The 273,159-nt window shown below is 39.4% G+C and overlaps 3 protein-coding genes, 1 non-coding gene and 1 pseudogene across 10 annotated transcripts; 3 read left to right on the top strand and 2 right to left on the bottom strand.

The window, feature by feature from the left end:
• Positions 1 to 36,662: 36,662 nt before the first annotated feature.
• On the top strand, positions 36,663 to 202,175 carry MTUS1 (microtubule associated scaffold protein 1). 7 transcript variants are annotated; one of them, XM_038560267.1, is made up of 14 exons: positions 36,663 to 36,729; positions 86,050 to 88,284; positions 98,218 to 98,413; positions 126,899 to 127,033; positions 130,283 to 130,321; positions 163,752 to 163,966; positions 172,986 to 173,052; positions 190,953 to 191,167; positions 191,888 to 191,993; positions 193,061 to 193,134; positions 193,280 to 193,375; positions 195,768 to 195,884; positions 199,175 to 199,272; positions 199,838 to 200,214. In XM_038560267.1, the coding sequence occupies exons 2-14, from the start codon at positions 86,197 to 86,199 to the stop codon at positions 200,049 to 200,051; spliced, it is 3,660 nt and encodes a 1,219-aa protein (XP_038416195.1). In that variant the 5' UTR covers positions 36,663 to 36,729; positions 86,050 to 86,196; the 3' UTR covers positions 200,052 to 200,214. The 7 variants fall into 7 exon arrangements, with proteins under 7 accessions (XP_038416195.1, XP_038416197.1, XP_038416194.1 ...); XM_038560269.1 differs by lacking the exon at positions 36,663 to 36,729 and adding an exon at positions 37,280 to 37,419 and having other exon boundaries at positions 195,771 to 195,884; positions 199,838 to 202,175; XM_038560266.1 differs by lacking the exon at positions 36,663 to 36,729 and adding an exon at positions 37,281 to 37,419.
• On the top strand, positions 57,149 to 57,256 carry LOC119869664. Its single transcript, XR_005371756.1, has one exon. It is a non-coding gene; the product is annotated as a U6 spliceosomal RNA (small nuclear RNA).
• LOC102156557 (G patch domain-containing protein 11-like) lies at positions 146,259 to 147,186 on the bottom strand. Its single transcript, XM_038560274.1, is given in 1 exon segment — positions 146,259 to 147,186. A coding segment is annotated over 1 exon segment (798 nt). The 5' UTR covers positions 147,169 to 147,186; the 3' UTR covers positions 146,259 to 146,370.
• A 615-nt stretch (positions 202,176 to 202,790) lies between the features above and the next one.
• PDGFRL (platelet derived growth factor receptor like) lies at positions 202,791 to 268,134 on the bottom strand. The gene is made up of 6 exons (XM_038560273.1): positions 268,011 to 268,134; positions 251,826 to 252,123; positions 213,413 to 213,564; positions 208,726 to 209,019; positions 204,637 to 204,776; positions 202,791 to 203,268 (listed from the first exon to the last, which is right to left on the bottom strand). Exons 1-6 carry the CDS (start codon positions 268,063 to 268,065, stop codon positions 203,080 to 203,082), a joined length of 1,128 nt encoding a protein of 375 aa, XP_038416201.1. The 5' UTR covers positions 268,066 to 268,134; the 3' UTR covers positions 202,791 to 203,079.
• LOC106559861 lies at positions 258,029 to 267,981 on the top strand (annotated as a pseudogene).
• Positions 268,135 to 273,159: the final 5,025 nt, after the last annotated feature.

Here is a 273,159-nt window from a genome sequence, read left to right as displayed (position 1 = left end):
CCCTAAACTTTAGAGATTCTTGGTGTCATTCCTCAGAACTCTTCTCACTCAGAGAAGCTGAGCAGTTTGATGTATTAGTTTCAGTTCAAGGCTAATCTTCCAGGATAAACCTAAATGTGAGAAAAGTTTATGTGAAAAGTTCAGATCTATATTCTCACACCATTTTCTGAAACAGAGCAGGAAAATGCAGTGGTGATTGCAATATGCAGATGGCTCTCAGGTGTGCTGCACAATCCTTGAGCAACTCCTGAGGATCAGATGGCCTGGGGCAGGATGCTGAGACAGCTGGTGGCTCTTCACACTCATTCCTTCAGTCAGCAAGCCTGTATCAGCCTACCTGCCAAGGGCATGGATGCCAGCTGTCCCTCTCCTTGTTCCATAATTTAGTAAAATACTAATCCCTGGAGCTCACTGATCACTTTATTTTTTTCATAGGAAAACATTTATCAAAGCTGAAGCAGGGGTGACACACTACTTTTCTTTATACCATCTTTGCCATCATCCAAAACTTCCTGAAAGAGCCTTTTTAGAGACTCAAACTTTTCCATGCTGGATATAGGCCCAGAGGGATCTTTTTCTTTCTTCTAAAGTGTGGGGCGGTCTGTTTGGCCATTTTCAGTTACACTTTCTTTCCCCCTATATCCATAAATAAAACCTGTCAAAACAGCTTTCCATCCCAAGATGTGACAAGTCCTCAATAAATAATACTTTTGGGGCCAGCCAGCACTTTAAAAGATAAAGATTTAAATATTTTAAAATAAATATTTGTTCATTTTACCTAAAAAATAATTCGCTCAAATTTCCTAAATTAATCTTGCTGGAAAATCTTGCTCAGAAAAATATAAGGAAACTCCTTATGTATGAGGAGGGGATTTTGCACAGTGGTTGATGGAGAAAGTTTCCAGAGGTGGCAAGTTATGAGGACACTCTTGTTTGCCTTTTTTTTGTTTTTTTTTTTTAACCACTGGTGTTTATTGGCAGGAAGGTAATACCAGACCTAAGGCCCTTCATAGGGCTGGGCTCTGTCATCTTGGTAAGACACTGTGGCCACTGTTTCCAGAATCAAATACAGTTTAGTCCTCTTCTCCCTGCCAGTACAATGTGGGTTCTAGCAGGGTGATTGCCTCTACTGACTCACAGCCCAAGGGGTCTGCTCCTGCTACTTCTTGGGGGGATTGTACTGATTCGCTTACCCTGCAAAGTTATAGTGGCAGAGGACACCATCCATTGTCAACTTTCTTCACAGATCAAATCCTAGGAGAACCCAGGCTTTTTCCTCTCCTGTCTTTGTTCTTTCCTCTGGAAGAGGCCAGCCTGGTGAACTCCCTAGACATTGGCTGAGGTCTTCATGTTCCACTACTGCTTGACATTCTCTGCCACAGCTGCTCAGAGTCTCCAGAAAGGCTCCATGTGTGGGCAAGTTCAGTCACTAGGAGCTGGGGTTGGAGACTTAGTCCTTCAGATAGGTTCTCTCTTGTGCCTTTTCAGATGCTGATTCACCAACGCCTCGTAAGGTAATAAGAAGGAAGGGCTGGAATGTCTTCCCTTCCTTCTCAGGTAATGGAAATGCCCTTCAAGCAACAGCTTTAAATTAATTTTGGTTCTAACATTCCTGTTGGGAATTTCCAGATAGAGAGGAAGGGAGCTTTGATGGGATGCACCCTGTATATCACATCAAAGACATGGATGCCTCCTTTTTCAGTGTTCCAGATCACCTGAGTGCCCACAAGAGCTCATTGTTAGAACTTGTTTCAACATTTTCTATTATCACTTGGAAATATTGCTATCAAAGTTAAGCTGGAAATTGAATATCAAGTTTGCAAAACTGTGTAGAATTTAAGGTCTTGAGATAGCTGTTCCTCTGTGTTCAGTATAGCAGTTGTTACCAAAGACTACATATTGATCAGATAAAATAAGAAAAAGCATGAAGTACCTATAAAAACATAGGTGACATAAATACAATATAAAATCATCTAGGCCACCAGTGTTTAGTATAAGATCAGATTCATTGTAATCTCCTGAAAGTCATGCTTATTCTCTAAGTAAGTTTTCTTGGTCCAGACTGTTGGATGGCATGTAACTGCCAAGGCAGCAGAATTCTCTGAAAGTTTCCAGCATCAGGTTTCCTTGGAACAGGTCCGTGCATGGGTCAGTCTTCTAAAGCAGATGACCTTGCCATGGTTGGTGCTGACTGTCCACTGTAAGCCATCCATGCTCTTACATGTTTCCAAAGGTTGTACAGTTGGAAATATGCACAGGGCATATACTTGGCCAGCATTTGGGTTTAATAATCCCTTATCTTGTTGCTGATTAGATCCAAGTTATACAATCTTTCAGCTGGATGGTTTGGTATAAGCAGAACTCTAAGAAAGAGGATGGGTTATTCATTTCCATGGACCTCTTCTATCAAAATTTTCATGTGACATTGATCTTTGTTAACTACAGTTACCTTTAAAAAGCAGTATGAAGGGATTAGTTCAATATTTATTTGACAAATGTGTTTTGAGCAACAGATATGTTATTATTCACTACAAGAAAATAATGAAAAATGAACCTATGCAGAATTCATAGTCGAATGCAAAAACACAATGAAATAAATAGAATGACTTTTTACTTTGTCTTACAATAGTAGTCTGTACAAAATGCTATGAAACTTCCAAGGAATGAGCCACTAATTAGACCTGAATCAGTGAATTGGGTAGAATTAATACATGTTAGGGCAGCCCGGGTGGCTCAGGGGTTTAGCACCGCCTTTGCCCTAGGGTGTGATCCTGGGGAACCGGGATCAAGTCCCATGTTGGGCTCCCTGCGTGGAGCCTGCTTCTCCCTCTGCCTGTGTCTGTGCCTCTCTCTCTCTCTGTGTGTCTCTCATGAATAAATAAATAAAATTAAAAAAAATTAATACATGTTATTTACAAAGATGATGTAGCTACCAAATATAAGCAAATATGATCTTGGGTTCCATAATAGAATTATAATAATTAGCATCACAATAGTAGATATAGGTAGTGACTACTTGGGCTTATCCAACTATATATGGAATACTGGGTTCAATTTGGGGCCAAAATTAAGAGGATTTTAATGAACCATAAGCTGATTCAGAAGAAACTATCCACAGTGAATAAGATGAGTAATATTTAGCTCAACTGGTATATCCAGAGAGAACTTTAGGAGAAACATGCTAGCAGTCACAAATATGTAGGGGATTTTTATGAAAAGATGTGTTTTGTTTATCGCACAGGACCTCAAGAGTAAAATAAATAAATCGATTAAAATATATGATGGATGGAAACTGAAAATATACCAATTTTGGCTAAAGTTAAAAGAATATCCCAGAATCAGAGCTCTATAAAAGATAAAATAATCTGCCTCTTGAGTTCTTAAGCTATTATCATCAGGGAGCTTACTTAATTGAGGCTAGACCTTTTGTAGACAATATTACAAATGCACCTAAGCACTAGTTGGGTAGTTAAACCAAGTGACCTTTTTTGACTCTCCCAAATCTTAGATTTTATGATTTGGAGTTGTGGTTTTAATATTACACATTATTTCCAAGGAATAACAAAGTAGATGAGTGTTCTTTTAATCTCCGCCTTTTGATTGTCTTATGACCAATGTATGACAGCAGTGGGTGATAAATGAATCACTTAGCAAGTGACAGTCTTAACATTCTATACTAAAGTCTTGGTGGTTAGTAATAAAGTCATTCTCTACCACCCAGAGTATCTTATGATTCAAAACTGTTGGGGAAGATGAATACCAAGAAACAAACAAATGAAGTCAGTATGTTGATGCTGAGCAAAGGCTACATTAAGGCTGAGAGAGAAACAGCACCAAGAGGGGCAAATCATGGAACAAAAGGTACAAGGGTATCCTTCAGCAAGAACAGGAATACAGCTGACACTTAGCATGGTGTTTACTAAATGCCTGGTGTTTCATTTCTGCTTACACAGCAATGAACACCCAAACACCAAACACCCCTATGAACTAGATTCTATAATCATCATCCCCTTTTGATGAATGAAGAAACACGGCACAGAGAGGTTAAGGAATAATGCCTAATATCACATAGCTAGTAGTTGATGAACTGGGATTTGATCCTAAGCATCGATGCTCTAGAATTCACACTCTTAACACCTATATCAAGAACCTCTAAGCTGAGGAGAAAGAAACAAATCATAAAGGAAGCAAGAAGTAAGGGCAAGCATAAAAAAAAGGGAAAAAAATCTAGTTCTTTAAATTCCACCTTAAATAGGTAAATAACCATTATACATGAATGTTTTATTTAAAATCAGGGAAAAATGGGAAGACATTCATAATGAAACCCCAATTCTCCTCTGTTAGAATCATTTTAACAAATTCACTTTTGACTGTCTTTTAGGCACTTGCCAATTGCGACTCATGGATCGCAACACCCCAATGATACAAGCCTGAAAGGATTCCCTTTGCAATTATCTACAAGGACAAAGGAAAGAAAGCACTGCCTTTAATCATAACCTCTGTACCAAAGCCCAAACGCAGGATGAGTGAGAATTGAGGCACCTTCAGATGCAGAGCAATTAGAAAAGGTTATATCTTTCACGTGGCTGGTGGTGGGGAGCAGTGGAAGAAACACACAATATCAAAATGCTATTCCACCCTATAAGCATTAATCTGTACCTGCTGCTACAGGCCAAGGGAATATAAAGTTCAGTTCTTCCTCTGGGTCCTAGGATATTTCTCTCCCATGAATTTGGTACAGTCAGTGTTGAGTGAGGGAAGAGCTCACAAAAAGTCTTTACTATTTCTAATATTCTGGCCTTACAAAAAAGTTTAAGCCATGTGGCTATGCAGAAATTTTAACTTCTCCCTTCTGCCTACATGGTAGGATATATCCTTGAACCTGAGGGTAGGAGCCAACTGAATTCTACTTCTACCAGTTAGTTACATTTGATGTGTTTCACATTAGTTTTACAGAATGCAGAATGATACACCAACACGTTGACATTCATAGAGACATCACAAAATTTTTACTTTGGTAGATGTAATCTTTCAAGCAATTTCTAAAAGTTTGTTAATAAAATCTTGTGGGATTTACCTTAATCAAACACTGCCTAGAGCACTGCAACAATAAGCAAATGAAAGTCCAAAGTAAAAACCCAATTGTTACTTCTTAATTCAAGTCCAAATGTCCAACCCATGTTATATTATGAGTAAAGAGGGCAGAAGGATGGGAAGGGATAGAAGTGGCCCACAGGGACGTCTAGAAAACATCTAAGGCATCTGCAGGCCCGAAGCATGTGTCATTTATTTATACAACTTGTATTTTAGAATGTGGAAAACCATAAAATCTGACAGAAAACCCCTAATAAGAGTCAAAGCGAAGAATTTGTGGTCAGTAGGGGCGCCATGTGGGAGAAGAGGGTGGGGATGATTCCATTTCCTCCTCCTCCAGATTCTGACTCACAAATTTAAAGCAATTAGAAACAAGCATTACTCAACAGAAAGCATATTCACTGTATATTCGTTATTTAATATTCTCCCCCAAATGCTCCAGTGATGCATTACACATAATGGGTAAAGTATAATATTACTATGTCAATTCCAAAGTCAGCTGTGAATCCTTCTGACTAGATGAATATTCAATACTTTTTCAGTCTTTTAATCTTTCCAGAACTAGAAAATATTTAGTGTGGCAATATATATTTCATAATATTAATCAGAGAGATTGGTTTTGCTTTCCTCTTTATTGAGGTGTGACATATGTACTGTTAAGTGCATAAACCTTACTTGCACATCTTGATGAATTTTCACTTGTATTCACCTGTGTGACAACTACCTAAATCAAGATACAGCATATTCCAGTACCCCAAAACTCTATTATGCCCCTCCAATCAATTATCACTACCTATCTTCCAACATTCAACACAATCACTATCTTAATTTCTGCTTGTTCATGAACATATAAAGTTACATATGTGTGTATATGTAAATATGAATGTGTGAATATACATATATATATATACATGTATTGTGGGTATATATACAAATACCTAGACAGACATATAGAGAGACAAAACAGTAGAGTAGTAGAGTAGGTACATTTATGCCTGGCTTCCTTTACTCAACATTTTGTCAGTGAGATTTACTCAATTTGTGGTGTGCAAAGATAGCTCATTCCATTTTATTGCTTGTAGTATATTCCATTGTATGAGGATACCACAACTTTCATATCTATTTTATTCATGAACATTTGGTTTGTTTTCAGTTGAGTCTGTTATGAATACATCTGCTATAAACATTTTTGAGACATTGCTAGGCATGCTTTCCAGTGGGCAAAAACATGAATTTCTCTCATGTATGTACCTGATTCACAAGATAGGCATATATTTAGCTTTAGGAAATCCTGGTAGTTTTTCAAAGTGGTGTTTCAATTTAAATCTCCACTAGCAATGTATGGGAGTTTGACTTGCTCCATATTGTCAACAACAGTTGGTATCATCAGATATTTTGTTTTGTCTTTATTTCTTCTTAATATTAGCCTTTCTAATGGTTATGTAGAGGGGTCTCAACTGGTTTTAAGGCATTTTTCTGGTGACTAAGAGTCTGAAAACCTTTTCATATATATACACCATTATGATCTGTTGTATATCCTATTTCAGAATGTGCCTATTTAAGTCTCTTTCCCATTTTAAAGTTCAGGTGTTTATCATTTTCTTAAATACTTTATATATTTTAGCTATGTGATCTATATTGGATGTAAGGTCAGCAAATATTTTCTTCTCATTTATAACTTGCCTTTTCACTCTCTTAGTGATTTTTTTGATGAATAGCTCTTAAAGTTAACAAGTCCAATTTATCAATCTTGATTTTGTGGTGTTTCTTGTGACTCTTTAAGAAATCTTGGCCTGTAGCCAGAGGATGATGAATTTCTGATTAGGCACAAGATATACAAAGGATTATCCTATCATTCTGAAGTTATAGTGCTTGGTTGTTTAGTGGTTATATTCTATAAGATAGTAATTTCTATGGAAAAAACAAATGAGCTAATGAAATATTTCCTTTGATTTTAGTCAGCTAAATATTTATAAATGATATGACATTCTTGATAATCATTTCCATGTCTATATCAAAAAGACTAGAGATAACAAGTGTTGGCAAGGATTTGGAGAAGAGGGAACTTGTGCACTACTGGTGCACTACTGGTGGGAATATAAATTGTCACAGCCTCTGTGGAAAGCAGTATGGACATTCCTCAAGAATTAAAAAATAGAACTACCATAACAATCTAGCAATTCTACTTCTGGGTGTTTACCTAAAGAAAACAAAAACACTAACTTGAAAAGATATGTACATCCCTGTGTTGATTGCAGCATTATTTATAGTCAAGATATGGAAACAACCTGTGTCCAATGATGGTTAAATGGATAAAGAAAATGTGGTGTGTATATACAATGGAATATTATTCAGCCATAACAATGAAGGAAATTTTGCCATTTGCAACAACATGGAAATAACCTGAGCTCATAGGCACAAAGAACAGATTGGTAGTTGCCAGAGGCAGAGGGTGGTGGGTAGAGGGTAAAAGAAAGAAATGGGTTAAGGACGTCAGGAGGTACAAACTTTCAGTTATAAAATAGATAAGTCATGAGGATGTGATGCACAGCATGGTCACTCTAATTAATAACACTGTGTTGAATCTGAAAGCTGCTAAGTAAGTAAATCTTGACATTTCTTATCACAAGAAAACATTTGTAAGTCTTTCTGGTGACAGATGTTAACTAGACTTATTATGGCAATCATTTTGTAATTTATACAAATATTGAATCACTAAGGTTGTTGTACCTGAATCTAATATAATGTTATATTTCAATTATGCCTCAATTAAAAAATGTTCAGAAAAAAAATTTACCAGAAGCTAAAAAAGAATATGATGCCTAACATACAGATACTGCCTGGATTTTAAGGCTTTCTATTCAATGATCTTATACTACATTTTGTGCACACACAAAATCACAAATTGTACAATCACCTATGCAAATGTGTTTTCCTTACATTTATAATAACTTATATCAGGGAAAAATATTTAAAAAATAAAACGAACAGAAGGCCGTTTATATGTTGGCCTTGGAGAAGCTCCTTAACCTCTCTGGACTTCAGTTCACTGCCTGGAAATGGGGATGATAATAGCACACATTTCAGAAAGTTGTTTTGGAGAATAAATAAATGAATGCATGTAAGGCACTTAGTAAGAGTCCAATAGATATTAGGCATAGTGATTACCATCAAGGAACACCAAACTTGGGGTATGTGTAGTGATATCCAGTTTTACTTTTTTTTTTTTAATATTTATTTATTTATTTTAGGGAGAGAGGGAGAAAGAATCTCAAACAGACTCCATGCTGAGCTCGGAGCTCCACAAGGGGCTGGATCTCATGATCCTGAGTTTAGACCCTGAGCCAAAATCAAGAGTCAAATACTTAACCAACTGCATCACCCAGCTGCCCCTGGACCCAGTTTTAGATGAGGAAACACTATGAGAGAAGTTAAGCCTATGACCTTAGCAATAAAGCTTGTCTTTAAGCCTACATCTGTATTTCATGGGCTTTCAATTCACCATGTGACAATTGTAAATTGTTCACTGGATACTGAGCATGGACATACCTGAATTTGGGTAAAAATTAATGAGAAATAAGTACAAGGGGTACCAAAACTTATTAAAGATTCTTGAGCTATACTTTCTATGTAACTCACTGTTAGGAGAACCATTTAAACAGATCATAAAGGGGCTCTCATTTGTTTAAACTTGTTGCAAAGCCTCTTGATAGCAGAGCAATGTCTTCTATGTCATTGTATTATTCATAATAAATAGCTCAGTGCTGGGCATGGTGTTGATTTATGGATCACTGAGAAGACCTCAGAGAAGCTAGCTGCTGAGACATGTTATCTTTAGATCCTATTACATTTTAGACTTTAAAAGTCTTGCTTATGTTTTCTATAGTCTGATTTCTAACTCATCACACATTTTCATTTTGGCTTTGGAGTGTGAAGAGGTGTTCTACAATGCTGGTGACTCATCTCTGATGGAACTGATAGGACAGTGATTCTCAACATGTATTCCCCAGAGCAGCAGCAGCAGCACGTAGAAGTTTGTGTGAAATGCAAATTCTTAGGCCCCACCCCAGAACCTATGAATCAGAAACTCTCAGGTGTAAGGCCACATAATGGTTCAGAACAAGCCCCCCTGGTGATTCTGACACATGCTAAAGTTTGGGAAGAATGTGTTGGAGAAGGATTACTAGCTTACCCATCTAACCATGTGATGTAACTTGACTTATTTATTAATAAATTGATCACGAACTCTCCAGAAACCATGTAAAAAATAATCATTTTATTTGTAGTCATTTGATTTAATTTATCTGCTTTTTGGACCACTATAAAACTAACATGAATCAAATTTTAAACATACAAAAGAACATACAAAGAAATCCCTCTTCTTTACTCTTATGTCCTAGAGGTGAACCACCATGAAGTCTCTTTTTGTATCTTTCTAGCATTATTTTGTACATATACCAGCAAATAGTTGTGTTTCTTCCTTGATTTCTTTTCTATACAAGGTGTAGCATGCTCTATACACTGCCCAAATGTAACCATCTTTAATAGTGCTCAACATATATAGTTTCCACATTAAGTTTTGTGGTCTTTTCCATGTTTTGTAAAAGAGGGTATGCTTTATAGAACCTTCTTAAAATAGGGATTTGTTTTGCATTTATGTGTTTCCATTAAACAAATTCTAATGCTATACACTAATAATATCTTTTCTTTTAACTTGATTTCCAAACATCCCATTTAAATGATCACATATATAGAATTATCATATCACCAGGTGTAATTTCTCCTACATCACTCCCCAAAACCTCAGCCTTCTACAAATGTCAAGGGCTTCATCATATATAACTAATTTAGTTTTCAGATTTAGATTTGAACCATGTGTTATTCATTCAATAATGCTGGAATTTATTCCGAATTATGCTGGAGGCCCCTTGCTTTTAGCTTCCTATTAAGAATTATATTGAAACTCCTTTTTGAATTTACTTTTATTTTAGTCTTCTATACCTGGCATAATGCCAATTCATTTTTTTTCTAAAAAATGCAACCATATTCTCCTTCTTTATTCTTTTAGCAATATTGCAATCCTGACATTTGATCTCTGCAAGCAATTATCTTGCTTCTTCAATTCTCCCTTTAATATACTTTAAAGGGGTTGAAACATTTAAAATAGCCCTCTGGTCTACGCCAAAACGTTCCCAGCTGTCTTAAAATATGTACCAAATTATACCAAGGGACTTATCTCTTGAAAATAAAGCCCACAGGAATGGTTCTAAATTCCCTAACTTTGAATTCAAGGCCTCCAATATTCTCCCTTTTCAGACATATCTCCCCTAACTAAGCTCTCAGCTCAATAAAGATTGTTATTTTTAGTTTCTTGAGTTTTTGTGGTGTCTTTCTCTTTCCATGGCTTCATGAAGCCCATTCCCCATGATAGCCTGTCAACTTGTTTGCTATCCCTATGTCAAGATTCCTATGACTGAGATGCCCAAGTCCCTAACAATACTACTGCTTGCTTGTAAGCGGGCATATTTTATCTTACTGGGCTTTGTAACCACCTTCCAAGATAAAAATTGTGAGTATCCTTACCCCATGTTACCAATAAGGAAATGGAGACTTATTGGGCTTAATCCTTCTCCTTGATTCTTCTGTGTTGACACACTTGGCACTCACTCTACACTACCTCATAATGTTATCTTTCTATATGTGTATGACTTGTCAACACAGCTCAATTTTCTTAAAAGCACACACTTTATCAGACTGTCCTTCGGTTCATCCCCCTGTGACTTGAACAGGGAAGGAACATGGTAAATGCGAGTTGTTTGACTTGTTAGAATCAAAGAATCAAAACTTTGAGCAAAAAGGGAGCCTTATAGATCACTTAATGAATACTTGTATGTCTCAACAGATTTGAGGTTTGCATAGCCCTGGAGATAAAAGGTACGATGCCACTCATTTTTATTAAAAGATTGGTGATTAAAATTTCTTTAGTTTTAAATAAATGATGACATAGGATAGTATGAAATTTGAAATTTAAATAAGTTATAAGATGAAACAAGAAATGAATTTTTAAGATGAAACGTGAAACTTCAAAGAAACTCTAGAGAAATATCAGAACTGTAACTGGCTGCTTCAAGCTACCCAGACTTCTGGGCGGTAAATTTTTTTTCTCTTCTGCAGTTGGTGCTATTGCTGTTGAAAAAGTTGAGAAACATAAAGTGCAATGTTAATTGAGGCCTGGAGAAGGTAAGCAAATTGCTCCTACTCACATTAACTCAACCAGTATTGATTCAGCATGTGCAACTCACTGTGCAAACACCCAGGCTAAAATAATAAGTAGAACGGACAAGGACACCCACCTTATAAAGTTTGTATCTAAGTGGGGGTAAAGGGAAGAGAGATTCATTAAATTAATATTCAGTGTCTGAACCCATATAACCAGCCGCTCACTTGGTTAGTGCAGCAGAACACATTAAGTAAAACAACTCAAATCTTTGTTGCAGCCTTCCCAGAAAACACCCAAGGGAGAGTCCACTCTCATTGCAAACCAAAACATCTTTAGCATGTTTTCCTGTATCTTACATCCCAATATGGCTTTCAGCAGCTGGTCACTGACAAAAACTTAACTTTCCCAATGTTCTTCCTGAACTTCAGCCTGAAGAGCTCCCAGCACTTTGGCCTCTCCCCTCATCTCTCTTCCCATCCATTTTATTTAATTTATTTATATTTATTTATTTATTTATTTATTTATTTATTTATTTATTATTTAAAACATTTTATTTATTTATTCATAGTGACACACACACACACAGGAAGAGAGGCAGAGACACAGGCAGAGGGAGAAGCAGGCTCTGTGCAGGGAGCCCGACGTGGGACTCGATCCCGAATCTCCGGGATCACGCCTTGGGCTGCGGAGGCGGCGCTAAACCCGCTGAGCCACCAGGGCTGCCCTATTTTTAATTTAATTTAAAAAATTTATTTCAATTCAATGTTATTAACATATAGTGTATTATTATTTTCAGAGGTAGAATTTAGTGATTCATCAGTTGTGTATAACACCCAGTGCTCATCTATCATGTGCCCTCCTTAATGTCCATCACCCAGTTATCCCATGCCCCCCACCCACCTACCCTTCAGCAACTCTCGGTTTGTTTCCTATAGTTGAGTCTCTTATTGTTTGTCTCCTTCTTTCTTTTAATCTTATTTTTCGGGGCATCTGGATGGCTCACTTGGTCAAATGTCTGCCTTCTGCTCAGGTCATGATCTCAGGGTCCTGGGATCCAGCCACACACCTGGCTCCCTGCTCAGCAGGGAGCCTGCTTCTCCCTCTGCCCCTTCTTCTCCCCCTGCTTGTGCTCTCTCTGTCAAGTAAATAAATAAATAAATTTTTTAAAATCTTATTTTTCCTTCCTTCTATGTTCATCTGTTTTGTTTCTTAAATTCTACATATGAATGAAATCATGATATTTGTCTTTCTCTGACTGGCTTATTTCACTTAGCATAATACCCTCTAGCTCCATCCATGTTGTTGCAAATGGCAAGATCTCATTCTTTTCGATGGCTGAGTAATACTCCATTGTGTGTGTGTGTGTGTGTGTGTGTGTGTGTGTGTGTATGTATATATAAAACATATATATACATATACACACACACACATCTTCTTTATCCATTCATCTGTTGATAGACATCTTTTTTTTTTTCCCCACCATCGCCTGATAGACATCTTCTTCCCATCTATTCTTTCCTCAAAAATGAAGCTACCTTCTTATAAGAGATTTCAGTGGTTGTAGTGATGGGAAAAAATGTGAAATCTCATGAACTGATTTTCATATCTCTCACTTTTTAAATCCATACAGCATGGTAAATGTAAAAATGCAAAGTATTTGACCTAGCCTGGGGAATTAGGGCAGACTACTCTGAGAAAGGGACCCATTGAGCTGAGCTCAGACAGTTAAATAAGCATTAACCAAGAAAAGGAGGTAAGAACATTCCAGGCTTAGGGATCACAGTCATTGAAATTTCATGGTGGGAAAAGCATGGAAATAACAAAAGGCCATTGTGGCTAGAATACAAGGTAAGAGGGTAAGGGGAAGAAGCTGGAGCAGGAGGCAAGGTCCTGTAATGCAGGGCCTTGTGGACCATGTTTAGGATTTGGTCCTTTTCTCTGAGAGCAGTGATAAGTTACCAAAAGGAAGAAGGGCAGTAGGGGGATCAGATTTGCATTCTGATGCAAAGAATTGATGTAGGCTAGAGATTTGGGATATTTGTAGGAAGCTCTAAGTAGATTCCTGGTGAGTCAAGGTTGTGTCAGAGGAGATGAAAAGAAGAGTAAAAATTCAGAAGCTTGGGGCTCCTCAGTGGCTCAGTCAGTTAAGTGTCCAACTCTTGATTTCGGCTCAGGTCTTGATCTCAGGGTTGTGAAATCAAGCCCTGCATTGGGCTCCATGCTAGGTGTGGAGTCTGCTTTGGATTCACTCTCTCCTTCTCCCTCTGCTGCTCCTTCTCTTTCTCTCTCTCCTCTTAAAAAAAAAGAAAAAAGAAAAGAAAGAAAGAGAAAAAGAAAAATAAAAAAAATTAAAAAAATTAGGAGTTCTTTGGGAATAAATGGTCAGGATTTAGTGCTTGATTGGAAATGGGTACTGAAGAAGAGAGATATCATGGGTAATGTCCAAGCTTCTGGCTTGGGCAACTAGATGGATGAGAATAATAGACAGAAACAGGAAATTCTAGAAAACCTGATTTTGTGGAGAAATTTTAAAAACTAAAATGGCTTGATAAGACAAAAAATTGTGCTTTTACTCAAGCAGTCATGAAACTTCAGAATTTTTTACTTAGTCTTGCTTGCTTTGCTTTTATTGTTTTATCTCATCAATAACCACTTAAGAAATGCATACAAAGCACTTTGAGTTTACTGGGCTATTTTTTTTTTCACTGCTTTCACAGAATGAAATATACATAGTATCATTTAGTAAAATTGGTAAGAAGCAGATTTTGTTCTAAATTTCTTTGTTTTTTTTTTTATTTATTTATTCATGAAAGGCACACAGAGAGAGGCAGAGACCTAGGCAGAGGGAGAAGCAGACTCCTCGCAGGGAGCCCAATGCGGGACTAAATCTCCGTACGCTGGGATCATGCCCTGAGCCAAAGGCAGACACTGAACTGCTGAGCCACTCTGGCTTCCCTCTTTCTAAATGTCATATGTTGTACTGTGAAATGTAAGCATAAGTATTATCTGTGTTCACAGTAGGAGTAAATAAGAGATGTTGGGCTATTACTGTATAACAAATCACTCCAAGACTTCGTGGCTTAAAACAACTATATTATTTTATTACTATTTTTCATGATCCTTGAAGTTGACTGGATGAATGTAGCTATTCTTTCAAGCTTCCTTAGTCGTATGTCTGACTGGTAATGTGCAGCTTTTGACTGGAATATCCATCTAAGACAACATGTTAACTTCTCCATGTGGCTATATACATGGAGCTTCCACATAGCACAGTGGGGTTCCAAGAGTGATCACCCCAAGAGAACTATGCAGAATCCATATTGATCTTTATGACTCAACCTCAGAAGCCACGTAACAAAACTACTGTACTCACAGGCCCGCCTAGATTCAAGGTAAGGGAATACAGTTCCCACCTCTCAATGGCAGGAGTGATAACTTCACTGTAAGATGAGCAGGTAGGGTGGGATATGTTTTTGTAGCCATCTTGGGAAATAGAGTCTTACAAGTTGAAAGCAGAGGGATATTGGACCACAGTAGAGGAAAAGCCAATGCCACTGAGGTTGGATGAATGTAGCCAGGAGACAAGGAGAGCCTGAAGCCCAAAGAAGAGTCTTGCAAGAGAATCTCCCCACGAGCTCCAGATGGAGCTACCCACAGACACCTTGACTCCAGCCCCCTACAACTTATTTTGCACTTCTGACCTCCAGACTATTGAAGAATAAAGAAAGTTGTTTTGTTATAAGCCATGAGGTTTGTGGCAAATCATTATAGCAATAACAGAAAAGGAATACTGTAATAAACTAATGAAATGGAAGAAAAATAGTTTGCATTTCAAATAATTCAAGCCTATATAGGAAACAAACTGAGGGTTGCTAGAGGGGAGGTGGGTGGGGGACGGGGTAACTGGGTGATGGGCATTAAGGAGGGCATATGATGGGATGAGCACTGGGTGTTATATGCAACTGATAAATTATTGAACACTACATCTGAAACTGATGACGTACTATGTGTTGGCTAATTGAATTTAAATTAAAAAATAATAAAATAAATAAATTTACACCCCTAAAAAAAAAGAAAGAAAAAATAATTCAAACCTATATGTTCTTCTGCTGACATAAATAGAAGAATGATATGGTAAATTAAAATGCTGAATAAAGAGTATATATATTAAAATGAGTATATACGGTTATAAAATTTTTTCTTTTGATACAGGTAGAATAGTAATTAATCCTCCATCTTTTTCACATTACAAGTTGCTGCCTTTAAAATCTTATGGTTTTATTGATATCTTGCCTATGTTCCGGCTCTAAGACTAAGATAAATGGGCCAAGAGTTCCATAAATTTAGATGACTACATTTTGCATAATGTATTATTTTAAAGTGATTTCAAACTTACAGAACGGTTGCAAGAATAATACAAGAAACTTCTGTAACCCTGCACCATATTCACTATTTCCATTTTGCCCCATTTGCATGCACACTCTTTCTGCCTGAGCATGCGCACACACACACAATTTTTGAACCATTTGAGAGAGTTGGAGACATTTTCCTCTTTTACCCCCAAGTACTCCTGTATATTTCCTCAGAATATAGACACTCACTTTCATAACCACACTCAAAATTTCAAAATAATTAAGCTTTGACAAAATGCTATTATCTAACTCCAAACCCATTTTTAAATTTTGCCAATTGCCCCCAGAGTGTCCTTTTGTAGCTACTTGTTCTCCCAGTCAAGCATCCAATCCAGTCACTCTCACTGCATTCAGATGTCATCGCTTTGAGACTTCTCTCCTGTGTGACAGTTCCTCAACCTTTCTTTGTCTTCCCTGGCCATGGCACTCTTGAAAAGTGCAGGCCAATTACTGTGTCCAATTACTGTGTATCCCTCAGTTTGGGTTTGTCTGGGGTTTATTCCTAGTTCAGGTTTGCATGCATCCTAGTTCAGGATGCACAGTACAATGTGCCTCAAAGAGTGTATCTCAGAACATCAAATCAGGAGTCACTTGATGTCAGCTGGTCTCTCCATGTTGATGATCATTTTGATTACCTGGTTAGGGTGATGGCTAGGAGGTTTCTCCACAATCAAAGTCATTATTGTTTTCCTCTTACATTAATTAAAGAAGGTTGTGGGGTGAAACTCAGAGACTCTGTAAACACCCTTTCCTCTCTATACTTTCACTCATAGAATGAATTTCTAATTCCACCATCCCCTCAGTGTTTGGTAGCATAGTAGAAAGCATTTCCTCTTTCTCGTTTTCTCTTCTTTCTTCTTCTTCTTTTTAAAGATTCTGTTTTATTTATTCATGAAAGACAGAGAGAGAGAGGCAGAGACACAGGCAGAGGGAGAAGCATGCAGGGAGCCAGATGCGGGGCTACTGTGAGAAGTGAAATACGTCAGACAAGAAAACAAATATTGTGTGATTTTACTTATATATGGAATCTGAAAAACAAAACAAGTGAACAAATAAAGTTAAATAGAAGCAGACTCATAAATACAGAGAACAAACTGGTGGTTGCTACTGGGGAGAAGTAAGGGGGAAATGGAGGCACAAACTTTCAGGTATAAAATAAGTAAGTCACAGGGGTATAATGCACCACACAGGGAATATAGACAATAATATTGTGATAACTTTGTATAGTGACAGATAACTATTCTTATCATGGTGAGCATTTTGTAATGTATATAAATGTTGAATCGCTATGCTGTATACCTAAAACTAATATAATTTATGTCAACTATATTTCAATTAACAAAAAAATCATGTAAGTGGACTCATACAGTGTTAACTCTTTGTGTCTAGGTTCTATCTTTCGCTGATTATAATGTCCAAGGTTCATCTGTGATTTCAGGTATTCTTTCCTTCTGGATAATTTTCCAGTGTTTGAAGATACCACAATTTGCTTATCCCTTCACCTATTAATAAGTGCTGGATTGCTTTCAGTTTTTGATGGCTATGAATGTTCTTGTTCATGCCTTTTTGTGTATGTACGTTTTCATTCTTCTTCAATAAATATTTAGGAGTAGAGTTTCTGAGTCATAGGGTAGATATATGTGTAACTTTATAAAAAATTGTCAAATGCTTTCTAAGTGGTCGTACCACCTCACAATTTATGGGAGTTCCACCACAATCTGGCCAGTATTTGGTATTTTCAGTGTTTTTATTTTTAGCCATTCTAGTTGGGTATAGAATGGTATCTTATTGCTGTTTTTTAAAAAAATTATTTTAATTCCAGTACAGTTAATATACAGTGTTATACTGGTTTCAGGTGTACAATATAGTGTCTCAGCAATTCTATGCTTTACTCCATGCTCATCATGGTAAGTGTAGTCTGAATTCCCATCACCTATTTCACTCATCCCCCCACCCACTTCCCCTTAGGTAACCACCAGTTTGTTCTTATAGTTAAGGGGCTGTTTTCTTGGTTTCTCTCTCTCTCTCTCTCTCTCTCTCTCTCTCTCTTTTTCCTTTGCTTATTTATCATTGCAGTTTTAATTTACATTTCTCTGATGACTAATAATATTGAGCACTTTATTGGGTGTTTATTAGACATTCATAAAACTTCATCATGTGTCTCAAAGTTTTTATTGAATTTTTTCTTGGATTTATGTCTTTTTAAAGATTTTATTTATTTATTTATTTATTTGAGAAAGAGTGCATGTGCGCACATAAGCAGGGGGAGGGGCAGAGGAAGAGGGAGACGGACAAGCAGACTCTGTGCGCTGAACACAGAACCTTAACTGGGGCTCCATCTCACTACCGTGAGATCACAACCTAAGCCAAAACCGAGAGTCAGAAGCTCGACTGGCTGAGCCACCCAGGAGTCCCTTGGATTTATGTCTTTTTATTAGTGAGTTGTAGCACTCATTTTAAAATTCTGAGTACAAGTTCCTTGTCAGATATATGTTAACATGTATTTCCCAGGCTGTGGTATCCTATTCATTTGCTTAAGTGTCTCTTGATAAGGAGTCTTTAATTTTTAATTTTGAGGAAATTTAACTTATCAATTTTCCTCTGTGGTTGTTTCTTTCTCTGTCTTAAAAAATCTTTGCCTTCCCCCAGGTTTTGACAATATACTTATGTTTTCCCTTTAGAATCTTGAATTATTCCTTTACATTTAGGTTTGTGATTTATCTTGAACTAATGAGGTAGAGGTTATAGTTTTTTGTTTCCATGCAGATACTTAGTTTTCTAAATAATTTATTGAGAACTTTCCTGTCCTCACTGAATTGCTTTGGCACCATTATTAGTGTGGTTTCATCATGCAGTTTGAAATCCGGGAGGATGATACCTCCAGCTTTGCTCTATTTTCTCAGGATTGCTTTGGCTATTTGGGGTCTTTTGTGGTTCCACACAAATATTAGGATTGTTTCTTCTATTTCTATAAATGGGTACCTTTGTACAAAATGAAATAACCATTCAGGTGTTGGTCAATTTCTGCTTTTTATTCCATTCCATTGATCTATTCTATTGCCAATACTACACATCTTGATTACTACAACTTTATATTAAATTTTGAAGCTAAGTGATCTAAATCTTCTAGCTTCATCCTTTTATTTCATTGTATTTTGCCTAACCTAGGTCCTTTGCATTTCCGCATTACTTTTAGAATGAGATTGTCACTTTTACAAAAATATCTGCTGAGATTATGGGTAGGATTGCAGTACATTTCTATGTCAGTTTAGGAAGAATTGACATCCTAATAATATTGAGTCCTCCAAAACATGAACATAGTGTATCTCTATATTTTTTCAGGTGTTATTTAATTGCTCTTATCAGTGTTAATTTTTAGCATTGAGGTTTTGCATATCTTTTGTTAAATTTGTCCTTATTTTATGTTTTTAATGCTACTGTTAATGGAATTATTTCTTGCTTTGATTTTTTAAATTGTTTACTGTTAGTACATAGAAATACATTGATTCTTTATATTGACCTTATATCCTGAAATCTTACTAAGCTCACATTTAGTTTCAGTACCTTTTTTGTAAATTTCTTAAAATGTTCCATATAACAATTATATTGGACAGCCCAGGTGGCTCAGCAGTTCAGCGCCACCTTCAGCCCAGGGCCTGATCCTGGAGACCTGGAATCGAGTTCCACATCAGGTTCCCTGCATGGAGCCTGCTTATCCCTCTGCCTGTGTCTCTGCCTCTCTCTCTCTCTGTGTCTCTCATGAATAAATAAATACAAATCTTTTTTAAAAAATAGAGGAGGAGGAAAGACTTCCTTTAAAAAAAAACAATTATATCACCTGCAAATAGGAATCATTTTACTTCTCATTTTCAATTGTTATGTCTTTTGTTTCCATTTCTTGCTCTATCAAAATTTTTCAGAATACCAATAAAATAGAAGCAAAGGGGGAGTAGACATCTTTGCCTTGTCTCCATGTTTAAGAGAGGAGCAGTTGTTTACCATCGAAAGGGTCCAAAAGATGCTGCTTCCAAATATGTCACTTTGACATAAGGATTATTTTGAATTGAAGGAAGCTGAGAATCAACAGATGGAAGAAAACTCCTCTGCTTTCCCCTTAACTGCCTAAAAGCAAGACATAAATTTCCCTTTATGAAGGTATCATTGGCATAAACTTCCTCCCTCCCCCTGCCATCTTCTGAACCAGGATGAGAGAACAACTCTTATCACCAGAGATGGAGGGCTAGTGTGGAGATGAGGCTGCATGAACAAATTTTACTAAAATAATATTTACCTCAAATTAATTTCCCTATATATTTCCTACCTTCCCAAAATTTATCAGCCCTAGAAGCCCAAACTTCCTTTCTTTTGTCAAGTCACTTTTCTAAAAAGATATTATTTTTTATTTTATTTATTTATTTATTTATTTATTTATTTATTTATTTATTTATTTAGGATGTGAGAGAGAGAATGAGCAGAGGAGATGGGAAAGGGAGAAGCAGACTCCCCGTGGAGTAGGGAACCTGACTTGACTTGGGGGGGGCTTGATCCCAGACCTCAGGACCATGACCTGAACTGAAGGCAGATGCTTAACTCACTGAGCCACTCAGGTGTCCCTGCCTAATGATTTTGTCCTTTGTTGAAATGGTATATAAGCCCCTAAGTCTAACCACTTCTTTGGGTCTTCACCTTTCTGTGATGCTCCTATGTGCATAAAAATATTAAAATTGATGAACTGGGTCAGCCTTTTTTCCTGTTTTCTGTCTTTTGTCAGTTTAATTTTTAGGCCTCAGTCCCTAGCCATTGAACCCAAAAGGGTAGAGGAAAAGTTTATTTTGTTTTTTTCTCCCCCCTCCATATCATATCAAGTATGATATTAGCTGAGGGGTTTTCATAAATGCCCTTTATCAAACTGAGGAAGTTCCTTTCTATTCCTAGTTTGTTGAGAGCTCTATCATGATGGGCTCCGCTTTATCATGTACCCCAAACTTTGCCCTTTAACTTTCCAAGCCACTAAGACTATATTTTTCTTCAATTAAAAAGTCACATATAATGCCTTTCTTTCTTTCTTCTTTCTTTGTCTTCTTTCTTTCTTTCTTTCTCTCTCTCTCTTTCTTTCTTTCTTTCTTTTCTTTCTTCTTTCTTAAGATTTTCTTTACTTATTTGTGAGAGACACAGGGAAGGAGAGAGAGGCAGAGACACAGGCAGAGGGAGAAAGCAGGTTCCATGCAGGGAGCCTGACGTGGGACTCGATCCTGGGACTCTAGGATCAGGCCTTGGGCTGAAGGCGGCGCTAAACCACTGAGCCACCCGGGCTGCCCTAGTACCCTTCTTTCAAGAATTGACTCTCCTCTAGTTTCTATCCACTTCTGGTCACTTTCCAGTGCCTTCAAATAGAAGGCACTGTTTATATTTTTTTCTTAGAGTATAATTTTTTTTCAGCAGCAGGTCTAATCTGATACAAGCTACTCTGCCATTAACAGAACTGAAATTCCAAATGACCACTTAAAAAAATATACTTTTATGCACACATGAAGCAGAGAAGCAGAAGGAGAAGTCACTTAGAATGTCAGGGGATAACACTCAAAATAATTTTGATTTCAAGTGCTTTGTTGACTACTGATGTGTCCACAGTTCTTGAAGGATTGACTACTGATGTGTCCACAGTTCTTGAATCCTTCCTGTAATGTACATCACAAAGTTCATCGTTAAAATAATTTATTGACATTTCTAAGGGAATTATTGTACAGGGAAAGGAAGGATATACATGTTACTTGAAATTTCAGATCACAACCAGAGTAAGAAAATGAGTTTATGAAGTCCAAGTAATAAAATAACTGGTTAAAAGAATAATGAAATGGGAGAAAATATTTTATACGAATTTCAGGTAATTATTACATACTAGCTTTTTTAGGACAGGAACAACATTTTATACATTGTGTTATACTTTATACAGTGGATTTTTAAGAGCATTTGCGCATGGTAAAGCACACAAAAAACATAGTATCCATTTTATAAGTATTCTGGGATGAGTTACGATAAAAGAAAATGACACATTGCAAACTCATATATTTTATCTCAATTTCATCTCCATTAAACTGGAAAAAATAAAATGATTATTACATGTATCCAAGTATTCCTTTTCCATAATAATAATTGGGCTCTCTTAAATATTTACCACAACAAATACGTGATTAACATATTTTAAATTGTAGGGGGCATTATTTTATTTAAATCTACTTTAAGGAAGATAAGACATACTGTACACTCAAACCAAAGATGTGCTCTTCATTGGAAACTGGATAAATCTGCAATAACTGTCCCATAAAAAAGAACTGGGTCCACTTGGAAGGATTCTATAAATCACGAGCTTGGGTTGAAATCGGTTGAAAGTAAATCTTAATAAAAGCACTTCTCAGTTAAACAAAACTATTTAGTTATTCCTCAAAGAAGGCAAAACTATACCTGAAGCCCTTTAGGGGCTTTCGATCTTTCCAGTGACCCCATTCTTCCTTTTTAAACAATTAAAATCATGTCTGGTAAAAGAATGCAAAGTTATTCTGTTTCCTATTTTAATATTCTTGTAAATAGAGTTCAGTTACAGTTTAGTATCACTTGAGGTCTTCATTAATAATGAGAGGATAGACTAGATAAAAAGATCTAGGTTCTAATATTTCATTTTTGAAGCAAGAAGAAAGAAAAATACTTGCCAGTCATGGAATAAACCTAAGAATCTTTCAAAACCATTGAATCTACTGAAAGCTTTTCCTAAGGACAACCCACGATCAATATAAAAGGCACTGCAGAGAATGAATATTTAATGATCAACAAGCCAATATGCTGAATGTAAGGAATAATGGCTTGGGAAAGTAGATAGAAGGATTTTGTTACATTGAGAGATCAAATGAATTACAATTAGTCTAATGATGAAACCTTTTAAGTCTTTGCTTTATTGCTGTTGCCCTGAAATTCTAGTCATGGGTTTATTATAAATCCTATTTTCATGGTCCACTGAGCCTCTCCACATGCATGCAGATAATACAAACTCATTATTATCCACAATGGGTCTATGAACCAAAGATTAAATTTAACATTATTATTATTATTATTATTATTATTATTATGTGGCTTGTCATTTTTACCTTGAGTACAAAACAAAAGACATATCTATAGCCTATGATGTTTTTAAAAAGCTGTTTCAAAGATCTCCCAGCTTCCAGTTCACCTTGGTCTCTGAATGAAAGATAAGGAATAAATCCATCAAGCAGCAACAAAGAAGTGTAATAGGTCAGGTTGACCTGGGAACAGTCAACCTACAGAAGGCTTGAAATCAATCTAATCCGAAAAATTTCCTCCTTAAAAGCAATGGCTTTCTTAATCCATTCCCTTAGAGATGGAAATGGCCAGTCCTCTGATTCTACAAGGATTTTTTTCCTGGAGGTTTTAAACTTTTTTCTAGAGGGAGCCATTCGATTTCCTCAAAGCCTTAGGATTATTGGGGCTCAGTGAGTATGGTGTGTCTTTGCCAATTCATGAGTCAGGGAATTAGGTGGGAAATGATTCTGTGTGTGTGTGTGTGTGTGCGTGTTTATGGTAGGGGAGGTAGCTATGAAAAAGCCTCTTTTTTGAGGCTCTCTATGCAGGGAGCCTGATGTGGGACTCGATTCCGGGTCTCCAGGATCACACCCCAGTCTGAAGTCAACAATTCATTGTTTTCACTTCTTGGAATGCTCTTGAGATTTTCCAGTCTTTTCTTTTTTTCACACTAGAGAAATGAGGATACGGACAAGAGATGTAAGGCCCAAAATGTGGGGGCAAGTTAAAGCAACCAGCAAATAGAAATCGTCTAAACTATTTTAAGGCGCTGTCACTTTGGAACAGTTAAGCTAAGCTGTGTAACCTAGAGTAATTTATTTGACCACTCTGTGCCTCAACTTCTCTGTCTAGAAAATAGAGCTTAAAAATAGTACCCAGTGTATAGGGTATAACCAAGATCAAATAAAATTAATAGATATAAAAACACTTAGAACAATGCTTGGCAAATAGCAAGTGTTCTGTAAATGTTACACATTACTATTGCAATTATTTGCATTAAAAAATCTAATGAACAGTTTTATGCCACTTATATCAATCAAAATCTCTTTATGATATAGATAGTATTTCTATATAATTTTCTATATAAGTTTGTAATGTGGTCATGGGTTCAAGTTCTTTTACTTTATTTTCATACAAACATATCCATGTATTACATCTTCTAGTTACTTGTCATTTTAATTTGTATATGGTAATATAGGATGGTTTTACATATTTAAATATTTTTTGGCATTTAAACTAATGCTTATTCTCCCCATTACAGGTAATGCTACATTGAAAATTTTGATATATTAGTTTACTTCCACCAAGAGAGGGAGAAAGGGTAATGGGTCAAAGAATACGTTATAGGGGATCCCTGGGTGGCGCAGCGGTTTGGCGCCTGCCTTTGGCCCAGGGCGCGATCCTGGAGACCCGGGATCGAATCCCACATCGGGCTCCTGGTGCATGGAGCCTGCTTCTCCCTCTGCCTGTGTCTCTGCCTCTCTCTCTTTCTCTCTGTGTGACTATCATAAATAAATAAAAATTAAAAAAAAAAACAAACAAACAAAAAAAAAAAACAAAGAATACGTTATAGATTACTCTGAAGGAAGATGTAGCCATTTTATATTTCTACCATTAACATATAATGTATATCCTCTGCCTTTCCCCAAAGACTTGTCAAGATTGGGTTTTACAATTTTTAAATTTCTTTCTTTAGTATGTCTGTCAGGGGAGATTTCAAGTTAGCTGGGTTTGCCTTTTTTTTTTTTTTTTTTTCATTTTCAGTACAACTATGATTTTTTTTTAAAAAAAGCATGATGATTTAGTTTATATTTTCTTGAATGTCTACTGTTTGACTATTCACCAAGTGGAAAGTGGTTATTGATTTACATAATTGCTGATTTTCTCATATATTCTTGGAGAAATCCATTACCAGTTTATGTTGTAGTAATCTATTTTATTTTGGAAATTTTCCTTTATAATATTTTTATTCCATATTTTGTCACATGACAATTGAAAGTTTTCAAAATATGTTCAATGAATCCATCATTCCCCTGGTAACAACCTTCATTCATTTCTCCAATGATTAGAAATGCATGTTCTCTTCACATCTGGGATAAATAAGCTACTCTTCAGTTTTTTTAAAAAATCTTTTACTCTTTGATACAGCTGGAATTTATTTTAGTGTTTGAGTCTCATGTGTTTATGTAGCTGAGTTGATTCTTTCCAAACTGTCAGCCAACTATTTGGAAGACCATGTATTAAGCACTTACCCCTTGCCCTATGTTTGTTTTGTCTCTGTTCTAGGTCAAGTTCATGTTTCAAAGTGTGATAACTCAATTCCATATGATTTTGATCATTGTTGCAGTGTGTTTGGTTTTCCAACTAGGCTTGATCTAGGCTGGTCTGAATCTACCTTCATTACCTATGAACATATTTTGACATTTTCATCCATTTACTTTTCACTAGTAATTGTCATAGGAATTTTAGTTGTACTGCAATAACTCTATCTAGCTATTTCTGTTTTTTTTATTTAAATTTAATTAGCCAACATATAGTAGCACACCATTAGTTTCAGATGTAGTGTTTAATACCTCATAAGTTGTGTAAATTAAATATATATATATATATATATATATATATATATATATATATATTAAAATAAAAGATTGGGTAGCCCCGGTGGCTCAGCGGTTTAGTGCCACCTTCAGCCCAGGGTCTGATCCTGGAGACCTAGGATCGAGTCCCACGTTGGGCTCCCTGCATGGAGCCTGCTTCTCCCTCTGCCTGTGTCTCTGCCTCTCTCTCTCTCTCTCTCTCTCTCTGTGTCTCCCATGAATAAATAAATAAAATCTTTTAAAAAAATAAATAAATCAGATTTATTCCAAGGTATTTAATGATTTGTTGATATGGTGAATTCTGTTTTCTTATTGCGTATAATGACTAGTTTTTGTTTGATTTCATTTAAACTTTAAGTATGCAACCATGTAACATGCAAAGTCAGATCTGTTCATATTCTTTAAGCAGTGATAGTGGTGACAAGATTACCTTTTTACATTTCTGTTTTTTGAGTAATTTGACTCAAATGTGACCTGATTCTAGTGTTCCTTTGTTGAGAGATCTTTAACAACAGACTGAACAATTACTCCTGTTTCTTTTCATTTAAAAAATACCATTAAATTTGTATATTATTTTTGAGATATACATTTGGGATTGAAACACAAAAGCAAACCTAACACAGAACCAGGAAGAGTTGGGCTCCTGGGTGACTCCATCAGTTAAGTATCTGCTCCGGTTGTGATCCTGGGGTCCTACTTCCTCTGTCTCTGCCTTTCTCTCTCTCTCTCTCTCTCTCTCATAAATAAATAAACAAACAAACAAACAAATAAATAAATAAAAATAAAATATTTTTAAAAAAAGAACTGGGAAGAGTTATAAAGGTTCAGTTGTTTGGTGCTTAGAGGTCAGATTGACCTGGTTTCTATCCTAATCCTGTATTTATTAGCTGTGCAACATTGGACATATTTATAATTAGACTGGGTTTCAATTTATCATTTGTAAAGTGGGTAAAAATACTCATTTAAGGAGTGCCTGGGTGAGTCAGTCAGTTAAGTGTCTTCCTTCAACTCAGGTCATGATTCCAGGGTCCTGGGATTAAGCCTTGTGTCTCTCTCTCCCTCTGCCTGCCACTCTCCTGCTTGTGCTCTCTCTCTCTGTCAAATAAATAAATAAAACCTCAAAAAATATCTACTTAATAATCCAAAAAAATGAGAAGATATGAATAGACATTTTTCCAAAGAAATAAAGAGATGGCCAATAAACACATGAAAATACGCTAAACATCACTGATCTTCAGGGAAATGCAAATCAAAAGTGCAATGAAAAAAGAAAATCTGCAATGAGATGTCACCTCACACCTGTCCAAATGGCTAAAATCAACAACACAAAAAAACAAGAGGTGTTGATGAGGATGTGGAAAGAGGGGAACCCTCTTGCTCTGTTGCTGAGGATACAAACTGGTACAGCCACTCTGGAAAACAGCATGGACTTTCCTCAAAAAGTTAAAAATAGAAGTACCCTATAATCCAGCAATTGCACTACTGGGTATTTATCCAAAGAATACAAAAATGCTAATTCAAAGGAATACATGCACCCTAATGTTTATAGCAGCATTATCTACAATATCCAAATTACAGAAGTAGCCCAAGTGCCCATCAACTAATGAATGGATAAAGACAATTACTATATATATATGTATATATATAGTGGAATATTACTCAGCTATAAAAAAAGAATGAAATCTTGCCATTTGCTAGACATAGATAGAGTTGGAGTATAATGCTAAGCAAAATACGTCAGTCAGAGAAACACAAACACCATATTGATTTCACTCATATGTGGAATTTAAGAAACAAAACAAGTGTGCAAGAGGAAAAAAGAGAGAGAGAGGCAAGCCAGGAAACAGACTTTTAACTACGGAGAACAAACTGATGATTACCAGATGGCAGGTGGGTGGGGGGATGGGTGAAATAGGTGATGGAGATTAGGGAGACCACTTTTGATGAGCACCGGGTGATGTTTAGAAATGTTGAATCACTATATTGTTCACCTAAAATTAATATTACACTGTATATTAACTAACTGGAATTTAAATAAAAAAATTTAAAAACCTTCTACTTAATAGGGTTGTTATGAGTATTAAAAAATTAACATATGTCAAGTGTAAAATGCCTACATAATGCATTGTACATCATCAAGAGGTTGTGGTGCTCAATAGATTAAATCATATGAAATAAGTATGGAACTACTAGCAAAATATCTGGCACATAATAATCCTCAAATAGAAGAAGATGGTTGCCTTCTGATTTTTCACTTTTATTTCTCTATGGTTGCTTTTAACATCCACAGCAGGCTTCTACAAACCTGTTTAAACATTTTATGCTCTGTGTTGTCAAGGTGTGTACATCATACAGGGCTTCTGGCGATGAAAATCTTCCATTTGATAGTCACTCATGCCTGGAAGATGAGAGGTCATCATTTCTGAACTTGTCAATCCCCCTAGGAAGAAAGAGGAACGAGGAGAGCAAAATTAAAACCCATGGACAATATCTATAACAAATAGATGAAGGTATGTGCATGAAGCCCAAAACACTAGTAGTTGAGGAAAGCTACAGACAGCTACAAGAGCTGAGTGGCATCAGCAGCTGTATTAGAACCCAGAGGGAAGCAATGAAGCATTTTGTCCTACAGTGACAAAAATGCCAAAAAGGCACAACTACCAAAAAGCTTAAAACCACTACCTACTATTTCTACATGAGCTAAAAAAACATTAAAGAAATCATATAAGATAGGAGAGGGTAATAAAAATGGGAATTAGAAAACCTCAGAGAAGAGGTGCTAGAATCAAGGAAAAAGAAGTAGAAACAAAATCAATTCAGAAATGAAGAATACACTAAAAATAACACAAGAATAAATGAGAACAAGAGATATTATGTAAGAAAATAGAAGAGGGAAGAGAAAAAATTAAAAGGAAAAAGTAGAAGGGAAAATAGTAAAAGGATTTGAGAGGGAGAGACAAATTCAGAGACAGGCAAGGAAGATGTAACATATGTTTAATAGGAGTCCCTAAAGAAAAAAAGCAAAGCAGGGAACACACACACAGAAAACAAAACCCTACCCCCCCAAAAAAAAACCCCATAATCAAGGACACTTTCCTGAAATGCAAAACAATTGAAACTTTGAAACTGTTGGAAAGCTACACTAAATATTTATAAAACTTGACCCAGAACTAGTAATATAGATAAATATTATATATATTTAAGCTAGATTTTATTTAAAAAATTGTTTTTCATATTACTCTCTTCTACTTTGACTTTTTTTTAAAGATTCTATTTATTTATTCATGAGAGACACAGAAAGAGAGAGAGGTAGAGACACAGGCAGAGGGAGAAGCAGGCTCCATGCAGGGAGCCCGATGTGGGACTCAGTCCTGGGACTCTAGGATCACGCCCTGGCTGAAGGCAGGTGCTATACCACTGAGCCACCCAGGGATCCCCAGTTAAGCTAGATTTTAAAGGGAAAAAAATTATTGTGGACATTCAGGCAAAAAAGTCCACTCATAAAGGAAAAAAAAATTAGATTTGTTATCAAACTTTTTGACAGCAAATATTTAGACAGAACAAAATGGACTAACATTTAAGATAAAGCAAAAAATATGAGTTGAGGGTTTTCACAGATAAAGACTGCATACAAAATATTATTGCTGCACCCAAACTTAGCAATGGGGTTCCCATGAGCACTTGCTGAGAAATCCACTTGAGAACAAGACTTTTACAGCCAATATGTGTAATATTGAGACATATTGACACATTAATAAGGATTAAGCATTAAACACACACATACACATAGGTATAGATGTGTAGGTATATGTCTGAATACAGTAGTACAGATGGACTAAGTAAGGATATATGAGAGTACAATCTGGAATGGCAACACACTTGACAATGCAGATAAAATACAACTATTAAAAACATGGAAAGATAATAGGGGAAGCAAATACAAAAGAAAATTTTAGTTGTTTTCAGTAATCTTTTTGGAGTTGGTATTAATGGCGTTATATCCTGGAGCCTTGTGTGTGTACCGTGTGTGATTAAGTAAGTTAATAATTGCATAATATTCTAATTCTATCATCTCTTTTGTTCTTGGAAACCAAAATTCTCAGTATGGAAAAATTATATAGGGTCCAGGTACAGATATTAGACAAAATGTAATAGATACATTTATAGAATATTGCCAAATATTCTATATATATTCTATATTCAATTATTGCCAAACTCTGTCCTTGAAATAGTGACTAACCTGCTATCAATGAACTTCTTTAATATCCCGATTGTCCTCTGGGAATACCTTTTACCATTAAAAGAAACTAGCTTCTTAGAGAAATGGCTAATTCCAAGTCTAGGTCAGGAAGTGTTTAAGATAATCCTGGAAAATATTGTCATCTCAGATAGCAAGGAAGTTCTTAAAGGTGACTAATATTACATGATGAGGCCTTAGGAGCCAACTTAAAGAGGTTCTCAAAGGCCAAAGATGAGAAAATTTAATAACTATAATGGATTGAAATACATGAGTTCATAACTGAAACAAAAACAGTGACCCATTTAGTTACTTTTGTGGGATTCCATTCTGGACACTTCCAGACCTCTAGAGTGAGGTTCATCTCTTTATCTGATTGTTCTCCTGTGTCCTTTATATCTTTTATAATAAACCAATAACTGTTAAGTAAATGTTTCTCTGAGTTCTGTGAGCCTCTTTACAAATTGATCCAGCCCAAGGAAGAAGTCACCGGGATCTCCAATTTATAGCCCACTGGTCAGAAGTGCAAGTGACACCCTGGACTTGGATTTGGCATCTGCAGTGGAAGCAGTCTTGTGAGACTGAGGCCTTAACCTGTGCAATCTGACACTAAGAACTGAGTTAAATTTGTAGAGTACCCAGTCAGTGTTCATGAAGAACTGAATTGCTTGTGCTGGGAAAAACAACTGGAGAAGACTGAAAAAAATCCAGCCATGTCTTTCTGGACACAAGGTTTGAAATAGTTAAATTAATGTTTAAACTGTTGTTTCCAGGTATATGTATTTAAATGAAAACCTGTTGAAGTTTCCTTAAATTGCCAAACTGTTAAAATAGGTAACTCTAGGTGTTTACACTAAAAGTGGTATTTATTTTTGCCTTTTGATTTTTTATCAATGGAAAATTTTTCTACACTAAAGGCCATTGAGAGAAATGGGATAATTTCTTGGTACCAGAGTCTATCATACTAGCGTTCTCTAGTATGGGAAGAAAATACAAGAACTTTTATCTGGCTGTCAGCCTGTGCATCTATATTCTTAATCTTATTCTTTTTGTTTTTGTGTATAGTTTATTGAGTCCATATTAGCACTCTAGTGTTAAGTGTAAATAGTGTTAAGTGTAAATATAATTTACAATTAAGTGAATATTGGGCATGCATACTCATTTTTTTAATAGATAGGGAATTATAAACAGAATGATTTAGAGACCACTGGTCTACTCACTTGAACACTTCAGGCATGAACTGAGGGATGGCAGGCATTGGTATCCTGGAGGGAATGATGTCTTGGGAATGCAAGTCTGTCCGTAGCCTTAAGTTCATAAGCCAACGGGAAGAGAAATGAGTGTTTTCAGTAATTTCAAATGTGAGATCATATACAAATCATAAATACATGTAAAATAAATCCGTATTTTATCCTTACAACATCCCCATGAGATCCAAAGAACTAAATTTATAAAAGAGAAACAGAGATCCAGGTAAGTTGAATCAATTAAAACATATCTAGGTGTCAAAACTAAATCTTCTAACTCCAATTGATATCCTCAGTTTTGGGGTGATAACAGTATTTTTTTGTTTGTAGTAGATGTACATTCTTATATCAGATTTGTAGACAATACATTTTTTTCCTGAGTTAAACAACAAATAGTTAGCTGTAGGTTTCTATAGCAGATAATCAAATTGTACATTAGTGGGGATTAACCATAATTTTGTAGGTACTCAAAAAGAGATCAGAAGTATACTTAACCAAAATAGATAAATCTTTGGTGGTGTTAAATTACTGTCCTGGATCAGCAACCTGACTTCTCAGTGTTCTAGATACCCAAAGGTAAGATTGTCTTACTTACTGGTAACTAATCAGGCACTGACTGACAATGTTGGCACATTGCAATGTGTCTCAGGCAAACATAGTATTAGCCTTACTCATTGTTTGGAGAAAATAATGATGATAATATTCTCATCGGCTCTTTTCTGATTTGCCAGCCTATGTTTAGAAGAGTGATTGTATTCTGAGGAATGCTTGTGTAACAGCATGAAGGCTAATTGCTATTGTTCATTTAGTTTATGGCTCTTCCTAAGTCATGATTTGCAAACATTTGTAAGAATTTAGAGCACTAAGCCCATTTGACTGCATACCATCTGCAAGGGGTAAGATCTTCAGTGTCAAATATGGATGGGGAGCTATGAATTGAGACCAAAAGTTCCAAAATGAACACATGAAGAGTCCATCAGTAGATCAGGAGTGGATGCTGGTTTACCAGCCACAATGCAGCAACACCGAACCCATTAGGCTTCATGGATTTGCATTCTTTGCACTCTTTTCAAGGGATCACGGATCAGTTATCAGGGTCCACGGTGGACGGGGGCAAAAAGGAAGGCAGCCCCCAACTCCCTATGGGCCAGAGAATAAGGCCAGTGGTATAAATTAAAAGTAAATTAAAAAAATCTAAGTAGACTGTGATAGTCTCAAAGGTATACGACTTCAAAGCCACAGACTTACTATATTTGTCATGAAGCAATAAATACTTTGAAAATGAAAATACATCCCCTTTCTTAAGGGAAGACTCTGTCTGATTGGAGCAAAAATTAACCGATTCCAAGCATGACACAGTGATGATTCATTGTCAAGAGCAGATTACGCACACCAGTAGTTTCTTTAGTCATGACATTTTAAGCACTCAAAGTAAACATTTTCAAAGTGGTTGCATAACAAACTGGTAGTGCTATATTTTTCTTAATTTCTTCCTAATATGAAGAGGTCAAAAGTAGAATTGCAGAACAAGTTATTTGTGTGTGAGCTAAGATAATCTTGGCATCATGCTATAAGAATGGTTCCTTCTCCAGAGTCTATAAATGGAATAGGAGGACTGCTGCAGATGCCTTCCACGGTATGGGAGGATGAACAAGTTTCTCAGATGCTCTCAGGTCATTCTCATAAGAGGAAACTGTACTTCCTTATTATTGCTTCTGTTCTGAACTTGCAATAGGAAATTTCTTTCTTGAGATACTTGATTTATAAATCTGCAGACTTCTACACAAGAACAATCTTATTCTGCTAGTCGCCCTTCCGGAATATTGATGGGAGAGTCTACTTGAGTCTCCAAGTCCACTGGGAGGATGGATGGATAATTAGAAACCCAGGAGAAGTTATTTGTGAATAAATCAAGACCATTGACTGCTCTCATACTGTTTTCTTGCAATCATGGCTACAGCGAGTCAGTGCATTAATTGACCATGTATGTCTCACCATCTTGGGACACAAGAATTAAAGATCATGTGGTTATTTGCAATATATATTTTCTCTCAACAGAAAAGGGAAACAGGTCATCAACAGTGCCACATAATTCCAACATTCTGGATCTTTCTCACGCCTACAGTTCTTCAGCACTTACTGAAGCCAAGGGATTTTTGGACATGTTAGAATTTTACTATGAGCATATTTGACTTTCAAAAGCATATATGAAAGAACTGCCATATATATACATATATGTCTGTTTACAGTCAATCCTTGAACCACTGTACTGTTATAAAGCTTGATTGGCCTTTGCTTGGTCCCTGACTGGGCAAACATTTTCAAGTTGAATAATACTTTGGTTTTATTGAAAGCCATTATGAAAAATAACGACATAAAGTTTCTTATGGTATTATATACAATATATTGTTGTTTTCTTTCTTTTTTAAAAATATTTATTTATTTAATTAATTAATTTATTTATTTATGATAGTTGTTTTCCATTCCAGAAGTCTTGATTTGAAACACGAGTCCGAAAATTTTCCCTTTGGAAATTAGTGCTAAGAAGAGCTTTGCTTCCCTTGAAGAACTATCAGCCGCTTTTTGCAAATGGCAATTATGTAACTGGTTGGGGCACTTGACTAGCAGGAAGCTCAGTGGTTTAATTTGGTTACTCAATAGTATGTTTACTCTTACCTGTATGTTTTTCCTTGGATCCTATTATACGCTTCTAAATATTTATTTTTAAAAGTTTACTGTGCCTGTCTTTTGGAGCTATTCAAACCCCTCATTTAATGAAGTGGTGGGATAAGCAAATATTACAAATAAGTAACTTTTTAAAAAGGGATCAAGTTTGGGAGTAAAATAAAATGACCCCGTGGAATTCCCATGGAATTACTTCCTCACTACTTAAATCAATGTATTGGAGTTTCCTCTTTGGGAATTAAGCTTGGAACTCTTTTTTTTTTTTTTTTCCATTTCTTATTGAATGCAACATTGGAAAAATTAGCTAAAAAGCTCTACCCTAGGGAGATGTCAACGTTAATAAAATTCTAAGGAATTTGCTAATTTCTAATAAAATGATACCAACTCATCATTCTCACCATAATCACAGCCTGTTAGAATTTTATGTACTGAATACTTTCTTTTTAGATAGAGAATAGTTTGAAAGCATCAATTAAGCATTTTTCTTTTTATCCCCTCATTAATGCATGAGAAATGTGACTATTTTATCTGTAAGTGAAATTAGTAGGGAGGGAATTTTAGTCATTTTTGATGGCAAAACTTCACATTTTGAAGTTTTGAAACTTAAAATGTGTCAAGTAAACATTTTAAAATGTTGGAATGGGTATTATTTATGATTCAAAATTCAAAAAATACAAAATTATATCTAGTGAAAAGTTTCTCTTCAAATCCTGCCCTCCAGCTGTCCAACTCCCTTCCCAAGGTGCAATCAATCTCAGCAGTTTCTGATATATCTTTTCAGAGATATTTTATGCTTATACAAACAAACGTATATATATATATGTTTACATACAAGTGTATATGATTTTTCCCTTTTAATAGAAAACGTAGCATACTATTAGGTAGTTGTTTTACATTTTTAAAAATTGTGCACATAATGTGTCTTGGAGATCATTTCAAAAGACTACAAAGAGCTTTCCCTTTTTAAAAATTTTTTGGTTACTAGAACATAGAGCAGTGCTTATTAACGTTGGCATGTAACACATTTGTTTAAATGCAAATTTTCTTTTAGTTTCTCTTTTCTTTTTTTCTTCACTCTTTTCTTAAGCCCTCATAGGATGCCATTCACGGCTGTTTCATAGCTTACCAGTCCATTATTAATGAACATTTATACTTTTTTCAATCTCTTGTTATTGTAAACAATGCTGAAATGGATAAGCTTATACACATCTACCATTTCTCGTGTGTTGTAAGATGAATTATGTTTAGACTTACTGGCTCAAAAGACATGTGCTTTTATAATCTTGTTAGGTAGTATGAATTGCCCTCAGTGGAGTCATTTTAATGTACATGCACATCTGCATTGTGACTGCCTGTTTCTCCACCCTCTTGCTAAGACACAGTGGTAATCAAACTTTCTAATCTTTGTGGTTCTGATAAATGAAAAGGTGTTTTCTCAGTGTAGACTTAATTTGCATTTTTCTAGTGGAGATAAAAAAAAAAAAGTTAGCATAAATTTTAAGGACAAAGGACCTGTAAGTTATGTGGAGTATTATCTGACCCTTATTACTGTTCCTGGAGCCTGTAGCAGGTTAACATTGGAGTTCAGAGATCAAGAACATGGCAAAATGCCCAGAACCAAGATTGGAAAAAAAAAAAAAATCAACAGGCCCCATTTCAAGCATATTTGCCTTGACAAAGTCCCTGATGATGTCCCTAGAAGGTAACTTCTGTTTTTATGTGCATGCAATTAGAAGCTAAGTTTCAGATTCCCCGAGGACCACAAAAGTTGCTTCTAATTGCTGAGGAGAGGGACATTCCCCCCCCCTTTGCTTCAATCTATCTCTTGGAAAAATGAAGTAAAACAGGTTCTATATTTATAGATAAAACTAAGCCACACAATAGAACTGTGGGGGGTTGGACCAAATCATCTGGGTCACATGAGGGTTATAAAGATTAAATGATATGTTTAACACTAGGACTATTCTGCTTAGGAAGGAAGCATGTTGCTAATTAGCATAATTGCCTCATGACTTGTAATAACTATATCAGTGCATTGATGTGTTTTTTGGTTTTGGTGCTTTTGCATTCAGGAGAATCATTCAATGGTGTTTAATGCTCTTCTCTTTAAAAATAGTCACACACCAAGAAAAAAAAATCACACGCCTTTTAAAGTCACAAATATGTTAGTTACATGTCTGTTTTTGCAATAGGTACATTCAAAGCAAGTTGGCACGCGAAAGAATAGAAAGACAAGATCATGAGTTAGGCTAGATGGGTTTGCATCACCTCTCACTAGCTGTGTGACCCTGAGTAAGTCACTTGACTTCTGAGCTTTCATTTCTTCAGCTGAAAAATGGAGATAATAATCTGACCTATTTACCCTGGGTCTCATTGAGGAAATATTGGGACATTGTAATGTGAAAAGGCTTTGCAACTCTAAATGGCAATACATCTGTTAGTTGATTCCACGTTGCTGGTATAGAAAACTTAGTCAAATACAATATCCTCAGATTAATTCCCTGAGAAAGCTTCTCTTAAAAAGCTTTTAGCAAATTCAAGCCGGTTATAATTATCATTCTTTTTTTAAATTTGGGTCTGGGTTGTCTGACAATAGCGAAGCAACATTATTATACATATTATACATCATCTCTCGTAAGCGGAATAGCGTTGAATGAAGGATATATCTACAGAAGAAAACATTTTATGAGTCTAATAGACAGCTATGGATGAAATTCATTCAGCTTAGCAAAGAAGGACTGCCTCTGTGTTTAGAGAAAAGTGGGTCGGACCTCGTTGATCCCCCTAAGTGTTATAGAGTCTTTCCACTTCTTTTTCCAAGATCTTTCAGCTGAAGGCTCATTTCTTTAACCTTTCATAGGCGTTTGCTAGTCAACCTCTTAGTGGTACGAAGATAAAGCAGACCCGGAGTCGGACGCTCTCAAAAGACAGTCAGTGCCTGTTCCTAGCGGCCCTCGGTCGGGATAATTCTGCAACCTCCGGGCTCCCCGCCCCCCCCGGCCCGCCCCCGCTGCAGTGCCCCGGGGCTCGCTGGAGCCGGAGGCTCGCGGGGACAGCGCGGCGGGCCGGACCGGGAGCCGGAGCCGAGCTCAGCTGCGACCGCCCGCGGGGACGTGAGCGGCCCGGGGACGCGCGGCTCAGCCAGGTGCGCGGGCAGCAGCCGCCGGGCGCCGCGTTGTGCACGTGGCAACAGGTGCAGCGCGGCCCTGGGCTGGCGGCGGGGGGGTGGGGGGGGGCTCGGGGCGCGTCCGCCTGTAGCCCGGGAGCGTGCGGGGCTCGGGGACCCGGACGGGGACGCGGGAGCGCGGGAGGAGCGGCCGAGACGCGGGGCAGAGCGCGGCGGGAGCTCCCGAACCCGCCTCCCGAGGTGCCGCCGCGCCCTCCGCGGCTCCCTCCCGGGGCTCCCCTCCCGGGGCTCAGCGCCCCCTCCGCGGCTCCCTCCCGGGGCTCCCCTCCCGGGGCCCAGCGCCCCCTCCGCGCCGCCCGCCTCCGTCTCCAGCAGCGGAGGCGCAGGCTGGGGCCGCTGGGGGGGGGGGGGGGGGCGGCGGCGGAGCTTTTCTATTTACAAGTTTCCCCGACTCCCCGCCCTGGCTCCACCCCCCGCGGCTCGGGAGGCGGGGAGGCTGGGGCGCCCCGGACTCGGGGTTCCCGCCCGGCCGCTGCAGCCTCCCGGGGCGGGGTGCGGGCCGGGCCGTGCGCGCCCAGGTGCGGACGCCGCGCGCGGGGCGCCTCCGCGGGGGACCCAAGGGCGCCGGGGCGCTCGGGCCAGGGCTCCCCGGGGCTGCGCCTCTGCACGCCCCCCCCCGCCCCCGAGGAGGAGGAGGAGGAGCTGCGGGTGAGTGCGGGGTCGAGACCCGTCCGGCCGCCGGCGCGCGGCGGGGTGTGGGGCGGGGGCGGAGGGGACGGCGTGAGCGCGGCGCTGCGAGGCGGGCGGCCCCAGCTGGGGGGGGGGGGGGGCTCTCCGGGGCTCGCTGCCTAAGGCGGTCTCGCCGGGTCCGCGCAGCTGGCGCGGCGGGGGCGGATGCGGAGCGCCCCGGAGCTGTCACCTTGAAAGTGACCGGGGCGGGGGGGGGGCTTGCAGCGGAGTTGGCCGGGCTGTGCTGGCAGCTGGAGGCCGCCCGCCACGCACGCGCCCCCGGGCCCAGCCGCCCCAGCCTCCTGGCGCTGCGGGTCGCTCGGGCCGGTTCTCAGCATAGGCGCCCAGGGCTGCGGTGGGGCTCCAAGGAGGTTGCCGCAGCTCCCAGGGCCCCCTCGTGCCGTGCCTCCCCCCTTCCTGCAGCTGCCTGGTGCTTTTCTAGCTCTCTAGAAAAATCTACGCCTGAATCCAGTCACCCGATTGACTGCTACGCTGCACTAATTCTTGGACTTGTGGGTTGACTCCCCTTAAATTCTCCTTTTTCAAGACTCACTGCACGTGTGACTAAGTTATTTGTTGACTTTGACTTAGCATGATCTTGGAGTAGGAATGGAGAGATCCTGCCGTAGCCTGCAATCAAGTTTCACCTACTCTGGGAACTACTACTGAGAACTTCGTAGTTTGTGTGCTAAGAAAGGAAATCCAGTGTGTCGTGTTTGAATAAAATCAAAGTCTTATGCCAAACGGTGGTGGGGGTGGGGAAATGACAGGGTTCACGTTTTGCCAGGTGATGGGATTTCAATCATCAGCAAGCTAAATCCTTATCCCTGGGCGTGGAGGGTGGGGTGCAGGTGTTAGGAGGAGAGGGAAGGAGGGGGGACCTTCCAGGAGGGAGGGGAATAAAAAGGAAACAAGGCGCTGCTTCCTGGGAACCTATGACCTCCTTAAGGAGTCTAGATACACCAGAGAGCAGTGTGTGGTTAACCCGAAGGGAAACTGAAGAGTTTGGAAATGCAATAGAGTAGACCAGCTTCTTTTTCAGGGATAATTAGGGCAGGAATTGGACAACTTAAGTTGAAACAATGATGCCTTATTTACATGGTGCTTTGCAATGTGTAAAATGCTTTTATGGACTTTTTTTTTTCCCCTTAAATACAGTATTCCATGAGGAAAGCTATACAAAGAAATGCTTAGAACTACTTATCCTTAAAACAAACTTAGTGGAATGGAGTTTAAATTAATATGTACTATTTATTTAACTTGTGCCAACTTTTCCCTCTTTTAAAAATCAGAATTGTAGAGAAAATAGTGCTTGTAGAAGATCTGCACCTTTTAATTCTGTATCAGTAATACATGATTACAGTTTTGGATTATTTCATAAGGTTATAAAGTTCTAGCTAGATTTCTTTCTCAGTATTTCAGTTATTAGACTGAAGCATTTAGGAAGCATGTCATGTCATTGTCCTCTTCTGTTGGCCTTGTTCTCTGTATGCTTGTTGTATAAAAATGGGTAGATTCAGAAAAAGTAGGAGTTAAATAATTCCACTACCCAAATATCACATTATTTTCTTTGTGCTTGTTAATAGAACATAGTTTTTTTTTTTTTTTTACAGTTATATAGTTTATACAAATAACACTGCTGACTTTTTTCCTGCTTAGCATGAGGGAAAAGTTTCCAGGTCACTACAGTTCTCCAGGAATCTTATTTTAGTGGCTACATAATGTTACATTATAATGAGGTAACAAATTATTTATAAGCTGAATTTTATTTCCAATTATTATTAAATATACACTGTTGCAACAAATATCCCTTATAAAACTTTATCTACAGGGCGTATTTCCTTAGGATGTAGTCTTTGAAATACAGTTTTTGGCTCAAAGATATAGAGGGACCATTTGCTTTGCCAAAAAAAAAAAAAGTCTTACCCAAGTATGATCCCGCCAACACTCTGAGTACCTGTGTTACTATATGCTTGTTAATAAAGGCGGAATCATTCTTAAAAGGAAAAGTAATTTTTACAGCTTTATAAGTAAACAGTGCTTTCTTGATACCTAAATTTCCAGGTTGGTTGGTTTGTTTTGAGAACAGCAGGCACAGGTAGGAGGAATGGCAGAGGGAGATGGAGATGCAGGCAACCTGCTGAGCAGGGAGCCCAATGTAGGGCTCAATCCCAGGACCCCGGGATTAGGGCCTGAGCAGAAGGCAGGTGCTTAATGGACTGATCCACCCAGGTGCCCCTACTAAATTTCCAGTGATTTAATTACAAATCATGAATATCCAGAGAATTTAGTTATTTTTCACTTTTATTCACTTTTTTGAATGTAGTGCCAAATTTCTTCTGCTGGTTTGTTAGTATTTTTCTAGTTATAAGAACTTTTATGGATTAATAATAAAGTTTTGCGTTCTTATTGTAGATTTTTACCCCATAATATCTTGGCCTTTTAAAGACCAATACCATGTATTTATAGTGGTTTTGACTTCGAGATGTTCTATAATGTAGTCAAGTCTGTTGACTTTCTCAACAAAATCAACACTTCTGAATCATAGCTTCAGAATTGGGTGATGATGGCGGGCGATGACTTTTAGGAGAATCTCACCACCTCCCCCCGTCAAATTCTGAGTCAGACTTTTCAAATCCAATAGAACAACCTCCAGGTCCTGGAGTAGAGACTGTTGCAAACCAGATTAGGTTTGTTGATAAGAAATAGTTGTGCATGGTATAGACCATTAGGAATAACATTCTTCAAAATCAGAACAAAGTTTTAAATCCCAGGAAATGTTTCAGATCTGTTGTTCAGTGATTATGTAAATAGTGATTAGGCTCACAAACCATTTTTATTGATTTGTAGGATTCGTTTGTAGTGTTTTGTTAGATTGTACAATCATTACAGTTCATACTAAATTGTTGATGCATCTTTTCTTGATGTCTAGATAATGTATATATTTAAAATTTTTCCCAAGTTTCCAACACTACTCACAGATGAAACTATTTGAAGGTGGGGATAAGCAGCCTGATTTTTCCAAACTTGAGTTACCTTTCCATACTAAAGAAGCTTAAATATATCCTGAGAACTTCTAAAAGCCTTGCTGAACATATTCTCCATCTCTTATAGCCCCCAAAGAAGCCACCAGACCATGTAGGAACCTTGAAGATGAAGCTGGTGTGTGTTGTGTTTGAGGGCGTGTAAAAAAAAAAAAAAAAAATGAGCCCAAACTATCTCTGGAGGCAGGTGAGCCTCCTAGGAGATGACTGCTACTTGCCTGGCAGGGACCTGGGCAGCGGTGGTTTTGGCCTTTGGAGAAGTAAGGAGTGACTGAGGATGCGTGATCCTATGCTGCAGGAAAAGAATTAGGTCATATGGGGTAGGACTTCACCGGCTTGAAATTTTTTTTTTCCAGAAAACCCTGCTTTTACCAGGGTTTCCCCATACTTTGGGAAATCTGTTATAACCAGTAGCTGAGTTCAATTGGCAACTACTTCTAAAGATGTATTTTTCTCAATCGGTTTATACAAGATATCTCTGATTTTTTTTTTTTTTAAGAAATGATAGCAATATTATTTGAAATCAGTTCTTACTCTTCTGTGTGGGCAGTTATCCATGATATTAATGCATGACTTTTTTCTTACTCAGGATGAAAAGACTTTTACAGTTGAGGGTGACGTATTTGGGGGTTAATCTTTACTGTGTAGATAAATACAATAAAACTTCATTCCCATATACCATAAGGTATTTTGCGATTTACGTAAACAATATACATCAGGGTAATCACAATCAAGGAAGAGAGGGTTTGCTCAACAAATAGAGAATAATAAGATTGACTCTAGAGGTGTTAGGTAAATAGCTTTCAATCACTTCAGAATTCCATTTTTGGAATCTTTGATTCCAAAACAACTTTATGTATTAAAGCTGGTAGATTTTCTGTAGCCTGCAGTTGAAGCCCGATATTGAAGAGAAAATACTTAAACTGTACTCGCATCTTGTTAATAGGCTTATTCCTAAACTTAGTGTTCTGTGTACGTATTACTTGCATGAGTAAAAGTAAGAAAAATCATACAACCCTCCATTCTCACATAGAAGTTTTATTTCATTTTGAAGTTGTAAAACTAAGTAGATTTAAAGTCACTTAAAAGTTCTTTTGAGGAGACCTGTTTACTTTTTAGTAGGCTTGATTCCATTCATTTTGAGCAGTAAAAGAAGATCACATGCAGGTCATAAGCTTCTCAGACTAGCTGCAAAGGGCAAAATGGTTGCTGGGAAATTACTTCCAGGTAATGTGAATTTTGCCTGAAATTGTAATGATTTCATGTTTCAGTAAGAGTTCAGCTCCACTTAAGCTGAAGAGCAGATCTGGCCAGCTTCCCACCATGTGCACACAGCAAGAGAAAGAGCAGACTGGGAAGAAAACAGACTGAGGAGACCCCAGTCTTAGAGACCCCAGTCTTAGAGGCAAGATGCCATGGAAAGAGGGGTTTAAAACCATCAAATTCCTTATTTTCACTCTTCTACATTCTTATAAGTATTTGTACCTTGTCAATTTATACTTACACTGAATGCAAAGAAAATTGGTGCTTATGTTCGTGGGCTAATCAACCATGATTCAGCTGATCTTCTATGATTAAAACATTCCAGGACATGTGTGTCCTGAATTGGCATTGAGAAAGCAGTTCTTGAGAAGAGTAGGAAGGAGATGTGTAAAAATATATTCTGTTTAAATAAGCGTAGAGCTTATATAATGTCTGTGGCTGTGTTCCTTATGTCTTGACTGTTGAGTTGTTTAGCTTTATACTTTTTTTGCATTGGAAAAACTTGGTAATATTTAACTTGGGGATTATTTACATATATACCAGTATTGAAGAAAATGTCACTATTTCTTTATTTCAGGTGAGTGGTTCATACATGTTTAGAAGTATTCAGCGACAAATGAAAAATTCTCTTAAGTTTATCTCTGTTTTCATGATTATTAACAATAATATCAAGTTAAAACTGCATGTTCTTTTAAAACCTAGCTCACTTGGCTAGCTGCATGGAACAAAAATAGAAGCCTTTATAGATACAGGTCACATAAGAGCTGACATTGAAACATGGGCCCCCTCCTTCTCCCAGCCTTTGTGTCAAGTCAATTGAGCTATATTTACCAGAATACTACCAGTTAAATCACCTCATGCTATAAAAATCCTGTTCTTTAGTTATATAATAAATTACTATACTATAGGCCTCTTATCTAGGCAAGTTATGGAATTGAATCATATGTGCATATTTCTACTAACCTAATTGTCATGTGAGCCAGGGTTTCAGAATTCCTACTTGTTGGTGAAAAAGTCCAAAGAATTGGAGAAATGAGAAGTGGGTTAAAAAGGGTAAATTTTTACACTTGCAAGAAAAATACACTTGTTTTATTAGATCTTCAATCTAGACTCCATGGATATAATGCAGTCATTTATGGAGAGTGTATAGTTAGGATTATGTTTTCACATTAAATGGTAAATGGCATGAGTGAGAATCCTTACTGTTAGAATTTGAAGTTTGCTAAGTCTCAGGCCATGTATTGAGCACTACCTGTGGGCAAACACGGCAAGGTAGAAGGGCACAGATGTGGAAAAAACTTTGGCTCTAGTTTTCAAAGGAGTCAGCAGAAAAGTCCCCAGAGTGAGGTTTTGGAAATGTTACTGTTGAGGGTCCTAGAAATATCCCTCCCAGATCCTGAACATTGTGCCCTATGTTGGAAACTCTACCTGCTACTTTTACTAAACTTTGGTAAAGCTAAGGCAGTTTTGACACTTTTGGTTATCTAAAGACTCTTAATCTGGTGTGTGTGTGTGTGTGTGTTTTAAGATTTGTTTATTCGTGAGAGACACACAGAGAGAGCCAGAGACACAGGCAGAGGGAGAAGCAGGCTCCATGCAGGGAACCCAATGTGGGACTCCGGACTCGATCCTAGGACCCTGGGATCATTGCCTGAGCCCAAGGCAGATGCTTAACCAGAGAGCTACCCAAGTGCCCCTCAAGACTCTTAGTCCTTAATCAGGAATCAGGATTACTCCTAGAATTGTCGAGAAGCAGGATACTTAGCAGTGTAGTCTAGTTTCACCTGCTTGCTCTGGACAATCTTTTCAGTGACCTCTTCCAACATAATTTTGTTAAAACTTGTAAGCTTCTTGAGGATAGGGTCTGAACCTTATGATGTCGGGGTACATTTGCAGTTTTATAATTATTTGTACCAGATGTAGCCTGGGGTAAATCCTCTAGAGCACTAATGGCATAGGAATTTGAGATTCTTTCCTCCAACAGCCACAGCTCCTCGAAGGTCTTTTTTAAGCCAGACACAATAGTTTACTTTTCTAGACTCCTTCCTCTTTGTCCTGTCCCTCGCACTCTTCCCCTCACCCTCTAGGGGAGACAGCGAGAGCAGAGAGAGGTGGCTCACCCTGCCTCCTTCTGAAAGCCTGTGCCTTTAGGCGTTAGGGTAACATGAGCTGGAAGGTGTGAGGTTCGTATTCCTTCGGAGTTATAATTCTGTTTTATTACCAAGTGCCATTCTCAAAACATCTGGCAAGCCCGTGTGCAAATACTTGAGCTGAATTAATTCCACTTGTGCTAATTTATTATAGTCTCCATTTGTGCAGTCCCAAGTTGACAGCTTCTCAGACTTGGGCTGTTTCTTGTTTAGAGAAATATGTACTTACATTTTAAAGAGTAATTCAGATGAAGTTTCAGTCTAGAATTCTTCTTTCTCTCATTGCATTTAATAAGATTTGTTTCAAGAGTTTTTTTCGCCTTTCTGTAAAACTTCTTTATGGCCCACAAGACTTCCTGGTTATTGAATTTGATTCTGTACTTTTAAGAGTTGACTTTTTGTTTAATGCTTAAAAAGTCTTGATGGTGCTTTATGGAGATGCTAATTGCAACTCTGCAAAGGAATTTACTAATACATTTTAATTCCAATATAAGAGGGGAGTGGGTTTAGTCAATAAAATGGGAATGGGCATAGGAAGAGTCCTGCATTTCTCTTTTCATAAAAAAAGTTGAAATGGTTTTATATTGCAGGTATGACTGTTAGGTTACAAAATGGTTGAATCTTGTTACGCCGAACACTTAAAATTTGAAACCTTAAATATATGTAACCAAAGGAAAACGATTTTCTACTTAGTTTAATTATTAGCCTCCAGGGCAGGGTATTGCCTTTTCCTCCCCCTCCTTTCTCTTGCTTTTATTAAGATTGGAATAATAGAAGAGGTATTTCATCATTTTGGCTAGATCTTGTTCACCCTAATATCCAGTGTGAAACCTTGGAGACCTACTTTGTTAATAGAATTGGAAAAAGTGTTACTGGCATCCAGTACATTCGGTATTGGATTATAATGGAGAGTACACAGACTTCAAAATATGACCAATTTGGACTCATGTCTGAGCTCTTCTGTGTTAGCCATGTGGGTTTGGCAAGTTACTTTCCTCTTTTGCACCCTTTCCCCCTCATCATGACAGTGGGGGTAATACCCATTGCTTGGGGTTATCACACTACAGTGCCAAATATATGGCACCTTTTCTGATTTAATTTCTCAGTTGAATTTTGAGAGAATGGTTGCTTAGGCCTGCTTGTGCTCTCTGCTGGGAATTAAATTCCGGGCACAGGAGCCTGATAACTTTTCCTCTTGCTTAAAAAGAACTGGTTTATACCAGTAGTGATTGAGAATATTTATTTTTGGACTCCAGCTTTGTTACCTTTTGGTTTTCTTTGGAGTTCTAGTTTAGGGGATTGCTGATATTTGGTTATATTTGAGCTGTAGTTTTTAAAAATCGAAATAGAGATGAAAATCCCAAAGTGCCTGTGTGTGTGTGACACACACAAATATGATTAAAATTAAAGTGAAATAATAACTCTGGTTTGGGAGAGTACCTTATAAGTTTGACATTAAGGACCTTTAAATTTATTTAGCACAGCAACATTTGAAGTAGACGGTATAGGTTATGAGAGGTCTGTTTTATTACAGGAGAAGATTGACTGGAACTACTTGGATAAATGTTTTATATTACGATGAGTCAGTTATAGAACCAGGATCAGGACCTGCGTCTTCTCTCCTGGTCTATTCTGTACTTCCGGTAGAATACTGATATTTGACTACTTTTAATGCCATAAGAAGTAATCACTGTTGCTAGGATTTTCTTTATATAGGTGCTGAAGTGGGATCAAAAGCGTCACTGGTTTGAGTATGTGACATTTCAGTTGACATTGGTTGGAATTAGGGCTTGTTATTTTTCCACTAACTACAGAACATAAAACAGAATGTTAAATCCTGTAACCAACTAAGATTTGTAGCACAAATGGAAAATTGATAGTTCTATAATATTTTGCGGCTTTTACACCACTTCAAAGAGAACCAGATAAAATTCTAACAGTCATCTGAATCATTAGATTGTGTACAATAATACATTGTAAAATGTACCCATTTTACAGATAGCAGCCCAGGGTCATGTATGTTGAATAGGGATTAATACTTGTTTTTGTGAAACACTTTTTTCTATAGAAATACTGAATCCTATTTCCTTATTTTAAGCTACATGGGGGCAGGTAATTCTTGGGCAGATGGAGTTAATCCCAGGTAGAAATTTAACTAGGAGGTGAGGCCTGGTGTCATCAGAACGGGGAAGAGAATGTCTCATAAAACCAGTTACATCCTGAGTATCAGTCATGGTTTTTAGCCCTAAAGGTCAATAGTTCTGTGTTACCAAAATGACTTCTATGGAATGTATGGTGTTAGGACTTGACAAGTAGGTCTCTTTAGGGAGGTTGGCTCTTTCTTCCTTGGGGCTGACCCTATGAGTTTGATGTACTTACACTGATCCGTTAAAGAACTCTTATTTGCCAATGGAAAGCCTAACATAGGTAATCATTTTCCAAGTAAAAGGTACAGGAAGTTGATGTTTAATAAAGGTTGGGAGATAGTGTGAAGTGCCAACTTGCATAACCACACACACACATGCTGACATTTTTCAACTGGTCTTGGCAGGATTCAGATGGAAAATTATTTCCTTTTAGCCAAGTGGACTCTGAGGAGATGCGGCAACTGTCTGAATGATTCTAAACAAGGAGCTGCTCATAGGCATTTAACGCTTTCAGGCAAAAGAATTCATTTTAGCTTAAAACTCTGTCCTGCATACTGTGTCTAGCCCCATTTCCCTACAAAAGCTGTGCTACCTTTTGAGGAATTCCTTTACATAACTGTGTACAACTTGGAAACAGAAGACTGCAGAGTCTTCACGTCAAGTTATATCTTTAGCCAAACTGTACAGTCCCTGGCAGTGGTCCTTGACAGGCATTGTGTGTAAGTGATGCTATGGTTTTAGTGGTTTACTTTTAGAGGGACAGCCAGCCCCTTCTATATGGGCTCTGTGGCATCCTGGAATGTGGTTTTACTGTTTATGACTCTCCTGCTTCTTAATGATTCTCGTGAAAAAGCTTACTTTGTGATGGAATTCATGTCGACCGTATGATGTAATCTCTTCAGGAGGAAGAGTTTAATTTTGTTCACCTCTCTGTCAGGAGTACTTAGAATAGTGCTTCTGTTAAGGCACTTAATATTTTAGTGTCTCAGTGGTCTCTTGATTTGAGACTGTAGGTGCCTGGCATGTGGTCCTCAATTGCTTTTCAAGATGATTTCCAGTCTGGGGCTATAGTGCCCTATAGGGTCCTGGACAAAGCCTCCTCTTCTAGGAGGGTTTAGGTGAACGTGTATTGGAGCTAACAGTAAAATGAAAAACTGGAGAAGTAAAGCAGGTCTTATTTCCACAAGATCAGACAAATATGGTAGTTCATGTAGTCAACATGCAAGATTTTCAAGAGGGTCAGAAGGATTAGTTGAAAAGTAGATTATAGAACAAGAACGGGGGGGCGGGGGGGGAGACCTCTGTAGGTTCCAGAATGGGTTAATGGATATGTTTGGGAATCTGTGCCATTGTTTACTGGCCACATGATCTGTGAAAAAAATTTTGATTGATATAAAATTAAGTATCACACAATGTACCTAGGTCTTGACAGATAATCTCCCATGTGAGCAATGGTCATACCAGTTGAGATCTAGAACATGTACATCCCTCCCCACCCAGAAAGTTGCCTTGACTGAATGACCAAGTTGCTAAGTCATGGTGCTAAAGTGAAGGTAGTTAATAAAGCTGTAATAATAACAACAAGGTTGTTGACAGTATAACAGTAGCAACTAACAATTGTACTTGTTAGGAAGTTTCCAGAAATTTCATTTCACCCCTAAAACAACTCTAAGGAATGGATTGTTACTGTTGCATCAGTTTTTAAGGAGGAGGAAAATGAGGCCAAGGTTATTTTTGGCTTGGCCAAGCAAGACAGGTAGCCCAGTAACTGAGCACATGAGGGAGCCCTCCATGTCTAGGCAGTTTACAGAGCTGGGGCTGTGGCTAGCAAATGTTAACCTTATTAGCTGTGGAAAGGAAGGTGGGTAGAGACCAAGAATACACATTTGAACTGGGTTTTAATGTCCATTGTTACTTATTAACTATGTTCCTTGGGCAAGATCTCCCACTTCTGGAAAGATCTATAAAGGGGAAGAGGCGTAGGAAGGAGGTAACTGTCATGGAGCCTGTCTGTTATGGGGCTGTCACCTGGGAGGACAACTATGAAAGCACTTTGTGGACTTTGAAGGGCTGTGGGCTGACATCCTTACTTCTGTGGAAGAATTCACTGCCTGCTTGCCCATCCTAGCCTCACATATTTCATAGACTGCGGGCGGACAGGGAGGAATGACAGTGTGTCACAGAGATGGTCCCCACTTGACAGTCTTGATGGGCCGAACAGTGTGTTTACTCAGCTTTTTCTCTCACAGGTCTCTCTGACATTCAAAGCCTTAGTGTTTCCGCTATTATGTCAGCCAACCTCTACAATATTTTAAGATCCTTAGTTGGCAAAATTAAAACCCGACTTTCTCATGTTGTCTCTCCAGATTTTGGGAGGGAAAATGTTACTAGTTGGTAAAATCTGAAAGGCTCAGAAACACTCTCCTGCCTGTTCTTACCCCCCAGTCCAAGCTTCGTCTTCAGGGAGCTACACTCATTCTCTCCTTGTCCACACCAGTGGAATCCATCCTTTGGGTTCCCTAATGCTGAGTTCCACCTCTACTTTTGCAGCTTTTGTAGTTACTTACTTGTACTTTCTTGTGTTAAGTATTGGCTCTTTGAAGGCTCCTTAAACACGTGGACTGTTTTGACCATTGTCTCCCTACCACAGCAGCTGGCATGTGGTAGGCAAGTCATCAGTATTTGTTGAATGAATGAACATTCTTCTAGCAAAAGTCACTTTATATCAGGAGTATGGAAATGGGCACGGTGGTGCATGAAGTGACTGACTCCCCACTTAACTTCTCTGGGACTGCTCTAGTCCTGTTGTAGGGGATTCCTCTTTTTGTAGCTAATTGGAGGTTCTGAATATTTTTTAAAAAATACTGAAACATCTGCTGCTTGAAAGTCTTTATTATTAAGAAAATAATTATAAGAAAATCGGTGAGGTTTGGATAGCTAACTATAACATCTGGCATTTATGTAATGGTAGGAATAGAATTTTTCTAAATTGTAAATGTGGATTAAGTTAAATCACACATTTTAGGTATAAAAGCTAATTTAGAAAGTTCTTATTCCAAATGAGAGATGTTATTTTGTTTAATGTCTGATTAAAATACTTTATACAGGGGTTAGAATCCTTTAGAGAAAGGCATGAGTAGATCCTGAAATTCTTCATTTAAAAAAAAAATCAGACTGTTGAATTCCACAAATATCATTTGAGTGAGCATGGGTACAAGGGTACAACCTTTTTCCTCCCATTTCTAAGTTTGAATCTTCTTGCATACATCTCTTCCTTTAAACTCTGGGCCAGCCAGTCATGCCATCAGGGCCCATACACCTGTGAAATAAGAGCAGTGTTCCTGAGTTTGGTAAGTTTGAGATTTCTTGACCATACCCGAGCCACAGATTGCTGTTAAGGATGGAATCCTATTACTGAATTGTTTCTTTTGAGAATTTATTGCTGAGGGTAGTTACTTAGGAGCTTCTGTTTTGATTGACTTTTATGTGCCATTGATACTAAAGGCTATTGCAGTCAGGCTATCATAATTGGTAGCCAGACTTGGACCCTTCTCATGAACCTAAAGATTTTGCATTAAACACATTAGCTTTAGAAATATAAAGCCAAAAAAAGCTCAATATGTGAGTTTCCAAATTTTTCTATAGCACAACCATATGCATATTCCATGTCTTTTAAAAAAATTATACCATCTATCCCTCCAAATCTGTTGAGGACAGACTCTAAGATCCCATAGGCTCCCTCTTCCTACTCTCCCTTCTGAGAAATAAATTTTAAAAAAATTAGCTAATTTTGGAGCAGTGGGATTTTTGTTCTGCTAATGAGGGTAAGGGAGGGGACTTGGCTGGGTTTCTTGCTTCCTGAGGTCCATGCTATACTTCTTTGTTCTCCTGGCACACTGCCACATTCAGCAATCCTTCATCCCCAGAATGGATGGAGAAAGGACATCGGAGCAGAGGTGTGCTCATCTTTAGGGCCAGAGACTCCCAATGAGCAGATGTCACAGCCAGAACCAATGAGTAAATCTTCTTTACTCATTGGTTCAAGCTTGTCCTTTCAAATACAAAACCCAGTGTGTGTTATCCTTAACATTTTCATGAGGTCTTCATTTGATGGTATCAGGAGAAATCTGGAGAACAAGCATTTTTGATGCTGTCAACCTATGGGTTCAGAAAAGATGCACAGTTCTTTACAAAATCCAAGATGGGGGATGAGTGAAAGAGATGAATTTTGATGTCATATGATATCCTTGGAGGAAAGGTATAAAATGAAATATATACATGTAGTTTACCCTATTCTTTCAGATGTGCTCTCCCTTGAAATTTCAGTTACCAAATATTCAAACCTAGTTTGAGGTTCTTCTTCTTTTTAGTAGTGAGCTGGAAAAACCAACAAAACGCTTAACTTGAAATTTGTGTTACTATAGTTGTCTTTAATAGAGGTGTAGCAGTGATGGTGTAGAGTTTTAACATCAGATATATTTAGTGTTTCTGGTAGGCCTGTACCAGAAACACTGTATAGATGTTATAGTATGTGGTTATATTAATAAATAGCACAAGGAGATACTTAACTTTTATTATACCATCTTGGTATATTATTCCTTTTTTTTTTTTTTGAAAGGTAACTAAAATTTTCTTTGAATATTTTTATCAAGATGTACCTCTTTCCAGGGTTAATAAATCCAAAATTTCAGTGTTGCTACTGTATGATGTTTTGGGGAAAAAATAAATCTCAAAACCAAATTGCTTTAAATTTTTTAGCACATGGGTTAAAACTTTCAGAAAAGTAGAAAATCTCAGCTTTGGTGTTTGGTTGGTTGTTTTTTGCCTGATGAAATTATGGATACCATGGATTGCATGTCTGGAATGGGAGCCCAGCCTTGATTGGGCCAAGTGAGGGTGGTGGGTGGGTTGGGCTGTAAAGATCATGACCCTGCTATGCTTGGGAGGTCATTCTCCTTTGTAGCCTTTGGGAGATTCTTGTAGTGGAGTGTTGTTAATCCTACTGGGACTTGCCTGGCTCCTGAAGGATTTCTCTCTGCTTCATGATTACCTAGGGCCAAGTTAGGAATCAGAGAGGGGCCGCTGGCCTAAAAATAGTCACAGTTTGGGAGGAGGGCCTGAATGGCACAGCGCCACTGTTCCCTTCCTGCTGCCAGAAGATGATGCCATAAGGAGAGCGTCAAATGGGAAGAGTGTGTGTGTGTGTGTGTGTGTGTGTGTGTTTGAAGACAGGTGTGAAAAATGTAGAAGAGAGTGAATGTTTTCTTCCTGGCTTCTGTAGAGGAAGATAAAATGTTTTTAGAGATTGACTTTCAAAAAGCTTTAGAAGTAGTAAAAGCAAATATGGGAGGCTGTTCTTTTTATGAGACTGGGCTTAGTGGGATATATTTCTAGATGTTTCTAATTTGTAAGAAAACATTTTGTATTTAATGTTGGTCACAGATTGTTGAGGAATGGAAACAGTGATGTGCCTTGTTTCCTAAAGTGCTTGAGAACATAGAGTGAAGCATTGTTTGAAAACTTGAAGATGACAGGTCATTTAAACAGACATTTTTTTTCTGATTCAAGTGTAGTTGACATACATTAGTATACTAGTTTCAGATGTACAACAGTGATTCAACCTTTTTGTATTATGAAGCAATCACAATAAATCTAGCTAACATCTATCACTATATAAAATTTTTGCAGCATTAACTGTATTACCTATGCTGTACATTGTATTCCATGTCTTATTTTATAACTAGAAGTTTGTTCCTTTTAACCCTTCTGCCCATTTTGCCCATCTCCCTGCCTTGCTTCCTTGTAGCACCCACTAGTTCTCCATATTTGATTCTGTTTCAGTTACCTTTGTTTTTGTTTTTTAGGTTAACACATTTATTGTGAAGTTACGATATTGTCTTAGTATGGCTTATTTCACTTGATATAATACCCTCTAGGTCCATCTGTATTGTCACAAAGGGCAAGATTTCATCTTTTTTATGGCTAAGTACTATTCCATTGTATATACCCCATATCCTCTTTATCCGTTCATCTACTAGCAGACACTTAGGTTGCTTCATATCTATTGTAAATATGCTGCAGTAAACATAGGGGTGCATATATCTTTTCAAATTGGTGTTTTTTTCTTTGGATAAATAGCCAGAAGTGGAATTGTTGGACCATATGATAGTTCTCATTTCAATTTTTTGAGGAACCTCCCTACTGTTTTCTATAGTGGCTGTACTGGTTGTATTCCCACTAACAGTACAGGATTCCCTTTTCTTTACATCCTTACCAACACTTGTTATATCTTCTTGATACTAGTTATTCTAACAGATGTGAGGTGATACCTTGTGGTGTTGGTTTGTATTTCCCTAATGATTATTGATGTTGAGCATCTTTGTATGTGTCTGTTGGCCTTCTATGTGTCTTCTTTGGAAAAATCCCTATTCAAATCCTCTGCCCATTTTAAAATCAGTTTGCTCTTCCAGTGCTGAGTGATAAGAGTTCTTTATATATTTTGGATATTAATCCCTTATTGGCTATATCATTGCCATTCAATAGGTTGTCTTTTCAGTTCGTTGATGGTTTCTCCTGCTGTGGCCCCACTTATTTTTGTTTTTGTTGCCCTTGTCTAAGAGACAGATCCAAAAAAAAACATTGCTAAGGCTTTTGTCAAAGAGATTATGTTTATGTTTTCTTCTAGGATTTTTATGGTTTTGGGTCTTATGTTTATGTGTGTAATCTATTTTGAGCTTATTTTTATGTATGGTGTAAGAAAGTGGTCCAGTTTCATTCTTTCAGTTGTCCAGTTTTCCCAGCACCATTTTGAAGACTTTGCCCACTTGTATGTCCTTGCCTTTTTTGTCATAGATTAACCATACAAGTGTACATTTATTTCTGAACACATTCTGTTCCACTGTTCCATGTGTTTTTTTGGTACCAATACCATACTGTTTTGATTACCATAGCTTTGTAGTACAAAGAACATGTGGTATTATATGTTAATATAATAGAAATCTGGGCACCTTATGCCTTCAGCTTTGTTGTTCTTTCTCAAAATTGCTTTGGCTATTTGGGTTCTTTTGTAATATAAATTTTAGGATTATTCTACTCTGGGAAAAATGGCTATTAGTATTTTGATAGGGATTGCATTGAATCTGTGGCTTTGCTTTGGGTAGTATGGACATTTTATTAATATTAATTCTTTCAAGCCCAAGCATGGCATAGATTTCCATCTATTTGTGTCAACTTCTATTTCTTTTATCAGTGTCTTATTTCAGAGTAGAAGTTTTTCACCTCCTTGATTACATTTACTCCTAGGTATTTTGTTCTTTTTTATGCAGTGGTGGACCTATACATTTTATTTATTTATTTAAGATTTTATTTATTTCTTCATGAGACACACACACAGAGATAGAGGCAGAGACACAGGCAGAGGGAGAAGCGGGCTCCATGCAGGGAGCCCAATATGGGACTTGATCCTGGGACTCCAGGATCATGCCTTGGGCTGAAGGTGGTGCTAAACTGCTGAGCCACCCAGTCTGTCTGGACCTGTACATTTTGAACTAAAGTTTCTGGGAAGATTGTTTTACTTACTAACACTTTAGATACCTTTGGTACACATTTTATGTTGAAGCCCTATTGGTTAGAAGAAATTTCTGTCTGAAAGTGATAGACAATCTCTTTCAAATGGTGGCTGTTTTCTGATTGAGTATAATAGATTCAAAACTTTAGTATTTATTTTCCAGTATCCTTTTCTATTTAAGGTGAAACAAGATTACTTCAGAAATTTAAAATATCTGTGATCAAAAGACCAAGAGCTTTGTTTTCCCTCCCAGCCTTCAGGGTGACTGGGAGATCTGATGAGATAAGAAGTAGAGAGTATTTTGTTTGAACACATTGATTTAGGGATGGATGGTTATTGATTTTTTTTTTTTTTTAAGATTTTATTAATTTATTCATGAGAGACACAGAGAGAGAGGGAGGGAGGCAGAGACACAGGCAGAGGGAGAAGCAGGCTCCATGCAGGGAGCCCAACGTGGGACTCGATCCTAGGTCTCCAGGATCAGGCCCTGGACTGAAGGCAACACTAAACCGCTGAGCCATCCGGGCTTCCCGATTTTTTTTTTTTTTTTTTTTTTTAATTAAAGGGATCCTTTCACTGCATCTGAGTGTTGATTATTAAGTTTAAGCAATATTCTCTGATTTAGGGGTAGCAGAAGGACTGGACTCACTTGACTTTGAAGATATTTCTTACTATCTTCAGTGCAAAGGCTAATGTGTTGCTAACTTCTATATGAGTGGGTCTATATTTTTTGCATCATGAGGGCCCACAGAGGGCTTTGAGAGGGGATTTCCAATGAGCTGAATTAAAATGCAGAGAGCTCATTCTGATTGCTTTGTGGATAATGTACTGTAAGGAGGCAAGAGGCTAATGATTTACTTAGGCCTTCAGGAGAGGGAGATGGGTGTCTTGGACCTGGAGTAATAGGGAAGGTGAGAAATAGTTGCATTTGGAATGTGGTGCCTATTTGGGTTGCTCACAAGTTTAAGAGGGGAAAGAAAGGAATCAAGGCTGACTGCTAGTTATTTGGCATGGTCAGCTTGGGCTCGTAGAGATGTCTTTTATTGCGAATAAGGAACACTGGGGCAAGAAAGAATTTATGTGAGTCTAGAAGCCCGAAGTTCTTTTAGATGCAGGAAGTTTGAGATGCCTGTTAGATAGGCAGGTGCAAATGTTGGGTTAACAGTTGAGTCTTCAAATCTGGAGCTTTGGGGAAAGATCCGGGCAATGAAATGCTTGTGGGGCTTGCCATCAAACAGAATGTTTTAAAACAAGATGATGATGAGTGTAGCATGAGAAGGGGAGTAAGGAAAAAAAAAAGGGGGGGAGGAGTAAGGGGCTGAGCCATGAATTACTCCCAACGTTAGGAGGTTGGTCAGAGAAGTCAGCAGAGGACTTGGCTAAGGAGCAGCCTGTGAGTTGAGGAGGTAAAGGGAGAGGAGTGCCTCTGAAGCCAAGTAAAGGCGGTGTCTTGGAACTTGAACCCTATAGTGTGAAGAGTTTGTTTATCAGACAAAGGACACTTCTGTTCACTTTTTTGGTAAGTAAATGTATGTTTAGTGATTATTTAGAATCTTGATAAGTTTGAGGAAACCATGGCAAAGTCAGCCAAAATTAAAACAAGTACAGTACCTCTCTTGAAAATACCAGAACAGGAGATTTAATTACCCTTAGGCAGTCTCCTTTCAGGGAACTGTATGCATTCTATTAATCACTATTGAAATCTCAACAGTGGATGCAGGAACCATAATATTCTTTGAGGGCCCCCCAAATCCACAACATTTTTAAATATCTGGCTGCTGGCCATAGTGCTGTTTTGAGAGCTTTGTTTGCTTACCTAGGAAACCTCATTCTGCATTATATCGAAATATTAAAATATAACCACTTCGTATATTTAAACAGTTGAGTTGCTATTCAGTTGTTATTAACTGTTAATATAATAGAAATCTTTCCATTCTTTTCGTCTTCCCTGTTACTTATTCCTCAGCTCTCAGCTAAACATCTGATTTGTTCTGAGACTTTCAACCTATAATAGCAACCAGAAAAGCCTGTGCTTTTTTCTTCACTGACTAAAATTTTTGTTTGTATAGTTGTTTTATTTTGTTCACTCTGTAGTAACCCCTAGAAGAGTGTTGGGCACATGTGGGCACCTGATAAATTTGAATGCCATCCAGTATTAGAAAAGAGGTGCTTCAGTAGCTTTGGTTTGGTTTCCAAGCTCAGTGTCTCTATCTTTAAGTCAGATTGGCTGAGGTATCATTTAATCATGGCAAAAAATTTAGGTGGATAGTTCATTGAACTTCAGCAAATATCATCAGCCACAATAAAATTAGAAATTTCCATCATGCAGTTTCTTTCTGTCCCTTTCAGCCTGTTCCTTGACTCCAAGGCAAATACTAATCTGTCTTTATGGTTTTGCCCTTCCAGATATTCTGCAAGAGCAGTACATGCCTTTTGTGTCTGACATCTTTCACTTAGAGTGCTATCTCAAGCACTTAGGCTGTTGTATAATGATCTACCTTTTGATTGACAAGTGGTATTTTGTTATGGATGTACTTCCATTTTTCTTTTTCAGCCACCACTGATGGACATTTACATTTTCTAGTTTTTGGTGATTTATTAGCTTTTTATTCCTGGTTTTAATTAGTAGATAGGAAATTAAAACAGCATCAGTGACCCATAGCCACATACCCCTCTTCATGTCTGTTTTCATTTTCCCATGTTTTTTTCTATGTGTTTTGCATGGCTATCATCCTAAAACACACTAACCTTTTTCCTAGTTCTATAAATTGCATAGTTTCAAAATGGTTGCATTTCACAGAGTTACTATAACTTTCTAGTCAGTTCCTTGGTGAAACTCAGATTGTTCCTAAGCCGTCACAGCTGTAGCAAATGTGCTAACATCTGAAGTTTTCCTATGATAAATTCTTGACAACAGTTTAAGACTCTTAAAGTAATAGAAATCAATTCAAGCTACCTACCAGGGCAAAAAAAAAAAAAAAAAAAAAATGGGTAGGGGTCAAAAGGGTATGAAATATTTCTCAGAAGTTAGTGTCCAGAAAGTTGTCAGGTCATTAATTCTTTCTCATTGTTCCTATCTGCTTCTCTTGGGACTCTGGTAGCATTCTCTCTGCAGAGACTTAGTTCACCTGATTCTGGGTGCATGGCACTACTCTGTAGTGCTGGGATTTATGGTTTCCAGTTCCCAGGACTTGTGCAGATCCACTGTGCCTAACTCGCTATTTCAAATCCAAATGCCGGGGGAGAGGCAGCCTGACCCATTTGAGGTAGTTGTTCATAGCAGGACCATTCACTGTTGTGCGTGTAGTGGAGCCCACCTCAGTGAGTAAAAAGGCGATATTCTTAGAGAAAAGGGGTGGCTATAAACTAAGCCCACACTCAGAGATTCCCATTTAAGTAAGATTGCACAAAATCCATTTTATCTGACTGCTAAGTTGCTTTTCAAAAGGGTAGTTACAGTATGATCTTAGGGGGGAGTTGGGAGGGTTATATAGATCTATTTTTTATGTTCGTATTTAGATATTAACAATCATTTAGGTACCTGTTTCAGCAGTTCACATGCTAAGATTGGAACAATATAAAGAAAGAGTCTCATGGTTCCTTCCCAAGGATGACACACAACTTCACGAAGCGCTCTGTATTCTTAAGTCCTGGGGCTGTAACGTCCAGCATAGTGACTATAACGAATAATACTGTATTGCAACATTTAAAAGTTGCTTAGAGAATAGTTCTTAAAAGTTCCCATCCCAAGGAGAAAAAAAAGAGTTGTTTGCCTCTTCTTGGGTTTGATCCGTCCCCTACGAACGATGTTTAATGGATAGCTAAGAAAATCTGATTTGTTAGCATTTATTGAATGCTTGCTTTATGTTAAGCATTGTGTCTGAGACTTCTGTAAATACAGGAAGTTTATCAGACAGCTTTTATTCTTGGAACCATGCAATCAAGTGTAGATTTTTGTTTAACCCAGGAGGCGTTCATTACTAAGTGGGCCTGGAGTGGAAATGGTGGAAATGTTCCCTATACAGGTAATCGTGTCAGTCTTTGTCTGGAAATAATAACAACATGGTGCTAAGTGGTTTGGAGGGCCCAGTAGGAACCTAAGCGCTTTAACTATGGAATGCTTGCCTAGAAGCCAGTTCCTAAGTTGTGACACATTGTTGGGTTAAGTGTCTTATGCTTGCTTTGAGTTTCAGGCCCTAGCTGGTGTCCCCTAGGCTGGCCAGGCTGCTTTACCTGGAGTCTGCTGGACTCACCTGGGGACTATTGGCCATGGGTCCCACTGGTTGTCCCAGTGCTACCTCCTTAATTTTAAACAACTTCATCTAAAAACCTTTGTCAGCAAATGCATTCTGGTTGCTCTCATAATCTTACCCTTCTCTAAAATCCTTTTTTAAATGATTTTTTTTGTTGATCTAGGAGAATCTAAATGAAGATTTTAATGATGAAATGTGCCAAGTTAAAGTATCTGTGTGTATAAGTGGATTTTTTTCTATGTGATGGTCTAACTCAGCTTTTCCTTGGCAGCTGTGTAGTGCCACAATGGTCAGCATGATGACGCATGCTATAGCGTAGACCCTTCCCTCTGTGGGTTTAGTATTTCAGATACCAGATAGTCATGAGGCAGCTCAAAATTCTAAGATACGTAATATTGTGTGTTTTTTCTCCTATCCGTAGACTGGGAAAGTTGCGGTTGCAGTGAAGTTATGCTATTAGCTCTGGCTCTTTTAGTTTATGGTTTGCTTTTGGTTTATTTGTGGTAAAATATACATAACATAAAATTTACCATTTTAACTATTTTTAAGTATACAGATCAGTGGTATTAACTGAATTTATAATGTTGTGTAACCATCACCACTGCCTAGTTCCAGAATTTTCCATCAATGCAAACAGAAACTTTGAGCTCATTAAAGAATAATTTTCCATTCAACTTTCCCACCAGCCCCTGGTAACCACTGTCTGTATGAATTTGCCTATTTTGGTACCTCCTGTAAGAAGACTTCTACCGTATTTGTCCCTTTGGTCTGGTTTATTTTATTTAGCATGTTTTCAGAGTTCATCTATTTGTAGCATGAGTCAGAATTTTGTTCCTTTTAATGACTGAGTAATATTCATTGTATTTATGCACCACATCTTGTTTATCTACTCATCTACTTATCTAGTCATGTGTTGATGGACACTTGGGCTGCTTTTACTTTGTGGTTATTATGAATAATACTGCTGTGAACATGGGAATGCAAATATCTGTTCAAGCCCCTGCTTTCGGTCCTCTTGGGTACATACCTAGGAGTGGAATACCAGATTGTATGGTAGTTCGATATTTAACTTTTTGAGGAGCCACCAGATTGTTTTCCACAGCTGCTATGTCATTTTACATTCTGACTATGAATTTGAGACGGTTGCAGTTTCTTCACATCCTCACAACATTTTGATAATAGCCATGCTAATGGGTGTGAAATGGTATCGCATGGTTTTGATTTGCCTTTCCCAGAAGACTTCTGATGTTGAGCATCTTTTCATGCACTTATTGGTCATTTGTACATGTGCTTAAGGGTAATGTCTCATCAAGCCCTTTATTTCCCACGCAGTGTTAACCTTTTGAATTAAATTTTCTGTTCCTTGGTTTCACTTCACGATCCTATATATTAGTTTTCTTATGTATGAAGAAAGTTGGATTCAAAATTCAGAGGGGAAAATTTTCTGTTTTGGTGAAAGATGTCTTTTTTAAAAAAATGTCATTTTTTAAACATTTATTTATTGGAGAGAGTGTGTGTATGTGCCCAAGTTAGGGAGAGGGGTAGAGGGAGAGAGAATCCCAAGCAGACTCCCCACTGAGAGTGGAGCCCAACATAGGGCTTGATCTCAGGGTCCTGAGATCAGACCTGAGCTGGGACTAAGAGTTGGCTGCTTAACCAACTGTGCCACCCAGGCACTCTTGACAGATTTTAGCTTTTGAAGCAAAACTTTCTCCTTTTTTTTTTTCCTTTGCCCCCCACTCCCCTTCCTCTACTCTCTTCTGACTTCTGAGACTGCAGATGATGGCCACTGGAGTCACGTAGTAGAGCAGCTGCTTCCGTTCTCTTCTCGGCGAGAACTGTGTTTCCCCATTGACACCATGACCTAACTGCTGTTCTGCTCCTTGGTCTTTATACAGCTGTTAAGTGCTAGGTGGGTCTTTCTTACATTATGGATTCAATGTGCTTTAGTTTGGGAACTAGCCCTGGAACCTAATCATCATTAATAGCATCTCTCTAGGAAAATGAATTTAAGCTAGAATACATTTCCAAATAAGCTTTGGAGGATTACTTGTAAGTTGGGGACTGCCTATCCCAGCAGTATAGCTCAAGGGTGTGTGATGAGGTGCCTGGGATTTGGAGGATGCGTATGTGCAGGGGCTGCGGAGTGGGTCAGACCGTGGGCTTTGGAATGAGTAGATTTATATTGGAGCCCCACTTCCCTGTTGTGTGCTTTGCACCTAAGTTTCCGTCTTGGAGATGGTACTGTTGCTCCATGTGTATGTAGATACGGTGTCTGAATGTGGGTTGACTCCAACCAAAGTGATGAGGGAGATGTGAGAGTTTTTCCTCAAAGTCCCTGCAGCATTTTTGTGCTATTCGAATTGCAGCATCTTACCTAAGCTTTCCTTTGTGCAGAGAGGCCACTGCTGCAAGCACTGGGTCTTCTGACTTGCTTCCAGCGTCTTCAGAGCACCTCTAGGCATCTTCAGAGCACCTCCAGGCCGTCTGTGATAACCGGTGTCGGCTGAACCCTTGAAGACCCTTCCCCCGCCACCGCACCTGGGCTTGTGGTCTGTGGCATCATAAAACATTTTCAAAGTTTGGTGCAGAGATGTTAATTTCCAGTGGTGATTAATTCAGTATTACTTTTGCTTTGGGGATGGTTTCAAGTCTTTGTTTTATTGCATAACTTTTTTCTCTTGGATCCTCACTAGCATGTCAGGAAATAGATAAGTTTCTCAACACAAGTTAACTTTTTAAAAAATATTTATTCATGAGAGACAGAGAAGCAGAGACATAGGCAGAGGGAGAAGCAGGCTCACTTCAGGGAGCCCGATGCATGACTCGATCCCAGGACCCCTGGATCACGACCTGAGCCAAAGGCAGATGCTCAACCACTGAGCCACCCAAGCACCCCCACGTTAACTTTTCAAATCAAGTAGGAGAAAGGAAGGAAAGTTCTGAGTGTGTGTTGCACGTGCCTAGGAAACTAGAAGAATGATTTAGTTTATAGTAGGGGGTTTGTCTTTCTTAGGAACACATTTTTGGAGGTTGAATCTTCTTGATTCTCTTACGTGGATTAATTTGTCTTGTCCTATAATCTTCAGAGTTCTCATGCCACTACTTTTTCAAAGACCTATGTTGATTTTTTTTTTCCTTCTACTCTATCCCGTTGATTATTTGTGCTGATGAACAAGTAGTTGTGCAGTTTCAGGAATTGGAAGAACTGCTCTGTTTCTTTACTCCATTGAGTAATCTGAAATGTTTTCATGCCTAGATCATCTTTATCATTGAGAGATACTGGGTTGCAAAAATGTGGAACATAGGGTGTTTAGATGGGGGCCTAGGTTCTCTTTGTAGAAAAATGTAATCTGTTTTGAGACCCAGTAGAGGACTGAATGTCCTGGCTGCTTATCTTAATTGGCATCAATGATGGTAGCCACAGTGCTTCCCTGGTATGACATTAATGCAGATGAAGCTGGCCTCAGGACCAGATAGTTTTGTCTCCGTGGACGCACATGGCAGTCATAATTATGAATCACTTTATCTCCTTTGTGGTGTAGTCAGTGAGAGATAAAGAACAAGAGGGGTTTGGGTTTAGGTAATACAAGTGAAATATTTACTCCTGTTTACGTCTGTAGCTTTGGGACACAGTCTATGCAATGTGTTACATTAGTGTAGGTTGTCTTTGGTCATTATTTGTTTTTTTAGCAAGTTGTTTTCTGTAGATTTGTCTCTAGTTCGTGCAGATTTTCCTTTTAGTGTATTTGATCTCACTGTAGGATTAGTCTGTAACTTAATGCCATTTCCTTTAACATAGTTGAATGCATAGTGTTTAAAGAGATAAAAATTTGCTTATATCTGAATAGCACCATTAAAGAGCAGCTAGAAATAAGGGTTCTGATCCCAGTCCTGTCTCCAAGCAGCTGTATGAACTCAGAAGCCCTCAGGGCTACTACACTTCACAATTCTAAGAACACTTACCATCCTCTTCAAATGGTACTCCTGTGTTTCTTTTCCCTAGAATGTGGTGTGAATGGTGACCCCTGGAGTAAGGCAACAGGCACTACTAAAAATCATAATTTACACTATAGACCACCGTTTTCTCACATACAGAATAAGGTTGGGTAAAATGAACTCAAGTGCTCTGAGCGCCGGAAGATGCATCCATCATCACTGTTAACCTCTCCCAGGAGAATTGTAAAATTAGTTTTGTTACCAAAAATCTTGTTATAGTTCCAGAAAATTGATGTAATCATTAACAATAGCATTTCTCTAGGAAAATGATTTTGAGTTAGGATAAATTTCCAAATGAACTTTGAGAAATCACCTACTTCTACACTGCACTCTGCCCCTGCCAGAGCAGAGCTCAGGATGGTGTGTGATGTGTGTGGGGCTGGAGGAGACCCGCGTGTGCAGGCTCTGGGGCATGGGGCAGAGTATAGGCTTCAGCACCACCAGGTTTGCACCCGAGTCCCACTGTTAGAGCTCGTGTATAGACTGCCTGCTTGCAAGATTTCTCGGCATGGTTTTCAGGAACTGAATTAGACAATCTGTTGTTGGAATTTAAAAGGCATTTATTTTAGGGCCTATATTGATTCTTGGGTGAAGTCACAGCTTTAGTGACACTACTTATTCATAATGAAAAAGAGTGGTTTTACTGGTTCAAGGTTCTGATTAAATGATCTCAATCTTCTGATCTCAGTTTCTACCAAAGAAATGCTGATCAATCAAAGTACAATCTGTAAAGAGTGGGTTTTATTCCATTGGAGCATAAATATTTTTAATACTTTGGTATTTCAATAAGATTCTCAAGATCATAAATATTTAAATAATTATGAGGCAAATTTTACAAAGGTCCCTTACACATAAATCGCTTGGTAATCTGTGAGCATTCAGAATTCCCTGAGCTTAAAGGCTATGAAAATCATAAGAGTTTTTAATATAGGAAATAGTATTCCTGCACTGGTAGGAAATGAGAAATCAAATTGTACATAGATTAATAAAGATTATACTTTAAATCTGAATTCCTGTTGTGATGTAGATACATACTTAGTGGGTTTCCTTCAAAACTTTTTTAAGTCACTGGAATATTCTGGGTTCCTTAATTAAGAAGCAGTCACCCAGCAACAGTGAATGCTAATTTAATCTGACAAGCAAAAGTCCCTCCTATTTGCAGAGATGTTCCAGATAGACCAGTAAGTTGCTTGTTGTACAGAACTTTGCGTTTTTGTTTTGTTTTCAGGCTTACTGTAAGTGACGTGCAATATAATGAAGAGACATCTGTGTACAAGTTTTCCCCTCTTTTAAGCTTCAGACAAGGCTGTGATGTTTTGTTGGCAAAGAGTCCAAGGAAAATTCTTTAGTTTGAGGGGGTAAAAGGCATTAACGCTCAGTTGAATTACTCTGCAAGACCCAGCTGGTCTTTGAATAACCATGGTCTCCTGAGAGGATTCATTGAATGGTCTGGTGTTTGGATTTCTTTTAGTCGGCTTGCAGTTTCTGCTCTATGAAAAAGATAATTTCTTTTGTACAATCACAATTTTTTTTTGAACAAATAACTTGAGTAAGACCTCTCTTTATTTCACAGGTGTTGATTTTGATACTTTGAGGAATGTAGGCAAGTTACCTTGATACAACTGATTAGGACATTTACATTAAGCAAAAACTCCAGAGTTAAGTTTTAGAAATGATCGTTTTTTTTAATAAGCTATTTTTAAAATCTTTTTATCTATACTTTTCATCTCCTTAGATTTTGTGTTATTTATCAATATGAAAATCTCTACTTCAGGATAAATTCTCAAATATGTAAAAATGGAGAGATTACTATGAACAAATGTGAGACATTCTTACGTATTTTTTGGAGAGGAAGAGTTAACAGTGTGCTGTGTTTTGGGCTTATGTTGTCAAATACCAAAACTCTAAGCAACACATAAAAAAAAAAAAAGTTTGTTGTTAAAATGGACTGTGGTCATTTTATGGTCACATTTGCAGTAGCATGGAGTGTGGCAGGAAATTATATGTAGTTTAGTTTATGTTATTGTTTTTTGGTTATAGCTCTGAGGCAGAAGGGGAGGATCACGTATAAGAATAAAGAATAAGTGAATGAGGCAGAAGGGAAGGGGAGGGTAGAAGGAAACTAGTGCTATCTGAATATTTAAAATGCTTTGAGAAAGTGTGTAAGGCAAATTGCCAGGCCAAACAATCTTAGTAACAAGATAGGAGAATTGGGGTAACACAGCTTTGTTATTTATGCTGCCTTGTGTTTAAAGAATATAAGCTGTCCTGAAACATAGTTATTTGTAAAAGGAAAATGTTTAAACATTTTACTTAAGGAAATTACTGACTAAGCTTGCAGGAATGCGGTTTTAAGAGTTTGTGAATGTGTGGGGTCTTCTACATGCTGGTTTTGAGGTTTTAGGAAATTCTTAAGACAGAAAATCTTGGAATAAAAGTATACTTTTGGAATAAAGTCCAGGAATCAGAATTCTTGAGCCTCAGCAGGTCAGTTAGTTGGTTTTGTGTTGACTTTTCAGTAGACTCTAGCTAGGTAGTTTTCTTCAGTGGTGGTGTCTTTGTCATCAGCTCCGGGCCTCTCTCTACCACCCTGGAAGGCTTTTTAATTACACAATGTGAATGTCCTAAGACTGTACTACATGTTTAACAGAGTAAGTCTGTTTTGAAATGCCAGTTCTCATAAAAATGCATCCATAGGCTTAAAGCAAACTTTATTTACCCACAAGGTTTAAACAATATCAGTTAATTTCTTAATCTTTACTAGTATAAAAAGTTGTTTTTCCCTTGGAGGAATCTTTGTTCTGGGATGCTTGATGATGGTTTTGAGGACTTTGGTATGCCATCTGTCCACCAGCACTATCTCTTACCGCTTGCTTGGTGGTCTTGTAACTGGGGTGATTTTCCTGTTTTTTTTTGTTGTTGTTGTTGTTTGTTGTTTGTTTGTTTTTGTTTTTCGAGGCGAGGGGATTCCATCTATTTTAAGGATTCTTGGCAACATTCCATTGTTCCTACAAAAATATTCTAACTAGTGAAATGCAGCTATAAAGATGTTTTAAACACAAACCTCATGTGCTTTTGAGGGCGGATGAGGAAAGAGAGTGATAAATTACGGGGGTAGTTTTAATTGTTTTACCATGGCATAAACAAAGTTTCTCTGATAGAGTTCATCGTTGAGTAGTATTTTCACTTAAAAACACTTAATTCTGGGTGTTTTAGAAAGAAGTAAATTACTTTTCCTTGGATGATTACATAGTATCTGCCTCTGTGCTTAATATTAACTTTAACCTAGATCTCTTGTTTGTTCTTTGAATTTTTCCTTTATTGCTCGGAGTGGGAAAATAAAAACCTTTTAGCACCTTTTAATGTAAACAAACTAAAGAAAAAAAGAATCAAAAGCACATGTAATTTATACTAAAAGCTTAAATCCCTTTCGTATCTACCTAACATGATTATTTATGCAGCTTTCCTGTACTGTCTGTCGTAGTTTCCTTCTTAAAATATTAACATAAGTGAAATAATGTTTTATTTAACACTTGTGTGTTGGGCACTCGCTGTGTGCCAAGCTCTCAGCCGCTCTGTGCAGAACACAGAGGTAAGCCTTTAAGCTTGGTCTGGCATTTCGTCTCCCTACCATCACTGTGTTCAGATCCATCCCAGCAATTTCCTGCCCTTGGTCTTTCCTCACTGGGACGTCTTTCACACTTCAGCCAAACCAAAGTGTTAGTATCCATTTTAACAGTGTTGGCAGACTCACGTTGTTCCCAGAATAGAATGCAGAGTCTTGAGCTTACCCAACTGCTGTCCTTGATCCTCCCATGGCCACTTTGAGCTTCTTACTCTTTCCAATCATTGTGGTCATTTCAAACATCAGAGCCAGTATGATTCCTTCTGACTGAATTGCCTGTCTTTCCATCTCTACTTGATATTTTCCTTTGACTTCATTTGGCACATGTAAATCTCCTCTCAGTGGTGGTCTGTTGGTTACCTCTGTTGTGTATACATATGGGTCGTCTTTCTAATGAGACACTTGCCTCGATGCAGACACAAGTGTTCCTAACCGTCTACAACAGCCCTAGCCCTTAACTGTGCTCCAGCACATGGTTGACATCAAATACATGTTTCAAACAGTATCCCTGGTTGTATTCATTTTGTAATTTGAAAGTGCACAATTTTTGCTTGGATACAAACTTTAGTCCAAGATCCAAAAGCACAGTTGCCATTTATTATCACGTGTAAGAAGTGAACCGTTCAAGGAGTTTTATTCGTTGATAAGTAAAACCAGACGTAAAAGGAGCTTGATTTATGATCTTTATGAAAACCAACTAAACTGTTCTGTTATCAGAATAGGTCAAAGTGATCCATGAGCAACCCTACCACCATGGTTGTCATAATTAGTGCATCTATGGCTTAACTATGAAAGGACCATCTTCTCCCCTACATCTGGCCACGTACTTTCAGAATACAGATCTGTGTTGAAGGCTTTCTGGTTTCTAGAAAACCTCTATTAAAATGTACAATAGATAATCATGGAGATCTAGGTTCAAACCCATTTTCTTTACGGTGAAGAGCAGTGATCTGTGGAGTAGGGCATTTGGTCTGTGGGGAGTGTGGCAGAGATGGCCATTTGCCTCTCAATCCCTATTTTTCCCTATCTTTCATGTTTATAAGATCTTTAGCTGGGTACAAGTAGCTGGTATTGGTGTTCATTTCCCACCCTGCCTTGTAAACATCTGTGGCCATGTGGTTAGGCTATGGATCCTGGAATAGCGTAGGGAAGTAGCTTCCATACTTGCTGCCTTTCCATCCTGCTCAACAAAATACAGAAGGTTCTATTTTGGGCCATAGGTTGAGGTCATGCAAAACAGAGGAATGAGAAAGGTGGAGCTGGGGCTTCTGACAGCTGGGTCACTTAATCCTGGACAACCTATGCAGACTTCTGCATGAGACAGAAATAAAGTTTGGTCTTTTGCCACTTCATTTGAGGTTTTTGTCTACTGTGGCTAGCCTTTGAATCCCAAATATTATAGTATGCTTTATGACTCTGGATGGGAAGTGTCTAGACCAGGGAAGTAGGAACTGCCTTAGAAATGTGGTACATTCTCTGGAGTGGGCAGAGATTTGGTTGATTATGGTCTAAGAGGATTCAAGGTCTGAGTAGTGTTAAGATTCCATAGATCATTTTTAAGGCTTCCTCTAACCTCAGAGTCCATGACTTTGATGTGTTCAGCTTTATGTCAATTACTATATTTCGTCATTTCTAAAATGGACATTTCCATACCGGAATGTTTCTGATATTAGGATATGTTTTATAAGACAGCCCCTTAGCTTTGGCATAAAATCAGAGCAGAATTTGACATTTGACTTGATGATACATAGGCATCCCCCAAAGAAGCTAGAATTAGCAGAAAAACAGTGAAGCATGAATACTGGCTTAAAATGAACAGGTTCCAGTAACCAACCAGGACTGATAGTATGAGCAGTAGCTGAAGAAGTGACTAACCTTACATTCAGAAGATGGCCACTTGCAGCTTAAGTTTGTAGTTTCTTCATGGAGACCATTTGGTGGTCACTCTTGGCTTTTCCTAAGGTTCAGACCAAGAACAGCTGAGCTGCTTTAAGATTTAAGGAGGAACTAAGAGAGCAGCCTGATTTGGTAAGATGATTCTCTATGGAAGGAGGAAATAAGATAGTAAAGGTTTGAAATAATCCTCTTACGGAATTCTTTAGTTTGTGTCCTATGCTCAGTTAAGACAAATGGTGCTAGAAGGATTGTAAGAAAAAATAATCCACCCTGTACTCTCAGAAGCAGTTTTCCTCTCCACTACTTATCTTATTTACTTCCATATTTTAAATAAAACTAGGACTGTAAATATTGTCTCTGTGACCGAAGTAATGTACTATTTTTTATTTAATCTTTTTTCCTATTTGTTTTCTTTGAATATCTTGGCAGAAATAGCTCCTATCCTCCAAAAGCACCCTCAGATTTCTCTCAGTTCTGTTTTTCAATTGTTAAAACTTTTCAGTGTGTACTAGTTCCATGTTGTTCCCAGAGACATCCTTATTGGGTCTCTGACTTCCTGCTGCCATATGGGCTGCTTGCCATCCAGATGTTGAACACAGGGTCATCCAGGTGTTTCTGGGTATTCCTTTTTCCCTTGTCCTCCTGGATGACACTCATACCTGGTTTATTCCTGTTTCCTGGAGGACACTCCGACCTGGCTTAAATTCTTCACTTTGTTGGCTTTCATTCTTAAATTCCTGAGAAAGCAGGTAAAAGGTAAGATTGAGGCTTTCTTTGCCTAAAGATTCCTTTATCAGCCCTCATATCTGGTGTATGGTTTGGCAGGATTGGAATTCCAGTCTGAAAATATTTTTCTCTCAGAACTTTGAAGATAATGCTCTATTATTTTCTAGCTTTCAGTATTGTAGCAAAGTCTGTAATTCTGACATCTGGTCTCTGTATGTCCCATTTTTTTTTTTTTTTTGGCCTCTGGAATTATTTTTTAGCATATTAGTTAACAGATGAGTACAAGACCCAACTGCTTAGCTTTGTCACTTCCTAGCTATGTAACTATGGCATATTATCAAACTCTTATGCCTCAGGTTCTCGTGTGTACAGTGAAGATAAAAGTACTTTATACCTCTGAACAGTTGTTTGTGGATTGTAGGAGAATTCATGTAAAACACTTAAAGCTTTTTTTGTGCATGAGGTACATATTGGCTGCTATTTGCTGTAATCAAGCTATTCTAAAATATCACAGTGATAAACAGTGGTCAGATCTTGTTTATTATGTAGAACAAACAGTGGACCTCTTTATTTTGGAGACTTTGTCCTTCAACTCTGGGAAGAATTCTTGTATTATTTCTTTGATTATTTCTTACCATGCGATTTTTACCCCCCCTCTTTCAGTTAACTCTATCAGTTGAATGCTGGATCTCTTGGATGAAGCCTTAATTAAAAAGAAAAGAAAAAAGAAAAGCCCTTCTCCTTTTGTACTCTTGTGTGTGTCTTTTGCTTAAATTCTTAAGCTGGGTCTTCTAAAAATTTTAATCATGGCTTTCATGTTAATTTCTATTTTTTTAAAAAAGATTTTATTTATTTATTCATGACAGACACAAAGAGAGGCAGAGACACAGGCTCTATGCAGGGAGCATGACGTGGGACTCCATCCCAGGACTCCAGGATCATGCCCTGGGCCAAAGGCAGGGGCTAAACCACTGAGCCACCCAGGGATCCCCATTTTCATGTTAATTTCTGAGCATTCTAATTTTCTGCTTATATTACTTTAAACATCCTGTTTTTGTATGAATATGATACATTTTTTAAGATAACGATCCTCCTTGCCTCAATTTTCTGAGTTTTTTTTTTCTTGTTTACTTTTCCATTTCAAAGAATATCCTCAAATATTAGGTTGATGCTTGACTTCCTTTTTAAGATTGAGTTCTCTGGACTTAATTTAGTTTCTGCCAAGAATGATCCTCTCCTATTTTGCCTATGGGCTATCAGCCTGATTATACGCTTATTGTGGAGTGGAGCACAGGAAGTAGGCTGGTAGTCCCACAATTCAGTGTACAGAGGAATGTCATTACATTTCCCAGTATGCACCCTGTGCCTCGCCTCCCCTGGGTCTAGTAGCTCTAAATTTGGAATGTCTAATCAATTTCTTCTAAGATTATATAGCTGTTTACTGAGTGGGGGTAGTTGTCTAAATGTACAGGGTATTGGTAGGTGTCTGGGGGCGAGGGGGGAGAAGGGATGTCCCGTGGATCCGTACAGAGAATTGCAGTTGATCTACCTGTAGAGGCCCTGCCTCTCTCTACCTTCTGTTACTCATGTGTCCAGTACCCGGGTCATTCTGGGGTTCTGCAGAGTGTCCTGCCTTCCGTCCTGTGTGATATGTTCTCTGTGACCTTGTTTGACCTCCCTGTGCTCTAATAAATCATTCTTGCTTTCAGATATTGAGGTTTGTGATTACAGTGTCGTATACTGTTGCATTTTTTGTTACTTTTTTCTTCCTATGCAAGAAAACAAATATTTAAATTTATTATAACGGCTTCAAATTAGGAAGCATAAGTATGTTTGCCACATGTTGTTTTGACATAGAAGTGGAAAGATGACCTTCCTGTTTTAGGAAGTATAGGGAAAGGTATTACTGTCCAATTTTAGTTACAGAATGAAACATTCCTGGAAGTGCTATTGTGTTTATAACATTTTTATCATAAATGTTAAAATCACTTTTGTGATTGCCGTATCACTTTTGTGTTACTATGTATGTGCGTTGCACTCACTAAACTACCATCATGCTCAAGGTTAAATTTGGTATTTGAATCTTTCATAGCAATTAGTGAGTTTTAAATGAATTTGTGAAACTTTGAGCCTACATGGGAGTCTGTTTTGATTTTTTTTTTTTTTTTTTTTGGTTAAACTTATACCGATTGAAACTCTAAGCTGAGGATTTTATTAAAAGGTATTCTTGAGAATATAAGAAGTCTTAAGGGCACAGGGTGTTAACTGATTTTTTGCTGGACCCCATGGATTATCAGCACTTTCATGATTGGCTTAGACCAGTCAGAAGGTACCCTGGGCTGGGTGGAGTCTTCTAAATTACGATGAGATGGACACCTATATGAATCCAGGTTTCTGTGAGCAAGGAAGAAGGGCAGGATGTGGAAAAGGGAAGCACCTAGTGGTAACTGCCGTTAAGAGTAGAAGTTGCGGGAATTTGGAGGCAGGGGATCCCAGGAGGCTGTAGCTGCAGGAAGAAGCTGAATAGAGGGATAGGGCCTGTATGTGGCCTTTGGTGAGTGGAAGTGATACATTTTCGCGTTTCCTCCGTGTCCAATCAAGGTAGGTGATTACTTGTGTACTGGATGTACTTGTGTGTGGTACTCTGGGGACATTTAATCACCCACCAGTTGCCAAGTATCTGATATTGTCCTTAAAGTGCAGATACTGGTAAGATTTATTCTTGCTAATGAAATATGCTTTCAATTTCTGGTGTTGGGCATCTCAAACTTGTTGAATAAATTCACTAAAATGGCACCTAGTGTCAGCTATTCTCATATTGCCTCTAAACTCAGAATTGGGGTTTTTTGTTTCCACAAATGCTAGCACAAATGTCTTTACTTTTACCCTATGACAAAATTATCATATAGTATCTTACGAGAATTGATGAGGGAGGATTTGTGCAAACAGGAACCAATTTTTAGTGATATTTTTTGTGTCAGTATGTAATTCCAGGAGTCCTGTGGTACTTGGTTTTGTGATCAGGTGTCTTTATCAAGATAAATACTTAATTGACTGTACCTAAAGAGTTGAGACTATACTGTCTTTGCACTAATTAACCTTACTGAGTCAAGAAATAAAAAGAAACAGTTTTTTAATGAGAGTATAGTGCTGGTGACCGCTCATGCTGATGCATTAAAGAAAGGACTAGTGCAAAGGTCATCATACTGCGGCCTGAGGGCCAAATCTGGCCCACTGCCTCTGTTTTATCTATTAGGACATACCCATGCTCATTTACTTATGGTGTAGGGCTGCTTTTTTTCCTACAACACTTGAGTTGAATAAATGCAATAGAGATAGTATGGAACATAAAGCCTAACATACTTCCTGTCAGGCCCTTTATGAAAATAGTTTGCCAATCCTTGGACTAGGTTAACATAGAAAGACTTCTTAGAAGAATCAAAGTTAAGAGGAATTAAAGGGGGGGAAAATGGGACAAAGCAGTTTTTCAGTGCATAGGAGATGCATTTTGAATTACTGTTTGTATATAATTTTCTTCCATACCAATGCAAGGCATAAAGACTACTTTTTTCCTGTTTTTAGATATCACTATCTTTTATGTCTGGACATTATCAGTAAAAGGGCGATTGGAATGAGCTACTCAATTTGTATCCACAAGAATTTGTAGATCTTAGGCTTTTTCATATTTTGGAAATGCTATCTATAAAATCTACCATTTTGCCAAAACAAGAGCTGACTAAAATGATATAGTTTGTAATGATTACACCTTTCCTTCAAAGTAGTTATGGTATTAAGAATATAATCTGCTTTTCCTCTGCCCTGCCCCCCCCCCAAAAAAACCCTCATAAGAATACACTAAAATAATAATTTAATTCTTGTTCTGTTGCAGTCCAGAATTGGTAATTCTGATGGGTAGACAATAATCCTCTAAGCAGTGATTCACAGATCCAGGCTTCTTCCATCCTGTGGTTCCAGTTGGTTCATCTGTGTCAAGCTACATAAAGAGGAAAACCTAGGAAGGATTATTTGTGAGTTTTATGGTCCAGGAATAGAAGTTGTATCTACAATTCCTGCTTACATTATATTGGTTTAGAGAATATGGCATTTACCTGCAAGAGAGGTAGGAAAATACTGTGTGCCAGGAAAAAAAAAAAAGAAAAAGAAAGAAATGGGTTTTGGTGACCAGCCAGTCACTGCCACAATTCCTTACTTACTGTCACTAAATCTGCATTTTGAAAGCATTCAGATGCTGATGACATAGAAGCCTTCACTTACTTTTTTATCTTTTCTTTTTTCCATTTTGTTCCCCTTTCAGGGAATCCCTGATAAATTATCTCAGCTGAAGTGGTATAGTTTGGGCAGAGGAATTGTAGTGTCACTCATGGCAGATTTTAGTGAAGATCCTATGTTTGTATGATGTGCCATAAACTGAATATTGACATAATTACCCCATGTTAACCTTAAAACTAAAACTGCCTGTTATTTTACCACCAAAAGATGGGTCTGTTCAGAAATGAGAGAATTGCAATCCAGGGCAAACAAGCTGTGTCAAAACCGTAGACAAGTCCAGGGGGCATCCTTTTTTCTTTTTTTCTCTTTTTTTAAAGATTTATTTATTCATGAGAGAGAGAGGGAGAGAAAGAAAGAGAGAGAGGCAGAGACACAGGCAGAGGGAGAAGCAGGCTCCATGTAGGGAGCCCGATGTGGGACTTGATCCTTCGGACTCCAGGATCAGGCCCTGGGCTGAAGGCAGTGCTAAACCACTAAGCCACCCAGGGATCCTCTGAGGCATCCTTTTTTTAAGAAGAAAAGGGGTCAGTTGGGAAGGCTGTTAAGAAGTCATGGGCAAAAAAAAAAAAAAAAAAAAAAGAAGAAAAAAGAAGTCATGGGCAGCCCGAGTGGCTCCCTGGTTTAGGGCTGCCTTTAGCCAAGGGCCTGATCCTGGAGATCTGGAATCGAGTCCCACATCGGGCTCCCTGCATGGAGCCTGCTTCTCCCTCTGCCTGTGTCTCTGCCTCTCTCTCTCTCTCTCTGTGTCTCTCATGAATAAATAAATAAAATCTTAAACCAAAAACTGCCAAGTCCATTAGAATAAACTGGGAGTTCAAAGTATGATGGTTTCTCATTGGTTGACCTATTTCTTGGTGGATGGGGAAAGCAGCTCTTCCTCTGGCTGCGGTCTAGAGTAGTACATGTATGCAAGGTCGAGTGTGTCTCTTCCTGTAGGGTCTGCAGCAGTAGGACATGAGATCTCTCCCTATCAAAACTTCTTGACTTCATTGTAGTGAGATTTCCATTACTGATTTTCACACCTGTAGTGGAGATAAATTCTTCTAAAACTACACTAAAGCTCTGCATAAATATATCTAGTTCTCTCACTCCTTGGCAAGGGTAAGATCGCACTTTCCAACTTGGCTGACGGTGTTGTCCTGTGGCCTGCTTTGGTGAACTGTGAGCAGAAGTAATGTGTGTCACTTCTTGGCAGAGGCTTTAAGAGTGAGTGGGGCACTTGGTTGTGGTCCTTTCCTAGTGTCTGAACATTATGGAAGTTTGTTTTTGTTGTTGTTGGTGGTTATTTGTTTGTTTGTTTGTTTGTTTTTTGAGATGAAGACTCCAGCAGGCTGACTTCAGGTTGACCATGAGTGTGAGTGGGGCTCCCTGCCGGAACCCCTGGACATTTAAGCCACTAAAGTTCCAGATGGCTTTTGCACTGCACCTGTCCTGAGGGGTAGAGGGCAAGTGTTCATGCCTCACGGTCTTCACCCCACTAGCATTTAAGGTTCTAAACTCACATTATATTTATAATTAAAAAAATCCTTTTCTTTTATTTCTAAGAGTGCTAACCATTTGAACTATTAGTTGCTACCCATGTAGGCTTCTCTCAAGGACAAACCTACTTTGGGATTTATACCAAGATTTTCACCCCAAATATCTTTTCCACTGATACTCCTCTTTGACAGGAAAGACTCTTGACTTCTGCCTTTACAAGTGGTGGGAGAGAGTTCTGGAGGTCGTCTAATCTTTCCTGTCACTACCTGTACAGCTGGTGTGGGTAAGGGGAGCAAGGATGGAGATCTTCTCATTGTCTGGGCAACATAGAACAAGAAATCACTTTCTCTGAGTGGATGGGTGAAGAGTAATTACTGTCTCCTCGGGGCTATGGCTGCAGCAAGGGATATGTGGTTTCTAACCTTTGGGGCCACATGTGCAATCCTGGCTGTATTTCTCATAATTCTGGGGGAAATAGCAGTATTTCTGGGCAATAGTTATGTTCCAGTATGGGTTAAAATGTCATGTATAGGCTGTCTGGAATCCTAACAATTGTTTGTGTATTTTTTTTTAAATAATGGAAACTGTGTTCTGAATTCTAAACAACCAATTCATAAAAGGACTCGAACAATGCACTAATTTTCTATGAAGGGAGTTGTGCTAGTTTGTGACAAAGCACCACAAAATGGGTGGCCTAAAACAACAGATTTATTCTTACAGTTCTGAAGATGGGAAGTCTAAATTCAAGGGGTCAGTAGGTCCCTGCTCCCTCTGAAACTTCTGTGGGAGGATGCTTCTTTGCCTATTCCTAGCTCTTGGTAGCTTTGCATATTCACTGCCTTGTCAGCGTGACTTCAGTCTCTGCTTTCCCATTGCCATCTTCTGGGTGTGTCTGCATCTCCATGTGGCATTATTGTGTTTCTTCTCTTTCTATAAGGATTGTAGTCCTACTGGACTAAGACCTACCCCAATGACCTTATCGTGGCTTGATTACATCAGTGAAGATCTTATTTCCAAAAAAAGGTTCCATTCATAAGTACTGGGGGTAGGATGTCAACATATCTTTTTGGAAGAAACAGTTCAACCCATAATAGGAGTTGAAAAATATCTCTGTTCCAGTGTACTATTTAAGTCCATCCTGCTTCCCAGAGAAGAGGAAAATAAGCCCCTAAATCATGATTTTTTTTTTTTTACAAAGTTAGCTAATTCAATAACAAAGATTATTTCAAAAATGGGCAAAGGACTTGAATAGACATATCTCTAAAAGAGGTAAGCAAATGGCCATTAAGTACATTAGAAGATGCTTGGCATCAGGAAATCCTTAAGCAAATGTAAATCAGAACCAGAAGAAGATACCACGTCACAAACATTAGGGTCTCTCTTATATAAAAACAAACAAACAAACAAAAAACAAACAACAAACCAGAAAATGCTGGTGAAATGTAAATATATTAGAACTCTGCATTGCTGGTGGGGATGTACAATGATACTCCATAGCTGGTGGGATGCTATGGAAACCAGTTGTGATTCCTCAGAAAAATTAAACCTAGAATTACCATATGATCTACTAATTCCACTTTGGGTACATACTGAAAAGAATTACGAGCAGGATTTTGGAGCTAGACATTCACTGATGTTCATAGCAACATTATTCACAACTGTAAAAGGGTGGAAGAAATCCAAGTATCCATCAATGCATGAATGGATAAACAATGTGGCATATACAATAAAATATTACTCAGCCTTAAAAAGGAAAGAAATACTAGCACATGCTACAACATGGACAAACCTTATGTTGAAGGAGTTAAGACGGACACAAAAGGACAAAATATGATGTGATTCCTCTGAGTTACCTAGAGCAGTCAGATTATTTAGACAACAGTAGAATGGTGGTGGGTAGGGGTGGGGTAAGAGAATGGGAGGTTATCATTTAATGGGTACAGAGTTTCATCTCAGATGAAAAATTCTGGAGATGGATGATGATTGCACAGGATTGTTAATGTGCTTAATGCTATATAATGGTACAATTAAAAATAATCTTATGTGGATTTTTACCAGAATAAGAAGTAGACTTCACAGAAGTCATAGATTTAAGATAAGAATTAGAGAAAAACAGGTCAGTAAGTATTACATAGTTTTTGTCTGATAAGTAATACCCCTCTTCTCCACCTCTGTTGAGGAGCAATGGAGAAATGAGATGGAGTAAGGTATCTGGTCTATGAAGAATCAAACAATCTTTGTTGAAGGCTATTTGGAAGGGGATAGCTTAGTGTGAGTGATCAGGGAGCTCCCTAACAAAAAAAAAAAAGAAGCTCCCTAACAGAACACCCCAGAATTTGGTCCTCGCAGTTACCACAGGGCTGCTCTTGAAGATAGAGTGCTCCCGTGCTCTCCACGAGCTGAAACATCCCCAGGAAGACAGTGGGAGGAGCTCTGTTTATTCTCCCAAATTTTCAAATCAGATACATTACTGTACTACTTTGGGCAGGATGAAAGTAAAAGGTCAGATTAAAGCAAAGAAGGATATACTGAACTCCCCCATTGGAAGAAGCATTCCCCTGCAACATCCCTACTTCTTGTTCTCTTCACATACCATGCTTGCAATTTAGTCCATGGTTAATCAGTGCCTCCTATTCAGGAGGTTGCTTCTCAGTCCATTGTCCCTTTGGGCACCTTCCTGGCACTTCTGAAGAGCAGTAGAGATTTGGAAGGCTCTGGCAATTAATTATATCAATCCCAAGATTATAATTAATTATATCAATCCCACTCTGTGCTCAGGGCTTAAGTTTGCTTTCCTCTTTTCAATCTCAAATGATCTATAGCCATGTTGTCTTGCATAGCTTTTTAGAAGTGTGTAGTGAGATCCTGTGACAAAGTTAAGGTGCCAGGGACATAATGGTGCCTACATTTGAAAATAAACTTCTGTCACATGCCCAGGAAAAAAATTAATTGTAGGATGGTCTAACTTTGCAAGTTCAAGTCCAATATGTTAAAATCCAATGGAGTGAAAAGTTCAAAATAGGGGTGCCTGGGGGCTCAGTTGGTTAAGTGTCTGCCTTCAGCTTGAGTCATGATCTTGGGGTCCCAGGATGGAGCCCCGTGTCAGACTCCCTGCTCAGTGGGGAGCCTACTTCTCCCTCCCTCCCTCCCTCCCTCTCTCTGTCCCCTTCTTGCTCATGTGCCCTTTCTCACAACATCTTTTTTTTTTTTTTTTTTGGAGACTTTGAAGCAAAACAACAACAAAAACCCCAGAATCAAATTCCAATAAGCCTAGCTTACCAGGCTAAAGTATTCTAGAAGCCTCGGTGGTCTGATTGTTCTGGAAGCCATAGTCTGGGCTGCTTCACAAGAAGGTCTGTCTTCTCGTGGTGTCTGAAGTTGTGCTGGTTCTCAGCCCCTGGTGTGTGAGGAGGATGCAGGTGATCACAGAATGGTCTTCTCTCCTTCCCACTGCCCCCAAATCACCACGTTTTGAAAACAACCCAATCCTCTAATCCTGAAATAATCAGGGCAAAAATCACATTCTTGGAATGTAGTTGATAGTGTTTATGAAGACTGCTGTGGCACCAGCTGAGCCCTGCCTAGTGAGTGACCTACCTTTCACTCTTTGACGAACAGGCATTTTCAGATTTCTGCCACAAGAGCTACTTCTACTGCCTCTTGCTCTGAATCTACTTCTAAGAAACATGATTCCTGAGGAAGATTGATCTCTAATATCTAACAATCCAATCAAGTGCTTATTGGGAACACTGTGGTGGTGGGGGTGTGAGTGTGTGTGTGCACACGCGCACATGTGAAGTTGTGATTCTTGAGTCCTTAAAAAAAAACAACACATGGATTGCAGCTTCTCCCATCCACCACTACCTTCTTGTTCTCAAATACAGAGTGGAATTTCAGTGACTTACTAGCCTAGCATTGCCTATCAGACCTATTATTAACAATTTAAAGCTGGGAACAATCTAGTTTTCTGTAGGGGGGACAGAAAGCTGCTTTGCTATTTTAAAACAATAAGTACCGTGTCGGCCACTCATGTCAAAAAGGGCCTGTAAAGATGCTCTTGCCTAGAGTAATTGTGTCACACTGGTATCTGCCTACCAGCTGTCTGCACACACCTGCCAGGAGGGTAGTTGAAGGTGTATCCGTGTGGCATGCACAAAAAGCGTGCTAAAAGCCAGTGCTTGTGCTGAGGTCTGAATGGTTTTGTTTTAGCTATGCAGCCTGGGCCTTGTTTTCTTTGAGTTACAGACTTGTGCAGTGTTCTTCCATGGAACCGGCCACACCACCTACCGATAGAGTTGCCATGAGCTAGAGTTTCCTACTCAGATCAAAAAGATGTATGGTCTTAAGCTTAAAGTTTTTCCTCAATCTGTGCTATTTAAAACCATCCTCCTCACTGAAAAAGTGAGCTGGATTAGCCAGATATAGGTGGCAAACCACCAATATGTAAAAACACCTGACCTGTGCTTTGAGCCAAAGTGCCATCTACGTTGCTCATGGCAAAGGCCTGGATTACTCTACGCGTGTTTTGCTCCTGTAGGTGTTACTCCTTGTTGTTTTCTCCTGGTTTGTTCCTTCAGTTAATATCTTTACAGTACTGAGAGGGCGCAATGAAGAATAACCCCTTTTCTTTTCTTTCCTTTTTTTTTTTTTTTTTAAAGATTTTATTTATTCATGAGAGATACAGAGAGAGAGAGAGAGAGAGAGGCAGCGACACAGAGGGAGAAACAGGCTCCATGCAGGGAGCCCGACATGGGACTCGATCCAGGGTCTCCAGGATCACGCCCTGGGCTGAAGGCTGCGCTAAACCACTGAGCCACCGGGCTGCCCAAGAATAACCCCTTTTCAAGAATGCTATTAGGAGTGGCTGAATTGGTTGTTTCAGGAGAAAATATTTTAACAATTTGTGAAAAGTCACTTCCCAAAACCCCATATGCTTCTTTGGGTTGCTGCAGCCACTGCAGTCCTTTCTGGATGATTCCGTGGACCTCCTCCATGATCCTACACCTGAGGGGTGTGGCTGGCTCACCAGGGCTCTGGCTTCCAGGGCTGTGGTCAGTACATGTTCAGGATTGGCTGTTGACTTAGGAGTAGTGTTCGTGCCCTTTTTTTTTTTTTTCTGGTTATGAATGTTTGAGAAACAAAAAGAATAAGGCCCATAAATTATTATGGATGACATTGTAGATGAATTATAATTGCAGATTCTATAACTGTAGAATTTTAGCCACAATTATAGACAAATTATAGATGAAAAGTAGTTTGACGGGCTGGACTATGTTTGAAAGACCCACTTAGGCTTGACTGTAGAGCAGAAGTAGGGCAGTTCTTGCATGCACCCCTCTGCCATAGGGACAGGGTCTGCTCCGGGGGGAGGAGGGGAGAGTTTGTACTGTGTGGTTAGCAGGATTGGGACTAAGGTAGGATCAGGTGAGTGAGGGCCTGGCCTCAAGTCAAATGTGAGGGGTCCCAGGAAACCTTCAGTGATCAAGATAAGTAATACTTAACACATTATGGATTTTTCCATCAATTCTGTTTATAATAATGAAATATATATATACCCTTACAAGGTAGGGTTGGTATTCTGACTTTTCTCTTTGCCTCAGGCTCCAATATGGCTCAAAGGGGCACAGTTAGTTATTGTCTTAAATTTAGTGCCTGAGGGATGCCTGGGTGGCTCAGTGGTTGAGCGTCTGCCAGCGGAATCCCGGAATTCTGGGATCGAGTCCCATATCGGACTCCCTGCATGGAGCCTGCTTCTCCCTCTGCCTGTGTCTCTGCCTCTCTCTCTGTGTCTCTCATGAATAAATAAATAAAATCTTCAAAAAAAATTAGTGCCTAGGGTGAAGGACACTCCCCTCACCCCAGTCCTTGCCCAGCTAGGTCTTCCCAAATTTACCTAATCTACTAATCCACTCTATTTCTCCTGGGTGGAGCAAGTAAAAGGACAGAATGGGGCAGGAGAATTATACCAACTGAACTTCCTCTGCAGGTGGATTTAGAAGCAACATTCTCCATGACTGTACAAATTTCCAGTTTTCTATGAACGGGAGTATTCATGCTCAGAGACGAAAGTATAAAAGCCTACATTAGGGTTCAGAGGTAAGGAAAGCCTATCTTCAGAGTAACAAGTTTTATAGTTGGGTGTGGAGGTAACTGGCTCTGACAGTCCACAGAGAGCATATTGATTGGCTTGTCTAGATGAACATTTTTTCCTCAAGGCTCTGCTACATCCTCCTTGCTCCAACAGTGGTCCATGGATTTAGAGCTTCTCCATCACCAAGGAGATGGAGAGAAATGCAGAATCTCAAGCCTCAACCCAGACCTACTGAATCCATCTGCATTTTCTCCACAAAAGGTCCAGTTGTGTGTAAAACCAGCTGTGCTGTGAAACTTCCATAGCCTTCATTTTGAAATCCATTAAACCAATGCTAGCCATCCTTCTGTTTAAATGGCCTCACCGGAAACCCTCCTGCTCTTAGGAAATGGACTATTTGGTACGCTTGTTCTTGGTTCTGAGGGGTAAGATGTGCTTTACTAAACTCTACTGGAGGAGGTCGAGTTTGTGAAAAGGTAGGTTGCAGGAGCTAACTTAAGAATTCCAGCTGAAACTGTGAAAAATGATACTATGATGAGGCTTAAGGGTAAAACTTTTAGTACCTTGAATGGTTTCAACAGGAGAGATTTATGAGTATGTCAGCAACACATGCTGATGATTTTTTGTTCAACTTCTTTATTTTTCACTTTCGAATAAAATAAAATGGGTAGCTCAGATATTGTACATAGATCGTCTTTTTTGTTCTAAAATAAGTTCAAGACCAGATATATTTTGGGTTTTGAAGCCTAGGGAGCTTTAGTGGTAGGATTAGTGAGTTCATAAAAACTACAAGAGCTGACATGATTGCATGATTTGAAAGCTGTAAATTATAACTATATTCAAATCTTAAGGCTGGTATGCCATATGTAGACATAAATAAGGAGTAAAATTAAAGTTCTTTATGGTTACAAAGTAATGAAACTAGTTTCCGTATATGACTTCTGGAAACCTTTCTTAATTACCATATGAGGTAGCAAGTTTATCTGTACTAAGTTCAAATTACCAGGTTAGATATTATAGGTAATGGGAAGATGTAGAAGATATGTACTGATGTATAAGCCTCTACCGAGTTTATAGTTCAGTTGGCAAATAAAGCACATAATTATTGCATAACGTAGTAGTAGTGTTCTAGCACCCCATTTTTTTTTTATTTTTTTATTTTTTATGATAGTCACAGAGAGAGAGAGAGAGAGAGAGAGGCAGAGACACAGGCAGAGGGAGAAGCAGGCTCCATGCACCGGGAGCCCGACGTGGGATTCGATCCCGGGTCTCCAGGATCGCGCCCTGGGCCAAAGGCAGGCGCCAAACCGCTGCGCCACCCAGGGATCCCTCTAGCAACCCATTTGACGGAGTCCTGTAGTTTCTGTCATACAGGTGGTTTTCTTATTTGTAAGATGTTTGAAATATCTTCTAGTATTAATATAATGATGGTGAGTTCAATTGAATCACAAGGATTTCATTTATATAAATGATCTTTTTAGGTGTATCTGTTCAGTGTAATAAAAATGGAATTTCTACCTTTGGAAAACAATCATTGTTCTTTTTTTTAAAAATTTTTTAAATTTTTATTTATTTATGATAGTCACAGAGAGAGAGAGTGAGAGAGGCAGAGACACAGGCAGAAGGAGAAGCAGGCTCCATGCACCGGGAGCCCGACGTGGGATTCGATCCTGGGTCTCCAGGATTGCGCCTTGGGCCAAAGGCGGGCGCCAAACCGGTGCGCCACCCAGGGATCCCAACAATCATTGTTCTTAAACTAAGATTTAGAAAGTAATCTTATGCTTTCCAAAAGTATTGAAATAGCTCAAATATTACACTGTTATTTTCATTGACCTTTTCTTTTAGTACAAATAGTTTTTAACCTTATAAATCATTATAAAAATATATATTTTGGTAACCTTACTCCTCTTGAATCAAGAGGAGCTAGCCTATCATATTCTCAGATCTTAGTAGGTAGGGAATTTGTTCTCCCTCATCCAAAATGTTCTCTGAGAAAGATCTCTTTATTTTCCCAAATGACATTCTTAAAAAGGAAACTTGACCATTCTGTTTGTTCTGATAGATAATGCTGCTGAAAGACAACTTGAGAAATGAACTCTTTAGGGGAGAATAATTTATTTCAACCTTTTTGCCTTTTTTTAACTTTTGATTTTGCTTAATAATAAACGTTGCCCAAATAGTAACTTTGAAGGTGTCACAAATGACATTGGAGTTATAGAAATACAAAGACACAAATTCATGGATCAGGTGAGATTATCACAGAACATGAGTCCAGCATGTAGTAGAAACTTAGTCCAGCATGTAGTAGTACTGTTCTTTAAGTGGGAGGGAAGGAATGAAATTGGCCTTCAGGCAAAATAGCTTTCAGCTTTTTTGATAGAATTCCTGAGGGAATCCTTTCCTGACCATGGATTTATCTTCATAGTGATGACTTGAAATTTTTGTTTTCTTTAGAGAAAGTTGAGCTTCCAACTAATTCTATAACTGATAATCTTAAGAAATTTTTAGTATCCAAATCTTTGTACTGCAAATTCTTTACTCTTAGCTACAAAGGTAGAAAATACTTCTGTAAATTCATTTCCTATCAAAACTCTCCTGAAGTACTTCTCAATGCATTGTGTGTGTGTGTGTGTGTGTGTGTGTGTTTTATATAGCTTTGCTCACTTAGTTTGGTTGTTTGTGAATTTAAAAAAAAACACAACAAAACAACAAATATATTAAGCAGTCATGTGAAGATTAGAATGGTTGATGGGTTTTTTCATTACACTTCGTAAACTACTAACTTATAAATGTAAAACATTTAAACTTTAGTGAAATTTAACAACCATTAGAAATGTTTTTATAGTATAATGACTTGGAAAAATATTTGGGGGAGAATGCTGAATAAAATACATGAACTTTAAAAGTAAAACTCAGGTCCTATATCTGTTACATATATATATATGTGTGTGTGTGTGTGTGTATATATATATATATATATATATATATATATATATATATATGAATATTTTTTTAATAAAGAATCTCCCCCCTTCCACCTAACAATTTGGCGAACTATATCAAGACTCTTTAAAAAAATCACATTCTTTGCCTTGATACATGCTTTTTTTTTATTTAAAGGATTTTTTTTTTTTTTTTTTTTATTCATGAAAGACACAGAGAGAGAGGCAGAGACACAAGCAGAGGGAGAAGCAGGCTTCATGCAGGGAGCCCGAAGTGGGACTCGATCCTGGGTCCCCAGGATCAGGCCCTGGGCTGAAGGCGGCACTAAACCAGTGAGCCACCTGGGCTGCCCTGCCTTGGTACATGCTTATATTTCTAGGAAGTTGTTCAAAAGGAAATAAGCATAGGTAGTCAAAGATTGCAAGTATGTTTAGTGTTATTTATAAAGGAGAAAAACTGGGGAAAAACTAAATATAGAATGTCTGTGTCCTATTATACATTTGTATTCTATTATGCATTTATTTCAAAAGTAACTTGAAATGCCTTGACATATGAATCATTTATTCGGTTTTTATCAGAGTTTTTTAAAAACATAATTTTCTACGTACTTTGGAAGAAGGAACTCAGATAGTAAAACTCCTTAATTGAATCTAATGATTGTGTTTATGTAGACAAAAAATTTCTTTGAATTACATTAAAAGCTTCTGTTTATAGTGCTCATATTTTCTACTACTACTAGAATCTCTTAAATGAATATTGACCTTCATGGAAACAGACAGTTATAATGTATTTACTGCTTTTTGAAATTATAGTCCACACACATAAGTCTAAAGGTGAATAAATATACTTCTTCGTTTAAATATTTAGCTTGAGGGCAGCCCCGGTGGCGCAGCGGTTTAGTGCCGCCTACAGCCCAGGGCGTGATCCTGGAGACCCAGGATCGGGATCGAGTCCTACGTCGGGCTCCCTGCATGGAGCCTGCTTCTCCCTCTGCCTGTGTCTCTGCCTCTCTCTCTCTCTTTCTGTGTCTCTATGAATAAATAAAATAAAAAATCTTTAAAAAAATAAATATTTAGCTTGAACATATTTCCTACTCCCCATAATTAATGCATCTTAGCAAAACTTTTATTAGGGTATTAGCCAAACAACTATTACTTCAGTGAATTTATTGACTTCAGAACTGTGGTGGAAGGGCTCCTGGGTGACTCAGTTGGCTAAGTATCTGCCTTCAGTACAGGTCATGATGCTAGAGTCCTGGGGTTGAGCCCCAGTCAGGCTCCCTCTCCCTCTCAAAGAAGTAAAATCTTAAACAAAAAACAAAATAAACAAAACCTAATGGTGGAAAAACAGTAATTTATATTTCCCATCAGTATATATAAATCATATAGGCCTTATTTTAGGATTCAGAATGTCCTTTTGAGTGTGTGCATGTGTATGTGCTTGTATACGCACACATGCATGCTATTGTGCTGAACATTGCAGCCTTTCTTTCTCCCCACAGTAGAAACTGATTTCAGGATACATGGCCAGAAACACACAGAGTACTGTTAGCGAAGATACTGATCCTTTCAGTTCTTCCATGGTTCCAATTCTGGTTGTATTTAGGTCACTGAAGTTTGATTACAGAGAGGATTACCAAATGGAAAAATGAGATCTCTTAATTCACAAATTTACAGGTCACGGAATGTCATTTCCCCCCCTCATATATATTTTATTTCTTTAGGTCAGAACAGCGACATCTGATTGACCCTTAATACCAGGATTAGAAATTCAATTCAAGTGAATGTATATCTCTGTGACTTACTTGCAGTCCTCTCTTGAACATTGGGTCTTTGATCGAATGCATTTTTTAGGCACGTAACTTTGGCCAAAAGCATAATAAACTTAGTTATTTGCAGAAATCTTTGGATTGGAAAGCTTTAGTGGGTTGTTTTTTAATGATCTTTTATGTGTTCAATTCAGTAGTTTTAAGTGGTATATATAGTATATATATAGTGTATATATATATATATATATATATATATATAGTATTGTGCAACTATCATCATAGTCTTTAGAACATTTTCATGACTCTCAAAAGAAACATCATCCTGATTAGCAGTTGATGCTCATTCCTTTCCCTCTTACCCTTTCTCAGCTCTAGAGAATCACTGATCTATTTTGTCTCTATAGATTTTCCTATTCTGGACATTTCATGTAAATATAATATATAATAAGTAGTTGTCTACCACTGGCTTTTCACTTAGTATAATATTTTTGATTTGTAACACTATGCATGTTGTGGCTGTGTCAATACTACATTTTTTCTTTTGCTGATTGTTTATTCTGTTGAATGGGTATCAATGTTTTGGTATTTACCAGTCTTTTTTTGTTATTTACCAGTTTGACATTGACTTCTACTTACCTCTTATGACTAATGCTTCTATTAATCCTGTACATTTGTACAAGTGTTTGTGTAGGCATAAGTTTTCATTTCTCTTTAGTAGGTACTTCAGAGTAGAAATCCTGTGTCATGCAATTTAACACTTTTAGGGACTTCCAACAGAGTACCACTTTAACTATTAAGAATTAACAACTTTTTTTTTTTTCAACTTTGAAGTATGTTTAAGAAATGAAAGCAGGGAAAAGAGAAATGTCCTAAATCTTCATTGATCTTCAGCTCATTTGCTGTGTTTGACAGGTCTGTCTGGTAATCACCCTTTATGGACACAATAAGGAACCCTTCTGAAAATGGAAAGGATATTATTATAATTATGTTGGGGCAACAAGCATAAATTGGAACTGTCCTCAGCAAATTAGGATCAATGGTTAACCAACAAGAAGGAAAGGCTCTTCTGAGATTTTCTTCTCTCTTCTGACAAATAATGAGAATATGGGGAGAGAAGGTATCTCAGATGTAAAGGCAGTCATGGTACAATTTTAGCAGTGTTTCTGTCTTCTGCCCCATTTCCTCACATAAAAAAGCATCTTTGAAAGGAGGTGATACTGAGCTAAAGATATTTTTTTTTACCTCTATCCACAAGTGTGGATAGAGGTATCCACAGGTTCCAAATGTAAAAATAAAGTGATTGAAATCAAGCAGTGACTTACTAATTTTAATAATACTTATTTGAATTGATCATTTTGTTTCTTCCAGGGAACAGCAAATCATTATAACTTCAAAGCATCTTAGAAACTTTGAACTGTGCTAAAACTTAGGAGATGGACAATTTTTTCTTGCCTTTCATTTGAAAGGATTTAACGAAGAGAATAAAATGGCAGAGGTTTAAAGTTAATATTCAGGATGAATGATGATAATTCAGATGAGAAGACAGAAGATGAACTGCATTCCTTATTTATGAGTGACAAAAACGGAAACGCATATGCATTCAACCCAAAATCTCCACATACACAAAACTCTTCAGCCAGTAATGTGAATTGGAATTCCGCCAAGCCTGATGACATGGTGGTTGATTACGAAACCAACTCTGCTGTAGACATTGACAAAAATGTTGCTTTAACCCCTCCGTGTTTGGAAGTACTTGATTGCCAGAAGTCTTCAAGTGAGTTGATTGGTAGGGAGGTGTTAGATCTCCATAAAGATTCGGCACTTCAGTCTTACGCACATGTTGTAAGTACAGAGGAGCCCAAGTACCTGTCTAACAGTTGTCATTCCCTAGAATCCTTTCAGGACCAGAGTGCTAAGACAGCTCTGCCTTTCGTGTGGAAACCCAACAACGAGGATTTGTACTACGCAGACTGTCCTGCTGCCTTGGAGCTAAACCAAACATTTGACATGACAGTGGATAATGTTAACTGTACCTTTATAACACGTCATGCCATTGGAAAGGATCAGTCTTTGCATACCCCTGGAAATCTGCAGCCAACCAGCACAAGGAGTGGAAATCCATCTTTATCCTGTTCCATTCATACATCTTCCCATTCTGCTGAGGTACATGTGAGAGAAATGAATTATGATCAAGACCGCTTTGAAAACACACAAGCCCCAGCAGCAGAGGCCCAAGACACAACTTACACATTGTTTTCTGATGTGATGCAAACTGATAGTGGTGTTCCAGATACTGGCAATCAGTGTCAGTATTCGTCAGGACAGGTCACCAGTGACTACACAGATGGGTCACAGAGAAGAGTGGTTGGCGAAAAAGAGATACAAGCTCAAACACCAGTTTCTGAGGGCATGGATGTTCCCTATGGGTCTGTATTACAAGAGTTCTTTTGTTTATCTAAAGATGAACCAAATAGTGAGACACATTCACAGAGCTCATATGGGCAAAAGGAAATGGGCCAAAATCTAAGAGAAACAGTGTCCAATTCTCTTAGGGATGATGAATGCCCTTTACTGGTGCCAGCTTTTGATAAAAATGAAGCCCAGCTACTGAACCCAGAACGCAAAGTCACTGTGGCTGAAGACACACAAAACGCCTCTAATGAAAAGGATTTGGAAACCCAAAATCGTACCACAGAACTGATCTTGAGTAGCCCAACGGGACAAAAGATGGCTTCATCAGTTGAATTGAGTTGGGATGCAAATGATACGGTCATTAGCACAAATCACACAAATCGCATGTCAACGCCAATCTTAGATTCCCCAAATGCAACCTTTTCTATTTCACCTATTGAAGCGACCAAGAAATGTAGTAAAATGGAGAAGAGTCATCGAGAGCTTAGAAATTTACCAAACTTGAAGGGGGCACCGATGACCATGTCTAAGCCTAATCTAGGAAAATTGACATCTAAAATAAATACCCCTATAGGGAGCAAAGTTAGAAAAACCGAAATTATAAGTTACCCAAGACCAAACTTCAAGAATGTCAAAGCAAAAGTTGTGTCTAGACCAGTGCTGCAGTCCAAAGACCCTGCTTTATCAAAGGTCACCCCCAGTCCTCAGTTAACCAATGCCTCACCACCCTCATCTCTCTCTTCAAGACAGTTGACAGCTTTGAGCAAAACCCCAAGGTCTGACTTGAATGCAGATACAAAAGCAGAAATCCTAATTAACAAGACGCATAAGCAGCAATTTAATAAACTCATTACTAGCCAGGCTGTACATGTTACAACTCATTCTAAAAATGCTTCACACAAGGTTCCAAGAACAACATCTGCCATGAAATCGAATCAGGAAGATGTTGACAAAGCAAGTTCTAATTCAGCATGTGAGACCGGGTCCGTGGCTCCCTTTTTCCAGAAGATTAAAGACATACTCCCTGTTAAAATGGAAAGCACAGAATGTTTGGAAATAACATATGCCTCCAGCATTGATAGGATTAGCCCTGAAAAGAAGGGTGAAAAAGAAAATGGGACACCTATGGAAAAACAAGAGCTAAAAAAGGAAATTATGAATGAGACCTTTGAATACGGTTCTATGTTTTTGGTAAGTAAGATTTTTTTGCTTGCTTCAGGGAAGGGTGGAGGAAGCTGAGAGATGTATTAGCAATTATCACAAGTAATCAAAAATGTTGCAGACGTAGTTGTGCATATTTGCTTTCAGGTGTTGATTATTCAGTAATTCTTTGTTTTGTAAGGTGCACACTTTAGAGTGTCTTATAGGTTGCACACTTTAGAATGTTAAGGTATTCTGAAGTGTTTCCTGTATATTACAACATCAGAAAACTGCATATGGGGAAAATAATCAAGTGCAATATTTTGTATTGCATACCAATGTTCCTTTTAATAAGGTGAAACAATAAGTTAATATTTTGGTGTAATAGTTATTTGGAGTTAAGTATCTGATTATATTTTATACATACGAAAATAAAAGAAAGATTTGTTCATGAACTTTAAGATGTGTTGGGCCATATTTAAGAAATGGCATGGCTGGGGAGAGCTGGTAAACAGTATCAACATAAAAATAACTCCTGGTCTCTTGTGGAGGAGGCTGCTCTGGGAAGCGGAGCCCTCTCCTGTGAACAAGGTAATTGCAAATTCTGCCTTGGATCAGCCAGTGTGACTTTGGTGGAAAAATCTTGGACACCCAGATGTGAAAGGGTTGGCCTGGTAGATGTCTGAGGTCTCTTGTAGCCCTAACATGTTGATTCCTGGTCCGTTAAAATAAACCCCTTTGATTCATGTACAGTGAAAAAGCAGCCTGTTGTCTATAGTACTTGTGGCATATCTGATGTTTGTGGGGTGGGAGGAGGAGACTAGATCATTTAAACAAAAAATTCATGCAGTTTGAAGATTATTTTTCTTTAAATACACCTATATTTTTGTCAATAGCATGAAGAAACTAGTTTCTGAGTTTTAAAAATGTTTGTCAGGCCAGTTTTGAGCTTTGTGTACTTGTCCTGAGCCCTGTTTTTCACCATAGGGACTTAACATGTATCTTTGGCCCCACGTAGGCTTTTCTTGGCTTCTGTCCTCTGGGCCAGGAATGGAACTGGGTGCCAGGTAGGAGGGATGTGAGACATGGGTGTTCACCGTGGAGGGTTCATGTCTCAAAGAAGCACATGTGGTGTAATGAAATGTCAGTGGGCTGTTTTAGAAGTGTTTTTAGGGTGTGTTAGGGAATTGTTAGGTCCCTTTAGGAGAGAAGTTAGGAAAGACTGGATATTCTTGAGCTACATCAGGTTAGAGATGTTTTGGCTTTTCCAACTTTTTTGGGGGAACAATGATACCCCACGATGTCTAAACTAATGCAACTGTATTTTGAAACTTGTCTTATTTTTAAGTTCTTTTCAGGTGAAACATAGGAAGCTTGTCTTATATCATTGATAATTTGATGTTTTGCCAAATTAAATTATAACCTCTGGTAATTCTAATCAACATTCATAGTTGAATAAATACATTTATTCCTCCTTGACTTATGGTAGGCTTTCATTGTGTATTGACATCTTACTGCCAAAAAAAACAGCATAAAGTTTCTCTAAAGAACATTTGCCATGAATATAAATTCATTATATAATTTTGAAATTAAAAGTTTTTCTGTGTGCATTGAGTAAATCTTAGGCTTTCATTCTACACATGGGAAACAGAAAGCCGTTTTTCAGACTCCATATGGAGTCAAGTGATAGAATCATTGGGTTAAAATGGATTCCAGTACCTTGGGGAAGAAGCACATTCCGTTTCTGGAATCTTGCAGTTAGGATTCCCATATTTTCAGCACAGACACTTATCAAATGGTACTAAAACAAAGCAAACCCAACTTATTCTTTATTGATGTCTTCAATTCAATTCCCTCCAATAGCACTGGTTCACCTCTTAGGTATTTTCATATATCCTGCTGAAGGGAGAGGACAAACCATCACAGGCCACAGATTCTGTGCTTATTGTAGAGAGTTGAATTAGTGAAAATTTGCTTCATGCTGACTCAAACTTCCATTTCTTGATCACTTAAGCAGTACCCAGAGATTCTAAATACACCCTGGATCTATGATGAGATAGTAACGGAGGGATGTTAATTTTCATTGTGTTCTTTTGGTCTGGGGGCTAAAACAGGCCTTGAGTTTAAAAAAATTTTTTTTAAGATTTATTTATTTTAGAGAACACGCCCACACGTGAGTGGGAGGAGGGGCAGAGAGAGAGCACAAGCGAGTGAGAATCTCAAGAAGACTCTCTGCTGAGCATGGAGCCTGCCATGGGGCTTGATCTCAGATCATGACCTGAACCAAAATCAAGGATGGAACACTTAACCGACTGAGTCACTCAGGGGCCCCTAAGTTTATTGAATTCCTCAGTTGCCTACAGTCTCAGTTGTTTGGTCAGGGTTTATCTGAAATTTCAGAAAGGCTGCTTATTTGGAAGAAGGAATTTGATTTTAATTTGATACAAGTTGAGCATAGCGACCCATTACAGACGTTATGTATTGGTGATAGTGATTCACCGCCCCTTTAGCTAACACAGTAACAGGGAAGGAATTGATATTTTTGTGATGCCTGCTCTGAACCACATTGCTCAGGTTTAGTATATCTATGTCATAAAATTTCCCTGTAATATACAGGTTCTGGACTGAGCCCTCTATTTTGTTTTATTGATCTCAATGTGTCTATTTTTTTCTTTTTTTTACCAGTACTATACTGTTTTGATCACTATAGCTTTGTAATATAACTTGATGTCTGGAACTATGGTACTTCTAGTTGTTTGTTTGTTTGTTTGTTTGTTTGTTTTAGGATTGCTTTGGGTATTCAGGGTCTTTTGTTGTTCCATACAAATTTTAGCATTTTCTTCTGGTACTGTGAAAAACGCTTTTGTTGTGTATGTATATGTTTTGTTTTTTTAAGATTTATTTATTTATTTGAGGGTGAGTGAGTATAAGCAAGAGGAGCAGAGAGAGAGGGAGAGAGAATCTCAGGTGGACTATGTGCTGAGCATGGAGCCTGATGTGGGGCTCGATCCCATGACCCTGAGATTATGACCTGAGCCAAAACCAAGAGTCTGACACTTGACTATGCCACTTAGGCACCCTGTTTTTGGTACTTTGATAGAGATTTCATTAGTCTATAGATTGCTTTGGGTAGTATAAACATTTTAACATTTGTTCTTACAATCCATGAACATGGAATGTCTTTCTCTTACTTGGAGTCATCTTCAATTTCTTTCATCAGTGATTTATAGTTTCCAGAGTGTAAGTCTTCCCCCTCCTTGGCTAGGTTTATTCGTAGATACTTTATTATCTTTGGTGCAGTTGTAGACATGATTGTTAATTTCTATTTTTGCTGCTTCATTATTAGTGTACAGAAATGAAACAGATTTCTGTTCAATGATTTTTGCATCCTGTGACTTAATTCATTTATCAGTTCCAGTAGGTTTTTGTTTTTTGTTTTTGTGGGTTTTTTTTTTTTTTTTTTGAGTCTTTAGAGCTTTCTATATATAGTATCATGTTATCTGCTAATAGTGAAAGTTTTACTTCTTTTTTACAAACTGGATACCTTTTATTTCTTGTCTGATTGTTGTGGCTAGGATTTCCAGTACTACATTGAATAAAAGTGGTAATAGTGGACATCCTTGCCTTGTTCCTGACCTCAGGGAGAGAAGGTCTCCATTTTTTTTCCATTGAATATGATGTTACTTGTAGGTTTTTCATATATGGGCTTTACTATGTTGAGGTATGTTCCCTCTAAACCTACTTTGCTTGGGGTGTTTTATCATAAATGGATGTTATACTTTGTCAGAAGCTTTTTCTGCATCTTAGAAATATGATTTTTATCCTCTTTTGATTCCCTTTCTCTTCTTGATTACATGATGTAATATATCATGTTGATTTTTTTTTTAATTTTTTTTAAATGTTTATTTATTTATGATAGTCACAGAGAGAGAAAGAGAGAGAGGCAGAGACACAGGCAGAGGGAGAAGCAGGCTCCATGCACCAGAAGCCCGATGTGGGATTCGATCCCAGGTCTCCAGGATCACGCCCTGGGCCAAAGGCAGGCGCCAAACCGCTGCGCCACCCAGGGATCCCTATCATGTTGATTTTTGTGAACATTGACACACTCTTGCATCCAAGCAATAAATCCCACTTGATTGTGGTGAATGATTTTTTCAATGCATTATTTTTTTTTTCAATGCATTATTGAATTTTGTTTGCTAATATTTTGTTGAGAGCTTCTGCATCTATATTCACTGGAGATATTGGCCTGTAGTGTTTTTATTTTTTAATTTATTTTAATTAATTTTTTTGGTGGTCTTTCCAGTTTTGGTATCAAGGTAATGTGGCCTCATAGGATGTATTTGGAAGTTTTCTTCCCTCTTCTATTTTTTTTGAATAGTTTGAGAATAATAGGTATTAACTCTTTAAATGTTTGGTAGAATTCACCTGTGAAGCCATCTCATCCTGGACTTTATTGGGAGTTTGATTCAGTTTCTTTGCTAGTCATTGCTCTGTTCAAATTTTCTAGTTCCTGCTTCAGTTTTGATAGCTTATAAGTTTCTAGAAATTTATCCATTTCTTCTAGTTGTCCAATTTATTGGCATATAGTTTTTCATAGTATTCTTATAGTTTGTATTTCTGTGGTGTTCTTATTTCTCCTCTTTCATTAGTGATTTTATTTATTTGACTCTGCTCATTTTTGATGGCTTTGTCTAGAGGTTCATCAATTTGGTTGATCTTTTTTAAAGAAATAGCACTTGGCTTCATTGATCTGTTTTATAGGATTTTTAGTTTCAATATGATTTATTTTTGCCCTAGTGTTTATTATTTCCTTCTTTCTAGTGGTTTTGGGTTTGTTTGTTTGTTTGTTTCCTAGCTCCTTCAGACATAAGGTTAGGTTGTTAGGTTGTTTATTTGAGATTTTTCTTGTTGAGATAGGCCTGTATTACTGTACACTTCCCCATTAGAACAGCTTTTACTACATCTCAAAGATTCTGGACCATGGTATCTTCATTTTCATTTGTTTCCATGCAATTTATTTCTTTGATTTCTTGGTTGACCCATTCACTGTTTAGTAGCATGTTATTTAACCTCCTTGTATTTGTGTTCTTTCTAGTTTTTTTTTTTTTCCTTGTGGTTAATTTCAAGTTTCATAGTGTTGTAGTCATACAAGATGAATGGTATGACCTTGGTCTTTTTTAATTTGTTGAGACTTGTTTTGTGTCTTAATATGTGATCTATTCTCAAGAATGTTCCACATGCACTTGATTAGTATGTGTATTCTGTTTTAGAGTAGAATGTTCTAAATATATGTTAAATCCATCTGTTGCATTGTGTCATTCAAAGCTATTGTTTCCTTGTTGATTTTCTCTTTGGATGATATGAGCATCAGTGTAAGTGGGATGTTAAAGTCTACTACTACTATTGTATTGATATCAATTAGTTCCTTTGTTATTAACTTTTATGTATTCGGGTGCTCCCTTGTTGGGTGCACAAATATTTACAATTATTATTTCTTCTTGTTGGGTTGTCCCCTTTATTATTATATATGTCCTTCTTTGTCTCTTGTTCCAGTCTGTTTTTTTAATTTTTTTTTTAAAGATTTTATTTATTCATGAGAGACACAAAGAGGCAGAGACACAGGCAGAAGAAGAAGCAGGCTCCCTGTGAGGAACCTGATGTGAGAATTGATCCCAGGACCCCAGGATCATGCCCTGAATTGAAGACAGATGCTAAACCACTGAGCCACCCGGGAATCTCTAGTCTTTGTTTTAAAATCTATTTTTTTCCAATGAAACAATTGCTACTCTGGCTTTTTCTTTTTGACATCTATTTGCATAATGTTTCTCCATCCTCTCACTTTCAATCTGCATGTGTCTTTAGGTCTGAAATGAGTCTCTTGTAGGTAGCATAGAAATGGGTCTTATTTTTTTATCCACTCTGTCAGCTTATGGCTTTTGATTCGCGAGTTTGGTCCAGTTACATTCAAAGTAATTATTGATATGTATTGCTGTTTCATTACTTGTTTTGTGTTTGTTCTTGTAGCTATTTTCTGATCTTTCACTTTCTCTGTGTTTGCTGGTTTTCTTTAGTGATATACTTGGATTCTTTGCAGATCTTTTACTGGTTTGCTTTGATTCGTGGTTAACATTAGGTTTGTATGACAACTTCGGCAAATAGCAATCTATATGAAGTTGATGGATTCTTATGTTGAACCCATTCTTTACTCTTCATATCCCCCTCCCACCATGTGTTAGGTATATGATGTCATATTTTACATCCTTTCATAAATCCCTAGACTGTTTTTTACAGAAATATTTACTTTTACTTATTTTATGTTTCCTACTTTTCATACTCTCACTTATGATCTTTCTTTTCCACTCAGAGTTCTCTTTAGAAGTTCTTATAGGACTGGTTTAGTGGTCATGAACTCTTTTAGTTTTTGTTTAAGAAGCTCTTTATCTTTCCTCCTATTCTGAATGATAGCTTTGCAAAATAGAGTATTCTTGGCTGCAGATTTTTTCCTTTCAGCGCTTTGAATATATCATACCACTCCTTTCTGGCCTGAAAACTTTTTCCTAGCCTTATGGGGTTTCCCTGGTACGTAACTACCTTCTCTCATTGCTTTTAACATTCTTTATCACTACTTTTTGCTATTTTAATTACTGTGTGTCTTGATGCGTGGACCTCCTTGGGTTGATGTTTTTTGTGGGGATCTCTGTACTCCTAGATTGAATATATTTCCTCCCCCAGATTAGGGAAGTTTTCACCTCTTATTTCTTCAAATAAATTTTCTGCTTTTTCCTTTCTTCTGGGATCCCTGTATTGTGAACATTATTATACTTGATGGATTCCCTGAGTTCCCCAAATCTGTTTTTATTTTGCATAGTTGTTTTTTCTCTCACTTGTTCAGCCTGATTACTTTCCATAACTCTGTCTTCTAGGTCATTAATTTGTTCCTCTGCTTCCTCTAGTCTCTTATTCTGCAAACATATTTTTAATTGCAATTATTGGATTCTTTATCTCTGATAGGTTCTTTTTTGTTCTGTGTAAGGGTTTCACTGATGTCCTCCACTCTTGTCTAGTATCTTCATAATCATTAGTTTAAATTATCTATCAGGTTTATTATCTCTCTTTCACTTATTTCTCTTGCTGTGATTTTGCCCTGCTCTTTGATTTGGGACACATTCCTCTGTCTCCTCATTTTGTCTAACTGTGTGTTTTCTGTGTGATGTGAAAGTCAGCTATGTCTGTTGCTCTTGAAAGCAGTGAAACCACACTTTAAATAATAAGGCCATGTTGGTCCTCTTCACAGGGGACTTGCCACTGCCTACAAGATCAGGCCTACCAGGGTTGCTTCATAAAGTGCATGCAGGTGGGGGCAGGGTGCTGCAAGCTATTCCTGTGGGTCCTTTTCCACCAGGATCATGCAGCCTCTGTGGAGACTGGAGGCCAGCTGGGGCAGCTCTGGGAAGTATGGCAAGTGAAGTCTTGGTGCCACAAGCTGTAGGTACCATTCCTTCTCCACAGGAGACACTGGAGAGTGGGGCTGCCCATGGCAGCTCCATGAAGTGCATTTGGGTAGAGGTATAGTTTTAACAAGGTGCATGCCTCTTCTGAGGGAGGTCGGAGATGCAGTGTTGGCAGGGTTTGGGTGGGTCTTATGGGGGAGGGAATCCACGGCATCAGGAGAGGGGTTGGCCCAGCTGGAGGGAGCAGGGCATGGGATAAGCAAGTTTGGTAGTGAGTGCTAGCTGTTTCCTGCAGTTGGCTTGGTGATTATGCTGGAGGTAGGGGAGGGAAATGGTGCCTGCCAGCTCCTTTGTTTCTGGAGAAGTCCCTCAGGGAACTCTGAGATTAGTAACTAACTTTCCTTCTTGTATACCCCAGGCATTTTCAAACTGCTGCTTCTAAACTGTATCTCCTCAGGCTGTTCTTTCTGCTATCTCTTTAAGGGCAAGGACTCAGCTTCCTGTTGGCCCTCCAGTCTTTCCCTGTGCAGCCTGCTGATTTTTAAATTCAACTGGTTGTATGAAAATCAGCTGCTCTGATTTTCAAAGCAGAATGTTATGGGGATTAGTCTTCCCCATGCAGCTTCCCTGGTGTGATTGTTTCTTGTGGCTCTCCTGTGCTTAAAGCTCCCTCTCTTCTGTATCCAGACCCTCTGTGTTTAGCTCTCCACCATGTGTGTGCCCTTCTCACCCTCTTTAATGTGACCTCTTTTTCACATTCAGTTGTGGAGCTTGTTATGCTAGTCTTCAGGTCCTTTTCCAGGTTATTTGCAATAATGTGAGGGTTATGTAGTAGTATATGTGGGTGGACATGAACTTAGGGTCCTGCTATTCCACTATCTTCCCTAGAAGTCTTGCCCTACTAAATTTTTAATTCACCTGGTGTATGAATTCAACTGTCAGTGAATGAATTACATATCTGTGTTAGAAATCATCTACTTATGACTTATTAAAGAAGGGTACCAATGGGGAATACACAGGATAGTTATTAGGAGTATGGATTTAGAGTTACATAGGCTTTCAGATTAGCTCCATCGTTCAGGGGAGAATGACTGGGCAAATTACTTAGTCTCTATGAGACTCAGTTCTTTTTGTAAAGGGAGAATGCAAATAATAGCTTATGGTGTTGGAATTTGCCCTTGAATAAAGCTCAAGGTCTCGTTTCCTGTGGGTAGAATGGGAATATTTATTGACTGCCTATTGTATATTATGGTGACTGTTGGGATACAGAAAGGAAAGCTACCACCTCTGGTCAAACCTCATACCTGGTGTGGTAGGTAACAGTAGAAGATAAAGGGGATGTTAAATATTAAGTTGGGAGTATGTATAAGCTACTGAGATGCAGAAGGCAGGATGGGGTGGGGGAGGAATGGGGAGAGTTGTCAAGGGAGGCTTTAGGGGAGCTATGACATTAGCCACTAGCTGGAACTCAAAGGGTATGTATAAATTGGAAGAGTACTCTGGGTAGAGGAAATAAAATATACAAAGATGAAGAAATATGAGAAGATACTCTCATTTAGGGGATTCCAGGGTAGTGAGTATGATGGGAGCCAGGGGTATAGGACTGTGAACATTAAGGGTTAAACTGAAGGGTATAGCAGAGGTTGCTAGATCCAAAAGGGTTGGGTGTGCCTTGTTAAGGGTTGACTTTATCTGGAAGACAGAGGAAAGCTGCCTAATCCAGTTTGGCCTTTAAGGAGATTACCTAAGCAATGGAGTAAAACATGGATTCGAGTGGAAGCTGGTGAAACCAGAAATCCTGAGGTTACGGTTTCAGTAATTCAGGCTCATGTTAAGGTGGATGCAAAAGAGAAAGCAGTTTACCAAGCTTTAGGAAGTAAAGGAAGCACCTAGAAATAGCTTTTATTATGTATGTTGGGTACCTGGGTATGTTGTGGTAAATATGGGAAGGCAGAGGTGCCTAAAGGATGCTAAATGGAAAGGTAAAGAAAGCTGGGAAATGCAGGAAGTGCTAACTTGGACACGTGGACTTCAGATATAATAGGGTGTAGGTGGCAGTTGAACAGTCGACAAGATCACCAAGGGAGAGCAATATAGCAAGGAAAGACCTGGGTCAAGTTTAGGACCCTTGAGACCACTAACATTGAGACAGGATCCAGAGGAGAAATAACCAGGCAGGTAGAAACAAAACCAGGAAAGTGCTCTGTTGGAGAAGTCAGAGGAAGACCCTGCCATCAGAATCCTATGCCTCAGGAGGGGCTACAGGGAACAAGATGAAAGCTGTAGCTTGACTTTAGTTCGTGGCACTGGTCATCTTGGGAGTAGTTCTGTGGATGGGCACAAAAGACAGATCTTGGTGGATTTAAAAGAGAACTATGAAGAGGTTTAATTCCTTCATACTAAAAATGACATTTAAACATCCATCTGGCACATCTGCATAGACAGAAATTGTTGCTTTGACGTAGTGCCAAGAGGAAATGGTAGGAGGAAGGTATGATCTGGATTAAAATCTTAACTATTTTTTTCACAGGGTTCTGCTTCAAAAACTGCAGCCACATCAGGTAGGAACATATCCAAGCCTGACTCCTCCAATTTAAGGAAAACATCTGGTTCAAAAGCCAAAGTGGGGCCTTCTGTTTCCTGTTTGAGGCGGAATAGTGACAGTAGAAATCTCAATTCTGATCGGGCCTTATCTCCACAGAGGATCAGGCGTGTGTCCAGTTCTGGTAAGAATAAAATAAATCAGCTGTGCCTTATAGCAGTTTATGAATTATTTGAATGTAGGAATAGGCATGTCAAAGAGCAGAAAGACAGGTTTTGGTTATAAAACTAACACATTCTATCCACTACAACATTTAGGCTTTTGCTGACCAGCATCTTACACAGGGAAGGTAGAAAAAGAAGTTATAGACATAGCTCTGATCTTTGAGTGATGTAAAGGCTAGTTCAGTGAAAGATATAGGTGTATAAACCAACTTATAATACTAAGAAAAATTATAAGCAAATAATTGGGTCCCTCTTACATACAAATAATTTCAAAATTAGAAAATTTTTTTTTTTTTGTAAATGTTTATGTGCTTAATAATACTTAAGTATTATATCCTGGACTCATGGTGGTGGAAAGAGATTAGTTTTTCCTTAACTTTTACTGAAAGATGTATTATAAATTTGCAGGGATGTAAGAGTGACTAAAAAGTTAAACTTCGCTAAGATGAACATTTATTTATGTTTATATTTTAGAAGCAGTAATTTCAAATTCCTGCTAGGTTTATGAAGTTGGAGCACTTTAAGAGTAGCTGTTAAGTGTCTTACTGAAATTTGGCAGATGGACAGACTTCTCTGGGTTGCAGATCAGAACAGGAAATGGAAAAGTCAGCCTATGTTGTAGAGACTAAGACAAAAACACTGCTAGCCATTCCAGTTGATTGAGAACACTCTGCAGGGAACAACCTTTATTTTAACAGGTACAACCTTGAGCGAATTAAAGGCAAGCCTGATGGATTTAGAAGTAAGTTCCCTTATAAAAATAGCAACTACTGTTGAATGATCTGGGGAGAAGAAAAAGTGCCTCTAGACTGATGTGTCACACACATGAGAACATTTTGCAGAAACTAACAAAACCAAGCAGATCCCAGAGGATCTCCATACTACTCTACACCTTGATAGTTTTAGGTTTTCTTTTCTAATTCTGTTTTGAGAACTCCTGTTTGAGAAGCCTATAATGAGCAGAAGTATTTTAAGGGTGATTTATTTAGATTCAGACCTAGCATTAAGATCTTGAGGTTCTGAGGAGCAAAGCCAGGAAGCAGTACGGGGGGAGGAGGAAGGATCTGCAGCACATTTCTATTCCCATCCCTGGAGGAGCTGCATAGGAGGAAAGAATTCACTTGAAGTCGTCTTCATTGGAGAGAAAAGAAGAGAAACAGAAGAGAAACAATGATCCTGATTATAGATATGCCACAGTTAGGGAGATCAAAGCTTTGGTTCTTATCATTGATGATAGGTAAGCGTAGTGGTGGTTGCCCGATGATGGGGAGTTCTCTTCCTGTTTGGATATTAGGAGCACCTATGGCTTGGTGGCGCTGCAGAGTCATGGCCAATCACTCCATAGCCTGTAGTTTAGGAGCCCTATATTCTAGTACTACTCCAGCACCAGTGAGCTGCACAAGCAAGTTGTTTATCCACCCTGGGCTTCAGCCTTGCATAGTGAAATACGAGGATTTGAGCATGTAAGGACCTGTCAGCTTTCACAGTCCTTATCTTTCTGGGTGAAGTTTGAGGACTCGCCAAATTTTCTGAGCAGTGGCTACAACTAGTATGATTCTCTAGGCCACAGGATGCTTAAAACTCAGAAAACTGGAAGCACACATACTTTCAGGAGACTAGGCCAGTACCCAGGATAGGATAGACAGTGGTCCCCAGCCATCTGGGGTTCTGCTTTCAATGATTTCAGTTAGCCATAGTCACGCATGGCACAGAGGCAGGTGACCCTCCTTCTAATGTGTTGTTACAGTCAGGAGTAGCCTAACACTGAATTGTAATGCCTAGATCATTCACCTCAATCCAGCTCCTCATGAAGGCATTTTATCAGCTCACCCCTTCACAGGAAGAAAGCTGAAAAGAGAGAGAGAGAGACCACATTCACATAACTCTTATTATAGTATATTGTTATAATTCTTTATAATTCTTTATTGTAATCTTTATAATTCTTTTTTTATTCTTTCTGTGTCTCATTTATAAATTAAACTTTATCACAGGTAGATATGTATAGGAAAAAAACAGTACACATAGGGCTTGGTACTATCTGTGATTTCAGCCATCCATTGGTGGTCTTGAAACCTATCCCCTGTGGATGGGAAGATGGGGAGAAGGAGGGCCAACTATATTTTCAAAACTAGGATTCATTTATGTAGGTGATCTGTTCTACCAAAAAGTTAAGCATTTTAAAAGTCCCTTTTCTGTATATTATATAATATCATGCCTTAAGAGAAAGTAGGTCTGTTTACTCTTATGAAAAGACAAGGACATTTATTGAGCTTTGATTAACATGTATAAAGAAACTTGATAACTAAGTTATGTATTCAAAGTTTTCAGTCTGAGTTAAAAACTAAGTTTTCTTTTACCTGGTGGATTTCTGTATAGAAATGGAAAAAAAAATTAATATAACCAGAAACTTCATGGATTTGCATTTGAGTTTTTATGTGAACTGTTTGAAGACTAACTTGATTATGCTGTATTTAAAAAAAAAAAAAAACAACAACAACTAGCTTGTGTGGATGCTCACGATAAATTGAGAGGTGTTTGTCGTGGGGCACAGGAAATTTAATCACCACAGAGTTAAAAGTAGAGCAAAAGATCAAGGAGCAATAACAATGTGCCTTTAGATCATTGAGAGTGTGTTGCCATTTACTGTACAATGTGGTGTTTGTGTATTAGAAAATTGAAACCAAATGAACATCCTCTGTATTCTGTATACAAAGTTACTCTCCTGAAAGGTAAGCAGCAGGAATGTTCCAGCCGACTGGGGTTTTCAATAAATCCTTTCAGAGAACTAAGTAGAAAACCAGATCTGGAATTGAAATAGCCATTTTCTTGAAGCTTTAAACTGAGCAGGACAAAGAATTATAATTAAACCCAATGGAGCTCTTCCATTTTACTTGTCAGTATCTGGAAATGGTGATGTGTACAGCATGATGACCATAGCTAATGCTGCTGTATGATCTGTATGAAAAATAAGAGAGTTAAATCCTCATCATAAGGGAAAAATTTTTTTTTTGCTTTTTATTGTGTCTGTGTGAGATTGTGGATGCTAATTAAACTTATTGAGGTCACCAATGCACAGTACATGTTAAGTCAAGCCATTATGCTCTACTCCTTCAACTTACACAGTGATGTGTGCCAACTAGATCTCAATAAGACTGGAAAAATAATTTTAAAAATCGGGAAATTTGTATGAAACCAGATTATGACCAGTAACAGACCAAATTCAAAGTATCTTTGTTTAGAATATGGATGTGTTTTAACCACTCCAATTAAATAAGATGAGGTAGTGAGGAAAACTAGGATAATAATAATTATAATGCCAGTGAGATAACACACTTACAAAATGCTTATCAAGTTTTAGGCTCTGTCCTAATCATTTCATTTATAGATGTGTTTATCCTCACAGTAGTTTTGTGAGGCTTATTCTCATTTACAGATTGAGGAAAACATCACACAGAAATTGAATAACTTGTCAAGGTTGTGCAGCTAGCAAGTAGCAGAGGTAAGATTCAAACCATGCAGTAGAGCTCTGGAGCCCATTCTCCTAAACTTCACATTATCGGTCTAAAGAACTACTCTTGAGGCACCTGTATTGGTCAATTGGTTAAGTGTCTGCCTGCGGCTCAGGTCATGATCTTGGGGTTCTGGGATCGAGCCCTGCGTTGGGCTTCCTGCTCAGTGTGGAGTCTGCTTCTCCCTCTGCCCCTCCCCTGTGCCTGTACTCTCTCAAATAAATAAAATCTTAAAAAAAAAAGAATACAACCTACTGTAGTAGGACTCTGAGTTTTGAAAGATTAAAATTCTCACACTCAGCTGAGTGCTTTAGAAATTGGCATTTCTCTTTTCAGGGCCTTGGCTTAAAGTTCTGTCAGTTTACCATAATTTAAAAGATGTAAAAAAAAAAAAAAATAAATAAAAGATGTTACATGATTATTGCAAATTAATGCTGCTAAGGAAATCACCGCACAGTTAAATACTTCATGATTCATTCAGGCATTTTCAGGCCTACCTGCCACCCTCTTGTGAAGGCGGTACCAGTTCTTATCAGGTTTTAGATTATGAATGTGTGTGTTCCTTCAGACACACCTGTAATTGCCCTTCCAGTGACCAGCCTGGGCAAGGTAGGATTACGGAAGTGAGACAAAATACACTCCCTGCCCCGTGGATCCTATAACCCACCTGGGGAGGGTAAGTGCATGCTTATGATGCAACCAAAGAGCAGCATAAAAAGGGTGTATTAAGGGTGTGGGAAAAAGCCCCTAAGTACTTTAGGACTTTGGGCAAAAGAAGAATGTTCAGGGGTTGGTCTGATTATACCAGAGCCTGAAGAAAGGCCTCATGAAAGAAACAGTCTTTAGTTTTTCTTCTGGAGAAAGAAAAATAACTTTTTAAAAGGATAAACCTTTGTTGTAATTCAGTTTATTGTGGGTTAATAAAATAGATTCTTCTCAAACCGGGAGTACATCCCAAACTTGTAATGACTTGCCTAGCATCATAGGTTTCTGAGCTTTCTTGCTACGTTGTTTTTTGCATAGTTGTGTTTTGCGAACTAATTTTGTCTCTTTAGTGTTAAAAGGGAATTTAAAATTATTTCAATTTTATATCATTTTATGGTGAGGTGAGAGTTTGAGAGAAATAGCTAGCAAAATTATGAGGGGGGGATACTCACTATAAATTCATAATAACCAGAAATTATCACCTAATAACTTATTCTAAAAACTAATGTGTTGGTTTGGATGTTTCTGTGTTTGCATGTAATTAAAACCTCTTGTAAAAAATGTATCCTAAATTTTCTTGGCATAAAAATAATAGTAGTAGTAATGTTTTTGAGGGCCAGTGATGTGCCATGCTCTGTTCTAAGCTTTCTAAAGCCTCACTTCATTTACTCTCACAATTCATGAGGTATAGACAGTATGCTTATCCCTCTTCTGCAGATGAGGAATTTGAAGTTTTGAAATCTTAGTAACTCACACAAAGTTACACAGTTAATAATTGGTGGAGACAGGAAACCGAACAAGTAGTCTGGTGCTGGGGTTGGCGCTCTTGGCCTCTGTGGCGTATATCCAGGAGTCCGACACACTGACTTCCTCGCTTGGCAAGTGTCTAGTGAGTGCCTGCTTGTGCTGGGCATGAAGAAAGGCACAAAACAGATAAATTCTGGACTTTGTGGAGCTTCAGTTCTAGTCAGGCGTGACAGAAAATTAAATAAAATATTTAGAATGTAATATGATAAGTGCTGAGGAAAAAAGGTGGTGAAGGGAGTTAAATCTTAATATCAGGTGGTTACAAAAGGCCTCACTGAGCAGGTGACAAATGAACCAGTGCCTGAAGGCACAGAAGGAGGGAGGCATTAGGACATGAGATGACAGGCCTTCCGGGGCAGAGCGAACAGCAAATGCAGAGGTGTAGATGAGGGAGCACTGGGGTGCTTGAGGGACAGAGAGCTGCCCAGTGTGTGCAGTGGGGGGCCGGGGGGGGGGCCGGGAGTAGCAATGAGGACAACCAAGTAGGGTCTTCCAGGCACCTGGGTGACAAGTGTCTTCTCTTTTATTCCTTCCTGACATTTTCACTGTAAATTCTCCATCTTACAGGCATTCCACTCAGTTCTTACTTGGCAAGTAATTGCAGAGAAGATTGCTTTATAGAATGACACATAATGAGGCTTCATAGGTCACTATGAACTTTCTCTTACCTTATGAATTCAAGAAAAGTCTTGAGAGCCTGCTGTGTACTGGGCAGTCTACTAGATTCAGAGAATACAAACATGAAATAATAGGCCTTTATAATCTCACTAGTTGGAGGCTGAGGTGGAAAGGGGTATTAAATCACATCATCTGAATGTAAACTAATTTTTCAAATTGCAGCTGACCTGGCCTGATATCTTGCATTTATTCTGTACTGTAACTATTTTTGTACATGTCTGTCTCCTAAATTGTGAGGTCCATAAGGAGAGTCCAGGTCTTATTTTTTTTTTTTTTTTTTCAGTGCTCAGCACAGCAGACCTATTACACAACAGGTGTTTAAAAATGTTGTCTGGCCTGATTCAAATGGAGACATCTCTGAAATACTGTGTGTCCACAGTAAAGGGAACACCACTGACTGGGCCTAAGGGCAGGCAGGAGAATAGTGATGACATTTGTACTGGCCTTGGAATGTGCCCATAGAAGTATGCCAGACGTGGAAAGTTGCTGGCATTCCCAAGGGTGCAAGTGGAGAGTTATGAAAGGGTATGGTGCGTCTGGAAACACCGAGGGCAGGTTGGCATGCCTTGAACAGATGGAGTGTTGGGGTAAGTGGTGGATGAGTCCCATAGATAGTTGAAGCAGATCAGTTCTTTCGTAGTTGAGACACAAACTTGTAAGAGTCGTGCCAGGATGTGGGAATAGGAAGCAGGGTGAAAATATCAAAAATGTTTTGGAAGAAGAGGGTCTGCTAAGCTTCTGTGGGTGGCAAATAGTCCCACATGTCTCCTCTGTTTGCTTTTTGGGTGGCCATGAAGCAAGATGGAGAAATAGTAAGAAGAGATTATCAGGAGGAGAAAGAACAATGGGTTTAGTTGGGGACATGTTGAATATGAAGAGACTGAGAAGCACCTCAGAGAGTGTGTGAATGTTTCAGGTTTAAGATGATAAAAATGTGTAGAGAGCAAGGAAGCATGTAGGAAAAGACCTGATAAAGATCAAAGCAGGGACATCTGGGTGGCTCAGCGGTTGAGCATCTGCCTTTGGGTCAGGTCATGATCCCGGGGTCCTGGGGATCATGTCCCACATTGGGCTCCCTGCGAGGAGCCTGCTTCTCCCTCTGCCTATGTCTCTGCCTCTCTGTCTCTTGGAATGTAAATAAAATCTTTAAAAAAAAACGGGGGTGGGGGTGGGGAGCGGATGGCTGATGGTCAGCTACTGAAGCATTGGAATGCGTCCAGGGTACAGGCAAGTTAAGCCTTAGAAATAAAGGGAATGCAGCAGTGTGTCGGTATAGACCTACCTGGAGATCAAGTGGGGAATTTTGAGTCAAGAGTCAGAATAGCAGTGGTGGATAATGGACCGGACAGTTTCCTCCTTCATATTGGCCAGCTCACTTTTCTGAGGTTAGGTGATATCTTTGAAGTGAGTTTGTGTAAGATCTGTTCACATATTTATTTTTGTAACCTTTGAAAAGGAAGTAAACTGAAGATGATGTTTGCTTTTGAGTCTCCATGACCTCATCAAAAGAAGCTCTGCTGCTGAGCCTTGGCTTCTGATGAGCCAGGATGCTCACCATGTGCCTTTTCCCACTGGAGTGCCAGTGAGCTCATTCATCACCACATAAGTAAATCTGTTGACAAACCTATGAAGACCCTTGTTCATCCTCTTTGTATGGTAGCTAGGGGAAAGGATGCAACTCTTTTAAGTTTCCCTTGAGTATATTACACTCTCGAGTTTATTATACCTTTAGTTGTGGGACACATATTCTCAGGCCCGTGACCATGGAAGTTATTTTGGTTTCATTTCCACGTGAAGCAAGAGACCTCTTGTGAGCACACTTGCAGAGGCAGGTACGGACAGTATCACCATGAACACTGGGCTTCTATGCAACTCAAGCCCTCGTGAGAACCTTGCTCTGTGGGATGTTCTTGTTTCTCTGTCAAATTACCACCCTCTTAATACTTGCTGTGTTTTTATTATGACTCACCTGTACTACTGTGACTTTGTTTTTGCGTTTACTCTTGAGTTTAAGCTGTCGTTTCTTATGCCTTACTAATACAACCTCGTCTTGGCTAACTCAAGAGTGTGGACTATGAAAGTCACATTTTGCAGTACATATATATAGAGGGCTACTGAAATTCTGTGTTTTGGAAGATAATTCATTCACCTGACAGCTTGGGAGTGTGTGCTCTGTAAGTCGTACTGGGGACCCAGAGGAATTGTGGGATAAGTAAGACTTGGTGTTTACCCTCAGCTATGACCAGTCAGGTAGAGGAGGTGATGAGTTCATTCCTTATCACGTGTATCCTTAGGATACTTTAAAGAAAACTGTAGGATTTCAGAATAGGGTAAAATTATCAATACCAAAGTTTGCTGAAAAATTTTTGCTAGAATATAGATAATTCTATAAGATGATTGAAGTATACCCTTAAAATATAAGTACCAGTCTTGGTTTAGTGTTAATGCTTTCTGCTGTTTAATTTTTGCCATTGAGACTCTAGAAATACAGGGACGCCTGGGTGACTCAGTGGTTGAGCATCTGCGTTCCACTCAGGTCAGATCCCAGAGCCCTGGGATTGAGTCCCACATTGGGATCCCTGCAAGGAACCTGCTTCTTCCTCTGCATATGTCTCTGCCTCTCTGTCTCTCTCGTGGGGGGGAGGGAGTGGAAGGAAAAGTCTTATAAAAAAAAAAAGGACTCTAGAAATACAACTAAAAAGGATACATCTGGATTGAGGTAATTTTTAGGACTTAACTGATGTACTAGGAAGTAGAAATGAAGGGACAATTAGAGTTCAGAGTATAGAATGTAGAGATTGAAGACCAAGTCAATAAATAAAGGTAATTGGAAATACAGAGGAGGGCAGCTGGGCCCCAATCCATTGGTGTTCTGGCCGTCAGTGGGTCCAGACAGAGCCCAGGTCAATGGGCTCAATATCAATGTAAGGAAAGGAGAAACATGGTCTCAGCAAAGGAAATCTTATTTTACCTCTCTTGTATCTTGAAATTAACCAGTTAATTTGGATAGCTCATCAGGTTTCTGCTGCCCCCTTCCTAGTAGGCTTTTTTTTTTTTTTTTTTAAAGATTTGTTTATTTTTGAGAGAGTGAGAAAAGAGAGCGCAAATGTGTGAGAGCATGCAGGGGGGGCAGAAGGAGAGAGAATCTCAAGCAGTCTCCCTGCTGAGTGCAGACCCCTGCATGAAGCTGGATCCCAGGACCCTGAGATCATGACCTGAGCTGAAACCAAGAGTTGGATGCTTAACTGACTGAGCCACTCAGGCACTCCCACCCCTACTAGTAGGCTATTTTAAAAGTATAACTCTTTCAGTGAAAAGTGGGAAAGAAAAAAAAATTACTCTTGATTTCATTAATGCCAAATACTTCTAAATTTCATAATAAATGATTCAATACCTTTTCTTTTTGCATTCTCTCCTGTATGTGTGCTTAAATATATTTAATGGAGACAAACAGTTCCCACTGTTTCAGAAATCCCACACCTAATAGGCACTTAATGAGTTGATTGAATTTTTTTTCATTTAAGAGGTGGAGTGCCAACTTTCCTAGATTCTTAAGTTCTTATTCTTTAATAACATGATTTTAAATGACCTTAAAATATTTCATCATTGAAATGCCATATATTTCTTCGACTTCTTTGAACGTCCAGTTGTTTCAGGTTTTTTTTAAGATTTATTTTAAAGAGTGTGAATGAGCATAGTGAGAAGGGAAGACAGAGAATTTCAAACTGACTCCATGCTCAGCTCGGAGCCAGACGTATGGCTCGATCTCACGACTCTGAGATCACAACCTGAGCTGAAACCAAGAGTTAGACATAACTGACAGCGCCACCCAGGCGCCCCATTATTTTGTTTTTATAGTGCATGAAACAATTCCACACTGAAGAACTTTGTACATGAGTATAGAGCTGGTCAGATAAATTCCTTGGATACATTCCTTTAGATGGAATCAGAGGGTGTGAGCATTTTTAAGACTTTTGATACATGTTGCCAAATTGCCCTTCAGAAACAGCATACAAGTCGGTTCTCCTACTCTGAGTATATAAGTGTTTTCCAACACCCTTGCCAGTATTTTGACATTGCTAACACTCTTTTCAAATGTTTACTGTTTCAGAAAGTGCAAAACGGTATCTTATTTTAATTGTCATATGCTTGGCACTGAAGTCTTTATTGAGTAAATGTAGACTTGGTGATCAAAGTGCTGAGGTACAGAAGTGAATACAAGATAAAACCATGCCCTCTTTGAAGTTACATTCTGGTGGGAGAGACAGGTAATAAATACATAAGTAAAAGTATATAGGATGCTTGATAATCTAAAGTACTAAAAAGTGATAACTCTACACACTTTGGGTGCAAACAGTGGAAGGCCAATGTTTCCATCCACTGAGATAGGTATAGATGGTGGTGACACAGATATTGGGAGATGGGTAGCAAGAACCAAGCTATAGAGATACTAAATTGAGATGAATAACTTATAAGTGAAGATTTTGAGTAGAAAGTGAGATATACAAGTGTAGAGTGCATAGAAGTCTGATCTACAGGTATAAATTTGGGATTCATCAATATTTAGATGGTATTTAAAACTGCCAGACTGGATAAGACCACTAAGAGAATGCACAGAAGAAGAGAACAGGTCAAGGATATCACTGGGGAACTCCTAAATTTTAAAGGATTAGGGAGATAAGGAGGAATCACAAAGGAGATCAAAAAGAAACAGCCAGGAGGGTAGGAGGGAGTCAGTTAAGAGTGTTGTTCTGGAAGCCAAGTAAAGAAAACCTTTCAAGGAGGAAGGAGGAATCAACTGCATCAGATGCTGAGAGAGGAACACTTGGTAGTTAAGGATGCCATTTGGTTCAAAACAGAGGTTGTGTGTTTAACAGAAAGTCTAGAGATGGTAGGTCTAGGTTTGGTGATTCAATAATGTCATCTTCCTGATGCAGCATGTCGTTTTGTCAGTGACTTCAGTTAAAATGTGGTCGCTACGAGTTCCAAGTGCTAAGTCCTCCTGCTACTATGTAAAAGGCTAAAGGTGAAGGACAACATCCTAGGGTTGAAGCTTACTCCCGGCATGTGTGCCTATCTCTATCGGGGAGGAAAAATCCTGTTCAGCACCTTACGTCTAACCCTGTGTCTTTAAGTCGTATTGGCACAGACCAAGATGCATGGTCACTCCAACTTGAAGAAAGATTGGGAATGCAAGAATTAGGGTTTTTAAATCTTTCTATAGTGTGTGAGCAATGGAAATGGGGGTGAGGGATGGCAGTTGGGGAGCCAGGAAAGATGCTAGACACAGTAAGGTTAAACACTTTTAAAAATTATATGGACTATTTTTATTTACTGTTTCATTAAGAGCTTTTGCTCGCTTACATTTGGAAGCATATGATTCTTTGTTTTGATATTGTTCATTGTCCTTTGTCTTGTGTTTTATTAATTTCCTTTTTTTGTGTATATGGTGACTTAAATTTTTCAATTTTTTTATATGGTCCAATATGTTTTCCTTTAGTTTTGCCTATGTTTTTATGCTGAACAAGACCTTCTCTATTGAAAGAGACTAATCTATATCGAGTTATTACAGCTAATTTGTATGGTTTTGTTCTAAACTTTTTATTATAATCCTATTTTATTTTTTGTGGTGTGTGTGTGTGATAAGACTAGTGGCTAAATATTTAGGTCACTTAAGATGTTACAAGTATTGTTCTAAGCATTTTAAAAATAAAAATTATTTAACTTTTAAAAGAAGGCATAAAGTAAGTAACCTATAATCATGCCCATTATTTCATATGTGAAATAACAGCACAGAGAGGCTAGTTAACCTGCTCACAGCCGGTGTGTGCTGGAACTGGGTTTAAAACCTAGGCATTCTGGCTCTGGAAAGTTCACTTTTAATCACTACATCATGCATGCTTCTCAAATTGTACTTTTTAAAAATTCAGTTGTCTTAAAACTACAAATAAATCTCTTATTTGAAAAACTCTCCCTTATCCTATTCTAAATTTTTATATTTCTGGGATTTATACAGCAGTTTATTAATCTGTCAATATAGTTTTGTGCCAACAACAGACTATTATTTTGTAACATCCTATAATAACTAATAACACAACCTCTTAATTTTTTTATTGTGATTAAATTTGTCACATAAAATTTACCATTCTAATCATTTTTAAGCTTGTAGTTCAGTGGTATAAAATAGATTCCCTCTGTTGTGCAAGAGTGACCATCATCCCATCTCCAGAACTTTTTCTTCCCCAACTGAACCTCTTTATGCATTAAAGACTAACTCCTCGTTCACCACCCCCTTAGTCTCTGGCAATCACCATTCTATGTCTCTGAATTTGACTACTCTAGGTGCCTCATATAAGAAGAATCGTGTGATATCTGTTCCTTGTGAGGGGCTTATTTCACTTAGTATAATGTCTTCAACTTTCATCCATATCCTAGTATGTGTCAGAATTTCTTTCCTTTTTAAAGGATGGAATAATATGTCATAGTACATATGTACCACATTTTGTTTATCCATTCCTCTGTCAGTGGACAACTTGGGTTGTCCATTGGAACAACTTGGTATATACCTAGAGGTGGAATTAGTGGATCATATGCTAGTATATTTTTCGTTTCATTTTTCAAATGGCCATACCATTTTCCACAGCAACTTCGCCATTTTACTCTCTAAGCAATTCACAGAATTCCAGCTTCTTCACACTGAGCATCTTTTCAAGTGTTGTTGGCCATTATATATATTTTCTTTGGAGAAAGGTCTATTCAAGTACTTTATCCAATTTTTTTTTTAAATCTGAGTTTTCTGTTCTTCAGCTGTCATCCCCTCATGTTTATATTCCAGAATTTTTAGCTATTCTTAGTTACTTTAAACTAATTTAAATGGTTTTCTAAAAATTTTCCCAAATCCCCCTTTAAAGTAATCACATGTATTTAGATTGGAATATGATTCAATTAATATATTAATTCAGGGAATAATTAACATGGATATTCACTTATTCAAATCTTTTATGTCCCTCATTTAAATAGTTTTCTGTCATAGCACTTTTTGATAAATTTATAGAAATAGTGTGTACATGTACATGTCTCTGTGTGCAAGGATTTTTATTGCTAAAGTAAAGGATCTTTTTTCCATTTGCTGCTACATTGAAAAGCTGTTTTACAGTATTGATTTTTATAAGCAACTTATCAGGTTTATTTATGTAGTTTTTAGACAATAACACTTACCATTGAAATTAAATTTTTCTAACATCTACATTAGTATTAATGAGAAAACATGGTCCTTTTGGGTTAAGTAAAAATGAACCTGCAGCCACAGTTTTGAACATAATTCATTTCTCCCATAACTTATTTTTTTTTATCCTTTTGGGTAGACTGATCTTAGCTTTATAATAATTCCCAGCTACTGTAGATAATTATCTAAAGGTCACTTTTTCTATAGACTTGTGCTAAAACTGCCCAAGTTATAATTATAGCTATAAACATATTCTCATCTTTTAGCTGTCTATTTGGCACTTTCTCTTCCTGACTAGTTAATGGCCCTACCTTATTGATACTTATTATATTTTATAAAATAACTTCTATTTAAACTATATATGTTAATGTGTAGTTTCTGTATTCTAGACTGGCCTTGGCAATTGTTGCCTTGTCCAGTGAAAATCTCCATGGCCTCCAGCGCTGGCAAGTGTGCTAGCCTCCCGAGCCCTTCTCTGATTTCAGACTTGAATTCAAACTCTTCCTGCTGGTCGGTTAAGCACACCACCACCCCTTGATCAAACCCCAGGGCAAATGCCAAGAAAACTGCAGTCCCCTGCCCTCTCAGTCTTCCCACCATATCCCACCCACAACAGTTAAGCGCTGAAGTTCTTAGCCTGGTATTTCATGCCATCCTAAACAGTAAACTGTCTACCTTTCCAATGTCATCATCTTCTTCCCCATGATACCTGCATACCTAGTATGCCACGTAAACCACAATCCTGTTAAAAAATTTTTAATGAGATACTACGTATTCTCTAGTATTCATAATTATTACTGAAAATATTTGGCAGTGATTTCTATAGAAAGATGTCGGGTGTTTCTAGCACACTATACATCTATGCTTTGGGATTACCTTACTTTCCAGTTACCTTACTATGCAGAGAAGTAAATGCTTCTATAGCATCACCCCCTTGTGAATCTGTTGTCCAGATTTTTATTAAGATCTGTATCTTCTAATAGAGATTATATAGCAGTTAAGGTTTCATTTTTTTTTCATTATTGTCAGTTCCTTGAAACTTCTTCAGAACACTTAAATTTAATCAAATGTGAAGAACAGGTCATTTGGCTTACTGCTGAATCATCTCGTGAAAAATATATTAAAGCTGAATTCTCCTGGTCTGGTTGAGAGTTCAGAGAGGAGAACTTGCTTTGACGGGTAGATACTTCTGTGGCCTGGAAAACTGCTCTTCTTACTTTGAAGGCATTTTGCAAGCTTCTGGGACCCACCTTCTTTCCCAGCCTTCCTGTCAAGAGCAGAGGAAGCCAGGCTGGAGCTGAGAGAGGACACTGTACACCTGTGAATGCCCTGGGAGCTTTCTCCTGGACAATGAATCCTTTAATAGAAGTGTCGAAACAAAGGAGTACCATTCAGGAGTTCCTTCTTTGGCTTTAATTTTGAGTCCTAGGAACACACCATTATGGCCTCATGAAGAACTTTCCAGTAGCAAAGGGACTGTTTTCATCATAACCATATAAAAGCCTCAATTAGGCCATTGATGTCTTTGTTGTGTTTTTCTTAGTAAAATTAATGGGAGTGAAGAATACTGATGCTTGCAGAAGCACAGGAATAAAAAAATGATTAGACTCTCCTTACTTTAATTGTTGATCCAATTTATCTTTTCTTGGTTTATCTGTTTTGAACATCATTTATCTGATTAAATATTTGACTCCACTGACTTTAATAATATCTATTAGTGTTTTAATGTTTTATGTTAGCTTTTATGATAAAATATGCTTATTATCAAAAGAAAATACACATGGAGTAATAAGCATATAAAGTGTGAAGGGAAAATTGCCTATTTCTGCCTCTTTCCTTCCTCTTTCCTCTGTGTGCCACTGTGCTGCATTTCATAACCGCCTCCTAAGATCCTGGCAAATCTTCTGGAATTTTTGGATATATAGGTAAGTGTGAGCTTAAAAAATAGGGTAATATTAATATCTTTTTTCCACTTAATAAATCATTTTATTAGATTTTTAGTTTTACAAGGCATCCCTTAATGATGTTTTGCTGTTAAATGCAGCACGTTTAATTGGATTTTCCAAGGTGGATGTCCAAGTACATTGCTTGTTGATGAAGCCATACTTTAAGCCCAATAGACTCTCTGTATTACTGTCTGAGGCTAAGTGCAAATGCTGTTCCTTCAGTGTTTCCCGTAGACAAAAGATGGTAATAATTACAGGGTCAAAACAAATCTGTTGTCTCTGTGGAAGATTATGCTAACAGCTTAAGTTTAAAAAAACCGCTGAGGCTAGTGATACCTCTGCAGGTAGGTCTTAAATCTTGATGGTTTACATCTAGGGTGGGTTACATGCTGTGAAGTGAAAGGGTAAATACTACCCCTCTGAACTGTAAGAGCAGTCCTATAAGGATTTCCTTGTTGAAGAATTTGGTGTGCAGGTGACTCAGTCTCTCAGCCCAGTATTGCCACATCTTTTAATATTAGTTATGGTATATATGTTTTACTGCTTCTTTAGATGAAGTCTAATTACAGGTACCTGAGGTCAACTTTGCTCTACAGTTAAACATTAGGACTGTTGGTAAAACAGTGAAATACCTTGGTCGTATCTCCACTGTGTTTACCATTGCACTAGGGGAGCCCCCTTCTAGAAAGAGAAGCTCAGGAGGCCTCCAGCCTAATGCTTCTTCTCTGCTGCTGAGTAGAGAGAACTCTGGGCTGGTGGTGGTAGGTTGCCTGCCTTCCTGGCATCACTGTCACTACTTCGGTGTCCGACCCGAGGAAGCCGTTTAACTACCCAAGTAGCTCTCTCCTCTGTGAGCTGGAAATAGTAATGGCAGTGCACTGTTAGGATTATTCTGAGGTTCAAAGGTGCTGAATCTGTGGTGATGGAGGCGTTGTTTAGTACCCTTACTGTCCTCTAGTCAGACTAATGGCCCAATGGGGAAGTCTTTTGCTACGACTACAAGTTGCTATTAAGTGGAGGGTGTGGATCTGGGTGGGAGGGACAATGAGCCATGTGAATGTGGTAGGGCAGGTCATGGCAATCACAGGCTGACGGGGTGACCTTGCTTCTGGTGCCTGGCTGTTTGTTACAGTCAGAAAGGATGCAGGTCTGTAGTAATTCTGAGGCACGCTGGGAAATGTCTGTAAACTCACGATGCTGTCAGAAACAATGCTATGAAACATCCTTTTCTGAAAGACAAGTTGAGTTCCCAAACTTGTTTGGCCTTAACTATACTGTTGCTGTAGCCCAGAGATTTTCATCTGTTACTTGCTGTATCTACCTTACTTACTATTTCCAGTGATGATGCAGACTCATCATATGTTTTTGCTCTCAAGGGGCCCTAATTTACTAAATGCATATTCTCAAAGATATGTTTCTGTATCTCCAAAAGCAAGTAAAACTGGTGGCTAGATATATATTTAAAAATCAAATGAATATTTGAATATCTGTTACTTGCTAATTATTATAAGGACTATAAAGGAAAATGTTTCCTTTTATCTAGTTAATAGACTGAAGAGTCTATTAGTATTAACAAAGGACAAATAAGCTTGTAAAAATTAAGTGTTTAATGCTTCATTGTAGATGACAGAAGGTATTATCAGAATTTACTCCTGGCCTTTGAAAAAAAATTAATAGCTATTACTATCATCTGTATAATTCTACATCTAGTTTTTTCTAACTTGATTGAAGTCTAACTGACAATTAAAATTGTAAGACATTTAAAGTGTACACTGTGGTGATTTGACATACATAACAGAATGACTTTAGTTATGGAGTTAATTAACCTATCCCTCACTTCATGTATTTCTCTTTTCTTTTCTTTTCTTTTTTTTTTTTTGGTTGATGTCCTTTAAGTTCAACTCTTAACAAATTCCAATTATATAATACAGTGTTATCAGCTATAGTCACCATTTTACATTAGATCCTCAGACTATCTTCTTATAGCTGAAAGTTTGTCTCCTTCCACCAACTTCTCCCTATTTCCCAAACCTTGCTCTTGGCCTTAAAAAATTCATTCAGCGAATATTTATTAAGTCTTACCCCATACTAGACACTTTGCTAGGTCCTGAGAGACAGATGGAATTGGGTCTTTTTCCTGTTCTCAGGGATCTTAGAGAGTAGTCTGAGAGCCCTACTGAAACATGCTGTGGTGGAAGCAAGTGCTGGTGTGGTAAAGGAAGGTATGGCCCATGGCACATGTGGGAGGGTGACCTGGCAGGAGAGGTTTTACAAAGAAGTTAGGATTCTCAACAGTGTTTCTCATACTTATGTGTATTTGAATCACCAGATTTTGTTAAAATGGAGGTTGTGATTCAGTAGATCTGGAGTAGGGGCTACAAATGAGTGGCAAGGATTTAAAAGAGCTGTCAACTTTGTATTCATCAGGCAAGGGAGGGCACCAGATGGAGAAGAGGCTAGTTCATTCACAAAGATGGGCATAGCTGAAGAATAGAGTAAAAATAAAAAGGCCTGTGGAAATAAGGTGGTGTGTGTGCACGTGTAGGAATAGGAGCATGGCAAAGCATAATGGGGGAGAAGTTGATTGGAATCAATCCTAGGACTGCCATTTCCACCTTTAAAATTAAATGTTAAGGTTAAAAATAAGATTACCCTGTAGATAATGGGGAGCCACCAATTTTAGACTGGGTCATGACCTTTTTTTCATGTTCAGGAGATCAACATTATGGACTTAGAAAAAGTGGATGGACATAACTTTAGGAGTCTAATATAGTTGTTGAGGCAAAACATTAAGGGGGTGAATAAGGATTAGTAGGATTTGGATAGAGAGGAAGACGACCTCCTCGAAAAGAAATGATGTGCCTCATGAGATTAGAATAGTACTTCCTCGGGGATCCCTGGGTGGCTCAGTGGTTTAGCACCTGCCTTCAGCCCAGGGTGTGATCCTGGAGTACCGGGATTGAGTCCCACATCAGGCTCCCTGCATGGAGCTGGCTTCTCCCTCTGCCTGTGTCTCTGCCTGTCTCATGAATAAATAAATAAAATCTTAAAAAAAAAATAGCACTTCCTGGTGTCAGCAAACTATATTGATCGGAGCAGAGCATATACCCCTGTAAAAGAATAGCATGTATAAAATTAGTAATGGGAACCCTCACTATAATGAAATTGGAGGTTTGGGCAGGGGGAGCCCTACCACCACTTTGTTGTCAGTAACAATACCTATGAGAAGACTAACTTGCAAGCAGATACTATCGTCTCTGCAGGAGGAAGCCCTCCACCCCCACCCCACAAACAACCCAGCCAGTGAAAAGCCTTTATACATCCAGCTCCCAACTTACTCCAGCAGACTTTTTATCTATGACAGCCTTCCCAACTTCCCATTGCCCTCTCCTATGTTCGAGGGACCTGCATATGGCTTTGCCATGGCTTGCTGATCTTGAGTTGCAATTCTCTATTACCAAATAAACTCTTCTTTTGCTAATAAAATAACTGGCCATTTGATTTTTATAGTTATTAAGCACAAGGATATGGCTGGAGATATGTAGAACTTCAATGTGTGTGACTTTAAATGCTGGATCTAAGGAGTTGAAGCTCCTTCTCTATTAAGATGAAATTTTTATGAGCATAATCACTGAACTTCTACAAAGCAATGAGCATCACTTCCCAGAAATACTGCTTCACTCACTTATGAGGCCATTAGGAATATATGACACCATCTTTTTCATCTAAGTTTTTTCAGCTCTTCATATTTTTCAGTGGCATAATACTATTTAGTATTGAGAATCTTCATGTTAGATCATATGGGGATGTGAGGAAGAAAGGATGATTCCAGGGTTTTGAGGCTGGGAAAAAGGAAAAATGGATTTATAATTAGCAGAAATAGGGAGAAAGGCATCTAAGTGTTGAAATTGAAACATTCAGCAAGGAATTTAAAATATGAGTGGCATTAGTATCCAGAAAGGATAAAGCTGCAGGTGAGAATTTGGGCTGCATCCATATGGACAAGGGTTAGAGTAAAATAAATGAAGATTCTGTGAGAGATAGGAAAGAAGAAAGTTGTAAAGGTTGAATTTGGGAAATGCCCATAATCAGGTAGCAGGTGTGAGCATCAGGATTGTGTGGTTTCAAATATGCCAGAGAATATGAAGCATACATATTTCATTGCCAGGTGGAAATGCTTCTGCAAGAAATTTTTTTTTTTTTGCTATTTTTTAAATAGGAGTTCGATTTGCCAACATAGTATAAAACCCAGTGCTCATCCCGTCAAGTGCCCCCCTCAGTGCCCGTCACTCAGTCACCCCCACCCCCCGCCCACCTCCCCTTCCACTACCCCTGTTCGTTTCCCAGAGTTAGGAGTCTCTCATGTTCTGTCTTCCTCTCTAATTTTTCCCACTCATTTTCTCTCCTTTCCCCTTTATTCCCTTTCACTATTTCTTATATTCCCTGTATGAATGAGACCATATAATCTTTGTCCTTCTCTGATTGACTTATTTCACTCAGCATAATACCCTCCAGTTCCATCCATGTCAAAGCAAATGGTGGGTATTTGTCGTTTCTAATGGCTGAGTAATATTCCATTGTATACATAGACCACAGCTTCTTTATCCACTCATCTTTCGATGGACACCGAGGCTCCTTCCACAGTTTGGCCATTGTGGACATTGCTGCTAGAAACATCGGGGTGCAGGTGTCCCGGCGTTTCACTGCATCTGTATCTTTGGGGTAAATCCCCAGCAGTGCAATTGCTGGGTCGCAGGGCAGTTCTATTTTTAACTCTTTGAGGAACCTCCACACAGTTTTCCAGAGTGGCTGCACCAGTTCACATTCCCACCAGCAGTGCAAGAGGGTTCCCCTTTCTCCACATCCTCTCCAACATTTGTTGTTTCTTGCTTTGTTAATTTTCCCCATTCTCACTGGTGTGATTATTTCCACAATAATACAAATCTTATTGTGGTTTTGATTTGTGTTTCCCTGATGGCAAGTGATGCGGAGCATTTTCTCATGTGCATGTTGGCCATGTCTATATGTCTTCTTGTGAGGTTTCTATTCCTGTCTTTTGTCCATCTCATGATCAGATTGTTTCTTGGGTATTGAGTTTAATAAGTACTTTATAGATCTTCGATACCAGCCCTTTATCTGATCTGTCATTTGCAAATATCTTCTCCCATTCTGTAGGTTGTCTTTTAGTTTTGTTGACTGTTTCTTTTGCTGTGCAGGAGCTTTTTATCTGATGAAGTCCCAATAGCTGCCAGAAATTTTGTTGTTGTTGTTGTTGTTATTGTTTTAAGATTTTATTTATTTATTCATGAGAGAAACACAGGGGCAGAGACAGGCAGAGGGAGAAGCAGGCTCCATACAGAGAGCCTGATGTGGGACTCAATCCTGAGGCTCCAGGATCACGCCCTGGGCTAAACTGCTGGGCCACCAGGGCTGCACAGGCTGCAAGAAATTTTGAATGAAAACCATTTTAAGTGTGACAAATAAAGTCAAGATGAAAGGGGAATGAAAAAAAATAGTACAGCACCACCTGGTGGTAGGCAATAGGTAACTTTTTTAATGAATTTTTTTCCTCAAATTTTTCTTTCTGTTTGGGTTTTTAAATTGTCATCTATTTATACAGTAGCCTAGTGTGTGAATGGACTAGTTTGTTTACTTTTTAATCAACAGTATGAGCAGAAGTCATAGCTTTGATTTTAACTTTGCCAGAAGCTCCTGTGTCACATGGCTCTTTTGATCGATTGCTCTGTCCTACAAAACTGAGTTAATTACTCCAGGTTACAGGGTTACATCTACCCTTCACATGTCCTGATGGTCTCCTCATCGCCTCTGCTCTTCTGCCTCTAAATCAAAACTAAAAAACCACGTCTGTGTGAAGATTTCATGATTCTGAGTATTCATTTTGTGTTTTGACTCAGTAGTTAGCACAGGAGATTAAGTTTATAAGCCTAAAGCTTTCAAAATGAAATTTTTTTTTTTAACCTCAAGGAAAGCCTATGAGGAATTCTGTTTCCTGTGTTAATAAAATGATTGATTTAATTGAGCTATGTTTTTCCTGTTCGGTATTAGTATCTATTTGCTCATTTCCTCTTTAAAATTTCCTCACCAAACAACTAACAGATTTATTAATTTGAGCAGTTGTGGACTGTCAGTGTACAGGCACCACGACAGATGCTGTGAGGGATATGGGATATCAAAGAACTGGTCCATATCTAAAAGGTAGTTGAAGAGGATCATCACGTGAGTAACTAGAATACCGGATAAAACAGGATTATTGGGAGTGAGGTTGGAGAGGAGGGCAATTCGCTCTGCTTTAAGGAGGCATCAGTTTGTTTCTGGTGGAAGAACAAGGACAAAGCGGTCATAGTTCTTGAACCTTCTGGGTGTGGAGCGCTGTTACAGGGTTGCCATACATTCATTCTTTCTTTCTTTTCTTTCTTTTCTTTCTTTTCTCTCTTCTCTTCTCTTCTCTTCTCTTCTCTTCTCTTCTCTTCTCTTCTCTTCTCTTCTCTTCTCTTCTCTTCTCTTCTCTTCTCTTCTCTTCTCTTCTCTTCTCTTCTCTTCTCCTTTTCTTTCTTTCTTTTCTTTTCTTTTCTTCTCCTATAACTTCTACCACTGCCCTGACTATATACATGAGGTGAGCAAGGGAGGCTCAGAGAGGTTGTCGATGGTCCAGGGGGGCCCTCAGCCAGCGCGTGAGAGAAACAAGAATGTGAGCGTGTGGAGGACGAGGCATCCAACTCATGGCGAGTTCCTGAGCACGTTTCCGAGAGGCAGCAGTAGCTTGTCTCACAGGATAGTGAGGAGCCGTGTCCTGGAACTTGGGGAATATTAAAATGGGTCACTTAAAATTTTAAAAAGGTGACTGTCCGCTTATCATTTCACCTTTAAAGTTGTGGCATAACCTAAGAAAGGTTTGCGTGGAACCAGCAACGCTCTGTGACTTTGCCGAGGCCGCTCGCACGCGTGTTACCTTAAGGTTACTTCCCCTTGCAGCTTTCCCCGGGTGCGGCGTGAATTTTAAAAGCAAACCGGCGAAGCGGGCCGCCCAGTGTGCTCCCGGGGAGCCGGTGGCCGAGGGACGTGGCCCTTGGCTGCAGTCCCCGGTGCCCTGCCCGGCGCCTCCCAGGGACAGCCCTGTTGACTTGGCCACCGTTCCAGTTCTGTGTCTGACTCTCCGAAGGCGGTTGTAAAATGCTTTTGTCCCTTCCTTTTTGTCTCCTGACAAAGGAGTTTACCCTACACCCACAGAGCCTGTCTAGCGGCGATGTGTCCCCGTTGCAGATGAAGCATTGAAATCAATGAGTCTTTCTGAGTGTGATTTGCTAGCTGGTTTGATCTGTTCTGTGTAGCGCCTTGGAGCTTACAGACCCCCCCCCCCCCCCTAATTCACTAAGAGCAAGCATGAGGGTAGGGGAGTGAACATGGCTGCAGTTTTTCCTGCTTAAGATCGCTTTGATCTTTTTAAATGACTGTACCAGGAGGATTTCGCAGTTGTACAGAGACGGATATTTCTTCAAAAATATTTATCAATTCTACACTCACCCCACCGGCTGGCTCAGAGAGGCACTATGATGCTACCTTGTTGACACTGCTGGTCCTCGGATCCTACAGCCTTTGTATAGTTCCTTTGTTAGCCACGCTTACTGGGAAGAGAAGTAGGTCGCCGATTTCTGGTTTGATTCTTTTCTTTGTAAGCATGCTTGCATTTTATTCAATAAATGGATTTAGCATCTCTTGATTGTTATTTTTTTTTTTTTTATGACTTGTGATTTGTTGATGGCCATAATTGTGGGGCGTATTTAAATTTAAGTTGTGAATGGTTCTAATAGAGTCGATCTTATTCTAGATTTTTCTGTGTTTTTAGACTGTTAATATAATTCAGTGGTGTTGTCGATGTGCTGGGCACATGGAATTACCTTATTATTAAAGAGTCTTTGGCCTCATTTCTGATTAAATAACCAGTAGTTTTACGTGTGTTGCTTACAGTTGTGTGAGTATAGAAAAATATTTTTCTAGAATTCAAACCTCACATCTTTGATGATTTTACTCATTATAAGCAAAGATTTTAAAGATGTGTACCTTTTAAAGATCACCTTAAAACATGAAAAAATCATTTTGAATGGTCTTTTTTCTATTTCTGATAATGATGGGTCATGTGAGGAAATAATCTCTTGATCAGTTTTTTGGTACATATTGGGTTAAACATTTAAACCCCTTTCAAGAATGTATTCTTGCTTTGCTGCTCATTTCTTTGTGATGCGATACTGCTAGTGGCATCATTTAAGAACTTCTGAGATTGCACAGTGCTGTTGTAAAATGAGCAGCTGGTTCTTGGTACTTTGGAATCCTTTAGAAATTACCGAGTTATAAAACAAAAGACTAAATATATAAGAATAAATTTCTCTTTGGAGGTTTTAGCAGGTTCTTTCTGTGTATTCTTCTATGCATAGAACATTTAAAATTTAATGGTTTTCTTTTGGATATTAGCCTGAAATATTGCACAGTAGTTTCTATGTCAAATGTGCTCATGGATAGAGTTTAGACATTGATAAGCTCTCCGAGATTCAACTAAAGTCCAATTATTAAGATCATTGGCTAAAAATACATATTGTAGGTTTGGGGCTATTGTATAATTGTAGAAGCAGTCTTTAGCAAATGTGTAATTTTGCCCGCTTTGTGAACGTGAAATCCAAAGGCTTCCTTCTTCAACGCTGGCAAAAAACAAAAACAAAAACACTTATTTTTGAGAGACAGTTGATGGTGAGGGGGGAATTGCAAGAGATGCACACCAAAGCTGCTTGTACTCTTGGAATTGAGGCAAATAGAAGCATAGCTAAAGAAATGGAGTATTCTTTTACCTTCACCAGCCCTGGCTTAGCAGGTGTGCTATATAGAAAAGGGCGTTCACCTCAGACTCATCCTAGTTTTTCTGCTCACCCCTGGGAAGTTGAATTATCTTCCACTATCCTTAGCCTCGGGATCCTCACCTGATGAACGGGAGGGCAGTACTACATCATCTTAAAAATCCTTGCAGCAACAAATATTTCTGACCACTTCGATTTTCTTTACTACAATAAGACGGTGTCTGGTAGTATGGAAGGTGGGTGTTTGATTTGTTGGAGTGATCAAGCTGATAGAAGGGTTCTTCTTATTTACCCACAGTCTGATGGCAAGTGAGTATTGTCTCACCTGCCAACACAGGTCAGTTGGTCAGAAGTACCTGGAGTAGATCATTGAAAAGTTTATGTTTGACTAGGGATGTCTGCCATAGGTGCGGAAGGGGTGAGAGGCAGTGGATGTACTCTGGCCCTGTATTACATGCTTGATACTATGCCCATCCAAATGGACTACTTAAAAAGAAAATGCTATTATCTAGACCGGCATTAATTTTTTTTTCATTTTTGCAGTGTTTTTCTGGGGTGCAAATGAGACATTCTTGTTACTACACAGTTGAGTAACTTTGCTTTTAGAATTTGAAAGTGTAGATTTCAGTAGCGACTTGGTTTCAAGCCAGGTGGGCAGATGATCTGGCACAGTGGGTAGCATTACACAGATTGACAAAAAAAAAATTCAAGAAATAACAGAATGTTGGCTCTGTGTATAAACATAACTCAACGAACAAAACAAAAGCTAATGTTAACCAGATGCTAGAATGTACTATGAAATGTTAGTTTGCAAATAAGTCTGGTACAATGAGAAGCCCTTCTGTAATAAGAAAATAATTTCTTTTGCCTAGACTTCTCTGAGAATTTCTTTGTGTTCTCTTCAGATTCCATCATCTCCCTTACTCTTTTATTTTGTTTGAATCACATTTCGACCATGGGGAGATGAAACTAAGGATTCCAGAGAATCTATTATTTTGCCGTAATTGAGGCTGCTAGGACCAAAGCTCACAACAGAACAGGGGCAATTCTAAATTGTTATCACAGGTGCTGGGGCCTGGGTGACCACACGTGGGATATCATGTATTGATTCTACAGACAAACCGTCACCGAGGGGTGGTGGCCCGTGTAGCACTGTGTTGAGAATTCTGAGGATGCATGTGGCTTCAGTGGGACTATAATAGAAAACCTACAGTTCTTCCTTCCCATATAAGGAAAAGCCAGTCCTTCCTAATGTGTGTCTCCTTGACTTTCACACTGCTACCCCACTCACAACACTCTGGTCACAAGATGTGTGGCAGTTTTTACCACCACAAGCAAGTCATTAGACACCAGCTGGGTGGTCTGCTATCCTGACACCGTCTACCAGAGATGGCATCTGATTCCACAAGTTAAGGGCTCACCCCCTTCAGATGCCAGTCAGAAGTCCAGGTGACAACATGGACTTCTCACAAACCAGCTGTAGATGGAAGATTCCAATGACTCCTATCTGGGTATGATAAATTTGCTAGAGCGGCTTACAAAACTGAAGTACACATTTATTTACGTTTACCAACGTATTATAAAAGGATATAACAAGAGGATACAAATGAACATCAGAATGGAAATGATGCTAGGGGAAGGTATGCAGGTAGGGTGAAGAGTGTCCATCCCTCCACAGGTGTGCTACTCTCCCAGCACCTGCGCATGTCCACCAGCTCAGAAGCTCTCTGAACCCTATAGTTGGGGATTTTTCTGAAGGCTTCCATAAAAGGGCATGATTGATCATTAAATTCATTTTTAGCCCTTTTCCCTTCTAAAAAAAACGAAGAGCCGGACCGAAAATTCTAAGATTCTAATCATGGCTTGATCTTTCCAGTGACCAGCCTCTGTCCAGAAACCTACACAGAGTCACCTCATTAGACAAAAGCTACTCCTGTCACCAAAGAAATTACAAGGATTTCAGGAAATGTGTGTTAGGAATTAGGGGTAGAGGCCTGATATATATTTTCTATTATCTCATAGGTACTGACTACCATATTTGTTTATGAGGGCCCTGTGAGAGCATATGTACCATTTCCAAACTTGATTTTCAGACCCACTCATTATACATAGATGAAGGGATTCATAACTAGGCAGTGGCCAAGTCAGGGCCAGAACTGAAATATCATAGATCCCATTCCATTGATTGAAATTATGAGTTATGTTGGAACTTTTGCCACTAGAGTTTATCATTTGGATATAATAGCTCTGGACAAGGGGAAATTTAGATACCATCAGGATATCCAACCAGCTGTCATGTTAGGAACTGAAAGAGAAGGCAGGAGAAATATTTTCAGCATATTATGCCTCATAGAGAAATAACATTTTTCAAGTAGGGATTACTAGAAAGCAACGCACAAACAAAGAGTATTTAGGGAATTAAACGATGTGTAATTGTTGGTCATCAAAGTGTGTGCAGCTCAGTATAATATGTCCCCACCGTTAGTGAACTGGGAAAGACTGAAGGTGGGAAGTATGTGCCGTAGATGATCAGAAAGAGTATGTTAGTACGTGTGTGTGTATGTGTGTATGTGATTGTACCTAGTCAAACTCAGAAATTTTATCCTTGTGTATGGATTTTGACCCATGTTATGAAATTGATAGATCTGTTGTTGGGTCTAATATTCATGCTGAGCCTGAAGAGTGGCAGTTTGTTTCTGGGACAACACCTCCTGTCTCTGTGTGTGGCAGAGTCCAGGGATAGGAGTATTGTGCCTCTTGAGAAATTTGTGCTTTAGTAAAAATCATTTTAGTTTGTTCTTTGGAAACTGAGGTCTTTGTTTTTAAAGCTGAGAAATGAAAAGTATGAATGAATTTGGGAATCATACAATTTTTTATTAGGTCTATAAATTAAACTCAAACTTTTCAAAATCTGAAGAAGTGACTTATGATGTCGCTTATTATGATCATCAGTGCAGCTGATGAATTAAAAAAAACATTCCAAGAGGGGATCCCTGGGTGGCTCAGTGGTTTAGCACCTGCCTTCGGCTTAGGGCATGATCTTGGAGACCCGGGGTTGAGTCCCACGTCAGGCTCCCTGCATTGAACCTGCTTCTCCCCCTGCCTGTGTCTCTGCCTCTCTCGCCCTCTCTCTGTGTATCTCATGAAGAAATAAAATCTTTAAAAAAAAAAAAAAAAACAAGTTTCAAGAAAAGAAAGACAAAATCCGGATTGTTATAATACATGGTTAAGACCTTAACATGATTTACTTCTTTCTGGAATTTTGATTTAGCAAAAGCTAAATGCTATTGAAACCCAATATCCATTTTATATGAAAACCTTAAGATAGGTTTTTGATGAAATTTTGCTTCTGTTAAGACTGTGAAGTCCTATCCCATCCATCCTTTAAAAAGTATGTTGAATTTTATAGTAGTTGTATCTTCACTATTATCATTTATATTAGCTCCCTGTAATTTTAAGCTTGAGAAAAACCAAGTCTTTGGGTTCTGGAGAAAGAGAACTGGAAAGCAAAATAGGAAGTTGACAGATCTCTCAGTAGGAGGGAAGACTCTGTTGATATGACCTAATATTGGAAAGGTTACATGGTCACAGGAAGAAGGGACAGATGGTTCATTGTAGAGTGACTTGATGTCTTTACAGTTTAATTGTGGCATCTATAAACACTATTGTAGGAGTTAGGATGGTATAACCTAGCGAAAATTTCTGCTTTCAAATTTACAACAGTTATAAATAAAGTAGAATCTTACCCTTTTCTAATGTGAGATGAAGAATAGAATCAAGGTTGGTGATAAATGTATGATTATGTGTTGAATATTAGAATAGAACTGGATGCTTAGAACTAAGATTTGAACACCATTGAAAATGATGATAAAAAATCCAATCTGGGTTGGTGGCAGGGAGCTTAATCTTGAGAACCAGGTAGTGAATGAGTGCACCTGTAGATTTCCCCTCTGGCCCAGTGAGTCTATAGGTATATGAAAATGCCAGTGGTTTGTATGATTAGTAACAGAACATGGATAAAAAGATCAACTTTTATAGGAGAAGGGGACCAGAAAACTTTCCCCAAGTATTTTGGTTTGGATTTTTTTTTTCTTGGCTATGGAGAAGTGCTGGGTTTATGCTTGAGCATTGTGTAACATGGTGATCCCTTAGGAAAAACAAAACGGTAATGTTAAAAATCCTTATAGAAGCTAAACTTCTGGACAGTGTACTTTTTCAAAGATGACTTAGTTATAGAGAATGGTGAGTTTAGAATGGCGTTTTAAGGAAAGACTAATTTTTTAGTTGTTCCCACATTATTAACACAGTTGGCTGCCTGTGTTTATTATGTTAGATTATTGGCACATCTGCCTTGTCTTCTTGAAGATAGATGCTCTTCCTACCTGTACCTCGGGCATGCTTATTACATGGCATGGATGGCCATATAATTTATCTTCCAACTTTTATTGGGGATGAAAGCTCAACTGGACAACATATACTTCAAACTTGGATTATGCCAGGATGTATGGTTGCTTTGGTTGTAGCATTTACCTTGCATCCCTGAGGACAGGAGCTACATATTATCAATCATTACATTTCCAAGGTGCAGTAATGACTGGCACATTGTAGATGCTTAGAGAACACTTGTTGATTCATGGAGGAAGGAATACATCTTGGAAAGTTGATGCTCTATTTATCTATAAATAAAGTGCACTTTTCTGTTTTGTTGCAGCTGGTAATGCCGCTGTCATCAAGTACGAAGAAAAACCTCCCAAACCAGCATTTCAGAATGGTTCCTCGGGATCCTTATATTTAAAGCCTTTGGTATCCAGAGCTCATGCACACTTACTAAAAACTCCTCCGAAAGGTATGTTCCTCATTGCAGTGAAAAAAGGGAAGACAAGACTCTTTTAAGTCCTTACCTTGTAGAGAGTTAAATTTTGACAGCTAGGTTCGTGGTATATTGAACAGTTATTTACAGAGTCTCTCTGAAAAAAGACACGATACATTTTTACAGCAAAGGAACTCTTCTTCTGAGAGTGGGTAGGTTTTGTAGTTAAAACTTGACATATATAAATTAAGAGATAGAACACAAGTATAAGGTAAAAATAAATGAGACTTCCAGAATTAAATTATTCTAAGCTAGTGCTCTTGAACAGTGAGATAGAAATGCATAATTTACTTCCCACCTTTGGTCCAAGCCATGTTTTTTTTTTTTTTTTTTTTTTTCTGTTCTTTCCCTTGGTGTAGTACTCGGTAACTGCCGTGGCTATGAAGGACTTTCAGGTTTATAAAATATGTGGTATATACTTAATGTGCAGCTTTATCACCAAATCTCAAGTGCATCTGAAGCCCATTAGAAGTTGGATTCATGCTTAGGGAATTGAAAGACTGCTTAACTGAAAGAATTATGGATGACAAACTTGAGCTCTGATATGTGACCCATATTATAGGTAATGGTTCATTAGTTTTTTTTTTAGAAAAGTATTTTATTTATGCTACTTAGTAGATCTCAGCTACTGTAGTTACTCTAGGATATGTATGTCTTATCAGTAACAGGAAAAATATCTTCCAGTATTCCAATTTTAACAGGACAAAATTGCTTAGTTATAGAGTAAGAAACAATTAATGATTTTGGGGAGGAGGAGTTTAAAATATGTACGTACCCTACCCTGATATCTAGGTTAAGACCTATCTAATGAATTTTCTTGATTTCTCTTAGTCATAAAAACAAAGGAAAAACAGATTGCAAATATTTTCTTAATAGACAATTTCAATGAGAAAACAGTTTGATGAAAACAATGCAGTGGTTTGTGTAAGTGAGCTGACAGGGAGGCAAGAGAAGTATTCCAGCCTGGAACAGAGAACATCTTGTCAAATATGACTGAAGAATATCTGCCTCGATGACACCATGTACAAGAAGTAATTAGACTTTTATATATCTCAGTTTTACCTTATGTTCAAGGGAAATACAAGTCAGCAGGTTATGATCCTGAGTTGTAGTTAAGGACCCCCTCTTTTTTTAGCCTGTATGAATTAGCCTTTTGATTTGGCAATTCCTCTACTTTTAACAATGACTGAATGTGTCAGTACCCACAGTGGTACACACTCGCTCACTTTAATGTCCAGGAAAACAGAGAAGCAGACAGAGTCCTCTTTCATTCCATCAACCACAGATAGCTGTTGCATTCCTTCCACTTTTCTCAGGGTGCAGCGTGTACACTCTGCTCTTTTTATTGTGTGGCGTATCACAAAAGCTGCTTCCTTTTTGATGGCTATGACCTACTCTGTTTTCCAATTCCATAAGTTCCTGGACTATTTCTGACTTTTACTGTGGCACATAACACTGAGAGGAACAAACATCTCTTGAGTGTAAGCATTCCTCCTTTCTGATTCTAGTTAGTTCTGATGGGATATCTCTGAAAGAGGAATTACTGGTTAAACTGTATGAATCTTTTTGAAATTGTTAATATGTTACTCAGCACTTTTCCAGAAAGGTTTAATCTCTCACGGCAGTGTGAGAGTGTCCATTGCTATTCATCCTTCTCCACGTGTGTGAATCTATGTAAAGAATCCTATGATAACTTGAGGTTAATCACCTAGTAATACATATCCGTGCTTTCTCTTTTCTACACCATTGAAGAGAAAATAGGCATAAATACTGGCAAAAAGATTCTTCAGTGTACCAGCAGGTTATTATCTGTGCATGGTCTTAAATACGTTTCTAGTACATCAGATGACCCATTGCTGGGAAGACATTCTTCCTGGAATCACATCAGTATGTGAATCTACAGGTTTTATTGACAATAATAAAGTCCTAATATTTACACAAACACCAGTAACTAAAAAGAGATGTCATACTTTGATGCTAAATAACTTCAGAGAATTGGGACTTTGATTCCACTGACAACTTTATGGAATAGAGTTGCTTGTCTTGCTATTGAATTTGAAAGCTTTTATATAATCACAAAGATTTTACTTGACTGAGAATGAATGATTTTTATTTATAATGGCCACATATTTTTTTTTAGAAGATTGATGATTGAGAAAAAGAAATGCTAGGGGAGGGGCTGGGGGAGGGGGGTAGAGAGAATCTCAACAGGCTCCTAAGCATGGAGCCTGACACGGGAACTCTGAGATCATAACCTGATCTGAAACCAAGAGTCAAAAAAGAAAAAAAAAAAAAGAAACCAAGAGTCAGACACTTAACCAACTGAGCCACCCAGGTGCCCCTTGATGGCCACATATTTAAGAGATTCACATATTTAAGAGATTATGGTCTCTGTAAAATTCTATAGATAGAATGTGGCAGCTATTCTAACAATCTACAGATTACTCGTTACATAATTTTACATAATTTCCAGATTATGCTCTGGAAATGACAATTTCTGGTCAAGTAGAAGCATTCCTAGTTTTCTTCTAGTGACGTATCTTTGTAGCCCTGTATGTATTACCACCACCACTTGTATTTTTTGCCATATTTGTTAATGTATAATTAACAAAATTGTAATACTTATGGTGGTTTGATAGACATACACATTGCAAAAGGATCCCCTAGTTATGTTTCATATTGTGTCAATTTGGAGAAAAAGTTTCAGTATTTTTTCCTTCATAGCTGAATAGCAGGTGAATTGGATTTAATGGCTGGCAGTTTTAGAAATCACACACTAGTCGCTGTCTTTCATAAATACCCTGCTTTTTTGCTCTGTCAGCAGTGGGATAGCATAAACTGTGTAATATGTGTGTAAATTCAGTACGGTTAACATTTGTACTCCAGCTGTTCTTGACTGAAAAAATACTTTAGTTTTCATATCATATTTAATTTGTGACAGTGAATTCATATCACCCTTAAACTAACATCCTGATGTTATTTGGAATATCATTTTATACCTAGAGTGTACTTGATAAAGTTGGTTGTATTTCAGTGGTATTTCTCATCTGGAACCTAAAATGTAGACAGTGGATTGTTTTTGAAAATACTTTCTTTGTTTTGAAAATATTTTTGTTTTGTCTTTTGTGTAGAAAATATTTTTTTAGAAAATATTTTTAAATGGCTAATTTTTGTGTGATATTTTACTTAAAATGTGTATTTTACATTTTTTTTTTTATTTTTTAGGTCCCGCAAGAAAAAACCTATTTACAGCTTTTAATGTGGGTAAGTGACAACTTTAAATATGGAAGGAGAAAAAAGAATCTTTTTGTAAAGTCATGTTATTGTTGCAAGTATTTAGGTGTATTTACAGTGATGATTTTCACTATTTTTGCTTAAAAATTGAAAGAATTTCAGGCTTGTGGCATGAATTTAACTGCTGATGACTTGGACCAGAATAGTTTAAAATTTGGTCAACATGATTAACAGCTATTGGATGCAAAAGGACATTTTATTAATAACAGATAATTTTAGATTTTTAAAATTATTTTTAAAAATGTGATCTAAAGTGGAGAATATACTTTTTCACAATAAATGCTCTTTTAAAATTGTATAGTCTTCCATTGCTAAACCTTAGCATCAGGTTTTAACACCTTTTAACAGTTCACCTTAACATTTTTCTGTTCTTTTTTATACTTCTGAACAAACTTGCATCTGTCCTTAAAACAGCTTCACCCATTTGAAGCACTACTGGGAATCTAAAAGTTTTGTCTCTTGAAAAGCCTTAAAAACTCATAAAATGTCTTTACTACAGTTCCTGTATTTGATCGAGGCTAACCAGGTCCCCATATACTACTGCATTCTCTAATTTATTATTTATTCATAAGACAGTTATGTGGTTTCTAAATGCATTGAAGGTTAGAACAACAATTTAAAAGGGAGAAAGGTTTTGTAGTACACTGACTATGGTTTACCATGCTTGTGACAGTGTTGAGTGCTACGGATAAAATGGTGAGCCAGAAATGAACAAGGCCCTTTTCTTCAGGAAGCTCGCAGGAGGTATAAATTTGTGAGGCACTGTATTTAGGCAGTAATTTAAGAAAATAGGATTGATATATTAATGTAGGGAATAACTAATATGCTTGATGTTTCAAAATTGTGTCCAGTTTCTCAGCTTAAACAGGGATGCGTGAGGGAATTATATCACAATTTGTTAACCTTTTGTAACTTCTTAAAGCTAGAGAAGACTCAGCCATCCAGAGTGATTTAAATTCTTTTTCTTTTTAATTTATTTTTTATTGGTGTTCAATTTACTAACATACAGAATAACCCCCAGTGCCCGTCACCCATTCACTCCCACCCCCGCCCTCCTCCCCTTCTACCACCCCTAGTTCGTTTCCCAGAATTAGCAGTCTTTACGTTCTGTCTCCCTTTCTGATATTTCCCACACATTTCTTCTCCCTTCCCTTATATTCCCTTTCACTATTATTTATATTCCCCACATGAATGAGAACATATAATGTTTGTCCTTCTCCGATTGACTTACTTCACTCAGCATAATACCCTCCAGTTCCATCCACGTTGAAGCAAATGGTGGGTATTTGTCATTTCTAATAGCTGAGTAATATTCCATTGTATACATAAACCACATCTTCTTTATCCATTCATCTTTCGTTGGACACCGAGGCTCCTTCCACAGTTTGGCTATCGTGGCCATTGCTGCTATAAACATCGGGGTGCAGGTGTCCCGGCGTTTCATTGCATTTGTATCTTTGGGGTAAATCCCCAACAGTGCAATTGCTGGGTCGTAGGGCCAGAGTGATTTAAATTCTAAAGGTCCCCAGTGGCATGAGTTCAAATATATTCTTACTAAACTTTTTCTAATTAAAAATACACAAAAAGGGGATCCCTGGGTGGCGCAGCGGTTTGGCGCCTGCCTTTGGCCCGGGGCACGATCCTGGAGAACCGGGATCGAATCCCACGTCGGGCTCCCTGCATGGAGCCTGCTTCTCCCTCTGCCTATGTCTCTGCCTCTCTCTCTCTGTGTGTGACTATCATGAATAAATAAATAAAATCTTTAAAAAAAAATACACAAAAAGTATCCTTATACACATTGAGATTTTTATTTTCTTTTGTTTTAAATTTCTGGCACATCCTGGTATTTAGGAGAAAAAGAGAGCTAATGTGCTTTAGAATGATTTTATGTTAGAAAATCAGGTAACTTTTAATAGGAAGCTAGATGGTATGATAACTCTGTTTAACTGAGAAACTTCCAGAATGTTTCCCAAAGTGACTGCACCATTTTACATTTTCACCACCATGTATGAGGGGTCCAGTTCCTTCACATTCTTACCAACACTTGTTTTTATCTTTCTTTATTATAACCATTTTAATGGGTATGAGGTGGTATATCTCACTATGGTTTGGGGTTTTTGTTTTGTTTATTTGCATTTCCCTGATGGCTAATGGTATTGAGCCATTTGTATGTCCTCTTTGGGAGAAATGTTTATTCAAATCCTTTGTCCATTTAAAAATTACTTGCACTGTTGAATTGTAGGAGTTCTTTATATATTCTGGATACCAGATCCTTATCAGAAAATGATTTGCAAATATTTTTCCCTACTCTTTCGGCTTTTTCAATAGTGTCATTTGAAGCACTAATATTTCCAATTTTGATGAGGTCCAGTTACTTGATTTTTTCTTTTATTGCTTAGGCTTTTGTTGTATTTTTTAAATTGAAGTAGAGTGGATATACAATATTAGTTTCAGGTATATAATGGAATGAGCATTTATATACATAGCCAAATGGTCACCACGATAAGTCTAGTTACCATCTAACACCATACAAAATTATTAATACATTATTGATTGTATTCCCAATGCTGTACTTAACATCCCTGTGACATATTTATTTTATAGCTGCAAGTTTGTACCTCTTAATCTCCTTCCCCTATTTGCCCATCCCCCCACCACCCTATTCTCTGGCAACCACCATTTTGTTCTTTTATAGTTGACCCCAGATCAACATGGGTCCACTTTAAGACTTTTTTCAATAAATACAGTACAGTAGTGTAAATGTGTTTTCTTATGATTTTCTTATTAACATTTTTTCTCTAGCTTACTCCATTGTAAGAATATAATATATAATATAGCATACAAAATATGTGTTAATAAACTCTTTAGGTTATCGGTAAGGTTTCCAGTCAACAGTAGGCTAATAGGTAAGTTTTAGGGGAGTCAGAAGTTGTATACAGATTTTTGCCTGGGAGATTGTCAGCACTCCTAACTCCTGGATTTCTTAAGGGTCAACTGTATTTACCATCTATCTCTTTTGTTCATTTCTTGTTTTTTAGATTCCACATATAAGTGAAATCATCTCTACCTGTTTGACTTGTTTCTCTTAGCATAATACCCTTTAGGTCCATCTATGTTGTCGCAAATGGCAAAATTTCATTCGTTTTATGGCTAATATTCCATTGTATATCTATACCATGTACTCTTTAGCCATTTATTTATTGATGGACATGTAGGTTACTTTCATACTTGACTATTGCAAATAATGCTGTACTGAACATAAGGGTGCATGTATCTATTCAAATTAGTGTTTTTATGTCCTTCAAATAAATATCCAAAGGTGGAATTGCTAGATTGTATGGTATTTCTATTTTAAAAAATTTTTTTTTATTGGAGTTCAATTTGCCAACATATATAGTGGTATTTCTATTTTTTATTTGTTGAGGAGTCCACCATACCATTTTCCATAGTGGCTGCATCAGTTTATATTCCCACCAGTGGTGCATAAAGGTTTCCTTTGCCTCACATCCTCACCTATACTTGCTATTTCTTGTCTTTTTGATAATAGCCACTCTGATGGGTGTAAGATACTGTCTCATAGAGGTTATGATTTGTATTTCTCTGATGGTTAGTGACATTGAGCATTTTTTTCATGTATCTGTTGCCCATTTATAATATGTCTTTGGGGGAAAATGTCCAGTTTCTCTGCCCATTTTTTAAAATTTTTTTATAAATTTATTTTTTATTGGTGTTCAATTTGCCAACATATAGAATAACACCCAGTGCTCATCCCATCATCTGCCCGTTTTTTAATTGGACTCTGATTTTGTTTTCATTTTTGGTGTTGAGTTGTGTAAGTTTTTTATATATTTTGGATATTAACCCTTTATTGGATAGATCACTTGCAAGCATCTTCTTTCATTCAGTGGGTTGTCTTTTAATTTTTTAATGGTTTCCTTTGCTGTACAAAAGCTTTTTAGTTTGATACAGCCCTAATTGCTTATTTTTTCTTTTATTGTCCTTTGCTGAGGAGACAGATCCAAAAAATATATATATACTGTTAACGCTATATATATATTTTTTAGTTTTATTGTTTCAGGCCTTACATTTAGTTCTTTAATCCATTTTGAGTTGATTTTTCTGTATGATATATAAAAAAAAGGGGGGTCCAGTTTTATCTTTTTGCTAGTAGTTATCCAATTTTCCCAACACCATTTATCGAAGAGACTGTCTTTTCTCCATTATATATTCTTGCTTCTTTTGTTGTAGGTATTGACCTTATAGACATGGGTTTAGTCTGGGCTCTCTGTTCTTTTGATCTATGTTCATTTTTTGCCAATACTATACTGTTTGACTACTAGCTTTGAAATATAGTGTGAAATCTGGGAGTGTGATACACCCAGTTTTGTTTTTCTTTCTCAAAATTGCTTTGGCAAGGTATTTTGGGTCTTTTCCGGTTCCAAAAAAATTTTAGGATTCTTTGTTCTAGTGCTGTGAAAAATCCTATTGGTGTTTTGTTAGGGATTGCGTTCAATTGCTTTGGATGGCATGGGCATTTTAACAATATAAATCCTTCCTATCCATGAGTATGGTTTATCTTTCTATTTATATGTGTCATCTTTGATTTCTTTCATCAGTGTCTTACAATTTTCAGAGTGCCAATTTTTTATCTCTGGTTAAATTTATTTCTAGGTATTATGAATGGAATTTCTCCTTCATTCCTTTTTCTGATAGTTTTTAGTATATAGAAGTGCAACAGATTTCTGTGTATCAATTTTGTATTCTGCAACTTTATTAAATTCATTAATTCTAGTAGTATTTTTGTTTTCGGTGGATTTTTAGGGATTTCAGTGCATAGTATATGTCCTCAGTCTCTTCCTTACCAATTTAGATGCCTTTATCTTTTCTGTTGGCATGTCTAGAATTTCCAAAACTACGTTGAATAGAAGTGATGACCATGAGCATTCTTGTCTTACTCATGCTCTTAGAGGAAAAGCTTTTAGCTTTTCACTGTTGAGTATGATGTTACCTGTAGGTTTATCATATATGGCCTTTATTTGTGAGGTATATTCCCTGTATACTCATTTTGTTGAGAATTTTTATCATAAAAGGTTGTTAAATTTTGTCAGGTGCTTTTTCTGTATCTATTGGGATAATCATATTTATCTTTCATTTTGTTAAGGTGATGTATCATGTTGATTTGTGGATGTTCAACCATCATTGCACCCCTGGAATAAATCTCACTTGATCATGGTGTATGATCCTTTTAATGTATTGTTGAATTTGGTTTCCTAACCTATTGTTGAGGATTTTTGCATTGATTTTCACCAAGAATGTTAGCCTGTAAATTTCTTACAGTGTTTTTGTCTGGTTTTGGCATCATGGTTTTGGTAGAATTCACATGCCAAGCTGTCTCGTCCTCAACTTTTATTGGGAGCTTTTTGATTACTGATTCAATTTCATTAGTAGTAATTGGTTTATTCAGATTTTCTATTTCTTCCTGATTCAGTCTTGGAAGATTGTATATTTATAGGAATTTATCCATTTCTTCTAAATAATTCAGTGTTTTGGCATATAATTGTTCATTGTAGTGTCAGTTGTAATTTCTCTTTCATTCTGACTTTATCTGGGTACTCTTTGTTTTTCTTGAAGTGTCTGGCTGAAGGTTTATCAGTTCTTATATTTTCAGTGAACCAGCTCTTACTTTCAGTAATTTTCCCTTTGTTTTTAAAATCTATATTCCCATTTATTTCTCCTTCTGGGACCCCACAATACAAATGTTAGTCTGCTTGATATTATCTCATAAGTTTCTTAAACTATCCTCATTAAAAACATTTTTTTTTCTTTGTGCTGGTGAGCTTGGATCATTTCTACTCCTCTGTCTTCTAGATCTGTCTTCCAGAACACCAATCCATTTTTCTGCATTCTCTAATCTGCTGCTGATTCTCTCTAGTGTATTTTCATTTCAGTTATTGTATTTTGAGCTATGATTGTGGGTTTTTTTTTTAAATGTTATCTATCTCCATATTGAAGTCCTCACTCTGTTCCTCCATATTTCTCTGGTGTTAGATGAGTTTTATTTAGGCTTAGGACTGTGATCTCTTATCAGGTAGATGGCTTATCTTTGTTTCATTTAGTTCTTTTTCTGAGGTTTTGTCTTGTTCTTTTGTTTAAAAACCTATTCCTGTCTCATTTTGTCTATCTGTGTTTGTTTCTATGTATTCAGTAGATCAGCTATGTCTCCTGATCTTGAAGGATTGGCTTTATATAAAAAGTGTCCTCTGGCGCCTGGAAACACAATATCCCACCGCCCCAAGTCCCCCAGCATCAGAAGCAGGTGCTCCATGGTGTTTTCTTTTTTGGGCTATGTGTTCATTCCCCTTTCACTGGATCACTACTCTTGTGGACAAACTGGTGGGTGGAGCTGGTCTCTCTCCAGTTCCTGGCAGGAGCTGCTTTAGCTTCATGCTGTCTGAGGCTACTTGCTAGATGTTGCAGATAAAAACTCCTTGATACATTGCGGGGGAGGGGGGCGGTTGTCCCAACTGGGATCTCCTGCTGGGTGAGGTAGACCTAGTAGGCTGGAGGTGTGTTTTCTGTTATGGGTATGTTGAGCAGGGCACATCCACAGAGGGGTGCTGGGGTAGCCAAGTGGTGCTAGTAATATAGAGGGAGAATGTCAGAAATGGTACCCACCAGTGTTAGGCTAGCTAGTTAGGAGGGCAGAAAAATGGTACCTGCTAGCATTTCTGCCCCAGAGAAAGTTCCTGCAGATCCCTGCACCTTTGGCACATGCCCTAAAATCAGTCAGCACATCTCTTTCATATATAGCCCAGGTGTTTCTCAAACTGCTGCTTTGATGTGTCTCAGATCAAGTAAGTTTGTGTGCAGGCCTTTTAAGAATGGAGTCTTGGTTTTCTGCAGCCCTCCAGCTCTCTCAGAGTTAAGCCTCATTGATTTTCAGTGAGGGACTCATTTCTTGGTACCAGGATCCAGGGCTGGAGGCTTGAATGCCTTGCTCGTCAGGGAGGATCTCTAGGGCAATCCCTCCTGCTTGTGTATTGTTGTGCTGGAGGTATGGATCCCATACAAACTGTCTCTCTGCCTCTCCTACCCATCTTGATCTTGCTTTTCCTTTATATCTTTGTGGAAGAGCTGTTCTACTAGTCTTAAGGGCATTCTCTGGAAAGTTGTACATGTAGTTGAAGCCTTGGTGTGTCTGGGGGAGGAGGTAAGCTCAGGATCCTCCCGTTCGGCCACCTTCATCCTCTCTCTGATTTTGATGTTCTGTGGAAGAAGCCATTGATTGATGCAAGGTTTATGCCTATGTTTTCTTATAACATTTTTATACTTTAAGCTCTTCAGCTTAGGACTGTGATCCATTTTAAGTTAATTTTTGTAAATGAAGTGGAGGGTCCATCTTCATTCTTTTACACATAGATATCCAGTTGTTCCAGCACCACTTGTTGAAAACAGTAGTCTTCCCCTCATTGAAATGTCTTGGCACTTTTGTTAAAAATAGTTGCCTGTAAATGTGAGGATTTATTTCTGTATTCTCAAATCTATCCCATGGATCTATGTGTCTCTCTTTGCTAATACCACACTGTTGATTACTGTGGTATATAATAAGCTTTTGACATCAGGAAGTGTGAATTTTCTTACTTGTTCTTTTTCAAGATTCTTTTGGTTATTCTGGGTTCCTTGAATTTCTATGTGAACTTTTGAATCAGTGTCCATTTCTGCAAAGAAGTCAGCTGGGATTTTGCGAGACATTGCATTGGATCTGTAGATGAATTTGTGGAGTGTTATCATTTTTACAATATCATGTTTTGATCTTCTTTAGTTTCTTTCAATAAGTTCTTTTGTGAATATTTGTATGCAACTTTCCTATGCTTTGGAAGGTGCTATTGATATTGGTCACAATAAAAGTGCTGGTTAAATCAATGTAATATGCTAATCTTAATCTCAATTAAATCTGAAATATGGAAAGACATTCTTCATGTCTCAATTCTATATGTAAACTGTTATAAAGGATATTTTTTTCTGAGAGGCATAGTAAATAATCCCAGTATATTATTCCCTTTCTACAATAAACTATTTGCGTTAGACTTTTCTACAATAAACTCTTTGCGTTTTTCCTTTTTACAATGTTGGACTAACATCATGCCATATTTCCAAAGCATATCATTGACCCTTGATGCATCAGTAACCCTTGACAAGTGTGGTTATCAGATTGGCAAATTAACTCCTGATTAAATGAGAAAGGAAGTGGAAAATAGGAATCAGATTGTGGTTTTCTTTGGCAAAGCCTTTATCTATGGAGTAGAAATGAGGGATATGATAGAGAATTCTTGTCTCCAATTAACCCTTAATAACTAATGTTATAATAATTGCAGTGGGGAAGATTTTTTAAGGTATCTGGATAGCAGTTTAATCTATATTATGTGGTATAAACATGTATTTTTCAAAATTCATAAACATGATTTTCCATTTTTCCCCCTGGCTGATGGTTACTTATTATTTAAGACTAACCTAGCATTATGATGAGCCCACTGAGGAAAAGTCAGTGTTTTGGCTTTTGGAGAAACATCTTTGATTTTAAGAAGTGGTATCCAAGTAGCCAATGACTTTGGGTGGATCATGTAACCTCTCTGATAATAGTTTTCTGTGTAATTGAAACGAATGATCACTAAGGTTTCTCTCTGCTATAGTATTCTATGACTACAAAGCACCTTGACCTTCCTTATATTCTGCTTGCAAATGCTCTTTTAGATGATACAGAAGACAATGTTCCACACGCAAACATGTTCCTCTGAGCATTAAATTTAAAATAATTATACCATGGCTTTGAGATAGTTTTTTTTTTTTTTAGCAACAAATAGTTGTGAAGATTAATCTGGCCATCTCTTCATATTTTGTTTTAGTAAAATGGTCACTTAATTGTAGAAGTTTGCTAAATTCTAAAAAGTTTAGCATGTAGAGGTTTAAACATCAACCCAATAGTTTTTTTAAATTTGTGATTTTAAATAAATCCAGATAACTTTATGTCCTGTTTTGTTACTTAACATGAGTAATCACTTCTATTGACTATTACATTTAGCAAATGCAGAAATTTTTAACTATTCCTCTTGAATATTTGAGACACCTCTATCACATAAATGATTCTATGATGGACAAGTCTCTCTTTCAAAGTTTGGGGAAGTTTCTTGAGATAGATTCTTAAAAGTAGTTTAAACAAATCAATACCTTTGCATATCTTATAGTTATTTCACTCAAGTGAATTACTTTCTAAAATCTCCATATACCTGTATACCATGATTGCAACAGAAGACTGTTGGCTTCACTATACTCTGGTTAACATTGGGTATTATTTTTAAATTGTGGCTAATGTAATAATTGAAAGCTATATGTCACTGTTTTAGTTTAACTTTTCAACAGTTACTTCAGACACTTCCATTATCTCATTAGGCAATAAAGAGGAGCAGAAAGAGAATAAACTTTTGAGGCATTGAATATTGGATTGAATCTTGGTCCTGTCACATTCTTTTTGTGTCCTGACCTTAGGCTGGTTTCCAAGCCTCTCCAAGTCTCAGATTTCTCATTTGGGAATATGAGAATGTTATAGGAATAATTCCCAGTATAAAAGTAATTTTGGCTTCATAGAATTTTTGTATAAAAAGCTCTCAAATGGTAGCTGCTTCTGGGGCTAGGGATCGTGATAATGATAACCCTTTCCATTGCTTAGGGTTCTAGTGACTTATTCTGAGTTCTTTTGCAGATGTTTAATTATTCTCAAAGCAAGTAGGAAAAAACACCTAAAGTCAAGAACCATCCTCCTGGGATCTAGCTGCTGTAATTTATTTAAAGAATCTGATGCTAAAAGATTTTAGCCAACATTGATTCTAAATAAAACATGGTTTTAGAAGGAAGATGTCCCACATACCACATACTATAATTACCTTGGTTCTACCACACATTAAAGCTGTTTGGGATACCAAAGCATGAGAGATGTATTTATCCAGTCCCCTGAGTGTTTTACACAAGATCATCAGGCTCAGGAGCCACAGTGTCTGCCTTGGAGACTGGAAAATGCACTGCTCTCTGCATACCCATTTACTAAATACAGCACAGGAGGATAAGGTTGCTTTTTTGTATCCCTTATTTCCAAGTGTTAGGAAACAGTTGAGAGTTGGAAACCTGCTCTGATGAGGTAATACTCACATAGCCAGCATTTCCTCTGGTGAGAAAAGGGATGAGCCTGTCTTTCACTGTTGGTTTATGATTATAACTTTTATCCTACTTAAAAAGCAGATTTTGTTTTGATATGTGATAAATTTAGTGTTTCACATCAAAGTGTGGATTATTTAGCAACTCTTGTTGGGACACAAAGGGTCTCTTTTCAGGAGGAGCTAGATTCCCACTTTACATACTACATACAAATATAGTCCATATTGATGGAAGTTTTAAACAAAAAAATAGGATGACGAGAAACACTAAGAATATCGACTTGGAAGAAAAGACCTCTTCCAGGAACATTAGTACAAAAGAAAAGATTAATAATTATGACAACAAAAGTTTTAGACTTCCCTTTTGTCAAAAACATTGTAAACACAGTGATGGACGCTAACCATAAGTAAATTTATTGTAGTGATCATTTTTCAATCAATACAGGTATTGAATTATATTGTACACTTGAAACTAATATGTTCTGTGTTGGTTATATCACAAAAATTATAAGCAATAATAGCAAACAACAAACTGGGATGGCACATGTAACACATTCCATATTTCAAACCAGCAAGTAAAGATGACCCCAGCAATAGACAAATAAATGGACAGACACAAAAGAAAAAAACATGAAAAAGTTTACAAATGGCTAATTAAAATAATGTGCTAACAATGCTTGTGTGTTTTTAAAACTAATATTGGTTTTGGTGTATGAGTGAGGACCAGGTACCACACACATAGTACTGAGGCTGTATAAATTATAACAGCCTTTCTGGAGGTACTATGGGGGTATAAAAAAGTCTTCTACTGGGCAGCCTGGGTGGTTCAGTGGTTTTGCGCTGCCTTCAGCCCAGGGCCTAATCCTGGAGACCTGGGATCGAGTCCCATGTCAGGCTCCCTGCATGGAGCCTGCTTTTCCCTCTGCCTCTTTCTCTCTTGTGTCTCTCATGAATAAATAAATAAAATTTTAAAAAAGGCTCCTACCCAGGAATTCCTTTTATCAGAATTGTTTAAAGTGAAAATACTGATTTTTTAAAATTGCCTTTCAAAGTTGTTTAGAAGGGGAGAGGGAATTGGAAACAACCTGAATGATTTCAGCAACACCTGTTTAAGTTAAACCACTTGTTGAAATTATGTTCACTGACATTTCAGTGACATTTTTGAAGCCACTAAAGCAATATATAAGAGGTAGCTAATGCCTTGGAAAGATAGGAAGTTTTTAAATATACTAAGTTTATTAAGTTTGTGTTAAGTTCAAAAATTGGTTACAGAGCACTATAATGTATAGGTAATTTCACTTCTATTTTTTAAGAAATATTCTACAGTGAAGACGGGTTTTTGTTTTTAAAAACATTTTACATGGATAAAACATAACAGCTTTCATTTTTTGGAGATCAAAGAAATAGTAGGCAATGTCACTGGTCTTGGAGAACTTATAGTCTTATGGGTAGACAGAAACTAATTTTTCTTTCTAATAGTTTTATGTGAATTTTAAAATATTCATAATATAGGCATTCCTCTTCCTACTAAGGAAGAGGACATTGTGGAAAAATTGGACCCTGAGTTGAATTTCCTACAATTGGAACAGAGATGTGAACATAAGACAGTAAAGATTACAAGGTATAAAAATGAAAAGAGTGTGGCAGTTGTGTCGTGTTGGGAAAGTAAGGAAATAAAGATTAAGATGGATATACTTGGTGTTAGAATTTGGGGGAAGATTGGATAGAGATGCTTGAATCCCTGGTTTAAATATTAATCGGCAGATTCTTCATGATCATTAACAGGACACACATCAGCCCTGGTGTAGTTGCATTTCCTAGCATCTAAGCAGCCCTGCACAGCATATGCTTGAATCCCATCTAGAATCATAACATCACTGTATTCTAAACTGAGTCTGATTAAGTACCTGCACATACACACACATGTGCACATACACTTCCATGCAGACTGCAGTGGAATCTGCGATTCTCTTGAATGTACTAGGATACTGTAACATATTGGCCTGCCAAAAACTTGTATCATTCATATCACATCTTTTTTTGTTTGTATATTAAGCCTTCCTAAAGACTCTCCACAGTTTTTTATTTGTGCCATTAATAGAAACTCAGCTTATTCTGTACCCTTTTAATAAAGCTGTTCTGTTACTTCAGTTTGCTTAATTTAAAAGTCTATTTTTTCTTTGGCTCCTATAATTTTTGTTTTTAAATATGGGAAAATAGAGAAACCTATGGCAGACAAATTGAAAAAAATCCTACCTACTCCAACTCTCGGTGGTGCAGACATTTTTGTATACTTGGCTTCAGGTATTTTTTTTTCTTATTCTTTAAAGTTGAGATCTTACTATTCATACAATTTTAAATCATGGTTTTTGTTTTTCCGCTTGATATCCTAATACAAGCTTTGCTCCCCTTCATAAAAACTCCTCTTATTCCTAATTTTTATAACTGTAATAACATTGTTCTTAGGTAACAAAAGTTCCTTAGGTTTTTCTTTACTGTCCTCAGTGATCTTTAGACATTCTCTTCAGTTAAGTCTTTGTATAGTAACCAAGATGGGCACTTATCTTTAGGTACTCTTCCTATATTTGGCATAATTTCAGAAACTACCGCTAGTGCAGAAGTGATAACAGCTGACCAAATAAGTAATCAAGGAACCTTTTTGAGCCAGTTTTTAAATCCATACTTCCTTATCCACCCCTCCCCAAAGTTCATATGTTATAAAAATAGTTGTAACACCTTAATAACTTCTCATTCACTTATTTAAAAACAAATACATATAAAGTGTTTAGGGGAGTACCTGGCACATTTTTTTAAGAGTTGGCTGTTAGTATGAATGAAAAGAGCATCCCTTTGCTTTGGCTCACGTGTGATCGCCACCAGGGGGCAGACTGTGCTGGGAAAGAAGTGAAAACCCAGCTGGAGCTGGAACACCTTTCCTGTGCGTGTGTGCCTGTGGTGCACCTGACTGCACCAGCAAGAACCGCTTTCTGACTTTTGACTTTCTGACTAGTGCTGCTGCTTTTTATTCTCATAGTTTCTTGTTCTGTTTAAAAAAGATCATTAGCGACATTTACTTCTGATAGATGTGGGAGCTTAGTGCAGTTGAAGTCAAAATTTTAATGAATGTGATGAGCTGGTGGCATGTTGCTAATTTCTCCTTTTGGATAGTCTGGGCTAAAGGATTTCCCTTTTGCACCTGGATTGCTCAGTCGGTGAAGCGTCTGCCTTCTGCTCAGGTCATGATTCCAGGGTCCTGGGACTGAGTGGAGCATCGGGCTCCCTTCTCAGTAGGCAGCCTGCTTCTCCCTCTCCCTCTGCCCCCAGTTCATGCTTGTTCTCTCTCTCAAGTAAATAAAATCTTACAAAAGATTTCCATTTTAACCAGGATAACCTAGAGTTTACTATTAACTAACAGACAAAAAGCCATCCAAAACAAAAAACTGCATGACATCTGAAATGGGGTGGTATCAGGTCTGTTTTTAACACCAACATTTAATTTGATTCTATTTATGATTGTCATGCTGATTGATATTTTATTTATTTTTTTTCAAATTTAAAAATTCTTTTTAATGTTTTGCTTCCCTTGGTTTTCATTGTCATTATGATATCAACAGACTTTTATTAATAAAAATACATTTTTACTCATATTGAAAGCCTGTGTTTTTCATTGTCGATGGATAAGACTGGAGGGATGTTTCCCGCTGTCCAAGGTAGGCCTAGTTCTAGCCCTTGACCTGGAAACACAGACTATAACTCTGGTGGAGTCCCAGATCCCATCAAGGTTATTTGCACATTCTCAGCCTAATTACGCATGAACACCTTAAAAATATTCTTGACCACTAGGCAGGTGGGAAGTTGTTCCAATTGTCAGTTACTGGAGAAAAAGAAGCTGGTACCTAACTCTGTTCCATCTAGAACAATCCATGTGGCTTTGGGAATGGCTGTATGAATGTCAGCATACTGGCTGAAATGACAACAACACATCTGACTGTAATTCCAAGGAAAGATGAACTCCTTTGTTTTAGCTATTCAATTTTATTTTTTAAGTGAAAAAGTAAATATTAAATACTATTATCCAACTGTATAAACTCTAGTATTATATATATAAATATGCATATTTATATTTATAAAAATAATAATTCATTTTCTGGATGAAGAACAGAGGCTTGGAAGTTAACTAGGTGATTCACAAGCTCTGCTGAGTCTCAGAATCAAGGGTAGTAATGTTCAGGCCACACCGACCAATTACATCTGAATCTCTTGGGGTAGGATGTTCGTATTCTCCTTTTTTAAAGTTCCCCAAGCTAAACATGAGAACAAATGAATTAGGTCCTATTAGGTCAGAGGCCGACACAAGTTGTACTATTGATTATCTTAACTCAAATATAGCTTAGCTTTTGCTGTGTTCTTGTGTGTGCAGTTTCTAATAAAAGGAAGGAAGCTGATCCTTTGCTCAACGGTACTGAAAGGTGAGCTATAAAATTGTACCCCAAGAATGTAACAGTGCTCTATTTCTAACCTGTAGAACTAGTCTTCATCCACAGGTGCTTATCAGGCTCATTCTTCAAACTTCAAAAGAAATACAGATATCCAGAAATTATTCTAGAGCAGCTGAATCAAAATCATTAGGAGAGGCACCTGAGCTTGTAAACTTTAAAAAAAGTTCATGATTTTTGATGCCAAATTTTGGCTGAAGATCTTTAGAGGTGTGCCACATGGTATGTGCTTAGCTGTATTCGGTTAAATTATAGGGAAGCTGATTTTTAGAAAAATAACTTTAAAAAATCACATAGAGTTATCCAGCAATGGAACAATCTATTTTAAGGCAGTGAGCTCTCAATAGCTAGAAAAATAAAGGCAGAAGTTGGATTACCACCTGCTGGGAATGTTGTCCAAAGGCCCTCAAATTTAGTAAGTAGTTGGATCACCTGATATCTAAGGTTACTCTCAATTCTTAAGTTTCTTTAGCCAAAACCTGCAATCGATCACCTACAATGGATGTTCACATTGTTGTGAAAACTCATGATTTTTCCAGAAGTATCATAATGATATTGTTTCTAAAACTGGCTAGAATGAAGTAATATCAATGAAATAGTGTTAATGGAACATTGTCTCTTATACTGGTCTTACCAAGGGGAATACCTTTCCCCTTGCTCGAATGGACAGAAGGGACTTTTTCTTCCTCCCTGGGAGACAGAAGTGTGGGAACAAGCTCTGTGAATCCTCATTCATTTCCTCTCAAAAGACTCTCATCTGATGAGTGGTTTTGGGAGCAGGAACTCAGCACGTGTGGCCCAGCCCCCAGTGGGTTCTCTCACCTTAAAAGCTAAATGGTCTCAGAATGCCAAGGTGGCCTCTATCTCTGGCAAGGCAGAGGTTTGCAGTTGTATGCAGGCAGCGAGATATTTTAGGGAGCCTGATAGGAAAACAAGACAACCTGGCTCTCTACTTTGGCTTCCCTTTTATAATAAAGCTGACATTTTGATCTCTCTCAGACTCCCATGTTTTATTTCTTAATTTGTTCCAAAGTAAAGAGGGGAATAAGAGAGTTACCTATTGGTGTCCTTAAGTCCCATAAGCATCACAATCGAGTCATAAATTGTAATTGCCCTTGAGTTCTGAGATAGCATTCCATTATTTTCTTGAAACTGATGAACAACCATAAAGTACAAAGTATTTCCAAAGTTACAAAAGGAACACCACATGTAAAAGGCCATCTTTCTTTACTGACATAATTTGGGAATTCTAACTGCTCAACTATCTGTTTTTAGCAAACAATAACATTTTCTAAGATTGTACTTCTTGAGAGTAATCTTAGTCGTGATCTGCAGCAGTTGGTCCTGGGCAATTTGAAGAGAGGTCTTCTTTATCTTCAGAGGCTGTTCCACACCAAATACAATACAGATGTTCTTCTCTTAAATAACCAGTCAGTATTTGTAATTTTTCCAGTATACTTAAGTCTTCACTTTTATAGTCATCTTCATCTTGCTCTTTTTTCTCCTCTTCGTCAGTCTCCTCTTCAAGCCCTAACCAGTACCATGCTTCCCTGGGAACCTGAATGTTCTTCTGTGTATCCAACTGCCGGCAGGCTTGCTGGCTTCTTTTCAGGTCCCCTTCCAGCTTCACTTCATCTTGCTTATATTTAAGTCGCAGTCGAAACTGCTCTGCAGCTGTTTCTTCAGCTTGGTTTTTCATGTGAATCTTTCTCCTACAACTTTCTAGTGTTTCCTCTGCTTTCTGTTTCAGTAATGCCTCATGACCAAGGCCGCTTTTTCCTGTTTTGACGTTAAGGGGGATTGGCTCAACAATACCATCTCCACTCTTGCCAAGGGGCTGACCACTTTTATATCCCATCTTTTGCAGCAAGGTAAACCCTTTGTTTTCACAGCCTAGAGCATTCTTCAACCCAATGTCACGTCTTTCTTGTTCTTCTTCTTTTAAACTCTTCTGCCTGTTTTTCAAATTGGCTTCCTGTTGCTTTTCTTCTTTCCGACGGGCTTCTCGGATCTGCCTTAGCATTGGCAATCCTGGTCTAATGGACATTGGACATTAATGGACATTAATGAAGGAATCAGACATATAGTCCTCTTCTTCTGCCGTGTTCAACTTCATATGGCAAAGGTATCTGGTAGCTCTACTAGCCCTGGACCAGCTGCCGAGAGCGCGCGCTGCACATGCGCCCACCTACCAGCACAGGACTTCTGAGCCTCAAGTCTCACCTGAGTTTCCCAAGCAAGCAATCCTGATTGATATATTTTAGTCACAAGTTTTTGAGGGATGTTGGCAGGAGGAAAGGTAGTTACAGCATATTAATATGCAGAACCTGGGAAAAGGGTAGTTGTTTAATAATAAACTGTGATAAAGTGAAAAGACAACATCTAACTGTAGCTCTTCCTTAATTCCTTGGATATTTGTGGTTCTGTTGCCATGGATACAGGGTGTTTTTTTGAGATCCATCCTGTGTGTGTTAACAAGTTATATCTTTCCCACAGCTAACCCTTGATAGAAAATTGGGTTTGTGTCCCTTGTTGACAGCTTTTAAGATGTTAGGCTCCTGGGTGGAGGAGGAGAAGGGAAAAGGAATTATTCAAAATTTATCACTAACAGTTTCTACATTTATTTCTAAGTCTTGTTTTCTTAGGAAATCTTGGAAACAAGCATAGATCCTTTTTTATACATTGTTTTCTTTTTTAAATCAAAAAGGGTTAAGTGTTGGGTTATTCCTGGTTATTAATAATATTACCTTTGCTTAAGTGAGCATGTTGCCTGGCTACTTTATTTATATTCCTACCTTCATCTTCCTTTAGTTTTTGCCACCATATTTTAATGTACTTTTACAAACTACCAAAATAAACACTGAACAGATCCCAGTAAAACAGATCCTAGCTTGTTCCTAGTTTCAAAGCATCACCATGAAAGGCCACCTGATTTTCCATAAATGCAATTTATAAAGCAGTAACTGTAATCTTAAGAATGTGGCTTGATTAATTTTATTCCTCTGGAACTATTCTATTACATCCGATAGAGAAAAATTGCATTAACCTCTTCTGTAGATTAGTGCAGTCCTCAGAACCTATTAAAGTTGAACTTTAACCTTTTTGTCAATCTGTTATAATAGAAGTTTTATTAAAAACCGTACCTGGGAGCATCCATTACCTGAAGGCATTTAAAAAAAAAAAAAGTGTATCCAAAGTATCAGGTTTACATAGAGATTTATGTTCAAAAGTGTTAGGTTTTTGAGATCAAAAAACATATGTTATATGTTTTATGTTTATTGGGAAAAAATACCCAGTGTTATTAGTGTGAATATAATTAAAATTTTTAAAATCAGAATATAGATTACTGAAAAGAAATCTTAATTTTCTCCTAATTCCTAAATCAGCATGAAATACTCAAAGTAGTTAATTTCCCTCATCCATCTTTCAAGTAGTGAGAGAATCCGTGACATTATTGGTGGTTATATAAAGCTCCTAAGACCACCCACTTTCTCCTCCCCTTTACCATCTCTGATGAAAACCATAACAACCCCTTAAGCGTGCACAGTGTGATGTCATTCGGAGGCTCCTTACTGCTGGATCTGCTAACAGGAGATTTTAGTCAGAGGACGGGTATTGTTTTGGCAACATCTGGAAGTGAAAACGGAAGCCAGGAACACTTGGATAGCTCTGGGTTGCCTTTTTTTTTTTTTTTCCCCCTTTTGTGTCTGTACAGTGGAATGACATTTGCTATGTAGGCATGTTTTCTCCTGCGGTTATTTCTTGGCTTTGAAGAGTACTGAGTTTAAAAAGACAGTATGTGATAGTTCTGGAAGCTGTTTCTTCTGTGAAATCTTTTTACCTGCTCTGAAGACATGTTGTTGTCTCCCAAATTCTCCTTATCCACCATTCACGTCCGACTGACCGCCAAAGGACTGCTTCGAAACCTTCGACTTCCTTCAGGGTTTAGGAAGAGCACTGTCATTTTCCATACAGGTTTGTCTTGCATACATGTCGGTTTAGTGTTGCTTGGGGGACATCTTGATTAACTTGCAGCTGCTTATCAGAAATAGTCTAAGGAGATACCTAATTGAGGAAAGAAAGCTGGGAGAGAATGGGGCTTTCTTGGTAGAAACAGGCATTTTTGTTCTTAACATTTCAACACATGAGCGTCTGATACTTTGATTCCGTGTAAGCAGACGTGTGTGCGTTTTGTTTGGAGAGAGCAGAATTGTTGCCTTGGAGCTCCCTGGCTCCTTTCTGACACTTAAGATCTGTAGAAAACCACACCTGTTAAATTACTTTTTGCTTCAGATGATTTTGGAGCTGGGACATATGGACGTTTCTCTGATCCTTAAAGGAGATGAAAGGAGAGGGTTTCTATAGTTTTTTATTAGATACTGTCTCACTGAGATTATGATAGGTTAGTTTAATATGCTAAACGGTTTCTAAATTCAAAATATTTCCAAAGTAAAACATCCTAGTAGTTGTGGAGAGGTAATAAGTGAGCCCCCCACCCCTAAAAAAAAGTAAGTTTCCTAGCTTCCTGGTGAAAATGTTTGCAATCGCAAAAGACTGCCTTTGATATTTATGCTTGTATCTGTCTTTTATTCTCTGTGCCTAAGATGGAAATAAATGTAGTGTATATTTTAGGCATACGTAAACCTGCATGGGATTCAATTAATTGCCTCACATTGCTCCCTTTTGTTCACATAATAACTGCAGCTATGGGTAAATTATGTTGGTTTTATGCTGTAAAAACAGGTGTGGTAGTATATTTACTCTGGCTGGTTAGCATTGACTGTAACAGGACTGTCTGAATATGTAAACAGATTTTTTTTCTTCTTTCATATTTGTGTCAGCCCTGATGTGTCTTGTTTTCCATCCCATACCTAGTGATTTTTTTTTCAGCTGACTGTTCTTAGTTTTCCCAGAGGCATCTCCCTTCCCTGAGGGATATCTCTCATTTTTTTCCAGCAGCTTCTCCTCATGTTTCATAACTCCCCTTGACCTGTCACTGAAGTCTGCCAACCTTTCCCTTGGTCTGAGCTGGCAACTGAAGGTAAAACAGCTGTTAGGAGGCAGAACAGTGGCTTGCTCTCTCCCAGCCTAAATGCCTTTGTCATTTTTTTCTGCCTTTATAAAAAAAAAAAAAAAAAAAGGAAAAAAGGCTGCCTTGTATTTGCAATAATCTGTATGATCTAAAATAGCTCCAAGTTAAAAAAAAAAAATCTGTGCTCCAAGTGAGAAAGTCAAACTGTACAGAGGTTATATAATTTAAAGTGAGTCTGTGTCTTGCCCGGGACCCCTGTCCTCTCTCCAGGGACCACCACTCTCGTGGGTGCTTGCAAAGCCTTCTGGTAACTTGCTCATTATATGTAAGCCTATGTAAATTTTTATAGATTCTTTCCTTATACAGAAATATATATATATATATATATATATGCATTTTTCTATAAATTGCTTTTTAAAGTTAATATAACTTAGATTTTCATGTTAACACATTTATCCCTGCTTTTTAATAGTTATGGGCACCATGATCTATTTAACCAGTTTTTTTTAAAAAAGATATTTTTCGGGGCCCAGGTGGCCCAGTGGTTTAGTGCTGCCTTCAGCCCAGGGCGTGATCCTGGAGTCCCAGGATCGAGTCCCACATCGGGCTCCCTGCATGGAACCTGCTTCTCCCTCTGCCTCTCTCTCTCTCTCTCTCTCTCTCTCTCTGTGTGTGTCTCTCATGAAGGAATGAATGAATAAATAGATAAATCTTTAAAAATAAAAAAAAGATATTTATTTATTTGAGAGAGAGAGTAAGCATGAGCTTGGTGGGGTGGTGGGTAGAGGGAGAAGCCGACTCCCCCTTTGAGCAGGGAGCCCGATGTGGGGTTCAATCCCAGGACCTCAAGATCATGACCCAAGTGAAAGGCAGAAACTTAACCTACTGAGCCATCCGCACACCCTTTACCAGTTTTCTCCTAGTGAACATTTCAGGTTGTTTATTGTATTTCTGTGAAGCAGATAGATTTCCAAGGCAGTTTAAGCAAAAAACAAAAGGCTTTTATTATCAGAGTTTGACTAATTGTTGCTATTTTTAGGTACCTTTTGATTTTGGAATTTCTCTAAAAACACTTTTCAACATTAATTTGGCTGCAGTGAAATTTTTAGAGCCTGGGTGTACTTAGAAGTGATCTAGTTGGGCAGCCCAGGTGGCTCAGCGGTTTAGTGCTGCCTTCGGCCCAGGACGTGATCCTGGAGACCCGGGATCGAGTCCCACATTGAGCTCCTTGGATGGAGCCTGCTTCTCCCTCTGCCTGTGTCTCTGCCTCTCTCTCTCTCTCTCTCTCTCTTTCTCTCTCTCTCTGTGTGTGTCTCTCATGAATAAATAAAAAACCTTTTTTAAAAAAAGTGATCTAGTTTACCTTCTTTTACGCCAGGAAGTCAGAGGCCCAGAGAAGTGGATTAACGTGTTCAAGGGCACACAGTAGCAGACATGGGATGAAAACTGAGACCTCTGTTTAGAACTCTTGGCTTCTAGATTTTCCCGGCTCTGACTTTTGCTGTAATTCTGTTAGATCTGGTGAATAGTCATGATGAATAAGAGGGTTGTATTTTTTCCCCCTGCGTGAGAAGCATTTAAAAATTATGTAAAGAATGTAATTCTACTTAGCCCCTGTAAGAATCTTTTGTGAGCTTATCCTGTATTACATAACTTTAAGGTCAGAGAAATCTTGCAAGGAAATGGGTACTAAAGTCCCCACATGTATTCTTAGGGTCTATAAGCTGTAACTTGTGTTTGTATTCTTAATAAAGTGAATGCTGTTGGTTGTCAGAGTGGCAGTGGTGCTGACCTCGATTCCAGGAACCTGGGGTTGTAGCCTTGGTTCTGCTAGTAACCAAGTGAATGACCTTCATCACTTACACATACAGAGCTATAAAATAAAGGAATCAGATGAAATGATTTCTGAAGTCCCTTTAACCTCACATGCTATAAATTTTGCTGGCTATAGATTTAAAAAACCCTGGATGAATTACATCTGAAAATGCATCTTATCTAAATCTTATCTAATTCTCTCCTTATTGCCCAAACTCAGTTAATACTCAGGACACCATGTTTTTCATGGTGTCTCTTTATGACACCATGTTTTTCCTTTATCCTGTCATATAACATCAGTCATGGTGAATCCTTGTTTTTCCTCATTTAACCACAACTAATTGGTTGTAAGAACCTAAGACTCTGTCCTCTGAAATCTCTATTTGGTTTTACTCTGCCACTGCTCTGGTTGTCTTTTTTATTAGGTGGAAGCACTTGAAATTACTTTTCTTGTGAGTGAAAAATGGCCAAATATTGGCAGTTTCATATGTTTGGGTTATTTGAAGGATTTTGTATTTGATCTTTGCCACTAGCACCCCCCTCCCCCATTTCTCTAAGTGATTAATTTTTATTTTTATTTTTTTAAAAAAAGTAAGCTCTACACGTGACTCTTCATCTTAGGGTTATGAGTTCGAGCCTCATATTTGGTATAGAGATTACTTCAAGCAATTTTCTTAAGTTTTTATTTATTTTAAATAAGCTCTAAATCTTTAATAAATCAGCATGGGGCTTGAACTCAAGACCCTGAGATCAGGAGTTCCATGCTCTACTGACAGAGCCAGCCAGGCACCCACTTATGACTTCTTCCCAAATGTCTTTCACAATCTAGGATTAATTCATTCATTTCATAAGTAAATACTTATTTAGACATGGACTGTGTGCCAGGTTCAGTGCTAGATGCTGATAATCTAACCAGGACTGAGTCACACATGGCTCCTGCCTTCACACAGCACATAATTAAACAGAACATCAAGTGATTACAATAGAGCATAGACTAGATGCCCAGGCAGCTCCTAGCAGGTGAAGCTAACCTTATCCTGGCCTTCCAGAAAAAGTGCTAGTTAAGCTGAAATCTCAGCATACGTGGAGTTAGCCAGGAAACAGTGTTTGAGGCGAAAGCCTGGAGCTTAGGGAGAGGTTGGCTCCTTCAAGGAAACAAAAGAATTTTAATAGGTGTGAGCATAGAATATAGACAGAGGTGTTAGCAAGAAGGAAGTAATCACAGGGACCCAGGTAGACCAGGCCCTCTCATTGAACCTTTAGATAAGGAGCACCATCCAGTATGTTGTTATCGTGTGGCACCCATTCACAGAATGTGTTGTTGAATCCAGGATGTCATGGTGTCTGTAAATAGGGCCAAGAAAAGGAAGAGTGAATTTGTCAGAGTTCTGAGTGATCTTGCAGGAGGGCAAGCGTGGATGAAGATCTCTGCGTCAGGGAAGGTGCTAATCTTCTACGAAGTCTATAAGTGGTTTCAGTGACTTGCCAAAATGCTGGCAATAGTCTCTCTTGCTAAAATTGTCAGCTCTATTTCAGAATTTTGCTTCTGCATATTGGTTCTGATTTTATAATGAGTCTGTGGAAGGAAAAGAATCTTCTCAGTTGAAATCTTACTTACCACTGGTTTTATTAGAATTCAATTTTTCTTTGAGCCTGGAGATACCTGTACTAGTTATTATAAAAAAAAATGCCATTTTGAACCTCAAAGAGTTAATATATGTTTTTATTAAAGTGAAAGCAGTTTACTGCACTTAGAATTCATTTTGCTGAGCTAGTGATATTAAAAGCAGTTATTATAGGGGTTTCTGGGTGGTTTAATAAGGTTAAACATCCAACTCTTGATTTCAGCTGGGGTCATGATCTCAGGGTGGTGAGATCTAGCCCTGGGTCATCTTATGTGCTGGGTATGGAGCCTCCTTAAGATTCTCTCTCCTCTTCTCCAAAAAAAAAAAAAAAAAAAAAGCAATTATCATAGCAAAGGGAAGGGGTGTAGTACATATATATTAAGAGGGGCAGAAATACTATTTTTTTATTTTTATCATTTTTTAAAGATTTTATTTATTCATGAGAGAAGCAGGGACATAGGCAGAGGGAGAAGCAGGCTCCATGCAGGGAGCCCAATGTGGGACTCAATCCTGGGTCTCCAGGGTCACACCCTGGGCTGAAGGCAGTGCTAAACCACTGAGCCACCCAGGGATCCTGAAATATTATTTTTAGAGCGAGAAGAGGGGGAGGAGGAGGAGGAGGAGAGAGAATGTCAAGCAGACTCCCACTGAGCAGAGAGCTGAAGCGTGATCTGACCCTGAGATCATGACCTGAGCACTCACCACTGAGCTGCCTGGGAGTTTCAGAGGAGGGACAGAAGTCTACCTGATAGAACAAAATATTCTATTTACTTAAAGCCACACGAAAGAGAAACATTTTGACTAGATGGTAAGAGCAAGGTAGAATATGAATAAATCTGTTTATTAGAATGGAAGTCATTAAATTATGTTTGGCATTCATTTTTGAGACTGTCAAGAACAATTTTTAGCTGCGATTTAAGACAGCTTGACTAAGAAGTAGGTTATTTGTTTCACCTAACTTGTTTGTCTCAGCTAAAATGTTGTCCAGTGGCTCAGCAATGTATCAACATCTCTGCTTATTTTCTTAGCTTCCTCCTCGTGACCGTTGTCTCATGATCTCAGGATGCTGCTCTAGGCAGAAAAAAAGGTTGGAGGTGGTGCCAAATCACTAAAGCTTAATCTCATTGGCTAATTCTCAGTCACCTGGCTAGCGACCTGCAAGGTAGGCTAGGGAACCCAGTGACTCATCCAGTCTCTAGAGCATGCAGGTGTAAGAGGCATTAGAGCCTCAGTAGAGTACCTGACCCAGAGAGGGTTAAACCCTTAGTTCTCCAAAGCTGATATTGGCTGCTTATAAAAAAGGGGAGTATATCATTTAACAAGTCTGATCTTATAACAGACTTAATTTTTTTTTGTTTTGTGACATGGATGGGTTTTGGTTATGGTTAGCTATTTTGTCATTATTTCAGTTAGACACTTTGAAGTCACTCTATTTGATTCTGATGTTAAGTGAAGTAGTTTTCAGTGATAAAATAATATGTTGAGAAAGAACGTCTCAACTCGACATACGGCTTTTATATATGTAAAACATGTTAACGAAAGGTTAATGTTTTTATTAGTACATTTGCGGTAGGTATTGCCAAGGTGACCCTAAATAAACTTGGATTTCTCTTGTGTTTCTCTCTCACATGGCAAAATGAAGGAGTCAATGAAGCCATTTTAGAAAGCTTCCATTAAAAACGCTATGTATTAGAACTTGTGTGTAAAAAGTTAAAAGATTCAGTCGTTTGTAGATTACAGAAGACATCAGAGGGACCAAATTCAAGAATAAAAGGTGAGAGATGTAGCCTTCCACCACTCCTTTGTTACTGTACTGTGAATCCACATTCTTCTTTTGGCTTCCTTGAAAGCAGGCTTGAAGATCTTGCTGGCCTTTTGCCACACTGGCCACTCACCGTTGTGCATGACATTATGCTAAAAACATTTGTCAGTGATCCATACTGAGCTCCTGTAGTTGGGGCAGTCTTAGAGCTACAGCTTTGGTATGATGCTAAAATGTACCCTTAGGCAGTTAGAGCGGTCTACTTAAGACAAGGATGTGTTAAATCAACTTTCACTCATAACAGGTTATATTTTGATAAATTTTTAGAAGTTAGATGTAACTCACAAGTTTCACATAGCTGAAGTCTTTTACTACTCTAAGTTGTGTTTTAATGTAGTAATCTGTTTTCTCACAAACGTGGAAACTACATCATACATTACAGTTTGGAGTTGAATTCAGGATGGGAAGAATAAGCAGTGTTTTTCACCAGGAACAGCTGGAGGAGTGTGGCAAGAAAATTTAGTAAATACGTAATTATAACAATTAGAATATTCTGATTGAGTTTTGGTTAACAGCAAATCATCCTATAAATAAAACAATACAGATTATAATACTTTGTGTTAGCTCTAAAGCATGTTTTAGAGCTAAAAACACGAATTTTAAATACACATTATTTATTATGTAAAAAGACATCAGATGTGGCTTTAAATGTTTCCAATGTTGAACATCATTTTTCTGTGGTTGTCTTAGGTGATATGTTGTTATTTTAGCACAAGAGAGTCCTCTTTATAAATACCATTTGTCTGGCTCTTGGGGGAAAATTAAGACTAATAAAGCTTTCTTTTGGGTGAGAGACTTGCCCTTTTTCCCTTTGTTCCCTGAGAACAAAGGGACCTGAGTTTGAGGTGCTTGTCTTTTCAATTTCTTTTCCTTAACTGGTTAGTATTTTTGAGAATAACCTTCTCTTTTTTCATTATTTGTGTCATAAAAATTTCTAGTGTTGGTTGTTTTAATTGGCTTTTTCATTTCAACTGTAAGACAGTGTGTACTGTAATACACATCTTTGACCCACTCTGGCACATTTGGGCACATTTTTCCCCCACATTCAGGTCTTATCGCTACATGTGCCTGGGCTCAGTCATGCAGTTTTCCTAGGGTCCCTATTTTGCAACATAGGATTGCAGGAACAGAGATACAGTGGTTACGGATGCTCTCTGTGGCTGCAGAGCACTGACCCACAGGGGATGGCCTCATTGGCACATCAGTGACCTCATGTCAGCTGGCTAGCTCAGCATGTAAAAGTCAGAGAAAAGAACGCATTTAAAAATTCCAAACTGGATACTCCCTCCTATTAGAACATGTATTTCCCAATAGTTCCCATTTAGTGCTTTGTTTCCATGGGCTATCCCAGGGTAAGCACCCATGACCCAATGCATAGGAAATGGACTGAAAGAACTTACATAGAGATAGGGGTCCCTTTAAAGGGTTTGGGAGTGCTGGGTCAGGTTAAGGCAGAAAGAAGGGAATTAGTTGTCTGTCCAAGCTGCTAGCAGAGACAGGACCCTCACCAGCCCATTAGTTCATTAGCTACATTTTGTTAACCCACACATAATAGTTTTCAGTGCAGATAGGTAGATACTAAGATAGCTGAACAGGAAGATATCAAAACTAAGGAAATATGATTCAGCCAAGATGCTGGGAGGGGGTCTTCATGCATCCCTGTATACCACCACCTCCTTCTTCCCCAGAAGACACCAGGACAGGTCCTCCTACCACCGCAAGGTTATCATGGTAGATTTCGAAAAAAAAAATATTTGGTGAACAAATGACTAGGTCAATAGGTATACAAAAAAACTAGGCAATGTTGGTTACTAAACAGTGTATAGTTTTGCATTTCATGGAAGCCAAGGCAAACTATTCTTTCAGGGCTTGTCTCTTACTTGACTTTAATATTTGGAAAGTCAGCATGTTCAATAAATGGCTTGTTTGACCTTAAGGTGAATGTGTCTTCAGGAGATAATAGGTTGGTCCACGTCTTAGTGGTTAAACTTTTCTCAAAAACCTTTTTGTCTTGTCATGGGGGTCTATATGCCTGAATGTTGGAAGCCTAAAAAGAGGGCCTATTTCTCTTTACCCTACTACTTTCTTCAAGACAGTGATAAATACATGCATTAGGCTAGTCTGAAATTTTATTAAATTGAAATTTTGGATTGAAAGGAGCAAAGATAGCAAACAGTGTTATCCAATTGGCTTTCAAGTAAGCACATGTCTTAAATTCACGACTTTTGTTTTCCTGATGGAGGTTTCAATTTCATTAGAGTCGGTACCAGGAAGATTGGATCACACACGATATTCTAACTATCTTGTTGATGGATATCCAGATCTGTGTAGAAGGTAACATGCAACTTTAAGGGTTTCTAAGTTGATTCTTTGAAATCACATGTCCTGTTAATGGTAAAATAAACGATTTTACATTTTTAAATTCAGCTGCATTATAAAAATGGAAACATGTTAAAAAAGACACAAGGGCAAGTTTGGTTCATATTTTGATTTGCAATAAATCATGATTCCTATAGGATTTAAGCAAAACTGTTCTTTTAGTATTATGAAGTACCCTCTTTATGAGCATTAGGGCTTTGAGCATCGCTGGAGATTTTTGCATCATCTCTGATCTTCAATTGGGCCAGGAGTGAGGAGGGGGGAAAGATGCTCAAACTAGGTCATCAGCTACCATGTACGATTTTATCCTTTGGGAGTACTGTATATGGAGCAGAAGATTGAGGTCACAACTTGATTTTCCAGCTCTAGGTGGAGGGCAGTCTGTTTACAGTTTATTTGCTCTTAAGTTAAATTTTGAAGACATCTACTCTTAGAAGACTAATATATCAGTGTTTTCTTTCCTCCTTAAATGTAAATCTATTTTGAGTTGTCACATATAACAACAAAATCTGTATTATTTAGATTCCCATCTCTATTCCCCAAGGAAGAAACACAGACTATTTTTTTTTATGGCTAAGTGTTGATGATTAAAGGGCTCAGAATTCAGTTTAACCACCTTTAAAAAATACTTCTTAATTTTGAAAAGGTGATAGGTTTACCCAATGATTAAAGAGTATAAAAAAATATACTAGAACACCTTGTATCTGTCTGGTTCCTATTCTCTTTTCTGAAAAGGTAAACATTGTCAGTACTTGTATGTGTATTATGCAATAATTTTGTTAGGAATTTATAAGCAAAATAGAAAATGTACTCTTACATTTTCATTGTCTTTACACAACAGAGCTTATTATCTACATTGCTCTGTACTGTTTTCTCATTTACTGCAGAATCTGTCCTAGTTCTTCATTACAGTTGTGATATTTCACTATGTAAATGTACCATAAATTTGTTTAGCCAGTCCTCTACTTATGGACAGTTGGCTTGTTTCTTGATCTTGTCTTTGCAAACAAGTTTGCAGCATCAATCCTTCAGTTATGTCATTGCACTCCTGTGTAGGATTCACAATAAGATAAGTTCTTGCTGACCAGCTATGAAGTCAACAGTTGATGTTAGAATGTAGTAGAGAAGGCTTATCACAAAGCTTTTAAGTTCTTAAACATCAATATGAGTGTATAAAGTTATGCAGACCAACATGATCAGAAGTGTTTTAAATGTTTGAATGCAGTTCTTGGTGGGTAATGTTGAAAATGGCCTCATGATGCTCAGGTCTGACTATTTCATTACTACCAGAGGCAGACCAGTGTTGCATTCCAGGGGTTGCGTCTGAGGTCTTCGTGACTGGATAGGTAAGAGCTGATGCTGATACTAGGGGCTCCCTGACTCTCAAAATGCCAGTTCCCCAGCCATTAAGAAAGCCTGAAAGAAAAGGTGGCTATCATGTGAACAGCTGGCTTTTATTGAAGCACAGGTGTCATCGCTCCCCCCCTCCTATCCTTAGAGTTAACACCTTAGCACCAGAGCTGCAGGTGAAGCCGGAACCAGGCAAAGCACAAATGAAAAACAGCTAAGCACCAAGAGATGTGTGTCACTGGGGTGTAGTCAGACTTGGGCAATTGATGTTTTCCAGGCTGTACCTTAACAAAAACTACTCACGTTCATTCTAGAGTGATCTTAGCATTCCTAATACATTGTTGGGTCCGAGAGAATTTTCTACCCTTCCACAGAGTTTATGTGCCCTTGAAAACAGTTCACAGTCCCAAAATATTGGAGAATAGGACTTTTATAAGCACAGATGCCACTTTGTTATGAGAAGCTAAAGCAAACAAAATAATAAAGGAAATGTATAGTTGCCAGTCTCACTCATGGACTTAAGCCATCTGAATTCTCAGCAGCAAACTAGGGAACGGTTGATCCTGTTCCACTGACATATTGGAAAAAATTAAGAGTTTGTCTTGGGGAGTAGGGTGGGGTTGTGAAATGGGTGAATAAGGTCAAAAGGTGCAAACTTTCAGTTTTCAAATGAACAGGCCGTGAGTATGTAATATCCAGCATGGGACTAGAGTTGATAATATTCTATTGTATATTTGAAACTTGTTAAGAGAGTAAATATTTAAAGTTCTCATAAGAAAAAAAAAGTTGTAACTGTGTCTGATAAAATGTTAACTAGACTATTAGCATCATCATTTCCCAGTATATAGTGAATCATTACATTGCGCATCTGAAACTAATATAATGTTAAATGTCATTTATACCTCAAAAAATGGGGAGAAATTATATTTCAGATGGTAAAAGGGGGGCAATTAATTTAAAAAAGGAAAGAATGTGTCTTAGGAATTTGAAGCCACTATGGCTTAAGAAAACCTTTAATGGGGGATCCCTGGGTGGCTCAGCAGTTTAGCACCCGCCTTTGGTCCAGGGCGTGATCCTGGAGTCCCAGGATCGAGTCCCATATCGGGCTCCCTGCATGGAGCCTGCTTCTCCCTCTGCCTGGGTCTCTGTCTCTCTCTGTATCTCTCATGAATAAATAAATATAATCTTAAAAAAAAAAAAAAAAACCTTAACAAAATTGATCAAATTAAACAAGCTAGTAAAAACCATAATGGTTTCAGAGGCCCGGTATACAGTCGACAAATCCAACTTACGTTTTTTAAACACCTCAAAAACAGTATGGACAGATTCTTGGCATGATACAGATGTATTATTTTAAAATCTACTTTATGTACATTGAGAAACATAGCTAATCTTAAACCAGAGAAAAATAAAGCTATCATTCTTTTTTTAAAATAATATTAGAAATGGAATTAAGTGTTTAATAAGAAAAAAGATAAACAATATCAAGTGATTTATCCAAACAATATTACTAGCAAATACTTTAAGTAAATCGTAAGAACATACAGTGAGAGAAATTTAGTTTACGAAAAAACCAAACATGATATGTAGCTCTTGCCTAACTTTGGCATAAGAAATTTGAAGGAAGATATAAAATCTGGTGTTACAAAAGGAGTACCTGTATTTTGAACCTGAAGGTGGAAAAAGAATGTTCAATAAACTAATTTAAATGTATCTCCCTATGAAATAACTTACTAGAATATGACCAGTGAAATTCATCTGGAAGTCTCAGTAGGCAAGAATTTTAAAGAATGTTTTCTTCAAAAATGTTAATATAAAATATTTACATCTCAAATTTTATAAATAATTATAACCTAACATTTTTCAAACTCTGATGTTGTGTTAAATTAAAAAAATAATTAGCATAGAAATTCTAGAAAGAGAATCAAACATTGTTAAGGGATTCAAGAAATAATAAAGCAATCTATCAATAAATTAAAGAATATTTCAGTAAATATTGGTAGGACATAGCAATGATATTAGAAGAATGAATTTATATCAATAGGTTATGGGAAATTCTAGATTACCAAAGAGTTAAAGGCTATTTTTTGCTGTTTGTATACAATTATGTAAAACTGTAATAAAACACAGATGTTTATCTATATGTAGGTTTATTGAAGAGTATCCAAATAACAGGCTTGATATACTAAAATGACATTTTGTTACAATTATAGCATAAATAGTTATTTTTCGTTTTTTTTAATTTTGTTATTTATTTATTTATTTATTTATTTATTTATTTATTTATTTATTTATTCATGATAGTCACAGAGAGAGAGAGAGAGGCAGAGACACAGGCAAAGGGAGAAGCAGGCTTCATGCACCGGGAGCCCGATGTGGGATTTGATCCCGGGTCTCCAGGATCGCGCCCTGGGCCAAAGGCAGGCGCCAAACCGCTGTGCCACCCAGGGATCCCCTAGTTTTATTTTTTAAATTAGTTTTTAAAGACTTTTATTTATTCATGAGAGACACAGAGAGAGGCAGAGACATAGGCAGAGGGAGAAGCAGGATCCCTGTGGGAAGCCTGATGTAGGACTTGATCCCAGGATCCCTGGATCATGACCTAAGCCAAAGGCAGACTCTCAACCACTGAGCCACCCAGGTGCCCCTATTTTTGGTTTTATAGGACATCTCCACCCTATCTCCACTTTCCAAGGTGGGTGGGAACAGTAGAGAATGCGAGGAAGCCTAGCTTCTGACTTTGAACCTGTCCTATGGATGCCATCCGTGCATGGACAACACCCTTCCCATCCTGGAACCTTGCTTTCCCTGTGGAGAGCTACTGAGTGGATGAAAGAGAGGAAAAGTGAGAACACTCAATGAGCAATAAAACACTATGTAATTATTATATGTTACATGAGAAATAGAACACCTAAGAACATTTTAGGAAATGATTTAAATAAAGGACTACTAATTTCAAGTACTTTGACAAACTGTAAAATATTTAGATTATTTTTCATTAATTAGTTCATTAATATGGGACCTTATAAAGTTCTCCCTTCAGGATTTTAATATTATGACTATGAACTAGGTCACTTTTCTTCATCTGCTTTGGAAGTGGTGGTTAGTGCTAAACAGCCGTTAATGATTACTGAGAAAGACTAATAGGCAAATACTTTCCCCTTCTCTTTAAGTATTTTTAAAACACAATAGATATTTTAGTCATCTTATAATCATGAGTTATCAAGTATTAACACAAATACGAATTCTTTAACCATAGAAAGTACCATAGAAAATGAGAGCCTCCCCCCATCTCCTATTTTAAAAAGAATATATTGAGTGTATTTTGTCACTGGTTCTTGGAGCATAAATACTGAGGATTGTTTATTTTCCTTCAAGAAATTACTATAGCTTTCCTCCTCTGAAGAATGTTTTTTAAAGAAATCTGATAGATTTCTCTCTTTTTTTTTAAAGATTTTATTTATTCATGAGAGAGAGAGAGACAGAGACAGAGAGAGAGACAGGCAGAGACACAGGGAGAGGGAAAAGCAGGCTCCATGTAGGGAGCCTGATGGTGGGACTCAATCCCGGGTCTCCAGGATCACGCCCTGGGCTGAGGGCAGGCACTAAACCACTAAGCCACCGGGGCTGCCCTCTGAAGAATTATAGAAAATAATTCCTGTCTATAAAATGTTCTTAGGTTTGCTACCACAGAATGTGAATATTGTAGGGAATGCCTCTGAGAACAAGGGAACATTTTTTTTCTCTCTCAGCTTCTTGTATCTTTTTTTCAGATTTAGTTTTGTTTTGATTACTTGGCCTACTTATTTCAAGAAGCTAAGGAGCTTGTTTTGTGTGTTCCGTTAAAAAAATTGTTTGATATTTAAAGTGACTGGGACATTTGGAATAGTTCCAACACTGAACAGTTGTTCATTTAAAGGAGACTAATTCCCAGGACACTGGGGCATAGAAAATGAATAATCAGCACAGCATCTTAGTTGGATTTGGAGTATTAGTATGAGCTTAAAAAAAATACATAGGCCCTTACTACTACTTGGAGAAGGGAAAAACAGTAAACGTTGTGTTTCATAGAAAACGGAAAAGTATAGTCAAGAGTATAAGTGCTTTTAGCACTTAAGGAGCAAAATGTGAGTAGATTTTTCAATATATGTAATGATTTACTAGAGATTAGGAAATGACTCATCAGCAGTATAAATCTTTGTAATAACCTGGCCATCAGCAGGAAAAGATGGGAAGATGTAGAAAATGTGTAGGAAGAGGGAGAGGCATTGAAAGGCCAATCACTTATGTTTTTCTTTCAGCATATGTGATCAGAATATAGTCAGGGAACTTGTCACAGGGTACTATACCAATTTACCTAGAAAATTAGAAATTATGATATGAATATTATTTTGCACATAATTTTCATGTTTTTGGATTGCTAAATCTAATTGTTTCATATACATAATTCTCTGCCCCACGTAAATCTTAAGTCGGAGCTAAAGACATTGTCTGTGTTTATAAGTTCCAAACATCTAGATAGTTGATTAATTCCTGTTCTGATCCATATGCTTTCCTTACGTAAACATAACTTAAATGTATTTCTGTGGTTTATCTAGTTGTTTTTGAACCCAGATGGTAGTGATTATAAAAATTAAAGTCACATATTTTCCTATGTATACTTATTCCCTTTACAGTTGAAAAGGGCAGGCAAAAGAATCCCAGAAGTTTGTGTATCCAGACACAGACATCTCCAGATGTGCTATCCTCTGAAAAAACACTTGAGTTGGCCCAGTATAAAACAAAATGTGAAAACCAAAGTGGATTTATCCTGCATCTCAAGCAGCTTCTTTCCTGTGGCAATATCAAGTTTGAAGCATTAACAGTTGTGATTCAGCACCTACTCTCTGAGGTAAGGATGTCTACCCTCTAAACAGTTTTTCTGATTGAGTTGAGGGGTGTAGGAGGGGGGCCAGTGTTCATGCTCTTGTCTTGTGAGTACTGTTCAGTTAATGAATGATAAGACCAGATATAATTCTTGCAATTATGCTTTGTCAACTCACTTGATACCTGAGTCATTCTCTAGAAATTTGGGATCGAAACATTTCTCCCTATTTTTTCTTTTCCAGAATCATTTAGACCAACAATGACATAAGGTAATTGTTACGTACATCTCCAGCCTATATTGGCATTATTTTACAGTTGTCTAACTGTATGTAGCTTTCCATATCACCTTTAATTTAATGCTTTGAAAAACGAGATTTATTATATTTGTGGGTCAAAGAACACTTCTGAAGTAACCCCCATTATGGGTCTGGGGACTCTTCAGAATTTCCATCTAATTCTAAACTAGTTTCTGGTACAACAAATGCAAAACAGGTTTTCTTTGCTTACTTATTCTTCTGTGACATTCTACAAGGATATTAGTTCAGAGACTGCTTAAAATTCATTGAGAAAACCAAGTTTCTGTGAACATATGCTACTGGCCTAGCAACAAAAACTACAAATATCTAAGGGGAAAAAAAAAAAACCACTGGGATGAGATTATACTTAAGCTCTTTAGATTTTATTTATTTATTTTTTAATAATAAATTTATTTTTTATTGGTGTTCAATTTGCCAACATACAGAATAACACCCAGTGCTCATCCCATCAAGTGCCCCCCTAAGTGCCCGCCACCCAGTCACCCCCACCCCCCACCCTCCTCCCCTTCCACCACCCCTAGTTCATTTCCCAGAGTTAGGAGTCTCTCATGTTCTGTCTCCCTTTCTGATATTTCCTACCCATTTCTTCTCCCTTCCCCTCTATTCCCTTTCACTATTATTTATATTCCCCAAATGAATGAGACCATATAATGTTTGTCCTTCTCCGATTGACTTATTTCACTCAGCATATTAGAGAGAGTGTGTGCACTTGAGCTGGGGGAGGGGCAGAGGGAAAGAACCTCAAGCAGACTCCCTGCTGAGTTTAGAGCCCAACCCAGGGCTTGATCTCATAACCCTAAGATTGTACCTGAGCCAAAATCAAGAGTGACATGCTTAACCGACTGAGCTACCAAGGCTCCCTCCCCTCTTTTGATATTTTTCAATCACAGTTTAAAAAGAGGCATATTACATAATATCTCAAGAAGAAAACTGTCCAATTTGCTTGTTCTGTAGTTCAGTTCAACAAATCTATGTTCATTTCCTGCAGAGGCTACTATGATATGGTTGCTGGTCTGGGGCAGGAGAGCCAGGCACTTGCTCTGTGCCTTTGCAAGTTACCAAGCTAATAGATAGTAAGATCAGGTATTTGATGAACATTTTACAGCTTTGTCCAAAAATATTTTTTTGAGAAGGAGTTGTAAACATTTACCTAGTTTTTAAATTATAGTAGTATATAGTCTTTCTGTTTCTCTTTAATATGTAAGGAAGGAATTGGAAAGCTGGTTTATATAACCAACTAAGCTAAATTGGAAACCATGTAATAGCAAATGTAGGAAATAATTTGTCTATTTTCTAATAAACCAATTACTTTGTTTTACTATATCTAGCCCAATCAATCCCATGTTCAATGCTCGCTTCGGCAGCACATATACTAAAATTGGAACGATCCCATGTTCAACCCCTTTCTCTCCTTTCCCTCTCACATGAGATGAGTCACCAAGTGCTGTGAGCCCTCATTCCCACAGTGTGGCTCTCCTTCATCCCCTCTTTTCCATTCATACTGATGCCAACCTTGTTCAGACTCTGGATAACTGTCCACTAGATTATGATAACTTCTTAGTCTTTAGACCTGCATTCTTTTCACTATAATCTACCCCAAGTACTGCTAACAGATTTATCTTTCCAAAGCATTCCACTCTACTGATTAAAACCTTCAGTGGTTCTCCATTGTCTACAGCTGACCTGTCCAATATGGAAGCTACTAGCTTTATGAAGCTACCAAGCACTTGAAGTGCAATGAGGCTGAATTAAGATATGCAGATAGGCGTTAAAATACACATGGATTTCAAAGACTGTAGATAAGAGGTGATGTAGGATTCCTTGTGAATAACTTTTCTGTTGACTATATGTTGAAATGGTGATATGTTGGATATTCTGGGTTAAATAAAATATATAAAATTTAATCTTTTAAACTTTTAAGAAATGTAGCTAGTGGAAATTAAGGTTATATACATGGCTAACATTAGATTTCCTCTGGATGACTCTGGGGTATAACTTGGAATGTAAGTTTCTAATTTGGCACAAGCTGCCCTTGTTAGCCTCACCTCACTGCCTGTCTGCTCCTGCAGTATGATTAGTGAGGTAGAGGAGAAGCAAGAGGAATCTAATATTATTGAATATTTACTAAGTTTTTTTAGGGGGTGTGGGAGGCTATTGGTACTTTTATTTTTGTGTTTTGTTTTGTTTTTAAATGTATTTTATTTAAATTAAATTTGCCAATATAACACCCAGTGCTCATCTTATCATGTACCTTCCTTAGGATATTTATTTACTACATCATAGACATTCTTATTAAGTCTTGTCCAAAAACATAAGTTGGAATTTACTAGGAAGAAAATGGAGATGTAGAGCTGTTAAGTAACTTGACTATCAGCAGACAGCTGGTTAGAGGAAGACCAGTACTTGAACTTGGGTCTAGGATACAAGAAACTCAAAATTGCCTATGAACTTCCTGTACATTTTCATTTTAAAAAAAAGATTTTATTTATTCACGAGAGACACACAGAGAGGCAGAGACATAGGCAGAGGGAGAAGCCGACTCCCTGCAAGGAGCCTGATGTGAGACTCGATCCCAGTATCACGTCCTGAGCTGAAGACAGATGCTCAATGGCTGAGCCAGCCAGGTGTCCTACTTCCTGGATGTTTTTATCCTTTGTTCATATTCCATTGCTGGGCTATTGCCCTTCTCCCTAATACCTACATATTCAGTGGCATCGCATCACTACCTATGTTTAATTTACATGAATTTATTATACAAACAAGTAGAAAATGCAAATTAAATAGATCAGGCAAGGAAAGGCCTCTCAGTGAGGAAAGGCCCAGAAGTGAATGTGAGATGAAAGGTGTCTGCTCTTCCTTTGGTTCCTAAATCCCTAACATGGCATGAACCTTCCACAATCCATGTAATCCCAGTGTTTCAAAATACTTTTTCCCCCTATACAACCTGGCCCCCAAATACAAACCAAACACTTTATCAGATACTCAGTTAGAGAAGGAGTAGATCAAACACTAGAAGAAAAACCTCGCTTGGTTGGACATACTGAGAGATGTTTTGTCAGTCCACAACAGGGCAAACTCTTTTTTTTTTTAATTTTTTTTAAATTTATTTATGATAGGCACACAGTGAGAGAGAGAGAGAGGCAGAGACATAGGCAGAGGGAGAAGCAGGCTCCATGTACCGGGAGCCCGACGTGGGACTCGATCCCGGGTCTCCAGGATCGCGCCCTGGGCCAAAGGCAGGCGCTAAACCACTGTGCCACCCAGGGATCCCCAACAGGGCAAACTCTTAATGAGTTTCTGGGAGACTTTAACTGTATGTGAATTTCATCTTGCATCTGATTTAGGTTTTAATGCCCACATAATTGTAACTCCACTCCATTTCTTAAAATCAAAAACTCTCTTTTAGGGGTACCTGGGTGCCTTGTTGTGCGTCTGGCTCTTGGTTTCGGCTCAGTTTTGATCTTACGGCCATGGATGCATCTGACTCCAGGCTTAGCAGAGTCTGCTTGAGGATTCTCTCCCTCTGCCCCTCCCCTCACTTGCACACATGAATGCACGTGCACACTCTCTCACAGTCTGTCTCTTATTCTCTCTCTAAAACAAGTCTTCAAAACAAAATAAAACAAAAAACCTCCCTATTTCCTGGTCCTTCTATTTCTCTATTCCGTTCACCTTCTGGATGCTAGGAGCACTTATATTTCTCTGTTGCTCTCTACTATATATTACAGATAGCCATCTGTAATCATTTTGCTTAAGACCAGAAGCTCACTGAGAGCAGGATCTGTGTCTAGTTCTTTCTTAGGAAACCAACCCAGCATCTATGGTAGGGCTTTATACATAACAGATGTGCAGTGTATGCCTGCATGAACAAATGAATGGACAGGGTGAACTCCCAGATGTGAGATGAACATGTAAAGTCTTTATGTAAATGTTCTTTGCTCTTTATAACCAATCGACAAATATTTACTGATTGCCTAATATGTACAGGGCACTATTATAAAACAGTTAGAAAGGAAAGACATAACCAGGGGAAAAGTTAAGTAATTCTGCAGAACAATTTTCCTCTTAACCCTTTGATTCTCTCATACCCATTATAGAAGTGATTGATTGATGTATAGACAAGATGTAGATTGTAGATGTAGACTGATCTATATATACATATGTATCTTATTGTTTTTCTAAATGGTTTTAGAACATTAGAGTATGGGTAAAGATTGATTATAGGGAATCCTAGAACCAAGACTTATCTTTTTGTTGCAAGTCTGTTTAACAACTATAACTTTCCACTTTTGTGGCAGACATAATTCATTACATAGAAGTTCTTTTTTTAAGATTTTATTTATTTATTCATGAGAGACAGAGAGAGAGAGGCAGAGACACAGGCACAGGGAGAAGCAGGCTCCATGCAGGGAGCCCAATGCGGGACTTGATCCTGGGACTCCAGGATCACGCCCTGGGCCGAAGGCAGGCACTAAACCACTGAACCATCCAGGGATTCCCATTACGTAGAAGTTCTGATAAGTATCTCATCAATCTGGAAACTAATACCATGCTTTCTGTCTCCCAGAGTACTCACTATTGCTAGTTTTAATTTGTTCCCATTCTTGGTTTATCCTTGCATAGTTGTGCAGTGTTCTGTACAAACAGCCAAAGTGAAATCCAACGTAAAGTAGCAGCCAAATAAGGTGAATTTGGAGTGACACTGTTTACTATAAGTAAAAATATCTCAGAACAACAACAACAAAAGAGTGGATATAATTCATTGTGTGAGTGGCAGGAAGGAGAGGTCAGAGATAGCACACATCTGAGCCATCTGACGTGACTCTTTTCTGCAAAATCCCCTGTGCTGTTGATGCTTTTCAATAGCCAACAAATTCAGGCCCACTGATGGGACAGCAGCCAGAGATTAAGTGCCTGTGTCCCAGGGCCTCCTAATTAAATTATGGTGAATCCATTTTTTCCTTGGAGCACTTAATATATTTAATGCATGCGTACGAAAGCATATTTCTATCCAGATTCCCACCTCCCTCTTTTTTGCACGTTGTGTGGAATTCTGTAGGTTAAAATACAAAGAGGATTAAAAAAAATTATTATCTAGACTATAAAGAGTTTATTATCTAAGGCAGAAACACTGATATAGGAGCAGCTGAATAAAAAGAAATAGGCAATCAGTACCTAAGTGACAAAATGTGTTTTTATCATCTACAACTGAAGGGTAGGTATCTTAAAGGGCAAGCTCCCAAAGAGAGGCAGAAGCTGACACTTACTATGGTGTGGGCACTGCAGGTGGCATTTCACATAGGATCATATATAAAGCCCTTGGTTTTTCCATTATTCTGTACTGCTTCCCCCCAGATGAGGTCATCTGCCTTGAGTGATGACTGAAGAATTGAGTATGGACATTTTAGTTCTATCTAGGTCTCAAGCTTCTTTTTTTAAATTAAAAAAAAAAAACACTCATTTATTGATGTGAGAGGCAGAGAACTAGCAGAGGGGGAGAAGGAGAAGTAGACTCCTCACTGAGCAGGGAGCCCAACAGAGTACTGGATCTCAGGACCCTTAACTGACTGAGCCACCCAGGCACCCCCATCCCAAGCTTCTTGAAGGTGAGAACCAGATCTTAAATTTCCTCCATGTTTTCCCTAGCATTTGGAATGGTCCTTGATTAATTGGTACAGAGTAATAACTTGCCAATCAATTCAGAAAGATAAATGTCTTATCTAGGCTTTGGGGGGAAGGAGATGGTGACTATGGTTGACATGGAGTATTCCCTGAAAGTTTATATAACAGGTCAGATAAAGACCATGCATCCAAGATTGTGGAGATAGGACACGCATGGCAAGCATGACTTGACCAAAACAGGAAGGGATGTGAGTCTAAACAGGTAGTGGAACACTGAGGTTCATGGAACTAGGGTAAAGTTTCTTTTTCGTGTACTCCATGGAATACTCTTTGTGAGGAAGGGCATTTATGTGTACAAAGAATATGGGACATTGATCTAGCAGCCCTCTGCAGGGTCGTGGGAAAGGTTGCTTTCACTAGTACAGGAATGAATGGTGGAGGTAGCAGTAATAGAAAAAGTGTGATAGATTCATGACACCTTAGGAAGACGTGACTGAGTTTGGAACAACCCATTTAGACAAGAGACAGAGATGACCTCCCGGCTTTCCTGCCACCATGTACTCAGATTGACAGAGCTTGGGAGAGAGACATCAGTGGCTTCTGGGCTTTAGTACAGGGAGGGTGAGCACAGTAGAGCTGGGGGGAAATGTTCACGTGGATTGAAATTCCTTGTCCCCAGAAATCTCTTTAATAAGCCAAGAGATCACATGGTATGTATTTGAGCTAAGATGTAAGCATTTTCACAAAATTACTCCTGGAAATGATATACCAACTTAATTTTCCAGTCCTCACTTTTCACATTTCTGGAAGTTTGAAAAGTAATTTAGCTTCTTGCAGCTTTGCCTTCTACTAGAAAATTAACTCTCGTTGGGAAGGGAATTTTAAGCAAGTTTCTTAATGTGTTGCAGGATTGTTTATGGGTATTATACTGTCTTTTAGTTTTCTTGACACTGAGTGACAAAACTTGCTTATATTTACTTGACCTAGATTACTAAGCAAACAAAATTAAGGCTTAAGTTTATGAGATCAGGAGAAACGTGTATTGTATGCATTTTTCTATACTTTTCTTCCAATTTTATCCAGCTTGATTTTCCTCAGTTTAATTTCTACATTAGAAAACTCCTGACTTGTTCATTTTTAAAAAACTGGGACTCACTGATTTGGGATTTCAGAACCATGTAATACTTCACTTTAAAGATCAAGCATCTAGAATCCCAAGAATGGCAAAATGGACTCATGAAGAAGTGTTCCTTAAATCTCATCACTGTTAATTATCTGTAAGACAGCGTTGGTGACTGTTTGTTAACCTCCTTAGGTCTTTAGTAAGAGACCATCACAAAGTAAAAGCTTTAGAAGGTTATCTGATCCCCAACTCTCAAATCAGCATTTCACACTTTACCTTTATAAACACCAGCGGACCATGTTCTAAAGCATCCCGATTAAATTTCGTGGCAAACACCATGCGCTGCATCCTAATGTCATTTTCAATTGTAAGTCACAAAACACACACTTGGATTGCTCTTCACCTAGTTCATAGGCTCCTCTCGTCCACAGGTTTTGGAGAACAAGTTTTTCTTTTCTCCTAGTAAGTGTGATAATCTAACGTCCTCAATTAAAGAGGAGACTAAAAAGGCTCACAAATCTAAAAATAACTCCATCATCCAGGCAGAGGAGGTCAGTTTTTCTTTCCACTGTACCAGCTGATATTTAAGTAAGTGGCCATCGATCAGTCTAATGTCTGGCTCTCGTTTTTCATAAATGAAGGGCTGTGGCTTTAAGTAATCGCAGGCTGCTCGTGCCAAAGGCAGAGGCTGCAGAATCAGCTTCTGCCAGGAGAGAGGCATACGGTAACCTGCAGGACGGGAAGGAAGGTTCCCGAGGACCAATGGCGCTCCTCCTGGTAGAGCTTTGAATGTAGGCAGACCGACCGGTGGGTGGTGTGGCCACCTGTGCACTTCTTGGACAGTGCGGGGGGTGGGGGCAGTTGGAGACAGAAGCTGGAAATGGGCTGCTCCAGCAGCAAAATGTGCCTCTATGCTCCATGTGCAGCAACAAGGGTAATTAGTATTTGCTTATAGTGCTTTTCTGGAAGAATGTCAGAGACGGAGGCAGAGGTTGTCTGGAATTAGGGGGGGAATGCTTTGAATGACAAGCAACTTTTGCCCGCAAAAGACTTGGGTCTCATGATCTCTGCAATAGTGTGATCAAGATGCGGCGGGAGCTCCGTCTTGGGTGATCTAGTAAGGGCATTTTCAAAGAGCTTTGAATCCTGCTTTTTTTCTCAGTCATGCCCTGATGGTAGGGAATCTACCTTTTAAGAAACTGTATCTATTGCTATACGTGTGCGTGTGTGTGTGTGTGTGTGTGTGTGTGTGAGAGAGAGAGAGAGAGAGAGAGAGAGAGAGATTGCTTTGAGTTGTGGTAACTTGGAAATTGTTCTTTTTTTGCAGGATAAATAGCTTTTTCTGATACTGAAACAGTTGCCTGATTTTCTTTGATTTGTTTCTCTAACATCTCCTTACAATCATAGCTGATCCCAAATATAATAATCCTTAGAAAAATAATGTGGAACGGGGTAAAATTAGTTTAATTTTGCCTTTTTTTTTTAAAGGGTCCTTTTTTGCTGTAGCTTAACCACAAACTTCTATCTTCTTTTTAGAAGGATTGACCTTATAATGAAACTTTTTTATTTGCAAATACAGGACAAAGTGCATATAAGTGCATATGTTTAGAACATTAAATATTTATCTTAAACTGATTAGTGCTTTATTGCCCTTGGAGGAGGAGAATGCATTAAGACTTAAGTATGCATTTGCTGAAAGGTTCTGCGAATCAGCAATGAAGCATGGCTCAAAGTAAATATTTTTAAAAGTGCCTCAAACGAAAGTTTCATGGGGACCTGAGAAAATAAAGATTTTTTGAAACATGAATTTCCTTAACAACTAAGGGACATCTGTGTTTTTTTACAACACAAACTGTTAGCCTAAATGATTCATATCTTGGCTTCTCCGTTCTGAGTCTCATTTTCCTGGTGATAACAAATGTGTGCCTTACTGAAAGGGACCCTCTTGAAAACATTAGTAACTTGATGTGTGTTTTCTGCAGCGGGAGGAAGCACTGAAACAACACAAAACCCTATCTCAAGAACTTGTTAACCTTCGAGGAGAGCTAGGTAAGAGCCTTTTTTTTTTTTTTTCTGCCTAAGTTTTATAAGATGAGGGGACGAATGGAAAATTTGGTTTTCCTCTCTGCATTGTGGCTGGAGTTGCATGCTGGCAGTTGTTAGCTGTCCCACTCTGGTATCTGTGCAAACACTTAATATCAACATTTCTTTTGAATCTTGGCAGCTTGACCTCAAGTTCACAGAATTCCTGGCACTCATCTGACTAAGCCTAGCAGAGCTTCTGATGACCAAAACATGGCTCTTCCTGAAGGCAGGGACAGAGTGATTTTTGTGATTGTGTGGGTTCCTGTTAGATAATCCCATCATATTTTTTTCTGAACCTCTGTCCATATAGAAGGATGGTGAGAAAATGCCTTCTCTGATTATGGCACTCACATTACACTTGCTCAGGGCACTTTGCTAGGAGTGAGTATATAGAAAAAAAGGATGCAATGCATCCAGGGTTGCCTGTCTAAAGAAGGCCTATTCTGTGCTAATGTCACAATATGAACAGCGCTGGTGGTGAATAAGGACCCAAGTAGGGGCACTGGTAGGCTTGTGCCTCTGATGTCTGTGGCACTCATCACCCATTGCTGCTCTTCCCAGGCTGAGCTCCATTTGAGTTCTGGTCTCTCCTGGAGGGGTCTTCAGGGCTCATGCAACAGATTCAGGACTGCCTTTTCCTACCTCAGCTGCTGTGCTGGAGTGAGCCAGCTGTCTTGGGATTCCCCTGTCTGCCACGGGCACCTCAGCCCTACAGAATCAGCTTCCTGCATTAGCCTCAGCCAGGTCTGGAGTTGTTCATTAAAAGGCTGGGTTCCTTGCCCTTTGCAATTTCTATGTATGCTGGCAGCTTCCTCTTAACGTGTGAGTAGCGATGTGTATAAATAATGCAAAAGCAACAGCCAGAGATGAAAATTGTGTTTGTCCAGTTCTAAAAGAAGCTCTGCTCACTTTTCTTTGGACGAGACTAGAATTTCAGCACTGTAGATGTAATTTGCTGGACTTGAAGTTTTGAGGTCTTTCTGCCCCTGCAGCACTCCACCCTCACCAAGGCAAAGATCAGATAGCCATGAACGTGGGCCCAAGGCCTGTCCCTGTTCCTCATCCCTCTTCACCTTCCAACAGGAGGCAGCCCTGAACTCCTAGCTAACCCTCCAGGTTCTTAATACCTAGCTGGGGCTTCATTTTCTCCTGACCTTATTTTAGGCTATGGAAATGAAGAACTCTTTATAGAAAAGTAATTTTAATACAAATGAAACTTCGGGACCCCAAAGACTTGTGAGTTCTAGGGGATACAGTTCAAGGAAATCACAGCTGAGAAACAGCCTCCTGGCTGTAGTGGTCAAGGCTTTCTGCCATGTTACTTAACTTGATTACCCAGATGAGCAACTTAATTTGCTTTTGTCTGTGCCTTAAATAACGTAATGGATATAGAGTGAGCAGGTCAGGAAAGAAGCCTTTTTGTGTATGTGTTTCAGAGTTCATTATGGCCCAGTGGAGGTGGAGATGAGCCTACCTGATGGTTCACATTTCAGCCTCTCCCCAGAATGAGGCAGAAACGCCAGCAGAACACTGTTCTCATTCATGCTGCTTGAATGGGGGATCCTCTTCTTACCTTTTAGTGGACAGCTCAATTAAATGATTTGAATTGGGACCCAGGTCCTTAGCACCTCCAGTTGGTCACATAGCCTGACAGGAAGTAGCCATGTTTGTACCTCATCTGTGATAAGGAGAGTGTGCCCTGGAGTATCCAGATGCAGTGGGTGGCCTATGCCTATTGTTCAGTCACCCAGGTGGGAGCTGGGTGACTCCAGGAGTAGAGGACTCTTGTCAGGGTGATGAGTGAGACAACAGTGGGAATGTCTGTCAGTGGAAAGGACAAGGGGGAATGTGACCATGCTCCAGGGTCATGAGGTAGAACTGCTGAAGGAACTACGAAAAGCATTTTGGGAATGGTTTCAGTCCTGTGAGGGGAGAGAAGAGAAGCCTTTATGTAGTTCTTCTGATGAAACCATCCAGGACAGATACTCGGAAAGCTGCCGGTGGGATTGTGTGTAGCATCAGCTGAAATGGAAGACTATAGGTTACAGAGCAAAGTTGGAAATGCAGTTTTATAATTTGAGGCAGTAGTTTATTATTTTTTTTTGTAAGATTTTTTTTAATTTTTATTTATTTATTTATTTATGATAGTCACACAGAGAGAGAGAGGCAGAGACATAGGCAGAGGGAGAAGCAGGCTCCATGCACCGGGAGCCCGATGTGGGATTTGATCCCGGGTCTCCAGGATCGCACCCTGGGCCAAAGGCAGGCGCCAAACCGCTGTGCCACCCAGGGATCCCGAGGCAGTAGTTTAAAGTGGTTAGACTGTGTGGCCACACTCTCTAGGTCCAAAGCTTCAGTGGCTGAGTGACATAGAGCAAGTGACATTACAGGTCCTGAGTCCCAATTTCATTCTCCGTCAAATGGCACTAAAAATTATCTGCTCAGGGGTGTTCATGAGGAAGTAACTCACTGTAAAGTGCCTGGCACCGAGTGTTACCTACTAGTAAACAGTAGGTATTAACGTGTGTGCAGTTTACAGCTGTGTAGCAATTGCCCACATTTGCTATTTTGTGGGCAGTGACTACTGCAGTAAGGAATTGAAATTAGACCAAGTATTATTAGAAATCCCTTGAGTTGGGTTGGGTTTTGTTTTTGTTTGTTGTTGTTTTGTTTTTTTGTTTTGTTTTGTTTGTTTTTTTGTCTTCAGACTCCAATGGCAGTGAGACAAGATTGATTCTCTCCTCGCCCAGTAGAAGTGCTTGCAGTAAGGATGGAGTCCATAGTCTAGGATTTCTGTCTGTGTATCCCCAGCTAGGAGTTGCTTGACTTCTTTGAGCCTAGTTTCCTCACTGGGAATGCGAAGTTATTATATATTTTGCTGGATTGTCATGGAGCTTGGTAAAATAATAGTCTGTATGAAGCAACTGGCATAGTGCCTCATCCACCACAGGCACTTCGAGAAAGCTGCTACCATCACCGTCATCCAAGTAGCCACCATTTCTCTCCAAAATAATGGGGTGGGGGCTGTTGGTGTCACTCTCCCGTTGAATAATGTTTCTTCTGCTTCTCTATGAAAACAGAGGCAAGGTTCCCAAACTAAGAACTACAAAACAAAACACAAAACAGCTGAAACTTAGGAGCAATGAAACCCAAGTAGAGTCTGTGATAGTGACCTTCAGAATCTAATTGCCTCCAACCTGTCCTCTCCATTGACCGACTTTTCTGTTGTCTCACTCGTTAGTCTCACAAGTGTCCTCTACGGCCAAGTTCACCCAACTGAGCTCAGAACAAAACCGCAAGGCTCCCCTCCCTCCAAGGAGTCCTCTGTATTTTACAATCATGTATTTATTTAATCTTGTGCTTTCTTGTTGTCTTCAGATAGTAAATTGCTTAATTTCAGAGATTCTTTTCTTCTTCCTATGCAAAAAAAAAAAAAAAAAAAAACCCGTATATATAAGCTTTTCATTTTCATAAGTAATTGATAAATATTTATGGGCATTTGAAGTATTTGAGGGTTTTAAAATTTCTTTTTATTTAAGGACGTTGTGCAGAAATTAAAATTGCAAAGTGAAAGGAAAATAGCCAATGGTTTTAGTACCCCTGACAGAGCTTTTATTTCTGCATATTCTCTTGGTTATTTATATGAATATTTATGACTTTATATCTTCAGTTTTTTTTTATGAAGGTATGACTTACAAACAACAGAATACTTATTGACACATATACTCTTGTAACCTACATCTTTATCAAGGTATTAAAGGTCTCTGTCCTCTCAGAAAATCTCATGAGATGAGGATGACACCCCTCCTTCCCCAGAAGCGAATATTGATCTGATTTTTATCACATAGGTTAGTTTTGTGTATTTTAGAATTTCATATAAACAAACATGCATTCTCGTCTTTTTGTGTCTGGCTTTTTTCATAAGCAAAATGGCTTTGAGATTTATCCATGTTATTTTATGTGTATTCTGATCTGTTTAGCTTGTGTCAAACACTTTGCCATGTTGCCTTATAATCTTTATTAGATTATGCTGAATGACTTGAGAAAGTCTTAGTGAGTGGATGTAGCTTAATTTCACTTGCCCCTGTAGTGTTAGAGCGAGGGTTTCATCATCTGCTGTTATCCCATCTATTCCCCTGGTTTTAACTACAACCTATAGGGTGATGATGTACAGATTTATTTTTCTAGTTCTCTCTTTCTCAAGCTGCAGATACATTTTGCCTAGTGAAGAGCTGCCTCCAGGAGAGCCAGTTCAATGTAATCAGACCTTTCTGACTCTCCAGCCCCTTGCTTCCTAGAACCCCTGCAGTGTCTCCTGATTCAGACCTCTTCCTCAAGGTCTGTTCATCATCATTTGCAGTGACCTGATAATTCACTCACCACCTAAAGTATCACACACCTTCTCCTCCATCCTCTACATGATAATGATCTGTGTTCTGAGTATCGCCTGAATCTTTCCTTCCTCAGCCTTCTGGCTCCTGCTGTTCTAATTTAAGCCTCATAATTTGTCACCCCAAATATATTCCAGTGGTCACCCAGCAGGTCACCTTGCTCCAGGACTGCTTCTGTCCTCTGTGCTACCAGGACTGTATTTAAAATCTCACATCTGTCCTATACTAGACATTTTTAACAAACATAAATGATTTAATTTGGGCTTTGACAAAAAGTTCAGATATACTATAGGCACCATGTATGATTTGACTGGAACCTGCCAGCCCAACTTTAGGATGTCAGGACATTCTTTTGCCTTTCTTTACACCTTCTTTCCCCTCCTCATGCCCCAGCCATGAGTCCATTCATACCTCCTTGGACCTCTTTGGCACATGTTATCCTCTCTGCTTGAAATGCTCTCTCCTTTTTCACTGCCTTTCTATTTTTGTCTCTTAAACTCCTCACTAGCTACAATACCTAGCTAAGTCCTAATTAAAATACCATAGCTTCAGTTGAGTTTTACCTCATCTTTCAAGCAAGTTACTTGTGCCTTCTGTGTCCTTCAGGATGCTCTGTTCTTAGGGTTGTTTCTAGACCTCCTCTCACAGTCCAGAGCCATGAACCCTGCAAAGGCAGCATCTCCCTCACATTTGCTGCTCCACCTGCCGATACCTTGTGCCTGGCACTTAACTACCTCAGTGAATGAATGACTTTCACATTAAAGATGGTAACCAAAGAAAGTTGGTTTTATCCTTATAATATTCTAATAGTGGTTTTTGTGTACAATTGTTTTCCTGTAAACCATTTAAAAATAACATGTATGTTTTTAGGAATGAATAGTAATATAAAGTAAGGCAAGCTGTAATTCTCTTGGAAACATTTTATAATTATGTCTGAGCACCCCAGTTAGATCATATTGAAAGTGTCAGCCCTTGAAATAGATAACAGTTCAGTTTAATGGTCTGTTATGCACAGCAAGCATTTGGCCTCTGAGATAGAGGATAAACACATCAATGATTTTTTTAGGAGTTGTATTGGATCAAAACCAGGTATAATAGAGAACCATAATTATGATCTTTGAAGGTTCCTACTGCTTTTTGGTAATGTTCATCATTAGAGTCCTATTTTTATCTAAATTAATGAAGAAAAGGTATTTTCTTTCAAAATCTTTAGCCATCAGAATTAATAGCTAATGTATATCCCTTTTAGAGCCTTCCATCTATTTTTATTTAAGTTTTTTTCTTCTAAATCCTACTGAGACTTAAATATCTGGTCAAGTGAACTAGATTTCAAAACTTTGAAATGCCTTTATTCCCAGGCATTCATATAAACTTAGAATGGTTTTTACTGAGCTGTTCAGACAATGCACATCTTCTCTATACATTTATCCTAATTGTTTCTATTTAATGACACAAATGGGATTTGAACCTTTAATTCACTAAGAATTACAGTAATTCCCATAATAATTATATAAAAGACCAGTTGATTTTTTCCTGTATATATAAAAATAATGAGCTGAGTAGGCAGTAACATTTATTGAATGCCAACTCTTTCCTGACAGCAATATTCAGCTCTAAACCTGCTGGTTAGTATTTTATTAAAAGACAGGACAGGGAAGGGAGGGAAGAGGAAGGAAAAGAAACTGAGGTTTGAAAGTGAAGTAACCTAAGATCAAACAGCTAGAGAGCAAAGTGCCTGGATAAGGACCTAGGATAGGTAGGTCCAAACTCCTATTCACGGTAACAGGAAAAGCATGATGCAAATACTTGAAAGATCAGAAAATGATGTGATATAAATCCTCCTTTGTGTTGGTAGCAACTTTTGGAATCTTTTTATTTGATTCAAGAGTTCAAGAAGTACTGTTAGATTAAAATAGGACTTGTTATTATCAGAGGAAAGTGACTTGATTCTGCCAGAAACAGTATATAAATTGTCTAATCAACACTTGTGTCTATGAACTTGAGGCTACCATACACCTTGTGGAATGTGTTAATTCTTTCATTAGTTTTGTTTACAAAATTAATGTCTTGGCCTAACAGCCTGTGTATTTTAAAGTAATTTTAGAACTCTTTACAGTGACTTAACTTTAAAGTTAAGAGTTACAGCATTCCAGAAGTGATTTTTGAAGTGGACTTTAATGAAAAAACGGTTAATATAATGAAAACCAACCATCTACCAAAAGAGAATTCTTTCTCTCACTGAGTTGAGGATAGGTTTTTTTTTTTTTTTTTCAGATTTTATTTATTTATTCATGAGAGACACAGAGAGTGAGAGATATAGGCAGAGAGAGAAGTAGCTGCATGCAGGGAGCCCAATGAGGGACTCGATCCCAGGTCTTCCAGGATCACACCCTGGGCTGAAGGCAGGCGCCAAACTGCTGAGCCACCCAGGTGTCCCAATTGAGGATAGTTTTGATACCACCTGAGACTTAGCTCATTTTTCCCCAACCATATCCATCTATCCCAAACTCAGCCTTTGGCTGGCTGTGTCTGTAAGTAAAAGGTCATGTACAAGTCACCTATACAGATGCACGGCATTCCCAAGGTTATCTGTTTTCAAAGCCTATGAAGTCGTCTTCCTTGTTCTCTTCCTTGTCCTAACTTGTCCTTGTCCAGTTTTGATAGGTTCAGTTTGGACTAATTTAATGTCATTTGTCCAGAACAGTGGTTCCCAGACTTCACTGTGTAATAAAATAGATTGGGTTAGAATGCTGATTCACAGTTCTGACTCAGGCGGCTTGGGAATGGAGCCCAGCAACCTACTTTTAATGACCATGAAGGTGATTATCTTGTAGGTGCTCTGTGGGCTATACTTTGACACCACACGGGTTGTCCAGAATGTTGTTTCTTTTATTTAAAGTGTATACAAATCAAATAAGCACAATGAGAGAGTAAACAGTAATTCCAAATAACACCAGCTGAACTGAGTCCATTCTTGTACATAGGCTTCCAAATGAACATTACATTTATTATTTTTATTTCAATGCGATTTCTTTAAAGTCCTAACTGATTTTTCTCAGGCCTGAAGCTTAGAACATTATTGCAATTACGCAGCCAGGCTTGCATCTCTGATCCACTTTCATGCTCAAATGTTTTCATTGGTCCATGGAATGTTACTGCTGTGATTATGAGAGCATCTGTTTTGCAGCATGTTGTTGGCCAGTGGGTAAGTTGAAAAACAGCAAAGCCTTTTCAGACTCATATTGGCAGGAAGAACCAGAGGCTCCATGGAGGCCCAGCTGGCTCCTATGTACCCAGATTAGCTGGCTGGGCCAGATCATCTTCCCCCATTCGAGTAAGATTTTGTCAGGACTAATCTTATTCGAATGGGGGTAAAAAAAGATTTGTTTTGTTTACCTGCCTTATCTTGCAGTCAGTCTTTCTAGCTTGCACAAGAGAATGAAGCCCTAAGACTCTCAGGCTTAGAATATGTATGGATTAAATTCTCTATTACGCATCTAAAGTTGAGAAAGTAGCCATGCAGGTCAGGTTCTGGGCTCTGCGCTGTGGAATCCGCATTGAAAAGGTTGAACGGATTGGAGTCCTGGACACAGTTCTGCCACTTTGCTACTTCAGTTCCCTTTCCAGGAAAATGAGATTTAAGAAAATATCTTATTAACTTCAAAAACACTATTACATGAAATCATAGGCATGAGAGCACTTTGTAAAGTACGAACTGAATTTTAAAAGTAAACTGGTATGAGTTATGGGAGAATTGAGAGTGCAGGCATTTTGTAAAAGCAAATTCCTCATAAGTTATGACTATTGAGGGGCTTTTGAAATCAGTTCATGTTGGTTCATAGAAGTCCCAATAGCTATCAGAAAGCCATCTGTGGCTCATTTCGAAATTTAGAAAGAGACCACGGTCTGCCTCATGACTGCCAAATTTCTTGATCATATGAAAAAGTAGTACCTTTTGGAAAGCAAAACTGGAGCTCTTGTGAGTTGATCACTCTGCAGACAGTTTGTGAAGACTACAAAACCATCACCAAACAGTAAGGTTGGCAAAGCAGGTGGTATGTGCTCCGCCTGCCTTGCTCCCCAGGGAACTGAGAGGCGGGAAGTTGGAATCTCCCACTGTTGGATAGTCTAGGTCCCTACCCTGAGGTTTGTAGGCTACTGCCCCTCTATTAAGTAGCTACTGCCCCTCTATTAAGTAGCAATTTACTACTTAAAAATGGCATACTGATGACCTTATTCACTTATATTACTATCTTCAATTTTAAACAGATGAGACCCTGGTTTAAGAGAGTAACCTACATAGGCATTCTCCTGGGAGTGCGTCATGACTAAATAGCCCTTGGTAGAATAAGAATAATATTTTGAAGTAATTATGCTACTGTGGTAAAGTATAGTGTTCCCATTCATGGTTCTGGGGCTGGGGTACAGGAGAAGTAAGATAAGTTACATATTTGTTTCCCCTTTACTTTTATACACAGTTGGGAGCATATTATACATGCATTTCTTTTTTTTTTTTATAGATTTATTTATTTATTCATGAGAGACAGAGAGAGAGAGGCAGAGACAGGCACAGGGAGAATCAGGCCCCATGCAGGGATCCCAATACGGGACTCGATCCCGGGTCTCCAGGATCACACCCTGAGCCAAAGGCAGGCGTTAAACCACTGAGCCACCCATTTCTGCACCTTGCTTCTCAACACTTAACATTCTTTATATATTGAACTTTAAGAACTGTTACCAGTCTAAAGAACTATTAAATAATCTTATTTTTTGGAAAACATTCCATTGTATGGATACACTACAGTTAATTTAACCAGTTCCTTCCTAGTGGACATTAGGTTGTTTCTGATGTTTTGCTGTTATGGAAGTACTCCAGTGAAAAACCTCAAACATCTTCATTTTATATATGTGGGAATATAAGATAAATTCTTACTGGTGGAATTGCTGGGTCAGTGGACTGTGCAGAGAAAATGTGACAAGCCAAAATTGAGGGACGCCTGACTCCATTATGGGGAAGAAAAAAAGGAAAGACCTCACAGACCAGGGAAGACTCAGGAAACATGACAACTAAAGGCGATGTGGTGTCTTGGATGGGATCCTAGAATAGAAATAAGGGACAGAATTTGGAGTTGAGTTCATAATATTGTACCGAGGTTGGTTTCTTAGTTCCAACCATGTCCCTTGGTAACGTGCAATGTTATTAGGGAAGAATGGGTGAGAGGTATCTGGAAATTATTGCATTTTGCAGCTTCTCTGAAGATCTAAAATTAATCTAAAATTTTTTCCTTAAAAAAAAGCATTAGTGGAAAAACTCGTGAAATCCAAATGAAGTCTATAGTACAGTTACTAGTATTGTTCCAGTGTTAAAACCTTAATTATGACAAATGTCCCCATGATTATGTAAAATGCTAATATTTGAGGACAGTTAGGTGGAGAGTGTATAGGAACTCTGTGTACTATCTTTGTAAGTTTTCTATAGATGTAAAATTATTCCACAATTAAAAGTTTTTTAAAAGCAATTGTATTTCCCTGAAAAGTGTGTACTTTTTTTTCTTTTCAAATTTTTATTTAAATCGTAGTTAGTTAACATAGTGTGTTATTGGTTTCAAGGGTAGAGTTTATTTATTTTTATTTTTTTATTTTTTTATTTTTTCAAGGGTAGAGTTTAGTGATTCATCACTTACATACAACACCCAGTGCTCATCACAGAAAGTGCCCTCCTTAATGCCCACCCCTCATCTAGCCCATCCCCCACCCACCTTCCTCCATCAAAACTCAGTTCTCTGTAGTTAAGAATCTCTTATGGTTTGCCTCTTGCTCTTTTGCCCCCCCCCTTCCCCTGTGTTTATCTTTTTTGTTTCTTAAATTTCACATATGAATGAAATCATATGGTATTTGTCTTTTTCTGGCTAACTTATTTTGCTTAGCATAATACCCTCTAGTTCTATCCACATTGTTGCAAATGGCAAGATTTCATTCTTTTTGGTGGCTGAGTAATAATCCATTGTGTGTGTGTGTGTATACACACCACTCCTTTTATCCATTCATCAGTTTATGGACATTTGGGCTCTTTCTATAACTTGGCTCTTGTTGATAATATTGTTATAAACATTGGGGTGCATGTACCCCTTCAAATCTGTATTTCTGTATCCTCTGGGTAAATATCTAGTTAGTGCAATTGCTGGATTATAGGGTAGTTCTATTTTTAACTTTTTGAGGAACATCCATACTGTTTCCCAGAGTGGCTGTACTGGTTTGCATTCCCACCAACAGCACAAGAGGGTTCCCCTTTTCTCTGCATCCTCACCAACATCTGTTACTTCCTGTATTGCTAATTTTAGCTATTCTGACAGGTGTGAGGTGGTATCTCAACATTGTTTTAATATGTATTTCCCTGATGATCAGTGATGTTGAGCACCTTTTCATGTGTAACCATCTGGATGTCTTCTTTGGAAAAATGTATTCATATCTTCTGCCCATTTCTAAACTGGATTATTTGTTTTTTTGGGTGTTGAGTTTCATAAGTTCTTGATTTTGAATACTAACCCTCTATAAGATAGCTCATTTGCAAATATTTTCTCACTCCGTAGGCTGCCTTTTAGTTTTGTTGATTGTTTCCTTTGCTGTGCAGAAGCTTTTTATCTTGATGAAGTCCTAGTCGTTCATTTTTGCTTTTGTTTTCCTTGCTTCTGGCAACATGTCTAGTAAGAAGTCACTATGGCCAAGGTCAAAGAGATTCCTGTCTGTGTTCTTTTCTAGGATTTTGATAGCTTTCTATCACACATTTAGGTCTGTCATCCATTTTGAATTTATTTTTTTATACGATGTAAGAAAGTCGTCCAGCTGAAAGGAGTAAAGGTCTCTAGCACTTAAAGCAGGTGCCTTACGTCCTGAGTGGCCAGAAAGAGAGAGGGACCCAAAGCAGGCAAGAAACACTGGACAAAAGCATCTCATCTCTCTCATAGCTAGTGCAGAGAAGGGGAACGCGGCTCAAAGAAGAGGTGGCACCTATAGCAGGCCTGCCGGAAGCACCTAGAGAATGTGTGACTGTCTAGTTGGGGAATGAAGTCCTTTTATTCTCCTCTTTATTTATTTATTTTTTTTCTGTTACAACCTCCTATGTGGCATCATGAAAATTGGTATGATTTCCATATGACCTTACCTCTTCCTTTTTTCCTTTTTTTTAGATTTTATGTCCAGCTTAGATAAAATCATCTAAAAGTTGGCAAAGTTCTATTATACCCAATGTTAAGAGCAATAGGAAGTGAAGATTGGAAGTGGGGTGGGTATTATAGTGCTCTATCGTGTGTGCATTTGTGTGTGTGTATGTGTGTGTGTATTTGAATACTAGACAAGCAAGTCTTTTTTTTTATTTTAAAGATTTTATTTATTTGAGAGAGTACACAAGTAAGGGGATAGGGGCAGAGAGAGAAGCAGTCTCCCCATTGAGTAGTCAGTCCAATGCAGGACTCCAAACTAGGACCCCCAGATCATGACCTGAGCCAAAGGTATAGATGCTTAACTGACTGAGCCAGCCAGGGACCCGCAAGGCTGCTTTTTAACTATCACATTCTGTTATGGAACCTCAAGCGTGCCTTTGAGGACTCTTCAAACACATTTGAACTGGTGGACTTTTGCAAGACCAGGAATAATAATAACAGCACCATTTATGGTGTCCTGACTCTGGTCAGGCACTGGGTCAGGTGCTTCACATGTATTACTTTATCTAATCCTGCAGGGGAAGTACTAATATTATCTCCATTTTTTCAAAAAAAAAAAAAATGAGGAAATAAAGGCTTAGGAAGCTTAAGTAATTTGCTCAAATCACATGGCAGGTAAATGGTGTGACTGAGAATTAAACCTAATTATTCCAGCTCTATTAAGTCATTTATTTATGTTCTTGAGAATTAAAATATTTTGGGTTGTCTCATGATGAAGCATGCTACCCAGATATAGAAGTGAAGAAAGCTCTGTATCATTGCAGAAGAATATTACAACTTCAGGGCCATGGTTGTGTAATGCTTTTCTCTGTAAACAGTACATTTATCAATCTCCAAAGGGAAATTGGTCTTTATGAAATGGAGAGAATACAAATCTAACCTTCCCCTGTCAGAAAGGACTAATTAGGTAATGGCTGTGCTTCTGCTCCTCAGGACTAATAGCTAAAGGGCCCAGGATGAATCCAGTTCTATTTTTCAGTGGTTATAATTGACTATGACAGTGGGCCTTTTCTAGAGGTCATCCAGATAATTATATGAAAAGAGAAAATTTTTAGCACTTCACTTTTTCTGAAATATTTTTTCCTTGATCAGTTATATATGCTTAAACCTTGTTGTTCCTGTTTTGTCGCTGGCCTAGAATTCTTTACAGGCTTGGTTTGTCCCAGGGTGAAAATGTCAACTTCTGTCACATGGCCTCCTGCTTTAGGGCTGATCTTGTAAATGAGTTAGTTTCTTTCTTTCCTAATTCTGAAAATTCTTTCTCATTCTAAGGTGGACTGCTGGAGAGGGCTTTTGTAGTTGACCCATGTGTACAAAAGTTACAGTTCCTCAGCTCTTCACCAGGCATCCTTCATCACAGACAGGCTTTTTAACAATCACCTAATAGAAATGTTTAAATATCAGGACAAAAAGAATACTTTGTACTATATGGACTTTGTATTTGTGCAATAACTTCTTGAAACAGTATTACCTAACACTGTGAAAACTCCTTGCTTGCTTACTGGAAATTCTGAAAGATCTCCTCTTGTTTTGGCTTTTGTTGGGTACCTGATAAATTGCCTGAAAGGGAGTGGAATTCTGGAGAGTATTTGAGGAAGAGACAAGGCTGAGAACAAGGGGTAAGAGCAAGCACGGGTGGCATTAGTAATCTCTCCTAAACTGTCACAAGCACAAAAAAAAGTCCATGACTAAAGCCAGAGGGTCACATCCATCACCCCCTGGTTCCCCGCACAGTGTGTGTCTGGCAGCAAAGGAGCACTCAGACCCCTTGATGTGATGTTTACATGGATGTCCTTTAAAAAAGTACTTCATGAGTCTTTATGCCAAATAAAAATGATCCTTCAGGAGCCCGGGGCCAATTAATTCAAAGTAAAGCTGTTTGTGTGAGGGATGATTTCAGCCCAGCTGTCGTCCACATGGCACACCAAGCCAGTAGCAGAGCAAAGGTCTGTGCACAGCTGTGGGCTGATGTCACTGCTTGGGGTTGGGCCTGCGCTTCGGATTGTTGTACTAACAGCAGTAAATCCTCTGCTTCCCATTCTGACCCATTTTTCCTTCCCCTTCCCTTCACTTAGCTCACTTAGCTTCACTTAGCTCACAGTGGCCAACCAAATGTAAACACTTTTAAGTTTTGTTTTCTTTCTTTTTTTTTTTTTTAAAGATTTTTATTTATTTGAGAAAGAGAGCAGGCATGAGTGGGAGAGGGAGAAGCAGACTCCCCAGACTCCCTGGGGAGCCCAGTGATGCAAGGGGGCTCGTTCCCAGGACCCTGAGATCACGACCTAAACTGAAGGCATACACTTAACTAACTGACTGAGCCACCCAGGTGCCCCCCGCCTTTTTTTTTTTTTTAACAGTGGCTCATGTGAGAGGATTTCCATATATCCTATTTGATTTTGAAGTCTGCACCATAGGTATACATTCAAACTGACGGTGGTTTCACTACAAATAAATCTGTTAAAATTCAGCAGAAGTAACATACTGTTAACTTCACATACAAGATCGTCTAGTTTTAGGTTCCCTTAGACATTCTGTCTCTATTAAGGAACATTCAAATCAGCTGGAAGCATACTATAACTTTTTATTTTTTGACATTTGAAATTCCAATGGAATTAAGTGAAAAGGCTGTATGAAACCAGGAGTGCCCTGACTAGAAAGTTGTTTGATGTATTTACTGACTGCTTGCAGAATATTTTTCTATTGGCTACTTTCATATAGTGTGTGGAATTCACACACAAAAGCATGTGGGGCTGTCATTTTGTTTGTGTACTTGGGAAGGTTAGTGGAAGGTTAATGGAAGCTCGTGTTGTGTGTACTTGCTTGACTAGCATTTGTCTTTAAGTTTTAAAACACTTTTTTCAAAGATTGATTGATTGACTGATTGATTTGAGAGAGCACACACAAGCGGGGAGGAAGAAATAGAGAGGGAGAAGCAGACTCCCGGCTGAGGAGGGAGCCCAATGCAGGGCTCAATCTTAGGACACTGAGATCATGACCTGAACCCAAAGCAGATGCTTAACCTACTGAGCCACGCAGACGCCCCTAAACATTTGCCTACTTGAATCATTGTGAATAATACAATAAAAAAGAAAAGTGGAAAGAGTTTTGTGTGACCATCAGCATAGTCATTATCTTTCATTAAGTTCTTTTCAAGAAAAGAAAGAACTTCCAAAATTTAGTTCCACAGGACTGCTTGTCAGTGATGGTGCATTTGATTGCCTCTATAATTGGGCCCCCATCTACCTTGTTGGGTCTCATCTCCCATTGTTCTGCCTCATGAACGTTCTAGTTCCCAAGGCACACTGACTGCATCATCTCCCACCGTTGCTTACGGTAGAATAGTTGTCACTCTCAGTATCAGAATGGCATTTATAATCCTATGGCTCAGTTTTTTAAAGTGCTGACGTAATCAAAACCGCAGAGAGATGACATTTCACACCCATTAGGATGGCTCAGAAGAAAGGAAAGCAAGTTTTAGTGAAAATGTGGAGAAACTGGAACTGTCTTGCATTGCTAGTGGGAACATAAAATGGTGTAGGCATTATGGAAAACAGGATGGTGGTTCCTCAAGTAACAGAATTACCAGCTGACCCAGCAATTCCACTTCCAGGTACATACTCAAAAGAATTGAAAGCAGGGACTTGAACAGATATTTGTGTGCTCGTGTTTATAACGGGAACATTCACAGTAGCCAAGAGGTGGAAGCAGCCCAACTGTCCACTGACAGCTGAATGAATACACAACATGTGAGCTATCCATATGATAGAATATTATCCAGCTTTACAAAGGAAGGAAATACTGACATGTACTACAACATGTATGAACCTTGAAGACGTGATGCTGAGTGAAATAAGCCAGGCACAAAAGGACAAATTCAGTATGATTCCATTTATATGAGGTGCTTAGATTCGCAGAGACAAGGTAGAAATAATTGCCATGGGAGGAGGGATTGAGGAGTTACTGTTTAAGTGGTAGGGAGTTTGAGTTTGGGGGAAGGGAGAAAGTTCTGGAGATAGCAGCAATGGTTGCACAACAGTGTGAGTGTACTTAATGCCACTGAACCATACACTTAAAAATGATTTGCAATGGTAAATTTTATGTTGTATATATTTTGCCACAACTGTACAAAAATTTGTTTTAATATGCTACCAAACCTTCCAGACCATCCCAGCTGGATGTAAACCACTTTGAGGGCCATTTATTGGATCCTTAGGTACTGCCCTGTATTGTTGCTTCTCAAAAGTATATGTCTTGTCTTATCAATTAGACTGTGAGCTTCCCAGTGAGCTCCATGTTGTTTCTCACTAGTTTCTAGCACAAAAAAACAGCTGGGTGGGATGGGAGAAAGCACAGGCTTTGGGTGCAGACCATCAGAATCCAAACTGCTTACCACAGTCCAGCTTCTGCCACTTACTTAGCTATGTGCTTATAGGCGAACTACTTAACCTTTGTTGGCTCCCTTGTTCATTTAGTGATGAGGTTCTCACAGAACTTCTGGGAGGATCGTATAATGTGTAGGGAGCTTCATTCTGTGCCAGTCACTGAGTAGTAGTTTTATTCTTTTTTTTTTTTTTAATGCTCCTTTCCCTTTCAATAAATATTTATAGATTTATTTGAATCTCAGTGGTTCTCTTCAGCAGACACTATCCTTGCCATTATTCAAGACGGTCCATTTTGCCTCTGAAAGAATCCCAGTAGGGGACACATGACTAATATTTCTACTGCCACATGGCATATTCCCCAGAAAACAAGTCTACCTCGTTGTTGGAAATTCATCCCAGGAACCAGCCAGTTCACATGACTTAAGTAGAATGATCATTAAGCTAACCTATCCTTCTCTCTGCCCTAAAACTCCTACTCCTTCCACAGCTGCAGAAATATATAATCCTTACCAAAAGAGAGGTGAGGACTAACAGCTGACTTACTGGTACTGATTTTATATTAGTCCATGGGTATTTTAGGATATTGAGAACTTGCATCTTCCTGACAGAGTAGCACTCCTTTCACCTGTATTGAATGTCGGTAAAGGAAGGTCGGAAAATCAAAAGTCAAGCTTCCTGGGAAATGATAGAGATCTTCCAGGATTTATTATAGTGTGAGTGGGTATGCAGTTATGTGCAAGTTCTGCAATGTATTGTTAATCCTTATGTGTTTTCAGTAGTGGTGATGAAGAGGTAAGATGATCTGATTTTAAATTATGTTTTTCAGATTACTTTGTCTTTAAAAATAATACCCTTTTGATATGTTTATATATAGCTTTTTTTGGGAGATTTTATTTTTTATTTAAATTTAGTTTGCCAACATAGAACACCCAGTGTTCATGCCATCAAGTGCCCTCCTTAGTGGCCATCACCCAGTCACCCCATCCCCCCAACCACCCCCTCTTCTGCAACCTTTTTTTTTTTTTTCATTTGTTTCCCAGAGTTAGGAATCTCTCATGGTTTATCTTCCTCTCTAATTTTTCCCACTCAGCTTAATAAAGATTTTATTTGACACACAGAGACAATACAGGCAGTGGGAGCGGGAGAAGTAGGCGCTCCTCTGAGCTGGGAGCCGGATGCGGTGTCCCATCCCAGGACCCTGAGATCATGACCTGAGCCCAAGGCAGACATTTATGGGACTGAGTCACCCAGGCACCCCTATGTTGTAGCTTTTAAAATGTGTTCTTTCTAAAGTTGGTATGCTCTGGTGATTTGTGTTCAACATACTCTAATACTTTGTTTTTATTACTGTATTTTTGAAATCAGCTTAAATTAAGTAGAAGCTTAAAATCCATTTATTTCTTATCTCCGATCTTCCTTGCCCCTTGTGTCTTAGCTTCTCCCTACAGGCTCTTCAGCCTTAGAGACGCCTCAGCCAGTCAGAGCCTCCCCTCCTTATGGCCCCTGCACTGATCGGTCAACACACAAAGGGTGCTTCTCCCTTGGAAACCTGGTTCTTTTCAAGTACTAACGTTACTACTTGCTAGATGGTTGTGTGTTAGGCGGGGTGAGGGGGTCGAAAAGGGGTATTGGTTTTGGTTTTTATTTTGTGGTTATGGGGCTTTTATTTTGCTGCCAGTGACCATTTCTTCTTGTTCCTATTTATCGTTCACTTTTATACCATTATATTTGAAAATCTGGTCAAGAGACAACAAAGTACTCAGAGTACTGTGCTAATGTTTCCAGAGTCCTCACAACTATGTGAGAATGTGGTGAATTTAGGATATTCAGCAGATGAATTTTTTTTTTTTTGCCTTTTTCCCCTCTTTTAGTCACTGCTTCATCTACCTGTGAGAAATTAGAAAAAGCCAAGAATGAGTTGCAAATAGCTTATGAAGGATTTGTCCAGAAGCTGAACCAGCAGCACCAGACCGATCTATCAGAGCTAGAGAATCGGCTTAAAGAATTTTACACCGGGGAATGTGAAAAGTTCCAGAATATTTATATTGAAGAAGCAGAGAAGTATAAAACTCAATTGCAAGAGCAGGTCTGTGCCTTTGGAGTCTGATCATGTCCTTGGTCATGACTATTTGAATTCTAATTGTTTGATGAAGAACTTCCTTTGAACTTCTTTTTATTTAAATAAGTGAAAAGAGGTTTTTCGATTTTTTCTTAGGATCAAAGCAATGTTGAGTGAAAGAAGGAAAGAAAAAAAGAAAAGTTAAAAAAAAAAAAACCTTCCTTACTACCTGGAAGTAATCCCTTTTGATGTTATACTGCTACATGATTGGTTTGCATTTCTTCTTTTTTAAACTGACACTTAATAACCCACATTTTTCATTTAATAGTATATCATAAGCTTCTCTTTAATTTTCTCACTTCCTTTTAAAATCAATTCTCCATTTAGTAAGTATTTACTGAGTGCATACTATATGCTGGGCACGTGCCAGGGACTGCAGATATGAAGACCAGTATGACAGGCATGGATCTTCTGTGGTCCTATCACCGTGAAACATATCATTAATTATGATGAACTTGGCCTTTTGCATCAGTGAACCCTGGAGAACCTGTGTGTTTGTGTTCCTGAGCGAGGAGAGAGTGGAGAATTGGGAGTGACAGATCCAGCTTGGGTTGTTCTATCCATATTGTCAGGCAGCCTTTTAACTTGAACGCAAGTTTATGTGTCAAGTGTCCTAATACTGCTGCTTATTATTCAACTTAAGACTTTTAATTTTACTGGTAAACTATTTTTTTTTTTTGCTTCTAGTTCGACAACTTAAATGCTGCCCATGAAACTTCTAAGTTGGAGATTGAAGCTAGCCACTCAGAGAAGATTGAATTACTAAAGAAGGCCTATGAAACCTCCCTTTCAGGCAAGAATTCTTTTTTTTTTTTTAATAGAATCAGATCTAATGGAACAGCATGATATGTTTTAAAATGGAAATGATTCATAACTTTCCCTTCCAGAGAATACCCTGTGGTATTCAGTTGGGAATGTTTTTGCTTTCTTTTTGCACTGTTCATTGTAAGCAGATGCCCTTTCCCCCTTCGGATGCAAATAATAGTTTGTCACAAATGCCTTTTAAGATGTGAGACTAACTTTTATAGAACATAAAGGTCTTTTTGGCAGTGGTTGTTCTTTACCACCTGAAGTTGCGGGAAGTTGAAAGTGTTAGTTTATATCCTGGACATGGTAAAGGACCCATGCTAAGCAACACTTGCTTGCCAGTAGTCTTGCACAACAGACAATGCTGTGAAAAGAACATGGCACTTGCTGAGTTAAGAAATAATTTTTTAAAAAATTATTTTATCATAATTAGAAAGATTGAAGTAGAAGGAATAGAAGGAGCCACTTCTTTAAGAACACAGAGGGTAGTGGAAGTTATTACACTTAGCTCTGCTTGTCCCATAGAAGAAGCCTGTAGACATGGGGTAAGAACTGGCTGGCCTGCCTTTGGCAAAGGCTTTTCTCATCAGAAAAATAGAGTTGTCACATGAAGTCAGAGATGATAATATGTAAAAGTGACTGGCCCAGGGTAGATATTTAGTAAACATTGTCATTCTTCCTTCCTGCTAGAATTGGGTTCAACTTTAGACTTGTGTTTGATTCATGAAGAGCAAATGGAAAAGTGCACAGGAACTCGAGTGCAGGAGTGTGAAGGCCAGTGTTTGAGGCCCACACACCTGAGATGGACATGCTGTATCCTGTGGCCTCTGGGCCTCTGTGCTCTCCATCATAAAATGGAAGTATCTGTGTTCCTCCCATCATAGGCCTAATTGGAGAATAGCTAGCTTAATTCATTTAAAAGCATCTTACAAATATAAAGTAACATAGTCATACGGCCTCATAATCAACTCTTAGATCTACGTGCTTTAACAACTATTGAATACAATGATCTCATAGGATGTCATTGCCTCCAAAAAAATCCCTTCTTTCCAGAAATCAAGAAAAGCCATGAAATGGAAAAGAAATCACTTGAGGATATGCTTCACGAAAAGCAGGAATCGCTGGAGGTAGGTAAATCTTATTTACACCTGCTTCCCCAAAATACCCTCATTCCTGAGGTTTGTGTGGTTTGGGCAGTGTTTCTGTGTACATTTGCTATGTTTCTGGTCTCTGCCTGTTAACTTGTGCTCCACATTTCATTGTTTGTTTTAGAAACAAATCAATGATCTGAAGAGTGAAAATGATGCTTTAAATGAAAAGTTGAAATCAGAAGAACAAAAAAGACTATCAAGAGAGAAAGCAAATTTAGTAAGTTGTGTGTGCTTCTCCATCACTACTGAGTTTTCTTCTGTTCAGCTGCCTTGGAGGGTCAATTAAGTGTTCAGTAGCTAGAGAAATGATATGGGTTTGGGGTCCTTTTCATATTTTGCAGAATGACTTTTTTAAACTGGCTTCTTTGTTTACTGGTGTCTTTTTAGAAAGCCTCAGAACTGACATACAGATGAAGCTCAGTACATTGCAAGTGGCCTAAGCTGATAGCCACAGGAAAACAAGAAAACTGACAATGAGAGTTAGGGTATCATGGGAAAACTACACTTTTTTTTTTTTTAACTAACTGGTATATTGAGATATAATTGACATATCAGGACATTCATCTCTTTAGATGTGCAGTTCTGGATCACAAGCTGCGCATCAGTCACCTGTTATCTACTTTCAAAACATTTTGCCATCCCCAAAAGAAACCCTGTACCCCTTCCTCTCCACACTCCATGTCCTCCCTGCCCCCAGCTCTAGGGAACCACCAGTCTACTTTCTATCTCCATGGATTTGCCTATTCTAGACATTTCATACAAATAGAATCCTGCTCTGTGTGGCCTTTTTGTCTGGCTTCTTTCACTCAGCTTATGTTCTCTAGGTTGATACATATTGTAATATGTGTAGGCACTGTGTTCCTATTTATGTCTGAACGGTATGTCCTATGGATAATCCTCACTTTTGAAAAAGTACAAATTTATCTCATAAGCTCAACTTTCTCTTGCAACTTGTATCCTTACTCCCCCGCCCCCACCTTACTTTTGAGAAAAAAGAAATTCTTTTCTGTTTCTATCTCCACCACCATTTCCATTCCATATATTTGTGCACGGAACTGCAGAAGCAAAGTTATTTTGCCACTTAAAATCTGCCAGCTTGAAAAGTACGTCTATGTGGGTTCTGAGTGAAATCTTTTGCTGATGTCTTTGGAGGACACCCTCTAGACACTTGATTACAATTAGATTAGATGAGATCATCTCCAGTGAAACTTCAAAGCTATTTATTCTGGAAGATTCTTAGACAAAGCAGCGATTTAAAAAAAAAAAAATCTCTAGATTTACATGCAGGGTGTAAACCTTCAAGTGGTTCCAGAAGCAGATTTTAAAGAGCTTCCTGGAACTGCAGCAGCTTTTGAAAGTGAACGGAAACAGATTGAGGAAAGCAGGGTTACCTGATGCCTGACCTCTGTGGGAGCACATCTGAAGCAGGCACAGGCTGGCTGGGAAGTCGGCAGAGCTGCTGTGGGGACAGGGCTGTGAATGCCCCAATATTAGAAATGGATGGAGTGATTATTCTGTCCCCTTTTAACAAAAACAAGATGGGATTTGCTACCTCTGGGGAGGGCGGAACACCATATGTAAAAGGATGGCAGTACTTGAGACCTCTGAAATTTGGGAACGAGCCCTGGATTTGCAGGCTTGGGTGTTACGCCTGCTCTGGCACTTTCTGGCTCTGGCATGTTCCCAGATCTGGGCGTCTGAGTTGTGGAACTCACTATCTCCCATGAAGTGAGGGGTTTGAATAAGTAATCTGCGAGGACCCATTCCCTGATCTTCCTTAAGGATTGATCCGGAGCATTAACCACTGCCCAGCAGGATAGTTTGGATGATCAACACTATTGACACTTGTCTGAGAAAATCCCTATTAAACAGCTGATCAGTAGATCTGATGCTATCAATTTGTATGTTTTGAATGGTTCACTTGGATTTCCATAAATAAAACAAGGAGTCAGGATTGCACCCTGGTGGTGTGCTCCAAGAGGATGTCTCCCCTTATGTGGTGTTTATTTTGGACAGAATTTTCGCAGTGCATGTGCTCTATGCCGTATAGGGGTCAGGTCACAGAATAAAAAAGAAGTATAGGCCAGGCCAATATAGTCCCATCGTAATAAAAGTCCCAAAGACACAGGACATTATTGTCATTTTGTTGTTTTGCAGAGCACCCTATAAATGGACTGCCTTTTCATTCCTGATCAGTTACTGACTTTGTTGAGAGAGAACAATGATTCCCTTTTTCCCTCCAAACACCAGTAAAGGACTTGTAATAGCTTCATCTCTAGCCAAAGTTGTTTTGTATTGTGAGCAATGGGTTTTTTTCTCTTCCAGTAAAGTACTTGGTACGACCAATATTTTTCCATGTTAAGTTCTGATGAATGAGTGAAATGTTTGTTTTCAAAGATGAAATGTTTAATTTCATTCCTATAACCAAAGCCTTTGAGATTACGGTTCTTAACCCTTTTTTCCACTTCTTTCTCTGAAGCTGCTGTAAGAAAGTCTCTTGCTACTTGTTTGCCCAGTTTCTAAATCTAATCAAATACACTTTCTATTAAGAATTTAACAACATGTGTTAAGCAGTCAGTCAGAGCTGTGTTCTGTTGTGTCTGTTCCAGAAGAACCCTCAGCTCATGTATCTGGAGCAAGAGTTAGAAAGCCTGAAAGCCGTGCTGGAGATCAAGAATGAGAAACTACATCAACAGGACATCAAGTTAATGAAAATGGAGAAACTGGTATGTTTCTTTCAGAGTTTTACCCAATAGAACAATGTCTGTGGCATAGGAACTGAGCTCTGAACTAGAACTGTGGAGTCGTTTTAGCTGCTGCTTAAAGATACTTGGAAATGTGCAGACAGTAGAAGAGGTTACATTTTCTTCTGTGGGTTTGCTTGAGGCTTATCTGTTGCTGCCTTCTGGAACATTTTTTTCAAGGAACATAAAGCAGCATTTGGGTCCTTGGAAAAATCACAACAAACTAATTAGGCTTCTGTTTCAGGCATCTGTGAATCTTGACCCATCTAGGAAGAATTTTAAAATCATGTAAAAATCAGTACTTGAATATATCACCAACTCTAGGCTGGTGTCTTTATGCCCAAAGCAGTTGAATATGTAAGCTAACCACCTTAGGGCAATTCAACTTTCTTTCTAAATTCTTAATCTCTCTCGTGAAGTAGAATGTGATAGAAAAGTCGTGCTCTCAGAAAATTAATCTGGTTGGATAAATGCAAATGTTATGAAAAATATGAATGAAGCTGAGTTTGAGGCCCCTAGGCCAGAGCACTGATGTCAACCCATGACAAGTCTCCCCGGAAGTCCGTGCTCGCCCAGCCCTGGAACACAGATGCTGGTAGCCAGGAGTCTCACCAAGTGGACAGGGTTTGACAAGGCAGCCTCAGTGATCCCAGCCATTGCTGTACTTTGCTCTTGACTGTGCCAGCTGCCTCACGGTGCTTGTCCCTTGTCCTCTGTCCCCTAGTTATGAGTGATTCATTATTGAGTAACTGAGTGCCTCGTTCAAGCTCAAACCAGCTCTGGACAACAGGGAGTCTAGAGGCAACTCTTTGTTTACTTTTTTGTTTGTTCGGGTTTTGGTGTTTGGTTTGGGTCAGTTTTCTTCTAGAGACACCATTACCTCACTGTGGAGGGGAAGGTAAAGGTGAAGCCCCCATCTGGATATATGAGTGCTTTGAATTGCCAGGAAGTTTTGATTTTTTCTTTTAAAGGAAGGAAAGAAGAACTCTTAGGATTTATTAACATGCCTAATCTAGTGTAGACCCCAGTTCCTGCCAAAGGGCATCCTGTAACATCAAGCCTGATACCTCAGCTAACATGGCGCTCACTGGTGATACAGTTAACCTTGTTAATAATTTGTTGCCCCATATGCCATTCATGCATCCAAACTTTTTAAAATACCATATACATGAAGAACAGTCTCTGCTGTAAAATTATCAAGACATTATAATTTTTGTTGATCCATAAGTATTTTTGTTTCTTGCCATGTCCAAGAGGTTATCATGGTATTAGCATTGCATGCACATATGCAGAAGAATGAGTTGATTGATAAAGTAGTCACGGGTTTACCTGTTGTATCTATAGGTATACCTCAGTGAATGTTACTGTGGGCTCGGTTTCAGACCCCACAATGCCAGTATTGCAATAAAGTGAGTCAAATGCACTTTTGGTTTCCCAGTGCATATAAAAGTCTATTAAGTGTGCAATAGCTTTATATGTTAAAACAAACAAAAAAACCTCAGTGCACATACTTTAGATAAAAAATGCTATCTAAGCTTTCAGTGAGTTGTAATCAGTACTCACTGTAATCACAAGTCACCATAGCAAATGTAATAATACTGAAAACGTTTGAAATATTTCCAGAATTATCAAAATGTGTCAGAGACGTTGAAGAGAACAAATGTTATTGGAAAAATTGTGCCAGTAGACTTTCTTGACACAGGGTTGCCACAGATCTTCGATTTGTAAATAAATAAATAAATAAATAAATAAATAAATAAATAAATAAATAAATAAATAAATAAATAAATACAATATCTGCAAAGCACAAGGAAGTGAAATATGATAAAATGAAGTATGCTTGTATTTGTAAACTCTAAGCCTCTGTAGAAATAAGGCTCGTAGAAAGCAAGGAGGCTTTTTCAGCACAAAAATTTTGGTATGAAGACTAGCTTTGCCAGTGGTCAGCTGTGTGGCATCACCGGGGCTAGTCTCTTCTATAAAAAGAAGAATTGGATGAGATGATACTATCAGGCCAGTCCCTGCCCAGTCTCTCATTCCAAATCTCACCAGCTCATGTTTTATCTTGAATTCCTTTGTGATGACTGGGAGTTCCAAGGCTCCCTTTTTTTCTTACATTGTCTCATTTGGGGGAAATTTATTCCACCTGACAGGCTTGTCCCGAGCATTTTCTGGATCATAGGAAATGGTAAGAACACCAGGACTCCCAACCAAAAGTCATAATCAGAGCAGATGAGTCATATGAGTCATACGCTGTAGAGACAGGGATTAGAATTAATTCTGTCAGAGCTGTGATGTCACTACCAAAGCAAGTAATAACAGTTTACCTTTAGAAAGTCATGGGATGTAATCAACTCTTTGTCACGTTAAGCAATTAGATGTCTTCTGGGATTATAACTTTTAATCTCTCCCCTGATCAATTTGTTTTCCTTGAAAGCTTAGCCTGGGCAGGCCAGCAGGAGAACAAATGTCTCTTCACTGAACCGAAGAGGGAGGCTCTCTCTGATGCCCCTCTTCCCGGTTGGTGCTCTACAGAGCTTTGAGAATCAGCACTTTGTGCAGCCACCCCAAGGTAAAGGCTCCAGAGAACCTGGAAACCATGTGGAGGGCCACAGTAGACATTGCCAAGAACTGTTAACTGCTGGCCTGCTAGGAATTTTCTTCGAACATGGGAAATTTTTTTTCTCCCGAATTTACTGTAGGAAGCTGTAGTGCAGGCGAGCTGCTGTTCTCCTTTTACCACCTTGAAACTGAAAGAGGCGCACAGCCCCCAGTGCTGCCCAGGGCAGAGCACCGATTCTCAGGAGCGGATCTAAAACAATGTGACCCGGAACAAATCCGTTCCCCCTGGGTGTCTCAGTGGCCTGGCATACATATTTTTAAAAATCTGTCTCCAGGGATGCCTGGGTGCCTCAGTGGTAGAGCATCTGCCTTTGGCTCAGAGCATGATCCTGGGGTCCGGGGATCGAGTCCCGTATCCTGCTCCCTGCAGGGAGCCTGCTTCTCCCTCTGCCTATGTCTCTGCATCTCTTTGTGTCTCTCATGAATAAATAAAATCTTTAAAAAAAATAAAAAAATAATAAAAAATAATAAAAATCTATCCCTAGATGTTCTGTGTTGCTGCTTTAGATTCTTCTTGAATGCAGATACTTCAGTCTATTACTAAACCTGCCTTAATTAAATCTGCCCCAGTGCTCTGGGGTGAGGAATGTGCTGAAGGGGAGGGGCTTTATTTTTAACCTATAAACATTGGCATTCTCGTTTACACCAAGGTGGACAACAACACCGTGCTGGTTGACAAACTGAAGCGATTCCAGCAGGAGAATGAGGAATTAAAAGCTCGGATGGACAAGCATATGGCAATTTCAAGGTAAAAAAGAAAAAAACAAAAAACAAAACGGTCCTGCGTTTCCTGAGCTCCTCCCTTCCTTGAGTGACAAGTGTTGCTCTCTCAACCATGCTCCAGCAATGCGCCTCTGCAAGTGGGACTGAAGCATGTGGTTGGTTGAACAAGTGCTCACGGCCCCATGGAAAATTAGATGGGAACACTTTTGTGCATTTGCCACCACAGTGTGGGCCACTGCGGTCCCTGGCTTATTGATCCTGAGCGTGCTTTTGGGGAAGGAGCATCCCAAGTCCAAATAAGAAACAGCCCCAGACATAAGAGAGTCAGAAGACATGGAGAAAGGCTGTGGGAGGGTCACCCAGCCAACCATGACCCCCTCCCCAGCCTACCCCCCTACAAAGGTACTTTACCTTTGGCTCAGGCTCAGGTTCCTGGTGTGTGGCCAGCAGCCACACCCCCTTGCCCAGCAGTTCTGTGCAGGGCTCCCCTTTTGTTCCCAAGGGCTTGTTTCGGGGGCTCAAATTTTAAATGCTAAGCATTTTTTTTCAAGTGGTTTTTTTTGTTTTTGTTTTTGTTTTTTGTTTTCAAGGCAACTGTCCACCGAGCAGGCCGTTCTGCAGGAGTCTCTGGAGAAGGAGTCCAAAGTCAACAAGAGACTGTCCATGGAGAACGAGGAGCTGCTGTGGAAGCTGCATAATGGGGATCTGTGCAGCCCCAAGCGGTCCCCCACGTCTGCCGCTGTCCCCTTCCAGTCCCCAAGGAACTCCGGCTCCTTCCCCAGCCCCAGCATCTCACCCAGATGACGCTTTCTGGAAACCAGGAGACTGTCCGAAAGCATCTGTACAGTTCTGCGGGACTGACCCTCACCATGCTCACGGGAGCAAGAGCTACAGTGGTGGACGTGTGATGCCCACGCTGGGACTGGAGGGTCGCCACCCCCGAGGCTCCATAGGAGACTGGAATGCTGCAGGAAGACTTGCACCCAGCCCAAGAGCCTCCTCCCCAAAGATCTCCGAACGGATCTACATGGACACCGTTGCACAAAGCACTTAAAGAATGAGAGGGTCTTGTTCATTGCCTTTTTCACCTAAGCATAAGGGGAAAAAACTCTCAGGGGCCTGTTAAGATTTATAACCTTTATAATGTTCGTCACCACAGACACCTTCTTGTGATTTTTACTTTGGTCTGACTGGGGATGTATGAATGAAATGGATGCCCGGAGTGTCGTGTGTCTGACGCTGTCTCCTTTGCTGTGTACTCAAAGTCAAACGCGTATATCTGGGTATGTACTAATCAAATAATAGCGTACGCATTTCTGCAAAAGCCATAGAAGGAGGAGCAATAGTTGCTTGGATCAAGATTCTCTAGCACCAACTCAGCTCAAGCCCTTGACAGTGGGGAGCAGTAATGACAGGAAAGGCTTTGACTTGTCCGCGTCTACACAGTTCTGTATCCTTCTGGAGTAACTTGGCAGTGTTTTGGTGTTGAACCATGTCAATTGATGCTACTTAGATTTTTTTTCTGTAGATTTGTAACGTACCCATGTGAACCTAACGAGTCTACAATCTATTTTCTCAGGCTATGAGCAAATATAGAACCCTAACTTTTCTAAAAATCTGTATAAAGAAAAACGGCAGCACCAGTGGATTTGCTTCTGCCTTACTTTGATCTATGCCCACAGATTGAAACTATCTGCTCTCCCATCATCCTCATCCCCCCCCTTCCTCTTCTCCACACCTCCTCCCCCACCACCCCACCTCTCAGCAGAGCCACAAAGGCAAACCTTCTACCTCCTACCTACTTTTCTCTGGGACAAGGAATATGCTTTTCCAGAGCCAGCTCGTCATCAAAGTGCCAAAACCACTTTCCAAACAAACCAAGGCCTGGCTCTCATAGAACACATTTTGGGAAACCCTAGAGAGGATGAAGAATAAGTCATTAGCTATGGTAGGATTGCACGCTTACTGATGCGTAGCAACAGCCTGTTTCAGGCAGTGATGCAGTATTTAAAAAATAAAATAAAAAATTGGGGGGTGGTGGAGGAAGATAATGCTAAGTTTCCATGTACCCTTTGAGGAATCCTGCCATGAGAAAGTAGCAGAATAGTCAATGAATAGAAAATATGTAGTATACACAGCTCTGAGTTATATTTCAGTTTTTTTTCAGAACTTATTACCGAGTTATATTTCAGTTTCTTTTCAGAACGTATTACCTCCCCCAGTTCTAATAGTTTGGAGGGAAGTAGAAGGAAGAATTGTGGCTTTATCTCCTTCTCCCTGCAAGTCAGTATTTACTAACCTGTGTTGCTGAGGTCCAGTGGCTGTACAAGTGACCCCTATAGTGTAGTAACAGTCAGGATACTAGAGGTGGATATTTGAGTCCTCATTTACACACACACACTACATAGCGAACTGATATTCATGGTGCATGGTGGGATGCATGGTGGTTTTATTAGTGACTGTGTCTGAAGCCTTGAACCTCCAACAGCTTCTTATGTATATAACCTTCTATGTTTGCTTCTGATAAATGGGAATCTGGGTTCACTGCTGCCTCCTGGAATATCTCTCTGCCTGCCCTTCTGGGTTGTTTTCAATGCCATTAGCCAAAGTTGGGTTTGCCATCTCCTACACATGGGAAATCTTGTGCTGTTCCTTGCTGTCCTCCATACTGTTTAGGTGTCTAGGGGAAATCAATCTCACACAATTAGTACAAAATGTCTTCAGATAATGGGAGACAACAGGAGAGTAGATAGGAAACGAGACTGAGAACTTTAAGATTTTTTTCCAAACCAAATGTTTTTCACGTAGGATGCAAAATGTTGGCACGTCATAAAAATATGGATGTGTAAACTAGTTGTGCTCAGTTTGTAGTGATGGAAAATGTATTTTACTTTGATCAAATAAATAATGCTGGAATATTCAATATAAGAACCGCAACCTCTGACCTACTCCACCCTCCAAAGAACCCAATTTTTCACCCTTCTCAAGACCCAGGTGACCATTTGTTTCCCAGGAGCTTCCAATGCAATGACCAAATTGGTCACAGGCTGAAATCTGGCTCTGAGAGCCAGACTTACAGGTAAGTTTCTCTGAATTCTAAGCTGTGTGTATTGGAGAAATTTTGACTGATCTTAACAATTTTGCTGTATAAGGTAAGAAAATGGGAAGAGCTAAGCTCTAAATATTTTTGAAGATGGTAAAAAAGCCTAAATGAGGTTGAATCCTCCTTGATCTAGAAATCTATCTTGTATTGAAAATCTTTCAAAACACATACTCTAGAATGACCCATCTAGAGCTAGTACTTTGGAGTGCAGCAGCTTAAAAAAGCAAATTAAATTCATTTTTTTGATAACTTTATATGCAGCATGATACATAGTTGAACCATGTACTGTTCCATTTTTAGATCCTCATGTATTATGGTTGTGTTATCAAATAGTATCTTAAGTATTGACCCAGGCATGCTGCCAACAAGTCCTTCTGGGTGTACTTCCTAAACAAATACTTGGCTCATTTAATATTTTTTATAAAAACTTGCTCATTTAATAGAGTTTTAATTTTAAAATCAATGCTTTTTTATTATAAAAAAGTAGAAAATGCATGTACATAGGTAAGCAATCAGAATACATGCTTTCTGTCAGAGGAGTTAACACTTCTATTATTAGACCGAGTGACTTCCTTTTAGTTTGGATGTCTGGGTCTGACTCACAGGGCCGGGGGTGGGGTTTGGCACTTGACATCAGCCTCTGGCAAAGCATGAGTCAAAAGAACCCCAAAGCGGGTCATGTATATACGAATGAACTTTCCATCAATTCATTATACTTCATTTTCCAAGTCAGGAAAACTCAACAGTGGTGGCAACTGTAGTCTCCCCTTGGAGATTCTGAGCAGTGCAAATATAATATCCTACATCAGTGGTCTCCAAATCTTCGATTGTCATGACGCTCTGGGAGATTCTTGTGGTGTGCCCCAGGCCTCTATGGATCAGCCGCCAAGTGTCTTGAATTGTCACAGGCCTTTCATCCTGTTGAATGACACCCCCATGCGCTGAAGCACAAGCAACAAGCTGCTATAAACAGCTCCCATTCACCCTACACCGTTGGGTGTTCTTTTCAAAGTGTAAAATACGTACTTAGACTATTTGGTATGTGTAGCACAGGGGAGCTTTTATGCTGTATAAACATTATTCTGTTTGGCACGTTCTTTCTGCTCTTCAGTAAATGGCTACTTAATACAAAATTTATTCTTTTGGAACCCCAAGAATGTGGAACTGGTATTAGGCAAAAAAAAAAAAAAAAAAAAAAAAAAAAAGAAAAAGTTTCCACTGCTCTCCTCTTTACATTGCTCACTCACTGGTTCTTAGTCTCAGAATTTAAAGCCAAATGTGAATGAATAAGAGCTCCTAACTATTCAGATTTGGGGGAGGGAGAAGTAGAATTAGTCAAATATGCCAAAGGACTCCAGTGGGGAGAAAAGTTGTACCGAGGATAGGTAACATGATGCCCTTGATGACATAACTCCCTATTTCTAGAAAGTAAGATGGTCACTTTTAAGATGCTTCATCCAACTTTGGTAATAAGAATGTAGTGTGTTCTGGATTAGTTTAACATAACTGTAATATTACCAATGTTAATAAATACCCTTTCTGCTCATTAAAAAAAAAAAATCTGTTGAGCATCATTGATGTCTTTGAAGTGTGGCAACACTTCCTTTACCAGGAAACTACTTTTCTCTGGGGAGAGTTATTTTCCACCAATCATAGCCTGTAAGCCAGAAGTGTATTGGCTACTGAGTCTGTCTTGGGAGGCCAAATCTCTTCTGGCAATGAAGGAATTATTCCATGTTGGTAGCAAAGCTGTTTATTTTAGTGAGCAAAACAGGCACAGAGGCTAAATGGGTAGTTATCGCTCTTTGGAAAGTCTATTTTAAAATTATCTCTGGCCTCATAGCACCTTTTTGCCATGGCCTAGGCTTATATGCCCACTTGGTGGATGTCCTCACCACAGGGCACAGTTTGTATGGGGAGAGCACTCTGCTGGAAACTCATTGGCCTCCAATTGACCCAGCATTGGGGGTGGGGAAAGAGGGAGGCCCCATCCTTGCTTAAAGGTTATGAAGAAAACCAAAAAAAAAAAAAAAAAAAAAAAAAAAAGGTTATGAAGAAAACCTATAGAGAGAGTATGCTGAAGTGCCTAATGGAATCCACTTCTTCCCTGTCCTTTAAAAAAAAAAAAAAAAAATACTTTTAAATATACTGAAATCTCTTAGAAAACCAATAAGCCTGCACTTCTACCATAGTTCCACATATTTCTCACACTTCTTAAGTTCCTATCTCTTCATTTAGGGGTGAGGATGGGGGACAAAACTGTGAATGGAGAGAGCCCACCCTTACCTTCTGTCCTGGATAGATCCACCTGAATTCCACCTCCACATCAGGTTCCCCTAGGACAGTGCAGAGAACACTGAGGTCATCCCCACTTCTCACTTTGTTTGAGGATGCCAAGATGGTTGTTGATGGAGGGCCTCTGGGAACTGAAAGAAAGGAGACAGGGAAAGTGAGATGGAATCCATGAGTTTGTCTCTAACGGAAAAAAAATCTTGAGACCTGCTTAGTTCTTTGAACGGAACTGTAACATTTCTGCCTGCCTTCCAGCTTTCCCAGCCAGCTTCAGGCCTAGGCTATCCCACCACTTCTGGTTTCCTTGGATGCCACCTCTCTACCTTGATGGTCCAGGATGGGGTACTCATCCAGGACTCCTGGGCCCAGCCATTATATTTACACTAGGAGAGGAGGCTCAAAGTTCTGGCAATAAGAGGAATAAGAAACATGAGAAGAAAGTGTGTGGGGAAAGAGCAAGCAGACTATCAGAAAGGGGCAGTCTGGGAGGAGGGCAGCTGAAGGGGTGAAAAACAGACCAGTGTGGGGCTGCCCATCCTCAGAAGGAAGAGGAGAATGTCTGAATCTGAGGAAAAAGACGTTTGCAGGAGGGGCACAAATACTACATCTGTTCATAGTACCTTTACTTCACAGCACTGCAGAAACGTTTCTTCACTAGGGGTTCGTTCCCCCAGGACATTTTGATGGCAGCCTTGAGCAAGGCAATGGATTAGGAGCTGGGACTGTAGCAGTAAACAACATAGACGTGGTCTCTGAGCCCTTGGGAGCCTCTAGTCGTGGTCTGGGGAAGGCAGACACTGAGCAAGTAATTGTACAGTAAATGTAAAACTTGAGCTGTATTATGAATGATGGAGAAGCCCAGTATGTTCTAGAAGTTCAGAACAGTCTGAAAAGCAAGGAAGGCCTCCATGATTGGGAGAGCAGTGTTTGAACTAAAACCTGAAGGGTGAGCCTAACAGGTGTCCCTAACAGAGGGAGAAGCTAGGAGGTAGCCGCAGCCTGGGAATCACAGTGTGCAGAGCCTCCAAGGTGAGGAGGATGAAAGCCAGGTGGGCTGCAGGTCAGGGAGGAGGAGGAGTGCAGAGGCTGGTCCAGCAAGCACTTGAGTCCACGAGCAAGATTCTGACTAGAGGCCTGAGAAAAGCAGGAACCTACTAAATGGCTTTAATTTTAATTCTAATCAGCTGCAATGTGGAGGACAGAGAGAAATGGGGAAATCAATTGAAAATGTAGTTGTATTAGTCCCAGGAGCAGATGACGACAGTTTGAACTTTTTTTTCAGTAAGGATGGGGAGAAATAGGGCATGAAAAGTAAGATGTGAAAAGGATTTGATGGAAGAAGTGAAAAGGACTGGGAGGGAAGAGACAGGACTGTCAGGGTGACTCCCAGTTTTGGGCCAGCACATGGGTGACTAGTGCTATTGCTAAATCTGGGAAAACTGAAGAGCCAGGTCCTGGAGGAAGACTCAGTTCGAGGCAGGGCCCATGAAGCAACCAAGTGCAGATACCAGATTGGGGGTTGGACACCAGAAGCTGGCACTCCCAGAGCTGGGCCACACACACTCGGGAGCTACCGGTGAGCAGACATGAAGCAGAGTGTGGATATGGCCGAGGCTGGCCAGGAGGAGAACAGGCATGAGGAAGAAGAGTGTCTTGTGGACCTCCAACATTCACAAGCTGGGGAGAAGCAAAATGCTGACAAATGAGAATGTGAAAAGTCAGGGGAAAGGAAAACTTGAAGCCAGGGAAAAGGCATTTCACATAGGTGTCATGTAATCTAATAGGATGAAGACGGACACTTATCTACTGGATTTAATAGCCTGTGAGTTCCAAGGCCCTGAGCAAGAGCTGCTTTGGTGAGACACAGGGTTGAGAGATGAGGAGCGTGTAGGAGAGAAGGAAACACGGAGAATGGGGAGCACCCTCTCAGGGCATTTGGCTGTGATGGGATAAAGAGAAGACCTTAGTGGATGGCTGACGATGGTCAAGGAGGGTGTAGACTTACTTGGCGGTGGTGGCGTGTTGGGGGCCATTGCCTGCTAAATCCCATGGCTGAGAACGAGAGGCAATAAGGAGTCCACATTCTCATTTCGGAGAACCATTTGTTCTTGGGGCCACTCATGCCTCTTCAGGGCTGCTCAAGCAGCAGGATTGCACACACAGACCACCCACCTTGGTCAAAGAAGAGTTCTTGGGGAAAAGTACATGAAAAGGAACCATTTCTTCAACTCACCTACAGGGGCTGTGGGCAGGGGGTGCTTTCTGTCCTGGAAGTCAGGAGAGGGAACCCCAAAAGAATCAGTTGTTAAGGGGACAACATGTTATCCTGCAGTAGGAAACTCTGCTGGCTGCTCCTGTGCCACCGGGGCAGGGACAGGGGGCCTAGATTGTGTCTCTGCTGTAAGTTTCTCATTCTGACATGTTCCAGAGTTAGGGGAACAGAAGGACATAGAGATGTCAGGGGCTATATCCTTTCTGAGACCACACCACATCATGGACCAAAGAGTACATGTGAACAGCAGGGCCTTCAGCAGAGGACCCAAAAGGAGAATCGGGTTGAATCCGACACAGGCATATGCCCGACAGGGGCTGCTTAGGGGTGAATTCCTTATCCATGGCAAGATATTGGAGCCACCATCTGTCCCATTGGGTTCAAGGATAAGCCAGGTCAGTAAATACTACCAAGAGACAACTGCCTCTGGACTGCAGCCTCTCTCCTTCTAACCCCTCCACCACTACAACCCTCCCACCCCCCCCCCCCCCCCACCGACTCCGAGATGCTGGAGTCACCAGTACCGCCTGCATGCAGGTGAACAGAGCAGAAGCAGACTTCATGTCAAATGTAGGGTTAAAGATTTTAAATGAACAGTGTTAGAAACTGGAATGAGACTGTCTTACTAATCAAAGTGCCTGTTGAATGTCGAATTGAACTGAGATCATTAAGGGACCCACGTCCCTTAGGAAAGTGGGTTTCAATATGGCAGAGTTGAAGAAGAGGAGAAAGACGTATTTCATACATGAATGAACTCACTGAGTCAGAACTCACTAAAATCACTCAAAAAATAGTTCCATTTTTACCAGAGAGATTTGAGCATACTTCAGTTGTGTCAAGAAGTGGGAAATGAGGCCAACTGGAAGAGACTGAACTTACCCATCCATAGCATTTGCCAGTAGCTCTTGGCACGGGAAAGGCTAGAATCATGTTCTCCAGGGTAGTATTTCCATGGACAGTGGGAGGACAACAGATGGGCAAGGAGTTGAGGGCACTGACAGAAAGCATAGCAATGTCAAGGCCTGCACCCCAAGCTGGAAGGGCAGGAAGGGCAGGAGGGCACTGGGAAATGTGGGGAGGAGGGTAGAGGTGAGGACAGGCCCAGCGGAGTCACTGATGACTGAGCAACGATCTGAGCAGGGATGAGGCTGTGTGTGAATTGGACGTCTGACTCAGCGAGTGACTATCCAGTTAGAGCAGCTGTGGCTGAGGACAGGCTGAAGTTGCAGCTGAAGGAGGTGTTCCCGAGGTGGAAGGGATGAAGTGGTCAGTGAAGCAGGCGCGATGAACTCCAAGTGGATGTTGATGTCACCCAGAAAGTGAAGTGACAAGGAGGACAACGAGCGAACAAAGGCAGTGACTGGAAAGGAGACGAGAAAGGTGGTGAAGCCATGAGACTCAGAGTAGCAGAGGTTCCTAACAGAGGATGGGAGGGCGAGGGTGAGGAAGTGAGAATGAGCACAAGAAAAACTTGACCTTGAGTTGGGGAGGGATGGTGCCCTTAGGAGACCATGGATTTTGGTTACAACAAAGAGGATGCTCTCATCAGAGAGGATGTTCTAAGAGGTTGGAAATACTGGAGAATTGCTGATCCATCACACAGAGGTAGTACCAGAGTGAAGAGTGGATGAAGGGAGTTGAGGCATGTTGGGTCAGGTCACAGGCAATTCTAGAAATGGCGGTACAGCAGAGGAGCCTTTAAGAGCAGCATTCTGTGCCTCCTAATTTCCATCCACAGTTGGGAACAGCAGTACATGATACTGACCAGCCGGAAGAGACTAAAGTCTCCGTACTGGTAGGAGCAGGCTCACCTTCCACGTAGAGCAGCTGGTACTTGACTGAGATCTGAGACTTGCCCCCAGCCTCCGCCTTGCAGTAGAGCACCCCCTGGTGGTCGGAACGAGGTTGCAGATACACAAAGCCTCTCTTCACATCATAAACAATGTCTGTCCCATTGACTGGGATTTCCTTGGCTGGGAACTCCCTGTGGAGGGTGACTTTGGCTGACAGGACAGTCACCCGACAAGGAACCACAGCCTGCCTGTCCGGGTTCAGGTAGACAACATCAAAGTAACTGGGAGAAGGTACAAAGAGTTCTCCTTTCTCTGCAAAGGGAAAGATAGAGATTTATTTATTCTGGAGAAACAAGAGTACTTTAAGGATTTTTACATTCTTAGGGCACAAAAAGGGACATGCCAATATACTCCGATACTAAGTTTTTATGCATAGAAAAAGCTATTTTTTTAATGCTTCCCCCCCCGCCTTTTTTTTTTTTTTTTTTATAAAACAGATTTTACTTCCCATCTCCTTAAAGGAAACAAAGAGGTTTGAGATCAAGCCCGAATCAGGCCCATGAATTACCCCACTGAGGAAGCAGGGAAAGAGACTGATGTCTTTAGGAGGTTAAGAGAAATTTTAAAACTCTTGAACAATCTGCTGTGAGTCTGGAGACGTTAGCCCCAGAGCACATGCTCCGTAATGGCCCAGTGGGAATGGTTCCCAGCCCAGCAGAACCTCTGAGAGGCCCAGCCCAGCAAGAGTGCTGGTATCCTCATATGTCCTTACAACCCAGAGGACCTCATTTCCTGCCAAGGTCAGTGGAAAGAGAATCAAGTAAGGACAGCCAGTTCACTAGTCTCAGGTTCTGAGCTCTGCTTGTCTAACTCTAGGCTGGGGAATTCAGTCCATTTCTTATATCCTCCTGTTTGCTCTGAAATCACTCTCCCTGTACTTTAAATTCTGATGATGGCATTTGGTCTTACAGAAATGAGAGAAACAAGAACCGGCTTGCCCATACATTTATTCCTGAGGAGAGTCAAGGGACTGTGGGTTAGGGTTTTGTTTTTGGCATGGCACATTAAATCCTTTGTTTTCTGGATGATTCTGTGAGGGAATATTATAGTTCTTGCTAAGAGAAATCTTTGAACGTAATCATACTCCAACATTTATTAAGTTGTTCCCTGTTTTTCCCTCTCAATGTTCCTGAAACAAATAATTCTTCTTGGCTGTCTCCTCCACCAGCCCTCATTGTGTCAGTTATATGATATTTTAGGTTGGGGACAGAATTCCTAGACACAACATCAAATGTCTTCATGGATCAAGAGTTCTTTGGCTATGAGTGCCAAGTTCAATGACAGGGAAGTCTTTCCCTGGCTCTGAGATGGAGAAGGAATTGAAATAGGTCATGGCTCAGTGAATCTCCATCTTTGTAAGGCTCTATATCACACTGAGTGATTTGTGCCACTTTCATGATAAATTGGCTGAAAGTTAAGGGGCACTTTGGTCAATGTTGTATCTAAAACCCATGTGTTCACACAGAGTAAGTCTATATCCTTGGATGTATCACCATAATCTCTGTGCTTCTACATCCCATTTGCACAGAGAAGAATCTGGAGTAGTAAAGATAGCTTTTGAGCAAAAGCACTTGTGGAATTTCTGACTGTGAGATTTAGAAGCGACATTTATTTTAAGGTTTTATAGAGGGAACTGAACCAGTAAACAAAGCCAGGAAAATAAGTGAATAATCCGAATTCCAGAATATAAAAATATGATCTTGTACTATAAAACAGTCTTTGATTAAGGAGGGCACATATGATGTGATGAGCACTGGGTGTTATACTATATACTGGCAAATTGAATTTAAATACAGAAAAAAAATATCTGAAAGAAGTAACCACACCAGTTGCTTTAACAGAAAAAAAGACATATTTGTAATTAGCAGATTCCATCAACCACCAACAAAAACTTTGCTGAAGTTCATCTAAAAAGTTTTAGATGACATATGACCCCTGCAAACATTTGCAGCTACTCAAGTAGATGGCAAGCATTACTTTAAGAAAACTAAACACATGGAAATTCAGATATTCAAAAGAAAAACTACATAGGCTATAAATTCAAATCCAGATTTCAACAAACTCCATATTTAGTAAAGTGCGCATTAATGTGGTTTTAGTACATATGATAATTGGTGCCCAAGGCTTTGCCGGGAGAAAGCCCTCCTGTTGGTAATGTTCTCACCTCCACCAGGGTGGTAGTTACATGCGTATACTCATTTGAGGATAATTTATTGAGCTGTATACTTATATTTTGTGTAGCTTTCTTTATATATACTTCAATAAGAGCTTAGAGAGAAAGAAAAATAACCCTGAGAGCCTCCCACCCCAGATAAAGATTAAATAGAACATGTGGCAGTCGCTTAATCAAAAATTGTGCAAATCAACAACAGTCAAAAAGAGGCTTCATAGTGTTTGCAATCAAACTCTGGGAAACACACAAACATAATGAATGCCAGACATTTCTCTATGTGGGTAGCGGGGCAGCATATGTTCTGAAAGAATCAGAGCCAGCAGCGGGAAGCTCAGCTTCCAGAATAGCTCATCTTGGTTTCACAAACCCACCCATGCCTGAAAAGATAAATGCTAAACCCTATACTGAAAATCTAATTGGTCTCTTGGCTTGGTGTGGAGAAAAGAGAAAATGATATAACTCAAAGGTCATGTCCCTTTTTCATCCAGGTTTCTTTAAAGTTGAAGTAAATATTTTAGCCTTCCTGGGATTCACTAAAGAGCTTGCCATAAATTAAGAATGAGGACCTGGCTCTGAAACTCAGACAGCCCTTAACCCTAGTGGGATGTTCAGCTCAAGGGGTGGGGGAGGGCCTTTAGTTCAAAATCTCAATTCAAAACCCAATATTTTAGGAAGATGTGCTAGTGCTAATCATGGCAGGGAATCTTCATTCTGCAATTTGAGATATGGCATCAGTCCTTGTCCAGGATAACAGGCTCTAAGGGCACATGGGCATTTCTGTGCAGCACATTCCAGAACGAGGCTCACAAGGGATTACCTATGAACAACTGTTAGCAATTCTCCTGACAACACCACTTATGCTAGCTAGTGTCCTTCTGCCTGTCTATCTACCTATCACTTTGTCCTAGAAATGGATCAGGGCAGCAAGAGCATTAGATCCCAGGTCAGGAAAATAAGGGTTGACTCTTTCTCCCCACTACTGACATGGAACACTGAACGAGTCACCTTGCCCTTTCAAGTCTTGGTGTGAGCATCATAATTTCTAAAATAGAGACAGTAAAGTAACTTCTACTTATTTCCTGGGGTGTGGTGATAACGGAATGAGATACATGTGACTCCCAAATCGCAGAGCGCTCTGCTAATGCATCTTCTTGCTAGAGAGGAGCTATGTGGGAGGAAAGGGGACACACATGAGATCCTGCTAAAGTATTCACTAATGGCCAGGTCTTAAGATCATTTGGGTCACAGCGGCTATGTCAGTGGAGGTCTGAAAGGTGGAAGGATTCAGGATGTAGACAAAGCCCATAAAAGAAAGCCTTCTGGCTTCATCCAAAGTACTAAGGACAACAGTAGCACCAGAGGGTGGCATTTGTAGGATTCTGGAAAGCTGTTCCTTACCTCTGAACCTGTTGGAGAACATTGTGCCCCAAACGTCATTGTGTAGACAGCTCTGCAGAGAAAGGAGACTGGCAAGCTATTTAGCAATGCCTCTTTCTCCAAAAGCAAATTTTACCTGGCAGAAACACACCCAAGGCTGCCCAAGAAGAGGTTTCCCTCTGACCTGTGCATTTTTAGGGACCTCACTTGGCACAGGGATGGGGCTGGAGCCACTAGGGCCACAACCTTTGGGAATCTTGCCCCCAAATTTCCACTCACAGTATTCCTAGGAACAAATGTGAGGAGGCCTTTGACTGAGCATCCTATGACTATGGAGCTCTAGAAAGGTCATCATAGGTCCTGAGAGCACAGTGACTAAGAGTCTGCAGCCATGCTGTCCAATAGAGATTTGTGTGATGATGGGCATGTTCTCTGTCTGCAGTGGCCAGGAGGAGCCACCAGCCACATGTGGCCATGGAGCACTCCAAACAAGGTGAATGCCACTCAGAAATTGAGTTTTAAATTGTTTGATTTTAAGTAATTTCCATATAAATCTAAGTAGTCACACATGGGGGCGACTGGGTGGCTCAGGCGGTTAAGCAGCCGACTCTTGATTTTCGCTCAAGCTGTGATCTCAGGATCATGAGATCAAGTGCTGAGCATGGAGCCTGCTTAAGATCCCGTCTCTCCCTCTGGTCTTCTACCCCTCTGGCTTGCACACATTCATTCTCTCTCTCTCTCTCTCTCAAAAATAAATGAATAATAAATAGTCACACATGTTTAGAGGCTGCCGTATTGGACAATGCAGGCACAGACTCTGGAATCAGACTGGGTTCAAATCCTGGTACTGTCACTTACCCATATGACCTCAAGGAAGTATTTAATCTCTCTAAACCCCCTCTTCCCGTGGAAGCAATGGAAATGCTGTTAGTACTTACCCTGGAGGGTTGGTGTGAGACTTGCATGAAATGATGGACATAAATCCACAGAGCCCAGCAAACAGGGAGTGTTCTCAATATCTCATCATTAGATACTCAGAAACTCTGGCCCAGTCCAGAATTCTGAAGAATCCCACCAATACACCAAAGAGTTTACCTGTGAAGAAGATGTAGGTGGAGCCTGTTTTGGTCTCGTCTTTCCTGCAGATGTACCCGTGACAGAGCTGCCCCCAACAGCTGAACTCGCCCGTGTCGGCCGCCGTGGAGTTGACAAGGGTCAGCTGGCCATAGCGCTCGTGCTGCTTCACGCTGTCAATAAAAGCAAAGCCAGCTCACCTGGGCTGGGGCCTTGCAGCCCCCACTCTCCGCGACACTGTTCCCATACGTAAATCCCTGGTGGCCCAGGCAGCGTGCCCTCTCAGAGGGCACAAACTATGAAAAGCAGACTTGGGGGAAACGTGTTTGTAGGGGTAGGGTGGTAGTCAGAGAAGCTTCTAAAAAGAAGAAATGACAATTATGTTTACAACTAGAGGAAATTCTGGAGTTTAAGTAAAATTACTGGTACATTAGCCACACACCCAGAGAAACTAAAAAGACTAAAAGAGCTCTGGGCAGGTGTTGCTTCTCAGGAGTTGGTTTAAACAGCAGTCAACATGAATGAAAGCACACACCATTATCCAGTATGCAAGATCTCTGGGATCAACAAGCATAAATCTCTGAATATGAGCTTGGAATCTCTGAGATGCCACATTATTATAATAAAAATTAAAACTTCCCTTTGGAAGTTTGGGGGGGAAAATGCTTGGTTGCTAAGATCCTGAGCCCCAGTGATGCAGCCCGCCTCTGACACAGTATTTAGAACTTTGGGGCATTTAACTTTTCCTCTAGCCTCACACACTATTATTTCTACTTTAATTTTTTTCATTTTGTCCCTTGTATTTTTATCCTGTTGCATGTGAATATGTTTGCAAACTGCTTCAGTTCCTTCTGAAATGAGGAGAGACATAAATGTTAACATTGAACACTTTTATTAGCTGATCATAATGGTAATTAATTATATGATATTGTGACAGGAGCCCAGATGTTTCATCAATGGAACAGATGTTCCCCTGCGGCTTATGAGCCTCTGCATGTAGGGATGCCAAAAGAAATGGTTTTAATCTGAGGATGCATCTCAAATATCTAAATGGCTCACCCCTCTGAGGTCCATATGCTTTTGTGATGTAGTTGAGATTCTCCTGTTTGTATTTTGCAGCAACGTCAGTGTGGTCACCATGTTAAATTTAGCACACAACAAAACGTCAGGTTGGTCCTAAATGCAGCCCTGTTCTGGTTCACCACTGAATGGCTGCTTTGCCCACCAGTTCTGCCAAGAGGTGCCTCTGTACTCCCACTCCATCAACTGCCTCCTTTCAACCGAACGGAAATCTCTCCTCCTTCAGGAAGCTTTTAATTAGAATCAACTCTGGATTTCTCCTAGTGATGTAATTAGCTCCCTTGCTCTCTCATGGGTGCCTCAGACACCCATGGCTTCCTGTTATTACAATGGATGGTAAAAACTTCTGAGGGCTGGGACTGTGCCATATTTGCTTTATATTCCCTAAGCAATAAATCTGTGCAGAGCACACTGTAAAGATTCCCTAGAAATGAGGGCATTGAAATTGAATTGAACCACAGGGTTAGAACTGGAAAGACTCTTAAAAAGAAGGCATCCTGGGCAGCCCGGGTGGCTCAGTGGTTTAGCACTGCCTTCAGCCCAGGGCCTGATCCTGGAGACCCGGGATCGAGTCCTACATCAGGCTCCCTGCATGGAGCCTGCTTCTCCCTCTGCCTGTGTCTCTGCCTCTCTCTCTCTCTCTCTCTGTATCTCTCATGAATAAATAAATAAAATCTTTAAAAAAAAAAAAAAGGCATCCATTCAGTGATATATGGAAAAAAGAAAGTACTGGAGAGCTGGGTGAAGAAACTGGATGAAGAAACTGAGCCTCAGAGAGAAGTGACTTTCTTGAGACCCACAACTGGAGGACACTAAGTAAAAAACTTGAATCAATTAAGTATGTACTGAATAGCCACTCATTAGATAAGCAAATGCATATAAAGCACTGCATGCCACACCAGGTTCATTGTATTGTTCTGATTATAGCTTAATTACATATAATTGCAGACTAGTAGTAACTATTGTGACTACCAGATGTAGTCAATGACAAATAATACACACCCAACACTGGAGATAATTAGCACAGCAAATAAGAGTAGATCTCAAAGATACTACAATCCAGGCAAGGGGTTAAGACTAATATACATGAAAGGATCAGGGAATGACAAAAGGGGAATTCACAACAAGAACAATAGGAATTCTGAAAAGGGATTCATCCCCGTGGGTTGAAGAGGCTGAAGGCAGCTTTGAGGAGGAGGTGAGACAAACTGGCCTTTTAAAGGCCGGGGGTGGAGTGGCAGGGAAATGAGCTCACTTGCTCAGGAAATTACAGCACCAGCAGGGCTGGGATGGACCTGGTCTGCTCATTTTACCTCAATGCCATGGCCTGAGTGCCTGGTGGGTGGAAGGCACTCAATACTGATTTGGGGATTTAATATATTATCACAGAGGAGATGGTGGGAGGGGGTTGGGAGTCACCAGGCATCTGCTTGAGAACAGGCAGCAGAGATCCTCAGATTTGGAGGTGTTAAGTGGTGGCCCACATTAGCCAGGGCAAGAGTGAGGAGAACACACGTGGGAGAGGCAGGAGGAAGAGGGGGAGGTAGGACTGAGAGCCTGTCACTGTGATGAACAGCAAGGGAAGTGCTGGGGCCAGTCTGGGTGTTGGCAGAGGAATGGAAGCAAATTCAAGGCATTTTTTCTTGGGAGACATTTATGACAGACCAGGTATAAGAGGTGGAAGAAAGAGATATATTAGTCATGACCACTTAATTTGTATTTCTATGTGTCGGCAAGAATGGAGTTTTAACCAACTGAGATGGAATCATTGAGAAGAGAAAGGAGATTAGGGGGCAAAATAATAGATCAGCCACTGGAGATTTTGAATTTGTGATGAATTTGGGTCACTGAAGTGTGGATATCAGTTGATGTGACAGTTGGAAACACAAGCCGGGACACAGAAAAGATGAAACAGTACTAGATTTGTATTTGGGGGAGTCATCTCCAGAGTAAAAAGTGAAGCTAAAAGAATGAACTCAACAAGAGAAAACATAGAAAAGAAATAGAAGATTGAGGACAAATCTACAGCCAAAATGGGGGCCCAACAGGAAAAGGAAATGTAGATAGAAGAGAGAAGAAGCAAGAAAGTATCTTCAAGGATAAGGGTCAAGAAATGGATGCTTGAGCTATATGTTGGCAAATTGAATCCCAATAAAAAATTTTTTTAAAAAGGAAAGATGGATGCTTGAAAGCTTCATATGCCTTTAAGAGAGATTCATGAACACACACACACACACACACACACACACACACACACACTTCATTTGGCAGAATGATAGTTTCTGGCAATGACCAAAAGGGTATTTTCATTTGGGAGGATAGTGCTGGCATTCAGCAGATAAAAAATGGAAAGGTAGAGAGAAAACAGAGGTGGTTATCTTCCTAGGTGGACCAAAATATCTGACCACACTCCCTGTAGAGCTCAGAACTGGGGTATAAAATCAGTATTTTGTTGATAAATGTTGAGCACCTTCTACAGACCCAACACTTGCTAGCACTGTAGTGATAGAAAGTAGAAGATGCCATTCCTACTAGGAAAGTAATTGGGCACATAAAAATTTAGCACTTGGGAATAACCCTAGCATCATGAAATCTACATGTTGTATCTTTAGCAGGATTGGGGGTGGAAGGAAGGAAATCCGCTGGAAAACATTTCTGGATTTTTCCACCCCCTCTTGTATGCAAACAATATAAAACAGGAAACAAATTATTTAGCAGGATTACAGTTTAAATGCCTGGATTTAAAATGTCCATTTCTTTTAATGGTCTCACATAGTCCAAGCAGGAGGCTACCCAAAGGGGTGGACTATGACCTAAGGACTCTGGGGACAGAGTCTGCACACTGAAATGGAGACTAGAATTCACAGAGCCCTGCAAAGAACTGGGAGACACTTCATATAAAGACTTTCCCCTTCTCTTATAACCATTTAACAAATCCCCAGGAATGGAACAGTGGATGGTGTAAAGTTTGAGTGGAGAAAAAGAGGTGCCATGACAAAGTATCCCCCCAAATTATATTTAAGATAAACAGAATTTGCACTAATTAGAGGCAGCTCTGAACATCCCAGCACACCTCTGCTAGGTCTTTCTCTTCCAGACCTGGCCCAATGAGCTCAGTGATGGGCAAGTCCAAGTTTCAAAGAGTATTTAAAATTTAAGGGCAGGGGGATCCCTGGGTGGCGCAGTGGTTTGGCGCCTGCCTTGGCCCAGGGCGCGATCCTGGAGACCCGGGATCGAATCCCACATCGGGCTCCCGGTGCATGGAGCCTGCTTCTCCCTCTGCCTGTGTCTCTGCCTCTCTCTCTCTCACTGTGTGCCTATCATAAATAAATAAAAAAAAAAATTTAAAAAAAAAATAAAAAAAATAATAAAATTTAAGGGTATTTAATATTTAGGACTGTGGGGGTACCTGGTTGACTCAGTCACCCAGCATCTGTCTTTGGCTCAGGTCATATCTCCGGGTCCTGGGATTGAGCCTTGTGTTGGGCACCCTGCTGGTGGAGAGTCTGCTTCTCCCTCTGCCCCTCCCCCTGCTCTCTCTCTCAAATAAATAAAATCTTTTAATAAAATAAAAAATAAAATATAGGGCTGTGTATGTGCATCCACACATGAGTATACATGTGGCCTTTACAAACAGTCTGTTCCTATTAATAGAGGCTTGAAGCTTCTAGCATGTTGCCCAGCCTACTCTTTTCTGGAGGGGTAAGAAGGCTATGTCATGGGATAGAAAAGGAGGTTGATAACTCTCAAAGTTAGGGACCACTGTGGATCTCACCTGGCCAGTGACCAGGTAATGATGGTGGGGTCCATGTTCTAACCTTTCCCTAAGACTCTATAAGCCAAGGGCAGTAGGTAAGCTCTGGATTACAAAATAATTATCAGTCCCATAAATACTTAATGAGTGCAAATTAAATGAGAGATTCCAAAGTAGACAGTAAGGGACACAATGTTATCTAAATAGCTTCTTCCTTTCAAGTTTCCCATATACAAAATGCCATGGAAGTCCAAGAAGGGAAACCAGGAAAAGCTTCTGGGCTGAGAAAGTCTTGAGAGAAAAGAAAGATTTCAACATATAGAGTAGGAGGGCATGCATTCCAAGTTAAGGAGATCCCCTGAAAAGAAACAAAAGGTACTTTTTCGTATGATAAAGAAATAGTTGACTGGAACATAGGTGGACAGAGGTCTATGGTGACAGGCAGCAGTCACCTGAGGCTTAAGATCATAGACTCTGGAGCCAGATTGATGGGATTTAAAGCCTAGCTCCACCAGTACCTTCAGACTCCTTAGCTAGAGCTCCTGCCTTTCACAGGCTGACCACACCTACTTCTTCAGACTTGAATTAACAATAGATAACATTTAGGAGTGTGGGACATTGCACTAAGCCCTTTGAATAAGTTCAGGACTTAGAACAGTGCCTGACACAGAGTAAGAGCTTAATATATTTTGGATATTGCTAATTATTATGGTCCTTTAGTTCTCATGACCAATTAGGATGGAGGCGTTATTTTTCCTCTTTTACTGATGAGGACATTGAAACTTAGAGAAGTATCCTGTCCACTGTTTTCAAAGTGGGAACAGTAGAGCTTCTAATCTTAGTGTTATGAAGACTCAGCTTAAAATGTTTGTAAATGAAAAGGGCATGGGTTTCTATCATACTGAAATGAAGCAACCTAAAGGAATTTTGACTGAGGGATGGTGCCTCTAACTAGCTTGCAAATCCTATTGAATATGGACACACACCTCAAACAAAAACATAAAAGATCTGATTAAATTACCTGAGTAATATTCTATCCTATTTTCTATTTAAATGGCCAATTAACAGTTCAGTGAGTAATTGAAGGGAACAAGAGCAGGAAAACAACTAGTCATTAAATATCTACTGTATAGGGATGAATGGGTGGCTCAGTGGTTGAGCACCCACCTTCAGCTCAGGTCATGATCCCAGGGTCCTAGGATGAGTCCCATATCGGACTCCCTGAGGGAAGCCTGCTTCTCCCTCTGCCTGTCTCTGCCTCTGTCTCTCATGAATAAATAAATAAAATCTAAAAAAAAAATCTACTGTATAATGGACAGTACCTAAGGCACACATTACTTTTTCTCAATCCCATGAGATGGAGATGATCAAACTAATAATAATACATAGGTAGTGCTTAGTAGTGTTAAGCCCTGGTTTAAGCATTTTATAGATTTTGACTAATTTCATCCTCATAAAAGCTTTGTGAAGTAGGTGCTATTATCTGCCCCAAGTTATAGGTGAGCAAATTGAGGCCAAAGAGGCTAGGTAGCTTTCCCGAGTTAAGTGTTAGAACCACAGAAGAAGAATTAGAAGGTTAGTTTGAATAACGTTCCCAGGGCCACTCAACTATATGAGCCCAGATATTTTGCAATGGAGACTGTGTTGCCTCTATTGACATGAAACAGAAGCATAAGGAGTAAGGGGGAAAGATGCAATCCAGAATCATCCTCGTTCAACATTCACTTCAAAAAATTAATTATTTATCTTCTACCACATGCAAGGAACTATGCCAAGTATCAAAGGAGATAAAGATTCATGTATATTTGCTTGTTCATATTTCAAGTGTTTGTACAGGGCTTGTGTTTAAGCTTCTTTTTAAGAATGTGTCAGAAAATAATTGTTCCACGATACTCTGGGAATGGAGCCATATCAACAAAGTACAACCCTGGGAAACAGACAGCTGGTAAAACATACCAAAGTTTCACAGTTTATGATTTTAAAAAAATGATGAAAAGAAATATGTATGAGAAACTAGTAGAGAACCAAATATGCAAAATGAGGAACTAAGTGAATATAGTTTCAATATCAGAAACTAAGCTGAAACATCCTTCCCTCCTTCTTTCTTTCCTTCCTTCCCTCTCTCCCTCCCTTCCCTGTCTCTCTGCCCTTCTCTCCCTCACTGCCCCCTTTCTCTCCCCTACCTCCTTCCCTCTATTCTTCCCACTGTATGTTTGAGGACTATTCAAGGACCTACTCAAAACTCTTGCAATATAACTACCATATTTCTATTCCAACAACAGGTTATGTTCATGTATGTGAATGGGACTCAGGATTTTTCTACTATAATGACTTATGCCAGATTCTTCTATATTTTTAAAAAAAGAAGTAATAGAAGGACCCTGAGCTCACCTCCTCCCAGAACACAACAAAACTATAATTACATATAGAACAACTTATCTCTGGAAACACCTTGAAGGCTAGCAGAGCAGCTTTATAGATATAAGAAAAAGCAACACTAGATATAAAGCAACTATAGATATAAAGAAAAAGCCACACTGAGATAGGGAGAAGGGTCAAAGACATGGTCTAGTCAGGACACACAACCCTGGAACAATGAGGAGGTACTCCCTGAGGAGTGAGAGCTTCAAGCCCCACATCAGGAACCCCAGCCCTGGGGACCTAAAATAGGAAGATGAGCCCCAATAATGTCTTGCTTTGAAAACCAGCAAGGTGTAACTCCAAGAAAGCCAGAGACTATAGAAAACCAAAACTCCACTTTTAAAGGGCTTGCACACAAATTACTCCCACTAAGACCTAGCACAGAGGCAGGAGTTTGAAAAGTGCTTGGAGGGTGGGGTGGGGAAGGGCACCTGGGTGGTTCAGTCAATCAAGCATCTGCCTTCAGCTCAGGTCATGATCCTGGGGTCCTGGGATTGATTCCAATGTCGAGCTCCATGCCCAGTGGGGAGCCTGCTTTTTCCTCTCCTTCTGCTGCTTCCCTAGCTTGTACTTTCTCTTTCTCTCTCTCAAATATATATATCTTTTTAAAAAGTGTCTGAGTCATATGTCAGAGAGATTTACTGACTAATTTTTGTGAGGGCTGGAGGGGCAGGGATCCCTTGGAACTTCATCTAGGAAGGAAAGTGCTGGCAGGTATCATTTTATTTTGCTCTTCTTCTATCTACCTGGGGCAGGGGGGCCCAACACTGATGGGTGCCATTTCTGACACATGCTCTCTACCTTGCTAGCACCATTCACCCCACCTCCACAATTCTCCTGTGGACCCATCTGACCAGCAGATGCCCCACCAAAGTGGCTGCCACTCTGCCACACCCAGGAGGTGGTCTTGGCTAGGGCTGGTACTCCCCAGTTCAACTGCCATACTTGGTGGGCAACTGTGGTATGGATGGTTATCCCTCAAATGAATCACATCCTGAGAAGGGGGAGCCTGCCACATATTCCAGCACAACCACATACACCAGCACTACCACAAATCACAACTGGTCCTCACAGCTAGCTGAACCAGAGGCCATCCCTACTCTCCAGCCCTGCAGCACCTATTGCCCAGCCACAAGAAGGTGTATATGGATCACCCAGGGGACACCCCTGGAGTGCCTGGTTCTGCTGACCCTGGGAGGATTGCTTTTCTGGGCCCCAGAGGACACCTACTACATAAGGCCATTCCTTCAAGACTTATCTACCTAATAAATAGAAACAAACACAAAGAGTCAGACAAAATGAGGAGACAGAGGAATATGACAAAACCTCAGAAAAAAAAAAGAACTAAATGAAAGAGAGATAAGCAATCTACCTAATAAAGAGTTCAAAGTAATAGTTATGAAGGTGTTCACTGGGGTACCTGGGTGGCTCAGGTGGTTAAGTGAAGGTGTTCACTGAACCCAGAAAAATAATGGATGAACACAGTGAGAACTTCAACACAGAGAAATATTAAAAAGAACTCATCAGTATTTTAAAAAAAATACATTAGAGAGAATCAACACGAGATTAGAGGATGCAGAAGAACAAATCAGTAATGTGGAAGACAGAGCAGTGGAAGTCATCCAAGTGGAACAGAAAAAAATTGTTTTAATAAAGATGGTTTAAAAGACCTCTAGACAATGTTAAGCATAAAATTCACATTATAGGGATCCCAGGAAAAGAGAAAGAGAAAAGGATAGAAAACTTATGTAAAGAAATAATAGCTGAAAACTTCCCTAACCTGGGAAAGGAACTAAACATCCAGGTCCAGGAAGTGAAAAAGCACCAAATAGGACGAACCTAATAAGGTCCACACCAAGACACATTATAACTAAGCTATAAAAAAAATTAAAGAGAAAATCTTAAAAGCAGCAACAAATAAGCAACTAGTTACATACAAGTTATATACATCAGCTGATTTTTCAGTAGGAACTTTGCAGGCCAGAAGAAAATGACATATTCAGAATGCCAAAGAAAAAGTTTGCAATCAAGAATACTCTTTCCACCCAGGTTATAATTTGAAATTGGAGAAGTAAAGAGTTTCCCAGACCAAGAAAAGTTAGAGGAGTTCATTACCACTAAATAGACTTTACAAGAAATGTTAAAAGGATTCACTGGAGAATGAAAAAAATATCAATGATAAAAGTAAATGTATACGTAAAGCTACTGGATCAACCATTTATAGAGCTAGTATGAGGGTTAAAAGACACAAGTAGTAAAATCAACTATACCTACAATAATTAGTTAAGGAGTATACAAAATAAAAATACGTAAGATATGATGTCAAAAACATAAAACATGGCAAGGGAGAATAAAATTTAATGCTTTTAGAATGCATTCAAACTTCAGTGACCATCAACTTAAAATAGGCTATTATACACATAGGTTGTTATATACAAATTTCATGATAAAAAAAACACAAAGGGAAGATACCAAGAAAAAAAGTAACAGAGAACTAAAAAACAACCAGAAAAAAAAATAGCAATAAAAACATACCTATCAAGAATTACTTTAAATGTTACTGTACTAAATGATTCAGTCAAAACATATACAGTGAGGGGCACCTGGGTGGCTCAGTGTTTGAGCATCTGCCTTTGGCTCAGGTAGTGATCCTGGGGTCCTGGGATCGAGTTCTGCATCAGGCTCCCTGCCGGAAGCCTGCTTCTCTCTCTGCCTATGTCTCTGCCTCTCTGTGTCTATCATGAATAAATAGGCAAAATCTTTTTTAGGCATATAGTGAATGAATGGGTAAAAAAAAAAAAATAAGATTCCTTTATGTGCTGCCTACAAGAGACTCACTTCAGACTTAAAAGCACATTTAGACTGAAAATGAAAAGATTTTTAAAAAGACATCCCATAAAAATGGAAATGAAAAGAAAGCTGACATAGCAATATTTATATCAGACTTTAAAACAAAGACTATAACAAGAGACATAAAAGGGCATTATATAATGATAAATGGATCACTCCAAGGGGATATAATGATTATAAATATCTATGCACTCAACATTGGAGCACCTGAACATAAAAAGTAAATAATAGCAGTCATAAAGGGAGAAATTGAGAGTAATACAATGACATTAAGTGACTTTTAACATTCCATTTACATCAATGGATAGATTATCCAGACAGAACATCAATAAGGAAAGAGTGGATGGCTTAGTGAAGTGTCTGCCTTCAGCTCAGGTCATGATCCCAAGGTCTTGGGATCGAACCCCATAACACACTGAGTCCCTGGTCAGTGGGAAGTCTGCTTCTCTCTCTCCCTCTCCCTCTGCTTGTTGCTCCCCGCTGCTTGCACTCTCTCTCTAATAAAAAATAAAATAAAAATAAACAGTGGCCTTAAATGAAACATTAGACTACATAAACCTTGTAGATATACACAGAATATTTCATCAAAAAACATCAGAATGCACATTTTTTAAAGTGCACAAGGAACAGTCTCCAAATTAGGTAACATGTTATGTAACAAAACAAGTCTCAATAAATCCTATCAAGCAGTTGGTCTTTTCTAATCACAACAATCTGAAACTAGAAAATTTCACAAGAATAAAACAGGAAAAAACACAAATGAGGCTAAATAACATGCTACTAAATAATCTGGATCAATGAAGAAATCAAGAGGAAATTTTATAATACCTTGAGAAAAATTAAAACGGAATCACAATGCTCCATAATTGGAGGGAGCAGTATATAGTGACAGAGACCACCTAAAGAAATAAGATAGAAAATAAACAATCTAACCATACATTTAAAGTAACTAGAAGAAGCATAACAAACAAAACCAAAGTAGTATAAGGAAGAAAATAATAAAAGGAGAACAAAAATAAATAAAATATGTACTATAAAAAAGTGAAAAGATCAATGAAACCAAGAGCTGTTTCTTGGGAAAAAAAGAAACAAAATTGATAAAGCTTTAGCCAGACTCATCAGGAGAAAAAAGAGAAAGGGCTCCAAAAAAATCAGAAATGAAGGAGAGGTTACAACTGATACTACAGAAATACAAAGGAGTAAGAGATGCTGCTATGAACAATTATACACCAGCAGCTTGAAGAGTCCAGAAGAAAAAAATTAATTCCTGGAAATATGCAGTCTTCCAAGACTAAAATCAGAAAGAAATAAAATACCTGCACAGAATGATTATTAGTAATAAGATTGTAAACAAAACCTCCCAACAAAGTCCAAGACCAGACAGCTCCAGAGGTGAATTCTGCTAAACATTTAAAGAAGAGTTAGCAGCATACTTCTCAAACTAGTCCAAAAAATGAAAGAGAAGGAATGCTTCCAAATTCATTCTACAAGTCCAGCATTATCGTAAAAACTAAACCAGACAAAGATATTATTAAAAAAAGAAAATTATAGGCCAATATACCTGATGAACACAGATGCAAAAATTCTCAAGTATCAGGAAGCCAAATTCAAATATACCTTAAAAGAATGATACAGCAATTCCATCTGTAGGAATAAATCATAGCTACCTATATGTTTACTGCAGCAATGACTCAGATAGGAAAAGTGAGAAATAATCTGAAATTCTAACAATAGGGATTTAGTTAAACATAGTATGGCATTATAGGCATAACACAGAAAAGTATGCATGATATGTTAGGGAAAAAACTAATCATAAAACAGTTTGTACATTTTGATACAATTATTTTATATATAAAAATAAAACTGGAACCTTATATCTAACAGGGATAGAAAAAGAACAAAGTGCAAAGTCAGTAGGAAGAAGTAAATAAAAGATGACAGCAGAAACAAATGAAATAAAGACTAAAAAACAATACAACAGAACAATGAAATTAGGAGATGGTTTTTTGAAAGGATCAACAAAAGTAATAAGTCTTCAGCCAGACTCATTAAGAAAAAAAGAGAGAGAACTCAAAATCAGAGATGAAAGAGAAGTAACAACCAACACATCAGACACACAAAAGATTATAAAAAAATATTATGAAAAATTACATGCCGACAAATTGGACACCCTAGAAAAAAACGGATAAATTCTTAGAAGCATATAACTTTCCAAAACTGAATCAGAAAGAAATAGAGAATTTGAACAGACCAATTACCAGCAATGAAATTGAATCAGTAATCAAAAAACTCCCAACAAACACAAATCCAGGACCAGAGATCTTCACAGCTGAATTCTACCTAACATTTAAAGAAACCATACATATTCTTCTCAAATTATTTCAAAAAACACAAGAGGAAGGAAAGCTTCCAAATTCATTCTATAAGGCCAGCATTACCCTGATACCCAAACCAGGCAATCACTACCAAAAAAGGAAACCAAATACCAATATCTCTGATGAATCAATGTAAAAATCCTCAACAAAATATGAGCAAACCAAATCCAACAATATACTTAAAAGATCATTCACCATCAAATGGGATTTATTTCTAGGATGCAAAGATGGTTCAATATATGCAAATCAATCAACCTGACACATCACATCAACACAAGAAAGGATAAAAAATTTGACCATCTCAATAGAGTCAGAAAAAGCATTTGAAAAAGTACAACATCCATTCATGATAAAACTCTCAACAAGGTAGGTTTGGAGGGAACGTATCTCAACATAATAAAGGCCATATATAATAAACACACAGCTAACATCACAGTGGTGAAAACTGAGATCTTTTCCCATAAGATCAGGAACAAGAGCTGGATGCCCATTCTTATCACTTTTATTCATCATGGTACTAGAAATGCTAGCTATAGCAATCAGATGAAAAAATAAAAAGCATCAAAATTGGTAAGGGAGAAGTAAAATTTTCACTATTTGCAGATGACATGACTTATATATTGAAAACCCTAAAGAGGGCAGCTCCGATGGCTCAGCGGTTTAGTGCCATCTTCAGCCCAGGGTGTGATCCTGGGAACCTGGGATCAAGTCCCACGTCAGGCTCCCTGCATGGACCCTGCTTCTCCCTCTGCCTGTGTCTCTGCCTCTCTCTCTGTGTGTGTCTTGCATGAATAAATAAATAAAATCTTAAAAAAGAAAAAGAAAACCCTAAAGATTCCACAAAAATACCTACAAGAATTGATAAAGTCAGTAAAGCCACAGGATAGAAAATTAATATACAGAAATCTGTTGCATTTCTCTAAACTAGTAATAAATCTGCAGAAAGAGAAATTAAGAAAATAATCCCATTTACAATTGCACCAAAAATAATAAAATACTTAGGAATAAACGTAACCAAGAAGGTGAGAGACCTGTATTTCCAAAATTATAGAACACTGATGAAAAAAATTGAAGATGGGACAAATGGCAAGATAGTCCATGCTCATGAATTGAAAGAATTAATATTGTTAAAATAAAAGAATTAATATTGCCCTAATATTAGGGCAGCATGGGTGGCTCAGCAGTTTAGCGCCACCTTCGGCCCAGGGTGTGATCCTGGAGACCCGGGATGGAGTTCCACGTCGGGCTCCCTGCATGGAGCCTGCTTCTCCCTCTGCCTGTGTCTCTGCCTCTCTCTCTCTCTCTCTCTCTCTCTCTCTCTCTGTGTGTCTCATGAGTAAATAAATATTTTTTTAATGTCCATATTACCCAAAGCAATCTACAGATTTAATGTAATCCCTATCAGAATAACAATAGCATTTTTCATAGAACTAGAACAAATAATCCTCAAATTCATATAGAACCATAAAAGACCCCAAATACCCAAAGCAATCTTGAGAAACAAGAACAAAGCTGGAGATATCTCAATCCCAGATTTCAAGATACACTCTGTAGCTATAATAAGTCAGTATAGAACTGGCACAAAAATAGACACATAGGTCTTTGGAACAGCAGAGAGAGCCCAGAAATAAATCCACACTTACATGGTCAAGTAATCTATGACAAAGGAGGTAAGAATATCTAATGGGTAAAAGACAGTGTCTTCAAAAATGGTGCTGGAAAAAGTGGAAAGCTACATGCATAGGAATGAAACTGAACCACTTTCTTATATTACACACAAAACTAAACTCAAAATGGATTAAAGACCTAAATATGAGACCTGAAACCATAAAACTCCCAGAAGAAAATATAGGCAGTCATTTCTTTGATATCAGGCATAAAAACATTTTTCTAGGTAAGTCTTCTCCTGAAACAAAAGCAAAAGTAAACAATTGGGACGACACAAAAATAACCATCAACAAAAGTAAACAACCTACTGAACAAGAGAAGATATTTGCAAATGATCTATCTGATGAGGGACTGGAACTCAAAATATATGAAGTCCTATATAACTCAGCATCAAAAGAACAAATAACCTGACTAAAAAATGAGTGGATGACCTAAACAGACATTTTTCCAAGAAAGCCATACATACAGATGGCCAACAGACACATGAAAAGATCCTCAGCATCACTAATCATCAGGGAAATGCAAGTCAAAACCCCAATGAAGGTATCATCAGTAAGAACAGCTACAATCAAAAAGACAAGAAATAAATCTTGGCAAGGATGCGGTGGGAAAGCAACCCTCGTGCAGCGTTGGTGGGAATGCAAATCGGTATAGCCGCCATGGAAAACAGTATGGAATTTCCTCGAGAAATTAAAAACAGAATTATCAGATGATCCAATAATTTCACTACTGAGTATTTACCCAAAGAAAACAAAAACACGAATTCGCTAAGATGTATGCATCCCTAGGTTTATCGCAGCATTATTTACAAGAGCCAAGATATGGAAGCAACCCAAGTGTTTTATCAAGAAATGAGTGGATAAAGGCGATGTGGTATATATACAGTGGAATATTACTCAGCTATAAAAAAAAGAATGTAGAAAGATCTTGCCATTTGCAACAACATGGATAAACCTAGAGGGTATAATGCTAAGTGAAATAAGTCTTTAGAGAAAGACAAATACCAGATGATTTCACTCGTATGTGGAATTTAAGACACAAAACAAATGAACAATGAAAAAAGGAGACAAACAAACAAATAAAAACCCAGACTCTTAAATACAGAGAACTGCTGGTTGGCTAGAAGGGAGGTAGGTAAGGGGACAGGTGAAAGAGTAAAGGGGATTAAAAGTATGCTTATCATGATGAGCACTGAGTAACATACTGAATTGATGAATAATTACATTATACACTTGAAACTAGTATAACATTATGTGTTAATTATAACCTAATAAAAATAAAACTAAAGCTGGAAGATTCTATGCTACGGTGTTAACAGTGGATCTTGGGGTTTTTAGCAACCTCTTCTTTTTACTAACCTATAATTTCTAACTTTCTAAATTATATAAACTTGATTATTTGGTAATAACAAAATAAAAACTATAATAAAAGCAAAGCAACTTAAAACCATTTATAAAACTTTAGAACAGATATTCTATAAATATGTGGTCATGGTTGACTCTTTTGTAGTTTAAAAATCTGGAGGTGAGTCATTTTTTTTTTTTTTTATGTTGCCTTTCTAGCATGTGGATTCCAAAAGGCAGGAGCAGTAGAGATTCATTTGGAGGCCCGAAAAATCCAGTCTATTATTTTGTTCTGATTAAGAAAAATATTGCCAGTTGGAGTGTAAACGTAATTGAATACAGTATGACTTTGTTCTCAAATCTGCCCTACTCTTCTTGCACATGTAACCTGTCCAGGCTGTGCCACCTCCCTGGAACTTAATCCTGGCTTCCCAGGCTCCCAGATCTTGTTCAGGCTCCCCTCTCACCTGGTTCCCACTCTCAGTTTTGTTTTTGTTTTTTAATGGAGCCACAATTCCATCTGTCACCCAGGCTGAATCTTGATTATCAAGCTGAGTCATGACATCAATGACTCTCCATGCTGTTTCCATTCCCTACGTTTTATCAACCAATAAATTGATCTTTCCAGTAAAACGCCTCCTCTATCCCCTTCAGATATTCTACAAAACTGTCAGATATACTTTCCTAGAAACCGTTTTATTATTACCTCCAGCTTTATAATAACAGGAGCACAGAGAGTCAACTGTGGTCATCTATGCTTGGTATTCAAGTCTCCCAAAACCTCCATCATTTACCCCCCTCTCTACACAACAAAACCCCCTCCTACCCCAGACACACTGGTTTATTTCCATCCCAGTCTTCCAGCCATCTCTTTCCCACTGAAAGCCTCTCTTATTTTCCATCTGGGCTAAACCTGTTTATTCTTCAGAGTTGTATTCTTAGATCATTTGCAGGGGTGCCTGGGTGGCTTAAGCGGTTGAGCTCATGCCTTTGGCTCAGGGCATGATCCCGGGATCCTGGGATCAAGTCCTGCATCAGGCTCCCCAGAGGAAGCCTGCTTCTTCCTCTGCCTGTGTCTCTGCCTCTCACTCTGTGTCTCTCATGAATAAATAAATAAAAACTTTAAACAGAACAGGATGTGCTCAGAAAAAGACACCTTTGTCTACTTGAGTGTTTCCCATTTCACAAAAAAAAAAAAAAAAAAAAAGAAAGAAAGAAAGCAAGCAAGATCATTTGTGTTCAGGGACACTTCTAAAATGGTGATATTAAGAATAGGCCCAAAATAGTGTCACTTATGTTAAGTCCCCACCAAGACTTAATACCTAACCTAACTGTAATTTCAGCCTCTTCTAGGAGTGGAATTTTAAACCTATCAATCTGGAATTTCCTGATTAGCCTTAGTGAGGTCGTCTGTATGATAAACCTCCTGCCACACCCCCTGAGCCAGTGACCACGCTTGAAACTACCCTTTCTCTTCTTTTGCTAATAATTTCCTTGTCCCCACCCCTCCCCCAATTTCTGCTTACAGGAGCCCTCCATTCTGTATAGCTCTTGGGAGCCTCTTCTATTTTGTTTTTGAGATGCTACCCGATTTATGAATCTTTGAGTGAAACCAATTAGATCTTTGAATATTCCTGGTCAGATTTTTATTCTTTAACAGATTTAGTGGCAGTCATAGAACTGCCAGAGACTTCTGCTGTGGGATTTCTTTCCATGTAGCACCTGTGGCTCTTGATCACACTGCTTTGAAGAATGAAGAGGGAGACCAGATGAAGAGCGGTGGGCAGCAAAGTTTATTGAGTGATAGTACAAAGCTCCCAAAGAGGGAGGGGACCTGAGAGGACTGCTGATTTGGCATTCAAATCTAGGAGCTTCTATAGGCTCTTTGGTATGGGCTCTTTTAATCTGATTGACAACCCACTCCCCATGCACCTGTCACCCAGTCAGGTTTCTGTCCATGAGCTCCTCTACTGATCAGAGTTGTTCACAAGGGAAAGGGTGGAAGGCTCCTTCCAAAGGTTTCCTAGCCTCTGGAATCCAGAATTCATGGCTACTACTGCCCTAAGGCATGCCGGCCAGCTACAAGCCACCAGACCAAGCTGTTTGTTTAAATAAATATCCCACTGACTGTTGAGCTAGCCCCGGGGGCCTGGGTTAGGATGCTCAAGGCCATTCCAAGGCCATTCCCTTCCTTTTGGTCACAAGTCATAAGCCCTCCCCCAGTAGGAAGACCTAAAGCTAGGACACTGAGTGAAGTTGAGAATAACAGGATGAGGTCTTTTTCCTTTGCAAGGGAACTTTCCTCTTAGGACAGGGGCCCCTAGTCCTGCCTGCGTTTCTTCTGACTCTCCTTCATTACTCCTAGCAGCTTTGTGGACAACAAGAACACGGGTGTGGCAGCTGCAAACACTTTGTGTTCTCTTTCTCACCCTCTCTGAGGCCTATGGGTAAGCTCCTCTTGGTTCTGAGCTCCACTCACTGTGCGTCCAGCTCCAGATCTCATTGGCTTCCAATAGTTCCCTTTAGAGCCCTTGGTTCTATCCCTAGATTCCACACTGAGTACTGCTGTTGGCGGCTGCAACTCCTAATGTGTTTGGAATCAGTCCCCATTTTTGGATTCTGCTAGTGCAATCCTTGCCCCGACCCCCAGATTCACTATAGGGAACTGCTGGTGGTTACCAGCCACAGGTGGACTAGGTCCAACCTAAAAACTGGACAGGGCCTAGGATGTGGGCTTATTTAAGAAACGCACTTGACAGCAGGGGATCCCAAATGGAACAAACAGAAAGGATGCCTCCTTTAATTGGTATGCTTCCAAAAGTCTTCAGGATCCCAAAATAACTCCATTGAAAGATCCATTATAAAAGGCTAATGAAAAATGAAAAACACAAGAGGTACTTAAAGCAAAAGATGATAGGGTGGATGTGACTCCCACTTTCTCGCATCTTTTTTTTTTTTTTAACCTGAGTATTCACATTTTACTAATTCTCTGTCCGAACTGCCTTTTCACTCTGAAGAGACTATTAGACAGTTACCTTTTAAAATAAAACTACTTGAGGTTGTAGACAAACCACCTCAGTTATCCTTCATTCCTTGGTCAAAGACCAAATTAAGGGCCATTGTTAAAGAAATTTCTAAGCCTAGGGAGGAATTTTTTTGTTTTTTGAAGAAATTTTTTTGAAGTGTTTTGAAGAAGTTAGAGTCATTTGGGGGGGGGGGGGTGCCTATGTCTTCAGGGAGCCAGATTTTTCTCAACCTATACACATGTGAACAGGACCTGGTAACACCCAAAATGGATGCAGGAAGCAAGATGGCAAAACCCTGAGGATGATATCTGAGATCCTCAATCTTTAACATCTTGGGGACCAGGAAAAGCTCGAAAAACAGCAACAGAACCCTTACAAGCCATTCCTAGAGTCCTCCCTGCCTACACTGATTGATCTAAAATACAGATGTGCAGGATCCCTGGGTGGCGCAGTGGTTTGGCGCCTGCCTTTGGCCCAGGGCCCGATCCTGAAGACCCAGGATCGAATCCCACGTCGGGCTCCCGGTGCATGGTGCCTGCTTCTCCCTCTGCCTGTGTCTCTGCCTCTCTCTCTCTCTGTGACTATCATAATAAATAAATAAATAAATAAATAAATAAATAAATAAATAAATAAATAAAATATAGATGTGCAAACAAACAAAAAAGATAAATCCGTGGCATACTTTAAAGCCCATTTGGAATCCTTTTCCTAAAGCCATTCAGGATTCCATACAATAAGTTCACCCCACTGGCTCTAAAATGACAGCAAATAGGATAGGAGGCCACTCATCTGATTGAATTCATGTCTCAGCAAAGCATTTTATTTTTTATATTTTTAAGTAGGTTCCACACCCAGTATGGAACCCAACATGGGGCTTGAACTCAGGACCTGGAGATCAAGAATTGGTCTCCCAACTGTTCAAGTCATCCAGGTGCTCCTAAGTTAAGCATTTTAAAAGGACCCTGGAATAAGACTCCAAGCAAAAATTGCCCCAGTGATTAGCTTTACAGCCACAAGAGCTCCAAGGCCAGAGACTCAAACAATACCTGGGGCTCCCACAATGCACCCTGTTAGGGGTCCTTCAAAATTCTGGTCCAAAGATTGATTCCTCCACTATGATCTACTGGAACATTAAAAGAGATTGTTCTTCAAGGTCATATGCAAATTCATCTCTAATGCCCTCATCCCTACTTGTAAAGGAGGGTTCTTATAGAGGACCTCCCACAATTAATGGGACTGAGGAATTTGCCAGTAAATGATGACTATAGTAATTCCTTTACACAACCATGGGGAAACTAAAATCAAAACTAATGGGAAAGCTTGCCAAATTGTAGTTAATACTCGAGCTTTGCTTTCTCCTTTAAACCCCACCCTCATAGGCCAACAAATCCTTTAGAGTAAAACAGGGGTTCCCATAGTGGAGGTATCTCAAATTCAGAGAGAATTTTTATCTCAACCAGCACAGATCACTCTGGGACCTTTGACTGAAAAACATTCCTTTCTGCTATGTGAGACAACCCTAACCAGTCTGCTAGGTAGAGATCTTTCTAAATTAAAACATAGTATGTTTTATGTTCAGTGAAGACCTCACCTTCGAGTTTCCTGACCAACCTGATCTTTTATGTTCTCTACATTCTGTCTTTGTAATGAAAGAGGAAGAAGGTTTCCAACAAAAGTCCTCTAATTTAATTGAGGTGCTCACAAATCTGTGGGTTACTTCTAATGTGGGCATTGGAAGAATAAAAAGTGCAGAATCTCTAAAGATTCAGAAAAGATATAACTAAACCTCTCCTGAAAGTACCTCAATATCCATGAAACCTGAGGCCATACAAGGCTTCACCCACAGAGGAGACTTCATCACCCAGGCGCTAATCATTCCCTATACTAGTCCCTGCAATAGGCAGACTTTGCCGGCCCAGAAACCTAATAGGTAAGGTGGTAATTTGTCTAGGATCTGAGAGCTATTGATAACATGGTTACTCGCCTAATAGTCCCAAACCTGGATATCCTGCTGTCACAAATTCCACCAGACTTAAAATGCTTCACTATTGTAGACTTTTGCGAAGTCTTTCTCAGCATCCCTGCAGACACCAAGAGCTAATGTCTGTTGGCCTTTACTTGGAACAACAGACAATCTACCCTGACGGTTATGCCTCAAGAGTTCAGTGACGCCTTTCTTATTTTCTCAAGTATCTAGCCAAAATTTAAGCCTTCTCTAGTTCCCTGCAAAATTGACCCTTTCACAATTTGGACATGGCCTTTTGTTGTGCTCAGTTACCAAAGGGGCACCCTTAAGAGACTGCATTTACTTGCTGCAAATAGCTGAAAGGGACACAACGCCTCTAAGGAAAAATTGCCATTATCTCCACGCATTGTTCATTACTGAGGTCATCATATCAGTGCTGAAGAAATTCAGCTGTCTCCAAAAAGAATTAAACTAATCCAGGAATTTCCTCGATCCACAACCAGGCAACACCTTCATGGATTTCTGGGCCTGGCTGCTTATTGTAGACTAAGGGGTTCCTAATTTTTCTCTATTAGCTTCCCTACTCTATATGAACTTACTAAAATTTCCATCCCTGAGTCCCTTTCTTGGGAAGACAAACATGAGCAGGCTTTTACTAAGCTAATAGGAGTGCTGTAAGAACCACCCACCTTGGGGCTTACTATTCAAAAGCTTTCACTTTATTTGTGCGGGAAAGGGATACTCAAGCCTTGAGAATGCTCACGCAGGAACATAGTAATAAACATAGACTTGTTGCCCATCCTAGCATACAACTTGATTAAGTTGTTCATTCCTATCTAGCCCAGCTGTTGTAAGGCTATAGCCACAGCTGCAAGATAACGGAGGACTCAGCAGATCTGACCCTAGGAAATGGCATTTAATTGCAAATTCCACATGTGCTCCAACGTCTTAACTTCTGAATTCATCCAATATTTCTCTGTATGTAGATTAACTTCCTATGAGATCCTTCTGCTTTCACCATCTACTCTACATCCTACTCACTGCAATATCCATATTCCTGCTATGTTACGACCTTCACTCAAGGCAGGAAAGCCCCATAACTGTGAGGTAATAGTGTCCCATTCTGTGACTGCTGATTTACGAGATATCCCTCCAACTAATCCTGATCTAATTTTGTTTGTTGATGGGTCAAACTGTAGGAATGAAAAAGGGAATTTTCAAGATGGTTATGCTATTACTATGACCTACTCAAAAGTGGAAAACTCCTCCAAGCTAAAGCCACCCCACAAGCAGGGCTCTGTGTCCTTACCCAAGCATGTCAGTTATTGGCAGGACAGACGGTTAATATTTACACCGACAGCCTATATGCCTTTGGGATTATTCATGATTTGGGGATTCTATGGCAGCAAAGGGGTTTTCCTACATCTTCCCTGGGACCCCAGGGAAAAATGAGCAACAAGTAAATAATCTTTAAAAAAAAAAAAAAAAAGATTTTATCTATTTATTCATGAGAGACCCAAAGAGAGAGGCAGAGACATAGGCAGGGGGAGAAGCAGGCTCCCTGCGGTGAGCCTGGTGTGGGACCCCATCCCAGGACCCCAGGATCACTACTTGAGCTGAAGGCATATGCTCAAACTGAGCTCAAACTGAGCCACCCAGGTGACCCAAGTAAATAATCTTACTGCTATACTTTTACTTTCTATAATTGCTGTAATCAAAATAAAGGCTCACACTAAAGGGACTGGACCTGAGTATCAGGGAAATGCCCCAGCTGACTTTCCTACAGAGGTGGAACCAAAAGAATCCATAAGATTGTAGTACATGTTGATCAAGTCCGTCCTGCTTTTACAAAAAAATGACCCTCCATCTCAGAGTTTTGCCATCTTGACATCCTCATAAAATGGCAACTATCTGTTCCTGAGTCACAGAAATTAAGATGGGCCAACAATAACTATTAAGTAAATGACCACTTGGGACTACAGGAACCTCAAGACAGCTGCGTGATTCTTCTTGGCTCCCTGGCAAACCTCATTTTTCACTTTGTGCATTTCTTCACCCACCATAGTGCATTTAGATGACTCAAATTATGAATCAACACTAGTAGGGATATTAGGACTGAGTTGGACAGGTAGGTAGTCAGGGCCAGAGTCCCCGGCAAGAAGATACAGAGTCAGGACAGCTAAAATCAAACTGCACTGTCATCCTGTGTTGCAGCTTAGGCTGAACCACACTAGCATTCTGCTTTGCAGCCTTTGCAGAAATGACTTCTGCAAAATATCGTAAAATAAGAGAACGAACCACAGAAGCATTTGCCAATATCATGGGCAAGGGGCAATGAAGACCTAAGCCCCCAGATTTCAACAACAAAAAAAAGGCACATGGACATTAACCTATAGGTAGAGAAATGTGTTACCAAGGCCCCGATTGGCACGACTCAGCACACCCTGATCACTTAAGATAGCTCCGCAAAAGAACTCATAAAACTCCCTAAACTTAGAAACTCTGAGGGCAACCCACTCAGATCCCCTCTCTCTCTGGGAGCTTTATATCCTTGCTCAATAAACTTTGCTTTGCTGCCTACCACTCTTTGTCTGGTCTACCTCTTCATCCTTCAGAAAGGCAGAACCAAGAACCCAGGCACTGAGGCGCCACACAAATCTGGAACAGGGAGATTTCTATAAAATTACCAAAATAGTCTACCTGAAAGGTTCATGATCCTGGAAAGATTATTTTTGCTTACAGAGGCTTCAGACCTCTTCTCTCTGGACACTTTGAACAGCTTCAGCTGGCTTCATTCAAAGTACTCTTAGTGTGGTTATCAACATGTTATCATACATGTGTTTTCCAGATGGGTTGAAGCCTTCCACTAGTGTAAAGCTGATGCCCTCACAGTGCCAAAGAAACTGTTAGAAAATGTATTTTCCACTTGGGGTACACTTTCCTCAATCTCCAGAGATTGAGGCATCCACTTCACTGGGAAAATCATACAAGCCTTAAGGGAAATCTTGCAAACTTCTTGGAATTATCACCGTCTGTATTATCTTCAATCATCAGACACGGTCAAGAGAACTAATGGGATTCTTAAATTTAAAATTTCTAAACTTTCCAAAGCTACTGGACTCCCCCGGCCTACGGTATTGCATTCGGTCTTGCTGACTGTTCATAGAACATCCTCTGGAAACAAACTCATTCCATACAAGATAGTCATTAGCAGACCAATGTCTCTTGATATGCAACTTCTTCCAATTCCTTGTTCTCTCATGTTAGTATGATCAGCTAGTGTACATCCTTAATGTTTTATGTTCAAGCTAATATCAACAGATTAAAGAGGCTTTCTTGGAACCCAATTCAAAGGATCCTGTTGTTCCCTTCTAGAGCCTGGTGACTGGGTAGTCTAGAAATGTCAGCAGAGGAAGACAGTCTTTGAGCCTTGTTGGAAGGAACAAGTGCTTCTGACCACCGACATTGCTGCAGGACTAGAAAGCACTGAGCCTTGGATTCACATCTTCGAGGTATAGAAGCCTCCACCTGACATTTGGCCCTGAACAGATGCTACAACTCAAACTGACAAGGAAGAGAAATAGCTGACACTGAAGTAGACTACTTCTGCATGAGATGCCCAATCAAGACTTCATACTTAAACTCAAGAAACCTTCTCTCCTTTTTTCTTTTCTTCATTCTATCATTGGCCTGGAACGATAATGCCCTCATCTATATCTCCCAGGGCACAACTAAGGGGATAAACTTCCAGATTGCTAGATTTGTCCTAGTGTAAGAGATGCACTGGTCTCCCCTGTGACCACTTTCTCTATTCCCAACGTCACTGCAACTACAATTGACCCACCTTAGAAATATGTGTCCAATTAGACACATTTCCACCTGGAAATCTGAGTACATTTGTGTCTCCACATTCCCATGATTATTCAGATCTGATTTACCTCCACTGACTACAAGATCTCACTAACCTTTGTGAGGCACTTTGGATGACTTTTATTTCAGGATAGGAGATTCTCTTCCCATGTGCACTAAAAACCTCCCTGACCCCTGGCTTAGGAATAAATACAAATGAGAATATGCTTAGAAACCTCTCCTTAACTCAGAGACACTTCAAATTCCATTGCCAAGATACTAACGGCCCAGCAAAGATCCTTAGGTTCTCTGGCCAAAATTATTTTTGAAAACATAACTATTTTTCAGCTGAGCAAAAAATGCCCGTGCAATGGCCAAAAGCACCTGCAGTACCTAGTCTATTACTTCAGGGATAGCTGAAACTCAGTTATATAAGGTCACTGAGCAAGCCACGAGGTTTAAGAGGGGGACTCGATCTACATGGGTCTGTTTGGTTTGTGTCCTGGGGACCATGACTCCAATGTGTGCTCCAAACATTGGGAATTAGCCTGCTTAGTTACCATAATGATAATCTCTCTGGCATGTTGTATTCTCTCAAAAGCTTTAAATGCAAGTCTGCACCAAGCACCAAGCAAATGTCTTCCTAAACCTGGAATGTCAAAAAAGGAACAAAGAGGATGGTTGACTAAAAAGCTGTGAGCCCTAAGTCATGACCTGTGAATATCACAGAGATTCAGGAAAAAATAGGAGCCATGAAAGCTTTGAGAACAACCTGGTAGCTGAGAGTGGTGCTAATGCCTTAAATCTTTATCACATCTCTCAGGCTGAGTTTCATCAAAAGGGGGAAATTGTTAAAGAGAAATAATAAGCTCAAGATGGAGTCACTTATGTTAAGTTCCACCAAGACTTAATATCTAATCTAACTGCAGTTTCAGTCTCTTCTTGGAGTAGAATTTTAAACCAATGAATCTGGAATTTCCTGATGGGCACTTGTGATGTCAGCTGTATGATAAGATCTCCTGCCATAACCCCTAAGGGAAGTCGACCTTGCCTGAAACAAACCTTTCTTTTCTTTTCCTAATGACTTCCTGTCTCACCCCATTTCTGCTCATTAAAGTCTGCCTGCAATTTTTGTTCTTCAAGGAGTGGTTGAGAGCATGCATTCAGGACTCAGATTTCCTTGGTTCAGATCCTGCCTCCACTACTTATGACTGGCTCTATTAGGATAGACGGGGTCTAACAGGATACCTACAGGTCAGCAATGAGGAAGTCAGGGCCAGCAATTGGGAAGATCAGAGACCTGACTTGGCAGCCCTCCACAAGAAGCCGGATCAAACCAGACAGGCCCAAGATGGCAGATGCCATGGCAGGATACCCCCAACCTAATTGGGAAGAAGTGCAAAACCCTGCTTCCCTGCCCCAAATAATAACTATTATGCTCCCAGTCAACAACTCCTGATAAAAGCTAGAAACCCAAACCTTGGGGGAAGAACACCCTCTGGCTCGCCTGCTCTCCTATCTTGAAAGTGTACTTTCCACTTTAATAAACTTTTCTGTTTGTGTTATTTATCCTCTACACTATGCTAGTGTTTGCCCTTGAATTCATTCTTGTGATAAGATCAAGAAAATTTGGCAACTCCTTTAGCTCTGGCTGGGTGGAGTCCCTAAGGTTCAGGATCTCCCTAACTCACCTGGTAAGAGCTCTGTGACCATGAACAAGTTGCTTAATCTTACTGTGCTCAGTATTCTCGTTTGAGACATGGAGATAATCATAGTCCCTACCTTGTAGGGTTATGAGAATTAAACTAGTAAATGACCAAGGTCCTAGAAGGACGCTGGCACAGCCTAGGTGGGCACAGCCCACAAATGTTAGATGCTATTGGGTACGGCCCCAGTAAACACTGATCAAAGCTTCTTACATCCTACATTTAAAATACCTTTATCACATAGTGCTTTGCAGTGTGTAACTCTCAACTCCCTATTATTTCTATTCTCTAGTGAAATGATCCCTTCCCAAGCAGAAACCATGTTTGTCTGTACCCATTGCCTTCTGCCTGGCATAATGCTATACAGATGAGAGTTATAGGTGACTGAGCAGAAGAGAACAGAATTCAGTGAGTGAAACAGAGCCGAAGGTTCTTACTCACTGGCCCCACACCATCTGACTTATATTAAGTACAAATGCCAAAAGTCATTTTTGAACTAGAAGGGACCTTAGGAATCATCTAGTTGGATCCTTCATTTTACAGAGAACAAGTGGCTCACCCAAGGTCACACAGCCAGTTGGAGCCAGAGCTGGGAATGGACTCCCTTGGCATACTTTCCACTGTACACTGGAATGGAAACCTATGTATTATTTCCAAAACATAGCCAAATTCTGACGTCATGTGTGACTTAGAGGAAGTTTACAGGTGACGGTAAGAGATAAACGTAGCAGATGTGCACTCACCATGTGGAGACACTCGTAGAAATAACAGATCATTGTTGTCTTGTAACTCTGACCAGGTCATCTTTCAGACTTGGCAACCATAGGATTCTGAGGCATAGGGGTTATTTATGTTAACAATTCACATTACTATATTTCTGGCAGTTCTAATCATATTAGGTAGAGGAAGCCCATCAGCACTTCTGTGAGTGACACACACAAAAAAAGCTTTCCCCAGCTCTGCTTAGCTAAAGGCTCAAGACCACATTTTCAGGGAAGAATAGACCCTGGAAGAGGAGGGGCAGAAGACAATGGAGCCAGCCTCCACCACCCTTGTTAGGAAAACAAGCTGTGGGTTACTAATCTGCTGGCATACAGCCACAGTGAGTGTATTATGGCCAAGTTATAATAGTGAATGCAGAGCCTGAGGGCCAGGCCCCATTCACACCCTGCACAAGGAATACACAGCAGAGAAAGATCCACCAAATCTCCCTTCTTGCTGACATTTTCAAGGTGTCCACTCACACTAATACCACTTGGTTGGTAAATCTGAACGAGCCTGAAGAAACAGACTACCTTCTTGAGACTAGAGGGGCATTGGAATTTAGATTCAAGCCTAGTTTACTTTTACTAAAAGCTGCACAAACTTTAGAAACCCTTTTAGACCCTCTGTGGGTCTAACCTAATCACTTATAAAACATAGGGTCCAGGCTGAAGCTGTGGTTCCCCAAGCTGATGGCATAGGCTGACCTCTTGGAGAACTTTTATGTTCTTTCCACATCTCTCCATCTTATCCTCAAGGCCAGTCTGCTGTGATCAAATAATCAATCACTCAACAAATTGATCTGCCTCTCTAGCCCTTGCTGACAGCCACCTTCTCTCCTTCCCATGAGCCTCCCCACATACTCGCGCTTGACCACAAGTTGTCCGTAGTTGCTCTGTAATTACATATGGTATGTGTGTCATTTATTCCACTAGTTCAAAAGTTTCTGTGGTCTGGACCATTTCTGTTTTGTTTTGTTTTTTTTTCTCACATATGCTTTCCTGACATAGTGGATATCTTTATACATAAATTAAGCTACCAGTAAGTCTCTCTGGCACACACTCTGCCCAGCTGAATGCCTATTAGTCTCAAGCTGCGTCACACATGCCCTTGTCCCCCCTTCTGCTTTTATACATACGGTTGTGGTCACCTGCCTCTTCTCCCAGGGTGGCCTGCTTATCTTGTACCATTTTGTGAGCCACCTACGTAAATAAATGTATTAGGGCATATTCTCTCATATAATTTTTGGTTGGTACACAGGGTCCCACATCATGCTTTGTCCCAGCTACTATGTCAAGTTCACAAGGAAGCGCAAGGTTCTAATGGGGAGGTATGAGTCTGCACCATCTGATCTCCCCTGAGGCAAGTGAGGCATCAGGGGACTTGGCTACTATGAGGTAGCCAGGGTGAGGTTGGAATTAAGGCAGTACACAGTAGGAAGTGATCTGAAAGATGGAATCCAGGGCAAAGTCAAGATCAAGCCCCAAATAATCTAAATAAAAGGGCTTGCACTGTAAAACATCAAGCAAGAGAAGAGGAGAGGCCCCAGGGCAGAGTGGACAGTTTGCAAATGTAGGATGATAGAAGGTGACAGCCAAGCATCTGGGCATATTCCTCTAGGGCAGTGACTTCACACCAGCCCACCCACAGCCAGGGCCATGCTAGAGAATATTGCTGTTAAGGGGAGCTGAGCCCACAACCAGGAAGCCAAGCTCTGACATCTCAGTTTAGCTGGTTTTTATAATGTGCCATTGTATACACTTATATACCAGTGAACCCAAAATTTCCCATTTTATAGTTTATCCTTAATTCCTCTCTTCTTGCTTCCTCTCTGACATACCTTTCAAAATGGCTTTATTTACATTTTGCATATTTAAGTACTCGTCAGAAGGTGATCATACTATGTTAACACCCGTTTTCACTTTTTTGTACATTACATCCCACATCTCACGCATATATACATTTATGTGTGTGGTGGGTATACGTCTTTTTTAAAGCAGGGTTCATGTGTTAAATACAGGCAATCACTTAATGCTATCCTATAAACAATCCCCCCGTTTTGCAAAGAGTCTCCAAAATTATGATAAAAGAACGTGTTGTGATATTCCTATAGTGTCTTTGGTTTGAGGCATTAACTCGACTTTACTGTAATCTTACTATATTTTGATACTGTGCAACATATCTGGGATAAATCCAGCCTTATGAGAACGCTCAGGAAATGAAATGTTTTGGCTAACAAAACAATTCTTTTTAAATAAGTGCGGGAAGCATTTTCCCCCCAAATTGTGTAATTCACTTCAACCCAATCTTCCACCTTAAATGCCTGGGAGATAGGATACATTATCTTCAAGTACTAAGGACTATTAGTCTACATATCAGTAAGCACTCGGTAGCATTGCAGACCATCTAGAGTTTGTACAGATTGAGATAAATGTCTACAACAATTTTTAAAAACAATTCTTGAGAAACTGGCTGTTTTCTCATGATTTACTTCTTTGGGGGTAGTCTTCTGAATAAAAATAGCTCATCTTTACTGAGATGGCTTACTGTGTATCCCAAGCTTTACTTGCATGACCTCATTTTATCCTGACAACACCACAATGCGGCTGGTTCTATTATTGTCCTCCCCCACCCAAGTCCTGAACGGAAGAGAGCTGTGTTTTTCTGCAATCTGAACACCGTAAGAACATCTAGTACACCTAGAGAAGTCTTGTACCCTGCCACCCCCGCCAATCCATCTCTGGAAATGCTGGAAGGCCTGACACCGGCGCCATTGAGTCTGGGAAGAGAGAGCTGTACCTTTAGGGCTCGATAAGCTACTTTTTTTTTTTTTTTTTAAGTAGTTTCCATGCCTAGCCGGGAGGTTTGGCATGAGGCTTGAACTCACTACCCTGAGACACCTGAGCTGAGATCAAGAGATACTTAACCAACTGAGCCACCCAGGTGCCCCTACTATTTACTTTTAATTCAACTGTTTTCTGGAGTAGAGAGCCATTTGAAGGTAAGCATCAGAGTTTGGTTGCAATATAGCTTCTATTTCCTACTGCTGCAAATTGATCCTGAGGGGCACATCCAGGTAAATCCCAAAGCCGAGGGAGAGCGCCAGAATTTTCATGAAACCCCGTCATTTGTTCTGCTCAGAAAATAAAGCAAAATGAGCTTTGAAGGAAAATGAGTTTGAATTAAAAAGAAACCTGCACAACCATATGAAAGTATTTACTGCCTTTGAACCGTATACTTAAAAATGGTCAATATGCTTATAATAGTCAATTTTGTGTTACGTTTGACTAACATAAAATATATCAAAGAAAAAAAAAGACATCTTGCTCGGTAATAACACTAGAATATTATTCACAATATTTACCAAAATCTGGACAGTGGGATTCTTCTGTTTATAAACACTTCTTAACCTCCTTCTCTTTTTCTTTTAAAATGTCCTCCAGACCACACTCCCTTGTGATGCCATGAAGGATTAGATTGGCCTGGAGCCAGCTGTCTGCTTCTTGGCCTGCCCTCCCTTTGTGTTGTCTGCGGGTGGAGTGAGCTGTTGCCCACTGTGGTGGAGAGAGAACTCCGGTGCCCTCCCTTCTTTCTGGAAGCTATTTATTGTTGTCAGAGGAACCAGCCATCAGAGAGATCTCCTGTACCCCACCCACTCCTCCCAACTTAAAGTTCTTGACTGGAAAATGCTAACATCCGACCAGACACACAGAAACATCCTGAAAGACAATGTCTGGGCCCTGATTTTCTAGGGAGGAGAGCCAGGTTTTCTTTATGACCACATCAGCCCAGCTTGTTTTTTACAGTTTTGACAACCCTAACAAACTAGCCTAAATCTACAGCATCTGTCTGTTCTTGCCCAACATTGATTTATATTTAAGCCATCATCTGGGCCACCTTTCCTGTTTTTTATTTTCTTCCCCAGCTCAATACTATGCCAAGATTCCTCTGTTCTAAACTCTGAAAGTGTGTTATGAGAGGAATAAAAGGTTTCTAGAAAAGATGGAAATGACTTATGTTATTTGCCCAGTAGAGGTTGATCAGATGGTCCAGAATATTAATGTTTTTTTTATAGTATCAACAGAAAAAAGCAAGTTTTTAAATTTTTTTTTAATTTGCATGGAAACATTATGCCTAGAATATTTCTGTAGACCTCAGTTTGTAGAAGATGGGTGTGAGGTACATGGAGGGAGAGTGGGTACACCTGACACTAGGAAGTGATGTTGTCTTTCTCTTAAAGGCAGTGAGGAGTAATAACCCTCACAGTGTGGTGTATAGATCCCTCTGTACTTTTGACGTGTATTTGTGAAGGCTTTAAGTCAACAACTCATAATGCCCTTACATTTCACTCTAAATTCCTCAGCATGACCGACAGAGTCTTCTACAGGCCGACTCCTGCTTACCTTCCAGCATCATTTCTCCATGGTCACCTCCTTTCTGTTCTACTACCTCAAGCTACCCCGTCTTCCCCTCCACATCCTCAATGTTCCAGGTGCTATAGTATCAACAGCTGTTCCCTCCTTCTGGAATTCTCTTACATTCTTTTCCCACCCCTTTCTTTACCTGGTTAACTCCCAGCCTTCGGGTTATTACCTTGAGTTTTCTCTCCTCTGACCCTGTGCTTCACACAGCTATATATTAAAATTGCTTATTTAATAGTGTCTTTCCCTATTATTAAAAGATCTATGGGCACGGACTTTGTGTTTATCTTGCTCATCATCATATCTCCAGCATCTACCTAGCATAGGACCTTGAACATCATACATACTAAATAATAATAATAATAATTGTTGGAAAAGAAGAACAAAAAAAATTAAGGGAGAGTGGTGGGGGAAGATGAATGGACAAAAGCAGGAAAGCAGGAGGGGGGCCAGAAGAGGAGTCAGGAAACAGAACAGTCAATAAATGGTACCAAACACAGTCAGAAAAATATCCTTGCTGTTTCCAATCTCAAAAGAGAGTGGAGATATATGTGATCTGGAATGGACTGAATTCAGTTGATCTGAATCAACTTTAGCACCTAAAAATTCAGACTCTTACTATTAGCTTCTGAAGCTCTGCCCAAGCTGTTCAAGGGCCCAGAGCTCTGGGAAGACTCAGGAGGACTCGGCACTACCAATGAATTTATCCTAGGGTGGGCACATGAGGTTAAAAATGCCCAGCCCTTTTTTATTTGTTAGGAAACTGATTTCTAGACTGCTTAAAATATAACTTGAAACTGTGACCACTGAGTAGCCCAAAAGAATGAAAGAACCATCAGCACAAGTATGCAATCATTTTACCCCACCCACCTTCCTTTGAAATGTTTTTTTACTGGTGAAAGGAAGAGAAGTGTAACACAGCTGAAACCTGCCATCTAGTGGGCCTTCTAATGACATGAGCTCGCCAATGTGAAGGAAGCAAACATCACAGGAGGAAGACCTGGAAGAAGCCCAAGAGCATGCATGCATCATCTCGGGTCTTCCCTGATGGTCAACGTCTACCTTTCAGGATAAGGGATCCTTTACGGCCTTCTGACAGAGCTCTTCTTTTCAAGTAGCCCAATGTAATGTTTTCACATTCTGATTTCCAAAAGGTTAATGGAAATCAATGTAAAATTTTGATCACTTTCAATTCAAAGCTATCCTAGCAAGAAATCAGAGTATCCCTTTGGAAAATCATGTTTTATATCTGTTTTGGGTCCTAACTGTAGAAATCAAAGTATCCAAAAAGCAACCAAAAAAAAAAAAAAAAAAAAAAGAGGAGGAGAAGAAGAGGAGGAAACGAAGTCAACAACAAATCTATCTTCCTTGAAGTTACTACCTCCACAAGGCCAAGGGTGGTCTCTGGTCTAAGTGTGTCCCATGTGACATAGCTTAAAGCACTTGAGCAGAACAGCAGCTCCATGTTGGGACCAAGGGGCCGGGGTCTAAGGCTCACACTGCTATTCACCCATTGTCACTTGGGACAAGCCATCTACATTCTATGATCCTCAGTTTCCTCATTTGTTAAAAAGAGGCACTTAGAGGACACCTGGGTGGCTCAGCAGTTTGGTGCCTGCCTTTGACTTGGGGTGTGATCCTGGAGTCCCGGGGTTGAGTCCCACATTGGGCTTCCTGCATGGAGCCTGTTTCTCCCTCTGCCTGTGTCTCTGCCTCTGTCTCTCATGAATAAATTAATTAAAAATATTTAAAAGAGGCACTTAGGCATAACAACTACTAAGCTTCCTTTGATCCCTCAAGTTCCATGAACTTGTTCCTGAGTTACAGGCCTCATGACCCCAGAGAGGCCTGACATTCGGCCCACTCTATGCTCAGTCCCCCGCACCATACTCATACTGAGATACTGATGGAGGGCATGAGTGTATCGATGAATAATTATGATCATCTCTGTCAAGCCTACAGCTAAGTCAGGGACACAAACATAAAACAGTGATTGCACAATTGGTGATGAGGGTTTCAGTGAGGGTGTGTAACTCAGCCTAGCAGGGGGCTGAAAGGATGGGACAGGCCTGGGTTTGAAGATTGCTGAGCAGCTTTTCCAGTATGTTCATTACAAGCAGTAAGACTCAAATGGGCAAAGGCCCAGGCAAGAAGGAGACTGGAACATCCAGGCATCAGAAAGAATCCCCAGAGCCTGAAGTATGAATAAGAGAAGGAAAGTGAAACAACACAGGAGGGGAAGGCAGAGGCCACATTATGTATCAGGAGTTTCAACTTAAATAAAATCTTAAAAAAATGAATTATTTATTTGATAGACAGAGATAGGGACAGAGAGCACGAGCCCAGGAGGAGAGGTAGAAGCAGACTCCCCACTGAGCAGGGAGCTCTACACAGGGCTTGATCCCAGGACCATGGGATCATGACCTGAGCCAAAGGCAGATGCTTAACCAACTGAGCCACCCAGGTGCCCCTCAACTCAATTCTAAGAGTAACAGAATTACTCTGTAGAAGGGCTTGAGGCAGAAAGGTGGCAGGACCAGATATGCTCTTCTGAAAGATCTGACTGCTTGCAGAAGACTAAGGTCAGGTTCAAGATTGGGTACAGAAAAGCTAGTTACAAGATTATGCTGTAGTCCATGTACAAGACGAGGGTCATTGCTTCCATGATGGAAAGAAGAAGGAAGATTCAATAAATAATTAAATAGCGACATCATCAGGACATCCGGTAGTCGTTGATTGGATGTGGAAGTAAAAGGTAAGCATCCAAGGTGATTCCAGACCTTTGACCAAGGGCAACTGGGTAGAATTAGTGCTAATCACTGAACTGAAGGACATTGGGTGTGAAGAAGGCTTATGAGCTCAGTTTTAGATGGTTCTGTTCAGAGAAAGACTCAGGTAGTTGAGCAGGCCACCAGAGAGTCAGATCTGGAACTCAGCAGAAACATCTAGGTGTGCCATATGATCAGTGGAGGACATTTGGTAGCATGTAATGAGAAGAGAAGAAGACACGGAACTAATATTTTATGTCTTGGAGAGTAGATGATGCAGAGCTGCCAAAGCAAACTTCAAGGAGAGGCCTAAGAGCCAGGAAGAAAACTGGCAAAAAATGACATTGTAGAAGCCAAGAGCAGATCGTTCTTTTCTGTGGAATGGATGTGGTAGGGCAAGTCACATGGTGACTGGAAAGTAAACACTGTACTTAATGACCTTGACCTTGGTGATGAAGTGCATGTGAAATAGGGCAGGAGTCAGGTGCTTTAGGTGGAGGGTGATAGGAGAGGACAGTGAAGATGATGAGGGTAGACAGAGACTCTTCTAAGGGGCCTGGCTCTGAAGGTGAGAGAGGAAGGTGGCTGGAGGGCACATGGGGGCCAAGGTTGGTGGGGTTTCTTAATATGGAGAAGGATTTTAGGGAGAGATCTCATTGAGAAGGGGGAGGTTGACAATGCCAAAGAGGGAGGCAACAACTGATATCTCAGGGCTTCTGAGAAAACATACAAGGGTGAGATCCAGGACACAGGCAGAGTTTGGCCTTAGGAAGAGAAACCCTTCCTCCACTGTAACTGTCAGAGTAGGGAAGGAAGAGATGTGATAAGATGAAGTCAAGGCAATTCAAGGGCTCTAACTTCTCAATACGTTAGGTGAGAAATGAATTAGATCAAAGTGAGAGAGATGGAAAAGATCAGAGGTTTAGAAAGAGAGAAAAAGTGAGCTCTCTAGAGAAATCTATCCAGCATTGCCAGACACAAGTGAAGTGATCATAATCTAATGGCACCCATCCACCTACTTGCATGGTTTCCTCTATCAGTGTTCAGTGCCCAAGTGTGGACAAGAAGAAGTGGGTGAACAGGTTCATTTCAGGTTGGAAATTTCCAAGAAGGAATAAACAAAAAACAGAGGGCAACATAATTTACTTAGGTTTACCAAGAGGTTGGTAGAAACAACAGACCCTGGAGTCTAATGAGCACAGAAGGGGACTAGATGGATAAAGAGGGAGAAATTGCTGGGCAGGTGTGTGTGTGTGTGTGTGTGTGTGTGTAAGTCAGCTAACAAAATGGCTCCATGATGGGAAGCAACATCAGGCTCTGAGATAGTGTGGATGGATCCAAGGTGGCATATCACCCTAGATATAAAATATATTCACATTTTGTTGTCACCCTCTGCCCTACATGTATAGTACACACACGTATTTATCTCTGAATGTTGAGTGTACAAATGCATGACCAGGAACTGGCTTCTGATATGACCGTTAAACCCATGGAGAAACCAAAATCTATTTCCTTAGTTTAGGTGTATGTCAGGCTCTGTTGGAGGTGCTAGGAATCTGATGATGAATCAAATAAACATGGTTACAGGTTTACATTTTCATGGGGGAAGATGGACTTAGGCTCCAGTTTGTAAAGAATTAATCAATTAAATGAAAAAGGAAAGAGGTGTACAATCTTTTGTGGACCCTCTATATTAAAAGTTACATTGGCTGTGTGACATTTGAGTCTTGATCAGAATTGACTGTCCCAAAAGATCACTTGATTGTTGTGCTTAAGAAATATACACTGCTTAGTAACAATTAGTTGCAATTTGCAGAACATTTGCCATTGGCCAGGCAGTGTTTACAATAGATAATATAATCTCCATATTCCAGATGAGGAAAGTGGGTTTTTAGGCAAATTACTGATCAAAGATCGCTTTGCTGGTTGGTGGTAAAGGCAGGATTTGAATCTAACTATGCCTCTGTCTGACCTCTCTGTTCCATAACCTGTTCCCTCTTCTGAATTTGGACAAAGCTGGCAGCGTTGTGAACTTTGTTCAGAAATCTACCAAAATTGCTTAAAGGGACCTGGGTTTGTTGGAAGCACACCTGGGGAGCTTCCAAACCCAAAGCTGTCAGAACACTGGTAAGAACTCATTCCACAGGGAAAGAAAACACAGGATGAATACCTCTCTATCCAAGGGTACCATGTTCTGGGAAAGATGTCAAGAGTTAATTTGTGGATTCTCTGGTGTCAAATAAATCATGATTTTGTTGTTGTTTGATATAAAGTTATGACTAGATGTTTTTCACATTTTTCACATTTTTTGGTAAAGTCCTTGGGGGCTCACATCTGTCTTTACTTTCTTATAAAGCCCTGACTGTATTTTGAATGAATACAATTTAATGTTAAAAAGTCAAAGTTGGTTTTTTTTAGCTCTCAGATATTTCTCTTCAATTCAGATTCATGTGCATTTTACTTTGAGTCCTTAAGATATTTTCAAACATACTATGACTAATACAACTTTGAAAATACTTCTAGAAAAAAAAAAGAAAATACTTCTAGAAAATACTGTATTTTCAAGAGCCAAATCATGTAGATTTAAAATACTATGTGTAAATCAAAGACTAACTGTTCATAATAAGTTAAAAGAGTTAATTGGTTTTTTTTTAAGTGTGTAAATATCACTTTGAAAAATTAAGTCATTTAAAAGGTATACGGTAGTAAATCTTTCCAGATTTGTCCCAAGCAGGGCACGTATGCACATACTTTAATATACACACACCACACATACCACTCTTCTTCCAACCCAATATCCCTCAAGGAAAACTCTACACTATTATATCCCCCAAAGCCAGAAGAGTATCTTCAGAATAAAATGTGAAAGAGTCTTAATACAAAAGGGAAGATAGATGAAGAGATATTACTTGTATATATTTTAACTTCTTTATTCCCCGAGGTGTATGTGTGTAAGAAGGGGAGAAGACTACCTAATCATTCAATAGCTAAAGCTAAATGCCAAGGACTCCAGTAAGCCCTGTGAGAAATGCAGATTAACAAAAGGAGTCATAAGTATGAAGAGTGATTAAAAGAGAAGGTACCCAGGGCCATTGGAAAGCACACCCCCGGGAGTGGGACACGGCCTCCAGGAGAAAGCCAGGCAGGCAGGCTGAAGTTAGCCAGGTGAAGACGGGGCCAGGCACATTTGATGATCTTCCGGGAGCCCAGGGCAGTGAAATCAGATGCTAATCAAGAGATTAGAAGCAACTCGAGAGAGATTCTGAGTTAAGGGAGGGTCTCATTGGTCAGGTGAAGATGCTGGACTGTATCCCCAGTGGAGCCTCACCCATTAAGCAGGGAAAGGGCATGGATAGATCCACATTTTTAAGACCTTTGTCCAGCCGCAGTGTCAAGGAGCCCAGGAGGACAGGGGTGTGGTTCGTTGCTGCATTTCAAGATCAGAGTGAGGGACAACACTGGCTGGGGCTGTGGTCAGACGGGTTTACAGTTTGAGAGGATATGGGATTGGGAGGGGAGATGGAGGAGATAGGGATACTCCCCAGTTTAGCATCTGAGCTGCTGAGTGGGTGCAGGTGTCCTGGAGGGAGGGGAAGAGGTGCGAGGGTGGAGTTTGTGTGGAAAATGAACCTGTCAGCAATACAGAGAAGTTTTAATGCCCAAGATCCCCATTCTTACTCCAGTCAAGTCATCCCAAATAGACAATATCCTGCATTTCCTTTTCCTAAGTCATATGAAGAAAAGGCTGGAAAGAATCCTGGTATCATGCAGTCTGAGTCCCTTCATTCTGTGCATGAGGAAAGGGAGGCTCAGGGATTTTGGGGGACCCCCAAAGATGCACTGGACCCCCAGCCCTAAGGCCCTGGGGCCCCGCCTAGGACCTACTGAAGCATGCTCCATGTTCTTGCTTTTTAACACTTTTCCTAAGCATCACCTTGGCCACTTTTCGTGCAACCTCCAGAAGACACTCAAATATGGTCCTGTCACCAACTGAAGCTCTGAACATAAACCTCACATATTCAGGAAACTTAAACACAAACCAGAAGCAGTTGAAAAGTTCAAAATCAGTTTAAATTGGCTTCTCCTCAACTCGCTTATAGGCATCTCCAAGTAGGTCATTTCAAGTTTTCATTATGATTACATAAAAAATAACAGAGACCGGTGATGGGGCTCATTTTTTTTAACGGTATGAATTCTTAAATATCTATACATCATATTCAATTATTTGTCTTTTGGCTTCCTATAAAATTTCACCCTTTTAACTCATGTGGAGAGTATTTGCAATAATTTTTTTTAAAGTGGTCAAAGAAAATCTAAGGCTTTTGCTCTTTGAGCTTTCATTTTTTATAAGCTATTAAGGTGAAGTGGTAGATGGCAGAAACAATGCAGTATTTAACACTAAACCCTTGACCAAGACAAGTAAAAATAAATAAATAAATGCTCACCTGAGGCGAGAGTCCTTAAAGGTGTCAAGATAGGCAGGATAACTCCATTCAATTTTGTTCCCTTTACATCGAAGCTCTAGAGTTTGCCCTGCTGGCAGACTCAAGGTAGCAGCGGGTTTCTGGAAGCGGCCTTTATCCATCATATGTATCATTATTGACTGTGTCTTTGGTGGAGCATCAGCTGCATCCCTGTCCTTTATTTTAGGAATTTTGGGTTTCACCTTTTTGTTGGTAGGCTTGATTCTATTCTCTCCCGGCTCCTTTGGATGCTTGTTCTTGGGAGGATGCTGGCCAGTAACTAGTACAAATGTGAGGAAAGAACAATGCACTCAAATAGTAATGAACCAGAGGATTCAACATCTCAAGCAGGTAACTTTTTGACACTCTTCTCATCCATGAAAATTATTTTCAGGAATAATCTTTATTTTCTCAATTCATTCTTTAGTTGCAAAACAATGAGTCACTGAGAGGGAATACATTTCAGCTTCAAAGATTTTATTCAAATTTAGCAAAATACTGCACATATGAACTAAAACTTGCACTTACCAAACAACAAGACTATTCCTGTAATTCACCCTGTCTCACAGTCTCTAAGGGGTCACAGAGAATGGAAGCATCAAAGCTACTCAAGGCTGTTTCCTGTCCTTGCAGTGTCAGGGCTATCATTGCTCATTCTGAATTTACTGTTTAAATGCAGAAATAGGTAGCCTCCAGGGAGCGCAGACACAAACTACACCACAAGCACACTCAGAATAGGCCAAACCACTATGAACTGTCTCCCAAATGAGTGTGCACAGCAGAGTCTGGGTGTATCTGAGTGGACAACATCCACACAGCATACAAAGCTTAGGAAAGAATAGGACCTAAACTTGTGCTCATTTATAATTGTTTTAATTTTTAATTTAAAATTTTTAAAGAATTTAGAGAGAGAGCGTGCACGCACACGAGTGAGGGGAGGGCCAGAAGGAGAGAATCTTTTTTATTTTTTATTTTTATTTTTTTTTTAATTTTTATTTATTTGTGATAGTCACAGAGAGAGAGAGAGAGAATGAGGCAGAGACACAGGCAGAGGGAGAAGCAGGCTCCATGCACCGGGAGCCCGATGTGGGATTCGATCCCGGGTCTCCAGGATCCCGCCCTGGGCCAAAGGCAGGCGCCAAACCGCTGCGCCACCCAGGGATCCCAGAATCTTAAGCAGACTCCCTGCTGAATGAGGAACCCAACAGGGGGCTCCATCCCTAGACCATGATCATGATGTGAGCCAAAACTGAGTTGGTGTAACTGACTGAGCCACCCAGGTGTCCCAAACCTGTGCTCATTTAAGGCTTCCACATAAGTTATTAAAAGCTCAACAGTAACTGTAGCAATGGTTTAGAACTTAGCCCACAAAATATTTGGGGATTTGGGGGATTATTTTATCACCAACATTGCTGATAATTGCTGGCAAAGGGTGATAAAAAGCTGACCTACTTTGGGTCCATTTTATTACTGTATTTCCTTTCTCTATAGAGAGTTCACCCTATTGCCTGCACCCAGGGAAGATCGCTTCCACTTCCCTTCCCTTAGTATGCCTCTGGGCTCCAGAAACCTGAAATGTCCGACATGCCTGTACAGCCATGGACTTGTGTCCATCCAGCAAGAACAATGAAAAGAAGACCATGCAGTTTCAGTTTGCCCATCTGTCTGCATGAACTCAAGGGCAACCTCATTATATACCCACAAAATTACAAAATGTCCAAACTTATAGGGTCCTGAGAGGCCATTTAGGTAAAATTCTCATGTTGTAGACTTAAAAAATTAAGAAGATACTGAAAAGTTAAGTAAGTTGCACACAGTTGGTTAGTGGCAGAATGTGAGAGTAGAATTCAGGTCTTCTGACTCTTCTCCCAAGTGCTTATTTCACTATATGTAGATAAATATCCTGTATATATTTTGAATAGATAGCCACACAAATCTTGGCCAATTGAGGGAATTACAGGGCATTTGTATAAAATGGGGAGAAGTGACAAATCAGGAGAAAATCTTTTCCTTTTTGATGTATGTATTTATCTAATAAGTGGTATACTTCAGATTTAGCATGGTTAAAAGTACAAAGATACTGAAATTAGGATAAAAAAATGGAAAAAAGTAAGTGTTGCAAACTCTTATACCAGTGGACCAGGTAGGTGGCCAAAGTAAACCAAGTGGGCCTGATAAGGCCATGACCTGCTGTTGCTGGACCTGATGCCTCAAAGGATGGTAGAAATGTAGATTTCCTGATTGTTAAATATCAGAAACTCAATTTCTAGAAATTTCATATGTGAATCCTGAGGTTAGAAGTCAGGTAGTAATTTTCCTTGGATGGGTGAGATGACCAGGAGGGGATATGGGGAGAGATTCCAGGAACACTCTCTCTTGATCTGGGCTAGTTACAGGTGTGTGCAGTTTGGGAGCATTTCATGGAACCATACATACTCTTATATACTAAAAGTTCACTTGATCTGGACTCAACTGTGTACTGATAAATTTGGCTTCTTTTGCATGTTGCCCTTTGTCCTTTGAAATAGGAGCCATTCAGATTCCACTTTTAGTTCAGCTGAGCCCAGAGTCTGGAACTAATCTCACTCTGAACCCAGTATCAATCAACATCAACACCTCAACATGCTGCCTTCTTGTATGCCTTGCTCCTTGAGCCCTGCTCTTTTCTACCACTTCAGGTTCAGTTGGGATCCTTCTTTTCCTAGGCCTGAGTCCCTTATTATTTCCCATTCTTCCTCTACTCTGGCTGCTCTGGGTCACGGGCCCTGCTGAACTTTCTCAGTTCTTCCAGGGAACAGAATCGTGTTCTTGAGCACCAGTCTCCAAGGTGAGTCCCCAGTGCCTGCCATTGAATCTGCTGTTTGCCAAGATTTCTCCTGATCCTGCACATTTGGCTTATTTACCCTTGAAGTTCTAAGGACAGAGGAGGGTGGGCAGTGGCACACATGCACATATTTCCCCAACCTTCCAGAAGGAGAAGCACTGTAATCATTGGGAACATGTCAGATGAACATGAATACACTAATCCAGCAACATCTATTGTGAACAGAAGCCTTAAGTTTGCAATAGAGTCAAAGTCACAGTACTTTACTCAAGGCAGAAAATTAAAGTGTACCATTATAATGTCCATCATCTGTGCCCCACAGGCATTTTGATCACACTGTGCCTATGGGATTCATGGACCTCTGGGTTGAAGTCTAATTTGACGTGTTTTCTTTATCATGTAACAGGAATCCAAGCTATCAGAAATGACCACAACTGTCTGTAAATCCTACGGAATTTAGACAACCAGTGCAACTCACCTGACTTCTAAGCTCTCAGATCCTGTGGGACTCTGCTACTCAGGAACATTAGATTACTTAATTTTGGATATTATGCATCCAAATATGTGGTATTATCCCTGCAAAGTAATCTGACTTGTTCACCAAATAGACCTATCAACACGTCTACCTGTATAGTTTGTCCAGCTGCCTGAAAATGGAATGGATCCACGGTTTGATAACAATGACACTAAATTAGTAGAGCCAGCCTACTGGTCCCACAGATACCCAGACAGACCTGAAATTGAGTGATTCCCAAATTCCATGTCTAACTTCTTAAGGAATATGACTTTTCTACCTAACTATGTAAATTATTTTCCAAAGGACTAAAAAATTGTATTATAGATAAACGAAAGCCCATTACCATTGCATTTTTGAGACTATAGCAGTATAGTATATTTTACAGAGAAATAGGTGGCAAAATTCACAAATCATTAAATATTATTGACTTCAGGACCTAGCTGCCACTTAGTAGTTGTGTGACATTGGGAAGTTATCTATCCTCTCAGTTTGCTCATCTGTAAATTGAGAATTATATGGTAATAATGACCATCTCATTGACTGTTGTGGGAATTAAATGAGTTAATACATTTAAAATGCTGAGAATAGTGTCAGACCCATTTAAGTAAGTGCTAGTTAAGTGCTGCTTACTGTTTTGTGATTGTCTCATGATAATGTTTCATGGTGATCTCCATGATAAACTTGTGATGGCAGTAAAGCAGTTATTCTTCTTCCTAATTTACGGGAAATAATTGAGATCACAGATGCCAAGTAGCTCATCCCAGGTTACTAAGAAGCTAGTGAAGAAACAGACCCTTGGATGCCAAGTCTAGAGTCTTCTCCAATTCATGCTATTGTCTTTTGATTCACTTAAAGATTAGCATATTGTAACAGTTTCTTTGCTTCTTTTTTTTCTTCACAAACCTCATGTGTAGTACCCTTGTCTAAGTGGTTTCTTTGTGTGACATGCCCCAGGCTTTGACAAGAAGTTCCAAATCAAACAGAACATGATGCCAGGGAGAAGAGTACAACCTTCCTGGAAGGACTGGTTATGCTTTTCCAGGCATTCATTAGAATCCCTAAGTGAAGAGACACTGGTCAAAAGCCTGCCAAAAAAATAAAAGGAAAGGAAAAGAAAGAAAGAAAGAAAGAAGAATAAATGTTATAAAACAAGAAGTAAGCAGGACAAAAGATTGTAATTCTTCAGTACTGAGGATTCCAATCAAACCTTTAACAAAGGTGACCTGACCATTATCCTAATTCTGTAGATGAGAATTACGTTGCATGAGTTAAGAAAGAAAAAAAGCCAAATTCACTAGCAGAATCACTAACAGCTGCTCAGATGAGGACTCGATACGAATACAATCATTAATACAAAGATCTGTAGCTGTTTGCCTTTTTTTTCCTCATGGATGGTTAAGGGTGAAGATCTGATCTAATGTGAGGGTAGCATGAAAATAACCACACTATAAATTTATTGAATAGCTCAGGGTTCCCCAGCAAGTTATATAAACTGATGAACATGCCCTACTCCAATTTTTTGTTTCTTCATGAAATACCTCACAAAAATACAAGAACCCAAGAACAATTCTGAGAAGGTGGGAAAGAAATGACAAACTGGGAAATGAAAATGTAAAAATGAGAGGCTTTCCTTTCCTTACTCCCTTTGAGAACCCTACTCCAAAATACCCTCCTGCCATTTCTTAAAGTATCATTTACTTAAAGTATTTCTAAGAATAAATACTTCTATTACAGGATAAAGATATTACTTTGATAGCTCCTGCCCAACTTGCACTAGGTCGCTGGCCTCTTCCGGGGCCAGTGCAACCCCAAAGTGGCTTCCCCATGACCAGTCTCACCCAAGAGTGTGCCCACAGCAGCTGTGGCCCAGCCACAGCAGGAAGGCATATGCAGCCCTCACAAGGTGACCCTGGAATGTCTGATTCTGGCAACCCAGAAGGACTGCACTTCCAGGCCCCACAGAATGCCATTTACATGACACTATGTTCTTCAAGACTGGAAGATATACTAATCTACCTAAAACATAGAAACACAGAGAGTCAGAGAAGGAGGAGACTGAGGAATATGTTCCAAACAAAGAATAAGACAAAGCCTTATAGAGAATTAAACAGAATGGATATATAAGCAATCTATTGCTAAAGAGGTAAAAGTCATGGTCATAAAGATGCTCACTGGACTCAGGGAAAGAATGGATGAATACAGTGGGAACTGCAACAAAGAGAGAAAATATTAAAAAGAATCAATCAGAGATGAAGCATATAATAACTGAAATAAAAAAACACTAAAGGGAATCAATAGCAGATAAGAAAATGCAGAAAAATGGATCAGTGATATGGAAGACAGGGTACTGGAAATAACACAAGATTTTAAAAAATGAGAATAGCTTAAGGAACCTCTAGGACAAGATTAAGCATACTAACATTTGCATTATAGAGTTTCCAGAAGGAATAGAGACAAAAGGACAGAAAATTTATTTGGAAAATAATGGCCAATGGAATCCCTGGGTGGCTCAGCGGCTTAGTGCCTGCCTTTAGCCCAGGGCCTGATCCTGGAGTCCTGGGATTGGGCCCACATTAGGCTCCCTGCATGGGGCCTACTTCTCCCTCTGCCTGTGTCTCTGCCTGTGTGTGTGTGTGTGTGTGTCTCATGAATAAATAAATAAAATCTTTAAAATATATATATAATGGCCAAAAACATTCCTAACCTTGGGATGGAAACAGGCATTCAAATTCAAGAAGCACAGAAAGCCCCAAATAAGATGAACCCAAAGATGTCCTTACCGGGAGAAGCTGAGGTCATCATCGAATTTGAGATATTTAAAGTGGATACAAAATTGTTTCAACAATGGAGACAATTAAGTACATTGTTGTGGGTGATGGTGCCATTGGTAAAACATGTCTCCTGATATCCTACACAAACAAATTTCCCTCAGAGTATGTACCGACTATTTTTGACAACTATGTAGTCATGGTTATGATTGGTGGAAGAGCCATATGCCCTTGGACTTTTTGATACTGCAGGCAAGAGGATTATGATAGATTATGACTGCTGAGTTATCCACAAAGAGATGTATTTCTAGTCTGTTTTTCAGTGGTCTCTCCATCCTCATTTGAAAATGTGAGGGAAAAGTGGGTGCCTGAGATAACTCACCACTGTCCAAAGACTCCTTTCTTGCTTGTTGGGACCCAAATTGATCTGCGAGGTGACCCCTCTACTACTGAGAAACTTGCCAAGAACAAGCAGAAGCCTATCACTCCAGAGACTGCTGAAAAGCTGGCCTGTGACCTGAAGGCGATCAAGTATGTGGAGTGTTCTGCACTAGTACCAAAAGGCCTAAAGAATGTATTTGATGAAGCAATATTGGCTGCCCTGGAGCCTCTAGAGCCAAAGAAAGCCACAGGTGTGTGCTACTATGAACATCTCTCCAGAGCCCTTTCCACACAGCTGGTGTCAGCATTGTACTAAAAGCAGTGTTAAATCAAACTAAAGATTAAAGATTAAAATTTGTTTTTGCAATAATGACAAATGCCCTGCACCTACCCACCCACATTCATGTGAGACAAGGCCCATAGGTATGGTCCCCTTCCCCCTCTCAGTACTAGTTAATTTGAGTAATTGTGTATTGTCAGAAAAGTGATTACTACTAGTTATTCTGTTGTTTCAAAAAAATTTTTTTTGTTGTTTAAAAGCAAGGCATGCTTGTGATGATTCTGTAACAGACTAATTTGGGTTGTTGAAGCTGCTGCTGGGCTCCATTCACTCTGGAGAATGATCTGGGACATTTAGGGGTTTTTTTTCCCTTTTTTATTTTTTTTTTTTTTTTGCAGGGGTGGGTTGGTGGTGCAGGGGAGTGTGTGTGTGGGGGGGGTTTGTTTTTATTTAGTCATGTTTTTTAAATTCATTAACCATTGGACAGCCCATAAGGGGAGGAGAATGGATTGATTCCACATTCCACTTCCTAGATCTAGTTTAGAAAACTTGTTCCCCACCTAGTGCTCTTAGGAAGGAGTAGTAAATGCCTCATTTAATAACATATTCCTTTTTGAAAGTTGCCTTTTCTCTCCACCCTTGGGTAGGTCCAGTATTTGATGAAACTCATGAAAGTGGGTGGAACCTGTCTTGCCCCTTCTCTTTTCTAGGATGCACTATATACGTGACTGTGACTTTCAAGGAAATTTGTTTGCCATTTGCTGAATTTTTTTTTTGAAGTTAATTTCTAACTTCTTTCATTGATAAATGAAGAAAAGTATTGCATCTTTTGAAATACATCAAATGGATTGAGTATGTAATTAAAAAACATTTTTTCCCTGTCATTGTCTTATATGCTTAGCATAGATGTCCAGCTTAATAGTGTATGATATGGTGTTCCTAGAATACAACTGAAGACCTGGTAAATAGAAGAAATGTGAGAGGTGGCGCTAGGAGACAGATGTCTAGGGGATGGTACACATCCTCTTTTAAGTTGGGAGGATGGAGACCTGTTTCATGAATAAGCTGGGGAGTAGGGGGTGAGGAGAACATTTAACAGCATGGGGACCAGTTAGGGGAATCCCCTTTTTTCTGTTTTGCATATTAGGAACCCTAGAGTAGCTAGTTAAGGCTCTCTAGTTTAATAAAAAAATTATGGAGTCTTATGAAGACTCTTCATAAGCGTTAATAGGGATTTTATTCACTTATTTTTGTCACAGTTTCCAATTTTAAAAAATATTTAGGTAATCTTCTTCCCCTTCCCCAAATCCTATTTCTTGTAGATTCATTAGTGTTGAACCAATACTTTCTCATGTCTTAATTCTTTGTATATGCATTCTTTTCAGATGTATTAAACAAAAAAACCCTTCAAAAACAAAACAAACAGAAAACACAAAGATGTCCATACCAAGACATTCAATTCAATTGTAATTGAATGTCAAAAATTAAAGATAAAGAGAGAAACTTGAAAGCAGCAAGAGAAAAGCAACTAGTTGTGTACAAGGGAACACCCAAAAGACTATTAGATGGTTTTTGAGCAGAAACCCCACAGGCCAGAAGGGAGTGGTACAATATATTCCAAATGCGGACTGAAAAAACTGCAATCAAGAATACTCTACCCCAGCAAGATTATCATTCAAAACTGAAAAAGAGAGAAAGTTTCCCAAACGAAAGTTAAAAGAGTTCATTACCTCTAAATTGGCCTTACAGGAAACATGTAAAGGGACTTTAAGAGGAAATGAAAAAGCCATAAGTGGAAGAAGAAAATCGTGAAAGAAAAAACTCTCACCAGTAAAAGCAAATGTAAAGGGAGTAGATCAAAAACACCTATGAAGCTAGTGGGAAGGTTAAACGACAAAAGTAGTAAAATCAACTATATCTACAATAATTATTTAATGGATACACACAAAAAATAATGTAATATGATGTCACATACATAAAACATGGAGAAGGTAAAAATGTAGTGTAGTGCTTATAGAATGTGTTCAGACTTAAGCAATCATTAACTTAAAATAGATTGCTATCTACATAGCATGTTTTATATTAACCTCATAGTAACCAGAAACCAAAAACCTATAATAGTTTTACAAAAAAAAAAAAAAAACGAAAACAAAGATTTCTAAACATAGCACTAAAGAAGGTCATCGAATCACAAAAGAGAGCAAGAGATGAAGGAACTATAAAAGCAACCAGAAAACAATGAATAAGTATATATCTGTCAGTAATTACTTTAAATGTTGATAAATGCTCCAATCAAAAGACATAGGGTGAGTGAACATATAAACAACAAGACCCACCTCTATGCTTACTATAAGAGACTCAGTTCAGTACTAAAGACACACATATAGACCAAAAGTGAAAGGGTAGAAAAAGAGTATCCATGCAAATGGAGATTTAAAAAAAAGACCTGGGGTAACAATACTTATTTCAGACAAAAGAGATTATTTACTTGTTTGCAGGATACAATATTAACATACAGACATTTGTTGTGTTTCTGTAACACTAATAATAAACTAGCTGAAAGTAAATTAAGAAAACAATCTCATTTATATTTGCCTCACCAAGAATAAAATATTTAAGAATAAATTTAACCAAGAAGGTGAAAGATCTATTCTGAAAACTGACACTGATGAAAGAAAATGAAGATGACATAAAGAAATGGATCATGGATTATAAGAAATGCTCATGGATTATAAGAGTTTATATTCCTAAAATGTCTATATTACCCAAAGCAATTTACAGATTCAATACTATCCCTATCAAAATATCAATGGCATTTTTCACAGAACTAGAACAAATAATTCTAAAATTTGTATGGAACCACAAGAGACCTCGTTAAAGCAATCTTGAGAAAGAAGAACAAAGCTTCAGGTATCATGCTCCCAGATTACAAGTACACAACAAAGCTACAATAATCAAAACAGTGTGGTACTGGTGCAAAAACAGACATACAGCTCCATGGAACATAATAAAGAATCCAGCAGTAAACCCTTCTATGGTCAATTAATCTATGACAAGGGAGTAAGAATATATAAGGGGGAAAAAACAGTCTCTACAATAGTGTTGGGAAAACTGGAGAGCTACATGCAAAAGAATAAAACTGGGTCACTTTCTTACACCATTTACAAAAATCAATATACAAATCATTATGTAAAATCAGAATGGATGAAATACCTAAATGTAAGACCTGAAACCATACAAGAAAACATAGGCAGTAACTTATTAAACATTAGTCTTACCAATATATTTTTTTGATCTCTCTATAGGCAAAGGCAACAAATGAAAAAACAAACAATTGAGACTACATCAAACTGAAAAGGTTTGCACAGCGAAGGAAACCAAAGACAATCTGCTGAATAGGAGAAGATATTTGCAAATGATGTATCTAAAAAAGGATTAAGGGCAGCCCCAGTGGCTCAGCGGTTTAGTGCAGCCTTCAGCCCAGAGTGTGATCCTGGAGACACAGGATTGAGTCCCACATCAGGATCCCTGCATGAAGCCTGCTTCTCCCTCTGCCTGTGCCCCCCCACCCCGTCTCAAACGAACAAATAAATAAATAAAAATTTAAAAAAAGGATTAATATTCAAAATATATAAAGATGTTGTGCAACTCAACACCACAAAACCAGTCTGATTAGAAAATGGGCACCGAACCTGAATAGACATTTTTCCAAAGATGACATACAGATGGCCAACAAACACATGAAAAGCTGTTCAGCATCACTAACCATCAGGTAAATACCAATCACAACCACAGTGAGCTATCACCTCACACCTGTCAGAATGGCTAAAATCAACAATATAAGAAACAACAAGCATTGGCGACAATGTGGAGGAAAATGAACCCTCCTGCACCACTGGTAGAAATGTAAATTGGTGCAGCCACTATTGAAAACAATATGTGAGTTCCTCAAAATATTAAAAATAGAAATACTATATGATGCTACAATTCCACTTCTGAGCATTTATCTGAAGAAAATTAAAACACTAAATCCTAAAATATATATACACTTCTACATCCATTGAAGCATTATTTATAACAGCCTCAAGATATGGAAGCAAAACCAAAGTGTCCTCTGATAGATGAGTGGATAAAGCTGTGTTATACATACACAACGGAATAGTACTCAGCCACAAAAAAATGAAATTTTGCCATTTGTGACAAAATGGATGGACCTAGGGGGTATTATACTAAGCAAAATATATCAGACAGAAAAATTCTGTAAGATTTCACTTATATGTGGAATCTAAAAAACAAATGAACAACTAAAACAAAACATAAGCAGACTCATAGATACAAGAAATAATCTACAGGTTACTAACACCGGGGTGGGCGGGTGGGGGCAGGGAACAGGTGAAATAGGTGAAGAAGAATATGAGGTACAAGCTTCTAGTTATAAAATAAGTAAGTCCCGGGGATATAAAGTACAGCCTAGGGAATATAGTCAATAATATTGTAATGACTTTGTGCGGTAACTATAGTCATGGTGGTGAGCATTTCATAAAGGATATAAATGTTGGATCACTATGTTGTACCCATGAAATCAATGTAATACTGTAATACTGTATGTTAATATTTCAATAACAAAAACTTTACTTTGAAACATTATTATATCCATTAGAACAGAGTAGATTGTGCTCTTTTTTAAAAAAATAATTGATATATTAGTTTCAGGTGTTCAACATAATGATTTGCTATTTGTATGTGTTATGAAATGATCACTGTCTTCTTGAAGCACTCTATTTTCCTGCCTCCTAATACACAGAGCTCTCTCTTGGGGCTTGTTTTATTTTTACCTCCATTGCTGACAATTCTGTTCAGCATCCTTTCCTCATCTTCCTTTCCTGCCTGACCTGAGTCCCAAGGGCTTAATCCTTGCAACTCACCTCAATCATTTATGACACTCATTCTCTTAAGTGGCCTCACACAGCCCCCCTGTAAGAGCAGTATTTATATGCTGAGAGCCGCTGCCTTGTCCTGTCCTGACTTTGCCTCTAAACCCCAGATCTGAACAGTCTGCCACTTACTCAGCACTGCCACTTGGAAAGCTAGTAGGCATCTCAAATTGAACGTGTCCAAACTGACCTCTGGATGCCCCTTCAGGCTGGCTCCTTCCCCAGCGTCTCTTTACCCATAGATAACAACTCTATTCACCCAGCTTGCTCAGGATAAAAACCTCAGAGTCCCACATCGTTCTTTCCTTTCTCTCCTAGGCCACATCCAATCCAGCAGCAAATCCTTTTGGCTTAATAGAAGCAGAACCTTGTCTGGAGGAAGTACGGCCTACATCCACTGCGGCTGCGCTCACCAAGCCATTTTGCACAGAAACTATTAAAATTATTCCCTGGGTAAGCTCCCAACTTCCTCCCTAGAGCTCCTACCTTTGAAAACATCAGTCGCATCGTGGGCACTCCTCTGCTCAAGACCCTGCAGTGTAGAATAAAGCCCTAAGTCTTCCTGTGCCTACTAGGCTTTGCCATTTCCTGTCTCCCACCTAAGGGTCCTTTGGCAGCCCTGAGCCCGGGACTGCCTGGAAGCCGCTGCCCCTCCCACCTCCCATCCACCCCCAGCCTGTGCCCTTGGCTCTTCGTGACACCTGCTGTGCACATGCTTGCTCTCTCCAGGCAGGCATCTGACTCTGCTGTCCAAATCAAGTTCTCACTCCCCTCTGTGCTCCTTCCATCCTCGTACCCCGTGTTACACATTGAATTGTGCCCACCAAAAGGGCACAAGTCCTACCTCCCTGGTACAGCTGAGTGTGACCTTTTTGGAAATAGATCTCGGCAGTTGTATCCAAGTTAAGATGAAGTCACCAGGTAGGCTCCCATCCAATGTGCTGCTGTCCTTATAAAAAATGACACATGGGGTGCCCGTGTGGCTCAGTGGGTTAAGCATCTGACTCTTGATATGGCTCAGGTCATGATCTCAGGATTGTGAGATCAAGCCGCAGGTAGGGCTCCGTGCTCAGTGGGGTTGTGGGGAGGTAAGGGGATGCTGCTTCAAGATTCTCTCCCTCTGCCCCTTCCCCCTGCTTACTTGCTCTCAAATAAATCTTGAGAGAGAGAGAGAGAGAGAGAGGAAAATGCCATGTGAAGGCAAAGACAAATGGGGGAAGACAGACCACCATGTGGCAACAGAAGTGACCATTGGGGTGGTATAGCTGGAAGCCCAGGAGCACCAAGGACAGATAAGCCACCAGCAAAAGCCAGGAAGAGGCAAGAAGCCACCAGTGTTGCAGAGGCAGCATCATCCTGCTGACACATAGATTTCTGATTTCTGATCTCTAAGCTGGGCAAGAGTGAATGTCCGTTGTCCTAAGCCACCTGGTTTGTGGTACTTTGTATCAGTGGCCATAGGAAACTAATACATCCTGGCTATTGATTCTTCATGCCTCTTAGCACTTCTTGATATTTCATCTTGTCTACTGTCTGTCCTCTCCACTAGATTACGGGCATCACAAAGTCAGGGCTTTTCAACCCTGTCCAGGGAAGTCCATCAATCCTCGGGACTCAGTCCTCTGGCCGGCACGCTGCCCTGTCTCTCTGTGTTACCCTCAAATTTTTCTCATTTTTGGCTCTTAAGATCAAAAATTATTTTGTATCTCAAACATAGGAGCCAAGATCCCACATGCTTAGAAACATTATTTGCACCCATAAATGATGAGAATTTTCACAATTCTTTTTTCATTATAAGGATTTCTGGACTAATTTTTACACTCCTTTTCCAAGGAATACATTGAGACACAAAAATGCTGCAGAGTCCTGGTTGAAAAATCACTGGCCGTGTTTCCTTCTCTACCCCTTAGACATCTGACTGCTTTGCCCTCACATCACAACAAATCTCTGCAGTCCTCCCAGAGAGAGAACCTTTCCCAGGATACCAAATAAGCCCACGTTAGACTGAAGATCACATTAGCTTGACCAAAGGTCTGGGATAAATTCAGCAAAACAGTAACAAATCCATTTTAATGTATTTAGTAAATAAATATTATATATTAAAACTATTTAAGTAAATAATGAAAAATTGGTAAATGCTTGTGGTTTTCTACATTTTTATGTAAAAATAGCAGCACCCCATGAAGAACACAGTGGTACCTATTCCTATACAAATGCTGACAATCCTGTGCTATAAGTCATGCCTGCCTCTAAGTGGGATCTTGGGCTGTTTATTAACTGTTTTCATGCCTCACTTTCACGCCACCTGAGTAGTACGTGCCCTCCTGCCTCCTGCTCTTCACGAGAAGAAATAACACTAGTTCTAAAAATGTAAATAAAGCATTTTAGGTTTAGGCAAGGCAAACCTCACTGACTTAGAAGAGATATAGAACCAATATGTGCTTGCAGGGAAGTCTTTTACTATTAGAAGATTTTTTTCTAGAAATGATCAGAAAAACAAAAACCTCAACAAAAGGATGAGCTGAGTCATGGGCCTTATGCATGCAGTGTGTGTTTTGGGGTGGACAGGGTGTAGCATATTCCAGCCTGCCCATCGGAGATTGGTGCTGGAAGGGCTTCTGTATATGCATCTCTCGTTGGCCTGTTCCTGGCCCAGCCAGCAGCATGTTAACTCAAAATAGAAACAAAACAAAAACAAACATTCTTAATGGGTTTAGGAAAACCGTTATGTAATTTAATGAAGCAGATATACTTTTCTAATTATATATTCAATATTTTCTTGATAACTAGTATACCTATACTTCTGAAAACAAAGCCACGGTATTATTATCACACCTAAAATGTATCAATTATTTCTCATAAGATATCGTTTGTGCTCAGTTTTCTCTGATTGTCTCAAAGGTTTATTGCTGGTATAAATTACATTTGACTTAAATGGATGCTAATTGATTTAAGCAGATGTTTGTAATCATCCTCAGGGTCTGGACACATATTGGCTAGGAAAGATCCGGGAGGCAGTGGGTGAACCTGCCTCCTGATGCTTGGAGGGAGGTATCTTGGGTGAACTGTACAGCCAAGTGAGTGGGCTATTTGAAGTTATTTTGTCTGGCTATCTCCTGCCTTAGTAAAAAAAAAAAAAAAAAGAAAGAAAAAAAAAAAAAGATACCAGAATCTGCATTTCTCTCATTTGAGCAGTCATATACCAGGACCTGCCAGGAGCCTTTTAACAGAGCATTTTATAATGTGACCTCATGCCAACTCCTCTCTGGAGAAAGGGTGCCTGTTGCTCCTGGTGCAGAAGCACTGCCTACACTTGATTCAGCAAGTCTCCAGGCTGGAGTGTCCTCACCTCAGCTTCAAACTCCATGACCATTTTGGACTTTGCTAACTAGAATGTGGTTTTGGGGGGGGGGGGTGCGAATGCTTCCAGTTTCACGGGAAATACAGGAACTGCTCAGGATGGAATAGTGGATAAAATGTGAGCCAGGTTGAGGTGGTTCCAGAGTGAGATTGCATAACAGCAGAAGCGGCTTTCAAGCAAAACTAAGCAAAAATCGTGGCTGTAGCTGAGGAATTCCGAGGGAGGTTCCAGAATACCAAGATGTACCCAGGCGCCAAATGTACTGTACAAATAAATAACATTGTTTGGATAAAAAGAGGGGGAACCAAACAAATGCTAAAGTCATATATAAAAATATAGATACAAGAACAACACACACACATACACACACCCAAAGCCTGAGCCTGCGGTTGTGAGTCTAAACAACAGGATGGACCCAGGACAAGCACACATTCAAAAAAGTAAAGAGGCACAAGGGCGCCCATATGCTGCACAAAAATGCATTATTTTCTTCATCTTTCCCCAATCAGTTAAGAGGGGTTAACAGTTGCAGGGTTTTGATTCATTTTGGGGTTTAATACATAGAATATCTGGTCCGAGATTTAGGTAGATCTTGCAGGATTGAAGCCCAAGGTGGTATAGGAAACAAATCAAAGACTGCAGCTGGGAGGAGGAGGGAGGAGGAGGAGGAGGCTTCAAATCTTGCCAAAGCATCGGCGACGGCTTGCTTGGGTGGCACCCGCCCTCGGAAGGAGCCCCGGGGAGGCCACCCGCGCAGGGTGGAGGCGAGCCCCGCTCCCGCCGCCGCCTCCCAGGACACGTTGACACTCGCGGCGGGCCCAGGCGCTGCGGGGGATGCTCGCTCGGCCCGCCAAGGGCTTTCCGGGAGCGCGGGGGCGGCCCTAGTGGGGACCCCCAGGGTCGGGGTCGGGGTCGCCGCCCAGGGGAGCCCCGGGGAGGTGGAGAGAGGGAGGTTAGGAAGAGGCAGGTGCACAGGGCAGGGTCAAAAGTTCCGGGAAGAGCTGGCTGGAGGACTTGGCCGCGGGAGCATCCTGGTTGGGGAGCCGGGCTCAGTGCGGGCACAAGCTGGGTAGCCCCCCCCCGCCCCCCCGGGGTCGCTCACCATCCTCCAGCGCTTCGTGCACGAGCAGAAGACCGAGCAGCAGCCACACGTTCATCTTGGGGGCCGCGGCGCGCGGGCAGAGGCGCAGGGCCCGGGCAGGGGCGCAGGGGGGGGGGCGGCGGGCGAGGGGCGGGGCGGGGCGGGGCGGGCGCCGCAGCCGGAGGATTCGGTTTCATGAAGTGGAAACCAGTTTGGGGGAAAACTTTAGTTTTTCTGGTCTTTCTCTTTCTTTAAAAAAAAAAAAAAAAAAAAAAAAAACCTGTACCGTGACCTCTCCTGCCCCCTGGCGGGCCAGCGGGGAGAGGCGCTTTGGTGCGCAGAGAACAGGACGGCGGGGACGGCCCGTCCCCCCTTGAATTTCTCCCCCTGAGGGTTTTACCGAGTTCAAAACGTTGGCGAGGCTCAGTGTAAGCCCTGCAGGTCCCGATGGGGTCGTATGTAGCCGTAATTGTCCAACTATCACCAGCGCTCTTCCCCCCTGTCGCTCGGGCAGAGCCGTAATGCTCTGTGGAAAGCGCCCTCGAAATATTTCGATTTTTTCGCGCTCACTAGCAAGGCCGTGGCCCTCAGCTGTTTCTTACTGTTCCTGTGTGTGTGGCCAGAGATGGGCTCTGCACCCGGCTCTGTTCCTGCTGGACCCCGGCATCTCCCCGGCCACGGCCACGGGGATGCTAGAACTCTGGGGCTCCCAGAGGGGGAGGCTGGCCTTCCAGCAGAGGGACCCACGCAGGCCAGCTGCTTCCTCAGGACCCCAGCACACACATGTTTGGAGAAATGACTTGGTCCTTTTTATTCAGAAGTCCCCCCTAAAAAAGAAAGGAAAGAAAAGAAAGAAAGAAAAGAATGAAAAGAAAGAAAAGAAAGAAAGAAAAGAAAGGAAGAAAGAAATCCCACTGCCCTGTGTGACACTCAGGTGTGAGGAGGGACTGTGCCAGAAAGCAGTTCCAAGTAACACCATCAGGGCCCCCTGGTCCCCAACATGTACAAACACATCTTTCCTTCTGAGTCCAAATCAGCACTCTGGGTTTCTTTTCAAGGTACTATCTGTGTTCTCTCAGGAGGGTCCTCAGTTCTAGCAAACTTGCCCAGCTCCTGCAGGTTAGGAAACCCAGACAGGTTAAATGGTGCTGCATGGACCCTTCTGTATTCGATAGAACCATGAGGAGGTGGTGATTAAAAGGAAAAGGAGAGGGCAGCCCTGGTGGCTCAGCAGTTTAGCGCCACTTTCAGCCCAGGGTGTGATCCTGGAGACCCGGAATCGAGTCCCATGTCAGCCTCCCTGCATGGAAACTGCTTCTCCCTCTGCATGTGTCTCTGCCTCTCTCTCTCTCTCTGTCTCTCATGAGTAAATAAAATCTTTAAAAATAAGGAAAAGGAGATAGTTTTGCAAACCAAAATATAATTAAAAGCTAAATGGTGTGATGTAGGCTATTAGTAGTGAAGTTCACAGAGGTAAGAAATCAGTGAAAAGAAAGAAAAGAAAAAAGAAAGTGAAGTTGGAGGAAGTCGCAGGCTAGGGCTTGACTCTGGAAAGTAAAGGAGGGATTGGAGGGGTCAGGAGTGGGTCCTTACCAATTGATTGGCCAGTAGTCAGGAGAGCATGGGCTGAGGCACAAAGCACGACTTGGCCGGGTGGCACAGGCTGGCCAGGCTGGAAGGGTAGCTTCACTGTGGGAGGAGTGTGGGAAGGAGACTGGGGCAATGTCTGGGGGCTGTGGTGCGGTGGAGGAGTTAGGCCTTCATGTGGGTCTTGGCAGAGAGGGTCATAGGTTTCTGAGCTTGCAGACTCATGGCCAAAGCAGCTTGCAGGTACAGGCATGCAGATACATTCCCCCAGGTGAGGAGCAGGGTCTGGACTCCTAGCCCCTTCATTCAAACATTACTCTTAAAGTGAGCTTAATTCAAAATGACAGGAAAGGAGCTTCTCCCTCAACACTGAATAAAACAAGCTGAACACAAACCAGTACTTATCAGCCACTTCACGCCAGAGGAACCAAGGCTTCCCGTCCCCAGCTCTGGTGTAGTGGAGAGAACTGTTGCCTGGGAACATGGGAGACCAAGGTTCAGGTCCTGGTACCACCACAAGCCCTCAATTCCCTCAACCTTTCAGGATTTGGGCTCTCTCCTTGGTAAAGGAGAGGATTAGTGCAACATGTGTTTACCAGGTGTTTCTTATGAAGATGGAGCCATCCTTGCTCTTTCATGGAGTGTTTACTAGCCTGAAGACAAACACTTGAACCACCGTAATGGGGTGCTTCTCAGTCATGGAGCACACACAGTTGTGCTAAATCTGCCTGGTCTGCCCCCACTGAGATCCCTTTTCATTCTGACTCCATGAAGTTGACAACCTCACCTCTTACTCTATGTTGGAGCTTGGGTTCCACCCACACCTCCTCTCCCCAATTCCACACAGTCACCAGGTGCCACTCTGTCATGCCCTCCATAGCAACAGCACACTGCCCTCGCCCACCCCCTAGTCATCCTGTGGGTTTACTGCACCCCATAACCCCCTCCCCTGTTATACCACCTGCCTGCCCTCTCACCACACCCTAAATCCTGGCCTCGCTTGCCCTCCAAGACTTGGCTCAGACCTTGCCTCCTCCCAGCTGGGCTTAGCACTTCTCAGATAATGAAATTTTCTATCACAGCACTTAGAACAAAAGGCAGAATTTAGCTGTGAATCTGTTATGCTCCTTTCTCCTACACTATTCTATGAGTGCGAAGGCAGGGAAGTGCATCTTACTAAATTTTGTATTCCACCACCGGTTTCTGGAAAGAAAGAATTATTTGTTAGGAACTTAGTGTGTTCCAGGCAATGTGATGCACCCTTAGCATCCATTTCTTGTTCATCCAATCAACAAGCCTATAAGGTAGGCTGTATCGTTAGTATCGTCCCCATGTTATAGATGAGAGTGCCCAAAGGTAAACTTATAGCTGAATCATAACACAGGTTTTGCCTGACTTCCAAATCTGCAGATCTAACCCCTCGCTCTACTGGTTAAAATGAAGGGCTGAAATCACTACGGATAAAAGCTGTCAAACAGGGCCTGCCTGACCTATAAACTGGAGATGCCATGAAATTGTCCCTCTTAAGCTCCTGAGACTAGAGGCAAATGAGTTGTGACTTGCCTCAATGTTGTACAAGATGGCAAGGGAACCAGATGAGTGGAATTGCACACCATTCCACGGGGACAGCAGACACACACTCTGCTCCTCCTTTTGTAGGAGCCTGCAGAGTAGATGGCTGCCATAAAAGCAGCCATTGAAGAACAAAGCTAAAATTATAATGAATTGTTTAAAAAAAAACCTCATGCAGACTGAAATGAAGGTTGAGCATCAATCTTCATTCAGACACGAGGAGAGTCCAGAATCACTCAGGAGCTCTTCCCATCAGCCCCTACGTGGTGTTGACAAAGAAGAGAGACCAGATGGCACCACATAGGAAGAGAATTGGCGTTAATGAAGAGCTGCACTCAGTTGCTCCACATATGTTTTCTTTTATTTAAAGAACCTCTCCTCCCCCAAATTACTCAATTAACCCACTTAAAAATATTTTAAACCTCCACGGAATTATATATGACAGAACATGATAAAAGTAAAAACACCCTTTCATGACCCCTACTTCCTACTAGCTATGAAATAGTCCATAGGCAAGATGCACCATGGCTTAGTAGTTGTTCTGTTGATAGCTAGTTTGGTTGTTTAAAAAACTCTTTTACAAAAAATGCTGCAGTAACTATTGTGATCAAAATATCTTGATGCTCATGAAAATTCTATAAGATAGACACCTAGAAGTGAAATCATTCAGCCAAGTTCATGATCTTTCATATTTTTGGTGAACACTGCCAATTCAACAAAGCTGTCCCTGTTTACAGCCAATTCCGCTTTCCTTGGGAGCAGCTTGACCCCCGCAGTCGTGCTCTTCAGTATTTACAACCTGGGGAGGGGTGGGGAGGTCTCATTATGCTCTTTTTTAAAAAAAAAATTAATTTATTATTTATTTGAGAAAGAAAGAGAGCATGAGCGAAGGAGGGAGATTGGAGGGGAAGAGGGAGAAGAAGCAGACTCTCCTGCTGAGAAGGGGGGGCTCCCCACACCCCAGGATCATGACCTAAGCCAAAGGCTGACACTTAACAAACTGAGCCACCCAGATGCCCCTCATTATGTTCTTTTAATTCCCATTCCTTTTGTTACTATTGAGAATTAGCTTTTTATCATATTTTTATTAGCTACTTGTGTTTGCCTATTTTTGAAAATTGAGTTATTTTTATTATTGTCTTATAATAGTAGAATCTTAATATATTCTGGCTCTTTAGCTCTTGGGTGTTATACATATTGCAGATATTTTCTTCTAATCCTTTGCTGGTGTTTTAGTTTAATCGTGTCTTTCTTCAAACAGTTACAACCAATGTTTAAGCAATTACATTTTCAGTAACGTCTCTCATGGCCTCTCAGTTTTGTATCTCCTAAGGTAGGTCTTCTCTGCCTCCAGTTTTCCAACTATTTTGTATTTTCACCTAAAACCATAATTTTGTTGTCATGTTTGGTCTTTAAAACCATCTGTAATTTTTTCCTGTTTTTAGTATCACAAGTTAGAAATCTAATTTTATGTGTTGCCAGTTGGATGGTCAACGTCACGTTATCATTTGTTAAACGGTTGGTCCTTTTTCCATCTTTTTGAATAGACCTTTAGTGTGTATTAAATTACATATGCACATGGGTCTGTTCTGTTTTATTCTATTGATCTCTTTATTTACACCTATGGAAATACCAGACTGCTTTAATTGGTACTGACCTAGTATGTTCTGTCATTTGTTTTGGTCTCCATCATTGTTCTTCTGTTACTTATCATTGTACATTTTTCTCTTCCAGATGAAGTTTGGAATTAGCTTGTCAATCTCCATAAAAACGTTATTGTATTTTGATAATGATTACATTCGATTTATGTTTGGGGGAAGAATGGTCATATTTACAATTTGAGTCTTCCCATCCAGGAATGCTATAATATAGCTTTCAACTTATTCAGAAAGTCTACTTTTAGGTCCCTATTATACTTTATAATCGGTTAAGGTTAATGCTGGTATTACAACAATATTAAAAGTCTGCATTTCCAGGTTTATTTTGTATCCTATATCTTTAGCTAAATGTT

This window comes from Canis lupus, chromosome 16 (genome assembly GCF_011100685.1).
Source record: "Canis lupus familiaris isolate Mischka breed German Shepherd chromosome 16, alternate assembly UU_Cfam_GSD_1.0, whole genome shotgun sequence".
Lineage (NCBI taxonomy): Eukaryota > Metazoa > Chordata > Mammalia > Carnivora > Canidae > Canis > Canis lupus.
This window is presented reverse-complemented; position numbering and strand designations above follow the sequence as displayed.

Bases quoted from the DNA above. Each gene is read 5' to 3' on its own strand.
- MTUS1 (XM_038560268.1), top strand. From the start codon at position 86,197: ATGAATGATGATAATTCAGATGAGAAGACAGAAGATGAACTGCATTCC. The intron at 163,967-172,985 runs GTAAGGATGTCT...TGTTTTCTGCAG, and splicing joins TTCAGCACCTACTCTCTGAG to CGGGAGGAAGCACTGAAACA. The intron at 191,168-191,887 runs GTCTGTGCCTTT...TTTTGCTTCTAG, and splicing joins AAACTCAATTGCAAGAGCAG to TTCGACAACTTAAATGCTGC.
- PDGFRL (XM_038560273.1), bottom strand. From the start codon at position 268,065: ATGAACGTGTGGCTGCTGCTCGGTCTTCTGCTCGTGCACGAAGCGCTG. The intron at 252,124-268,010 runs GTGAGCGACCCC...CATTTGTACTAG, and splicing joins GCACGAAGCGCTGGAGGATG to TTACTGGCCAGCATCCTCCC. The intron at 209,020-213,412 runs GTAAACTCTTTG...TTCCCTTTGCAG, and splicing joins CACCTACATCTTCTTCACAG to AGAAAGGAGAACTCTTTGTA.